The sequence below is a fragment of the Cyprinodon tularosa genome, unplaced genomic scaffold, assembly GCF_016077235.1.
Source record: "Cyprinodon tularosa strain WSP-4 unplaced genomic scaffold, ASM1607723v1 ctg928, whole genome shotgun sequence".
NCBI lineage: Eukaryota > Metazoa > Chordata > Actinopteri > Cyprinodontiformes > Cyprinodontidae > Cyprinodon > Cyprinodon tularosa.
The window spans coordinates 1-208,660 of NW_024039705.1; the positions used below are offsets into that span (position 1 = coordinate 1).

At 41.6% G+C, this 208,660-nt stretch overlaps 7 protein-coding genes across 11 annotated transcripts; 3 read left to right on the forward strand and 4 right to left on the reverse strand.

Moving 5' to 3' along the window:
* The first annotated feature begins 4,495 nt into the window (after window positions 1-4,495).
* LOC119776363 lies at window positions 4,496-14,945 on the forward strand. Its single transcript, XM_038274742.1, has 11 exons — window positions 4,496-4,652; window positions 5,910-6,126; window positions 6,315-6,492; window positions 6,589-6,733; window positions 7,960-8,041; window positions 8,128-8,160; window positions 10,336-10,422; window positions 12,106-12,233; window positions 12,307-12,442; window positions 14,355-14,425; window positions 14,504-14,945. The coding sequence occupies exons 1-11, from the start codon at window positions 4,644-4,646 to the stop codon at window positions 14,720-14,722; spliced, it is 1,305 nt and encodes a 434-aa protein (XP_038130670.1). The 5' UTR covers window positions 4,496-4,643; the 3' UTR covers window positions 14,723-14,945.
* Window positions 14,946-21,285: 6,340 nt separating this feature from the next.
* On the forward strand, window positions 21,286-22,304 carry brcc3 (BRCA1/BRCA2-containing complex, subunit 3). Its single transcript, XM_038274735.1, has one exon. The coding sequence runs from the start codon at window positions 21,396-21,398 to the stop codon at window positions 22,176-22,178; it is 783 nt and encodes a 260-aa protein (XP_038130663.1). The 5' UTR covers window positions 21,286-21,395; the 3' UTR covers window positions 22,179-22,304.
* Window positions 22,305-25,559: 3,255 nt separating this feature from the next.
* On the reverse strand, window positions 25,560-71,089 carry LOC119776361 (cilia- and flagella-associated protein 44). Its single transcript, XM_038274740.1, has 34 exons — window positions 70,893-71,089; window positions 70,110-70,257; window positions 68,337-68,499; window positions 68,154-68,256; window positions 67,859-68,075; window positions 65,705-65,819; window positions 64,107-64,271; window positions 63,807-63,959; window positions 63,677-63,724; window positions 59,968-60,067; window positions 59,796-59,890; window positions 58,564-58,773; window positions 57,117-57,227; window positions 56,889-57,041; window positions 56,668-56,811; window positions 55,016-55,158; window positions 51,717-51,993; window positions 51,554-51,609; window positions 50,235-50,397; window positions 46,781-46,902; window positions 46,428-46,627; window positions 46,209-46,353; window positions 46,009-46,120; window positions 44,349-44,578; window positions 40,249-40,489; window positions 39,967-40,170; window positions 37,126-37,318; window positions 36,949-37,056; window positions 36,744-36,874; window positions 36,534-36,650; window positions 31,395-31,572; window positions 29,422-29,582; window positions 29,210-29,338; window positions 25,560-25,838 (listed from the first exon to the last, which is right to left on the reverse strand). The coding sequence occupies exons 1-33, from the start codon at window positions 70,963-70,965 to the stop codon at window positions 29,216-29,218; spliced, it is 4,902 nt and encodes a 1,633-aa protein (XP_038130668.1). The 5' UTR covers window positions 70,966-71,089; the 3' UTR covers window positions 25,560-25,838; window positions 29,210-29,215.
* Window positions 71,090-71,448: 359 nt separating this feature from the next.
* pum3 (pumilio RNA-binding family member 3) lies at window positions 71,449-95,271 on the forward strand. Of its 2 annotated transcripts, none has more exons than XM_038274746.1 (18): window positions 71,449-71,516; window positions 75,989-76,078; window positions 76,153-76,329; window positions 76,400-76,568; window positions 78,585-78,660; window positions 79,932-80,025; window positions 80,118-80,184; window positions 80,267-80,441; window positions 84,084-84,187; window positions 84,270-84,348; window positions 84,426-84,524; window positions 86,482-86,535; window positions 86,610-86,690; window positions 86,758-86,900; window positions 89,925-90,147; window positions 92,358-92,445; window positions 92,526-92,619; window positions 94,877-95,271. In XM_038274746.1, the coding sequence occupies exons 2-18, from the start codon at window positions 76,012-76,014 to the stop codon at window positions 95,004-95,006; spliced, it is 1,920 nt and encodes a 639-aa protein (XP_038130674.1). In that variant the 5' UTR covers window positions 71,449-71,516; window positions 75,989-76,011; the 3' UTR covers window positions 95,007-95,271. The 2 variants fall into 2 exon arrangements, with proteins under 2 accessions (XP_038130674.1, XP_038130675.1); XM_038274747.1 differs by having other exon boundaries at window positions 92,529-92,619.
* Window positions 95,272-100,694: 5,423 nt separating this feature from the next.
* kcnv2a (potassium channel, subfamily V, member 2a) lies at window positions 100,695-114,539 on the reverse strand. Its single transcript, XM_038274741.1, has 9 exons — window positions 114,188-114,539; window positions 109,073-109,210; window positions 107,999-108,177; window positions 107,745-107,916; window positions 103,186-103,377; window positions 102,860-103,114; window positions 102,668-102,784; window positions 102,180-102,305; window positions 100,695-101,601 (listed from the first exon to the last, which is right to left on the reverse strand). The coding sequence occupies exons 1-9, from the start codon at window positions 114,320-114,322 to the stop codon at window positions 101,290-101,292; spliced, it is 1,626 nt and encodes a 541-aa protein (XP_038130669.1). The 5' UTR covers window positions 114,323-114,539; the 3' UTR covers window positions 100,695-101,289.
* Window positions 114,540-117,520: 2,981 nt separating this feature from the next.
* On the reverse strand, window positions 117,521-160,600 carry vldlr (very low density lipoprotein receptor). Of its 2 annotated transcripts, XM_038274743.1 has the most exons (20): window positions 160,135-160,600; window positions 147,462-147,581; window positions 144,069-144,191; window positions 142,648-142,770; window positions 140,068-140,276; window positions 139,518-139,680; window positions 139,303-139,425; window positions 137,000-137,122; window positions 133,633-133,752; window positions 131,371-131,496; window positions 131,128-131,299; window positions 129,164-129,388; window positions 128,973-129,091; window positions 128,760-128,899; window positions 128,488-128,629; window positions 127,707-127,856; window positions 123,495-123,554; window positions 119,972-120,049; window positions 119,738-119,907; window positions 117,521-118,359 (listed from the first exon to the last, which is right to left on the reverse strand). In XM_038274743.1, the coding sequence occupies exons 1-20, from the start codon at window positions 160,199-160,201 to the stop codon at window positions 118,324-118,326; spliced, it is 2,589 nt and encodes an 862-aa protein (XP_038130671.1). In that variant the 5' UTR covers window positions 160,202-160,600; the 3' UTR covers window positions 117,521-118,323. The 2 variants fall into 2 exon arrangements, with proteins under 2 accessions (XP_038130671.1, XP_038130672.1); XM_038274744.1 differs by lacking the exon at window positions 123,495-123,554 and having other exon boundaries at window positions 160,135-160,599.
* Window positions 160,601-169,625: 9,025 nt separating this feature from the next.
* sh3bp2 (SH3-domain binding protein 2) lies at window positions 169,626-199,849 on the reverse strand. Of its 3 annotated transcripts, none has more exons than XM_038274738.1 (13): window positions 199,431-199,849; window positions 186,307-186,446; window positions 186,103-186,205; window positions 179,335-179,452; window positions 179,174-179,241; window positions 175,767-175,849; window positions 175,606-175,683; window positions 174,885-175,512; window positions 172,589-172,703; window positions 172,381-172,436; window positions 172,065-172,140; window positions 170,148-170,207; window positions 169,626-170,065 (listed from the first exon to the last, which is right to left on the reverse strand). In XM_038274738.1, exons 1-13 carry the CDS (start codon window positions 199,832-199,834, stop codon window positions 169,928-169,930), a joined length of 2,067 nt encoding a protein of 688 aa, XP_038130666.1. In that variant the 5' UTR covers window positions 199,835-199,849; the 3' UTR covers window positions 169,626-169,927. The 3 variants fall into 3 exon arrangements, with proteins under 3 accessions (XP_038130666.1, XP_038130665.1, XP_038130667.1); XM_038274737.1 differs by having other exon boundaries at window positions 172,589-172,706; XM_038274739.1 differs by lacking the exon at window positions 199,431-199,849 and adding an exon at window positions 187,211-187,410 and having other exon boundaries at window positions 172,589-172,706.
* Window positions 199,850-208,660: the final 8,811 nt, after the last annotated feature.

Genomic DNA, 208,660 nt, shown 5'->3' on the forward strand with positions numbered 1-208,660 from the left:
TAAGCTAGTTTAATTATTTTCTCCCGTATGCCACGACGTAATGCATTGATCTGAAAATCAACCTCAGACGCAACGCACGCAGTGGCGAGGGTTTGATCCGTCAGATGGAGTTAAATCACAAAGAATTCAATGTTGAATCGGGGCGGCAGCTAAATGCTAGGCGATGGGTAGCAGCCAAAACGTTACAATTTCACATAATCCTGACGAGATCCAAAAAACCGTAGCAAAAACTAGCAAGCGGGTGATTATGTATGTTCACTAAGTAAATATTATGTAAATAAACCCTACACTTCTCGCTATAAATGTAATCAAAATCCATTTAAATGCAGAAACTGATTGAAATTATTGATTTTCCCACTAAAAGTTAGAGAAATCTCGGCCATGTTTATACCAAAATGTTACAGTTTCACATTATCTTGAAAAATCTTTGCAAGAAACGAACAAGCAAGTGAATATGTACATTCCCTGAGTAAATATTCTGGCAACAAACTATACATTTCTCACTAGAAATGTAATCAAAACTCATTTTAATGCAAAAACAAACTCAAGTTATTAATCTTTCCACAAAAAAATGAGCGAATGTCGGCCATCTATATATATTTTTTTCTTCTCCCAGCTGGAATCTTGAAAGTCACGTGACTAGGACGTAAAACAATAGAAAGCGTATAGGCAGAAGAAACGTAACAGTACCACAAAAAATGGCCATTAATGTACCTCCACTACGTTTTGCAGTGTTGACCAACGTAGTGGGGGTACATTTTCCCATGAGACTGGGTTGACGCGTGAGTCCCTAACCTGGTTTAACAGTTCAGTCCAAGCCCAGAGAACGTGGTAGATTGCAGCTGGTCAGCTGACAAGACATAGCGATTGCCGCAGAGTGTTCCAGAAGCTGAAACCTTGACAAGTGAAAAAGAAGCAGGAGATCAGATCCAAGCAGAGGAAGGAAGGCATGATAATTCAGAGAGCAAAGTAAAGAGGCAGACCCAGATACAGTCCACAAGAAAAATCCAAAAGGAGTCCAAAGACGGATCAGGCAAACGCATCAGAACGGGGACAGGCAAGCTCAAAGGTCCGAAGACAAAACGGGTCAGGAATAGACAATTAGAACACAATCAGTAACGCTAGAAAACTCTCACACCAGCTTCGTTGATATAGGAGAATAAGAGTAAGACTAGATTTCTTTTTAATACAGTGGCCAAACTTATTCAGTTTTTCAATATTTAACAGCCTCCACACCACTGGCATAACTTTCTGAAGGACTGGTATGGACATGTCCCCACCAACTTTGGGCCTGGAGGGGACAGTCCCCACCAATAATTTATGCTTTTTTTCCCCCTTTCTTGTGTTCTTAACAACAGTAAAGCATTCAATAAATATATTTTAGAGCTCATTTTTGGAAAATATAAACCCTATTGAAAGCGTTCGGGTTGAGTAGCTGTAGGTCCATCAGCCACCACCCTTAGAGCGCCCCCAAATACTTTGATCGCAAAGTTACACCCTTGCTCCACACACAGGCTCTAGCCACTATATTTCATTTACCCGCCATCTTTTAGCTCCTGGGAAAAGTTGCCTTTCACTGAGGCAACATCTCTCTCCTCCCTCTTTTGTTTCCTGTTTTAAGCTCCTGAGAGCTTCCTTTGATTTGACTCCATTTTAGCACCACTGCTCCTCCATGGAAACACTCTCCAGTTCAGTCACGCAGTCTCAGGCGGGGACCAAGGAAGCAAGAGGGGGTTTGTGTGTGCGGGGTAATCTGTAATCTTTATAATTTACACATGCAAAAAGGCTTTTATATACGAAAATAAAAACTGTTTTTTTTTTCATACATTGTTTTGGCACCCTCCAGATATAGTAGTGCCTCTGTGTGCCTAATACACAGCATATACTCTTTTTGTACCACATATTTTAATAATGCAATAACATAGGAAATTCAATTCTATTCAGTGTATTTCTATAGCTCCAATTCACATCATGTCATCTCAGGTCACTTTCCAGTTCACCAGATCATCCAGTCAGATTGATTCAAAGTTTTCTATCTAAGGAAAACCTGCTGATTGCATCGACTCATTGACTCTTCAGCAATCCCTCACACTAAGCATGCTTGTAGCGACAGTGGAGAGGAAAAACTCCCTTTGAACAGGAAGAAACCTCCAGCAGAACCAGGCTCAGTGTGAGCGGCCATCTGCTGAGGCCCACTGGGGTTCAAGGAGACAGAAGCAGACATAGAAAAAGAAGCATAGATACAAAAGGCAACTGTCAACCAGCTCCACAGGCGGCCCCGTCCAGGAAACACACAGCCAGGCAGACGAGCTCCGAGCCAGCTCCCATGTCAGAGGATGAAGAGAGCACATCCAGTTAGTCACAGTCAGAGAAACAGGACTACACTGGAAAACAGGCCAAGCTCCAACATCTAGAAACAAAGGTGTTGATGGCAGCAGCACAGCTGATATTTCTCTCCAGGATGGAGTCACAGCCAAACAGGAACAGACCAGATGAAGCTACTATGAGAAAAAGCAGAGAGAGCAGAACGTTAGAGATTGAACTAACAGATTCTGCAGAGTGGGAGAATAGAGATAGAATGAAGCAGAATGATGAAAAAGGGGTCCCTATGTCCTCCAGCAGTCTAAGCCTATAGCAGCAGAACTATAGAGATAGATCAGGATAACCTGAGCCACTCTAACTAGAAGCTTTATCAAAAAGGAAAGTTTTAAGCCTAGCCTTAAAAGTAGACAGGGTGTCTGCCTCACGGACTAAAACTGGTAGTTGGTTCCACAGGAGAGGAGCCTGAGAACTAAAAGATCTGCCTCCCATTCTACTTTTAGAAGTTCTAGGAACCACTAGTAAACCTGCAGATTGAGAGCGAAGTGCTCTGTTAGGAACATAAGGAACAATCAGATCTCTGATATCAGATGGAGCTTGGCCATTTAAGGCTTTATATGTGAGAAGGAGGATTTTAAATTCTATTCTGGGATTAACAGGAAGCCAATGAGGAGAAGCCAGGATAGGAGAGATATGATCTCTCTTTTTCATTTTCATCAGAACTCTGGCTGCAGCATTTTGGATCAGCTGAAGGCTTTTAACTACAGTTTGTGGACTTCCTGATAGTAAAGAATTACAATAGTCCAGCCTTGAAGTAACAAATGCATGGACTAGTTTCTCAGCATCACCCCTGGACAGGAGATTTCTCATTTTTGCAATATTCCTCAGATGAAAGAAGGAAATTCTAGAAACCTCTTTGATCTGGGATTTAAATGACAGGTCCTGATCAAAAATAACACCAAGATTTTTCACTTTATTATGTGAAATCAGTTTAATCCAAATGAAGTGACTGACTAATCAGCTTATTTTTCAAAGACTATAAATTCGGTTTTGTTTTGAAATTTATGGGAAACTGCAAATACAGGAGGATGTTGTGAAAGAGGTCTAATATATACGAATATATATATATATGTGTGTGTGTGTGTGTGTGTGTGTGTGTGTGTGTGTGTGTGTGTGTGTGTGTGTGTGTGTGTGTGTGTGTGTGTGTGTGTATATAAAAGAAAAATGAAAACTGCATGCAGGGTGTAAGAATAGGTTTCAACTAATTATATAATATAATAATATAGTAGAGGTAAGTTTTTGAATCAATCTTTTCCCCTGCTCTGGAATTAACCAGATTAGTTTCTAGGCCTTTTCTGTGTTATACGCTAAACATGTTGTCAGCTGAATGCAAAGAACATGCTGTTATTTCCCAGTACTCACTCCCTTCAGGCATGTCTCTAAAAAAAGGACAAGCTGCTGAAAACTGGTCCGTTTGGTTTTTAAACTGTGTCTGTGGAAGAAAAGAAGACATTTCTAAAGACCTCCAGGTTAAACTGTTCCAAGGAACCCGCACCCCTTTCTTTTGAAAAAATAAAATAAAACAAACCGAAGAAAAAAATATTTGGAGGATTTTTTTTCATCTCCAACTCTATAATTTGTTAATCATGTGCAGCAGATTATCTGAATGTTTATAAAAAAACTAGCAAGTATCCAAGTCCACTTGGACACATTTTTATCCCCAAGTTGTGCTGCATGGGATTGCTTGAGTGGTTATTGATAAAGGGGTTTCAGTTCATTACAACCCTCATATTATCCATTCATTATAAATGCATTGATTACTTGATCACTGCTCTTACATTTAAGGGGCTAAGCATTTGCAAAGGCAAGGCTAGAAATCAAATTCTATAAACATCATTTGATTAAATTGTTTTTCTACAGAATATATAAATAAATAGAAGCTTTAAAACTACAGTTTGTAGTTGTATAAATCTGTATGGAACCAGTTTTGTTTTAACCATTTCAATATTGAACATGAAAACATATTCTTTAAGTAAATTTGCTTTGATGTTTCTTTGTTTTTTGTTTTTTTTTTGTTTTTGTTTTTTAACCCAACCGGTGTCTTTTTAAATCAAGCAATCTGTTGGTTGTAAAGGATAATTTATGCAACATACTGTTCATGAGAGGAAGAATACATTTTCAAACAGGAACCTGTGGCACCAAGTTTCAAATTCCTCAGAATTTTGGAACATCCGTGTTGGATATATAAGACGGCGCCAGAGGCAGATCTATAGCTCAGACAATCTTCAGCACCAACAGCTGTAGCTTCTTTGACAGCAGAAAACATGACCAAGGTAAGATAACTGGACCTATTCTACTTTAATGGTACTGCAATTCTGACATTGTGATGTGAGACATTTTGAGTTCTGCAATATTATTTTCATCAACTTTTTAGTGCTGTCTTTTTAAAGTTAAGCGGTGGCAGCTGAATTTTTTCTATTGGTTCAAAATGTTCACACTGTTACAGACTTTCATCATCATAGCACCACACTTGACACTTTGATGATGAAAGACTATGACTCAGGTTTAATCTAAAAGGGGAAGTGTATCAGTGGTCTCCATGATGAGTACTGTCCAAATACTGTTGAAAGCAAGAAAGGAGGTAGGGAAAGGAAGCAGAATATTTTCTCTCAGTTGTTCTATTAGCAAAGGGACTTTACAAGGTTCTTATCCCCCACTAGGAGCTCTACGGTATCCCACAGTCCTTTGCACGACAGGACATGTAGGTACAGCCCACCTTAATGGAGTTTGGAAAAACTAATGTATTACTAGACTTAGAGCACAACCCGGGGTCACCCTTCATGGTACTCCATTTCCCATGATTCAATGCAGGTCAAAGTCTAAAAAAACCTGAGCACTGCTTTTTTTTTTTTTTTTTCCAAAGGCCCAGCAATTTTTTTTTTTTCCTGCTCCTCATTGGCCTTCAGGGGGAGCTACACCTGAAAAATTACAGTTATAAAGGAAAACTGTGTGTTTACACCTGGAAGCTTTTTCTCTCCGGTTCTTTTCTTGAGCAGATATCACTCGGCACAAACTCTTTAAATATCACCTCATAATGCATATGTATCAAATAACCAGGAGACATGACAACAGTTTTTGGCCGACATTGTAATCTTTGTCCACATCTCATTGAAGTGGCCACGATTCATAGAAGCATTTTATACAACTCCAGTCGGCCTCATTGTTACATCGAAATATTACACTTTGTTCTTAGACCGAGGACACCGCTCTCATATCATTCCAAGATCTTTGCCACATACACAACAAAGATGATAACTGTACATCCAGACAGAGGAACTGTCCTAATTAGGTAAACTGCTTAGGAAAACATTAGTTCTTATACGCAACAGGCAGGTATTATTAGGGTATAACAGACTCACACATCATGTATAAAATAATCCTAACACTGGTCAAATGCTCCCTGGTAGCTACAATAATACAGTGTTGCTTTGAACCACTTATAAAATGTTACTGTCATGTTGTTAAAGTAGAGGTTTTGTTAACTTGTAAGACTATAGAAATGATTGTGTTTCTATGTTTGCTGCTCACAGGGTTCATTCTCAACTGTGACCGCGGAGGTGGTTCAAAAGTTGGACAAAATAAGTCTCATCAGTAACAATTCTATGAATGAGAAATGGGAGATGCAGACTCTGGTCAAGATTAGAAAGAGGAGTTTTTGGGATTTCTTCAATTTCTTTGACCGGAAGCCCAAATATACCATATTAGCTCTAAAACTGAATGAAATTGTGGAAGAAAAGATCCACTTAGGTTTGTAACTCCCACACACACCATTTCACCTTGAGCCATTAACAGAACCACTGAGAACTTTCAAAACCTACATTTTCATTTAACTCTTTATAAAAGTCTCAGAGGCATTTTAACATACATCAAAACTATAATTATACAGTCCAAACCTGCCCATGGCAACATCTAAAGCTTCTTTTATCTCCTTCCAGGATCCGAAAAATCTCTCATTGTGAAAGATTTTAAAAAAACCAACTCTGACACATTCAGAGTAGCAGTAACCGAAAAGGGTGGCGAACAAACGGATGAGGAGTCTCTCTCTTCTCTCACCCTGTGGAGTGATAGCATCAGACAGGAGGACCTGTCAGTTCTCATTAGAGGAGAAGGCTTGTAGGTTATCTCATCATGTTGCTGCCTTGTAGAACACCTTTTAATCTGGACTTTGGAGTTTCTCACTATGGCTCATCATATGTTCTCTGTTTGCAGGAAATTAGTGGGAGGTATTGAGAAGAAGTTGAATCTAAAGGAGGGTGAGAGGCTGGCTTTTGTGACAGACAGAGTTTACAACACCAACAGTGTTGAATTTAAGAGCAACACCAGCAACCCGTTCTTTGCATTTTTTGATTCAAAGGTGAGGTTTTATATCACCAGTTCTCTCTCTGTAGATCAGATGATTTCATTGAAGCTTTTCTGTTATCTGAATACACCATTTGATCCTTCTATTGACCTAACAGTAGTGTTCACTAGTTCTGGAAGATGTGCCACGAGACAGAGACGTCTCTGTTAGTGTTCATTTCATTAACGAAAACTAAACGAAAATATTTTCGTCAACACACATTTTTCACCGAACGAAAACTAGACGAGACGAAAATCCCCACTAATAAACAATAACTGGGAGAAAATCAGAAATAAGAAAGTCGAGACGAAAATGCAGTTCAGTAAATAAAGACTGGACTAAAATCTATGGACATTTTAGTTCACGAACAAAGACGAGACGAAAATTACATATTATTATTTTATTAATTTTTTTCAAATCCTGTCTCCTCCTCCGCCTCCTCCTCGTCTGCCACACACCCACTTTCAAACCCTTTATTTTATTTGTTTCCTTTGTCAGGTCCATTTTATTTGTTTTAATGCAAGCATTTGTGTTTGTGTCTTTGAACCTTAACAATGTTCAAACTAAATATGCAAATATTGTCAGAACATCTTCCGTGTCTGCATGTGTTCCTTAAAATTGTGTTTATTTTTTATCAAAAAGATGAGAGAAAATGTTTTAGATATTAATTTTAAATATTATCTGCTGACAAAAAAGTAAAAGGTTAAAATGATATCCTGACTAAAACTAGACTAAAATGTTGACAGTTTTTGTTGACTAAAACTATACGATTAAAATGATGTTTTCTTGGACTATAATAAAGACTAAAATGCTCGTCTTATAACTAGACTAAATAAAAATGGGACGATGTCGACTAAATGTGATAAAAACTAACAAGCGATGCTGAAACTGGACGAAAACTGAAACTTAATTTAAAAATGGCTGCTAAAATGAACACTAGCCTCTGTGTCTGTGGTACCCAGCCTGAGGTCAGAAAAGAAACCAACAAGTCATTTAGCTGCCAGGGAAACAGCTTCCCTTACATAAAATAGTCCTGATGTTGACTGATGGCATAGAGCAGAGTCAAGTAGAGGCTGTGATCACTGCTCCAATGCAATGTCAGAGTTACAGGAGTAACACTGAGAAAACATCTCTCGTCTGAAACACTAAACACCTCACAGATAAGCACAGAGAGATCAACATTTGTTTTCTCTAACAAAGGATGTGAGTAGAACTGTTTCTTTGGCTTTTTCTCTCATCAGAGTGACGTGAGCTTTACCGTGCCGGAAAACACAGTCTTTGCCTTTGGTCTTCAAGAGGTAACCCTGGATAATGGCTCCCTGAGTAAGAACCCAATATTACATCTTTAATTAAAGATCACCTTGCATAATCATCATTGGTTCATACGTTTTTGTCCTTTTTCTGTTTAGACATCGAGCCGGAGTATAAGATTGTGTCTGAGAGTAGGTTACAACCATTTAAATTTCTTTCTTGGTTTTCTCCTCTACTTGTTTTTATAGCCTGTCATGGTCAAATTCAAGATGTTTGAGGTGGCTTCTGTTTATTTGGATTTATTTTAGAAGAATCTATTTCCTTCTAATTGTAATGAGGATCACTTCTTGACTTTAACCTTATTTTCTTTGCCTACATCTTCTGATCCAGGGGTTTCTGAGATGGGGTTTGGTGGATCATTGTGAGCTTCTTGTCTTTGGTGTTTCTTCAGCCCCAGAACTGGTTTCAGTTTGCAGCACCATCAGTTCACTAGTTGCCTGCTTCTCCTCTGCACTTTCATCCTTCCAATATTCTCACTAAGATTTAATACTTCAAATTGTTAATGTTTTTTCAATCTCAATTTGAATCATGCTTTTTGTCTGATATTTCGGTCCAAGGACTGGATTGTTAGAGATGAGGTTTCCATTTCAAGAATCAGGTTTAACAAACTTAGATTCAAATCAGCAACTCTAAATTGATCTCTCCTTAGCTGCTATGAATTAGTTCAATCAACTCTAAGTAGATTCACTCAGAGGCTAACACGTAACAAGTTTAATTAGTGGAGCCTCAATTCGATGAGTAACCATGACAACAGGAAGCACCTATTTCACCCCACTGGAACAAGAGATTTTAATGAAGAAATGAAAGGGAAAATGGAGAATGAGTTTAAAAGACATGAAACAGCTACAGCTGCAAAGGTGAGGAAGATGGCGATGAAACCGATGGCTGCTCGAGTCCATTTCAGTTTAGATGAAGTCCCTATGGCAGGCTGTTTTTTTATTAAAACTACTCTCTTCTCTGTTGTTCCATTTGTAGATCACTAAATTAAGAATCTATCTGATCAAAATCACACTCCTACATCTTGTTGTATTTTTTGTCACAGAAAAGTTATTTCAGAAAGTAAAAAAAAAAAAAAAAACTTATACTAGTAAGAATTAAGTTTTATATACCCAAAAATTTTTACACATTTTAAGTGGCCATTCTGACATGTATCACCTTGACTCAATATGTATTCATATCTGAAATACATTTCTTCATAGTCAAAATAATAGAAATGCTGACCAGTAACAATAGAAATATGTAGATCTGAAATGTATTTCTAGATATAAGGAATACATATTCAGTCAAACTGATACATATCAAAATGGCTTGCCATAGCCTGTCCACGATAACATCACGGCTTTATGTCTTGAAAGGTAGTAGATCAATGTATCTATTTAGGTGAAATCATCTGGCAGCAGGTGAAGAATAAAAATGTTCTAATATATAGAACCTGTTCATCATGTAATGGGTTCTTCCTCATGTTGATTCTGTCTTCTTTTACATAGTAAATACTAAGTGGCTGTTTGCAGCTGCTTTGGGTGTCATCATCCCAATAAATGCTTTTTATTAGAGGCTATCAGTCCCATAGAATAGCTTCAGATTGTGCCAGTAGGCTCAGTAGGTTGAAATCACCAAGTGAATCCATTAATCTATTTATCTGAAAATAATTTAACTAATTCTTCGATGTACAGTAAAAGTTGCTCATATTAAACAAAACAAAAAAAATCTCATATTTTGTCAACTGAGTTGACATCTCCCGATAAATATTTAATTCTCTGTGAATTAATGCCGACCATTGTTTAATAAGGTCCTCATCAAAGGAACATTCAATGTTTGTTTTTAAAATCTAATGTATCTAATGGACCTAGTGAAGGATTGTTTTATGGACAAAACTACACAGAAATATCCTCACTTAATCAGGAAATAAAACAACTTGATTGGCTGTAATGAGAGTGGAAACCGAGGACACTCAACAAAACCTGCTGCTGACCAGGTTAGCTCTAGGAAGGATGTTACTATGGCAACAGAAACAAGGTTGAATGAAATCTTTGTGAAAAAGAAAACTCATAGTTTCCATGTTTAACTTCAGAAAACTTAGAATTTTCAGTAAACCTGCTTCTTGAAACGGACCCCTGCTCTATCAGCAGTAAATAAATGTTACAATGCTTTTGTTTGTGGGATTTAGGCTCTGTTTTGTTCAGTGCAGTCACATCACAATGTATTGAATCTGTAGTTTTTATATTATTTATTTCACTTTCAATTGATCTTCAGTAGAAATTACAGTTTTTAATGCAATCTGTCTTTATTTATTAATCCCTTGACAGCTCTCATGTCTGCGAACGTTGTCATTGCTGGGGAGGCTCTCAGACCTGCTTTACCTGTACATGTGATTTACACTCATCCCATTGTTGGTAAGTTACTTGTGTTAAGTTACAATTCATTTTTTTATATAGCACCAATTGACAACACATCATCTGAAGCCACTTTACAGAGACAATTAAACCAAATCATTCAGTCTTTGGGGCACATGCTCAGGTTGGAAAAGGGCACCTTATAAGTCGCATTGAGCCACCGACAGCCAAACACCGTCTGAGGCTGATTTTTAATGATCTTCTGCGGTCCATAGGTAGAAATGCCACATTGCCCCAATGCCATCAATTAAGTAAAGAACAATTTCAAATCCACTTATATATAAATAACACAAAGCCCAGGAATTCAGAAACTATTTAGGTAAGTTTATAATCACTTGAATTGAGTGGATATATATGAGAATTTATGGATTAATTAAGATTTACATTTAAAATATGAAATAGAACAATTCTATAATCTCACTTCAAGTGCATATTATGTAATAATCTTATTTTAAGGTTAAAAAAATCCAATTCCACTGATAAATTATCTACTCTTCCTGATCAGATTAGATATTTTCAGTCCAAGATCTCTGTCAACAAACACAGAATCAACAAATGTTCATCTATGTTTTAACGGAATAGAACTTTATTTAAGTTTGTAATATGAATTGTAATTATTTGGGATTGTGTTTGGTTTTAAATCATATGTTCAACAGACAAAAGGTAACTTGTGAGATTTAGTTGTCATAAAAAGACACGAGTCAAATAGATATCATTAGAGAGTGCGTGAAAGGGACCAATATAGGAAATCAATAATAACATCTATGCAATTGCATTTTAAACCATTCCTTGGCGCCTGATAGAGACCATTAAAGATGGTATGCTAAAAACTAAACCATTAGTGAAAGAGGTAAATTCGCTTTATTGATTTCCTGGACGGTTAGCTGGCCCTTCACCACGGCAAGGCTTTATTGAAGTGGTGCTACATGAGCAAAGGACAAAAATCTAGACTCTTGTTTTGATTGGCTTTTAAATTCATAAATGGTATTTGGGGCCAAAAACTGAAAAAAGAAAAAAACTATTTCAAGAGGGCACTTTTTTACGCAGAGGGGAATAGGGTAGGTGCTCTAGCTCCACCTAGTGTCTATCTGTGCACATCCCTGAGCAAAACTGTTTCTATGTCAGATTTATCTGTGATTAAACAAAAAAACACCTTGATTCTTTTTACCTGGACCTAAAAGTTTATCTTGACGAACATTAAAAAACATCCTAAAAACCCTTCAGAAAACATCAGATTTCATTGATCAACCTCATTACTATAACTATAGCTCATTAGGCCTGAGTTCATTAGGCCAGGTGGAGCTGTCATTTTGACACAATTTAGTGTACCAAAAGTGTTTTTTATCTCTTAATTATGAACTTGGTAAAATCAAAGTGCTGATTTCCATTGTAGGAAAAAGGGGTGGGGCTTTCTTGGCCCGGTACCAGGGTGGTCTGATTATGGTGCATAATTAATTTCATTTCTTTCATTTAACTAGATTACACTGAGTTGTGCAAAACTACAATAAAAAAGAGAATGGAAAATAAAACCAGAAAAATCTAATATTTTTGCCATTCTTAACCCAGAGGAGCCTGAAGTTCAAAGCAATAAGCCCCGCTACCCCGAATCTGTAGTTAGGAGCAATCATTAATCCTGCATCACCTGGATTAACTGATAATAAAGGTAATGTTTTTTTCCTGCAGAGATTAAACGCAAAGAAAAAACCCTGAAGCCTCTTGCTGATGTCCAAGAGGCGACTCGCAGGAGCCTGATGAAATCACTCACTGAGATTCTGGAGGACAAGGAAGCTCTGACTCTGCTGGAGGACACAGTAGGAAATAACGTCTTAGCCTAAATTTATGGATTGGAAATCCACATTTTTTAACTCCTCCATCTCCTTTCAGCTGGATGAGTGCGCTGATGATGAATATAAGCCTCCGCAGTCTGAAGCCGTTGCCTCATTCATGGACCTTCTTCATAAGTCCAAAATGTCCAGAGAGATGAAAGAGGCCCTTCACCTGCTGGTCTCTGCTTTGAATGGTGAATATCAATATCCTTTTTAAAGAACGGCCATGAATCTGAGTCATTTAATCATATATGGCATTTAAGCATTTATAGAGATTTCAAAATGAAAATGTCTAAAAGAAAATTATAAATTTAAAGAAACGATAATGATATGTTTATGATGTATGAAGTTTAGGTGAACGTTGACCCTTGCAATTCATAGGTAAGTATTGGTAGCCCTTCCTGTGCCCCTGAATTAGCCCTCAGCTGTAAAAAGGTTGGTGACCGCTGATCTAGATCCTTCTCACTGTAAACTTGGAATTTATCTAGATTAAAATCCCATTTGAATTCTGCAAAAGGCATTCATATGTGTGTGCTTACTCCACGATTTAAAAGAAAAGCTTTACTTTTTTATGTTTGCAATACCAAAAATAATTCAGGGCTGTCAACTCTCGCTCATTGGGAGTGAGACTCACTCACCTCAGTGTTTTCACACACTCTCACTCCAGACTCCCCATTTTGCAGCTAAAAAATTACGGACATTAAAACTTCACTCCATTCCACTTATTTATATATAAAAATTACCACGGTGATAAAAAACCAGTGTGTGTTTTCAACGCAGCCTTAGCGCTAACACATCATGACATGACAGGTTCAGATCCAGTCCATAGTTTAGTACCAGCTGCTCTCGCTGTGCTGAGAGCAGCGGAGCTGGACCTGAGCAAATCTGAGTGAAGTTGGCCCCCCCACCTTCTTCAAATCAGACAAAATTGGTGTCAAACGTTTGTGCAGCAAAAATGTTCGTTTGTGCCGCCTTAATTTTAAAGATATAAAGCAATTTTTCTAGAGGTCATCAAAGGTCAACCAGCCCCCCCCTCTTTCTTCAAATCTTCAAATCCAAAACAGCACAAAGGAAAATTTTTGCTGCACAAACCAGCACGAACGGAGCTGAGTTAATTGACACCTATTTTGTCTGATTTGAAGAAGGTGGGGGGGCTGGTTGACCTTTTGACCTTTACATTTTCATTAATATCTTCAAATCCAAAACAGCACAAATGAAAATTTTTGCTGCACAAACGTTTGACACTAATTTTGTCTGATTTGAAGAAGGTGGGGGGTTATACACTCAGGTCCTGAGCGTGATATTGAAAAATACCAAATGTCTTAGCAGTTATTATGAGGTATGTCATTTTAATTTTATCTTTTTCATCTGGACTAAGATAATTCACTGTGTAAATTAAAAGAGATTTTAAACAGTCTAGCACTTGAGTAATTATGGATAAAATATACAGCAGTTTGCTTAAATTATAACTGTGAGGACCGAAGTGTTGGATCAAATCAAAGGCAAAAGGTTTGTTTTCTCTATAGCTAGTGCTTTTTTTTTTTTTTTTTACTGAACTTTACTACTTGTTTGCTCTATTTTAGGTCCATTGAATGGTCCATTGAATATGTTTGAAAACATTTCCATCACATCTACCAAATTAAACATCCACAGAAGTGACATCTGTCACAAAAAGATCAATGACTAAACACTATGTACAGGCGCTGCTCATGGGAGATGTCATAGAGTCACTTTAACATTTGCTTATTGAGACGAAGAAAAAGAAAAAACTACAATAAAAACTAAATTGAATCCAACCTGCCAAAGCCGCTGTGCCGCCCACCACAGCTGAAATTCACCAGGATTTGGTAGGCTTGTGGTATTAATGTCCATGTTATTTATGGTCTAGTTTTGTTTTTACGGCACTAGCAAATCGTTTTTCTGACAGCAGGCTGACAGGAAAGGGGTATGACCTGCACGTCCCCTATGGTCTAGTTTTATGTGGATGTGCGTCTTCAATTGAACAATTAAATTGTATTTAGTAGACGTGTATAATATCTATTTAACATTCTTGTTCAATCATAAGTTCTTACTGATTTCTGCTCTGATGGTTTGGTTTCTTTGCAGCCTTGCCAGGCAATCTGGCTGCTCAGCTGGCTAAAAGTGATCCTGAGACACTGAACTGCCTTATGGGAATGGTGAGTTCAATGACTTCATAATCTCTTTACACATTAAACATCATTTACATAGTTTTACAAATCTAACATGTTCTCCAGATGGACAGTCTGGGGACTGATCAGAGCAAACACCCAGAGTCTCCACCACCCCCACTGCAGAAGGAAGGAGAGCTCCACCTAGTGGCTGAGTTCATCATGTCAGCCAATGATATGAATGAACTGAAGAAAAAGTGGGATAATCCACACATCACTCCAGAGGCTCTGCTCGAGCTTCTCTACATTAATGTGTCTGGACTCAGCAAGATGCAGTCCAAATAAATGATAAATGCATCATGCAGGATTTTATCACTGATTCTTTAATACAATCTGTGCACTAATGCTGCACATGGGATGGGTGTTGGTTTTCTTTAGCAAAGGGAGGAAGTTACTAGCCTGGGTGCCATTCCAAACTTAGTCCCGCCCACAAAGTTTGAGTTCGGGGAAGTTCGGTCTGGCTCTGCTCCATAGTAGCGCGAGTATTATCGCCCACTGTCAGGCGATCCAATCAAATTGTCAGGGCGGGCTTTATACGATGATTGACAGATGACCAACAGTAACGTAATCAACCACGTGACCAAAGCGCGCTTGGGTGACAACAACAATGGCTGCCGCTGGAGAGTTGAGTTGAGTAGATTCTGCTATTAGGTCTGTTCTAGAAGATATCGACAGCAAATTAATTTTAAAAGAGGAACAGAGAAACACGATCAAGTCTCTCTTCTATAATCTTCTTATTATAGGTGTGAAACTGCACGCTTTGATTTTTGTGGACAACAACTATGCGTCGCTTAACATACGTCACGCACTCCGTTGCTCTTATTGGTTGTAGGTCTATCCAATTGAGTGCAGAGGCATTTTTTTCCTGGTTCGTTCGAAACACGCCCCATAATCACAGCTCTATGGAGCAGCATCAGACTCATATTCTGACTAGAATTGAGTCGGACTACGTCAGGCTAGGAAGTTACATGGAGTAATGTCTCATTTAATCAATTGGTATATTTTCTGTTTTGGTTTATTTTGGGGGGCAGTTTATATATCTCCATCCACCTTCTCTAGCTTATTATGTCAGGGTCGCTGTGGGGCTGGTGCTTATCTCTGGAAGTTTTAGTCTTCCATAGTGTTCAGCACTCCTTTCGAAAGATATACCTAAAACATCCCTTTCCTGTTTGATAAATCATAAGATCAGATAACAGCATAATTGTTTATGTAATGTAGGGAAGTACTATTAAGCACTACAGCTATTTTATCTTCTTGGATTTTGCATATGTTTTATGTACCACTCTGTACAAACATTTGCCTGACAATAATGACGATAATAATGACAATAAATCTTTCCACTGAGGGATAAATAAAGAAGCATTCTTTAAAAAACAATTCAGTTGCAATCTTGTTTATTCTCTATCGTATTATTTGTTCTTTCTGGTCATAATTACTGGTAATGTTATTATTGTTTTTTTAGTGATTTACTATAGCTGCTCTGTAGGCAGCTGTAGTTCCACTCTAATTGTCAGCTTCAATCTGGTTCCATTATAAAGTGTTTTCTCTATCAGCAATATTCACCTGCCCTTCATTAGATTTAAATAAACCAAACAGCTCCCACCAGGTGCTAGTGTTGTTGAGACATGTCAGGTTCATTTCCTGTTTTGACTGCTGACCTTCATTCTTTTGTGCTACCAGGTTATCTTTTCTGTGATATATCTAAGTTACTGTAACTGTCCAGCAGCACCTTAAAAGACAGCTCCTATTGCTGCACATTTTGACGAAGCACTACTCACCTTCACACGGTGTTTATTTCTGGTAGTAAGGGGTAGCTAGCCTAGGATAGCACTGGCTTGGCACTTCTGTGGTATCTGTCTCTCCCTGACTGTTTTCCAACTGTCTCTACACTTCCTCTCCTCTCCTCTGCTTTCTGTGCCAGATGTTCAGTTATTCCTCTGCTTGCTCCTTTAGTGATGTGTAATAACTTTAGTATTCTTGTAGCTTTGGAGGCGAGAGTGTCAGAGTTAGTCCCGTCTTTGGGCTTTTGAACATCCAGGAGTACGACCAGTTCAGTTTACTGCCCGGAGTCACCAAGGCCAAGGACACGTCCACATAGTGGTCCTACAATCAAGGGTGTAACTTTGTGATAACAGTTGGTGGGGTCCAGCAGATAGCGGTCCTGCTGATAGGTTGTAGACCTTCTACGGCCCTGTCTAGCTTTCCTGGAGTAACTGCCTGTCTCCTGGAATCTCCTCCATGCCCTTGAGATTGTGCTGGGAGACACAGCAAACCTTCTGGCAATGGCACGTATTGATGTGACATCCTGGAGGAGTTGGACTGCCTGTGCAACCTCTGTAGGGTCCAGGTAGTGTCTAATGCTAACAGTAGTGACAGTGATCTATCTACCTACCTACCTACCTACCTACCTACCTACCTGCCTACCTGCCTACCTGCCTACCTACCTACCTACCTACCTACCTACCTACCTACCTGCCTACCTGCCTACCTGCCTACCTACCTACCTACTTACCTACCTACCTACGGATGGATGGATGGACGGACGGACGGACGGACGGACGGACGGACGGACGGACGGACGGACGGACCGACCGACCGACCGACCGACCGACCGACGGACGGACGGACGGACGGACGGACGGACGGACCGACCGACCGACCGACCGACCGACCGACCGACCGACCGACCGACCGACCGACCAACCTTTTAGGGGACCTGTCACAGACACCTGGTTGGCCCACTACGTAATTGTGGACTAGGACATCTCTTTGCAATTTGTAATGGTATGAAAAATTCCGCTAAAAATCCACCTGATACCAGATTGACTGACCGGACCTTATTTATACCCCAACACATGCCAGATTTCAGCAGGATGTTGAGCCGTTTAAACACGACACCATAGCAAGGCAGTGTATATACATACACTATATTGCCAAAAGTATTTGCTCACCCATCCAAATTATTGGAATCAGGTGTTCCAATCACTTCCATGGCCACAGGTGTATAAATTCAAGCACCTAGGCATGCAGACTGTTTTTACAAACATTTGTGAAAGAATGGGTCGCTCTCAGGAGCTCAGTGAATTCCAGCGTGGAACTGTGATAGGATGCCACCTGTGCAACAAATCCAGTCGTGAAATTTCCTCGCTCCTAAATATTCCACAGTCAACTGTCAGCTGTATTATAAGAAAATGGAAGTGTTTGGGAACGACAGCAACTCAGCCACGAAGTGGTAGGCCACGTAAACTGACGGAGCGGGGTCAGCGGATGCTGACGCGCATAGTGCGAAGAGGTCGCCAACTTTCTGCAGAGTCAATCACTACAGACCTCCAAACTTCATGTGGCCTTCAGATTAGCTCAAGAACAGTGCGCAGAGAGCTTCATGGAATGGGTTTCCATGGTCGAGCAGCTGCATCCAAGCCATACATCACCAAGTGCAATGCAAAGCGTCGGATGCGGTGGTGTAAAGCACGCCGCCACTGGACTCTAGAGCAGTGGAGACGCGTTCTCTGGAGTGACGAATCGCGCTTCTCCATCTGGCAATCTGATGGACGGGTCTGGGTTTGGCGGTTGCCAGGAGAACGGTACTTGTCTGACTGCATTGTGCCAAGTGTAAAGTTTGGTGGAGGGGGGATTATGGTGTGAGGTTGTTTTTCAGGAGCTGGGCTTGGCCCCTTAGTTCCAGTGAAAGGAACTCTGAATGCTTCAGCATACCAAGACATTTTGGACAATTCCATGCTCCCAACTTTGTGGGAACAGTTTGGAGCTGGCCCCTTCCTCTTCCAACATGACTGTGCACCAGTGCACAAAGCAAGGTCCATAAAGACATGGATGACAGAGTCTGGTGTGGATGAACTTGACTGGCCTGCACAGAGTCCTGACCTCAACCCGATAGAACACCTTTGGGATGAATTAGAGCGGAGACTGAGAGCCAGGCCTTCTCGTCCAACATCAGTGTGCGACCTCACAAATGCGCTTCTGGAAGAATGGTCAAAAATTCCCATAAACACACTCCTAAACCTTGTGGACAGCCTTCCCAGAAGAGTTGAAGCTGTTCTAGCTGCAAAGGGTGGACCGACGTCATATTGAACCCTATGGATTAGGAACGGGATGTCACTTAAGCTCATATGTGAGTCAAGGCAGGTGAGCAAATACTTTTGGCAATATAGTGTATATAGTTTCTGCAGCCATGTCTTCCGTCCAGTCCGTTCGTCCAACAGCAACTTAAAGAGATTTGGATCAATCCGATGCAACAATAAGAGGCAATTTGCAATGGGGTTAATTTCATAAATCATGGTAGCACAGCATGTCTCCCTTTTAACTACGGTGGTTAGCACGTATCCGCATCCTCTAGCAGCACTTCTTCTGCTTCTTCGGCGTGCTCCTTACCTCCGTACCACATGTGGTCACAGTCAGGCGGCTTCTAATGGCGTCTTCGGCGAACAGCAATCGGGGCCCCCGTTGTTCAGCGGTTAACAGAGCTGGATTAGCTATGCTCTGTCTCTGCTGCTTCACTCGGTTCAGCTCCTTCTGAATCGCAGGAAAAAGGCAGTCTGATTGGGTCCAGCAAGCGTAGACTTGTCCGGAGGGATTTGGTTGCTACGCAACATAGCCTTCAGCTAGGAGCACTTTTGCCTAGAGCCACTGCAAAATAGGACGCTAATATGAAAAGCTAGGGTTTTTAAAGCCTAAGTCGGAGGGGTGCGTTTTCAGAGCGGCGCAGTTCCGACGACAATGTAGGGCAACATACCTAACTTAGTTTTGAAGATTGTTACACCTGGGACTAAGCCAGGGAGGACTCTCTTCTTTGTGACTCCAGTTCCATGTTAATAAATCGATAGCCCCGTTGGGCTAGAAAGGTACATTCTTTAGTCTGTTTGAGTTTACTAGAGCTAGAATATAACATAGTGGCAGCGGTCATGAATTTTGACCAGTTCAAGTTTTATACGTTTAGTTTTTAGGTTGTGCGTTTCGCCGTGGTGTGGGGGATACACCTGCTAGTCAGCTAATAAGCACATGGGGTGGATTATTAGCATAATGGAAGGGTTGAAACCATCACAATGTCTTTGCATGGACTCAGGCAATCTTGCAAAGACTTGGAAGGTGTGCAGAGATTAGTTTTCACTTTATGTGGACCTGGCGGTGAGAGATGATGATGAAACCACCAAGGTCAAGCTGTTCGGCTATCTCGTGGGCAAGAGCACAGAGAGCTACTGGACACACTGATCAGTGAGAAGCCTTAAGCAACATGGAAGATTGCTGATATCATTAAGAAATTTGATGAACACTGCATGTCACCGTGAATGAAATGGTTGAAAGTTTCCGGTTCTTTTCATGAAACCAAGAGCCTGGTAAAAAACATGGACTGCTATGTGACCAAATTAAAGGTGTTGTGCCATATGTCATGATCATACTTTTTGGATATTAGGAACCGGTTTCACATACATAACACATACAGCAGAACAGATGGTAGCAATTATTAGTTTACAGTGGGTGGAGGAGGTCGGACTGGACAAGGTGGTGATTTGCACAGATTCTAAAGCTGCAATAGAAAGCGTTCATTCAGGAGGAAATAATAGGAAAGACCTTGTACTAGAAATTCATCAGAGTTTGTTTAGGTATGGAATAGATGTTAAGTTCTGTTAGGTTCCAGCACATGAAGGGGTGAGAGGAAATGAAATAGCTGACAAGATAGCTAAAAAGGCTTTAGGAAAGTAGAATATAGATCAGATTCCATTTGGATAGGGGAAGGTAAATCAATATTTAAAAAGAGGGAAACAGAATTATGGCAAAAAATGGGATGGGAAAAGAAGAAGGTTCAAAAATCTGTAATTGCTAAAAATTATGGAGAAAGAAACAGAAGGGAAGAGATAATTTATACAAATTAAGAACTGGACATACCTACTTGAATTAGTTCTTGTTTTTACTAGGGAAGAGAAACATTGATTTATGTGAGGGTTGTGAAAGAAAGGAAAATGTGGATCATGTTTTGATGGAATACATTAAATACCGTAAATCCTCTAATATAGGCCGGGGCCTTTATTTCACTCAGGCACATCTTGGTCCAGGCCATTATTGGAAGGAGGCCAGAATTAGAGGCAGGCCTCTATTTCTATTTGATCAAAACAGACTAATTGTACAATGAATAAAAACGAGATTTTGTGTCTCTTTGAACCTATAAAATACTAGGTTCATGGATTTGTTAGCCCACCTTTGCCCCCCTGTGGTACTTGTATGTTACTATCACAAGTTGTTGAGGACTACCCACAAACATTTTTGGTTCTAATTATAGCCCAAGCCTGTATAAGAGTCCGGCTATTATTTACCTACTCCGACACCCAGACAGGCCATTATTAGAGACCCGGCTGCTAACGGAATACAGGCCAATATTAGAGGATTTACGGTATGCAACTGAAAGAGAGAGGATGAGGAAAGTAATTATGGAAAAAGGGAGAGAATGGAATATTATAGAAATTTTAGGGACAGGTGGAGATTTTGGTTATTGATAAAACATTGTTTTTAATTTTACATAACACAAAAATAAAAAATAGAACATAGTAGGTAGAACTATAGAGCTACATACTAATGTACAGTAGGTGGCGGTATGCACCTGTAAATTGTTTGCAAATCCCCAATCTAAAAAGGAAAATAATAATTTATTAAACAGTATGTAATGATTTCATATTTAAAGTACTTTCAGAAGTTTCAATTCTGAATATGTGCGAATTTTTCCTTTAATAACCTTTTTTGTTTTGGGGGTTTTTTGTAACAGAATTCCCTCCATAGAAAGAAAAAATAAATCAGAGCAGAAGCCTGCAGGACCATTCCGGACCAGTGGGGGGCGCTCAGGCGCGCTGGTGCCACCGGCAGAGGAAGGAAGCAGGAAGTAAAGCTGTATCCGGTCTCCGCTGTTTGTTTTTCTCTTCTCGGCACCAGAACCTTCTTCTTTCGGGTAACTATGGCCGTCAGCTCCGTCCACCTGGAGTCTGACGCCTTCCTGGTCTGCATGAACCACGCCCTGAGCACCGAGAAGGAGGAGGTGATGGGTCTGTGCATCGGGGAGGTGGAGGCCTCCCGGATCGTCCACATCCACTCGGTGATCATCCTCCGCCGCTCCGACAAGCGGAAGGACCGGGTGGAGATCTCCCCGGAGCAGCTGTCCGCCGCCTCCACCGAGGCGGAGCGGCTGGCGGACAGCACCGGCAGACCCATGCGGGTGGTGGGCTGGTACCACTCCCACCCGCACATCACCGTCTGGCCCTCCCACGTGGACGTGCGGACCCAGGCCATGTACCAGATGCTGGACCAGGGCTTCGTGGGACTCATCTTCTCCTGTTTCATCGAGGACAAGAACACCCGGACGGGCCGCGTCCTCTACACCTGCTTCCAGTCCGCGCAGGCGCAGAAGGGCTCCGAATACGAGCGCGTGGAGATACCTGTGCACGTGGTGCCCCGGGAGGCGATCGGGAAGGCGTGTCTGGAGTCCGCCGTGGAACTGCCGCGGATCCTGTGTCAGGAGGAGCAGGACACGTACCGCAGGATCCACGGGCTGGCCCACCTGGACCCGGTCACCAAGATCCACAACGGCTCGGTGTTCACCAAGAACCTGTGCAGCCAGATGTCGGCCGTGAGCGGCCCGCTGCTGCAGTGGCTGGAGGACCGGCTGCAGCACAACCGGCAGAGCGTCACGGAGCTGCAGCGGGAGAAGGAGCGGCTGCTGCGGGAGCTGGCGGCGCTGTGAGCGGCGGGCTGCTGTCCGATGATGGAGTCATCGATGCAGTGGGCGGAACTCAGAGCCCCCTGCTCCCCCTCTGTGATTACTGTAAAACCTGATGTAAATAAATGTAAATAAAAAGATTAAAGTTGATGATTTGAGTTCTTGGTCAGGGGCGGAGTTAGGAAATTTGGGGCCCTAGGCAAAGACAGACAGGGGGCCCTCATTATCTGTTCTAGGTTGTGTCCCTCTCTTCTTGTCCCTTTTCTTCTTGTTTTCCTCTCTATGTTTTGTACTCAGCTGACTTTTCATGCTGTCTCTAAAGGAATGAAAGATTTTTTCCAAGCACTAAGCTCACTTAGCTGATTGCTCCTTCCTGTGTTTCCAAAAAGGCCAAAGTAAATAACCCAGTCCTTCTTTTCACTGTAGACAAGCCATGATCTGCTTATCTGTTCTCCATTTTTCATTTGGATGAAATAATAGCTGCATGAATCATGACAGCAGACAAGATAGAGGAGAGCAGGAGGCGGGGTTACCAATCTACTCGCTCTGGAGAGCAGAGTTCGCTGCTTTTAGATGTTGTCTCCAAACCTGAATCCTGCAGAGCTTCTCAGAAAGAGAAAAGCTGCTTTTTTATTCTAGTTTTTGAGAAGGAAGTGGGTTCAGCTGCTAGTTTCCTTTCTTATTTGTGAGATAATGTAGAAATAAATTAGATGGAAAGGAGTTTGCCATCATGAACACTTTAACACCAGCAGATCTGTTCTGACCTGGACAAAGATACTCTGGATCTAAAGGTTCAGCTGATTCCCAACACTATGGGAGGCGCTGTCCATGGTTCTTAATGCAGCTGCTGGACAGTTTAGCTTGTTTAGATTTAGATGTATTTCAATTCAGTTTATTTCTATAGCTCCAATTCACATCATGTCATCTCAGGTCACTTTCCAGTTCAACCAGATCATCCAGTCAGATTGATTCAAAGTTTTCTATCTAAGGAAAACCAGCTGATTGCATCGACTCATTGACTCTTCAGCAATCCCTCACACTAAGCATGCCAGTGGAGAGGAAAAACACTGCAGTGGAGAGGAAAAACTCCCTTTGAACAGGAAGAAACCTCCAGCAGAACCAGGCTCAGTGTGAGCGGCCATCTGCTGAGGCCCACTGGGGTTCAAGGAGACAGAAGCAGACATAGAAAAAGAAGCATAGATACAAAAGGCATTTACATCCAATAATTTAATTAAACAATCTTAGTTTTTGGGAATATATAAGAATTATGCACTAATTTGTAGTAACCGATATGTTATTATATTTAAATTTGACAAACCGGATTTTCTCAACGTTCTTTTTTCCTTGGTGTGATTGGAATTGACCTGGTCAGACCAGAGCTGGGGCCTGTTTCAATAAGGAAGTTCAACCAACTCTGAGTTAGATACAAAAGGCAACTGTCAACCAGCTCCACAGGCGGCCCCGTCCAGGAAACACACAGCCAGGCAGACGAGCTCCGAGCCAGCTCCCATGTCAGAGGATGAAGAGAGCACATCCAGTTAGTCACAGTCAGAGAAACAGGACTACACTGGAAAACAGGCCAAGCTCCAACATCTAGAAACAAAGGTGTTGATGGCAGCAGCACAGCTGATATTTCTCTCCAGGATGGAGTCACAGCCAAACAGGAACAGACCAGATGAAGCTACTATGAGAAAAAGCAGAGAGAGCAGAACGTTAGAGATTGAACTAACAGATTCTGCAGAGTGGGAGAATAGAGATAGAATGAAGCAGAATGATGAAAAAGGGGTCCCTATGTCCTCCAGCAGTCTAAGCCTATAGCAGCAGAACTATAGCTCATGATAAGGACGTTACAGGGCTAAAATCGTAAAATAAATATATGCATACTAAGGAATTTATGATTAACATTAAATTTTAATAATCTAATAAAAACATTTCCTATTGAATAATAAAAATTACATTCAAAATGATAAGTAAAAAAGTAATGGAAAATGTTTAAATTAAACAGTAAATGTAGATAATTCCCTCTATATTAATAAATAAAGGTGTATTTTTTAGGGAGGTCAATGTTTGAGGTCAATGGTTGAAATGTTTGGGAACTCCTGATCTGCTTTCATTGTTTAGACTTTCTTAGATTTCTTTCTGTATATTGTAATAATTTAGTTGCTTTATTTTTCCTTAAGGTTGTTTTTAGATTTTCTAATCACATTTTTCCATGTTCTGTTATTTAAGCCGTTAGCGGTTTGCTACACTAGTTTTGGTGTGTTTACCTGTTTTTGTCAGTTGTTTTCTAGTCTTTTCTCTTGCTTATTTCAGAGTATTTCTTGGTTGATTTTGTCTTTACTTTAGTTTTAAGAAGATTTTAGTTTATATTCTTGTAAAAATGTAATTTACTGCAGTTGACTTTGTTTTTTCCAGCTGTTGAAATGGTTGGTCTGTGGTGGAAAACTGAGGAAAACCAAAGGGGGAGGCAGGAAGATAAGTTTAGGGGCCATTATGTAAAACAAAGTTTTACTAATTTAAAGGAGTTTTTATCTCCATCATTTTATGAGAAGCTACAACCAAAAGAAGTGCTGTGGTCAACAAGGAATAATCATGGATCATTATTTATACCTAAAACTAATATGTTTGCAGTGATTTAATAACTTTAGCAATAATCAGTAAAAAAATAAAAACAATAATTTTCGTCATGATCTCTGAGTGTGGGAGCAACCATTTTTGCCGAAAAATAATAACACCTCCCTCCTGCTATCTTCCAGCAGTGACGTCACGGTGCGGTAAGCCTAGCGCCATTCTCCCCGCTTTACAAGCTAAATCAATGGGAACTACTAGACACATCTGCAATCAACAACAATTATTGAAGATTTCCAGAGGACTTCACCATTGAAATTCACCAGAGCTATAGTGAAACTGACAATAACCACGTGCATGGCAGCTGGATGCTGGAATACATCGGGTAAAAGTGGAAAAAAGTGTTATTCCACCTTTCTGATTCCTGATCCTCCACGGACGGGTTGGTCGTTGGATCGCCAACTTGAAGAGGGAGGATTTGCCATCGAACTTCTGGCCAGAGAAAAAACCCGTAATATGTAGCCAACATTTGGAAGAAGAATGTTTTCAAGATGACTTGGATAATAGCGCGTTGTGACAAACACCAGATACAGCACTGGGACTTGATCAACAGCCGATACCGCACCGTGACGTCACAAACCAGTAGGTGGCAGTAGTGTTCTTTGACAAACATGGATGCCTCCAGTAAAGCACATTCACATGAAAATTACTCTTATGAAAAACACTTACCATTTATTGAACAGGATGGAATCATTTCAGATTTAAAGTTCCTTTTTCCAAAATATTTTGGCAATTTTTGAATAAAAATCTGAAATAAATTAGATTAGAGGAAAAAAATCAACGTCTCTCAATTTGTTCATTTCTAATTTTAATGAAGTAACTTTAGCTGCAGTGGATTTTTCATCTGCTGGAAAGGTGTTGGAGGCTCCTCCCTCCTGGGTCTGCCAGTGTTGGGGGGCGTGGCCATTTGAGATATCTGAAGCAGGATGGGACAGGTGTGGGGCAGCAGGTTTTCTCCTTCAGGGTCTGCTATGATTATATGTTCACCAGCTCCTGGAGCTGCTCCATCACTTCCTCTTCCATATGCTCACTCTGGTCCTGGAATTGCTCTGCATCCTGGAGAAACACGAACAGGATGTCAAAAAATGGGAACAATCGATCAAACATCTCCCCCAAAGGTTGAATCTAGGATTGTATGGGTTAGGTTTATCTCAGCAGACATCAACTGGGCTGCTGTGCAAGAATTGCTGGATCAGTGAGGGTCAGGGGTCAATCCTAACTCCACTTTGCCTGCTCTCGTACGTCGTGTGGACTACTTGTCAGTCATGATAATCAATGAGAGCAGTTCCACATCCAATTTCAATCAGTTTATTTCTATAGTGCCAATTCACAACAAGTCATCTCAAGGTTCACCAGATCATCCAGTCAGACTTATTTAAAGTTTTCTATCTAAGGAAAACCAGTTGATTCCACCGCTACTCCTTCGCACGTCAACGTCCACTTCCGTCTTCTCTGTCTGTCGCAGTAAAAACACAGAGCCGAGCTATTTTTTGCTCTGGGGCCTGTTTCAGAAAGGAGGTTAAGTGAAAACTCTGAGTTTGTTAACCCTGAAATGAGGGAAACTCTGGGTTTTCTGTTTCAGAAAGGGAGGTAAGTTAAACCTGAGAAAGCAGAGTGAGTCAAGCCCGTTTCTGAAAGAGAGGTAACTTATACTCAGAGTCAGTTACCATGGCAATTTACTCTGTGAACCTAACCTGGTCGGGAGCAGGTTTTCTTCAGAAAATCCAGAGTTTATTTTGGTCTCCTCCCCTTTTTTAAAGAGGAAGTGGTGTTTAAACACCTCATTGATTCTTTGGGGACATACAGTATTCATTGCACACATTTCAGTCACGTAGAGCGCATCAAAGGGAATGAAATGGCATGTCCTTTAATGGATGACCCTGTTTGTAAAGCCAGGTAGCTACTCTACTCCCATGATGTGCTCAAGGCTTACCTGCTTGAAGTATATTTTTATATTTCATTTTCAGCTGCTGCCATGTTCTTTTGATGCCTGCAGGATTGCACCTATCCATGAAAACTAAATTAGGTTTAATAAAATACTGTTCTTCCAGTTTCACCTCTGATATTATAACAGTTGGGTAAGTTACTCTAAAATAGTTCTTAATTACTAACTACAAATTTTATCTTCAACAAGTCTAATTAGATTAATGTAATAATTACTGTCTCTAGAAAGTATTGGTCTACTTACTAATTTGTTTTACTTACTTATTAATTACTTTCTAAATCCCAAATCAACCTCAACCACTTGAACAATACAAGGACAGACAAGAAACTGCACTTCTAATGCCTTCAAATAAACAATATTCAATTGCATGAATTAATCTTAAATTGACCAAAGTGTGTAACTAGAGGGAGAAAGTTCAAATCAAAATATACCTTTTAAAATTTGATATTAAATCCACTATTGTTTTATAGTCTTTAATTTAATTACAGTATTTATATGACTTAAGTAACTTAATTCATTACACCCAACACTGTATAAAAGTAATTAAAATGTAAACTTACGCATTGACTCGAGCAGCTATTTTCACCCAAGCTAGCTCTCTCTCCTTCGCCGCTGCAGCCGTGTTGCTCTTTTTTTTTTTTTAATACATGTTCAAATTCTGCATATGCTTGCATAAGCACATCCAGTTCTGCTGGTGAGAAATATGCACACCTTTTTTTGTCTGACGCTGTTGCCATGGTGACTCGTAATATCTGTGCTCCATTGATAATGGCTTTTTATAGTTGTGGTGCACACGCTTAACTCAGAGTCAGTCAATTTAGAGTTGATTGAACTAACTCATTTCAGCTGTTCTGAAACCCAAAACGCAGAGTTTCCAATCTCAGGATAAGTCAATTCAGAGTTCAAGTTTTAACTCAGAGTTGGTTGAACTTCCTTATTGAAACAGGCCCCAGCTCTGGTCTGACCAGGTCAATTCCAATCACACCAAGGAAAAAAGAACGTTGAGAAAATCCGGTTTGTCAAATTTAAATATAATAACATATCGGTTACTACAAATTAGTGCATAATTCTTATATATTCCCAAAAACTAAGATTGTTTAATTAAATTATTGGATGTAAATGCCTTTTGTATCTATGCTTCTTTTTCTATGTCTGCTTCTGTCTCCTTGAACCCCAGTGGGCCTCAGCAGATGGCCGCTCACACTGAGCCTGGTTCTGCTGGAGGTTTCTTCCTGTTCAAAGGGAGTTTTTCCTCTCCACTGTCGCTACAAGCATGCTTAGTGTGAGGGATTGCTGAAGAGTCAATGAGTCGATGCAATCAGCTGGTTTTCCTTAGATAGAAAACTTTGAATCAATCTGACTGGACAATCTGGTGAACTGGAAAGTGACCTGAGATGACCTGTCATTTAGGTCTTTTTAACAAAATAAAATGGAGGGCGACCTGGATGTATATCTGGATGCGCAAATGAGCTGATGGCACATGAGCAGGACTGATCGTGCTTACGGATCGGGTAGCGACAGGCTGTAGGCTTTGCTTTGCACAGACGGCCTGGAGCACAGCGGGGCGGCACGTTGACGGAGTTAGCTGATCCCACTGGCCGGTTTTAGCCGAGTCATAGCACCGAGTGGTGCCCGACTTTACACAAGAGAATAAAGTGAATGATCGTTTATCAAGGGGGCAGGATTGTTGTGGCGGAAGGTTTGCAAGCCAGTTTGGTTGTGGCCGGTTTGTCGGCAGCATCTTGCTAACCAGTTAGCATCTTAGTGCTAGCAGGTTCCCAGTGGGAAATTCCATTGGGACCAAGTAGCACTAAATTGGTGACTTAGAAACGACGCTGTCAAGGAACGCTATGGACAGAGGAAACATGCAAGAGGAGGAGAGTTTCTCCTCCGTCATCCATTTTTTATTTAGAGGAGGAAAGCGGGGACGAAGATGTTGTGGAAGAGGACGCCAGGGCGGCAGAAGCTTGGTTTGGTGTAGAAGGCTTCCAGCCGTACATGTTTGAGCCCTTGCCTCGCAACGCTGCCAGTTCTGTTAGCTCTACGCCTGCCGAAGACACAGACGTCCATCCCCGTGAACACTGGGACGCAACTCAATGGGAAAGGAAAGGATTCTGATTTCAACCGTTGCGTATATTAGCTGCGACATATGAATCAAGATGCTATGACCAAAAACATTAGATTGACAGATGACCGTTGATATATGATTGGCCAAATTTAGGTGTTCAGGCTGACGTAGAACTAACTGTCCTGGATAAGATAACGGAAAAAAAAAGTTTTAAGACAGGATTTTCTCAATTTTGGGACAATATCCTCTGATAAAGAGTACATTTATTTCCACATGTTTAAGCAAGAATGATTTGACATTTAAACATGATTTTCCTACAACTTTAATGACTCTGATCAGCCTGGGGCCAAATCTTTTAATGGATTCTAGAATCTGATTTGGAATAAATAGTTTGTGTGAGAAAATGACCTTTACCTCATGTCAGGCGTCGAATCTTAAATCCAGGTCCTTCCGCTGCTCGTTCAGGATCGTCATGCCGTAGAGACGCTCAACGTTGGTCTCCATCAATGCTGATAAAGCCTCCATTGCCTCCTCAAACTTCTCCTGGGAAGAGATTCAATCCAGCTGGTTTTAAAGGATTCTATTAATGAATAACAGGAAGGACAGTTGATGGCGAGAGGACTTACATCCCAGAGTTTCATCTCCTCGGCCTGAGCTGCTTCTAGGAGCAGCTTCTCCTGTTTGAGCTCCTCCTCCCTCCTGCACCCTGTCAGCATCTGCAGAGTTTCCACATCCACCGGTTTCCCAAACCTCCCCATCTGCAACTCGTTGCACTGCACCTCCAGCTCTGGATCAACGCAGCAATCAGAAGCAGGATATTGTGATTCAAAGGTTTAAGTTAACCCCTTCAGCCCAGAGGTCTGAAATTAAATATGTGAATTAAAGCAAGTTCTGCTCCCAAACTATCAATTGGAGATATGATTGAAAGGAGGAATATTGTTCAGGTGGAACCACTATTTAAAATGTCACCATGTCTGATTTATAAGTGATTAAACAAAGAAAAAATATTAAATATTTAGCCTTGCCATTTTTTTCCAAAAATAAACACTTCAAAGCGCATTTGAAACTCTGGATCTGGACATCTTGGCTGTAACTACAGCTAATTTGGACTGAATCAGTTTAAGCATGTTTGTTTTAGGAGGCAGTTTTGCTAGGCAGAAATCTGATTTTGGCACAATGCTAAAATAGCAAAAAAGCTTTTTTTTCCAATCCTAAATGGGATTCTGGTCAGACAAATATGCCGATTTACATTATTGGAGACCTTCTGTTGAGACAATGGCCGTTTCTCAATCTGTGTACTTGTGCGTCCTCGTGTCCTGGTGAAACGTCATCATCCTCAGCTCTAGCACTGTTCCATTTTCCTAGAACAGCAGACCGAGAACGGACAAAGTCCCCGGATGTTTTTCTGGCCACTCCCTCTTTACCCAGCATGCATCAGAGCAGACTTGTCCGTCCTGCAGACTGACAGCTGTCCCAGCATGCACTGCGGCAGCAGCAGCTTCTAGGTTAGCGCTCACTGAGCTAAGAGGATTAACTTAAAAGTTCTCTTTTCTGTTGCTGTTGCTCAATAAAAGTACATTTTAAGATCATTTGAGGCGAGAATATTATAATTTAAGCTTCAGTATATGGAACATTTACCGATTTAATGCGTAATAAAAAAAAAACTGAGAGGACCGTGGCAACCAGCGGACCTCCAAGGGTAACACCAGCCGGGGCTAACGTTAGCCCGTCTGCAGCGGCCAGGGCTAACGTTAGCCTGTCTGCAGCGGCCAGGGCTAACGTTAGCCTGTCTGCAGCAGCGGCCAAGGCTAACGTTAGCCCGTCTGCAGCGGCCAGGGCTAACGTTAGCCCGTCAGCAATGGCCAGGGCTAACGTTAGCCCGTCTGCAGCGGCCAGGGCTAACGTTAGCCCGTCTGCAGCGGCCAGGGCTAACGTTAGCCCGTCAGCAATGGCCAGGGCTAACGTTAGCCCGTCTGCAGCGGCCAGGGCTAACGTTAGCCCGTCCGAATCAGCCCTCTCTCTGCATAGCCGTGTGTTAAGTAGTTCTCCCTGAGTCCAGACTTTCCTGGCTTCTAGTCAAGAACATACTTGGCGAGGACGCGAGTCCATACTCGCGTTCTTGTGAATTGAGAAACAGCCAAAGCCTTTGCTCCTAAGATTTAGCCGTTGTTTCATTGAAATTTACCAATAATATCGCTAGACTGAATAGAAAATAAAAATACCAAAGCAAGTTAATGAACCGCATACTGGTTACATTCCCCTGCAATGGTCGCATGATGACCTCTGACCCCTCCATGGAAAGGTCTGAGCCTCCAGTTTCCAATGATGGCGGCCATTAGAGGGCGGGGCTAAAAATTAATACCTGCTGTTGCATTACTTCCACATGTCAGGTGGAATTTTAAATTTCACTTTATATGTTTACACAGCTATAAAACAAAATGTTTTTGTGAAAAAATAACTTTAAAGCCCTGTTTCAAGATGAAACACCATGTGACTGTGTTTTGGCCATTTCTGTGAATAGATAAACATGAGCGGTTGCGAGGTGGGCCTTGCAGCGGGCCCGCCGGCATTAAGATTAGGAAGCAGCGACCGATTTCACCTTTGATGCAGGCGATCATGTCCCTGCGGTCAACGATCAGCCTTTTTTGCTCCTGTTGAGCCTGATGCTGCTGATCTTTCAGCTGGATGTTCTCCACCTCCAGCGGCTGCCTGGTCCGGTCCAGCACCAACGCCTCGCTCAGATCCGAAGGTATAGAGCCATCGGACAGGAATTTAATCTGCTCCATATGTGAGGAGGCAGGTGGGGGAGAGAAGATGTAGTAATCAGTTTATTTTCACTAAACAATTCAATTCAGTTTATTTCTATAGCACCAATTCACAACACAAATCATCTCAAGGCACTTTTCAGTTCAACCAGATCAAACAGCCAAATTTTTTCAAAGTTTTCTATCTAAGGAAAACCAGTTGATTGCATCGACTCATTAAATACAGACTTTACCTTCCCAGAACTCACAGCATTTCCTTCAACTAAACAGCCCGAACTTAGAGCTGTTATGGAATTCTTACTCAGAAATCATTGGATATTTTCTTGTAACTTGGCAGCAATTTTCAGCTAAAATCCCGATTAATTAAACTTTTTCCAGGACGGTTCTTAAAGGAAAAGTTCGCTCATATTCAGAAATCAAACTTCTGAAAGTAATTAAGTGTTTTTAATTCAGAATAATTTCCATGTGAATGTGCTTTACTGGAGGCATCCATGTTTGTCAAAGAACACTACTGCCACCTACTGGTTAGTGACGTCACGGTGCGGTATCGGCTGTTGATCAAGTCCCAGTGCTGTATCTGGTGTTTGTCACAACGCGCTATTATCCAAGTCATCTTGAAAACATTCTTCTTCCAAATGTTGGCTACATATTACGGGTTTTTTCTCTGGCCAGAAGTTCGATGGCAAATCCTCCCTCTTCAAGTTGGCGATCCAACGACCAACCCGTCCGTGGAGGATCAGGAATCAGAAAGGTGGAATAACTAGCCTGATAAACCAGACTAAATGTGAGATTAAATGCGCAATTTAGTCTGGCCCCGATGAATGAGACGTCGGAAGATTGTTGATGAGAACAACCCGTTGTTTTTCAAACCATGTCTGTGGCTATTGGCCAACGCTCTGAGTAATAGGCGCGACTGACTGTGACGTAGGAAGTCCGACAGGAAGCTAGTGGGGGGGCAGAAACAAACAGCCTGTCGTTAAAACCTGTCGTTTTTATTTATTTATTTTATTTATTTTTTTATTCTTTATTTTGCAAAATGTAATATGTTGTAAATATGTACGAACTTCCTATGGTTTGGCTGCTACCTTGGCCAGGTCTCTCTTGAAAAAGAGATTGTGAATCTCAATGGGACTTCCTGGTTAAATAACATAAATAAAAAATAAAACGGCGAAAACGTCCTTCTCAAAAATGAATGAGCGTAGAGCCTCTTCCAAGTCTAATCCTTCCTAAACTGATTCCAAAGTTGAGTCAAAACTCAGCATCATAGCCAGCGGTCCTTCACACATGACTATGCCGAGAGAGGGCTGCTGCAGACGGGCTAACGTTAGCCCTGGCTGCCGTTAGCCTCGGAGCTCCGCTGGTTGCCGCAGTCCTCTCAACTTCGGAAATCGTTTTTTTAATTACGCATTAAATTGGTAAATGGACCATATATTGGCGCTTTAAGTATAATATTGATCTTAAAACTTACTTTTATTGAACAAAAGCACCTGAAAGAGAACTTTTAACTTTTAACCGAGCGCTCCATTGAAAGCTGCTGCTGCTGCAGTGCATCATGCTACTGTTCAATAGTCGTTGCCATCTTCCTGTTTAGTTTGCTCCAGTAGTAGACCAAAACTCGCAGGCAAAAATTATTATGGCCGATCGCGGGTGGAGCAAGTTTACTAGAATATGAGATAACTCTTTTTTTTTTTCACTTTTACCCGATGTATTCCAGCATCCAGCTGCCATGCACGTGGGCATTGTCAGTTTCACTATAGCTCTGGTGAATTTCAATGGTGAAGTCCTCTGGAAATCTTCAATAATTGTTGTTGATTGCAGATGTGTCTAGTAGTTCCCATTGATTTAGCTTGTAAAGCGGGGAGAATGGCGCTAGGCTTACCGCACCGTGACGTCACTGCTGGAAGATAGCAGGAGGGAGGGGCTACTATATTTGGGCAAAAATGGCCGCTCCCAGACTCAGTGATATCAACAAAAATAGCTTTTTTTTTTTTTTTACTGATTAAATTCATTAAATCAACTCAAACGTATTAGTTTTAGGTATAAATAATGATCCACTGATTATTACATGCGTTATGCAGAAGTTATGCTGTCGTTGGACTTAAGTTCTGGACTCGTTCTGAATACTCTAAGCGGTACCCAATTAATAATCAGCGGGTCCGAATAAAGAAAATCATCAACCAGTAAAGGTCTAGAGACATTTTTAATTATAATCTGTTACTTTAAACAAAATTTAACACTGAAATAAAATGAGGTTTTTATGCATCCATGTTATACATTGAATTGAAATATTTATATATAAATATATATATATATATATATATATATATATATATATATATATATATATATATATATATATATATATATATATATATATATATATATATATATATATATAAATATATATATATATATATATATATATATATATATATATATATATATATATATATATATTGTCAAATTAAGAATTATAGTAACAACAGATCGGTAACTACAAATTAGAGCATAATTCTTATATATTTAAAAAAACTAACACAGTTTATGTAAAAGATTGGATGCAAACTATTCGCACATCTGCTGGATGCTGATGGGGATTTTTTTAATCTGTCATATTAAATTAAGAGTTAATTTCTGCATGTTTAGCTCCTATGAATTTAATGATAATATGGCGCACGCTCTTCTCGAGCTCCGAAGCAATCCTGGAGGCTGTAGGCTTCGCTCTATGCAGGAGGTCTGGAGCGCTGCGGGGGGAAGCGGAGGATGTGGGATTTCGCAGTAACAGAAGCGGCACAAGGGACGTTTAGACACTGTTGTCAGACAACAAGCAGTAATTTATAAATGTATTAAATCAGGTTGGGTCCGGATTAGCCAGCAGGCGGTCTGCTCTATGTGTACGCCCAAAATTTAAAAAATACATAGAAAGTTCAGCGTATGTCAGCATTCAGGAGATCCTGTAATGTCAGGCATACGCTGGATAAATCATCAAGGCGTGACGGGGACTTTAGCAGAGCTCTGTAGTCGGGATGCACGATATTGGGATTTTGGCCGATATCCAATATGCCGATATTTTAAAACTCATGTAGCCGATAACCGATATCGATACCGATGTTAAAGCTGGACAAAAATAAGTAGTCATTGAAAATAGCAGTTTTGTTATCCATTTCTGACACTTTGAAAAATAATAAACTCAAATATATTTTCATATGCTGATATCAAATAAATTTTTAAAAACGCGGTATCGATCTATTTTACTTTCAAAATCTGGTGAAATTTAATTGTTCTGTTACAAACTCTCGTGATATTTTGCAAATTCTTGTGAGATTTTGTTAGTAAAATAGATCGATACCGCGTCAATATATCAACATATAAAAATATGGCAACATTTGGTGAATTTTCGGGGGATTTCGTAGCATAACGATGACATATAGCAATATTTCATTAGTAAAAGAGATTGATATGGTGTTTTTAAATGGCAATATATCAGCATATGATGATATTGGGATATTTTAATGGATCAATATTTTTTCCCTCGTCTTTAGAAGTTTTTAAGTCTGTAAAAAAGAAGTTTTTGAGGAAGAATAAGAAGTAGTATTTATTTTTATTTTTTTTAGACTTTAGAAACTCAGAAGCTGATCAAATATCTGGTTAAATATCGGTGGGGGGGCCGATGTCCGATATTCAGTTCTAAGGCCGATACCGATAGGGGGCCGATTATATCGTGCATCCCTACTCCAGTGTGTATGTTTTGCTATTGTAATAAAATATAATTTTATCCAAATACATACTTATATATTGCATGTAAAAATGTACTATTGATCACATTTACCTTTATAAGATCTATTGAGAGGGTTAAATCCCTATATATGGTGAAAATCTAAAGATTTTCTTTACATTTCTATTCTTTTTTTTTTATTTAATATTTTTAGTCTACTAAGTGGTGCTGAAAGTTTAATCTGAAACGTTTCAGATTTATTCTTCATTTGATTATGCTAAAAATTATAATTTTTTTTGTAATTTTTAGTGGTGAGTAAATCTTGATAATTTACTCACCATTTAGAGCCTAACACATATTTTGAAATATAAAACCTTGTCTCTTCCTCCTGGCACTAATTATCTGACCTGAGAGTTTCATATGTGACCCTCTGTTCTTGTTAAAACATAATTTTTATTATGAAGCATACACATATAGTTAAAACTAATAAAATACTAAGCTGAAGGATTAAATGTGCCATAGTGAAGGAGTGGTTTTGCTGTAGCACCATGGACAGCTCCAATAGTTCCACTGCAGCAGGCTGCTGAGGCCTGTGGAGTCGTGGTCTGTGTACTGATAAGCTTGCCCTGGATCACAGATGCCTTGACTCCTACTGGCCCTTCATCTAGTGGGAAATGGGCCCAGTATTTTTTTCTTTTTTTGGATCAATGACACATTAACAAGGGAAGTACATTTTGGCAATGTGGGCACACAATCTATTCAGTTTTATCATCTCATATACAGTATCTAAACATTCAGAAAATACAGACCCAATCCCATTAAAAGCCTCAGTACCCAAAATGGATAGGCCAGTTCAGGGCTGCATATTGTTTATGACTTAATTTTAGAAATGTCTCAATTAATGTTGATTTAAGATTTAGATTTCCGATACCGATAGGGGCCGATTATATCCTGCATCCCTACTCTGTAGAGATCGACTCCATGCATGTAGAAAAAAAGGGAAACATCTAGAAGTAGCAGGACCTCTGGCCTCCTTTGACAAACTCTGCATGCTTGTCAAAATGAAGCATGGTGGTTGCAGCATCATGCTGTGGGAGGGTGGAGCCTTTCAGAGCTGAGCTTTAAAGCCGCAGCAAACTATAAACATAGCAGAATTTTATAGATCAGGCATCAGTGTGGACAGGTTCTGCTGTCAAAGGAAGGATGATAGAAACATCTGAAAACAGCTCGTGTTCATTCATCCATTTTGGACGCTCACCTGTTTCAGTTTTAAAGGAACCATCATATCCAGGTCTTTGATTTTCTGCTTCTTCTCATTGCCGAGTAATTCCAGTCTGTCTGCCCCCTCCTGCCGTTGCCTCTTTATCTCACTGGCCTGTAAGTATCGGTAGGAAAAAGCCCAAACGAACGGCGGGACGTGAGGGAGACGATCAGCAAAGGGTCACAGCTGCAAACACTGAGGACTGACCTTCCGCATTAGAAGGTTGGTCTCCTTCTTCAGAGCAGCAGCGGCCCTTTCCTCCTCTGCCAGCTGCTGCTTCACGTCCAGGAGGCGCTGACGCAGTTGCAGCGTGTTTTCAAACAGCTGCAGATTGCAGCCTGAGGAACAGAAGGAGGAGGATGCAGCTTCTTTCAAAAGAGTTGAAAAAGTCTGGAAGATTTCACCTGCTGACCTTTAGGACAAAGGCCGTCATCCATAGAGTCGCTGTCATCGTCATCATCATCATCATCATCGCCATAATCACCCCAGTCACTATCGTCATCTTCATCATTTTCTTCTTCTACAAGGAAACCAAGGTTAGAAAGGACTCCTGATCAAAAGGAATCCCACAGGATTTGCTCCTTCCCACCTCCTTCATCTCCCTCCTTCTCCTCCTCTTTTTGGACCTTCTTTCTGAAGACTGAGATCAGGAAATCTCGGAAGAGGTGAGCCTCGCCCAGGGAGGCCTTAAATTCTGACGTCAGAGCCTCCTTTGTCTCCTTTAGCTTGGTGATCCTGCTCCTCTTCAGCTCAAGCAGCTCCTTGTTCTCCTCCAGCTTAGGCTGAGAGGAAGCAGAGACAGGAAGGATGAGGCTGGCAGTTAGTGACACCCTCCCCCCAGATTCAATCGAACCTGTAAAGCTCAACAAACCAAAGAACGACGAGGTTCTATGAAACAAAGAGCCAAATATTCCCAGTTTGAGTCTCGATACCAACTGGATGGTTAGTGACTTTCATGGAGTCCCGACCCACAGCTTAGTTAGTCGATAGAGCTGCTGTAAGTTCATTTAAATAGGAGTTAGTTGCTTATTCCAAAAAGTTAAAGTTAAAAAAACAAACTGGACTTTGTGTTTCAGGTTTGAAGATGGTTTGCTTCCCATCCAGGAAGTTTTCTCAACTGAAAATGTTGAGTTCCAGGGTTTTATAGAGAAGCCCAACAAAGCCTTGTAATGGCTCAGAAAACATGTACATTGAAACTGGAAAACCAGCTCCACGCCTTAAAAATGGGAGTGGTTGAGTGCGTTATTGGCAATACCTGATACTGGCCTATTCCTCTGAAAAGGAATAGGCCAGTATCGCAGCTCCAACCCGCTTTAAAGGCGATGATAGTGGGAAGAAATCAACTCTATCGCTGCATTGTAGGTTTTTGAAAGCTGTTTAAGGTTGGCGGCTTCCTTCACGCCTCTTTCAAACCATCTATCTTCTTTGTCCAAAATGAGAACATTCTGGTCCTCAAAAGAATTTCCTTTGTCCATAAGGTGTAGACTAGAGACTGACATGGGAGTGGATTTTCACTCCTGTCCCGTCCCACTCCAGCAGAAAAAAATTGTGTCCCGTCCCGATCCCGGGCCAGAGTAGAAATCTAAACCCTGTCCCATCCCACTCCTGGTGAAATTACTCCCACTCCCATCCCGCTCCCATTCAGAATGACTCCCGCTCCTGCACCACTGCCATTCTTGATGTCTTCAATAAGATTTCTGCCAATACATTGAATCTGAATTTCTATGAAGGGTCAGTTAAGTTCCTGTTTCTAACTGTAGTAACTGTTGGTCCCTCCATTGTTGTTTTTGAGCGCAGGTGAAAAACTCAGAGCAGAAGCACTGTTGGTTTTTGGGTCATGTAGTTTTTTTGACTCGCATTATAGTGTAGGCTTCAAGTAAAAAACTACAAAATGGCGGCACCAGTACTGAATTTTTTTCTTTCTATTTTATTTTATTTTTTGGCATCGATCCTAGTTTTTTTTTTAGTTAATATTGGTCTGCTCCCGCTCCCGTCAATGTTTAATCCTGTACCGTCCCAATCACGTGATCGTTACTGATACTGACTCCCATCCCACGGGAATCCCACGGGAATTCCCGAAAAAATGTCAGTCTCTAGTGTAGATGAACCGCTAAGTACTACTGCATAAAGTCTGGAACTCAATAGCCTCGTGAGACCATCCTGATCTCACAAGCTTTCAAGGTTTCACTCGCAGATCAGTCTGGAGACTCTCCGTTGAAGAAAATTTGGAGCCGTTCACCAAACGAACGTCCAATCAGCGTTGGCTTTGAGGCGGGTTGAGGTGTGACGCAACGAGAAGCGCGACAGTTCAGTCTAAAGAACATGGCGGCTTCAGCCGATGAAACTAGCGTTAGCGAGGCTATCGAGCAAGTTTTATGGGAATTACAGAGTATTTCTTCACTGAAAGAAGAGCAAAACACTGCTCTGGAGGCTTTTCTCAGAGGAAAAGATGTTTTTGCTCTTCTCCCGACTGGTTTCGGCAAGAGTAGCCTGGCTGTTAGTACGTCATATGCTTCGTTGATCTGATTGGTTTATTTGGCCCGTCTATCACCAACATAGGCCAATCAGCTAACCAGTATTTTCGCCCCTTCCCAAAATTACTTCAACGGAAGGTTTCCAGATGGATATGTGGAGCAAATCCATCTGGCGGAGTCAGGTTAGGAACTCAACACTATTTCTGTTTGTTTTTATTGAAAAAGCTTCCTGGATGGAAGAAAAACGTCTTCAAACTTGGAAACAAAGTCCAGTGGATTGATTTTAACTTTTTTGAAATAACCTGTAAATAATGCATGCTGAATATGTTCACATGTGTATCTTTTTTTTTTTTTTATATGATGAATATATGTGTTTTGTGTTCACTTTTTCACATTTATATGAGCTTTACTTTATATAAGGAGAAATAACACACAGACTAAAGGTAGACTCTAACTTTTGCAAATGAAATGATTAAATTACGACCAAAAATAAGGGGGATTTTAGTCAAAAAGACTACAGTAAAACTAAAACCTGAAAGGCTGCCTAAACAACACTGTCTTTGGGTTGCAGTGCTTTCCAGCAACAACCCGAGTCTTTCAGAGCAGAAAATCTGCTTTTTTATTACTTTGAGATCTAATTCTACAGGCTTAGCAGTTTTTATTATTATTCATATTGCAGTGTAACTAATAACCCATATTTCTGTGAGACAACATATTCTTTGCTATTTTAGATTTTAATACAGCTATTTGAGTAAATAGTTATAATAATATTATAATGAAGCATCTCAGCATATCTGGTTCTGTCCAGGGTTCTGAAATGCAGCATCTTTTCTTTCAGAGAACCTTAACTGGACCAGATCTTTCACAGGTCTGCTGGTCAGGACCTCTTATATGAAGTTCTGTTTTATAACTTGGTCCTACGAACTAAAACCAGTAAAAACATAAATCTGTTTCACCGTGAGGTTGTTCTCCTCCTGAGTGAAACTGTTGATTTTCTCCTGCAGCGTTTTTTCCTCCTCCTGAAGCGGCTGGAGAAGCCGTCTCTCCTGGAGGAGCATGAGCAGCTGCAGGTCGGTCCATTTCAGCCAGTTGTCCAGATGCAGCTTGTGGCAAAGCAGCTGAAGCAGCTCCTCCTCAAATCGGCCAACCAAGATCTCCATCTGAAGATACACACAGAGATCCATTTATGGGTCCTGTGTTTTCCTCTGATTAAAGATGAGATCTTTAAGGATCAGGACCTGCTGGATCAGAGCGTTCTGTTCAACCAGCAGCTGGACGTCCTCCTCCTCCTGCTGCTCCTCCTCCAGCTCAGTCAGCTCCTCCTGGGTCTCCTGATCATCTCTGGCTTCTGCAGCAACCGTAGAGCTGCGCTCTTCTTCTCTCACGTTGTCCTTCTCCTCCTTTAGCTTCGTTTCTCTCTGCAGCTCCTCCAATGAATCCAAATAGTCTTCCTGCTCCCCCTGATCCGCACACTCCATTCTGTTTAACCAGAGAAAAATAAAGCCTGAATGATGCCTGAATCAGCTGATGGAGCTGAGTCCCTGATTGGTGGAATAAAGGTTGGAATGGAGATAGCAAGGTCAGCTACTGTTAGCCCAATTATATTTCTAAGCAATTAATCCGTCAATAATTTTTTTAATTTAATCCATTAATAATCGGATAGCAAACGGTCCCTTAAAGAAGATTTTATTACAGAATTAAAATAGGTGAAGCTACATTTTTTCCACTTCAGGAGATCTGAATAGAGCATATTGACAGACGAAAGAATCTTTTTGTATCATTTTTTACATTTCTGGTATAATTTCTGCTCTAAGTGGTTTGATCTTTCAGCTAAAGTCGTGTTTTTGGGTCTGTAAACTCCAGTTAACAATTAATTGTTTCAGCACTAGTCAGGGCCCTTCCAGGAGGACCAAAGTTTCCCTTTGGCGAGCGCCCTTATGTGGTCTTTCCTATTTGACCATAAAAAAAAGGAGCCACCTTTAAACTCTGAATACTCCCTGTACTAAAATGAAAAATTGTATGCCATGTTTTTGGGATGTACAGCTTTGTACGCACTCATTTTCTTTAGAAACTTTGCTCAAAGCATGGAGCAAAGCATGGAGTTGGAAAAATTTAACCTTTGCTGCTGGACGCGCCTCATCAACCAATGAGAGAAGCTGATCTGGGAGCTGGCAGGGAGTCAGACGCAGCACTGCTGATGCACAGCGCTATGATCACTCCTCTGAAACAGTTTATTAACGCCTAAATTAAACTAAGATGTAGAAACCTGCCGGCAGAATATGTTGGCTTTTATTATCCTGCTGCCTGCAGTTTGTAGCACAGACCTGAAAAACGCTAACATCTACTTCCAGCCGCCACCAACAGGAGGGGAAAACCCCCAAGAGGCGAGCGGGCCTGAGGCAGCTGCTGCTGGGGATTCCCAGTGACAGCGCAGCGCCGGTATGTGGGGGTCTGAGCGGCTCCCACAGAGAAATAATCTTTGAAGGCAGGATGGTAATCTGGATGAACTGACTGCACAGACCATGTTTTCAGGAGGACTTTCTCACTTCAACAGAGATTCTAACTACTTTTTACCCGCTGATCACAGCTAATATAGCAAAGCTGCTCTCTGGCATTGAACACAGGAGCAGCAGAAGCATCTGGACTCACTTTACTGGACATCTGACCAAAATGTGGACAGGCATCATGTTAGGAATCCAGTTTGTGTGGGTTGTGCTTTTGTTTGTCTTCCCTCCACCACCAGGTGGCGCCTGGTTCTCGTTGGCCTCCTCACACACCTGCGGACGGTTACCTCATTAATGGAGGACTCTTAAGCTGCTGACTGCCACTACTTCGACGCCAGAGTGTTTGCCAGTTTTGGGTACTCTAGCCAACAGAGATGGCAAAAGTACTCACTTTCCGTACTTGAGTAAAAGTACAGATACTTGTGTTAAAAAATACTCTGGTAAAAGTGGAAGTACTGATTAAACTTCTTTACTCAAGTAAAAGTAACAAAGTACAGGCTTGTAAATGTACTTAAAGTATAAAAGTAAAAGTAGAAACCACTTTTTTCATGCCGTTGCCTACATTTTAAATGGATGTCTGCCAATAGGACTAGATCTCCGTTGTGTTCATTTGCAATCATCTCGTCGTCCATGCTACTATGCTAACGCCACCGCCACCAAGCTGCAATGATTTGCCGCCAATGAATACCGCCGAATCTGTCGATTCATCTTGTAGTGGTGCGTCAAATGCAACGTAGATTCCCATCCAATTAGATTGAATTTGGTATTGATGACGTGAAAAATAATAACGGTAACTCCATTGAAATGATTCAAAACTAAAGTAACGAGCCAATTTTTAAAAATGTAAGGAGTAGAAAGTACAGATATTTGTGTAAAAATGTAAGGAGTAGAAGTAAAAAGTCGCCATAAAAATAAGTAGTAAAGTAAAAATATCAGAAAAATCTACTTGAGTACAGTAACGAAGTATTTGTACTTCGTTATTTCCCATCTCTGCTAGCCAAGCTGAGTTTTGCTGAGTCAAACTGAGTTTTTGTCAACCTGAGTTTTAACGTTGCTGTTTTTGTCTTTGCCTCTCGGCAGGAAGTCATCCTGCAAACTGGATGTTTTGGACCTTCTCTCCCCTGGAAGGACTCTCCGAGCACCAAATGCTTCTCTCTGAGCAGGGGATTCATCTCCACGAAAACCCGTTCAAGTACCGCAGGAAATCTAAGTGGCAGTCAGCTCCTCCGTTCACCAAGGAAAAAACCCAATCTGGGTAAACCCTGTCCGCCCTCCAATGAGCAAGACATTCACTGGAGCAACCCACACCGACTGGATTCAACAAGAGACCCCTTTTTTCTGGAAGCGTGAGTCGGCAACCTTAATCCCCTTCTTCAAATCAGACACTAATTTCCCACTGAGCCTGAACTAACCGCAGAATCTTCCCCTTCACTTTTCAGTTCCGGTTCCACAGTGTTCAGAGCAGCACTGGACTCATCTCATTCGCTCTCAATAAAACCTGCTAAACTTTTCCCTGGTCTCTGTGTTTGGTTTTCTGCATGTGGGTCAGAGCTTTGGATAAAATCAGGACACATCAGAAATGAAGCAGCAGAAGCTTCTTTGATGGTGTCCGGTGTGAACGTAGCATTAGACTTTCTGGTTGTTTGAATTAACCTTTGAAACATAACATTGTAGCTAAAAATGATCTTATTGTCAGGGTTCGTGTGTGTGATTGAGGGCGAGTGATGCATCTCTGCCAGAGAGGATCTTTTGGGAGAACCTGGGTCGCCTACACAGGTGAAGATAATCTTTCTCATCAGAGTGTTGGGCTTTAAAGAGCAGCAGAGCGTTCAGTCAGGGCTGCTTTCTTGTGTTGTAGATGTTGTTCCATTGCTTTCTAGTCTCTTGCTCCCCTCAAGTATTTTCTAGTGTTGCGCCGATGCCATTTTTTTGGCCCCGATACCCGATACCTGATACCTGGCTGTGCAGTATCGGCCGATACCGATACCATAATAATGTAAAATAATTGCCATCATGGCTTTGTCAAGCTGCTGCCTACCTTTGTGAAGCAGGAACAAATCTAATACAAAGTGAATCCAGTAGAACTTTTTATTGCCTACCAGGAGTGGGTGACAATAGTTGAAGAAACCTATGGCTCTCAAAATGATATCGGTGCCCTATTTGTTGGTACTCGCCGATACCGATACCACCATTTTAGGGCAGTATCGGGGCCCCGTCCGATACTGATATCGGTATCGGTGCAACACTAGTATTTTCCCTGACTTTTAATTTTTTTCAGTATTTTGGGATTTTGGATTTTTGCCTCCGTTCCCCTTGGACTTTCATTAAATCATCCAAACTCATCCGTGCCAACTCCTCACTGCATTTGGGTCCTCAAAGCCGCCACACAACCAAATATCTTTATGAATTTTCAACCTCTGGTCAAGCTCACATACTTCCCCTAATCAGGACCTAAGTAGTCTTGGAACAAAGACCAAAAGTTAGATACATTCCACCACGAAATGCAGGAAATAGCGTTTCAGAGTCTAACTTTCTAAATTTTTCCAGGAGAGGATACCCCCAGACCCCCCGACACCTCGCAAAGCCTAAAGATGTCAAGCACCAAGCTGGACACCCTATGAAATATTCCTAGATAAAACCTGCTGTGGAGATGTCACAGATAAACAGACTGAAGGACCCTTTCCCTACCATTCCTAAACAAAAGGCTTCAGGAATAAGAAAACCGTACCCCTGCTTTACTCAGATGCCTCATTATGAAGCCCAATAGTTGGAGTATTGCTGTGCTATGGGGTCCCTCTGCCCCCCCGTCCATTAGGTCCATCCCTGCTCCGTACCTCTGCGCTCTCAGCGTCTGGTATCGCTCCAAGCTGGCCTGGCTGAGCTGCAGCTGTTTCTCTGGGGTTTCTTCTGGTAACATTTTTGGCCACCAGGGCGGAGTCTGACAGAGGTGGGCCAGACGCCCCTGTTGGACCTCCTGCAGGTGCTGAGCCTGAGCCACCAGCTGGACCTTGACGTCCCGCAAGGCCAGGATCCGCTGGTTCATTCCCTCCTTCTTTTCATGGGCCTGTTGAAACATGACCTCCAATCACTTAATATGGCTGAAATTATCGTTATGTGAGGAAAGTTTGGAAAAATCAAACCTTTATTTTGAAAAACAGATGCACTTTTTAGCATCACTACAAATTTCTTTAAAATAAATGTAACAGAAGCTATTATTACTTCACACTTAGTATAATTTATTTTAAATACTTTCTGCGTCACAGGGGCCCATGTCTCCTAGTTGATGCTGTCAAACTATTGGTCCCAAAGTTTAAAGTTCTCAGGAGCTATCATTATATTATTTTTTTTGTGAAAAGAGATAAATAAAGCTTATTCAGTCTACTCTCAGACCCCGTTTTTTCCTTTTTCTCAGGAGCTACTCACTAGAATTTAACTTCAGAATTCAAACTTCTGAAAGTTCTTTAAATCTGAAATGATTCCATCCTGTTCAATAAATGATCAGTGTTTTTAATTCAGAGTAATTTCCATGTGAATGTGCTTTACTGGAGGCATCCATGTTTGTCAAAGAACACTACTGCCACCTACTGGTTAGTGACGTCACGGTGCGGTATCGGCTGTTGATCAAGTCCCAGTGCTGTATCTGGTGTTTGTCACAACGCGCTATTATCCAAGTCATCTTGAAAACATTCTTCTTCCAAATGTTGGCTACATATTACGGGTTTTTTCTCTGGCCAGAAGTTCGATGGCAAATCCTCCCTCTTCAAGTTGGCGATCCAACGACCAACCCGTCCGTGGAGGATCAGGAATCAGAAAGGTGGAATAACTCTTTATTTTCACTTTTACCCGATGTATTCCAGCATCCAGCTGCCATGCACGTGGGCATTGTCAGTTTCACTATAGCTCTGGTGAATTTCAATGGTGAAGTCCTCTGGAAATCTTCAATAATTGTTGTTGATTGCAGATGTGTCTAGTAGTTCCCATTGATTTAGCTTGGAAAGCGGGGAGAATGGCGCTAGGCTTACCGTGCCGTGACATCACTGCTGGAAGATGGCAGGAGTGATTTTTATTTTTTTACTGATTAACGCTAAATTCATCCAACCACCGTGAACGTATTATATTTAGGTATAGATAATGATCCATTGATTATTCCCTGATGACCTTAATTTTCCTTTAAAGGACCAATAAAAGCCAATCAGTAGGAAAGGAAATGACAAGAATCATGACTGGACGTTTCCTTTAAATGTTTGATAATGAAACCTGAAGAATGCATGAAAATACTTTTACTCCACAAGTAATTTGAACTAAAATAAATTAAAATAAAATTTGAACTAAAAGGAGGAATTTTAAATGATCAGCATGAACTTATTAGCTTAATGTTTTGCTATTTGTGCCATATTGACCTGTTTTTAGGCTCATTTAGGCCGTATTTTGGATGTGAACATTTCTGCTCATATTTCTGACATGCTGTGTTGCTAAAGGAGACGATCTGATCACCTCTTTTCTCATCTCTTCAGGCTTCAGAAAGTATTGGATGCCCTCTTTGGCTTCCTCAATATCCTGATCATCCTGTGAGTCGGTAGCGTTCTCCTCCGGCTTCTCTGCAATACTGACACGCCGAAAATCCAGTTGATCATTAGAGAATAATAAAAACCGTCCTTCCAATGAAGGAAGCAGTATCCTGATATCGGACTCACATTTGGGCCAATTCCTGCCTCCTCCTCTCTATGTTAGCCCAAGCTTGCTCTGCTTGCTCTGCAGCCTGTCGGAGCTTCTGTTCCTGCCTGTCTGCCAGTTTGATCCTGGCTTTGGGAACCACAGCGGGCAGCAGCATGGTCTCCACTAGACGTCGGCGTTACAGGACATTAGTGTAGGTAGAAACCTGTCTCCGGTTGGTCCGTAGAGACGTCTCCTACCTTCTGATTGGTGGCCTTCCGGCGAAGGCTGGTTTACAGGTTTTCTCTTTTCTTCAGCAGCTTCTTCGCCTCCGTCGGGCTCGGTTCTGATTGGAGGTTCGTTTTCTGAGCGAAACTCTGATAAACTGTAGTTGGAGACCCTGTGGTCGCTGATTATCCCGACTACAGAGACAGTCTCTGTCGGCAGGGAGCCTTTAAACCTGAAAGGAGAGTCTTAAATATCAAACATTTCTCATTTGTGATATCTAGCATCTAGAACTGTTTGATAAGACCAACGTAGGCATTTCCAGGGAATGTCAGAGAATGATTAGCAGCCTTCCAGCCTGGTTCTGACTGTGTGTATGCATGTGTACCATTCCTGCAGCTTTGTGATGCTGTGGCGCTCCTGTTCCCCGGCCATCTGCTTCTGAACCTCCATCACTTTCATAGACTTCTTCTCTTCCAGTTTGTAGAAGCAGGGGTCCAGGAGGAGTTCCTGAACAGACATAAACCTCACTAACTGATAAATATGACCTGATTCATCTATTTTATATTTGCAGCGATGTACTCAGACCTGAACCTTCAGAGGCTCATAGAGACAGGAGAAAAGTGGGGCTACTATCACCGGAAGAACATCTGCAGGATTAAAGGACTAATGCTAAAAAACTTCTTCCTGCTTCGTTCATCTTAAGAATTGTTCCCTGCAGCGGCGTCTCCACAGGTCTGCCTAGAAAGTAGATCAAACAGCTGCAGCTGATCCAGACGCTGCTGCCTTCGTCCTCACTAGAACTAAGAAAGTAGAACACATCCGCCCAGTTCTTAAGTCCTTCCTCTGGCTCCATGCATCTCAGAAAACAGTCTTTAAAATCCTTCTGTTAGTCTAGAAATCATTGAATAGATCAGCTCCAAAAAGCATTAGAGACTGGTTGGCATTGGATCAAAATCCGTGTATCATTCGTTCTTTCTATTTTCAATTGCCAATCAAAAAACAAAAAATAAAAAATTGACTGGTTATTTTGTTTTTTGTTTTTTATGGTTAAACCAAAAACGAAAAAAGGATTTGTTTTTCATATATCAATTCTAAGCTCAGATCAAGAATACGAAATGGAAAAACGGACAGCAACGCAGAATTTGATTTTAATATTTAATCGGTACAGTTTACGTGACCCGGAAATAGCTCTTTGCGCTGCAGTTGGGGTAATGAAGTGGCTACCATGGCGACGCTAGAACCACACACTATGTTGATCGAGAAGCTGTTTGTTGTTGCTAGTTAAAAGTACAGTGCACAGAAAAGTTTCAAGAAAAAAGTTATACCTGGAAAATCCTGCTGATTTTCTCCGTTGTCATGTCCTCCTCCTTAAGAGTCACACGCTTGGATCCTCGAAATAAAACGTAACTGTCCATGGCTGATAGGTCCGACTGCCTTATCTGGTGCAGCTTGATCGAACGTGGTGGGGGTAAGCCAATTGTTTTTTTTAGCTAACGCTCCACCAAACTTCCGGGTCACGTAAACTGTACCGATTAAATATTAAAATCAAATTCTGCGTTGCTGTCCGTTTTTCCATTTCGTATTATTGATCGGAGCTTAGAATTGATATATGAAAAACCCAATCCTTTTTTCGTTTTTGGTTTAACCATAAAAAACAAAAAACAAAATAACCAATTTTTTATTTTTTGTTTTTTGATTGACAATTGAAAATAGAAAGAACGAATGATACACGGATTGATCAACAACCGGACCTCTCAGGTCTACTGGATGAGAACCAGAACCAAACATGGAGAAGCAGCTCCTGTTTCTTCCTAAGACATCACTGGTTTTCAATCTGATGCAATCAAATGAATCAAGAAAATAAAAAAGTAAAGACTGAGCTGGAATTGAAGAGTTGTCCAAGCATCCTTACGGCTTTATGGAACCAGGCTATTTCAAGTTGGGCAGGTGTTGGAGGGAAGCTGATAAGCTGACAGAAATGGTCTAATAGCCTTGACCTTGAACACGCTTATATGTAATATGCTTTTGAATCTTCTGAGACAACTCTGCACTTTTTTTCCTCTGGTCCATGTTGACTGTGGTACACACCATGTCACCCAACAACCCCATATATATACCCCCCCCCCCACTGATAACTAGATTAGAGACACCTTTGATGCTAATTGTTGGACAAACCCTGATTCAACATGTCATTTTGGTCAAATTATGTCAGTCTTTTTCATAATTTTTCTCCATTTTATGAGATTTCTCTTTTGTCTGTTTGTTTTGTTTTAAATGTTGTTTTGAAACACGATTGAAAAGCGATGCCTGACTTTCAACTGTTCATTATATAATTTCTTTTCAGAATCAAGTTATTTCTGTTACCACTGTGGGCTTTTCTTTCATTGAATAGGCCTAACCAACTCTATCCACATGAGTACGTGAGACCATCCTGATCTCGCGAGCTTTCAAGGTTTCACTCACTAATCAGTCTGGAGACTCTCCGTTAAAGAAAATTTGGAGCCGTTCACCAAATGAACGTCCAATCAGCGTTGGCTTTGAGGCGGGTTGAGGTGTGACGCAACGAGAGCGCGACAGTTCAGTCTAAAGAACATGGCGGCTTCAGCCGATGTAACTAGCGTTAGCGTGGCTATCTAGCAAGTTTTATGGGAATTACAGAGTATTTCTTCACTGAAAGAAGAGCAAAACACTGCTCTGGAGGCTTTTCTCAGAGGAAAAGATGTTTTTGCTCTTCTCCCGACTGGTTTCGGCAAGAGTTTGATCTATCAATTGGCTCCTCTTCGTCGTCGCTCTGTTAGTACGTCATATGCTTCGTTGATTTGATTGGTTTATTTGGCCCTTCTATCACCAACATAGGCCAATCAGCTAACCAGTATTTTCGCCCCTTCCCAAAATTACTTCAACGGAAGGTTTCCAGATGGATATGCGGAGCAAATCCATCTGGCGGAGTCAGGTTACATGAGTATGCCTTAGCTTTCAGTATCAGCCCTTCTTGAGTACATCTAAATATTACAGGACTGTTTTTGCCCCGTTTCCACTACCCTTTTGAGACGGTGCTGAGATCAGTCCGAGCACGGTAACCAAGATAACTGTTGAGTGTTAATGGCACGCAAAACTGTACCAGACCGCGCCAAACACGACCGAACCGCACTAAACTGGTACTATTTCATCCGTAGGGCTCAGCCTGGTTCAGTTCTGGCTCGGTTCTCAGACAACAAAGAGCGCATGAGGAGGCCGCGTCATCTCCTTACAGTCAGCCTCCGTAATCAGGAAATTTCAGACATTCATAAAAATACTAGCTTCCCTACCGTCCCAATGATATCCAGAGAGGATTATGCTTAGCAGTGTGATGAACCTCAACGTGTGTCGTCTGATTTAAAACATCTGTAAGCCCTGATTAGACTATCGTTTTTCATAAAATCCCAAAATCTGTCAAGTAAATTCACCAAAGGCTGCCTTCTTTGCCTGACTCTCTGCAAACTTCTTTCCTTCCCACTTCACCTCTAGAGAGCAGTAGTACCGTAGATCTCCACTAGGAGGTGAGGAACTGCGCTAGCGTGGTGTGTAAAGGGTCTTAAAGAACCGAGCTCGGCACGGATCGGTTTTCAGAGGATAACGTAAATGGGGCTATTGTCTCTTCTTTTTCGAACAGTTTCTACAAACATCTTCAGCTGTAAAAGAGGCATAAAAAGTTAGCACACCGCTACCAGAGCAGAACCGGATGACATAGACAGAGGTTTGGTGTTTCTCTCTCTGTTCTTATTCTTGTAAGAGCCAGAATTTTACCAAATTCCTCCATTACCTGAACTCCTACGAAGTTTTTATTTTCCTCTCCATACCTGTGCTTTCAGCCAGATGTGCTCAGCCAGACTCTGGTTGACGCTCAGGACCTTCTTGTATCTCCTCTGCAGCTCCGCCAGCTGTCTCTGCCTCTCTGCCTCCTTCAGCTCAGCCGCCCGCCGTTGGTCGTCTCTCTTCGCCTCCTGTTTGGCCTCTTCAAGGCTAGACAGGGTAAAGGAGACGCACAGCTGCAAGAGCTTGTTCAAAGGTTTAATCCCAGAAATCCTTCCAAAAAAGTTTAAAAAAACAATCCACTGGACTTTGATTCCAAGTTTGAAGACGTTTCTCTTCCCATCCAGGAAGTTTTTTCAATTCAAAATGTCAGAAATAGCGTTGAGTTCCAGGCTTTATAGAGTGGACCAAAAATATAGCCTTGTTTTGGCTTAGAAAACACTCAAATTGAGCCGGACGGACGGTTTTGCCCCTTAGGAATGTGGAGTCGTTTGGGTTCTTTGTTAGCCTGCAATGGCCCATACCTGTCTATGTCTCTGAAAGGGGGGGGCGTTAGAGGGAATTGTTGGTCTGGTTGAATTCACATGGTCTTCTGTTTCCCTGTAAAGGGGTTGGGGCTGCGATGATAGCAGGAAGGAATCAACTCTAACATTGTAGGTTTTTGAAAGCTGAAACCCTAACCCATGTTTAAGGTTGGTTTTTCTTTCTTAACATAGATGGCTTTCTTCATGCTCCTCTCAAACCACCTTCCTTCTGTTTCCAAAATGTGAACATTCTGGTCCTCCAAAGAATGTCCTTTGTTCATAAGGTGTCCCAAACGACTGCCCATTACTGGGGGGTGGACCCTTTTGTCTGGTCCACTTTGTATCTTTTCAAAGCCAAACAAGGCATTAGCTGTTTCTTAATCTGTGTACTTGTGTGTTCTCGTGTCCTCGTGAAACGTCATCAGCCTCAGCCCTGTTCCAATTCACAAGAACAGCAGACCGAGAACGGACAAAGTCCCTGGATGTAGTTCTGGCCCCTCCCTCTTTACCCAGCATGCATCAGAGCAGACTTGTCCATTCTTGAGACTGACAGCTGTCCCAGCATGCACTGCGGCAGCAGCACCTTTCAATGCTCAGAGTATTAAGTTAAAAGTTCTCTTTTCTCATTTGAGGCAAGAACATTATACTTTTAAGCGTCACTATATGGCCCATTTACCGATTTAATGAGTAATAAAAAAATTTTCCTTAAGTTGAGAGAAGGACCATGGCAACCAGCGGACCTCTGAGGGTAATGGCCAGCTGCTTAGCTTGCTTTTGCCTTGAGCCAGACCTGAAGCTAATCCAAGTATTTTTATTAAACTACCAAACTTCTTTCAGGTTACCTGTAAGCTGTCGGGTCCTCGATGTCCAGAGCCAATGGCTCATCTTCCAGACCCACCTGCATTTGGCACAAACACAGCAGCAAATTTCATCCCTGATTAACGTGTTCATCCATTAGTACAAACAAAACGCCAGAAAGGAGCAAATGAAGGAACGTAAACCGACCCGTGGTGAAGGAATCTGCGCTTTTCTCTCCAGGGTTTCCTTTTGCTCCTCTGGAGAAAGCAGACAGAAGCAGAAGATGTTTCCGTCGCCTCCGCCCGTCAGCACAAACAGATCGTCCACGCTGCAGCGGACGTGGCTGACGTGTCCATATTGGTTGTCGTGAATGCTCAGGGCCCAGTAAGCCTGCATGGAGGTGAGGCTGTGGTCTTCAGGCTGCAGAGGGTAAGCCCTGATGGAGCCGGACTGCATGCCGCAGAGCAGCAGCTGCCTGTTGGAGCTGATGGGAACAAGGGAACATAAACAGCATGGTGTTATCCTCTATGCAGCAGCCAACATCTAAAGGCAGTATCTAAAAAAATAAACGTCTGTGTTTTTTATCCAGACCAAACCCAGCCTGGTTTTTACGTCTGTTTAATGCCGACCAGATGTTGCAGGTGTGACTGTGGCCTTACTGACGTTTTTCTGAGGTTCAGTTGTCAAAACATCACCAACTCAGTTTGTGAGCGCCCCCAACAGGTCAAATAATTAAGGCCCAACTTAGCTAGAAATCCAGCCTGTTCCTTCTGCATGCAAAGACTTAGACAGATTTTATTTTGTCAGGAATCCAGTTTGTGTTGGTCTCTCCCTCCACCACCAGGTGGCACCCTGTCCTCGTTGGTCCTCCCTGCACACCTGCATCTCATTGGATCATTACTGGGAGGAGTACTTAAGCAGTGGACTGTCACTACCTCGACGCCAGAGTGTTTGCCAGTTTTGGGTACTCTAGCCAAGCTGAGTTTTGCTGAGTCAAACTGAGTCTTTGTTATTCGCTGAGCCTAAACTTGTGTTTTTGTCTTTGCCTTTTCGGCAGGAAGTCATCCTGCTAGCTGGATGTTTGGCCTTCTCCCCCTTGAAGGATTGTTTGAGTCTCACACTGAGCAGGGGATAAACCTCCACAAGTTCCGTTCAAGTTCTCCTGGATTTCCGAGTGACAGTCCGCTCTATAGCTCCTCCAGGTCCAACAAATGTCTACCTGTCCACTCTCCAACGAGTCACTACCTCTGGATCAACCCACACAGACCGGATTCAAAGTGAGAGGAACCCCTCCAAATGTGAGTCCCTTACCAGCGTTATCGTTACGGCATCCAAGTTTCCCACGGTACCTGAACTAACCATTGTGAACTTCCCTCCTCCCTTCCAGTTCCAGTTCACCAGCCCTCTGAGTACCAGATCCAACCCCTCAACCCTTACCATAATAAACCTGTTTAAACATTTGCCTTGCTCTCTGAGTGGTTCTCTGCATTTTGGGTCAGATCCTTAAATAAATCATGACAGGACACACAAGTGTAAACAAAAAGAAAATTTGTCAAGAACAGCTCTCTAGACTATTTTATTTTTTAAAGTGCAAGTAAGCAGCAGTGATAAAAACATTGTGATGAAAAAAAAAGTGATAAACATATCACTGTATAGTTACAGTTCCAACATTTCTTTTTTGTTTTTATTTATAACCCATTTTTCATAACATTTAGCAGTAAAAAGTGAGGGAATCTTCATTAGTGCAGACAGAGAGAATGCATAGAGTACAACGAGAAAGTTCAAATGGGCTGTATTATGCAAAATAATATTTGTTTAGGATTTTGATCTTTAAAAAAAAAATAAAACTTCATATAAATGTTACTTTTGAAAACTCCTCTACAACAGTTTGCTCTATTTGCGAGCTGCAGCCATATTTTCATAAAGTGATTCTTATCTCTCTTTTAACGCTGAGTCATCGCAAGGTCTCTAATCACCCCATTCACCTACACTGGAAAAACGATCTAGAAATAAGTAAACATTTCTTATATTAAGTGTATTTACCCTTAATTTGAGTAGGAAAACAAGATTTGGTTTGCCATTGGAATGAGTATTTTTATGCTTAAAATAAGATAATTCCATAATATGCACTCGAAATAAGACAATGCAATTATTTTTTATTAATATAAGTGTAAATTGTCTTGTTCCATTGGCAAAGTGTCTCTCTTACCTACGAAAGAGGATTAAGGCCACTGAAAAAAAAAAGTTAAGAGATTTTTTTTATTTTATTTCAGTATAGTATGGGGAAAAAAACAGAATTCTGACTTTTTTCTCAGAATTCTGACTTTTTTCTCAGAATTCTGAGATCAAAGTCAGAATTCTGACTTTAATCTCAGAATTCTGACTTTTTTCTCAGAATTCTGACTTTTTCATTGTTAGAATTCTGAGAAAAAAGTCAGAATTCTGAGAAAAAAGTCAGAATTCTGACTTTTTTATTGTCAGAATTCAGTCAGAATTCTGAGAAAAAAGTCAGAATCCTGACTTTTTTCCCATGTTAAACTGAAATAAAATTTAAAAATCAGTTAACTTTTTTTTTTTCCAGTGGCCCTAATCCTCTTCCGTACTTACCTCCTTAGTTCAAGAATCAGTGCACTTTTCTTTAAGAAAAATGACTTATTTAGATTTCAATTTTTTTGCAGTGTGTATTAAACTAACCACGGACCGCCTGTTACCAACTCAACGACCCTCTAGCACAGGGGTCACCAACGCGATGCCCGCGGGCACCAAGGGGCCCTCAAGGACCACATGGGGGGCCCTCTTCGTCTTCTGAAAACAGAAGAACTCACTCAGTGGGTTAAGTTTCATTTGTTTTTATTCTGTTGCTCTTCTTTTTAATCATTTATGTATTATTTCATCATGTTAACTATTTCATCATATTTCAGTGGTTTCAAAATGACAATATTAAAAAGAAAATTAGAAATGAATAAAAGAATAAAATAAGAATAAAAATGAGTGTTTATGGATGAGATTTACTGTAGGTGAACACTGATCCCTCCGGTTCATAGGTCAGTATTGGTAGCCCTTCCTATGACTCGGCAGCCATGAAGTAGCCCTCAGCCTTAAAAAGGTTGGTGACCCCTGGTCTAGCAGCTTTTCTTTTTTCCCCAAAACAGCAACTGAAACAAATCCAGCACCTTTTTTCTGTGTTGTTGAGGACTTTGCTGGCAAAATGAAGGTACGATTCGTTTTGACTCTACTGTTTCACTGAGCAGCAGATGTGCGCCCCTCCCTCCTCCAAATACTGAATGTTGTATAAAATGGGGTTTAAAAAAAAGTGCTGAATGTTGGAAACTTTAAATCATATCTCAGTGTTATGTTTACATTTGATCACCAGGTTTACTTTTGATTTCTGCTGCATTTTCAAATCGGAAATGTCTTGAGACCTGTACTGAATGAAATTTCATTTTGTACACACTCTGTGTACAAAATGACAATAAAGTCGAGTCTAAGACTTACTCTGAGGTTACCTGAAAGTCATGAAGCAAATAGGATCGTCATCTGCCTCGTTCACATGTCTGAAAGCGAAGGGCTCGTCCTGACGCTGCAAAGGATCGTCTTCCTGATGCTCGGACAGTTTACAGTGATACAGGAAACCGGCGTCAAAGCCTCCCTGCAGGACGGACACCAGGGAAGAGGATCTCAGTCCTGCTTGCAGACTTTTACTGCTTCTTTAACATTGTCTGTTTTTATGCAGTTATTGTTATGACAAACATCCTTTTCCATCAACAAATACAAATGATAACATTTATCTGAGTCTTGCAGCAAACCTTAGTTTTTCTCAACATCTTTAACAGACCGGAGCAAACATCTGACTGATAAGGAACCTTCTCTACGGAAGAGGATTAGGGCCACTGAAGAAAAAAAAAAGTTAAATGATTTTTAAATTTTATTTCAGTTTAACATAGGAAAAAAGTCAGAATTCTGACTGAATTCTGACAAAAAAAGTCAGAATTCTGACTGAATTCTGACAAAAAAAGTCAGAATTCTGCGATTAAAGTCAGAATTCTGAGAAAAAAGGTCAGAATTCTGCGATAAAAGTCAGAATTCTCGATTAAAGTCAGAATTTTGAGAATTCAGTCAGAATTTTGAGAATTCAGTCAGAATTTTGAGAAAAAAGTCAGAATTCTGCGATAAAAGTCAGAATTCTCGATTAAAGTCAGAATTTTGAGAATTCAGTCAGAATTTTGAGAATTCAGTCAGAATTTTGAGAAAAAAGTCAGAATTCTGCGATAAAAGTCAGAATTCGTAGAAATTCGAATTCGAATTATAAAAGAATTCGAATTCTGCGATAAAAGTCAGAATTCGTAGAAATTCGAATTAGAATTAGAATTAGAAAAGAATTCGAATTAGAATTCTGACTGAATTCTGACAAAAAAAGTCAGAATTTTGAGAAAAAAGTCAGAATTCTCGATTAAAGTCAGAATTTTGAGAATTCAGTCAGAATTTTGAGAAAAAAGTCAGAATTCTGCGATAAAAGTCAGAATTCGTAGAAAAAAAGTCAGAATTTTGAGAAAAAGTCAGAATTCTGACTTTTTTCTTAGAATTCTGACTGAATTCTGACAAAAAAGTCAGAATTTTGAGAAAAAAGTCAGAATTCTCGATTAATGTCAGAATTTTGAGAATTCAGTCAGAATTTTGAGAAAAAAGTCAGAATTCTGCGATAAAAGTCAGAATTCGTAGAAAAAAAGTCAGATTTTGAGAAAAAGTCAGAATTCTGACTTTTTTCTCCGAATTCGGATTTTTCTCTCCGAATTCTGACTTTTTTCCCATACTAAACTGAAATAAAATTTAAAAATCAGTTCTTAGAATTCTGACTGAATTCTGACAAAAAAAGTCAGAATTTTGAGAAAAAAGTCAGAATTCTGAGAAAAAAAGTCAGAATTTTGAGAAAAAGTCCGAATTCTGACTTTTTTCTCCGAATTCTGATTTTTTTTCTCCGAATTCTGACTTTTTTCCCATACTAAACTGAAATAAAATTTAAAAATCAGTTAAGTTTTTTTCCACTGGCCCTAATCCTCTGCCGTACTTCTGAGATGTTGGAAGGTTTGTAGAAATTTTCACTCTCTTGAAAAAAAGCCTGTCAGGAAACACTGAAGGAACTGAGATGCTCAGTTTGTACCATTGAGAGCCAAAACTGTCCAGGCTGAGAGTAGAAGCCGCAGCACAGAGGACTTGGAGGATTTGGGATGTGAATGGGAGGAAGCTCTTTCTCCTCCTCCTTCTTCTTCTTCACTGCTTCACGTCTCGTGATTTCCTCTTCTCTCTGAAAGTAGAACCACTCCGATCAGAACCGTCCTCCAAGGAACCGGAGCGATCAGGCTGACCGTTGGTTTTCCAGACCTTTATTCGGGATTTGATGCTCCTGAACCTGAAGGACCTCCTTGGCAGATGGTGGAGCTCGAAGGTTTTGGACGACTTCGGAGCTCCTGCGTCGGGACCGGGAACCTCAACCACGTCGCCGCTGCCGCACAGGATGAGCAACCTGTTCTCTCTCTGAAAGAGAAGCCTCCTTCAGGAGAAAAGTCGAGGCACGGCCGGGCAGGAGGAGACATCTGAGAAAACACCTACGTGGGAGTGAGGAGACCACTCCAGCGCTCTGACGGGGCCGGGTACGCGGACAAAGCCGACGGGGCTGTACTTCTCCCCGACCGCGAAGAAGAAAATGGTGCAGTCTGAGCTCTGAACAGGAAGGAGGGGATGATGGTAAAACCAAGAGAAGTTCAGCAGCAAACAGGACAAATATTACCTGCTCCATGAATCTGACTCATCTAGAAATGATATTCCTGAAGCTTTTTCCATACGTTATCAGTATAAACCACTAATGTCAGAAGGTTTCGTCTCACAGACAAACACAGAGAGACATCTGATTGTTAGGGGGAGTAAAAAAGATGCTTTTAAATGAGTGGAATGAATGAAAGCTTTTAGGTGCATCTGTTAGTTTCCTTTGAGTCAGCACTGTCACTGTCAGAATATATTTTTTAATCTTCATCTAAAACCTTTCTAATGCTCCATTGGACACCATCTCTCATTCAGTTCTATTCAGTTTATTTCTATAGCTCTGATTCTCATCATGTCACTTTCCAGTTCACCAGATCATCCGGGCAGATCTATTCAAAGTTTTCTATCTAAGGAAAACCAGCTGATTGCATCGACTCATTGACTCTTCAGCAATCCCTCACACTAAGCATGTTTGTAGCGACAGTGGAGAGGAAAAACTCCCTTTGAACAGGAAGAAACCTCCAGCAGAACCAGGCTCAGTGTGAACAGACCAGATGAAGCTACTATGAGAAAAAGCAGAGAGAGCAGAACGTTAGAGATTGAACTAACAGATTCTGCAGAGTGGGAGAATAGAGATAGAATGAAGCAGAATGATGAAAAAGGGGTCCCTATGTCCTCCAGCAGTCTAAGCCTATAGCAGCAGAACTATAGAGATAGCTCTCCTCTGAGGTCACCTGGACTCCTTCGCTTCTACCACAAACTCCATCAGTACCAAGACTCACAGAATTTCCTGGATCATCCCCCACCGGTGGGTGAACCCCAACCTAGAACCATTTAAGACATAAACTTACCCTTATGTCTGGGAACAAAGAATTATTCCAGGTCAGTTCCAAGCATCTAATGAAGCTCCTCACATCATCTCACCATCAAAAACACCATCTGATGGGTAACATCTATTTTTGAACACGTCGCTCTTTACTTCTTCAGCAGCGTACTGATGGTTTATTTTTTTTAATTAACTGGACAGTTACCTTGCCTTGTAACTAGTTACTTTGATGATGCAGTAACTGAGTTACAAATGCAGTTAATTTTAGAGATGTAACTAACTATAATTAGTTACGTTTTTAACAAATACTTCATACACTGGTTATTAATAAGGAAAATGATATATTTTGGGTTAAAAAGTGACTGGATTTGAATACTTCTGTGTGTAACAATCCACCTGGAGCCGTTTCTCTGATCATCCAGACTTCTGGCCCCTCAGGCAGGATAACTGGTGCGTCTGCAGCTGACTCACCCCAGTGGCCAGGATCTCTCCGCTCCGATCGAACGCCACGGCGGTGACCGCGGCGCTGTGAGGTTTGAAGGCCTGTCTGAGGCGCAGCGCGGCTTCGGCGTGGGGGCTCCGATCCGTGGCTCCCCCCAGCTTCTGGGGGTCATAGAGCTCCAGCAAACGGACCACTCCGTCCTCGAAGCCTGTCACCAGTAGACCTCCGCTCTGGCTGACCTGATATTAGACAGAGAAGCTGCAAAAGTTACTGTCCTTTCATTGAAATGATAAAAACTAAGTCCAGACTGTGGACCAGCAGAACCTCAGGGTGTGAGTTTAAGCCTGGAAGTTTGTCTGACCCCGTGACCCTGATGGACATTCGGGTCCAGCAGATGGAGGGATGCTTCTAACACATCATGTCATTCAAGCTGAGGCTTGATTGGCTTTGATTACTTTCATTTCCAGGTGTTCTGTTCTAGATCTGGATTCTGTTAAGGACCCGCTTTGGACCGAGCATGGTCCAACCTTTGAGGGCATGGAGCCCCATTCCAGAGCGTCCAAAAAAAACACAAACTTTTCACTCTAACATTGTTTTAACCTCTTTCTGCTTCAGATCTGAAACCTCGACAAATCCCTCCGCTTTTCCTCATCACACCAGTAAAAACCAGTTTGGTTTTCCTTTTCCCCAGTCCGAGGCTAGCCTGGTGAGACCATCCTGATCTTGCGAGCTTTCAAGGTTTCACTCGCTAATCAGTCTGGAGACTCTCCGTTAAAGAAAATTTGGAGCCGTTCACCAAACGAACGTCCAATCAGCGTTGGCTTTGAGGCGGGTTGAGGTGTGACGCAACGAGAAGCGCGACAGTTCAGTCTAAAGAACATGGCGGCTTCAGCCGATGAAACTAGCGTTAGCGTGGCTATCGAGCAAGTTTAATCGGAATTACAGAGTATTTCTTCACTGAAAGAAGAGCAAAACACTGCTCTGGAGGCTTTTCTCAGAGGAAAAGATGTTTTTGCTCTTCTCCCGACTGGTTTCAGCAAGAGTAGCCTGGCTTGTGGTTGTGTTTTCGTCGTTGCTCTGTTAGTACGTCATATGCTTCGTTGATCTGATTGGTTTATTTGGCCCATCTATCACCAACATAGGCCAATCAGCTAACCAGTATTTTCGCCCCTTCCCAAAATTACTTCTAACGAAGATGGATTTGCTCCACATATCCATCTGGCGGAGTCAGGTTAGTCCGAGGCTGCCAATTCACACTCACCAGAGGTGGAGCCCAGCTGAGCGCAGTTCCGCCCTGATTGAAGCGGGTCGCTATGAGCTCCCGTTGAGATAAGAAATCAAAGACTCTGACAGAACCTGGACAGAAGGAACACAGACAGCTGCAGCACCGGGTCTGAGCCTTTAGTGAGAGGGTGCGGCGAAGCTGGACTCACGGTCCAGGGTGGTTGTGGCCATCAGGTGGGACTTCTTTGACACGTCCAGGCCCTGGATGGCGCCGGAGTGGAAGGAGAACAGACACTCTGGATCTGCAGCCTAAACAGAAATAAACCCCGAACTGATTTAACCCCTTGAAGCCTGAATTGATATACATGTACATAAAAAAAAATACATTTTGTGCGTGTTTTTCCCTTCATTGAGATGCCAAATGAAAATGGTTAATGTTACTAAATAAATAAAAATGAAGGTAGAATATATTTTGTAACAGCAGTTATAACTACATAATTACATCCACTGTAACTAGCACTGGGGTGATGCTATGGTGGCTGTTTGCCTACACTGCAAAAATGTTCGAAAACAAGTAAAAATATCTTAAAATAAGTGTATTTACCCTTAATACGAGTAGGAAATAAGATGATCTGCCAATGGAATGAGCATTTTTAAAATAAGACATTAGATATTATGCACTTAAAATAAGAGACTGCAGTTGTTTTTATTTTCTAATTTTAAAGTCGTAGTGAAGCGGCTGTTCCAACGATTCCATTTCCGAATTCTCCAGAGTGGTGCCCGACTTTACCCGAGTGAATTAAGTGAATGTGATTGGTCGATTATCAAGGGTGCGGGATTGTTGTAGCGGAAGGTTCGCAAGCAAGTTTTATTGTGGCCGGTTTGTCGGAAGCATCTTGCTAACCAGTTAGCAACTTAGTGCTAGTCAGTGATGGTAGTAACAGCGTTTAAAGTAATGGCGTTACTAACGCCGTTGCATTTTTTTAGTAACGAGTAATCTAATTACTTTGACTGTAACTACAACGCAGTTACCATTGCGACACCCCGTTACTGCGCGTTACTCAGGTCGCACAATTAACCATTTTTTCATGCTAGGACTCGTGCGCGCCTTGTCATGAGAGAGGGGAGGATGAGAATGGCTGACGTATAGTGAGATTCCGCCTGTCAGTTGGGTAGGTGGGTGTTTCTGCTGGCGGGTGTTAACGTACAGCACACACAGAGAGATGGAGAGTGAGGAGGACTCCAGCAGCAAAACGGCGTTTTCCAGATGGAAATACCGGTGTTACGTCGAGCTGTGTTTCCAACATCAGATACGGTTTCCCCTGCATCTCCGCACAGCGCAGGCGGCACGATTCACCACGCAAGCCACAGGAAACGCGCATGCTCACTAAAGGCGTGTAACAGCCGCCCTGAGCTCGCGCCACAGGAGAACTACGGAGAGCGTGAACGATCATTAGCCTATATGGAGAAAGGGAGAAATCTAGATAGATAGATAGATAGATAGATAGATAGATAGATAGATAGATAGATAGATAGATAGATAGATAGATAGATAGATAGATAGATAGATAGATAGATAGATAGATAGATAGATAGATAGATAGATAGATAGATAGATAGATAGATAGATAGATAGATAGATAGATAGATAGATAGATAGATAGATAGATACAGATACTTGCCGTTGCCTACATTTTAAATGGATGTCTGCCAATAGGACTAGATCTCCGTTGTGTTCATTTTCAATCATCTCGTCGTCCATGCTACTATGCTAACGCCACCGCCACCAAGCTGCAATGATTTGCCGCCAATGAATACCGCCGAATCTGTCGATTCATCTTGTAGTGGTGCGTCAAATGCAACGTAGATTCCCATCCAATTAGATTGAATTTGGTATTGATGGCGTGAAAAATAATAACGGTAACTCCATTGAAATGATTCAAAACTAAAGTAACGAGCCAATTTTTTAAAATGTAAGGAGTAGAAAGTACAGATATTTGTGTAAAAATGTAAGGAGTAGAAGTAAAAAGTCGCCATAAAAATAATTAGTAAAGTAAAGTAAAAATATCAGAAAAATCTACTTAAGTACAGTAACGAAGTATTTGTACTTCGTTACTTCCCATCTCTGTCAGATAGTGTCACCCCCATGTTAAGAAGAGGGGAACCTATAAACCCCGTCAGATAGCGTTCCCCCCTGATGTCATTTATGTTGAGTTGCAATAAATGCTAAACTCTCTGCAGGTTCTTGTCTTTATCGTCCGCTCTATTCAGCTGGCTTTAAAAACACGGCGAGAAGGTGGGGGCTGGATGGTGAGGGTTACGGGTAGCCTGACGTAGTCCTACTCAATTCTAGTCAGAATCTGAGTCTGATGCTGCTCCATAGAGCTGTGATTATGGGGCGTGTTTCAAACGAACCAGGGAAAAAAATGCCTCTGCACTCAATTGGATAGACCTACAACCAATAAGAGCAACGGAGTGCGTGACGTATGTTAAGCCAGGCATAGTTGTTGTCAACAAAAATCAAAGCGTGCAGTTGCACGCCTAGAATAAGAAGATGAGACTTGATCGCGTTTCTCTGTTCCTCTTTTAAAATTAATTTGCTGTCGATATCTTCTAGAACAGACCTAGTAGCAGAATCTACTCACCTCAACTCTCCAGCGGCAGACATTATTGTTGTCACCCAAGCGCGCATTGGTCACGTGGTTGATTACGTTACTGTTGGTCATCTGTCCATCATCGTATAAAGCCCGCCCTGACAATTTGATTGGATCGCCTGACGGTGGGCGATAATACTCGCGCTACTATGGAGCAATGCCAGACCGAACTTCCCGACCTCAAACTTTGTGGGCGGGACTAAGTTCGGAATGGCACCCAGGCTAGGTTACGGGGGCGAGAAACGCAAAAGTAACGCAATAGTTACTTTTACTAGTAACTCAGTTACTTTTATTGTGGAGTAACTCAGTTACTTTTTGGGAGAAGTAACTAGTAACTATGACTAATTACTTTTTAAAGAAAAATGACCAACTTAGTGCTAGCAGGTTCCCGATGGGAAATTCCATTGGGACCAAGTAGCACTAAATTGGTGACTTAGAAACGACACTGTCAAGGAACGCTATGGACAGCGGAAACATGCAAGAGGAGGAGAGTTTAGTGTCGGAGGTCGTGGATGAGTCTCCTCCGTCATCCATTTTTTATTTAGAGGAGGAAAGCGGGGACGAAGATGTTGTGGAAGAGGACGCCAGGGCGGCAGAAGCTTGGTTTGGTGTAGAAGGCTTCCAGCCGTACATGTTTGAGCCCTTGCCAAGCAACGCTGCCAGTTCTGTTAGCTCTACGCCTGCCGAAGACACAGACGTCCATCCCCGTGAACACTGGGACGCAACTCAATGGGAAAGGAAAGGATTCTGATTTCAACCGTTGCGTATATTAGCTGCGACATATGAATCAAGATGCTATGACCGAAAATATTTGATTGACAGATGACCGTTGATATATGATTGGCCGAATTTAGGTGATCAGGCTGAGGTAGAACTAACTGGTATAACTAATAAGATAACGGAAAAAACAAGAGCCATTTTAAGACAGGATTTCTATTTTTTGGGGGGGAATATTTTCAAAATTTTGGGACAATATGGTCTGATAAAGAGAACATTTATATACATGTTTAAGCCAGAATGATTTGACATTAAATATGAATCCCCTTAAGCTTTAAATGTACATTTTCTTGTCCCAATGGTAAAGTCTCTCACTTACCTGCTCAATTCAAGAAAAAAATGCTCTTATTTCAAGAAAATTGACTTAGATTAATTTTTTTTTACAGTGTAATACAAGCGGTTTGTTGTTTACTAGCAACAACAGGCGTTAAAGGGATGAGAGTGGGACGGATGGACGGACGGATGGACGGTTTTGTAGAGAGCTCACCGTGGCGCTGAAAGACAGGTCCAGTTTCCAAATGGCTCCGTTAGAATCCTGCAGGACAGCAAATAGAGGAGAACTTGGAGGAACCTGCTCTGAGCTACAGGTGTCTTCATGGTGAGCGGTTCCTCCAGACCTGAGCGAAGTAGATGGAGTCCAGCTGGGCGCTCCTGACCACAGAAACAAGGCAAACGTTGTGTCCGACCACCAACTCGTTAATGGGTTCCATCTCGAAGGTGCCGCTGTCTCCATTGATGTCGGCGCTGTTGATCAGCTCAGAGTCCCAGGCCTGTAGAGGAAGGAGGTGAGTCAGAGCTATTCTCTCCGTCTGAGGATGTTAAATAAATTTGAACATTCTCTTGCAGGAGTCTAAGCTTCCTCCTCAACTCCACACTTCTTAGAGGGATGTCTGCGTTTGTGTCCATGTCTGCTTTACCCGGATGGCTCCATCAGAACCAAACGTCATCAGCTGTCCATCTTCCAGGGTGAAAAGCTGCACCGTCCCAGCGTGGCACTTCCCCCCCTCTTTCCGACATATCTCCGCCCAGATCGTGCTGCGCTCCCACAGCAGCAGGTTGCCCCACCCCGTGCCCGACACCACCTAACGGGAGGAGGCCAGAACATCATTACCAGTTCAAAGCACTTTTTGGAGCAAAACACAATTATTTTCAGAATCAACACTTCTTTCTTATTTCTGTTTCCTCATCATTAAACTAGAATAAGGTTCTGTGAATCGTTGACAATCAGGAAAATGAAAAGGACTCATTTATCGTTATCAGAAGCAATATGGTGTCATGAGTTCATGGGGGTTTTAAGGCCACTTTAGGCAGATAGTATTTTTTCGGTGGACATTTTGCCATCAGAACTCTAAAAAATTTTCCCTTCCATCAGTTGCTGTTGTTCAAAATCTAGATTTGTGATCAAGGATTGCAGAACATAATTCAGAATGCCATAAGTGGCCCACGAGCCGCATGTTAGTCTCTCCTGTTCAGGGGGGGGGGGGTTACCATTAGGCACTAAGCAGTTGCCTAGGGCCCCAAGTTCCTGAGGGCCCCATAAAACTTGGTTTCCATTTATGGTTAATACAACTATTCCTTATTACTGCACATTAATTATGTTTTTGATAAAAATCCTTTCGCTAAAATGCCATCGGAACGCTGATAATATTAAGTATGTCTCAGCCCCCCACATGTGTCCACCATAATGGATCAGTCCATTTGCTGCACATGTTCAGAAAGGTCCAACCAGACAGCAGCAAACCATTTGAAAACAAACCATGCAAAGAGCAGTGTTGCTAACTTAGCGCTTTAGTCACTATATTTAGCCACTTTTCAGACCCCTCTAGCACTTTGATTTCTAAAAAGCTCCTAGCGCCAAATCTAGAGACTTTTTTCTGCTACTGGAGACTTTGGAGACAACATCTAAAATCTGCTCTCCAGAGCGAGTAGATTGGTAACCCCGCCTCCTGCTCTCCTCTATCTTGTCTGCTGTCATGATTCATGCAGCTATTATTTCATCCAAATGAAAAATGGAGAACAGATAAGCAGATCATGGCTTGTCTACAGTGAAAAGAAGGACTGGGTTATTTACTTTGGCCTTTTTGGAAACACAGGAAGGAGCAATCAGCTAAGTGAGCTTAGTGCTTGGAAAAAATCTTTCATTCCTTTAGAGACAGCATGAAAAGTCAGCTGAGTACAAAACATAGAGAGGAAAACAAGAAGAAAAGGGACAAGAAGAGAGGGACACAACCTAGAACAGATAATGGATGTCTATTCTATTAACATTTCTCTATCTGGATAATGGATCTGTTTGATGTTGTCTTCTTAATTCATAGGGCCCCCTGTCTGCTTTTGCCTAGGGCCCCACATTTCCTAAATCCTCCCCTCCTGGTCTAGACTCGGTCTAATCCAGGAACTGAAGGAAAGTCAGCCTCTCTCACAGTTTTCTCAACCTCTTTTAACTTTACTGCATCATAAACAGAGTTTTAGGGAACAAGGACACTACTGCAGGTTCGTCCAGAAAGTTGGAGCTCACCTTCCCATCTGGAAGCTCCACGTAGCCCTCGATGTCAGTCGCTGCAGTTTTCCCAAAGTTCCCGATGACTCCCTGGAGTTTGACCACTGTGAAGGTGGTGGCCATTTTCCAAAACCTGACGGAAAGATGGAAAATCTGATCATTCGTAGTTCTGCTGGTATCAGAACCCTTCTCTGCTCTCCCTGAGATCTTTTCTCATTCTGTGTACTTGTGCGTTCTGTGTCCTCATTATTTTTTTTATTTTTTAACAGTGTCCTGTCTGGCAATATGGCAATAAGAATAATTGTCTTGATGCCAAAAAGAGCCCAACAGATTTTACTTTCACAAGTGTAGCAGTACGGCAATTGCCATACTGCTACACTTGTTTCATGCATATAAATTGCTTTATTATAATTATGCAGGGAGTTTTACAGTTTATATGGACACTGCAATGTAAATAGAGCAGAAAAACAGAAGAAGAAAAAGGAAAAAAAGAGAAAAGATGAAAGAAAGAAGAGATAGAAAGGAGACAATGAAAAAACATTTTCTGTCTGCTTCATCACCTGCAACGAGATGAAAAAAGAACAGCACAACCGAAAGACACGGTACGAGATATACAATGAAGCAACACCTTGAAACTATCGCTAAAGTAATATTATTAAGTCTGACATGTACTCTGTGTTACCTGAAGATATGAATGTGGGGTTTCTGTTTGGAAGTGAATCTCTGAGTACCTGAAGCCTAGCACCTGTAGTTGTTTGTGAGGGTGAACTTGTGCATGTAAAGTGTATCCATAGAGAAAATGCTCAATAGTGGTTGTGGAGCAGCCAATCACATGGCGGCAACTCGGTGCATTTAGGCATGTAGACATGGTCAAGAGAATCTCCTCCAGTTCAAACCGGGCATCAGTATGGGGAAGAAAGGTGATTTGAGTGACTTTGAACGTGGCATTATTGTTGGTGCCAGAAGGGCTGGTCTGAGTATTTCAGAAACTGCTGATCTACTGGGATTTTCACGCACAACCATCTCTAGGGTTTACAGAGAATGGTCCGAAAAAGAAAAAACATCCAGTGAGCGGCAGTTCTGGTGGCGGAAATGCCTTGTTGATGCCAGAGGTCAGAGGAGAATGGCCAGACTGGTTCGAGCTGATAGAAGGGCAACAGTGACTCAAATAACCACCCGTTACAACCAAGGTGGGCAGAAGAGCATCTCTGAACGCACAGTACGTCGAACTTTGAGGCAGATGGGCTACAGCAGCAGAAGACCACACCGGGTGCCACTCCTTTCAGCTAAGAACAGGAAACTGAGGCTACAATTTGCACAAGCTCATGGAAATTGGACAATAGAAGATTGGAAAAACGTTGCCTGGTCTGATGAGTCTCGATTTCTGCTGCAACATTCAGATGGTAGGGTCAGAATTTGGCGTCTCCAACATGAAAGCATGGATCCATCCTGCCTTGTATGAACGGTTCAGGCTGGTGGTGGTGGTGTCATGGTGTGAGGAATATTTTCTCGGCACTCTTTGGGCCCCTTGGTACCAATTGAGCATCGTTGCAACGCCACAGCCTACCTGAGTATTGTTGCTGACCATGTCCATCCCTTTATGACCACAATGTACCCAACTTCTGATGGCTACTTTCAGCAGGATAATGCGCCATGTCATAAAGCTGGAATCATCTCAGACTGGTTTCTTGAACATGACAATGAGTTCACTGTACTCAAATGGCCTCCACAGTCACCAGATCTCAATCCAATAGAGCATCTTTGGGATGTGGTGGAACGGGAGATTCGCATCATGGATGTGATGCCGACAAATCTGCGGCAACTGTGTGATGCCATCATGTCAATATGGACCAAACTCCCTGAGGAATGCTTCCAGCACCTTGTTGAATCTATGCCACCAAGAATTGAGGCAGTTCTGAAGGCAAAAGGGGGTCCAACCCGTTACTAGCATGGGGTACCTAATAAAGTGGCCGGTGAGTGTATATATATATATATATATATATATATGTATATATATATATATATATATATATATATATATATATATATGTATATGTATATATATATATATATATATATATATATATATATATATATATATATATATATATATATATATATACACTAAAAATCTGTTTTTAGCTTCATTGAATAGACAAATCTGCGGTTTACTTGATGTGCCCCGATCCAGACGAGACGAGCAGAGCCGGGTTGTACGGGGAAAAGCTGACCCTGTAGATCTCCTGGAACATGGCCTCTGAGACCAGCATCACCTTCTCCTGCCTCCATTTCCACAGAGTCAGCCTGTGGTCCGGGGCCCCGCCCGCGCTGGCCAACAGGCTCCCATCCAGGTTAAAGTCCACAGACTTGTACTCGCTCTCTGTTCCACCTGAAGGCAGAAAAAACTGCAGCCTGAGCTTCAGACAGTTGGAAAGAAAGAAGAGAAAGAAATAACAGAGAGGTTCACCTCTGAGGAGGCGGTAAGGTCTTAGTGAGGGATATTCATAGACCACAATGTTGGGCTGGGCTCCTTTTTCTGCCACACAGAAGAACTCTCTGGTCGGGTGCACCTTTTAACACCAAAACATAGGAAAAATTTGTTTTTACGCAGCTAATACAGAAACATGTCTGTAAGCGTCCGTTTCCTCACCGCCATGGCGCCGATTCCTCCTCCGCTGAAGGAGCGCAGGTATCTCTGCTTCCTGGTGGAAACGTCCAGCAGGACCAGCAGGTTCCCTGCTATGAACATCAGCGTGGACTCGTCCAGCAGCTTCAGGTTGGACCTGCGACGGCTGTCGTATCCAAACGAGTGACTGAAGGAGGGACAAGTCAGGGAGCAGAACAAGAACTGTCCGGATGTTTCCACAGGTTGCATATCGCTGCTGCCGGTTGCAAGAGACAATTAAACATCTAATGTATGTATATCTATGTATCAGACTGGATGTTCTTCAGCTCATCTGCAGGCAGGTTGTTCCTGACCTAACTTTATTCAGTTTTTTTCTGATACTTCTTTCATAGAGGCAATCAGCTCTAACACAGGCTGGTAACTTGTCCACCTGCTTTGGTCGGTGGCACCAAAGATGGACTCCCTACTCCAGCTGACAACTTTAAAGAAAGCATCAAGTCCAATCAGACGTAATTTCTGATTTATTCAAATCAAACCTCAATCTGTAATCTGCAGAGTTTTCTTTAAATCCAGGATTGAAAGTTAGGAAGCTGGAGGTCCTATTGTTCAGTTAGGTGGTTTCCCTTAGATAGGAAACATTGAACCAATGTGACTGGATCATCTGTTCAACTTGTCTCTGTGAAAGGCCTTGAAGTGACGTGTGAATTGGCTCTATAGAAATCAACTGAATTTAAATTAAATCTAAATCCTATGACAGAGTATAAAGGCCAGGCAGGAGATTCTTTTTTATTATTATTTCGAGAATAAAGTCGGAACATTTTGAGAATAAAGCTGTAATATTACGAGAATAAAGTAAACATTCAACAACCCGTTTCAGAAATAAAGTTTGGAGCTCTGCCCAGCAGATGACGGCCAACCAGCTCCACCAATCAGGACCAGAGTCCACTTTGACATCCTGCCCAGTTTGATGCTGCTGCTAAAAGATTTCCTGATTTGTCAAACCGATGCTAAAGTAGAACTTCACATGATGCTCCACATTCCTCACTTTAGGGAAGAAAGGGCTTCTTGGAAGAGTTGCCATAAAATACAACTTTATTCTCGTAATTTTACGACTTTATTCTTGTAATTGTAAAGGCAGATTTTTTTTCCAGGTTTAAAGACGTTTCGCATCCCATCCAGGAAGCTGCATTAAACTGCATACACACATGAGCAGAGTGGTGTCTGCAGTTCAATGCAGTGAGGAATGCTCTGATCTTTATATTGGAGAAAGTAACAACCTCTCCACAGACGCATGGCCCAACACAAGAGCGCCCTCCTCTGGACAACACCCGGCTGTCCATCTACACCTTATGGACAAAAGACATTAGTTTGAGGACAAGAATGTTCACATTTTGGACAAAGAAGGCAGGTGGTTTGAAAGGGGTGTGAAAGAAGCCATCTATGTTAAGAGAGAAAAAGCAACCTTAAACAGAGGAGGTGGACTCAGGTTTCAGCTCTCAGGGGACTGGTCTGGTCAGCCAGGCCAACAAATGACTCTCTTTTCAGAGGCATAGGCAAGTTCTGGATATTTCAGGCTAACAAAGACCTCAATGAATCCCTATTACTACAAATGCAGGCCAATATTGGTCAATATTTGTTGTTTGGCTGATATGGGATTAAATACTGATATCAATGTCAGATCTGGACATACTTAATGTCTTTGTTTGTACATTTTACAATGGATTTAATGTAGTTTCATGAAGATGGAAAGAAAGCAGATTTGGAAATTATAATCTGAAGTGACCCAGATTAGGATACGAGAGGATTAAAAGGTTCTGTGGGATTTCAGAGTCGGGTGTGACGGTGGCTCTGGAGCACAGCTTCTCGTAGTTGTAGTACATGTCTGCAGGAAGCTCCTGTGATGCCCCCCCAGACTGCTGCTGAGTCTCGGGTTTATTGTCCGATCCTAGACCACGGAGAGGGAAATTTATCATTCAGTCACTCTGACTGAATTCTGAGATTAAAAGTCAGAATTCTGAGATTAAGTCAGTATTCTGAGATTAAAGTCAGAATTCTGAGGTTAAGTCAAAATTTTGAGATTAAGTCAGAATTCTGAGATTAAAGTCAGAAGTCTAAGAATAAATGTCAGAATTCTGAGGTTAAAAGTCTGAGATTAAAGTCAGAATTTTGAGATTAAAATTCAGAATTCTGAGATTAAAGTCCGAATTCAGAGGTTAAATAGGAAGTCTAAGAATAAATGTCAGAATTCTGAGATTAAAAATCAGAATTCTGAGATTAAAGTCAGAATTTTGAGATTAAAGTCAGAATTCTGCTAATACTGAAATAAAATGTAAAAATCAGTTAACTTTTTTTAAATTTTTTCAGTGGCCCTAATCCTCCTCTGTGTTCCAGTAAAGCACATTCAAACGAAAATTACTCTTAATTAAAAACACTGATAATTTATGTAACAGTATGGAATAATTTTATATTTAAATTACTTTCAGAAGTTTGAACTCTGAATGTGAGTGGAGTTTTCCTTTAAAGCAGAGCAGTGATGGAGATAGAAATGATTTCACTGTCAAACTTAAAACCCAAACAGACCTTCAGGCTCTTCCTCTGCTGGAGTCGATGTGGTTTCAGGCTCACCAACTGAAATCCTGTTTTTAGCCAACATTTTATCACTACTTTAAAAAATAACGAGATTTTATAAGCAATAAATTATATTATTTTCGTTTTTTCAGTGTTTAAAACTATAAACGTTGCTCTGTAGTTTCTCCTTTTCCGTTAACGCGTTGCTATGCAACAAGGTAACGCTATCCCGTGTTAACAAAGCATTCTGGGTAATGAAGTTCTCCACTGAAATGCGCAACGAGGGTTTTAAACACGAACACAGGTACAAATAAAACAGCCTATAGATATATAACATTTTTATTTTATCGAAGATCAAATTTAAATATAAAATATATTTTATCGGGTTTTAGTTCGGAGGTTTGGTCCTTTAAATTGTTAGAAACAAAAAGTGTTTTCAGCACATTTGTGGTTTAATGAACACAGTTTAGAAAATTAAAGAGTTACAACACATAAAAAATGCAGAAGTGAGGCTTTTATTTTACAACAAACATCCACCACTTTTTGCAGCAACCATAAACAATTTACGGCGCTGTCGTAAACCGGGACGACAACAAAACACATGGACCGGAGTTAAACGTGTCGATCAGCTGAACTGTAAGTTTTCTCCCCAATATTTCCTTTAATTCGTTAATTTCTTTTGTCACAGAAAACAAAACGTCATTTTTTAATGACTCTGTGGATAAAAAGCGAGAAAAAACGCGCAGAACGACGTCAGGAAGCGGCTTTTATCGAGCGTTTGATGTTTACTGGCGTATTTTCCAACACGGCCTGAAACTCAGAGACTTTTTAATGTTTGTCTCCTCAGTTTATCCTCGTTTCTATTTAAACATCCAGTCAAGTCTCGTTTAGCGGAATTACAGGATTAAGAAGAAGGTTAATGAAAATATCCAGAATATTTATGTTCGGTAGGACGGAGTATTAGAGCTGAACTAGAGATTTAATGCTTTCCAGAATAAAGTCATAAAATTACGCGATTAAAGTCGTAACATTACGCAAATATGTTTCCAAAAGAGGAAAAATAAAAAAAAGTTGATTAATTTTAACATTTTTTTGCAGTTTAATATGGGAAAAAAGAATTCTGACTTTAATCTCAAATTGTGGAGGGATTGCTGAAGAGTCAATGAGTCGATGCAATCAGCTGGTTTTCCTTAGATAGAAAACTTTGAATCAATCTGACTGGATGATCTGGTTGAACTGGAAAGTGACCTGAGATGACATGATGTGAATTGGAGCTATAGAAATAAACTGAATAGAATAGAATTAATGTAGATGGGCCCCATGAAGGCAGAGATGTGGAGCTCTCAGCTTCACTGACAAAGATGTGAGTAGTTTGGGAGGAACAGGAACACATTGGTGGAAAATGATGGAATTAAGAGACTTTTTACGTCCCTGAGGGTCCCTGGTGATGCTATTTCATTAATGGAAGAGCAGAAGGTGATTAAAAGAGAGGTAGTCTATAAAACAGACATGGCTACGGCTGGATGCTAACATGTTTGTTAGCTGTCAGAATTCAGTCAGAATTCTGAGATTAAAAGTCAGAATCCTGAGATTAAAAGTCAGAATTCTGAGATTGAAAGTCAGAATTCTGAGATTAAAGTCAGAATTCTGAGATTAAAGTCAGAATTTTGAGATTGAAAGTCAGAATTCTGAGATTAAAGTCAGAATTCTGAGATTAAAGTCAGAATTTTGAGATTAAAGTCAGAATTTTGAGATTAAAAGTCAGAATTCTGAGATTAAAAGTCAGAATTCTGAGATTAAAGTCAGAATTCTGAGATTAAAGTCAGAATTTTGAGATTGAAAGTCAGAATTCTGAGATTAAAGTCAGAATTCTGAGATTAAAGTCAGAATTTTGAGATTAAAGTCAGAATTTTGAGATTAAAAGTCAGAATTCTGAGATTAAAAGTCAGAATTTTGAGATTAAAAGTCAGAATTCTGAGATTAAAAGTCAGAATTTTGAGATTAAAAGTCAGAATTCTGAGATTAAAAGTCAGAATTTTGAGATTAAAAGTCAAAACTCTGAGATTAAAAGTCAGAATTCTGAGATTAAAAGTCAGAATTCTGAGATTTAAATTCAGAATTCTAAGATTAAAAGTCAAAACTCTGAGATTAAAAGTCAAAACTCTGAGATTAAAAGTCAAAACTCTGAGATTAAAAGTCAAACTCTGAGATTAAAAGTCAGAATTCTGAGATTAAAAGTCAGAATTCTGAGATTAAAGTCAGAATTCTGAGATTAAAGTCAGAATTTTGAGATTAAAAGTCAGAATTTTGAGATTAAAAGTCAGAATTTTGAGATTAAAAGTCAAAACTCTGAGATTAAAAGTCAGAATTCTGAGATTAAAAGTCAGAATTCTGAGATTAAAAGTCAGAATTCTGAGATTAAAAGTCAGAATTCTGAGATTAAAAGTCAGAATTCTGAGATTAAAAGTCAGAATTCTGAGATTAAAAGTCAGAATTTTGAGATTAAAAGTCAAAACTCTGAGATTAAAAGTCAGAATTTTGAGATTAAAAGTCAAAACTCTGAGATTAAAAGTCAGAATTTTGAGATTAAAAGTCAGAATTTTGAGATTAAAGTCAGAATTCTGAGATTAAATTCAGAATTCTAAGATTAAAAGTCAAAACTCTGAGATTAAAAGTCATAACTCTGAGATTAAAAGTCAAAACTCTGAGATTAAAAGTCAAAACTCTGAGATTAAAAGTCAGAATTCTGAGATTAAAAGTCAGAATTCTGAGATTAAAGTCAGAATTCTGAGATTAAAGTCAGAATTTTGAGATTAAAAGTCAGAATTCTGAGATTAAAAGTCAGAATTTTGAGATTAAAAGTAAAAACTCTGAGATTAAAAGTCAGAATTCTGAGATTAAAAGTCAGAATTCTGAGATTTAAATTCAGAATTCTAAGATTAAAAGTCAAAACTCTGAGATTAAGTCAAAACTCTGAGATTAAAAGTCAAAAGTCTGAGATTAAAAGTCAGAATTCTGAGATTAAAAGTCAGAATTCTGAGATTAAAAGTCAGAATTCTGAGATTAAATTCAGAATTCTAAGATCAAAAGTCAAAACTCTGAGATTAAAAGTCAAAACTCTGAGATTAAAAGTCAAAACTCTGAGATTAAATGTCAAAACTCTGAGATTAAAAGTCAAAACTCTGAGATTAAAAGTCAGAATTCTGAGATTAAAAGTCAGAATTCTGAGATTAAAAGTCAGAATTCTGAGATTAAAAGTCAGAATTTTGAGATTAAAAGTCAAAACTCTGAGATTAAAAGTCAGAATTTTGAGATTAAAAGTCAAAACTCTGAGATTAAAAGTCAGAATTTTGAGATTAAAAGTCAGAATTCTGAGATTAAAGTCAGAATTCTGAGATTAAATTCAGAATTCTAAGATTAAAAGTCAAAACTCTGAGATTAAAAGTCAGACTTCTGATTACACTGAAATAAAATGTAAAAAGGTCTTTTCTCCTGTTCAAAAATGTCTCTGGACCTTTACTGGTTGGTGATTTTCTTCATTGGGACCCGCTGGTTACCTCTGGCCCAAGAAGGGGTTTCTCTGTTGGTTAAAGAGGCGGTGGACTCAGATTCCAGCTTCCAAAAACGTACAATTCAGTCAGAGAGGATCCCTTCCAGATATCACCACACCCCCCACCCCATCACAGAGGAACGAAGCACCTCCCCGCTCCAGCCACTGAACAATTCCTCCTTAACGACCGACCCTTAACAATCATAGACAGGTTTCAGATATTACAGGCTAACGATGGAACCTAACGACCCGCTCATCGGTTTTCATTTGCATGTTTCCAAGCGATACAAGGCTTTGTCTATAAAGACTCAAACTCACTGCAGATCCAGACATTAGAATAGAGAAAGCTTCCTGGAGGGGAAGCGAAACGTCTTCAAACCTTGGAAACCAAGTCCAGTGGATATTTTGAACTTTTACGGAATGACTGCGACCTGGATGACTGAGAACCTTCATCAGCATATTTAAAAAGTTATGAAAATCGATTTTTTTTGTTTTAATGTGGTGTGCAGGATTAATTATTTATTAATTATGTTTTCCAAAGCTGTAAATATTTGTATAATAAATAAATGTAAACAGTAATTTGCATCACAGCCATAGAGATCAGTGTCATAACTTCCCAGGCAGATAAAGCTGCAGGAGTGTCTCAGACCATGAGGGGAAAAAGGAAGATAGCTGATTAGAAAAGAGGATTCAAACAGAGCGAATCATTTGCTTTCATTATCAGTGCGGAACGATTACGGTACCTGCTTTTTCGTTTTGTAATGAGAAGTTGTCAAAAAAAAAAATTAGGAAAGACATTTCCATGGAAAGCTAAATATGCAGCCGACCACCGAGCTGGGAGGGAGAGAAAAAGTTTACCTGCAGAACTTCTGGATAAATTAGAGGAGAGCAAAGATAGATTTTAGAAGTAGATTGCATCTTAAACTCCACTACTGCTGCTAGGTTGGTTGCAAGGATAGAAAACCGTTCATAGATCAAACAGGTAGCGCTCTCATGCAGGGATGTTTTTCCCCAAATCCTAAAAATCTAAATTCTACCAAGGACTGATGGTGATGGAGGATGTGGGATTTCAGGGTTAGAGAGCTCTGCTCTGATGATGTCACTTCCTGCTTGGTTCCTCATGACTCCATCAGCTCCTCCCAACAGAAACACGTCCACCATAGAGAGATTCCTTTATCCTGTTTCTATCATTTCATCAATGCAACAAAAACCTGAACCGCGCGGTGAATTCCATGCAGTGAGAGCGTTCACTGCTCCTCCATCACCTCATGCTGGTATCTGACATTTGCTCCAGGATAAACATTTAATCATGAATGTTTATTATATATTTAAGCCCACATAGTCATTTTCTATAGTTGGATAAAACAGTTAGTGTTGCCATAAGAGGCTGATAGAAGACTTAAACATTTTTGCGGCTTCAGACAGATTTAGTTTTTGTTTTTTTGGTCCAACATGGCTCTTTGAGCATATTTGGACCTGAAACAGATGTTTGATGGTCCAGATGTCCAGTTTTCACCTTAGTTCTGTTCTTCCTGCCTGATCCGTTTTCTCCTCTCAGCATATCCGTGGATCGTCGTCAGCATGGAAGCCAAACCCCAGAAACCGTTCTCCTCCAAAGGTGGGAGGAAGCCTTTGCACAAAGGAAAAGGTAAGAAGTGCCTCATTAACAGGAGTGACATCATTGCCCTCCAACTTTACCAGCGACTCCTCGACTCCTTCCAGATTCCTCAGGGACAAAGTTCGGAGGGAAGCCTGCTGGAAAGAAACCCTTTAAACCCTACAAGAACACGGAGAACAAGAGCAGACCTGGAAAAGCAAACGGTGGAGGGAGAAAATCCGGTTTCTCTAATGCTGGGAAAGGAGCGCCGGGGAAGAGGAAGCTGCCAGCAGGGGGCGGCGGTGAGTATCCGTCTCAGGTGAAGTCTTCCTGTTAGACGACAGCGTTTCAGTCGATTGTTTCTGCCATCAGGTCCGCCGGCCAAAAAGAGAGGCGAGGAGAAGCCGATGACGGACGAAGAGCTGAAGAAGAAGAGGCTGCAGAAGAAGAAGGAGCTGAAGGAGAGCAGGCAGCAGGCGGAGAGGAAGGAGATGTTTGACATCATCCGCCAGTGCAAAGGAGTGTGGGGGAACCTCCGCAGGTACGAACACAATCATGGTGCAGAGGTTCCTCTAAAGAGAAGCTCCAGAACCTTCAGATTTTTACTTTCCCAGTATAATGTCTGATAAATATAGTTCCTAATGTTCATTTCTGTATATATATCAATGAAACATGTTTGTTTTTTAAATGTTTTATGTAATTCAGTATTTTTTAAGTTTCCAGGTTCCTGGTGTGTATCTGCATGCGTCAGATAATGAACTCCAGCCTACATTACCGTGTTAACATGCTTTTCAATCCTTCCTGCACATTCTTTTCAAACTAAACTTTGCTTTAAACTGTTGTGTGCTTGGAAAAATATAAATAGTAATGTTAAAAATCTTTAAAAAAAAAACTTGACAGGTTAAAAACTTAAGATAAATTACAGTCAGAAGTCAATGTCACAAATAAATAACTTATTTTAGAGTCACGGTATGTTTATACGAGATAATACTATTAATATAATGTGACTTTTCTAGAGAATCATTATCCATAGTTATTTTATTCAGGGTTTTCACATAGTTTCAGAATTCCCTGACTTTTAACTGACTCAGGATCAGTTTTCCCTGACAAAATAAATGCAGCAACAAGACAATAATAATAACATAACAGGTCCCCAATCTAACATGTTTAGCTCTATAACATTTAAATGCACCTCTCCAATGTCTGAGAGAAAATAATGTACCGTAATGACCATTTTTTAATGTATGACCTGCATCACTGTCAGAACACTGCCATATCATAACGCTTTCTAGCTTGTTTGTCGTTTTGGTAACTACATCAAAATTACTGCTAGCTGGACAAAAATCACGCCATCTGGCGGAAAATTACAAAACAGGCGCCGGCAACGCTTCTGGATCGTTTTCATCGAATGTTGGTGATTTTAAAGCAATTTTGACTGATAAATAATTTTTTTTTTTTTTTTGCGATCATCATCGCAAAAAAAAAAAAAAATTTTACTCTCCCGAAAATAAAAACTGAGTGGGTTCGGGTTCTGACTCATCGGGTTCTGACTCATCGGGTTCTGACTCATCGGGTTCTGACTCATCGGGTTCTGACTCATCGGGTCCTGACTCATCGGGTCCTGACTCATCGGGTTCTGACTCATCGGGTTCTGACTCATCGGGTTCTGACTCATCAAGTCCTGACTCATCGGGTCCTGACTCATCGAGTTCTGACTCATCGGGTCCTGACTCATCGGGTCCTGACTCATCGGGTCCTGGCTCATCGGGTCCTGGCTCATCGGGTTCTGACTCATCGGGTCCTGACTCATCGGGTCCTGACTCATCGGGTCCTGACTCATCGGGTCCTGACTCATCGGGTCCTGACTCATCGGGTCCTGACTCATCAAGTCCTGACTCATCGGGTCCTGACTCATCGGGTCCTGACTCATCGGGTCCTGACTCATCGGGTTCTGACTCATCGGGTTCTGACTCATCGGGTCCTGACTCATCGGGTCCTGACTCATCGGGTTCTGACTCATCGGGTTCTGACTCATCGGGTTCTGACTCATCAAGTCCTGACTCATCGGGTCCTGACTCATCGGGTCCTGACTCATCGGGTCCTGACTCATCGGGTCCTGGCTCATCGGGTCCTGGCTCATCGGGTCCTGGCTCATCGGGTTCTGACTCATCGGGTCCTGACTCATCGGGTCCTGACTCATCGGGTTCTGACTCATCGGGTCCTGACTCATCGGGTCCTGACTCATCGGGTCCTGACTCATCGGGTCCTGACTCATCGGGTCCTGACTCATCGGGTTCTGACTCATCGGGTTCTGACTCATCGGGTTCTGACTCATCGAGTCCTGAACGGCCTCCAGATTCAGAACTGAGCTTCTATTAAATGAAGGCGTCAGAAATTAAAACTAAAGAAGAGCAAAGTAAAAAGTTCAGACCTGGTAGAAACGTTGGAGCTCATCAGATCCGTCTGCTCAGGGTTCCTCTGTGGGGTGGAGGGGGCGGGGCTTGTTACATACGGGCCGATGTTCCTGCTGACTGACGGATGATGTTTGGATCCACAGGAAGAAATGCGACGAGGAGCAGAGGAAGAAACTGATGAAGCAGCTTCATGTTCTCATCCAGGGGAAGATGAAACAGGTCTGTTCCTGGAAAACCAGGTTCCTGCCTGGAAAAGCCTGGAATTTGATTACAATCACTTTCAGATCTCCTTCATCCATCCGTCATTCATCCATTCATCCGTCCATCATTCGTTCATCCGTCCATCATTTGTTCATTCGTTCATCCGTCCATCATTTGTTAATCCATCCATCATTCTCGTTCGTTCATCCATCATTCATCCGTTCATCCATCATTCGTTCATCCATCCATCATTCGTTCATCCATCCATCATTCGTTCATCCATCCATCATTCGTTCATCCATCCATCATTCATCTGTTCATCCGTCCATCATTCATCTGTTCATCCATCCATCATTCGTTCATCCATCCATCATTCATCTGTTCATCCATCCATCATTCATCTGTTCATCCATCCATCATTCATCTGTTCATCCATCCATCATTCGTTCATCCATCCATCATTCATCTGTTCATCCATCCATCATTCATCTGTTCATCCATCCATCATTCGTTCATCCATCCATCATTCATCTGTTCATCCATCCATCATTCGTTCATCCATCCATCATTCGTTCATCCATCCATCATTCGTTCATCCATCCATCATTCATCTGTTCATCCGTCCATCATTCTCGTTCGATCATCCATCATTCATTCGTTCATCCATCATTCATCCGTTCATCCGTCCATCATTCGTTCATCCATCCATCATTCGTTCATCCATCCATCATTCGTTCATCCATCCATCATTCATTCGTTCATCCATCATTCATCCATTCATCTGTCCATCATCCGTTCATCCGTCCATCATTCATCCATCCATCATTCATCCATCCATCCATCATTCATCCGTCCATCATTTGTTCATCCGTCCATCATTCGTTCATCCGTCCATCATTTGTTCATCCGTCCATCATTTGTTCATCCGTCCATCATTTGTTCATCCGTCCATCATTTGTTAATCCATCCATCATTCTCGTTCGTTCATCCATCATTCATCCGTTCATCCATCATTCATCCGTTCATCCATCCATCCATCATTCGTTCATCCATCCATCATTCATCCGTTCATCCGTCCATCATTCGTTCATCCGTCCATCATTCATCCGTTCATCCGTCCATCATTCGTTCATCCGTCCATCATTCGTTCATCCGTCCATCATTCATCCGTTCATCCGTCCATCATTCGTTCATCCTTCCATCATTCATCCGTCCATCATTCGTTCATCCATCCATCATCCATCCATTCATCCATTCATCCGTTCATATCTCTCTCCTCCCGCCTACAGATGGCGTTCGCTCATGACTCTGTTCGGGTTCTTCAGTGCTTCATCCAGTTTGGCAGTGAGCAGCAGCGACGGGAGGTGTTTGAGGAGCTGAAAGGTGAGCGCGGCGCCATTAATGGCGTTCTGGTTCGGTTCTGGTTCTGTGAGCAGTCGGACCGACCCGCTGTCCACGCTTGTTGTCGTCTGCAGAATCTCTGCTGGCGCTGTCCAAATCGCCGTACGGGAAGCACGTGGTGAAGAAGCTGCTGATGTACGGGTGAGTCGGATCGGACCGCTGCTCCCACCTCCGCTGAATTGAAAACCCAAAGCCGACCTCCGGTTCTGGTTCTTCTGCACAGGAACAAGGAGCTGGTGGCCGCCGTCATCGAGATGTACAAAGGTAAAATTCGCCAGATGCTCCGCCACGCCGCCGCCTCCGCCATCATCGAGTACGCCTACAACGACAAAGCCATGCTGGCTCAGAGGCTGATGATCACAGACGAGCTGTACGGAACCACCTACGCCATCTGCAAGGTCAGAACTCGCCGTCAGGGCGGGGGGGTCAGGGTGGGGGAGGGCTGCGGGTCTCACCTGTCTGCCCGTCTCACCCGTCTGCCCGTCTCACCTGTCTGCTCGTCTCACCTGTCTGCCGGTCCGTCTCACCTGTCTGCCCGTCTCACCTGTCTGCTCGTCTCACCTGTCTGCCGGTCCGTCTCACCTGTCTGCTGGTCTCACCTGTCTGCTGGTCTCACCTGTCTGCTCGTCTCACCTGTCTGCTGGTCCGTCTCACCTGTCTGCCCGTCTCACCTGTCTGCTCGTCTCACCTGTCTGCCGGTCCGTCTAACCTGTCTGCTGGTCTCACCTGTCTGCTCGTCTCACCTGTCTGCCCGTCTCACCTGTCTGTTCGTCTCACCTGTCTGCTGGTCTCACCTGTCTGTTCGTCTCACCTGTCTGCCTGTCTCACCTGTCTGTTCGTCTCACCTGTCTGCTGGTCTCACCTGTCTGCTCGTCTCACCTGTCTGTTCGTCTCACCTGTCCGCCCGTCTCACCTGTCTGTTCGTCTCACCTGTCTGCCGGTCTCACCTGTCTGCCCGTCTCACCTGTCTGCTCGTCTCACCTAGGGCTGGGTACCGAACTTCGGTACTTTTATGGTACCGACCGAAATGCTTCGGTTCTACCGAGTATCGAAACATGCCTCGTCTTTCGGTACCAAGTTTCGGTGATTGGCTGGAACACTTAACGTGATTGCGTCATCCAGGAAAAATACACAGGTGGTCCCGCCTACAGCCAGGGTTCATGTGTATCTTTTGTGAACTGGTTGCAGCGTCGTGGAACCCCTTTAAAATGCCCCCCAGGTCAAAAGTGCGGCTTCACTTTATTAAGACTGATGCTAATAGTGCGCAATGCAATACATCGTGCACGGAGACAATTTAAGAGCAGAAAGTCGCTCTGTGTTTGACTGCAAGAAGAGCGGACCGCAGCCAGCGCGACCATCCTCCTCTCAGCAGCCCGTGGGCAGAGCAAAGCCAGAGCGGAGTGAATCATGCTGCTTTCAAACTGGACGCAGCAAGAGCAGCAAAATCTCGTCTGCTGCTTCATTTTTGCTGCTTGTACCAGCTTCTGACGCGCTGCTGAAGAAGCTTTGCTGCTCTGGCTGCGCGGTCGCAAAGTGGGTCAGACGCGCGTTGGGCGGAGCTACTCTATCCTTTATTTGCCTTGCAGCTATATTTGCTGTGATCAGTGGGAATAAAGTAGTTTTATTATGTTTTTAAGTGGGAAAATCCACCTGAAAACGTAATCAGTGCAGTCAGTTCATCCTGCCTTCAATATTTCTGTCGGAGCCGCTCAGACCCCCCCCATACCAGCGGTGCGCTGTCAGTAGGATCCCATTCAACGGGCTTGTTTGTCAGACATGGTAATTTTTCTAAAGGAAAACTGCTAAGTAAAAAGGTCCTCACAATGTAACAGTGAATATTAGACACTGAATTATTTATTTTTTTATGTAAGAGGAAAAATGTAAATGGAAAAACAGAGCTTAAAATAAAACTCAAGATTTGTACTTTTTTATGTTGTGTAATTTTCTTTTTTTTCGAATTGATATTATAAAACTGGTATCGAAAAAAGTATCGTTCAGGAACCGGTATCGAAGTGAAGGTATCGGTATTGGTACCGGAACCGAAATTTTTTTAACAATACCCAGCCCTAGTCTCACCTGTCTGCTGGTCTCACCGTTCTGCTGGTCTCACCTGTCTGCCGGTCCGTCTAACCTGTCTGCTGGTCTCACCTGTCTGCTCGTCTCACCTGTCTGCCCGTCTCACCTGTCTGTTCGTCTCACCTGTCTGCTGGTCTCACCTGTCTGCCGGTCCGTCTCACCTGTCTGCTGGTCTCACCTGTCTGCTGGTCTAACCTGTCTGCCCGTCTCACCTGTCTGTTCGTCTCACCTGTCTGCTGGTCTCACCTGTCTGCCGGTCCGTCTCACCTGTCTGCTGGTCTCACCTGTCTGCTGGTCTAACCTGTCTGCTCGTCTCACCTGTCTGCCGGTCCGTCTAACCTGTCTGCTTGTCTCACCTGTCTGCTCGTCTCACCTGTCTGCCCGTCTCACCTGTCTGTTCGTCTCACCTGTCTGCTGGTCTCACCTGTCTGCCGGTCCGTCTCACCTGTCTGCTGGTCTCACCTGTCTGCTGGTCTAACCTGTCTGCTCGTCTCACCTGTCTGCCGGTCCGTCTAACCTGTCTGCTTGTCTCACCTGTCTGCTCGTCTCACCTGTCTGCCCGTCTCACCTGTCTGTTCGTCTCACCTGTCTGCTGGTCTCACCTGTCTGCCGGTCCGTCTCACCTGTCTGCTCGTCTCACCTGTCTGCCGGTCCGTCTAACCTGTCTGCTGGTCTCACCTGTCTGCCCGTCTCACCTGTCTGCTCGTCTCACCTGTCTGCCGGTCCGTCTAACCTGTCTGCTGGTCTCACCTGTCTGCTCGTCTCACCTGTCTGCCCGTCTCACCTGTCTGTTCGTCTCACCTGTCTGCTGGTCTCACCTGTCTGTTCGTCTCACCTGTCTGCCCGTCTCACCTGTCTGCTGGTCTCACCTGTCTGCTCGTCTCACCTGTCTGCCGGTCCGTCTAACCTGTCTGCCCGTCTCACCTGTCTGCCCGTCTCACCTGTCTGCCCGTCTCACCTGTCTGTTCGTCTCACCTGTCTGCTGGTCTCACCTGTCTGCTGGTCTCACCTGTCTGCTGGTCTCACCTGTCTGCTCGTCTCACCTGTCTGCTGGTCTCACCTGTCTGCTGGTCTCACCTGTCTGCTGGTCTCACCTGTCTGCTGGTCTCACCTGTCTGCTGGTCTCACCTGTCTGCTGGTCTCACCTGTCTGCTCGTCTCACCTGTCTGCTGGTCTCACCTGTCTGCTGGTCTCACCTGTCTGCTCGTCTCACCTGTCTGCTCGTCTCACCTGTCTGCTGGTCTCACCTGTCTGCTGGTCTCACCTGTCTGCTCGTCTCACCTGTCTGCTCGTCTCACCTGTCTGCTGGTCTCACCTGTCTGCTGGTCTCACCTGTCTGCTCGTCTCACCTGTCTGCTCGTCTCACCTGTCTGCTCGTCTCACCTGTCTGCTGGTCTCACCTGTCTGCTGGTCTCACCTGTCTGCTCGTCTCACCTGTCTGCTGGTCTCACCTGTCTGCTGGTCTCACCTGTCTGCTGGTCTCACCTGTCTGCTGGTCTCACCTGTCTGCTCGTCTCACCTGTCTGCTGGTCTCACCTGTCTGCTGGTCTCACCTGTCTGCTCGTCTCACCTGTCTGCTCGTCTCACCTGTCTGCTGGTCTCACCTGTCTGCTGGTCTCACCTGTCTGCTGGTCTCACCTGTCTGCTCGTCTCACCTGTCTGCTGGTCTCACCTGTCTGCTGGTCTCACCTGTCTGCTCGTCTCACCTGTCTGCTCGTCTCACCTGTCTGCTGGTCTCACCTGTCTGCTGGTCTCACCTGTCTGCTCGTCTCACCTGTCTGCTGGTCTCACCTGTCTGCTGGTCTCACCTGTCTGCTGGTCTCACCTGTCTGCTGGTCTCACCTGTCTGCTCGTCTCACCTGTCTGCTGGTCTCACCTGTCTGCTGGTCTCACCTGTCTGCTCGTCTCACCTGTCTGCTGGTCTCACCTGTCTGCTCGTCTCACCTGTCTGCTCTCTGCTTCAGTCCTACGAACACAACACCATCGAGAAGGTGGTGAAGGCCAACCCGGAGAAGCTGGAGAACATAATGGACGAGACCCGGCAGATCATCGTCCCGCTGTCGCAGAAGTAAGAGCCGTTCCGTTAGTGGGCGGAGCTATCTGCACCGCCTGGCGTTGTTTGGATCTAACGCTCCTCTGCTCTCCCACAGAGAACAGGTCATCAAACACTCTCTGGTCCATAAAGTCTTCCTGGATTTCTTCCTGTTCGCCTCCGACAAGCAGCGATCGGTGAGCGCCGCCCGCCCTCCCGCCTCAGGCGCCGTCACAGACGTCGGCTCTAACGTCTGCTTGTTGTGACTCCGCAGGAGATGACCGAGTACATCAGGGAGGCGGTGGTCTACATGGCCCACACTCACGACGGCGCGCGGGTGGCCATGCGCTGCCTGTGGCACGGCAACGCCAAGGTGGGTTCACGCCTCCGCAGCAGGTTCCAGAGACCTGATGGATTATTGATTACCGTCCAACCGTCCTTTTTCTCCCTGATGTCATTAAATAAAAAAATACAGAAAAATAAAATAAAGCCTGTTAGATTATTAGATGTTGGACCAGAGAGCAGGAAAGTATAACAGAGTATTAGGGACATGTAGAGATGATTCTTTTCTGTTTCAAGTCGTAACACTATGAGAATGAAGTCATGAAAAAAAATTTTTAAATTACGAGAATAAAGTTTTCTATGACAACTCTTACAAGAAGTAGCCTGGTGAGACCATCGTGATCTCGCGAGCTTTCAAGGTTTCACTCGCTAATCAGTCTGGAGACTCTCCGTTAAAGAAAATTTGGAGCCGTTCACCAAACGAACGTCCAATCAGCGTTGGCTTTGAGGCGGGTTGAGGTGTGACGCAATGAGAAGCGCGACAGTTCAGTCTAAAGAACATGGCGGCTTCAGCCGATGAAACTAGCGTTAGCGTGGCTATCGAGCAAGTTTTATCGGAATTACAGAGTATTTCTTCACTGAAAGAAGAGCAAAACACTGCTCTGGAGGCTTTTCTCAGAGGAAAAATGTTTTTGCTCTTCTCCCGACTGGTTTCAGCAAGAGTTTGATCTATCAATTGGCTCCTCTTCGTCGTCGCTCTGTTAGTACGTCATATGCTTCGTTGATCTGATTGGTTTATTTGGCCCGTCTATCACCAACATAGGCCAATCAGCTAACCAGTAATTTCGCCCCTTCATCAAAATTACTTCTACGGAAGGTTTCCAGATGGATATGCGGAGCAAATCCATTTGGCGGAGTCAGGTTATCTGCAGATCATTAAACCGCCGTCTGCTGCGGACTGACTGCGGTGCGTTTATGAACTTTGGGAAGGTAGGAATTTTCATGAACAGGAATTAACTTTTGTACAATCGGTTTGACAAATCAGGAAATCTTTTAGCAGCAGCTTCAAACTGAGCAGGATGTCAAAGTGGACTCTGGTTGCTGATTGGTGGAGCTGGTCGGCCGTCATCTGGTGGGCGGAGCTCCAAGCTTCACTATGGCGATAGCCGTACTGCTCCACTTGTGAAAGCAAAATCTGTTGGGATCTTTTTGGCATCAAGACAATTATTCTTATTGCCAGATTTCCAGACAGGAAACAAAAAAATAAATGAAACTGGTTGCGGTATGATGACTTCATTCTCGTAATTTGACGACTTTATTCTTGTAATATTACAACTTTGACCGCCTCTTAAAGCTCATCAAAAGAATGCTAAGAGTGTTTGAAGCAGTAATCGAAGCAAAAGGTAGCTACTGAAAACCTAGAATATAAGACAGAATTTATTTTTTAATTCATAGTTTTGATGCCTTCAATGTGAGTCTTTAAGTTTCATAGTCATGGAAATAAAGAAAACTCTTTTGTCCAAACATTTGGTCTGTACTATACGTCATTATTTCCATCTGATATCGATCAAATAAAAGTCTTGTGAAAAGGCTCCATAAAAATCCTCTAATTTGACGCATTAGAATCGATTATTACGACTTAAAAGCGAAAAAGCTGAACGTATAAAATGTTTAAATGAACTTTCTGATCTCATATTTCCTCCTTTATCGCTGCTTTTCTTCTGCTAATGACCTGTTTGGATCAGTTCTTTTATCCAGCGGCTGAACCAGCCCACATCATCAACCCTCCACCTCCGTGCTTCAGCGCTCTGACCCTCAGAGTGACGCTCCTCTGAGGTCATTGCTCTTGTTTTTCAAACTCGGCGTTGCGAGATGAGCCTGGGGGAGAGGAGACCGAAGGTTGCTGTGAGGTTTGGAGGTGGAGCTGGCGTCATCAACAGCATGGAAGCACGGAGGTGGAGGCGTGGTGGTTGGGGCTGGTTCTGGTGGTGCTGATTGGACCAGAAGTCTGGTTTTAATGACTGAACGAGATGCTTTCTGTGTCGCAGGACAGAAAAGTCATCATTAAGACCATGAAGACCTACATGGTGAAATTCGCCACGGTGAGTCCATCGCCGATCCGATCCAATCCGACCTTCAGTCACCGTCTGACCCACTAACCCCCCTCCATCCACAGGGGGAGTTCGGTCACATGGTCCTGCTGGCCATATTCGACTGCGTGGACGACACCAAGCTGGTCCGCCAGGCGGTTCTGTCGGTACGTCCTGCTCTGAGGGTTCTGCTCAGGAACATCCAGAGGAACCTGACGGCTGCTTTCTGTGCAGGAGATCCTGGCGGCGCTGCCTGAGGTCCTCGGGAACAAACACGGCAAGAAGGTCCTCCTGTACCTGCTGAGCCCCAGAGACCCCGCCCACATGCTGCCGGAGATCGCCAGGGAGCTGGAGCAGGGAGACGGGAACGCTCACAGGTACCGAGAGCCGACCGGAACCGGCTGGTGTTCTGTCAGCTCAGCATACGGCGTCAGGCCAGCATACCCTCATTCATACGTATGACAAAGACTCCGCTCTCCTTACAGCCAATCACGCCGTTTTACTTCCCGATTTAGTCAGATTTTTGTAGTTGTTTTGTGTAAAAAAATGTCCTTCACCAGGTCCACCACACATTAGCTTTAGAAATATCTGCTTGACGAGGATCTAGTTAAAGAACGATCAAGATTTTTGATTATTGTGGAGGATTTTTTTCGAATTTCTTTAAAGCACCCGCCCTCCGATTTAAAAAAAATATAAAAAAATGCACGTGTGAGAGTTTAAAGATACTGTTTTCATCGCTCATAAGTTTACCGTGTCTGAACGCCATAACCTTAAATTCATCCATCACTACATAGAGCGGGGACTATAGAGTTAACTGGCCGTTAAGACAAATGATCACTTCCCTATTGGTCCACTGCGCCATCTTTGGTATTAGCGGGCCGCTGTGACAGCAAATCCCGTAATGCTTTGCGAGGAGAGCTCTCAGCGCAAAGCATTCTGGGATATATCTGCCTCTTCTAAGGTCTTATTTTTTTCTCATTCACTTCATTGACACTTTTTCTCTTCCGACCCTCGGCCATTTTCAAAGAACCAGAAAGGTGAGCTTCAATGAGCGTCTGAAACCGTAGCTCACCACAGATATACGCCTGAAAGTGCGCAGAAAAAGCTAGCTAACGGGACGAGCGCGTAGGACGGCATTACGTAAACATATTTTTAGGGTTGTTAAGTTTCCCCAACTTTAACCTATAAAAAATGAAACAAAGACGGTGTAAGATTTTTCCTGGAATGCTTCGCAAAGAGGAGCACAGAGTTGAAGAATCAATCTCTGCATCATCGCTTGGCTCAACACTTGCCAGGCTTTTTATTGAGCAGTCAACACATTACAACAGCAGGCGTCAGTTTAGATTACGCAATCTCTTAGACATAGAATGAACCTTTAAGATGGGGAACTTGCCTGGTTTCAGCATACGCTTTACACAAGGTGTCGGGGTTATGACCTTTACACTCCTCTGCTTCTCAAATGAAAAACAGGAAATCATTCTTGCGAAACATTTGACCGCCTTATGACCTTCATACACTATTTCCAATGATGAGAATAACATATAGAAAAACAAATAATTGAGAGCAATATAAAATATATAAATGAATAAAATGATAAAAACAACAGAAATCATAATAACTCCAACAATATCACCAGAATGATTGACAGTTCGGAGGACCACTTATTTAGACGAACCAATCAGAAATAAAAGATCGTCCTCTATGCCTTTAATTCCTTCAATCCTCTGATGAATGAATGAATCACTGACCTTCCTGCAAGTGGAAATAATGCATGTTTATTAACCAAAAAAAACACAAAAGAAGAAATGCAATGATTGGATATCCGCTCAGCAGAGTCAAAGCTGAGAGAAGAACCGAATAATTAAAATTAGGGATGCACGATATTGGGATTTTGGCCGATATCCGATATGCCGATATTTTAAAACTCATGTAGCCGATAACCGATATCGATACCGATGTTAAAGCTGGACAAAAATAAGTAGTCATTGAAAATAGCAGTTTTGTTATCCATTTCTGACACTTTGAAAAATAATATACTCAAATATATTTTCATATGCTGATATCAAATAGATTTTTAAAAACGCGGTATCGATCTATTTTACTTTCAGAATCTGGTGAAATTTCATCGTTCTGTTACAAACTCTCGTGATATTTTGCAAATTCTTGTGAGATTTTGTTAGTAAAATAGATCGATACCGCGTCAATATATCAACATATAAAAATATGGCAACATTTGGTGAATTTTCAGGGGATTTCGTAGCATAACGATGACATATAGCAATATTTCATTAGTAAAAGAGATTGATATGGTGTTTTTAAATGGCAATATATCAGCATAGGAAGATATTGGGATATTTTAATGTATCAATATTTTTTCCCTCGTCTTTAGAAGTTTTTAAGTCTGTAAAAAAGAAGTTTTTGAGGAAGAAGAAGATGTAGTATTTTTTCTTTTTTTTTTTAGACTTTAGAAACTCAGAAGCTGATCAAATATGGGGTTAAATATCGGTGGGGTGGCCGATGTCCGATATTCAGTTTTAAGGCCGATACAGATAGGGGGCCGATTATATCGGGCATCCCTAATTAAAATCTCCACTCTACAGTTATCCCTTAAACATTATTTGTCCTCAACAAAGAAAAAGACAGAAGACTCTAGAAACAAGGTTTAGCTGTAAATAAAAGATCAACCACCAGGGGGAGGTAGGGTGCCTTCGCCTTGGAAATTCTGTGTGCCGACACGTTGAAGCCACCAGGCGGCGCAAAGGGGCACTACACAGATTGGCCACTAGGGGGAAACAATCCGTTCGTTGATGTAATGAAACTCCTGCAGCTTCTTTAAAACATCCCAGATGACAGGATAGGATCTTTATTTTTAGTTTTTTAATTAAGAGCGACATCCAGATTATTTTATTTTTATTGATTTTTACAGCACATGAAGAACTAGTGAAATAATTTTCAGATTATAAATGGATTCATTAATTCCTTGGGGGAAAACAAATGACTTTAAGGTGATAAAACCTACTGAGGCTTCTGGAATAATCGGAATCCGTTCAATGGGACAGATTACCGCTGATAACGATCATGGACGCATGCGTGTTACTAAGGTTACACTGAGCTGACAGATCACCTGACCTTCGGGTTCAGCGGCGTTCAGCTGTCGGTTCTATTCCTGGTTCAGTCACTGAGGTCATCAGAACCGGTCCTCTGGTTCCAACTGGAGATTATATCGAAAAAAACTAAAGACTGAAATGAAGTAAAGAAAAGAAATTAGTTTAGTTTTTATTCTAATTAAATTAGAATAAAAACTATATCTTAGCAGAAACTCAGCATGAATCAAAGGTTTGATTTTAATAAAGGAAAAGTATCAGAACTGTCCCTGATCCGACGGTTCTGGTTCCGCTCAGTAAAAAGGACATGGCGACCCGACGGAAGGAGCTGCTGGAGGCCGTCTCCCCCGCGCTGCTGGACTACCTCTGTGCCAACGCCGCAACCATGGTGAAGGACAAGGCCACCAGCGTCACCATCAGCGACATTCTGGCGTCCGCCTGCGGGGACCTGCGGCCCGCCATGACAGCCGTGGCCCAGCTGGCCAATCAGGAGCTGGTGCCGGGAGGCGTGGATGGAGAGGTGAGGCAGCCACTTCCTGCTCTGCTTTTCCAAACCTTCCTTCATGTTTCTTTCTTTCCTTCTTTCCTTCCTTTCCTTCTTTCCTTCTTTCCTTCCTTTCCTTCTTTCCTTCTATCCTTCCTTCCTATCTTTCCTTCCTTCCTTTCTTTCCTTCTATCCTTCCTTTCTTTTCTTCTATCCTTCTATCCTTCCTTCCTTCCTTTCTTTCCTTCTATCCTTCTATCCTTCCTTCCTTCCTTTCTTTCCTTCTATCCTTCCTTCCTTTCTTTCCTCCTAACCTTCCTTCCTTCCCTCCTAACCTTCCTTCCTTCCTTTCTTTCCTTCTATCCTTCCTTCTTTCCTTCCTTCCTTCTATCCTTCCATCCTTCCATCCTTTTTTTCCTTCTATCCTTCCATCCTTCCTTCCTTCTATCCTTCCTTCCTTTCCTTCTATCCTTCCTTCCTTCTGACCTTTCTTCCTTTCTTTCCTTCTAACCTTCCTTCCTTTCTTTCCTTCCTTCCTTTCTTTCCTTCCTTCCTTTCCTTCCTTCCTTCCTTTCTTTCCTTCTATCCTTCCTTCTATCCTTCCTTCCTTCCTTCCTTCCTTCCATCCTTTTTTTCCTTCTATCCTTCCATCCTTCCTATCTTTCCTTCCTTCCTTTCTTCCTTCTATCCTTCCTTCCTTCTATCCTTCCTTCCTTGCTTCCTTCTTTCCTTTCTTCCTTCTTTCCTTTCTTCCTTCTTTCCTTGCTTCCTTCTTTCCTTTCTTCCTTCTTCCCTTCCTTCCTTCCTTCTGACCTTTCTTCCTTTCTTTCCTTCTAACCTTCCTTCCTTTCTTTCCTTCCTTCCTTTCTTTCCTTCCTTCCTTTCTTTCCTTCCTTCCTTCCTTTCTTTCCTTCCTTCCTTCCTTTCTTTCCTTCTAACCTTCCTTTCTTTCCTTCCTTCCTTCCTTTCTTTCCTTCCTTCCTTTCTTTCCTTCTATCCTTCCTTCTATCCTTCTATCCTTCCATCCTTCCATCCTTTTTTTCCTTCTATCCTTCCATCCTTCCTTCCTATCTTTCCTTCCTTCCTTCCTTTCTTCCTTCTATCCTTCCTTCCTTGCTTCCTTCCTTCCTTGCTTCCTTCCTTCCTTCCTTCCATCCTTCCTTCCTTCTATCCTTCCTTCCTTGCTTCCTTCTTTCCTTTCTTCCTTCTTTCCTTTCTTCCTTCTTTCCTTGCTTCCTTCTTTCCTTGCTTCCTTCTTTCCTTTCTTCCTTCTGACCTTTCTTCCTTTCTTTCCTTCTAACCTTCCTTTCTTTCCTTCTAACCTTCCTTCCTTTCTTTCCTTCCTTCCTTTCTTTCCTTCCTTCCTTTCTTTCCTTCCTTCCTTTCCTTCCTTCCTTTCCTTCCTTCCTTCCTTCCTTTCTTTCCTTCCTTCCTTTCTTTCCTTCTAACCTTCCTTCCTTCCTTCCTTTCTTTCCTTCCTTCCTTCCTTTCTTTCCTTCTAACCTTCCTTCCTTTCTTTCCTTCCTTCCTTCCTTTCTTTCCTTCCTTCCTTTCTTTCCTTCTATCCTTCCTTCTATCCTTCTATCCTTCCATCCTTCCATCCTTTTTTTCCTTCTATCCTTCCATCCTTCCTTCCTATCTTTCCTTCCTTCCTTCCTTTCTTCCTTCTATCCTTCCTTCCTTGCTTCCTTCCTTCCTTGCTTCCTTCCTTCCTTCCATCCTTCCTTCCTTCTATCCTTCCTTCCTTGCTTCCTTCTTTCCTTTCTTCCTTCTTTCCTTTCTTCCTTCTTTCCTTGCTTCCTTCTTTCCTTGCTTCCTTCTTTCCTTTCTTCCTTCTGACCTTTCTTCCTTTCTTTCCTTCTAACCTTCCTTCCTTTCTTTCCTTCCTTCCTTTCTTTCCTTCCTTCCTTTCTTTCCTTCCTTCCTTTCTTTCCTTCCTTCCTTTCCTTCCTTCCTTCCTTCCTTTCTTTCCTTCCTTCCTTTCTTTCCTTCTAACCTTCCTTCCATCCTAATGATCAGCATCAGTAAACAGTCGACGGTGAAAAATGACTTCTGATAAAATGATAAACTGTCTCCCTCTGCTGTAACCTTTACGGTCCTCCTCATAATAAGTAGAGGCAGCATGGTGCTGTGGGACAGGAGGGGTTATTGGGACGGCGTTTTGAAGCGGTGAATGGGGGTCAGCCAGCGTTAGAACGGCCTAGTCAAAGTCCAGATCTAACCCGATCGTCTCCTCTGCCCTGCAGCTCCACATGGCAGAACACGCCGCAGGACACCTGGTGCTGAAGTGGCTCATCGAGCAGGACGCCGTGTTGGCCGAGGCCGGCAGAGAGGGTGGGCGGAGCTCCTGGCGTAGAGGTCAGTGTTCCAGCGTGTCTCTGTCTCTGTCCTCACTCATGTCTTTTTGTCCTCAGCAGAGCGCTTCAGCAGGATTCTGGTGGACACGGTGGGAACGGAGACCATGAAGAGCTGGGCGAAGGTCAACAGAGGAGCCATGGTGCTCTGCAGGTCAGCGCCGCCCGCCTCCTCCTCCATTAGTTCAGCTACAGGCAGAACTCTGATTCTCTCTGATCATTAAAGTCTGATTATTTTTTATTGTAAACTCACTTTTAGTTTATCGGTCAAACCAGCAACAAAATGACGACTAAATGCAGGAAACATCCGGAGCCGCAGCAATAAAACCAGACTGTGTTCCTGCAGGTCAGAACCGCCGCTCACACTGAGCCTGGTTCTGCTGGAGGTTTCTTCCTGTTCAAAGGGAGTTTTTCCTCTCCACTGTCGCTACAAGCATGCTTAGTGTGAGGGATTGCTGAAGAGTCAATGAGTCGATGCAATCAACTGGTTTTCCTTACTGGTTTTTCTCTGTAAAGAGAGTTGAGATGACGGGTGAATTGGCGGCATAGAAATAAATTGAATAAGTTAACTTTAGCTGCTGGACGCGCCGCATGAACCAATGAGAGAAGCTGATCTGGGAGCTGGCAGGGAGTCAGACGCAGCACTGCTGATGCAGAGCGCTATGATCACTCCTCTGAAACAGTTTATTAACGCCTAAATTAACTTCAAATGTAGAAACCTGCCGGCAGAATATGTTGGCTTTTATTATCCTGCTGCCTGCAGTTTGTAGCACAGACCTGAAAAACGCTAACATCTACTTCCAGCCGCCACCAACAGGAGGGGAAAACCCTGGAGAGGCGAGCAGGCGTGAGGCAGCTGCTGCTGGGGATTCCCAGTGACAGCGCAGCGCCGGTATGTGGGGGTCTGAGCGGCTCCCACAGAGAAATAATCTTTGAAGGCAGGATGGTAATCTGGATGAACTGACTGCACAGACCATGTTTTCAGGAGGACTTTCTCACTTCAACAGAGATTCTAACTACTTTCTACCCGCTGATCACAGCTAATATAGCTGCCATTGTTCCAGGCAGAGAAAGGATAGGGTAGCTCCGCCCACCGCGCATCAGAACCACTTTACCACCGCGCAGCTAAAGAGGCTTCAGCCTCGTATCAGCGCTAAACTTGTACAAGCATAAAAAATTAAGCAGGACGCACGTTCTTGCTGGTTCTGCTGTGCGCCGTCTGAACGTAGACTTAGTATCTGGTCCTGGAAGCAGCTTCCTGCGGGTCCTTAAAAAGTCTTAAAAGGCATTGAATTCTTCAAAATAAAACTAAGGCCTTAATTGGTATTAAAATGTCCTAAATCAGTCTTTCATAGGTCTTAATTTTTAAAACATCATAAATATGATTATTTTTATTACGATTTATTTTTGTAATCTAAATAAAACGTTAAAATTGACTTTTTTTTTTTTTTTTTTATAACTGCTCGCCATTATTGTTTCCGTCCCGATAGCAGAACCAATAAAGCGTTGTTGCTGCCGGGACATTTGGGAGATGCTCCATTAACTTTTTGTCTGGAAAATATGATCAAGTGTAAATGTAACCAAAATAGTCTCCAGCCAAGAGTTTCCTCCATGGCTAAAACCAGGGAACATACATGAGGCTCAGTGGATTTATGCAAGAAGTCATTCAAGCTCAGAACGATGGGAATTAAGGCAGTGGAGTCGCACATGCGAAGCACGAAACACAAAGCGTCAAAATGGAGTTACAGAGAAACAGCCGGTATTTCTCAGTTTAGTTCCACCCTTGTCTCTGCAACGCCTCCACTTATCACCAAATCAAACATACTAAGAAAACCATACAAAGAAAAATAGCTGCTAAAAAGACTTCAAAGATTTTAAAACTGATTTGTTTTGTTCCCTGCTAAAACAAAGTTTGTGAATTCAGTTAAATAATTGTTCAAATATATCTGTCATTTGTGTGTTTTTAGCTTTCTTCCTGTATGGGAAGCTTTTCAAAATTTGAAACATTAGTGCAGTGGTTTATGTTAAAATAAACCTTTGGGTTAAGTTTTAGCAAGCAGGTTTTTTTTTTTGTGTGTTTCTTGTTAATTTGGTCTTTTATTTTTATTTCTAGTGGTATTAAAAAGTCTTAAAAAGTCTTGAATTTAACTCGCCTTATGCTGTAGGAACCCTGCAGAGCGAAGCGTACAACTTGACCTGTGTGATAGAATGCAGCTTAAAGAACATGGAGTAGAACCTTGGTTCTGAAGCTCCTGGTCGGTTCTGACCAGAAGGAGTTTGTTGGCAGACGGCCGGTTCGGTTCGTTCCACAGATCCAGCTTTAGTTTTCCCAGTTCTTCCAGCCTGGTTCCGGTCTGTCAGGTTCTGGTTCTCCTGGGTTTTCTGTGACGTCTGTTTGTTTCTCTCTGCAGCCTCCTGAACAGCTGTGATCGATCGGTGGCAGCCGAGGTGAAGCAGGCGCTCCGCTCCATCTCCACCGAGCTCCAAAGAACCAAGAACAACAAAGGAGCTGAAATCCTGCTGGAAAACCTGAACAAATAGACTTTTTTTTTTTTTTTTACTCCAAATGGACCTCAGCTGTTCAGACTTCGCTTCCTTTTGGACCAGGAACCGGAGGACGTCAGACCGCTGACCTTCTGCTTCACTGATTTCAGCCGATTAAAGGACGAAGCGTTTAGAATCCGGATCATGTGTTCATCTCTGGACCGGCTCAGAACCAGACTGGACTGGATCGTCGTTTCTAAGGAAACCTTTTGTTAAACCTTAATAACTGAGAAGGAAAAATAAAGTTTATTGTGATAACCTGTTTATTGTTTGAACCCGGTTCTACAGGGAGAAGGTTCTGTTCTGCATGAATGTGGCGTTTATCTGCTGCTCAGGAAGCTGAACAACACAAAGCTGCAGAGCGGCTATGGAGGCGGGTCCAGACCTGGTTCTGCCACCAGGTGTTCCTCACCTGCCGGTTCAGTCAAGCAGTTCTTCTGGTATCACAGAAACCAGCGGTTAAACATGGAGGAGGAAGTGTGATGATGTGGGTGTGCTTTACTGGATCCATGCAGCCTGGAGCAAGATGGCCGCCTGTGGTCAGAGCTCCGCCTGCAGAACAATCACTGATTGCCCGTTGGTAGAACGGGGTTGAAGTGAAGCTACCAGCCGCCATATTGGTACTCCCTAGTTAGACCGGTCCCAATGTAAACAATCTGTGCGCTAACGCATCAAACAACTATGATGTTCTCATTTTCAGGGAGAATTAAGACTTAAAATAAAGATAAATTCATCACTTTGACACAGACTGGCTGTTTATAGCATCAGTAGATTAACTTTAACTTAGAATAAATAAAATAGACGTCACATTGCAGAGTCATTATGAAGTCTATAAATCATGTAATAAAACATATTATACAAATAAATCTGTTAATGGAGACCAGAGATGGGAAGTAACGAAGTACAAATACTTTGTTACTGTACTCAAGTAGATTTTTCTGATATTTTTACTTTACTTTACTACTTATTTTTATGGTGACTTTTTACTTCTACTCCTTACATTTTTACACAAATATCTGTACTTTCTACTCCTTACATTTTAAAAAATTGGCTCGTTACTTTAGTTTTGAATCATTTCAATGGAGTTACCGTTATTATTTTTCACGTCATCAATACCAAATTCAATCTAATTGGATGGGAATCTACGTTGCATTTGACGCACCACTACAAGATGAATCGACAGATTCGGCGGTATTCATTGGCGGCAAATCATTGCAGCTTGGTGGCGGTGGCGTTAGCATAGTAGCATGGACGACGAGATGATTGAAAATGAACACAACGGAGATCTAGTCCTATTGGCAGACATCCATTTAAAATGTAGGCAACGGCATGAAAAAAGTGGTTTCTACTTTTACTTTTATACTTTAAGTAAATTTACAAGCCTGTACTTTGTTACTTTTACTTGAGTAAAGAAGTTTAATCAGTACTTCCACTTTTACCAGAGTATTTTTTAACACAAGTATCTGTACTTTTACTCAAGTACAGAAAGTGAGTACTTTTACCATCTCTGGAGACTTATAATACTGATGAGCCAAAAGTGCTAAATTAATGATGCACATGTTATATACGTGTATTACAAATGACGTATCGTGCAGAAATATTTTGCACGTTACATTGATTAATAAAAACAATGCATCTATATGTATATTGGGGTCAAATGTTCGAGTTGCTTTTTTCGTCAATATAACATGCAAAATATTTCAGCTCATGACTTTTTCAAATGAGAAACCAAACGACATCATCATCCACTTAACCCTATAATGCCGAATGTATCGTATTTGATACGGTTTCTGAAATGTTTTGCGTCTGACACCTTTTGCATAATTTAATGGTAAAAACTTTGCTCTAAATCCTATTGTACACAATCAGATATACCTGATAACAGCCAGTAGAAGACTACACAAAAAATTAATCTAGACTTATCGCATAGTAATAAAATATTAATATCAAAAATGTATTTCTGTTTTTTCTTTTTACATATTTTGTTAAAAGGCCAAATAAGGACTTCAAACCAAAAAAATGAATTTTCTGTTTTGTTTTATTCTTGGATCGAGCTTTAAAGGGTTAATAAAGAATTCCTACATTCCGACATTTCAGTGAATTACTTTCTATTTCCTCTATTTTCTAACGTTGGACCCAATGTCAATGGCTAACTCAGTCAGTGTGAGATAGCCAGACTAATGTTAGTCTGCAGACTAAACTATAGGATCCATCGGCTATAGATGGATTTATTGCTTAGTTCTTCCACTGACTCTTAAATTGCCAGAGGAGCGTCTCCATGGGAGTGTGGAGTACCAATATGGCGGCCGATGGCTTCACTTTTTTCAGGCAATCAGCAATCCAGTGAATGAATACAGATCAGTGAGAACAATTAGGATCCCGAACTAATCCAGGAGAGCAGAACCAGATGGTAGGATTGAGAACATGGAGATCTCAGGAACGCCTCCAGACCAGAACCCAGACAGGAGAAACTTTTAGTTTATCTGCATTTAAAAATGGCTATGAATTCTGGGAGTTGGAGTCCAGCCCAGTAATGTTGATTTTCCAGCTCAGCATAGAACTGTTCCTCAGAAAGGAGGAGCTCACTTTCATTTTAATCAGTTAATAAACAAATCTTAATTACTTCAGTTTAATTGACTTTGCGCTTATTTTTATTTTTTTGCATCATCCTCATTCTGTATGATCATCCATCTCCCTCATCTAAGGAACAGGACTGGTGTCACACCTTATCCTGTGACATCATTTCCGGTTCTCCTCAGCGCTCCATCTAATCACCCTAATGTCTCCGGATTCAGAACTACACTTATAGAGGTCTGTGGTGAGGTACGTATAGCGCCCCCTGGTGTCCCAATAAAAAATGGCCACAGAATAAGATGAACTCCAGTCAGCCATGTTTATTGGGTCAGACCGGGGAAAGCTAAATCTTCATCCATATTTCCTAAAGCTCAGGGAATAAGTGAGCCGGTCGTCTGTGTGATGGATGCAGCTCATTCAGCATTAAGCTACGTTCAGACTGCAAGCAGCAGAAGCAGCTGGAGTTGGAAAAATGTAACTTTAGCTGCTGGACGCGCCGCATGAACTAATGAGAGAAGCTGATCTGGGAGCTGGCAGGGAGTCAGACGCAGCACTGCTGATGCAGAGCGCTATGATCACTCCTCTGAAACAGTTTATTAACGCCTAAATTAACTTCAAATGTAGAAACCTGCCGGCAGAATATGTTGGCTTTTATTATCCTGCTGCCTGCAGTTTGTAGCACAGACCTGAAAAACGCTAACATCTACTTCCAGCCGCCACCAACAGGAGGGGAAAACCCCGGAGAGGCGAGCGGGCCTAAGGCAGCTGCTGCTGGGGATTCCCAGTGACAGCGTATCTGAAAATGGATGGATGGATGGATGACAGCAAATAAAGCTGCCATTGTTCCAGGCAAAGAAAGGATCAGGTAGCTCCGCAGCCAGAGCAGCAAGGATGCTTCAGCCGTGCGTCAGAACTAAACTCGTATAAGCATCAAAAATGAAGCAAGAGGCGCATTCATGCTGCTCCTACTGCTCGCGGTCTGACCGTAGCTTAAGAGCCACTCGGTTCTGCTGAGGTGGTTCCTCAGTTTAGCAGCAAAAAGCTTCCTTCCTCTGGCTAGCCTCTATATGACGTGGGTTATCTCCAGTACCGTTAAATTAAGGTGAGCAGATTTCTGCAATCTGATCTGTGGACGTTTCCAGCTCGTAGATGAACATAAATACATATAATGAAAATTAAAATAGGAAACAAGGACAGTGATGCTTTCATCCATTTATTATATTTATTAATATTTAAGCAATAAAAATCAAGTGTAAAAAAACAGCAAAACAACTTAGAACTCTACTTAAAATAACTATCTGGTGATATAAACTAAAGGTCACTGATCAGTTCAAAAACATCTTTAGGTTAAAGCTCGTTGATCCCTGGAGAATCACCGAACCAGATTAGCTCCTTATAAGGAGTTTTACATCATTCTGTTTTGTTTTATTTTTGATTCTTTCCTCCTGCAGCTGCAGCCAATCGTCTGTCTGACTGTTTGTTGATTAGCTCGGTTTATGCTACATTTACTGTCCTCATCTTTAGTCAAACAAAACACATCAAAGCACTTTTGTTTATCAACCTGGACACAAACCAAACATTTATCACAATGATCAGCCCAGTTCAACTCAAATGAAGCGATTACCACGCTCAGCATAACACCGGGCAGCTGAGACCGGTTCTGATAACCAACTTCCTGGTCTGTTTTAAAAGCGTTGCGCTCTGCTCCTCATCTATACGCTAACAGCTGCTAATCAGCTAGCAGACAGCTGTTTCTGTGCGCAGCATGCTCACGCGCTCTTTGTACCATATTAACAGTGTACACACAAGATTTTCTCCCTCATTCATAAAACGGTAAAATCGGGGACATTTCAGGGGACAGCGTTAGCCGAGGACAGGTGGTCCAGAACGGGGACGGTCACCGAAAAATCACGGAAGTTTGGTCACAGTAGGTTACATCCAACAGTCCAGAAACATGACTGCTAGCTTGATTGCTCTCTTTAAGTCGTCCATAAAGCAACATGGCATCACTTTGACCGACTATTTGCTTAATTTAAGTCCTTAAAACTCTCCTCTGTGACCTCAGAGGGTCGATCGGTCTCTGAATGGGCTAAGCTAACAGCTGCTAGCTCTGACGCTCAACTGATCGGACAGTTTTCTGATTCTCTGATGGAGGATTGAATCTAGAGGGTGAAGGTTTCCTCATCTTTACTAGGAACTCCAGGACATTGCTGCACCCCCTCAGCATTAACCCTTCACTATCAACTGTCACTTCCCAGAAGTCTCACTCGCAGCTGTGGAAACCAGCTTGATTGAAGGTAAGGGGGTATAAACGAGAATGGGACGGCTTCTTCCCTACAACGGAAAAGGAAAGCAGTCATTGCTATGGCAACGCTGCAACGTGGCTGTAGCTCGGTGTTGCAAATTCTTTCTTAAAGTCGTAGGGGAAATCATATGTAAATGTCAAATCATTCTGGCCTTAAACACGTATATACATTTTTATAAAAAAAAAAATCCTGTTTTAAAATCTGCGTTTTTTCTCATTATCTTCTGCAGGCCAGTTAGTTCTACGTCAGCCTGAACACCGAAATTCGGCCAATCATATATCAACGGTCATCTGTCAATCAAATATTTTCGGTCATAGCATCTTGATTCATATGTCGCAGCTAATATACGCAACGGTTGAAATCAGAATCCTTTCCTTTCCCATTGAGTTGCGTCCCAGTGTTCACGGGGATGGACGTCTGTGTCTTCGGCAGGCGTAGAGCTAACAGAACTGGCAGCGTTGCGAGGCAAGGGCTCAAACATGCAAAACTACTTGGAGGACCTTCCATTTTGGATTTTTTTTTTTTTTTTTCCATATACCCAAATGTTACGGGCTGGTTATTCTGAGCAGTTTGTCGCAGATATTTTTGATTTATGCCCAATATTGAAGCGTGGTCTGCGCTATGTTTTTCCACGCCACGCCAGAGGGCCAATCAGGAACTAGCTGTGGGTCTAGATACGGCCGAGGCGGTGAGGAAGTGGGGGCAAGTTTGTGCGACAACGGAGGGACATGAGGGCCAAAAAGAGCGGGGACCCAGGTGGAAAAAGGGTCCCAGCGTTTTCGCGAACCTCGCTCTGCTAGCTGCTCCATCTTCACCAGTCGTTTTCCACAATGGCGGTCAGACAAACAAAACAAGCCGGTAAGGAACCAAACAGGAAATACGGATAGTGTGGAGCGGATGTAGTGTGACCAATCAGAGGCCTCCTGTCGTTGGCACTGTCTGCGCTCGCCTACAATTTTGGAGAGGTGCAGCAGAGTGCCTGCGAAAGGGGCGGGGCATATCTGCCTTGGTTTCACAGTGGTTTCTGAGTATAAATCGGCCTTCATTGTGATAAAGATGAAGGAAACCAGCAGAAATTACTTTTGGAGAAAAGTGCTTCTACCCATAATGTGGTTTGGGACGGCCCTTGATGAGGGTGACCCTCTGTGGGAAAGCGCAAACAGAGGGTTAGTGCTCAGGGTTGGTGTTTAGGGGCCCGTTTAGGATTGGGGCTGCGTCATTTAGAGACAGTGAGGCGCTGTCAGTGGCCTTAAGGGGTGCTAAACCTGGAAGCTACATGTCTAACGCCCCCTGGTGGCTAGAATTAACAGCATTGCTCTAACTTTGAATGAGTGCATTGTTGTTGTCCCAGTGACGGCCCTGTCCAGCAGACCAAGGCACTGTGACCCTGAACGGACCGTTCAACACCCAGGTACCCCGTGGTTCTGCCCCCCATGTCCTCCCCCAGCTGGCTTCTGCTGAACGACCTCATCGCAGCACTCTGCAATCCTCTTGGCGGCCCTCTTGATGAAGCGGACCTTCCCCCGCGCCCTGGTGACCATGGCGTACTCGTGGGACTTGAGCTTGGCGTAGTAGTCGGAGAACTTGTTGTAGAGGACGGAGATGGGCATGCCGTTGAGGATGATGCCGAAGGAAATGCAGCCGAAGGCGAAGAGGCGGCCGAGGTTGGTCTCTGGCACCATGTCGCCGTAGCCCACGGTGGAGATGCTCACCTGGAGGACCAGACAGGAGATGATGATGTTCTCACTGTCCTCCAGGTTTAATGGAGACATTCCTGAAAACCGCGGTCTGATCTAGGTGTGATCATTCCTTCCTTCCTTTCCCTTCCCCCTCCCTCACTTCCTTCTTTCCTTCATCCCTCCTTTCTTTATCACTCCTTTCTTTTCTTGATCCCTTCCTCCTCCATCAGTCGCTTCTTTCCTTATTCTATCTCTCCCTTTTTCTTTCCAAACTTTCTTCATCCTTTCCTTCCTTCCTTCCTTCCTTCCATTATCCCTCCTTTTTTCCAATGTTGATCATTCCTTCCTCCCTCCTTTCCTTAATCCGTTCCATCACACACCTTTATCCCTTTCCTTATTTTTATGCCCTCCTAACCTCCTCCTTAACCCCTCCCTCAATTCCTTCCTCCTTTCCCTCCTTCCCACTTTCTTTTCCCTTCCTTGTTTCTTCCATTCCTTCCTAATCACCTCCCTTCCTTCCCTTCATCCCTCCTCCTTCCTTTATCCCCGCCCACCCGCTCGCCCGTTCGTTCGTTCCCTCTGGTATTAGTGTCTGATGAAGGTCCACTCACGGCGGCCCACCACCAGGCGTGTGGTACGGAGGTGAAGTTGGTGTTGTAGACGTCGTGCTCCACGCTGTGGACCATGGCGGAGAACATGAAGATCCCCATGGTGATAAAGAGCAGCAGACAGCCCACCTGCAGAAGGGAAGGAGGTAAGGAAACATGGAGGAACCATCTTCTATTGTTCTAACTTTTATAGCCTCTGGGGTTTCCTGCCAGTGAGGAGCTCCTGGAAAACCTTCGATGGGAGCAAAGGAGGTCCATCCATGGAGGTGGTCTTCTCTGAAGGTTTAAAGACAGATCCCGCCCACCACTGAGAGGAAGGAAGGACGAGGACATTAACTTCTTCACCTCTACTAACCAGAGAAGAAGCTTCAACCATCCAAGTCCTTCCAGCTCCAACATCTGCTCAGCTGAGGAGCTTCAGAAATGCTGAAGGTTTTCAGGGAATCTCCTGCTGGGAGGAAGCTCCTGATCCGGTAACGGTTAGCTCAGACCTGTTGGTAGCACTGCCTCAGAGTGAAGCCGAAGGCTCTCAGCCCGGTGGAATGACGAGCCAGCTTCAAGATCCTGAAGATCCTCATCAGACGCATGATCCTCAGAACCTGGCCCACCTACAGAGACACAGAAGGTCCATGAATCGTCGGGGGCAACCGTTGTAGAGGGTCACCACCTGGTCCTGAGGTTACCTTCCCGACACGCGCCACAGTCTCGATGTCCCCAGAGTGGTGGTGGACGTCCCGGTCCTCGAAGCACTCCAGCAGCATCTGCAGGTAATGCGGCAGGATGGCGATCAGGTCCACGGTGTTCAGCACGCTTTGCACGAAGCACCGGAGGTCAGGCGTGGAGGCCAGGCGCAGCAGATACTCCAGGGTGAAGAAGGCGATGCAGGACGTCTCCACGCCCTCGCCGTAGAATCTGCCACTGGGCTGGCCTGACGGCAGCTGCAGCAAAGAGGGACCAGAGGGAAGTTCTCAGCAGGTTCTCGGCCTCACAGGTTCCCTCAGAGACGTACCTTAAACTGCATCTCCTCCACCGTGTTCAGCGTCATGGCAACCAGCGACACCAGCACGAAGAAGGAGGAGGCCACGCCCATCAGCTTGGCGGTGATCGAGGAGAACGGCTTCTCCATCAGATTCCAGATCTTCCTGCGGGTCGACCCCAAGGTCATGTGATCAAACATGGAGTCGTTCTCCTCCAACTCCAGCTGCAGGAGCAGGAAGAGCGTGATGGAGCAACCAGGAGCTGGAGTCATCCATCCATCCATCCACCCATCCATCCATCATCCATCATCCATCCATCCATCCACCATCCAACCATCCATCCGTCCATCCATCATCCATCCATCCATCCATCCGTCCGTCCGTCCACCATCCATCCATCCATCCATCCACCATCCATCATCCATCCGTCCGTCCGTCCACCATCCATCCATCCATCCATCCACCATCCAACCATCCATCCGTCCATCCATCATCCATCCATCCATCCATCCGTCCGTCCGTCCACCATCCATCCATCCATCCATCATCCATCCATCCATCCATCCGTCCGTCCGTCCACCATCCATCCATCCATCCATCATCCATCCATCCATCCGTCCGTCCGTCCACCATCCATCCATCCATCCATCCACCATCCATCATCCATCCGTCCGTCGTCCACCATCCATCCATCCATCCATCCACCATCCAACCATCCATCCGTCCATCCATCATCCATCCATCCATCCATCCGTCCGTCCGTCCACCATCCATCCGTCCATCCATCATCCATCCATCCATCCATCCGTCCGTCCGTCCACCATCCATCCATCCATCCACCATCCAACCATCCATCCGTCCATCCATCATCCATCCATCCATCCATCCGTCCGTCCGTCCACCATCCATCCATCCACCCATCCATCCATCATCCATCATCCATCCATCCATCCACCATCCAACCATCCATCCGTCCATCCATCATCCATCCATCCGTCCGTCCGTCCACCATCCATCCATCCATCCATCCATCCATCCATCATCCATCATCCATCCATCCATCCATCCATCCATCCATCCATCCATCATCCATCCATCCATCCATCATCCGTCCATCCATCCATCCATCATCCATCCATCCATCATCCATCCATCCATCCATCCATCCATCCATCCATCCATCCATCATCCATCCATCCATCCATCCATCCATCCATCCATCCATCCATCCATCCATCCATCCATCCATCCATCCATCATCCATCCATCCATCCATCATCTATCCATCCATCCATCCATCCATCCATCATCTATCCATCCATCCATCCATCATCTATCCATCCATCCATCCATCCATCCATCCATCCATCCATCCTTCCATCCATCAATCCATCGTCCGTCCATCCATCCAACATCTATCTATCCATCCATCCATCCATCCATCATCTATCCATCCATCCATCCATCCATCATCATCCATCCATCCATCCATCCATCCATCCATCTATCCATCCATCCATCCATCCATCAACCATCTTCCGTCCATCCATCCAACATCCTATCCTATCCATCCATCATACATCCATCATCCTATCCATCCATCCATCCATCCATCTCATCCATCCATCATCCATCCATCCATCCATCATCTATCCACTCCATCCATCCATCCATCCATCATCTATCCATCTTCCATCCATCCATCCCATCCATCCTAGCCATCCATCAATCCATCGTCCGTCCATCCATCCAACATCTATCTATCCATCCATCCATCCATCCATCACCATCCATCCATCCATCCATCCATCCATCCATCCATCCATCATCTATCCATCCATCCATCCATCCATCCATCCATCCGTCCATCCATCCATCCAACATCCATCCGTCCATCCATCAATCCATCGTCCGTCCATCCATCCAACATCTATCTATCCATCCATCCAATCCATCATCCATCCATCCATCCTCCATCCATCATCCATCCATCCATCCATCCATCCGTCCATCCGTCCATCCATCCATCCGTCCATCATCTATCCATCCGTCCATCCATCCATCCATCCGTCCATCCATCCATCCGTCCATCATCCATCCATCCATCCATCCATCCATCATCCATCCATCCATCCATCCATCCGTCCATCCCTCCATCCGTCCATCCATCCCTCCATCCGTCCATCCATCCATCCATCGTCCGTCCATCCATCCGTCCGTCCGTCCGTCCATCCATCCATCCATCCATCCAACATCCATCCATCCATCCAACATCCATCCATCCAACATCCATCCATCCATCCATCCAACATCCATCCATCCATCCATCCATCCATCCGTCCATCCGTCCGTCCATCCATCCATCCGTCCATCATCTATCCATCCATCCATCCATCCATCCATCCATCATCCATCCGTCCATCCGTCCATCCGTCCATCATCTATCCATCCATCCATCCATCCATCATCCATCCATCCGTCCATCCTCTATCCATCCATCCATCCATCCATCCTCTATCCATCCATCCATCCATCCATCCTCTATCCATCCATCCATCCATCCATCCTCTATCCATCCATCCATCCATCCATCCTCTATCCATCCATCCATCCGTCCATCCATCCATCCATCCATCCAACATCCATCCATCCATCCATCCATCCAACATCCATCCATCCATCCATCCATCATCTATCCATCCATCCATCCATCCATCCTCTATCCATCCATCCATCCATCCAACATCCATCCATCCATCCATCCATCCTCTATCCATCCATCCATCCATCCATCCATCATCCATCCATCCATCCATCCATCCATCCATCCATCCATCCATCCATCCATCCATCCATCCATCCATCCATCCATCCATCCATCCATCCATCCATCCATCCATCCTTCCAACATCCATCCATCCATCCATCCATCCATCCTCCATCCATCCATCCATCCATCCTCTATCCATCCATCCATCCATCCATCCATCCATCCATCCATCCATCCATCCATCCATCCATCCATCCATCCATCATCTATCCATCCATCCATCCATCCATCCATCCATCCATCCATCCATCCATCCATCCATCCATCCAGATGTTTCCCTCCCAGTCGATGACCTAAAGCTGCTTCAGGGGAAGTAAACTGATGACATCATCGACTTCATCATCAGCCTAAATCTGGGCCAAGAAGCAGCTTATTGCTGCTCTGCCATCTGTCCAGACGCCGCCGCGCTGCATCATGTAGGTCAGAGGCAGGAAGCAGATTACATCCCTAAGACCTCAGGTGGTGAAATAACAGCAGAACGCCGTCGTTTCTGGACCCGCTACGACTTCTGGTTTGACTGGCCGCTGACGGTTTGGACCAACAGGCGGCTGAAACGCGATCAACCCTCTAATGATCCACATCTTATCTACCTTTCATACTTTAAACTCTACAGCAGTGAGGAGAGACTGCATCAGCGGTGACCTCAGAGAAGCAGCGGTTCTTTCCATCAGTCTGGTCACAGTCAGGAGTAGAGACAGCTGCTAATCAGCCAGACCGAACTGCAGCCAAAGGAAGCCCAGACTACAGCCTTAAGGTAACAGGTCAAAGGTTAAAGGTCATGGCTGGACAGTTAGGAAACTAAAATGTCCTGGCCTGATTGGAGGAGCTGAAGGAGCAATTCAACACAGTCCGATGTGAGTCCAAACGGCGTCACCAACAAAACTATGACCCAAACTCAGCAGCAGATGTAGAACAGAATAGAATAGAATAAAATAGAACAGAATAGAATAGAATAAAATAGAATAGAATAGAGGTATTGGGGAGAATTTTTGCAACCTTTTTAAAAGACCCGCCCTCTCCGTTTAAAAAAAAATGCACATGCACAACCCTGTACCCGCTCCTGAGAGGGAACGCCTATCAAACGCGTGCAAGAGCGTGCACAAGCCCATTTCTCCTCGTGCACACTTCCTTTAAAATTTGTTCTCATAGATCATACAAGCTCACTGTGTCCGAACGTCCACCCTAACCCCTAAATCCCTCCTTCACTATAGAGTAGGGACTATAGTGAACTCAGTTAACTGACCGTTCAGATAGATGATCACTGCCTTTTGATCCCCGTTGGTCACGTAACTCCTGCTCCCGCTGTGCGGTGCCTGCACCATCTGTTATTAGGGTAGCGACAGCGAGCTGCTGTGACAGCAAATCCCATAATGCTTTGCGAGGAGAGCTCAGCGCAAAGCCTTCTGGGATATATCTGCCTCCGCTGAGGCCTTTCTTTTCTTCTCATACGCTTTGTGGACACTTTTTCCTCTTACGACCCTCTGCCATTTTTAAAGAACCGCAGTGAGAAAGGTGAGCTTCAATGACCGTCTGAAACCGTAGCTCTCCACAGGTATACGCCTGAAAGTGTGCAGAAAAAGCTAGCTAACGGGACAAACGCGTAGGACGGCCTTACGTAAACATATCACCAGAATGATTGACAGTTAGGAGGACCACTTATTTAGACGATCCACCCGGAAATAAAAGATCGTCCTCTATGATTTTAAAAGGAGTAGGCGGAGCTGCAGACGGAAGGTTCAGTAAACTCCTGGACCGGCTCACCTCAGCTAACAGCTCCCTCTGGACCTTCAGCTGCTCGTTCAGCTCGTCCTGCCTCTCTTCGAACGAGATGCGGCAGCAGCGATGGGTGTATTTGATCCTCACCCCCCAGTAGTGGATCTCCTCCAGGAAGTTGTGCGGACACAGCTCCTCCTGAATGCTCAGCACTCCGGTTCTGTTGGACCAAAGAAGATAAAAACCTCCAGCTGTAAAACTCATCACTGAGCCGTAGGGTCTGGACTTTCATCCGAACTCACCTGTAGAAGTTGAAGATATTGTGGAAAACTTTTGGGTCCCGGTCGAAGAAGAACTCGTTGCTCTGGACGACGTAATCGTCACAAAGGTCCAGCTTCTTGCTGTGGTCTGTGTAGGTGGCCAAACGGCCGATCCGGGTCTTTGGGTACCGCACGGCTAATCTGTAGGGCAGCAGGTAGACCTGAGGAGAAACCGTTACAATCATCTGAGTGGTTCTGGTCTGAGACGGACCGTCTGCTGGCTCAACCTTCAGATAGTAAAGCTTTACAACAACATCAAATAATCTGAAATCATTCACCTGCAGAAATACTGATTATAAAATCAAAAAGATGCAGTTTTCTTCATTGTGGAAAAAAGAGAAAATATTAATGTTTAAACTGAAGTTTTTTGCCACAAAATAATTAAATTAGAGGTGTTAAAAAAAGACAAACTCTGCATTGTTATAAAAAACAAACAAACAAATAGAAAAGAAAGATTACCTTTCAGAATAAAAGTTTTCCAAATACTAAATAAATTAAACTTCTGGTAGAATCAGAAGTTTGCTTTGCTTTAGCATCAGCTGCTAAACCAGCAGATAGAAAACATGAAAGATTAAATTATTTTATCCATAAAGAGAAAAAAAAATGATTTTATTAGTTTTATCCAATAAGCTAAAATAATGAAAGTTTCAAAGTAAAACAAAAAACTCGAGAAAGTATAGAATTTATAAAAATGATGAAATCTAAAGAAAAATAATAAATATATAAAAACCGAAAATGCAATAAATTATAAATGACAAAAATCTAATTAAAATAATGAAAAAAAAAATGAAAATACACATACAATTAATCATAGAATGAAAACAATTAATTACAATTTATTTATTGTTCAATCTTTGACTACTTTTTAAAAGTGGAAATTTGTATTTTAATTCACTTTTAAATTGTATTTTTAATCCTCCTTATTTATTATATTTAACCTTATTTTCCTTCAGCTATTTTCTTTACTTTTACTTGTTATGATTGTTATTAATATTTAATAAAGCAGGAGGATGATAAATGCCATAAAGCAGGAGGTTTCTCATGTTCTAATGTTACCGTTCCTCCAACGTTGATGTTGAGGGTCAGATGTTTGGTCGGAGACACCAGAACACGAGACGGCGACACCGGTAGCCGATCCTCCACCTCCTCCCGCTCGTACTCGGCGTAAAGGTCGTAGATGTCTCTGCTCAGGTCCTGCACAAGTCAAAATATTCAAGGGGATGGAGAACGAGTCAATTCTATTCAGTTTATTTCTATAGTGCCACTTCACACCACATGTCATCTCAAGGCACTTTACAATTCACCTTTACAGGTTTCTTCCTGTTCAGTTTTTCCTCTCCACTGTCGCTACAAGCATGCTTAGTGTGAGGGATTTCTGAAGAGTCAATGAGTCGATGCAATTAACTCAACTCAAACTTTATTTATAAAGCACATTAAAACAACTGGGGTTGACCAAAGTGCTGTACAGGAATCACAGTTAAGCAGTGTTTGGCACGTTACTTTGATAAAGTAATTAGTTATAGTTAGTGTTGCACCAATACCGATACCAGTATCGGACGGGGCCCCGATACTGCCCTAAAATGGTTGTATCTGTATCGGCGAGTACCAACAAATAGGGCACCGATACCATTTTGACAGCCATAAGTTTATTCAACTATTGTCACCCACTCCTGGTAGGCAATAAAAAGTTCTACTGGATTCATTTTGTATTAGATTTTTTCCTGCTTCACAAAGGTAGGCAGCAGCTTGACATGAAGCCATGATGGCAATTATTTTACATTATTATGGTATCGGTATCGGCCGATTGCACAGGTATCGGGAATCGGTATCGGGGCCAAAAAATGGCATCGGCGCAACACTAGTTATAGTTACTAGTTACTTCCCCCAAAAAGTAACTGAGTTAGTAACAGAGTTACTCCACAATAAAAGTAACTAGTTAGTAGTAAAAGTAACTATTGCGTTACTTTTGGGAGTGTATGAAATTAATAACTGGGGATGTCTAATTCTGAAATCCTGTGTTTGGGTTGTTATAGATACTGAAACATGTAGCTCTATCTATCTATCTATCTATCTATCTATCTATCTATCTATCTATCTATTCCATCCATCCATCTTTCTCTCTTTCTCCATATAGGCTAATGATCCTTCACGATCTCCATAGTTCCCCTGTGGCGTGAGCACAGGGCGGATATTGCGCGCCTTTAGCGAGCATGCGCATTTCCTGTCGCTTGCGCGTTGAATCGTTCCGCCTGCGCTGTGCGGAGATGCACGGGAAACCGTATCTGATGGGGAAATGCAGCTCGAGGTAACACCAGTATTTCCATCTGGAAAACGCTGTTTTTGATTTTTGATTACTTGTTACTAAAAAAGGGAGCGGCGTTAGTAACGCTGTTACTTTCAACGCCGTTACTCCCATCACTGCAGTTAAGGAACATAAGATAAAAACTGAAGGCTAAAATACATAAACACATAAAAATAGAATAGGATAAATGTTTCAATTAAAATACATTTTAGAATAAAATTTAAAATAAAATAAAATTTTGCCAAATGTCCACTTAGACATGATTCAAAGCCAGGGAGAAGACTGGGCACGGATTTGGAGAAGCTCAGTCAAATACTGGGGGGCTAGACCATTGAGAGATTTAAAAAAAAACAATAAAATGTTTAAATCTATCCTAAAAACAACCGTTAGCCAGTGCAGTGAGGCTAGAACAGGTGATATGTGGTCACGTTTATGTGTGCCAGTAAGGAGACGGGCAGCTGCATTTTGTACCAACTGCAGACGGTGTAAAAGTGAGTAGTCCAAGCCAGCATATAAAGAGCTGCAGTAATCCAATCTTGTATTGATGAAAGCATAGATTACGGTCTCCGGATCTTTTTGTGGCAGGTACCCTTTCACTTTTGATAAAATTCTTAACTGGTAAAAGCTATTTTTTTACGACCGAACTAACCTGGCGATCAAATTTCAAACTGTCATCAAATATTAAAAACAAGATTTTTTACTGATGATCGAACGTTAGGTGTATGATTTAAAATTGTTTAAGCAGTTTTTTTTTTTTTTTTTTCCCACAGGGACAGTACAATTAAACATTGCAACCAAACAGGTGGCTGATGTCCAAGTACATAAGGCTTGTAGCCATGGGCTAATTTGCAGCCTTCGTCCCTAATTAGGCTTTTAAAAGGTGTTAGCATTGAGGGGGAGGGAGGTTAATAACGACACACAAATGCATAAAAACACAAAGAAAAAACAAAAAAAAACAAAACAAGAGAAGTTAAAACAAAAATGTACAGTACAAGCCAGTTTAGTGCTCACACTTTTGATTGTCTTTGAGCCATTTTTTCAATCTTGTGGAGAAAAGTCGAATATCAGTCTGTGACTGAAGCTCCAGAGGCAAAGAGTTCCAGAGATGTGATGCTTTCACTGAGAAGGCGGACTGACCCTTAGATGTCCGACACCTTTTAATCCTGCACTTCCCACTAGCTCCAGCTCTTGTCCTGATTCCTTCATTTGCATTCTTTAAAACAAATTTACAGATTACCTCAGGGGCAAGACCATTAAGGCATTTAAAAATAGCTTTTAAAAATGAGAAATTTATAAAATTTTCAAATGTCATCATATTGTGTTTTTTAATAATTTTGCATTGATGCCACTTCACCGGTTTTTGATTGAATATTTTTAATGTTTGCTGGTGAAGTGAGAGTAAAGGTTTTAAAACAGACTTTGTGGCCTGGGCCCAAACGATGGCGCAATAAGACATATGGGATAAAATCATTGCATGTAAATATACTTGTGCAGCTTGATTTGATACACATGGTCGAATCATTCGAAAACAGTTTATATTTGTCTTTATAGTTTTTGTCATTTTCTTAATATGGGCATTAAATTTCAATTTTGAATCTAAAACTACACCCAGATACTTAAATTCACCAGCCGGCTTTATTTTAGTTAGAAAATGACTGGATGGAGTTGTTGGATTTTGAAGTTAAAGGAAAGTAGATTTGGACGTCATCAGCATAACAATGAAAAGAAAGATTATGGTTCCTGAAAATTGACCCCAAAGGTAACATATACAGGAGAAAAATAGGTCCAAGAATGGAGCCTTGGGGAACCCCAGAACTGAGAGGAGCTGAAGATGAGGTGAATTCGCCTAGCTGCACAGAAAAGCTCTGATCAGTCAAATAAGACTGGAACCATCAGAGAGCAGACCCTGTAATGCCCACCCACTGCTGAAGACGCGCTAAGAGAATCCCACGGTCCACCGTGTCAAAGGCAGCTGAAAGATCAAGGAGCACGAGCATAGCAGGATTTCCTGAGTCAACAGTCACCATTAAATCATTAAAAACTCTCAGTGCTTTGAAAGGTTTGAATCTGGTGAACTGTAAATTGACCTGAGATTACATGTGTTGTGAATTGGAGCTATAGCAGTGCTTCTCAATTATTTTCTGTTACGCCCCCCCTAGCAAGAAGAAAACTATTCGCGCCCCCCACTCCCCACCATGACTTTCCATCTCTGCATAACATTTTATCTTTATTAGCATTAAAAAAAAAGAAAAAAAGAAAGATATATTGTGCATATATTCAGCATGTTTTGCTGAAAAAACTCTAGCAACTTATCGGCGTGATTGGGGTGTAACGTATTTGAGTGACACGCTAATTTATTTTGCTACATGGTGTCTGCTTCCAGCATTTTTAGACACACCAAACACTTTCCTCTTCTCCAACTGTGATCACAGTGAAGCCAAGCACTAAATACGCTTCGTCGTATTTCCTCGTCTTAGCTTTCGGGTGACTTTCTTTTGTCTCATTATCTTTGTCTCTCTTTTCTTTTCATCCCTGTTAAAAACTTTTTCATTTTGGGGATTGTTATGTTGAATAACGGAGGCTATAGATAGAACGCAGTCGGAGCTTTCTGTTGACTCAACACTGGCAACCAAGGCAAAGCTGTTGTCTTGTAAGTGGTAAAATGTTGTACTGTCCCAAACGTGATAGAAGTAACAATGAGAGCGCCACTTCCGCCTACTGCAGTGGATGCACAATTACACTTTATACTAGTACGGCCAAAAAAAGGGTCACACGCGCCCCCCCAGGTATCGCACCGCACCCCGAAGAAGGGGCCCGCCCCACTATTTGAGAAGCACTGCGCTATAGAAATAAACTGAATTTAATCAATTCTTCTTCCAGCAGCCAGCTGAAGTCGATCCGCGGTAACCTGACTCCGCCAGATGGATTTGCTCCGCATATTTTCCGTTGAAATAATTTTGGGAAGGGGCGAAAATACTGGTTAGCTGATTGGCCCATGTTGGTGATAGACGGGCCAAATAAACCAATCAGATCTCGCGAGCTTTCAAGGTTTCACTCGCAAATCAGTCTGGAGACTCTCTGTTAAAGAAAATTTGGAGCCGTTCACCAAACGAACGTCCAATCAGCGTTGGCTTTGAGGCGGATTGAGGTGTGACGCAACGAGAAGCGCGACAGTTCAGTCTAAAGAACATGGCGGCTTCAGCCGATGAAACTAGCGTTAGCGTGGCTATCGAGCAAGTTTTATGGGAATTACAGAGTATTTCTTCACTGAAAGAAGAGCAAAACACTGCTCTGGAGGCTTTTCTCAGAGGAAAAGATGTTTTTGCTCTTCTCCCGACTGGTTTCACCAAGAGTTTGATCTATCAATTGGCTCCTCTTCGTCGTCGCTCTGTTAGTACGTCATATGCTTCGTTGATCTTATTGGTTTATTTGGCCCGTCTATCACCATCATAGGCCAATCAGCTAACCAGTATTTTCGCCCCTTCCCAAAATTACTTCAACGGAAGGTTTCCAGATGGATATGCGGAGCAAATCCATCTGGCGGAGTCAGGTTAGCATAATGCTGCCACCACCGTGCCTGGAAGTTGAGAGACGTCCATTGCGAATGAATTAGACACACTCGACAGAGTAAAACAGGCTCACTCTTATTTTAACAAATATGAACATTTGATTATTCAGAAAAAGAAAATTAATTAAAAGCTCAGACTGTAATCCTGTCCATGACTGGAGGAAAACTAACAGTGAAGCGTTCAGCCTCTGATATGAGGTTTAATTTTTTATATTTGTTGTTCCAGGGTCTTTAGTTTAGAGAGCAGGAGAGAAAAGCTTCAGATGGGATCTTAATGAAAGCTGAATAACGACGGTCTGACCTGCATGGAGTTCCATGGCTTGATGAAGGTGCAGATCAGATCCAGCTGATCCTCCGGTTCTTGGACCTGAATCTGGCTGCCAGGCTTGTAGCTGGAGAACAGACTCCTGCTTCGGGCCCTCAGCTGGTTCAGCATGGCGTCGCTCACAGGGGACACATCCCAACAGAAACGCTTTCAACCAGAAGAAGAGAAAACATCCTGCAGGTTTTCTTTTCTCCTCACATTCAGCTCAGACCTGCCTCAGAGAGGAGAAGTCGTCATCCGGCGCCGCTGGCTGAGATGATCCGGGTGCTTAAAGTTTTAAGCACTATTATCCTCTGCACTCCATCTTTCCACGTCTCTCTCTCTCTTCATGTCGCCACAAATCTGCCGGATTTACAGCAAGATCAGGAGCTAAACACTTAAACACTTTATAGGCGTCATTATGAGGCTTTGCTTGCTGAAGATGAGTTAAAGGTTACAGCTCAGGTTTTTATGTCAGTTATATGTTTTATGTGAATTATCTGCTAATTTAAACCACAAATTTTTTAAATCTAAAGAATAATTTTCCTTATATGTGAGGATTATGAGGAGCTGTGCTATGCTGGCTAATCTAGTAAAGAGGATAAATTTGGACTGGATTAAAATCCTTCAGGAGGATTTTATCTTTATGACCAAAAAGATTCAGGTAATAAATCCATTAATTGAAAACTTAATGGAGGCACTCGGCATAAAAAGGTCACATGACCTGATCAGTTTGACTTCAGTTCATAAACTCCTGTAATTTGCTTTGATTTGATTCATCGTATAAAAACATTTCAGGTGATGAAAGCTTAAAACAAAACGACATGGGAAGAATCAGACGATTGAGAGACACATGGATCTATCTGGGGTGGCCATCTTTGATGCGGTGGAACCTTTATCTGGTTCAGAGCACTGGGTGGAGATCAAGGAACGGTTCTGCGGTGGTTCAGGTCCTCCTCTGCTCCTCTCTTATATGGAGTCCCTCAGGGTTCTGATGTGGGTCCCCTTCTTTTTGCTCTTTGCTCCCACCTGGTTAAGTTCTTGGGAAGCACTTTTCCCTTTGATGCAGACGGTAGATTTATTTCTCACCGAGGCGAAACAAACCTGTTCAATCTCTTCTGACATGTTTGGAAAATGTGACATTTTTAGACACTTAAACATTTTTCATTTTGTATATACAGATTCTAGTTTTGGCTTATTTATTTTTTCTAATTATACCTTTTAGATGATGGAAAGTGCGGCCATCTTTAATGCTTTTATCATCTTTCCTTTTTAATTTTTAGGTTCTGATTTACTTGAAGCAGCTCAGTATAAATGGTCATAATGTTGAATTAATGTCTTCTTTGGTTTTTCTGCTGGGATTAAGTGTTGCTCCTAATCCCATTCCATTTTCAGATCTACTTTCTTGCCTTCAGTGAAGGAAAATCTCTCCACCTTACATCTCATATAACCAGATAAATGAACCATATCGGTTCAAACACCGTATAGAAAATCAGTTCAGGTTTGTTTTCTCAGGAAACGGCAGACGGAGCCCTGAAGCTTCAGAATTTAACATCTCAAGTCCCTCTCCTCCTTAATCCTGGTTATTATCCGACATTTCGCCTCCCGGCGGTTGGATAAGATTAATCCGGCTGGCAGGAAAATGGGGATGATGAATGGATGAACGCAGCTCTGCGGCTGTCATGGCATCTCAAATGCCATCCTAACATTTGGGGAGGAGAACATCTGGAGCTGCAAACAACTCGGAGCATTTAGATCCCATCATTACCGGCTATATGGTTCAGTTTATAAAAATGTTAGTTTTAATATAAAAAACTAAGAATTTTCCACTGAGGTCAGAGTTGAAATAACTGACCGAATAACCTTCAGACCAAACACCTTTAGGCCACGGCTCCTTTAACGACGGAAAGGCCAGGGAGACCAAGCATGAAGTTTAAAGGTGGGAGGAAGATTTATTCTGAGAAAAGTAGAACCTTGATGTCCAACATTACTGGCAGGAGAAGCAGAGGCCAGCTGAGATGTTTAATGCGGCGCCATCATGGTCTGGGCTGCCCTTCACCTTCCTTCAGTGGAAGGATAGCGCCCCAGGCTGTTCAGGAGGTCAAACAGCAGCTGGCTGAGTGGAGATGTTTCAGCAGCATCCATCGTCACTAAGGGCCTTCATCAGGGTGATGATCGGGTTTAATCGGCAGGACGTGAAACTCAGTCTGACCTGAAGTTTGTTCCAACATCAACTTTCTATTGGTCCATCCTGCACATTTCAAACCAACCGAGAACCTTTGGGGAGGGAGGTCCATAAAACTGGACTCCAGCTCCAGTTAGCTTCCAGTTAGTTAGCTTCTACCAGCGTTATGGAAACACGCGCTTCCAGCAGGCTAATGCCGATTTATGGAGCTTCTCATTACAGGCAGGATGATAATCTGGATGAACTGACTGCAGTGACCATGTTTTCAGGAGGACTTTCTCACTTCATAGATTCAAACTACTTTTTACCCACTGATCACAGCTAATAAAGCTGCCATTGTTCCAGTTAAAGAAAGGATAGGGTAGCTCCGCCCACCGCGCATCAGACTAAGGGTGTGCAAAATAATAGTCATGACGATGCATCGCAATTCTAATTTTTGTGATCTACTGCATCGATTCTTGAAGGCAAGAATTGATTATAAAAAAAAAAAAAAGAATTACAATACAGTAATGGTTGGCGCACATCAGCCAGACCAAGTGTAATACAACTTCCAGTCCAGCAGATGTCGCTGCAGATGCTGCCTTGTGTCACAAGCATTTCCGGCCGTGGGATACTGCGACGAGTCATGAAATGACTGAAATGACTGAGACAATTCGCCCCGCGGCTCCATCACATTTCAAGTCAGATGCTTGGATGCATTTAGGCTTTAAAAACAAAGAAGGTAAAAATGAAATTGACATGATGTGAAAATATCGCAATGCATCGCGATACATCGCAATATTTCAAGTATCGTGATAGAATCGCATCGTGGCATGTGAATCGTGATTTGAATCGATTAATGACTTTTTTGCCAATACCTACGGAAGAGGATTAGGGCCACTGGGAAAAAAAACTAAACTGATTTTTAAATTTTATTTCAGTTTAAAATGGGGAAAAAGTCAGAATTCTGACTTTCTTCCCCCCCATGTTAAACTGAAATTAAATTTAAAAATCATTTTTTTTTCAGTGGCCCTAATCCTCTTCCGTAAATACCCACCCCTACATCAGACCCACTTTACCACCACGCAGCTGGAGCAGCAAAGATGCTTCAGCCGCGCGTCAGAAGAGGCCGAGGAAAAAAATAAAAATAAAAAATGAGCAGACGATTCGTTTTGAACACTGATTTAGTTTTAATTCAAAATTACTTTAGGAATCAGATCATTTCCAGATGCAGTTTCATTATTTTCTCCTTCACTGTACAAGGCTATAAAAAGTTCACAGCAACAGCACAAACATACAAAATAGTCATTTACCAAATTCAGCCATTTTTTTTCCTTCCGTTCTGAAATAAGCCGGAGCTCTGAGGTCTCCAGCCATAAACAAAGTCCGTTTATACAATCTGATTTACAGAGAGAACTTTGATCAAAGTGCATCAAACCGTGTCCTGATTTACAGTCACGTCTCTGAGGGAGGAAACATATTTACACTGTTTACAAACGCTGTAACCATGGCGACGTCAGCAATAGTAATCCGAATGTGCAAGAAGAGAGCGATAAAAAGAGGCCCCAACGTTTGCTTCAGAACCGGGTAAATATTCGCCCTCTGCGTCGTCTCCAAACATGTTCCCCGTTAAGACCTGAGAACCGGGATCCTGGTTCCAGTCAGATCCAGGAAACCGTTTGATAAAGTTTCAGCCTCGGCTGAACCCAGAAAGAACGGCTGAGCAGAGACCAAACCAGAACAAAAAAAACAAAAATCCATAAATAAATTCAGAACGGCTGTGAAGCCAACATGGAAGTATTCACATAATAAATAACATTTCCTCTTCACCACAGATCAGGACTTAATGCACTTCTGAAGGCATGTGGTTCAACTGTAAGGGCTGCTGCTACGGAAACCCGTTGGCATGGTAACAAGGAGGCAGCCATGTAACTGAGCAGGTTTCCGCGAGAACGAAGAAGTCCGAGAATCAGGATAAATCGTCTTCTGTGCTGACGATAGAAATCTGTGACGAGAGAAGAAACTTTCATCAGTTTAGACGTTTCTACCTTAAATAATGTTAAGTAAATTAGTCTAATAAAATATCACTACATGCAGATTAAGATAGTGAGTGTTATACATACAGGTCATTTCATACATTTACCATCAATTACTGGTTCAGTTTGATTTAATGGAGTGAATTTTATTCCATTATTGTTGAAAAAAATAGCTCAGGTTATCCTGATCTATCTCTATAGTTCTGCTGCTATAGGCTTAGACTGCTGGAGGACATAGGGACCCCTTTTTCATCATTCTATCTCTATTCTCCCACTCTGCAGAATCTGTTAGTTCAATCTCTAACGTTCTGCTCTCTCCGCTTTTTCTCACTGAGCCTGGTTCTGCTGGAGGTTTCTTCCTGTTCAACGGGAGTTTTTCCTCTCCACTGTCGCTACAAGCATGCTTAGTGTGAGGGATTGCTGAAGAGTCAATGAGTCGATGCAATCAGCTGGTTTTCCTTAGATAGAAAACTTTGAATCAATGATCTGGTGAACTGGAAAGTGACCTGAGATGACTTGATGGGAATAGGAGGCATAGAAATTTTTTTTGAAGTTACATTTGTAGATTACATTTCCAGAATTAAATTTCCAATTCCGTTTGAGTAACTTTGCCATCTTTGATTTTTTGTTAGTTTAAAAAACATTTTTTTTTTAAATAAGTTTGTGTTAACTGAGTTTTAGGAATCCCATCGTCTCAAAGACAGCAAAGTTACTCGATAATTTTTGATTAAGTTTCTTCTCATAATTGTATTTTTTTTATTTTTTTATTTACAAAACTCTTCATTCCAGCAATAATGGAACAAAATTCACTCCGTATCTCTGCATCCGCTCTCCTATTAGACAAATTATCCCCACTTATGGAACTACTTTATATAAAAGGATCCTAAAATATTTTCATACGAAGACGAAGCATCTTTTAAAGTTTAATCAACATATCTGAGCGCTGAGGTGAGCGATTCTGCCTCAGAGACATTGAGAGATATTTGCTCAAAGTCTAAACAGCTTTGAGAGAAAATATGCCTTTTTATTTCTCCATTAACTCCGATCATCTACTTCAGGATATTTTTCTGAATTTTCCAACAGGCTGAACTGATTCTACTCCTCTTGGCTCCATATTTGATGCTGGCCTCATTTAGAGGTGAAACGAGTGCGTCTGCTGCAGATGTGAGGTTTCAGCCTCCTAGTAGCTCAGAGTTAATCTGTTTAATCTGAGAGATGCGCTCCAGTCAACAAACACGGGATTAACGGAGCATAAGGTTAAGTTTGGAGGACGAGTCGCCATCGGGAGGAAAACTGCTGCAGGAACAGGTTCCTAATCTCCAGCTGGTTGTGATGAAACCAACTCACCGCTGGGTAGGTGTGGCCTACGTTGGCGCCGTGGCGAGTGATGTCGATGTTTAGGTCTTCTTCTGTGGTTTTAAGGTAGACTGGGTTGTCGAAGTTCATGCTCTTATGGTTTTTCAGCTGCCAGTTCCTCCACATCAGGTAGGCGCCCGCCCCGGCCATGGCCAGCAGCACTGCAGCGGGGGTCAAAGGTCAGATAAGGGCTGGAGTTTGAGGCTGATGTTTCTCTGTACTTACAGACAGGCAGGATGGCCCAGGCTGCAGCAGAGCCTCTGGCTGTGGAGTCCACCTGGATGGACGAGCTGATGTTTGCTTCTGGAAGAGAAAAACAAAAGCAGCTCAATGACCTGCTGTCTGCTTGTTCTGATGAAGACCATCTGCAGGATGGAAACTAAAGTTCTCTACATCTACAGGAACACAGATCAGCAAAGAGAACAAAGCAGGAAACCTTTAAGACTTAAAACTTAGAAACAGGATCTCTAAAAACAAGCAGCAGAGAGTTAAACTAGTTCAGGTCCATGAAGAGGATCATCTCAGCTTCTTAAAGGAAAAGTCGCTCATATTCAGAATCCAAACTTCTGAAAGTTCTTTAAATGTGAAATGATTCCATCCTGTTCAATAAATGATCAGTGTTTTTAATTCAGAGTAATTTTCATGTGAATGCGCTTTACTGGAGGCATCCATGTTTGTCAAAGAACACTACTGCCACCTACTGGTATGTGACGTCACGGTGCGGTATCGGCTGTTGATCAAGTCCCAGTGCTGTATCTGGTGTTTGTCACAACGCGCTATTATCCAAGTCATCTTGAAAACATTCTTCTTCCAAATGTTGGCTACATATTACGGGTTTTTTCTCTGGCCAGAAGTTCGATGGCAAATCCTCCCTCTTCAAGTTGGCGATCCAACGACCAACCCGTCCGTGGAGGATCAGGAATCAGAAAGGTGGAAGAACTCTTTTTCACTTTTCCCCGATGTATTCCAGCATCCAGCTGCCATGCACGTGGGCATTGTCAGTTTCACTATAGCTCTGGTGAATTTCAATGGTGAAGTCCTCTGGCCTCGTGAGACCATCCTGATCTCGCGAGCTTTCAAGGTTTCACTCGCAGATCAGTCTGGAGACTCTCGGTTAAAAAAATTTTGGAGCCGTTCACCAAACGAACGTCCAATCAGCGTTGGCTTTGAGGCGGGTTGAGGTGTGACGCAACGAGAAGCGCCACAGTTCAGTCTAAACAACATGGCGGCTTCAGCCGATTAAACTAGCGTTAGCGTGGCTATCGAGCAAGTTTAATCGGAATTACAGAGTATTTCTTCACTGAAAGAAGAGCAAAACACTGCTCTGGAGGCTTTTCTCAGAGGAAAAGATGTTTTTGCTCTTCTCCCGACTGGTTTCTGCAAGAGTTTGATCTATCAATTGGCTCCTCTTCGTCGTCGCTCTGTCAGTACGTCATATGCTTCATTGATCTGATTGGTTTATTTGGCCCGTCTATCACCAACATAGGCCAATCAGCTAACCAGTATTTTCGCCCCTTCCCAAAATCACTTCAACGGAAGGTTTCCAGATGGATATGCGGAGCAAATCCATCTGGCCGAGTCAGGTTAGAAGTCCTCTGGAAATCTTCAATAATTGTTGTTGATTGCAGATGTGTCTAGTAGTTCCCATTGATTTAGCTTGGAAAGCGGGGAGAATGGCGCTAGGCTTACCGCACCGTGACGTCACTGCTGGAAGATGGCAGAAGCGAGGGGCTACTAGATTTGGGCAAAAACGGCCTCTCCCAGACTCAATGATCACCACGAAAATTATTAAATTTTTCTTTACTTTTTAATACTAAATTCATTAAATCGATCGTATTAGTTTCAGGTATAAATAATGATTCGTTGATTATTCCTCGCTGATCGGACTTTTCCTTTAAACACGGTTTATTAGTTAAATTATGTGAATTTTAACTACAGAAGAGGAAGTGATGAAATCTGCTGCTTGAACTAAAACTTTCTGGACTGATTAACATTTACTTTAGGTGGACGATCGCTAAAATCTCTCCTGCAGAGCGTCTGCAGCAAAACAAGAAACAACCAGGTTTACGTTAAAGATAATCTGAACGACCTTCATCCTGACAATCTGAACAGTTTGATTCACAGGAAGCCAGCAGCACAGAAATACTCTGATTACAAACCATCAGACGTTCCTACTGAAAATCAGGCCGGTGACTAAACAATTAAAATTTAAGATACATTTACAGTAAATATCCTAAAAGGAAGCTTAACCCTTCATAGGACATTCAGTGAAATACTTGGAAAATGCAAATTTCAAGCCAATAGTGTTATTGGAATCCAGGACAAGACTTTATTACCTTTGTAACATTAAAAACAAATATGAATATTTTAATAGAAAAAATATAAATTTAATAACTGCCAACTTGCTCAAATATATTAAGAAAAATAACAAAAAATCCTTCTATAAGAAGTGAAAGAAACATTTTATTTGGTCCAACATAACAGAGGCATTAATAACGATACTGGCACTTAGATATTTTAGTTTATAAACCTAAATATTTTTTTTAACTAGGCTTATAAACTTTTCAATTAGCTTTTGACTTTGACTTCTTAACTTTTTTTTTCTTTCAACTTGTAGCCATGTAGCAGGATATTTGCTGAATGGCTGGATATAGATCTTGTGCTTCTAGACCTCACTGAGGGAAGTAGACTACATTTGTAAGGGAGAAGCAGGTGATCAAAAATGCTAACTCTCCTATAGAGGCGTTAAAATAAAAGACTTTCTGCATTTATCCAATCTTCCCACCAAAAACCCCTCGAGAAGCACAGCATCAGGTCGTTACTTTGACTAGACCAAAGCTTTTCAGGTCTAGTCAGACATTTCTCCGTGATAGAGCGGCGCTGCATACCTGCTGGCTGACATCAGTCCATCTCTATCCAATCATTTGTTTGAAATGGTGCATTTATTTTGGAATCGTTATTTTATCATTTAAATGAAAGAAAAGCCTTTAAACAAAAACAGCAGTCATTAAACGAATCCTTTCAGCGCTGCCATGAAGGAAAGAGAAACCTGATCTAATGATGAAGATTCATTCCAGAACCTTTCAGAAACTTCAACCCTTTGGTAGATAACACTCTGCTTTCAACCAATCTTTGCTCCCCTGATTAAAAAACTAATCACACCCAAACATTTAGGGATGATCTCATGAAAATGGGAAAAATTAAACTTATTGAAACGGCAAACAAGCAGAGTTCACAGGAAGATTGATGCACAAGATATCAAAACCTGCACTTACTCCCCTCTACCACTAGATGGTGATCCTGAGCCGCTGGATTAGGTCAGAGTCTCCATGTGAGAAAGAATCATCATAGGAAATGGTTTAAAATGAGTGTGTACGTTGGTTCAGATTAAAATCCTGCAGGGATTAACGTCTTTAAAAGGATTAGGAGAGAAAAACGAAGCATTCAGGATGTTTAAGTCATTTAAAGGCTTCCAGGCTGAAATGATCCAAAGCAAACGGCTGATAAATGATTCATTGATTCCATTCATCCATCTTTAGATCTGATCAGACGCAGATTAATAAACAGTTTCAGGCATCTGGACGACATCTGATGGACACTGAAGCAGCAGAAGGAGGAGGGATTTTAGGGAGAAGCAACCAACGGATTAGTTAGAGGGTTAGTTAGTGAAAACTCTGAAGGTAGAGGTAACATAAAGCCCTACAGGAGGCCGGGTGAGCAGAGGGGCGACGGCGGCGCACGGTTTTACCTTTAGGCGGCTGCGTTAGCGCTTTGCTACCATCCTCTGAGGGATCTTTGGAGGAAGACTCTGCCACAAGAAGAGGCACAACTTTAAGCATCGGGTAGAAACAGGTTCTCTGTAGAGAGAGCTGGTTAACCTGAGGTCAGCTGCTTTGTTTTTACCAAACTGATCATAATCCTGCTTCAAGGCAGCATAGAGTCAGACTGAGGTCTGCTACGTTTGAAAGCCCTGCTGCTCATGAAGACGCTTCCAGTGGAGAACATGAGGCTCTGAGGTGGACTGGAAACCTTATGGATCCGACAGCGTTCATCACTGCGGTGACGTCACACTGCGCCAAGATTAGGCTAGAAATAAGATCTGATTCCTAAGAAACTCAAAATGCAGCTGTTACCATGACAACTGGTACAAGAACTAGAGCTGAAACAATCCGATTAATCGATTATTAAAATCTACCTATTTAGGCTCACTGGAGACCGTAAAACATGCCTTTAGCTTACAGAGCGACTCAGCAGGAATTATATCAAAATTGCATATATAAAATATATAAAATTTTGAATATAAAAAAAAAAGTCACCTTTCAATCTCCTCTATAATCCAGAACAAGTGGAAAACTTTTAGTTTCACTTTGTAAGAAATAAATTATTCTTATTCTTAACATCTTTAAGTAGCCTGTCTGATTAATAGAAAAATGTAACAGATTTATCAATTTGCAAAATAATAGTTGAGTCCTAACAAAGACTCAATCTTGTTATTTGTTAAAAAGTCTAAATGATTTACAGCAGTAAATAAAATTTAAAATAAAACCTTAAACGATTCTTTTCCGTTTCCATTTAAATTGTGCCATAAAAGCTTTTCCAAGTTTCAAATGTTAACTCAAAGTATTTGGAAAAGTTACAATAGACCAAAATAAATAAAATTAGTCAGATTCAGTCCGTTTGGTTTCATTACGTCGACCGAGAGAATCGCTGACGATGAACCGCAGACGCCGCCATGCGAATGAAAGCATCCGGCTGGACAAACTTTAAAATCAGATAATCAGAAGCTGCTGTGCTGCAGCTAAAGTTACTAGATCACTGAAACCTTAAGATATAAAGGAAATGACTGGATCAGAGTCTTCATCTGATATTAGATCCAGTAAGCCTTTTTTCAGTTATTTTAATTTTAATTTATTTGTTTTTATTGTCATTACATCATCAGAAGCCATGGAATTAACCCTCTGCATTTAACCCCTCCCCTCGGGGAGCAGTGGGCTGCCATTGTGCAGCACCAGGGGAGCAGTGTGGGGTTCAGGGTTTTGCTCAGTGTCTGTGGCAGTGGGAGTTGAACCTCTAGATTCCAAGCTCTATGCCCTGACCACTAGTCTGCTGTTCTGTCCAACCAGCTGACCCATAGTCAATTCCAGTTTAGCCCTTTAGTTCATCCAGCCCTCAACCGCCTTTAGGTTAAATGATTAAAATAAACCGATGCGTCAGTCCTAGAATCTGCAAAAAGCTTCGTCATCTTCATCATCAAAGGCAGATTATCCCGTATCAGCATCTGGATGTGAAGCTCTGAGGAGAAATAAAGCTTTCCTGGAGGATCAATCTCCTTACAGAGAGAAACAGAGTTTCAAACCTGAACTTCTAGGATCCCTGCCGTCTCTAAAGGCAGCCTTCAACAGAGAAACAGTCTGCAGCTTTCAGTCCAGCTCTGAATGGAGGAGCGCCTCTGTTCACTTTGTCTCACTAACGAGATTAGAGGCGCTAGGAGCCGCGCCTCACAAAGCTCCACGGTTCCCGCCGGGTCTGACTGAGGCAGCTGGAAAATGGGCTGGATGTTTCGGAGCAAAGAGCAACGAGGCGTCCTGGAAACGGCCCAATTAGTCCGCAGACGGACTCTGACAGCCGCGCCTTCGCTTCAGCCCAGAGAGAAGGACCGGCGGCCATAGAGATGGGACAAATAGAAGCTGGCTGACCCTCAGAGACGCCCAGACTTTAAGACAGAAGGTTTAAACTCCAGGACACCCAGATCTGTCCTATAGTTCCTCCACTTATGCCTCACCTATTGCAGAGATAATTTAAACATTTAAATGATCTATAACGAGGAAGCCTGATGAGAAAGGGTGGAGGAAGAATAAAAGACTACGACCAAAGGTAGAAGATAAAAAGTTTAGTAATGTACGAGAAAAGGAGACAATGGAAGAACATGAAGACATTAGGAAGGAAAAATAGAAAGGAAACAGGAAAGGAGGAAAGAATAAAAAGAAAAGGTTGATTTAAGAAGAGCCACTCAAATGAAATGAGGAATAAAGTCCAGATTAAATGAAACCAATTAAAGATCCCAACTGAAAAAATGTCTCTGCTGCTTTAAAAAGGTTGTAAAAAGGCAGAACGGCCTGCAGAGCTGCTGATTACAGCTTTACTGGGAAGGAAGCTGGTTTATAAACCTCTACTGGTCCGGTCCAGCTCAGACTGGGGACCAGTCAGCCATCAGGGAATGATGGGAGCCTGAGGATCCATCATCTGCATCGCCATAAGCTCCAATCAAAGGCTTTAATTTTTCACTGCAGGAAGCAGAAGAGCTGCTGATGGATCAGAGACGATGCAGCCTGATCGCTTTTCTAACATATCTGGACTATATTCAACACGTTGCCCACCCCTACCCCCACCTCGGCCTAGTCAAAGTCCAGATCCTTATTCTCTTCCTCTCAGATCGAGCTGAACTCAAACCCTGAGTCATTTAAAACCAAAACCTTCAGAAATTAGCCTTTTTAACATAATTTCAGATTTAATAACCATCTTTAGGTGAAACTGTTGCTTCATTCATCTGATCTCTGCTAAACTAAAATGTTTCCTTATTAAATTAACAGAAAATCCATCAAATTAGGATCAGAATCTGTGATTCTAATTAATATTTAGAACCTTTGTATTTAACCATCTACAAACAAACAAAGATGGCGTCGATGCAGACCGTTTCTTTTGCTAGAGTCGGTCTCTCACGGGCGCCGTCCTGCGAGTTCTGGAGCCTCCGGCTGAAGTTTGAGTCCAATTAGTCGGGTATGTGCAGCGGATTCAGCTGTCAGGTTCCTGTCCGACTCCGCTTTAGGTTTGAAAAGGCTAATCTGTGGGAGCAGAGGAAGGAGCTAGACCGCAGCCATGACGGAAAACAAAGCCGGCAAACGGCGTCTCTAAGCAACCGTGTTTCCATCGGAGAGGAAAGGGCAGGGCTGCTGTTCTCCTTTCATTCCTAGAAGCACTAATTGCTCCAAACAATCATCCAACTACTTCATCCTGCACCTTTGCAGACATGAATTTTAAGTTGTGCCTTAAAGACTTTGGGTCCTTTCTGCTTCTATAGCTACTGGCAGCCTTAGCAGCAGCTCTGCTTTCTTTCCTGCTGAAATCCTTATTCTGTCCTGTTAAAGTTGTTTCTGAGACTTTGGCCGTCTGTGCCGTTCTGTTTTCATCTCCTCCTCAGAGGCTGCTGAGGTTCAGCCGGCACCGCTGGCTCGTTCTTCTGAAGGAAACGGAAGTAGGGATGCACGATATTGGGATTTTGGCCGATATGCCAATATTTTAAAACTCGCATAGCCGATAACCGATATCGATGTTAAAGCTGGACATAAATAAGTAGTCATTGAAAATAGCAGTTTTGTTATCCATTTCCGACACTTTGAAAAATAATATACTCAAATATATTTTCATATGCTGATATCAAATTGATTTTTAAAAACGCAGTATCGATCTATTTTACTTTCAGACTCGTGAAATGTCATCGTTCTGTTACAAACTCTCGTGATATTTTGCAAATTCTTGTGAGATTTTGTTAGTAAAATAGATCGATACCGCGTCAATATATCAACATATAAAAATATGGCAACATTTGGTGAATTTTCGGGGGATTTCGTAGCATAACGATGACATATAGCAATATTTCATTAGTAAAAGAGATTGATATGGTGTTTTTAAATGGCAATATATCAGCATATGAAGATATTGGGATATTTTAATGGATCAATATTTTTTCCCTCGTCTTTAGAAGTTTTTAAGTCTGTAAAAAAGAAGTTTTTGAGGAAGAAGTTTTTTTTTTAGACTTTAGAAACTCAGAAGCTGATCAAATATCGGGTTAAATATCGGTCGGGTGGCCGATGTCCGATATTCAGTTTTAAGGCCGATACTGATAGGGGGCCGATTATATCGTGCATCCCTAAACGGAGCGCGAGGTTTTAAAGGAACTCACCGGGTCTGCAGCGCTGGCCGTCGGCAGCCAGCTCCTGGCCTTCAGGACACACACAGCTGTATTTGGGGGAGTGTTTGTTGATCTGCGGAGCAGGGAGACACATGTAGCTGCAGCCTCCGTTCTCCCCTTTCTCTGAGCACCAGTTGGTTCCTGAAAACATGAAGTAGAACAGAATATAGTCATGAGGCAGATTAACAGGCCTCTGAGCCCTCAGCGTTCTGCTCATTGGATGCAGGTGATCAGGAGCTGCAGCCGAAACATGAAACCTTTATCTTCTGTAGCTCAGAGGGAAATCTGTTCATTCTGTTCTGCACCTTAAAAATTTGATTGACAGATGACCGTTTATATATGAATGGACGAATTTAGGTGTTCAGGCTGATTTATAACTAACTGGCCTGCAGAAGATAAAGGAAAAAAACAGATTTTAACAGGATTTTTAGAAATAGAAATTTTGGGACAATATGGTCTGATAAAGAGAACATTTATATGCATGTTTAAGCCAGAATGATTTGACATTTAAATATGACTTCCCTACGACTTTAAAAATGAGTTGCTTCCCAAAATTACTTCAACGGAAGGTTTCTGGCGGAGTCAGGTTAGTCCAACGCCGCCTGCCTTGAATAAACTTGATCAATCTTAACTAAAACAGTTTGGAATTACTTTATTTGGATAAAGGTGCTGATTGTGTGAAACTGCTACCTGTAAACAGTTTTATATTTTCATAGTTTTGAAAAGGATCTTTTTATTTTTAAAGTTTTTCTTTAACATAACCAACTCTCACCAGACAGCTGGATCAGCTCATGGTACACGATGACGTCCTGAGGGTCGTTCAGATTGCTGGCGAGCGTCGTTACGTCAGAACCAGAGAACTTGTTGGCGCCGTAGATCGCTTTGTTTTCACCGTCTGTCCAGAAAACTCGATCCTGCCAAAGGAACCAAACGGGAATTAAACTTCTTTAGCTGATGAACTTTAATTAGATCCTTGAGTTCTGTGAGAAGCCAAAGACCGGTTTCTATCCGGACGGAGCGAGTCCAAAAACTCCAGAGCCGTACCTCAAAGACTGTGAGGGCAAAGGGGTGAGCCAGGTAGTCTGCAGACTGCAGCACCTTGTTCCGGTTGTCCCCGTTCAGGTCTACACTACAGAGCATGTGCAGCTTGGAGTCGACCCAGTACAGCCGGCCTTTGATCAGATCTGGAAGGAGAGGAAAAGCTTTTTATAGCCGCTCCCCCACTGACTACAGATCGGCTGGTTGCTCCATTCCTACCAAGCGTGATCCCGTTCGGCCACTGGATGTCCGTTGCCACCAGAACCTGCCGGTTCACTCCGTTCAGACCGGACTTTTCTATCTTGGCGGGCTCCCCCCAGTCAGACCAGTACATGAACCTGCAGAACCAACAGATAAACGCTCAGATGGCTGATTTAAAGCAGGAGCTCCAGAAGCTGGTTTCCACCCACCCAGACAGAGGATCCACGGCCACTGAAGCGGGTTCTTTGAGGCCGCTGTTGAAGAGAACTTTCCGCTTTGTTCCGTTGAAGTTTGCCACAGAAATGGTTTTGGTGCCCAGATCGGACCAGTACAGGTTCTTATAAATCCAGTCCACAGCGATCCCCAGAGGAGTTTGGACGTTGTCGATCACTTTCCTGTGGATTCCAACATCTCCTCGCTTGTCCAGGACGGTACTGAGGAGAAACAGACCAAACTGAAAACCAAATACAGAAAATTCTGCTCCTAAACAAACTTTTCCTAAAGACAAAAAAAGCCCAGATTTTTGTTTAAGATTCCAGAAATTTCAGGCAAATTTATGGGAATCAAATCAACCTTAATATGTTCACTTTTTAGTTTAGTTTGCATAAGTAATGATATTCAAGTGTCATTTGTGATTCAGTAAAAAGGCCTTTTTTTCATAATTGGTAATACATGCAGAAGACAAAGTAGGCAGGAAGTAGATTTAAGATCCAGGGACTTTCGGCATTAACAACTTTTTCCTTTTTAGATTTCAGCACACAGAGGTCCACACGAATCCTTGCGTGCACATAAGGCCATCATCAGTGTTAGGCACGTACTTTGAAAAAGTAATTCGTTACTTCTCCCAAAAAAAAACTCCGCAATAAAAGTCCCCCGTTACACTAGTAAAAGTAACTATTGCGTTACTTTTGCGTTTCTCGCCCCCTTAACCCTCATCACAAATAATTTTAAAGATATAAAGAAATATTTCTAGAGGTCAAAGGTCAACCTTTGATGGCTTCTACAAACAATTAAAATTATAGCATTACAAAAAATTTATACAATTTAAGATATGCATTTTAAAATTTTTAATATATTTATTTTAAATATTTTATATTTAAAATTTTATATTTTTGTATGGCAAAAATTTTCATTTGTGCTGCTATCATTTCAATGATAATATATTTTAGAGGTCATCAAAGGGCAGTTAGCTACGTTTGTGCAGCAAAAACAGATGTTAAGTCAATTGACACCCATTTCGTCTGATTTGAAGAAGGTGGGGGGCCAACTTCACTCAGGTGCAGTAACGGGGTGTCAGCAATGGTAACTGCGTTATAGTCAAAGTAATTAGATTACGCGTTACTTAAAAAGGTAACGGCGTTACTCCCATCACTGGCCATCATGCACGTATACAACTGTGGCCAAAAACACACTCCAGTTAGATTCCCACATACTGGGTCGTCTAAATACATTCTCATAATGTTAAAGGAAAGTATAAATGAGGCTGAGATGGCGCCTCGAGTTTGGGGAAGATTCTTTGTAAAGATGAGCTCTGGATTTGTGAATTTTTTTGACAGTATATTTGATTGGACTCATTAACCCCCCCCCCGTTCCGGTTTTGGGCGAATGAAGAGAATCGTCTCTAGTCTTTATTTTTGTTCCAAGAATTAAACCATTTTGGGCCTCAACAAGTTCAATAAATGTGTATTAAGCAGTGGGCCGAGGATACAACCCTAAAAACCTTCCTATTCGAGCTGAATAAGGTTTTATGTACCGATAGCAATGTTGAAATCTGATACACAGAATAAAACCACTAAACTTAAAATAATTGGACTTTAAGTGGTAATTGGGAAGATTTAAAGTAGATTTGATTTTGTTTTAACAGTTTAAAGTGATTGGGGGCAAGCTATAGAAGTTTAGGAACCATTGCATTGAATAACCCGCTTAGCATTATTAATTTAATAACATTTTTATGTGTTACCAAGTGTTTGTTTTTGTTTGAACTGAGAAGTTTGTAACATTTATCATTTTATCAGGTAAATTTAGAAAGAAAAATCAGCTCCAAGAATCGTCCCAAAAAGATTAGCAGCGCTCATTGTGGGTCGTATCGACTGCTGCTCAACGAGTTTACAGAGGGTATCAAACAGATGAGGGAACAGAATCTGTGTGGTGTAGATCTAGAGGTTCATTGTACCTGTAAATGGCCTTCTGACCCAGATCAGCCCAGAAAATGGTCTGCTGGTTGAAGTCTGCGTCCAAAGCCGCAGCGTTTCTCTGCTGCTCTACGATCTGAGTGTATTCCTTCCTCTCCAGACCCAGACGACGGATGTCCCGGCGGTTGGTGAAGATCAGACATGGCTCCTTACCTGAGGAAGGAGAAGGGTTCATAAAGGCTCATCTTCGTCCAGAGCAGCAGCGTTCCTTCCTAGATGCTCACCAACGGCCTTGCAGACGCCGGTGGTCGGATCCATCTGGTATCCGTTGTGACATTCACACTTATAGCCTCCCTTCAGGTTGATGCAGATCTGACTGCAGATCCCTGGGTTCATGCACTCATTGACGTCTGCAACATAAATGGGAAAAAACGACTTATTGAGGGGGGAACTGAACGGCAGCAAGAGCAGCACCACAAATATCCCAAATAGCCTCAGGATTTATCTTCCTAAAGTTATTTAACCAGGAATTCAGACAATTTAAATCTGATTGCATCAATTTTTTTATTTTTATTTTACCGATTAAAGTCAAATTCATTAAATCATAATACACATTAGTTTGGGTATAAATGATCCATTGATTATTCCTTGCTGACTGGACTTTTTCTTTAAAATATTGCGCCTAAAAACATTAAAGCTCCGACTTAAATGTTCAGGGTTTTCTACACATTGCGAAGTTTCCGGTACATTTTGAGCTTAATGTTGGGTCATTTTTTAAGCTGAGACTCGATTCTGGTTTGATTTCCAGAGGAGTGAATTAAAACGTTCTCAGAAAACAAGGTAATAATGGAGACAAGCTCTGTCAGAGGAACATGGAAATGATGGTGATCTGTACCGTGTCACATTTGATTATTCCTCATGTGAAAATAGTGAATGAAATAAATCACTTCCTACTTGGACAGAGTCGTCTGTTCAGAGTGTTTGCACAGAGAGGGCGAGCAGGAAGGAGTATAATGAGGCAGAGGAGCAGTGAGGAAGATGGCCCAGTGCAGCAGGGTGTTTGCAGACTGAGTGAGAACGTTTTCTGGAAGCTCAAACACTCGTTGGATGAGACTAGAGTAGAGCTGAGAGTATATTTAATAAAAGCTTTGCAGAAATAAACCTCAGGATATTTTGTTTTAACTTGGCTTTTTCTGGTCGATTTAATTTAAAAGTTCAAACTACGTCTGCAGGTGAATTTTTATTAATTTGGACAATATTTTACTACAAACTTTTTACATTAAAAAAGGGAAAGTTGTATTTAAATATAACTATTCTAGACCAAGCAAGGGCCATGTTACTATTATATGGTTCAAAAAAATTAAACATCGCTCTTATTTTCACATAATGAAGTCCTGTATCCATGGTGATCAATCAAAACAAAGATCTACTGAAAGTCAGCAGCTGACATGGAAGCTCAGTCCATGCAGTTTCCCTTCCTTCTTGTTACCCAGTGTTCATTAGCAGCAGCATCCCACCCAGAACCATATGGGACATTAAGCCAAGATGCATTTTAGTCAATCGAGCTCCTCTGATCATTCCATGAATCCTAACCACCATAAACTGATTAGAAACCAGTTAATCAGATGGGTTCTTATGGTTTCTTTGTTTATTCACAGGCAATTTATGTTGGAGCCTTTCTACCTTGGAGAAAAAAAGGGAATATTTTGTGGGGAAGAGGTTTGTGTTAATTCTTTCATGGCTACAGTTTTTTTTCAAATACAAGAAATGTGAAGCCTAATTTTTTTGTTGTTGGGTCCTTTTGAAAGAAAATTGTTGATCATTGTTTGTAAGGGTCTACCCACAGAAGTGTACGGTCCTCGAGTGACTGGTAAAAAAAAAAAAAAGGGATATCTGACTGGCAGCCCCCAAAAATAGTGAAAAACACCCACTTAAACTAAAATAAATATTGTAAAACCGTCACAAAGTAGTTCAAATTTGACTAATGAAAGAGTGAAGGACTAAAGCTTGATATTATCCTAATGTTTATTTACTGAATCAAAAAGAGAGGAACCTTAGATCAAGCAAAACAAAATGGAAATTGTTAAAAAGTCGATAAAAAAAAACTTTAATAAATTTGTGATTTGATGGAAAAATTGGATTAATCTTCTAATCCCTCATTAATCAGAAGCAGTTTGATATTTTTCCAACCATAGAGATCGACTCTTTTTACTTCAGTCAACTTATCGATGCATCAGAATCAATAAAACTGCTCCTGCAGGGCGATCACACGCTCCGCTGCAACAGTTAGAGGCTCCTGCATCATTAAAACAAGCCTTCCTTTAACTAGAGATAAAAAAATCTGGGCTGCCGCCATCTTCCTGTTTCCATCCCTGTTAGAAGTTTATTCAGACAAACATGTCGATTTAAACTGAACCGCTTCTTTCTGACCTCATTTCCTTCCTGAAGGTCAAATCAACCAAATCCGACATTAATCCCACTTGATAAACCCAGACGGGTCGGGTCGCTGGTACCCATGTAAAAGGAGGAACCTGAAAGGACTCTACCTCCGCAGGTCTTGTGGTCGATGAGCTGGAGTCCAGGCGTGCAGTCGCATTCGAAGCCGATCACCATGTCTTTGCAGATGTGAGAGCAGCCGCCGTTGTTCAGGAGACACTCGTTGACATCTGCAGAGCAGCAAACATCATGGATGATTGTAGGAGGCATCAAAACGCTCAGAGGAACATGAAGCTGCTCTGCAAGCTGAGCTCAGGTTCAATCTGCTCCTCCTACCGAGGAAAGCTGATCCCAACATGGATCTTTTTCTAAACACATTGCCTCCTCTCTAACTGCTCCACTAAAATGTTAGTGTTCAGCCAGCTGATGGGCAGTGTGTAGCAACATGTTGGTGAAGCTAGCAGTGGATTACTCTGTAGAAACTGATCTTTAAACTTTGATCAGTTAAACCAGTTTAAGTTGCTTTAATCCTCCATTAAAGAAAGGAACCATAAGATCAGCAAACATGGAGGCTGATGTTTAAAATGGTTTTACTTTAGAAAAATGGGGATTATTTTCTGGGTAATTTAATCAGATCATCACTAAAACTATAAAGAGTTTTGCCCTCCGTTATAAAACAAAACTAAATAAGTAAAAGATTGTATTAAAAACTAGAGACGACATCTGTGCGAGGGATTAGTCAATGAGTCGATGCAATCAACTGGTTTTCCTTAGAAAACTTTGAATCAAATAACTGGATCAGGAGCGATCACGTCCCGTCCTCAGGAGCTACTATCCTGCAACTTTTTGATGCAACCATTTTTAACACACCTGAATTAAATGAGTGACCGGCAGTGTTGGGCACGTTACTTTGAAAAAGTAATTAGTTATAGTTACTAGTTACTTCTCCCAAAAAGTAACTGAGTTACTAACTGAGTTACTCCACAATAAAAGTAACTAGTTACTAGTAAAAGTAACTATTGCGTTACTTTTGCGTTTCTCGCCCCCGTAAACCTCACCACCCAGCCCCCACCTTCTCACCGTGTGTTTCCAAAGCCAGCTGAATAGAGCGGACGACAAAGACAAGAACCTGCAGACAGTTTAGCATTTATTGCAACTCAACGTAAATGACATCAGGGGGGAACGCGATGTGAAGTTTTATAACAGGACATTCAGATCCGGTGAGTATATGAAATTAATAACTGGGGATGTCTAATTCTGAAATCCTGTGTGTTTGGGTTGTTATAGATACTGCAACATCTATCTATCCATCTATCTATCTAGATGTATACTCTGTGTGTGACATAAAATATGGATCTCCATCCCTGCCACAAAGGCCATCAAATAATGTTTAAAATAAAAAATACAGTAGGTTGAGAAGGCAGAGTATCCATCCATCCATCCATCCATCTTTCTCCCTTTCTCCATATAGGCTATCATTTCTGGCTGTTGTCAGGTTCATTTGATCGTTCCCGCTCTCCACAGTTCTCCTGTGGCGCGAGCACAGAGCGACTGTTGCGCGCCTTTAGCGAGCATGCGCGTTTCATGTCGCTTGCGCGGTGACTCTTGCCGCCTGCGCTGTGTGGAGATGCAGAGGAAACCGTTATGTGATGGGGAAACGCAGCTCTACGTAACACCGGTATTTCCATGTGGAAAACGCTGTTTTGCTGCTGGAGTCATCATCACTCTCCATCTCTCTGTGTGTGCTGTACGTTAACACCCACCAGCAGAAACACCAACCTATTCAACTGACAGACGGAATCTCATCCTCCCCTCTCTCATGACAAGGCGCGCACCTCTGGATGACCTAAAATAAATCTTTAATATCTCTTAAACAAAAGTAGCACAAACAATATTTTTTTCTGCACAAATCTGCACTAACGTTGCACTAACCATTCAGTCTATTTGCAGAGTTTTTTGACGTGGGTGGGGTGTCAGCTTCACGCAGCTGCGCACGAGTCCTATCATGAAAAAAGGTTCATTGTGCGACCTGAGTAACGCGCAGTAACGGGGTGTCTGCAATGGTAACTGCGTTATAGTTACAGTCAAAGTAATTAGTTAGATTACTCGTTACTAAAACAAGGTAACGGCGTTAGTAACGCCGTTAGTTTCAACGCCGTTAGTCCCATCACTGGTGACCGGTTACCATCCCTCTGCTGAGCTAAATGAGGGGACCGAGGCTTTAGGTTCTAAAGAAGAGATGCATTTAAAAGTTACAGGATGGAAGCTCTTCAGGATCAGGTGATCTGTAAAGTGCCCTGAGATTAAATGTGTTGTGAACTGGCGCCATAGATATTTAACTGAATTTAATCTTTAGGACGACACAGTGCTGCTGTTGGAAAATAATCCTAAACTCTGATAATCAATTCTTATAATTTAAAAGTTTTCCTACTGTAAAATTTTTAAATAAAGGAAGCCCAGAGGCTAAGCTAGCAACTACTGCTAGTTTAAGTTAGATTTTTCAGCGATTATAATCAGATAAAATAAAGAATAAAACCTCAAATAGTTTTAACCTCTAGAACCCTACGGACCCACCGGTGGGTCCAGCTGCTACATGACCTCGTAATTTTAACAAACCCCCAGTATTGATGTAAAAAACATATTTGGCACAGTTTGGTGACATTTTTGGATAAATGTGCCAAAATGGCCTCTCCGCCTAAGAAATTTCTCACTAATACCATTCTAAAATAAATATGATTCATCTGATTGAGTCCAAATTTGGTATATTTTTACACAACATTTAGATTTAAAAGTCTGTACTACTTTTTTGTGCTATAAATAATATTTTGGTAGTGTTTTGCAATGTTTATTTCAAAGAAAATTTTGGCGAGGTTCAAAAAATGCAAAATATTTTGTATTTTGTCCCTAATATTTCAGGCAGGGTCAAAGCTACAATGGTGCTGACACCAGAAAACCATTCTATGGCATCTTACCTTTACAGACGTACCAAAAGTTTCTTCTTAAATCTAATAGCTGTGAGGCTATAAGTGATTTACTTTTGTGTGTTTTTGTCAGGCAGAAATTTATTTATACCTCCTGAGGGTGTAAGAGGTTAAATACATAATCAGTCATAATCTAAACGGAACATCTATGTCGTTTAACTGGTGGAAGTCGTTTCTTAATTTAATCCCTCCTGAATCTAAACATCAGATTCTGATCACTAAAGTCAAATTTTTGCATCTGTAGTTGTGACAAAATGAAAACTTTTATTTAGATCCAGTGCTTCTAAACTGTTGGAATAATTGTATATAAATGTATCTGTGTATCTTGGGACTGCAGAGTGAGGTGGAGATTGTAAGCTCCGCAGTCTCTTCCTACTCTCCTTGTGAGTAAACTAAGTTAATTGTCTCTGTGCCTACTTTCTTTCTCTGCATGTATGTAGGATGTTTTAGGTGCTTAGACCTGAGATAAACGTTCTCCATCTTTGTAAACACTCACTGCACTCCTTGATGGGCTCGTCGCTCCAGTCCGGACAGTCCCTGTTCTTGTTGCACACCTTGCTCATCTCGATGCACTCCCCGCTGCGACACTTGAACTTCTCCGGGCCGTTGCACTGAGTCACTGCAGAAATTATACAGATGGAAACTCTGCAACCAAACGCCTTCAAACACAGCAGAACAATGAAGCAAAGCTGAAGGTGAGAGCGACCGTTTTCCTCCACTGATGCAAAACCTGCTGTGTAAAGTTCCTTGTAACCCACTGTGTGTAAGAAGAAATATTCAGCATTTCTTCTGGTTGATTCTGGAAGGTTGGTCTTGTTAATGGCGACCATCTCTGCTCTGATTACCGAGCCAACATGCTGATCCACCGCGTGAAACAACGCAGGAATATTTAAGATGCAACAAATCAGAAAAAAAAAAACTTTTATTTTCTGTTGAAACCAATCTGTTCCTGTTTGGCTGTGACTCCATCCTGGAGAGAAATATCAGCTGCGCTGCTGCCATCAACACCTTTGTTTCTAGATGTTGGAGCTTTGCCTGTTTTCCAGTGTAGTCCTGTTTCTCTGACTGCGACTCTGACTCTTTAACAGTTGCCTTTTGTATCTATGCTTCTTTTTCCATGTCTGCTTCTGTCTCCTTGAACCCCAGTGGGCCTCAGCAGATGGCCGCTCACACTGAACAGGAAGAAACCTCCAGCAGAACCAGGCTCAAAGGGAGTTTTTCCTCTCCACTGTCGCTACAAGCATGCTTAGTGTGAGGGATTGCTGAAGAGTCAATGAGTCGATGCAATCAGCTGGTTTTCCTTAGATAGAAAACTTTGAATCAATCTGACTGGATGATCTGGTGAACTGGAAAGTGACCTGAGATGACATGATGTGAATTGGAGCTATAGAAATAAACTGAATTGAAGAATCTAAACCAACCTGAACCTAAATGCTCTGTTTTTACATGATTAACACAGAGGTCCATCTCACTAGGGCTGCAACTAATGATTATTTTACAAATCGATTATTTTTTTAGATTAATTAATAATCTGATAGCCAAAGGTTCCATAAAGTAGATTTTTTACGAAAGTCTTAGTGAAGCAGCTGTTCCAATCGTTGCATTTCCAAATTCTCCCGAGTGGTGCCCGACTTTACACGAGTGAATTAAGTGAATGTGATTTGTTGTTTATTAAGGGGGCGGAAGGTTTGCAAGCAAGTTTGGTTGTGGCCGGTTTGTGGGAAGCATCTTGCTAACCAGTTAGCATCTTAGTGCTAGCAGGTTCCCAATGGGAAATTCCATTGGGACCAAGTAGCACTAAATTGAAACGACGCTGTCAAGGAACGCTATGGACAGCGGAAACATGCAAGAGGAGGAGAGTTTAGTGTCGGAGGTCGTGGATGAGTCTCCTCCGTCATCCATTTTTTATTTAGAGGAGGAAAGCGGGGACGAAGATGTTGTGGAAGAGGACGCCAGGGCGGCAGAAGCTTGGTTTGGTGTAGAAGGCTTCCAGCCGTACATGTTTGAGCCCTTGCCTCGCAACGCTGCCAGTTCTGTTAGCTCTACGCCTGCCGAAGACACAGACGTCCATCCCCGTGGACACTGGGACGCAACTCAATGGGAAAGGAAAGGATTCTGGTTTCAACCGTTGCGTATATTAGCTGCGACACATGAATCAAGATGCTATGACCGAAAACATTTGATTGACAGATGACCGCTGATATATGATTGGCTGAATTTAGGTGTTCAGGCTGACGTAGAACTAACTGGCTTTGCAAAAAAAAAAAAAAAAAGTTATGTATTGTCATTGACATTTTAAATAAGATTTCCCTAGGACTTTAAACTAGGTCAAACTAAAACCTTTCCACTCGAGTTCTGGATAGAACATAATGACAAAGCAGGAATTATACCAAAATATAAACATTTTGCATTTAAAATAAAGTATTTTTGTCTAAGTGGGTCCCTCTGTCAGCTACAGAAACATTTTAGAGTCTCTATACTCCAGTTAACCAATCACCAAATTTGATTATTTCAGTAATAGATTAATCTGATAAATCTTTTTCAGCTGTAAAGCTCACATTTAGCAAGAAAACAATCTTTTTGACCCGATAAAACCAAACTAGGATCTTTGGTTGGAGTGACTTTATTAGATCTGGAGTTAAACCATCGCCTAAAACCTGGGCAGAGAGAAGAGACGAGTTCTAAACCCAAACTGGAATAGCAGGATGTACGGAAAGCCACAAGGGCCACAACTTCAACAGATAGACTGGTTAAAATGAACCTGGTCTAAAACACATTTAGTTTTCGTTTCCTGCTCACAGTTTTTGCAGCTGGCTTCATCCGACGCGTCGGCGCAGTCTCTGATGCCGTTACACTGCCGGCTTCCCAGGATGCAGCTTCCATCGTCACACCTGAACTGATCCGGCCCACAGCTGCGCACGGCTGCAACGGAGGCAAACGCAGGTTAGCTTAATGCTGAAAACTTTCCCACCCCGCAGAGGCGTCCGACGCCGCCTTCAGGCGTGGAAACGTACGGCAGTTGGACTCGTCGCTGCCGTCCTTGCAGTCGGGGTCGCCGTCACATCTCCACTTTTTGTGGATGCATTCTCCTGAGCCGCACTGCATTTCGCTGGGCGAGCACTTAGCCGGCGGCGTCGGGTGGCGCCCGCAGCGCGTCGGGTCCTCATCAGACTGGTCCTGGAAGAGAAGGGCGTCAACTTTGAGCATCAGTTCCACCAACATCAGCAGCCTTTTGGGTTTAAAGCACCTACAGGATCCAATCAGAACCCGATCAAACTCGAGGTAAAGATGTGATTAATGACGGTTTACTGGAGCTCATTTTCCTGATCCGCTGCAAAGTTCTACAGACGGGATAAATACCGACATTTCAATATATTGATATACTCCATGTATCTTGAGTTGCCAGCGATTTTGCTGGATTTTTCGTACATCAGGCAAACGCTGGTCTAAATCATCAGGGTATGACAGCGGCTTATGTGAAGCGTTTCCAGGGAGACTGAGCATAAACCCCGCCCCCTCCATCCTTTAAAAACAACAGAAACGATGAGCGGCGGCTGTTCCTACCTGGCAGTCCACGTCATCGTCGCACACCCAGCTGGACGGGATGCAGGTCGAGTTCCCGCACTGGAACTCGCTGGGAGCGCAGGAGGACGGAGCGCACTCCACCTCATCGGAGCCATCACCGCAGTCGTCCTCGCTGTTGCACACGAAGTTCCTGGAGATGCAGCGGCCGCTCTCACAGGTGAACTCGTTGGGAGCGCAGGTGACGTTACCTGCAATAGTTGAAGGGACGCTGAACCAAAGCAGGTTTCATAGAGACCGCTTCCCTCAGACCATCAAGGATACGCTGAGGTTCAACCATTAACGCCGTACTCTGACTGGGAAAGAAAAGAGGCGCCTTGATCGATGTCTCTTCTATTCGACACCAGGACTCCAAGAATACTGATCCTAATAGAACTCCCACTGAACGTCAGTTTGATGGGTGACATTTCCCCCCCCAATGGTACAAATGACAGGTGATGAAGTCATCAACTGAAATTATTCTAGTGTGCGACAAACTCATTGTGGATATAAAGACCTTTAAACAGGTCTAATATGTAAATTTAAAGGCTGTATTAAAAATAAATCGAGTCATAAGACCGTTTAACTACACAGCTTTGAAGTTCGAAATTACTACTTTATTTACCCCAGAACATTTCCTGCACACTTTTTCCACATTTATGGCAAACATCTGAGCGTTTAGTGCAGCACTGAAGCTCCTGGCGCCGTTTGTTCGCGTTGCCAAAGCTGCTCTACTGCGGCCTAGAGGCTGGTGGTCGCCACGCAACCATTTTAACAGTTCAAGGATAAAATCTCTGCGTTTGACGGTGGCGTTCAAACAGCTCCTGAACAAAACCAAGGCGTTTATAGCTACCATGTCCAGGAAATCACCTTCACTTTTACAGAATCCTTTCTAATCATCGGATCCGACACATCCAGGCAGACCTGTGTGTGATTATAGTAGCCCAGAGAATCTGGTTTGGCTTTGGTCCTCTGAGCGAAACGCCTGAGGTGTGGGCAGTGCTTGAACAAAAGTTTCACTATTGTCTGGTGGGTCACCGATACGTTTGCGTTTTCCTGGGGGTTGGTGATCATCCTCTGACTCGCTGTCATAATATAAGCTGCTTCCAATCCTGTCCTCACTGGTCTCTCCCCTTCCACCTGAATCGCCATTAAAATTTGGAAGCATTTCTAAAGCCTGTTTGGCAAATAGATGTCTTCTATAGGGTTGTCAGAAGTATCGATACTCAAAAAAGTATCAATACTGAAACTTATCCGGATACAATACTAATTTTCAAAAGTATCGATACAGCCAACTAAAGTGCAGAATAGTGGAAAATGCACTTTCTAAACACTGATTGAAAAATGCACAGAATTATTCAGTTTCAGACTTTTTTGTAACAGAGAATGAGAATAATTTTTGTTTAACCGGTTTGGCTAGTGTCATTGTTATGTCATAGCCAAGGAGGGAACTCTTAATTTTAATTTTGTTTAATTGTAAAGTTTTTTATCAAGCTTGCTTAATATTGCGCACAGCATACAACCTCAAAATATTATTCTTGTTTTTTGTCATTTCTTTCTTGTATTTTTTTAGTAATGAAAATATTTGTTGAATTTTAGAGACTTTTTTTTATTCTTGTGGTATTGAGTATCGAATATTTTACTTAGTATCTGTATTGAGTTGAAAAGTTTACTATCGTGACAACCCCAGTCTTCTGAAAGCCGTTTTTCCACATACACCAAAGAGGTCTAGGTAGAATGTTGGTTGCTAGGCAACAGTACGAACGTCAACCAACCGCAGGAAGAATTTACAATACAACTTATTGAGCCGCCAAAATGACGACAGTGGGAGATGGAGGTAAAATTAACATTTATGTTTAAAAAAAAATATATAAATATATTTCCTTTATTTTTATCTTAAAAAATGAAGGAAATATAGAAACAGGAAAAGTCAGTTAACATGAGTTACATACGATTAATGTAAATAAAGTTTTTTTTCCCTTTAAAGTCTCAGAACAGTCAAAACGACGTCAAAACAAATTAATGAGGCAGAAAAGCAAACTGTGCTGCGACTACTGGTGGAGTTTAAGACCCAGCGGCCAACATTCTGCAGCCATCACCATCCTGTAACCAATGGCACTGAAGGCGGAGCGGCCGAATACACATCTGGAGATTTTCTTTATGTGTTTAATTGATAGAGGGACTGTAGCCCCGCCCCCAATTACCTCCATATTCTGCAAAACCCGTTTAAAAAGATAAATAAAACTAAAACTCCTTAAATTACTTCTGCCTTTAATTTAAAGAGATGAATAAGATCGACCAACAGATCCTAACAGAATTGATTTTATCATTTTAACAGCAAATCTCATCCGTTTAAGATGGGGAAAATAAGCTTCCAGCAAAAACTAAATGAGTCCATGAGGAATTTGTTCCTCATGGTTGGACTTCGGATGGAGGGGAAATGTTTCGACTCTCAGATTGGTTCACATTATGATGCCAAAATGGCAGCTTTCAGATTCTCCACTCAACGCTGCAGGACTTTGACCTGAAGAGGGAAACATCTGATTCTAAAGGCTGTGGAGGAGGGACGCCGCTTCCACCTACCGCAGTTGACCTCATCCTCTCCTTTGTCGCAGTCCTTCTCTCCGTCGCATTTCCAGAAGACGGGGATGCACTGCGTGGTGCCCGGCCCGCAGCTGAACTCGTTCACACGGCACGTCCGCATGTCTGCAGAGAAACGGCAGCAAAGCGAATTTAACGGGAGGCCAGAGGCGCCGTGCAGCCGCTGACATTCAAAACATTATACCAAACCCAACTCTATGGAGCTTCTTTGGGACCATAATGATTATTCAAAACATATTTTCTGAGAAAAATCTATCAGAAACTAGAAATTTCTACCAAATATTGTTGATATTTTTTATATGATTCGTTTTTTCTTCACTGATCGAGTCGTTTCCCAGTCAGTCTGTTGGTTCTTCTGCTTATTCCAGGAACCTTTTTGCGGTCGTTCCCAACATGGACTTTATTGTGAAGAGTTTGTTGTTTCCAATTAACCCACGGGCACAAAATGGCGCCGCAAAGCACAACAGTTAAGACAGACGGTGATAATTTAAAGGAAAAGTTGGGCCATATTTAAAATCTAAACTTCTGAAAGTTCTTTAAATCTGAAATGATTCCATCCTGTTCAGTGTTTTTATTTCAGAGTAATTTTCATGTGAATGTGCTTTACTGGAGGCATCCATGTTTGTCAAAGAACACTGCCACCTACTGGTTAGTGACGTCACTGTGCGGTATCGGCTGTTGATCAAGTCCCAGTGCTGTATCTGGTGTTTGTCACAACGCGCTATTATCCAAGTCATCTTGAAAACATTCTTCCAAATGTTGGCTACATATTACGGGTTTTTTTTCTCTGGCCAGAAGTTCGATGGCAAATCCTCCCTCTTCAACTTGGCCATTTCTTTGGTTACCCTGCGATGCCCTACACCTGTCTAAGTCCCTATAACCGTCTAAAACAAGGCTTTGTTGGGCTACTGTAAAAACATCGAACTCAACGCTATTTCAACGACATTTGGAATTGAAAAAGCTTCCTGGATGGAAGAGAAACGTCTTCAAACTTGGAAAGTAAGTCCAGTGGATTGATTTAAACTTTTTTGAAATGTCTATGACCTGGATGACTGCATATTAGTCATTAATCTAATATGCTGGATCATCATATTAGTCACTCTACAAGCTTCCCTCTCTGCTACCGAGTTGTAGGCGACAGCTGGTGAACAGCAGCTCTGGTAGCTGACAGACCGGCACGTACCGGACCTTTTGATGACCGAGTCGACAGGAACATAAACAGCTGCAGCATTAAAGCTCAACATGTCTGGGTGGGAAACCAGTCCTCTGCTGCTCAGAGGTCCACCTTGAATCCAAATGTTCAGGTTCAAAATCAGTCAAATAAATCAATTAAAGAGAAACTACCATTCATTTCCAACATAAAACCTCCAGATCTGGACAAGCGGTGATTGGGAAGAACTTACGGCAGATTTCTACGCTTTCATCAGAACCGTCCTCGCAGTCTGGCTCGCCGTCACAGTGCCATCGCTTCGGGACACACTGACCGCTGCGGCACACAAAGTCCACCTCAGCACACGTCTTTTTTACTGAAAGACAGAACATGGAGTCAGTTTGAACAGTTAAAGACATAGAAACAAAAAAGGAAAGTCTTCAGAGAGCAGCCAGATTCTGGGGACATTTAAACCAAATCTCTCCTTAACCAGAAGCAGCCTTTAGTTCATATAAAGGCTGATATTTATTCAGCTCATGAAGGAACAGTGAACTCATTCTCTGAGTCCCCCCCCCCTTCAGTTCTATCAGATGACCCAGATAGACGAACACGTCCGAATCTGCTGCCTTTCATCCATATTTAGCTGCACTCTGTGAGCCACCTTCTACCAGGTAAGTGTCTAAATCAGGGGAAACCAATTAACAATCAGCGGCGTCCGAATAAAGAAATTAACCAGTAAAGGTCCAGAGACGTTTCTAATTTTAATCTGTTAAATTAAACAGAACCTAAAACTGAAATAAAATGAGGCGTCTATGCCTCCATGTTATATATTGAATTTTTAAATTAAAATATGGAACCTTTTTCCATTTTAAAATCCAAATACTTTTTGAACAATTGTTCAGTTTGGTATAAAGACTATTTACTGATTGACTTTCTTTATACAAAACCTGAAATAACCTCTTTTTTTTCCTGTCTTAATGGGAGCAGTGGGCTTTAGGCTGCCCCCACTGGAAAAAATGGAAATCTAGATAAGTCATTTTTTCTTAAAATAAGTGCATTTGTTCTTGAATTGAGAAGATTAAAGAGACATTTTCCCAATGGAACAAGACAATTTACATTTAAAATAAGAAAACACAATTGCATCGTCTTATTTCAAGTGCATTTTATCTAATTACCTTATTTTAGAGTAAAAATACTGATTCCATTGGCAAATTATCTCGTTTACCTACTCAAATTAAGATTAAATACACTTGATTTAAGAAATATTTACTAATTACTAGATCGTTTTTTCCAGTGGCAAGGCTTTAAACCTGGGTTTGAATGGAGACTAAGCCATTCTCAAGACATATCAAGGTGCTCATTTTCAGCCTGGATCCAGATTTATTTTTGATTCTGTTCATGGCATCACGTGCAGCATGGTGCAGGACGCTCCGGAGAGCTTTACAGTAAAAACTGGAGAAGCGGAGCAAGTGAAATTAGACACTGTCAGACAACATGCATTAATTTATAAAGGTTTTAAATCTGCTCATCCATGAATGAAAAACGTCTCATTTCTACATCTGATGAAATACTTGCAAAAAATCCGACCCTTTCATCCAGAACAGAACCAGCCGTTAACAGATTAGCTGTAACTTATTAATGCGGCCATCAGTCTGGGAGCCGCGTGAAATAAATATGCAGCTCATTTTCAGAACTTCATGCATCTTTCATCTGCAAACACTCACTAGAAAAAAACCAGAGGACAGACCAGTCTGAGGACTGTAGATCTAGTCAAAGCAGACTGTGTCCACACAGAAGGCCCCTGCAAGCTTAATTCAGACTGCAGTGATTTCCTCCAGCCCTGCAGGAAGTTCAATCTTTTCGTTAGGAAACCCAGGAAGCTCTAGAGTGGCTCCTAACCAGTGGAACCATAAAGGTTCTTTAAAGCTCCACCGTTTACTGATAACAGGATGAATTTGGAAAACAGTCATGATTAAAGCAAAGCTGATAAATGGAAGCATCTAAACTCAGAAAAGCAAAAATAAAATTCATTTAAAAACAGACAAACTGGTTCATCGATTCGGTTCTTTGTGATTGCGGGCAAACTCTTAGAAGTCAGCCCTAAGCAATATGGCTGATTCTGTATCCAAGTCTATAAAAGGAAAGTTGAGTGGAAGGAAAAAGTCCAGAACAGGTTTAGCCACATCAGGAGAAAATACGAGTTCCAGCGCTGCATCAATAACTGTTTTCGTCATCGATGAGGTTGACAAACTTATTTTTAATTATACTTTTGTCCAACTTCTAAGATTTTATTTCTTTAAAGCTCACAAGAGGTGATAAACGTTCTTTAGTTTCTACCAAAAGGAATCCCCAAATTATATCCAAAGCAGACATTTTATTGCATTCTGTTTATTTTCAGATAAAGATCCAGATGAAAAGGTACATAGATCTTAGAAACGAGAACAATCGGAGAGAAATATTCAATCCATTTAAATATAATGTAAATATTTTGTTCTATTGTCATTAAAACATTTTCTGTTTCCTTTAAATATTTCAACATTTTAGTTAACATTTATTTTAGGTCTGGGTTGCCATGGCATTACAAAGCAATTATGGAGGTTCTCTGTATTTATATCAAACCCTGTGAATTTAAATCTACTTTTACCCCTGAGTAGCAGGAACCGGGGGGGAAATTCTCAGAAATAATAAAGCCAACATAGTAATGCAGGTTTAATTGATGTGTGTAACGCATTATTGATAGCAGATCAGGAAGTGGGAACATTTTTATAATTGTTAAGTAGGGCATTAATTCATAAAAATTAATTAATTTGAATTCTAATAAATCAAAGTTTTCTGCCGAACAGCAATGATGACGATGCAAGGCAGCATTCTATATCCAGCTATTGTAACATCTAGGATAGAGCCGTCAGTCTGGGAAATAATGTGGACGTTACTCCAAATTGTAAAGGTAAATTTTATTTTGCAACATAAAACTGACTAAAATCTTTTAAGTTTTAGTCGACTAAATCTATCCCATATCATAATGACTAAAATGGAACTAAAGCTGATGGTTTTCGTCCTGAAGACGGAGACTAAATCCAAGATGGCTGTCAAAAACAACCCTGATCAGTAACGGCATCAGGAGAGTCTGAACAAGGAGAAACTAGACGGGGCTGCTGTTCATGGGCCCAGAACCACAGATTAGTTTGATTTTTAACGGCTCATTTCCACAGCGGTGATCCACTGAGCTTCCATTTAAAGGTTTTATAGATCTGCAGATCTACAAGTCTGTCAACACTTAGTAAACTGCAGCACAGAGGTTAAATAATCATCCAGATTAGCGATGTGTTCAGCAGAAAGGCCGACTGGTGGGTTAGAGCAGGCATCCCCAAACTCTGTCCTCCAGGTTTTAGAGCTGATTATGATGATTGCAGTAGACCAAAAGCCTGTTAATCAGCTTTCAATTAAAATCAGCTTTGCTGGAGCAAGGAAACCTCTAAAACCTGCAGGACAGCGGGACTCGAGGACCGAGGTTGGGGATGCCTGGGTTAGAGGAGAACTTTACTGCAGAAGGAGCTGAAAACGGGAACCTCAGACCCCACCGTCGCTCTGCTCCCTTCCTGCACAGCGGTTATGTTTGAGGGAAGCGGAGATTATTTTTCCTCACCACATGAGCCCTCATCGCTGCCATCTGCGCAGTCTTCGTCTCCGTCACACTGCCACACCGACGGGATGCAGCGACCGTTTCCACACTGGAACTGATTGGCTTCACACTCCGTCTTCGTAGCTGCAGAAACAGAAGCAAAGTCAGCGTGAGGATCTGAAGCTCCTCTAAAGCCAGACTGCTAAAATGCTTCACAGGCCGGAAAAATATAAATAATAAAGCGACTGATTTAAGCAGAGCTGCAGTCGAGCTGCTGAAGTTTTAAGCCCAGCATGAAGATGAGTGCAGTAATCTAAACCAAAACTTTAAACCATCAGTTGCATCATTTCGAGATTTAAAGTAGGATCCCCGTCCAGTGTTCGAGTCTGTAGTGATCAGCCATGGTTCCTTTAATCCTAGTCCACATGGTCCTTCATTAACCAAGACTAAATGATGGTAACCATTTAAACCAGGTGGCCTTTTATCCCATTATGAATGGAAAACCAACCGGTTAGTTAGAATGAATCAAATTATCCATGCTATCCCCTGACATTTAGTCCCAAACAATTTCAAAACCACCATTTGCAACAACAAAAAAACACGTCGAGCTCTTAAGAGTGAAGAGGACATTTACGGTGGAAACTGATTAGCAGACTGGATCTGACCCACCTGCTGGTGGGTCAGATCGGTTGTAGAGAGCCTTCCTTTGAAACACAAAGATGCAGACATTCGCTTTTCCCTCCATAGTCCAGAAACTACCTAATTGAAATTTAAATACACAAAAAATGGCCAAAAAAAATAAAACAGGACTTAGTGACAGATCATTGCTGCATCACTGCTGAGAGATTCAGGTTATAACAAAGATCAATCAATCAGCACTGAGCCACATCTGGAGTGTTCTAACATCTTGTTTGTAATGGTTGTGGTCCTGTGGGCTTTGGGAGACAGTTGTATAAATGAAGATCTGTGTACATTAGGGGTGGAACGATTCACAAAATCAACGGTTTGGTTCGATTCATGGTTTCTGGTCACGGTTTTCGGTTCGATTCGATACATGTTGATTGTTACACCGAAATTCCATAAAAAATTATGAAATTAATGAAAAAAATCCCCCCAAAAAGAATGGATTGTAATTATTTTAAATGATCCGCTGAAACCCTGGATCATTTCCGTATGTTTTGCTGCTTTGAATTTAATCATCTGGCGCATGCTCTCTAACCTGACAACAGCCAGATGCATGTCTCGCTCATGTCTCGTTCCGCCACATGCATCTGGCTGTTGTCAGGTTACATGCCCTCTACCATCTCCAAGGAACTCAGAGCGGAGCGGACGAAGCCACAGTGGAGGCTGTAGGCTTTGCTTTGAGCAGCCGGTCTGGAGCGCAGCGGGGCGGAGCGCTGACGGAGTATGAGGGATTTCGGGGTTAGCATGACATGTTGCTGTTAGCATAAACAAAACGTGTTGCACAATGCTTGCACACTGTTGCACTTTTATCCACAGCTTTCTTCCCGCCGTCATCGTAGGTCACTCTAAATGCAAAGTGGTCCCATACAGCAGACCTATAAAGTGCTGCTGGCGCGTCTTCCAACTCCTGTTCTTTCCCACTCGCCATACCCACACAATTCTCCACAACAACTGATTTTTTCCCTGCTACACCCGGCTAAGCTGCTTCGCTTCTTCTTCTTGTTTACTACTGGCGGTTGGCTTTGGTCGCAGTACTGCCACCTTCTGCTCTGGAGTGTAAACGCTTCCTCTATGAGAAAAAGGAGCAGCGCATGAACCGAACGAAACACACGCGAACCGAACCGAACGGTTCGGACGGTTTTCATAAATCGTCCCATCCCTAGTGTACATGTATGTTTATATCTACAGAAATGTGCTCATTTATTGGCCTGTTGAACCAAATTAAATAGGAATCAGCAAGATTGTTCCAAAAAATTTAAGATCTACTGGACTTTTTAAGACGTTTCTCTTCCCATCCAGGAAGCTTTTTCAATTAAAAATGTCAAATCGTGTTTAGTGTGACGCTCTTATATTGTATACATAGTACAGACTATTGTATAAAGTCTGGAACTCAACGCTATTCCTGACAATAATATAGAGAAATTTAATGACTGGATTATTTTGTCTAAAAAAATAAAAATCACCCAGCCTCACTGGAGACTTTAATACAATAGATCAGTGTTTTTCAATCCTGGTCCTCAAGGCACCCTGCCCTGCATGTTTTGGATGTTTCCCAGCTTTCACACACCGGTTATCAATTGATAGATTATCAGGCTTTGCTGAACTGCAATCATCTGAATCGGGTTTGCTGAAGCTCAGAAACATCCAAAACATGCAGAACAGGGTGCCTTGAGGACCAGGATTGAAAAACACTGCAATAGATGACATTTTCTTTTGAAAGAAAAAGACCTAATAACTACAGATTACCAAAGTTTATCTAAATGGGGGGGGGGGGGGGGGGGGGGTGGAAACCAGCTGAATTGAATATTTCCTCTAGTTGGAAGAGCCAGTTGTTAAATACCTGGTGTAGTTTTTTAGTAGATAAACAACTGTAAAGTCTGACGACCTGAATGTGCAGCTGAGTTTCCCCTCCTGCTCCCACAGCAGTCAGATTGCTTTCCAGACTGAAGGTCATTCCTGTGGCACAGTTTGCTGCAGCTGACATGGGAACGACTCATGATCCCAAAATAACTCCTGACCTTGAGACCCGCTTCATCCTGAAGGCGTCCAGGTGGCTCAATGGAGCCCTAGAAGGTTTCTCTGCATCGCTCAGAGGTCGACTGCTAAAGCTTTGAAATGTTTCAACTAAATATTTCACCCCAAGTAATGTTAGCAGAGGAGGAACCTGGAATATCTGCCACAGAAATGCAGCCATAATGGAAAACCTTTCAAAGTGGGTCAGCGGCTCCTTTGGAGAGAATCGGACTAAAGAGGTGGGATTTTTACTGAAGCAGAAGCTTTAGCCGTTAGCAGAAGCCAAATGATTAACACGCAGAGTAAATGACTGACATGAATGCTCTGAAACACATCCAGGTTTATCCAATCAGATTTATGCAAATTGCAGAAAGGCAAACCTCAACCATGACGCTAATGAACTCGTTTATCAATGAGCATTTAGCATTTAACAGTAAAGAAAAACAGGATCTTTTGCTTCTGATTCTTTCAGATCTAAACCAGAGGTAGACCAATTAGCGTCTGCTCATAATGTGGGCTCATTCTGAACGCTGCGCCTCCGATTCTGACTCAAAGCTTTATTGATGAGACCTGAACTGAGTCTGATGCAGAGGAATGTTCTAAAAGCTCCAACACAAAATCACCGTTTTCTCACTGCAAAAAAAATACCTGGATCTGGGACTTTATCACCTTAAGCCCAGAGGGTCTTAGGAGCAAACTACATATGTGAATTAAACAGTTTATACAAGAATGAGGAAATCTAATTTAACGCTCTTACGAGTCATGGCTACTTGTTGATGGCGTTAAAATCATTTCTCATGTATACACGGCTAAATCCTTCATCATCTTTACCTTCGACAGGCTGCAGCCATGTCCCGAATTCCTAGATTTCCCCCCCAGCTTTGAGCAGTCCTGCATAAATATGTCGCAAAATAATATATCTAAGGAAATTGTTTTCATAAACTTTTTTAAACGCCACAATAAGAAATTTCAATGCCAATTCCGGGCTTAATTTAAAATAATTGAATGACTCACAGAAACTCTGTTAAAGCAAGTTCAGATCCCAAACTATAAATTGGAAATACAATTGTTTGTATTTCCATGACAGAAAGGCATTGAGGAATATTTTGCAGGTGGAACCACTACTTTAAATGTCACCATGTCTGATTTATAGGCGATTCAACAAAAAAATTTAAAAATATTTAGCCTTGCTAACCATGAAAACCCATTTTGAAACTCTGGATGAACCCTCAGACTTTATAGATCCACATCTTGACTATAACTCAAGCTGATTTGGACTGAATAAGTTGAAGCATGTTGGTTCCACAAAGGTTTTAGTGTTCAGTGTGGCAACAAAAAAATAAAAAAAATCTGATTTCAGCACAATGCCAAGCATGCAAAAATGAATTTTTCCACTCATAAAAGGGAATCTGCTCAGACAAAAATGCTAATTTACATTATAGGAGACCATCTAGATAAGACGAAGCCTTTGCTCCTAAGATTTAGTCGTTTTTTCATTGAAATTTACCAATAATATCACCAAGCTGAATAAAAAAGAACAGAGCAAACTTATGTAACGCACGCCGGTTACACGACCAGAAATGGTCGCATAATTACGTTAAACCGCTCTTTGGAAAAGTCTGAGCCTCTAGTTTCCAATGATGCTGGTCATTAGGGGGCGGGGCTAAAAAATGAATACCTGCTGATGCATTACTCCAGATTCACACATGTCAGATTGAATTTTAAATCTCATTTTATTTGTTTACACAGCTATAAAACAACAAGTACTTGTGAAAAAATCATTTTGAAACAGAAAATTGTAAATCCCTATTTCAAAGGCGTGTGGATGAAACACCATGCAACTGTTGAGGTGAAAACTGGCTTAGCTGCGTTGTATTCTTGCAGCATCACACCTCTGTTATCTTAAATAAACATGAAGGGCTTAATTTAACATGCAAGTAAAACAGAAATATACATCCCAGTAGGATTTGGTCATTTTTCCTGATAAACCTGGAATAGGAGTGAATAATGTCACATGTAATGCGACAGTGACCCTTTAACTGCGCTGCCAGACGACCAGTTTAGCTCTGATAAAGATAGGCCTGGAAAATTACAATAATCCAGTGATGAAGCTGTAATTCGCTGAATTACTCTTCCCTTTTCCATAAACCGTTCCAGCCAATAGTAAGCCAAACCAGATGCAGGCAGGCATCAAGCACACAGAAAACCAGCCAACAAGCGTAATGTGTTCTGCATGTCACTGGAAACTCATTAACCTGACCTCCTAGCTGTGCGTTTCCATTTCCATACATCAAAGCAAAGCAATAACTACTTTAAAATAGTACCATGTAATCCATTACTTTTCCAGGAATCCACCCATATTAACCAGTGTGCATCACACACTTAATAGCCCTGCCTTTTTGTCCAAATACCTGATAAAATCCAATTCTTTAAAAGGTTTGATCTCCTGCAGCCTTAATGTTTTTATTCCATTCAAACCAGCTTCCAGATACACCCACTTATTTTTAAACCAGTTAAACCAAACAAGCTCTTCCCAGGAGTTTAGCAGTTACTGTTTTCACAAAGCTCCAAAGTTGACTGAACAGCAAGAAGTACGAGTTGTGAGTCATCAGAGTGTGAACGCTGACGTACTTTAATGCTGACAAAGCAGCAAGGATCAGGCGAGGCCCGCCAGGCAAACACTTCATTTTGATCCAAAACAAGAAAGTGAAGCAAATAAACCTTTAAATATAAAATCAGTTTCTACAAAAACTCTTTTTAATCTCTGATTAATCCAGACCATCCAGGACCAAAACTAAAACACGAGTTTAATTTAGTTTCTAGAACAAAATACCTGAAGACTTTTGGCACCTTTTATTAGAGTCTAGAAACTATTTACTGCAGCTTTTAATCAGCGACTCTTTAAAGAGTTCTTCAGTCTCTGGGAAATAAGTGATGCAAGAGATGTCAGATTAAAGAAGAATGCTGTACAAATGCATTCAGCTTTCCTGTGTTTACTGAAGAAAGTTCAGCTCAGATATGGAGCTCCAGTGCTTTTACTGCAACAATACCAAAAGTCAGCCGTCACTCCAAGGTTTGAGGGTAAATGAATTCCTGCAACAAAGAATCATTGCTTCCCTGTTTCATAAGGTTTGCAGTTTAGTTGTAGCAAAATACAGTATTCATGTCGGACGCCGGCGGCACAGAAAATAAAACATCCTTTATGGAAGAAAAAAAGTCTCATTGGAATCTGCCTTTTTTTTAACACCGAATTTTAAACACTTTTTTTTTTTAGACACTGAATTCCTTACACTCAATTTTTATCTGATAAAAATTCACCAGAAAAAAATTCAGCTGCAAAAAATTTCGGCCAGCGGCCGGTTTGTCTTCAGCCGCTTCTTCCGGATCAAACCAAGAGCCCTGGCAGACAGGGGTGCCGTACTAGCTGTGATCGGCTCAGTTGTTTCACCCAGTTTGATAAGAGGAAAAACTCTAATAACCGTCTGTTATTAGCTAACTGACGTTTAGTAATTCTGTTTTAAAAAAAAGAATTTGTCATTCAGCCGGGAACAGTGGTGAGCCCAGCCATTGTGTCGCGTGACCAAAAGCTAATTTCATTGGCTAGAAGCTGCTCGACTATTGAGTCGAGATTCCTTTGGCTGAGTTCAGCAAAAGGTCAACCTTTTTGCGGCTGAATTTTCTTTTTTTTCTTTTTGAGTGTAAGGAATTCAATGTCTAAGAAAGATTTCAGTGTTTAAAATTCGGTGTTAAAAGATTTCAGTGTTTAAAATTCGGTGTTAAAAGATTTCGGTGTTTAAAATTCGGTGTAAAAAAAAAAAAAAAAAAAGGCAGATTCCAATGAGACCGTTTTTCTCCCATAATCCTTTGCTTACACCAGATAAACTACAGGACCAGTTTAACCCCCTATTATAAAGGGTACACCCCTTTATGAAAGAATTTTATTTTTCGAACAGATTTTATATTTTGGCAAACATTTCAAACAGTATGGACACTTAATATATGCAGATAAGCACATCTAGGATAAAAGAACAGTCCTAGATTTCCCATACAGCTATAAAAAAAAAAAACTAATTTAAAAAGAAAAGTAGACAATTTGCATGTTTTCTAAACAGAAACAAGGCTTTGTTTTTGGTCCACTCTATTAAGCCTGGAACTCAACGCCATTTCTGACATTTTGAATGGATGGGAAGAGAAACGTCTTCAAACTTGGAAACAAAGTCCAGTCGATTGTTTTTTTACTTTGTGGGGTAGAAAACTGACACCTAATCTAAAATAAAAGGCTGGAGGTTAATCCAATTCCAATCAAATTTAATCTGTTAAGCACTTAACAAAAATGGCTGACCAAAGTGCCTTACAGAAAAATAAAACAAAACAGTACAGATAAAAACCAAAAGGGCTAAAACATGAGTAAAATAACATTCACACAATCTAATAAATAAAATTGGGTAAAGATAAAAGGAATAAAATTTTGTAAAAATAAAATAAAGGCCACCGTCTTGCTAGGTGTTAAAAGCTAAAGAGAAAAGGTGGGTATTGATTTAAAAAACAGAGAAGAGGCCCGTCTGATGCACCGAGGCAGGTCATTCCAGAGCTTTGAAGCTGCAGCAGCATAAAGGAAAAAGGAGGAAAACCAACCAGACAGAAAATCCAACAACAGCATCAGACAGAATTTGGATTACGCTGTATGTCGACGATTCCTTAATCTCAGATTCAGCAAAGCTAAACATATTCAAGAAAAAATATTGTTCATAAAAAGTGATTCGAATACAAATATTCATAATTTTAACTAAAATTTAATCTGCACAAAATTGTACATTTATCCTTCCCCTGGTTTAAGAGTTTAATGGAATATGTACATTAACACTTTTCTCTTCACCAAAGATCGTCGTCTTTACTTCCAACCAATTTCGGCCCCAATATAAAAGCTACACTTCAACATGAGAATTTAACAAAACCAGCATCTTCATTCTGCTTTGGCAACAAAGATGTTAACAAAAAAAAAAAAAAAACAACAACAACACCACCATGTCTATTAAAACATTAAAGGTATAGAGGAGGATATTTTATTTCCAGGTGGATCGTCTAAATAAGTGGTCCTCCTAACTGTCAATCATTCTGGTGATATATTTACGTAAGGCCATCCTACGCGTTCGTCCCGTTAGCTAGCTTTTTCTGCGCACTTTCAGGCGTATATCTGTGGTGAGCTACGGTTTCAGACGGTCATTGAAGCTCACCTTTCTCACCGGTGTTCTTTGAAAATGGCCGATTATCGCAAGAGAAAAAAGTGTCTACGAAACGTATAAGAGAAAGGCCTCAGAAGAGGCAGATATATCCCAGAATGCTTTGCATAGAGAGCTCTCCACGCAAAGCATTATGGGATTTGCAGTCACAGCGGCCCACTGCTGCTACCCAACAGTGGCGACTGAGGAGTTAAGCTACCAACGGAGCAAAAATCTGATCTGTCAAAATGATCGGTTATTAAGTCCACTATATAGTCGCCGCTGTACAGCAGTTTATAAAGAGAGTGTGCACGAGGAGAAATGGGCTTGTGCACGCTCTTGCAAGTGCTTTTTTTTAAGTGGAGAGGGCCGTTCTTTTAAAAACCCTCCACAACACCTTTAACAATGAAAGTAGTTTGTAGGAACTACATCCCTTTCACTTTAAAATCTCCTATGAAGCTGTTGCTGCACCTTAAACTTGCTAACAAGAAGACTAAACTGCAGACTTTGATAAGATCGCATCAGCTGGACATAAACGCAGGAACCAGTTCTACTTTCTCTGCAATGTTACTCAGTTTAAATAACCCTAAACATCCAAGAATCACACAAATAATAAGCAAAGAAAGGCTGGAAGAATTCTGCAAAAGCAGCCCGTTAATTTAAACTCATTTTTCTGGCTTTTAAAGGCTTATTTCTGCAAATGTACAGCGATTTTTTAAAAACAAAAATGTTTTAACCAAATGTTACCGTCTTCTTGCTCTTGATGCAACATTATCTGATAATACTGATGACCAAAAGTGAAATGCTTCCAGTTAATGGAGGCCATTATTTTTAGACTGGAGCTCAGAAATGAAGGACCAGCCATCTTTAAGTTCTATTTGAAGCCACAGATTCAACAGGCCCTGAGCTTCATCCAATCAGTCACCTAAAATAGCTAACTGTATAAACGCTTTCACACTGGAGGTCACGCTAATGCAATTTTCCCCAGTAACAAACTGTTGCAGATTGCTACCTCTCTGCTTCCTCCTCCTCCTCCTCCTCCTCGCAGCCACCACTACGCCCACTTCAAGAACCAAGCACACCCCCACACGCCTCCCACAGCCAAGGATCTGGGTCTTACACAGCATCACAATAACCATGGAGGGGGGGAAACATAAAACATCCATTTTAATCAGGCCAGCCTGCTCCTGCTCTCATCTCACTAATCTGCGTGGCATTTTGGTCCAATAGTCCCACGGAATCTCAAACAGCGAGTGTTAGGAGCTAGTTTTGGAAAAAGAGGCTCTTTAGAGGCACTAAAGCCGATTCTGTGGGAGGGGATCCGAGGGATGTGTGCAAACCAACAAGGAAACAAACATCATTGCATTACCTGGAACAAAAAAAAAAACACAAAAAACTACAAGGCGCCCAGCGACGGTGTGGGGGTCAAGGGTCTACTCAGGGACCCAAAATGGCAGTCTGTGGGATTGGGGCTGGAATTCAGAACCTCAGGAATCTAACCTCTATGCCCCAACCACCAGGCCAATATTCTGTCAGATCAGCATACCCATAGTCGATAGTTTGCCCCCTTTATCCCTTAAATTTTCTATGAAAAATACACTTTGAACTATCTGAACGGGCTGGTATCCCTTTAGTCATGTACAAAAAAACTATTTCATTAATTGTTATTTGAAGCGCATGGAAGTCTGACCTTATAGTTTTTTCTACATGACACTTTAAACTACATCAGCGCCCATTGGGGTAGTTTAAAGTGTATTTTTCATACAAAACTAAAGTGATAAACTGGTATCGACTAAAGGTATGCTGGTCTGACAGAGCACCACCACCTTAAAAGAAATAAACACCCTAATACAACTAAAATCCTCCCATTGGTAAAAACTAGAAATATAAAAAAAAGTCGTAGGGAAGCGGCTGTTCAGAATGTTGCATTTCTGAATTCTCCCGACTTTACAAGAGTTAAAGTGAATGTAATTGGTCGATTATCTAGGGGGCGGGATTGTTGTGGCAAAAGGTTTGCAAGCATGTTTGGTTGTGGCCGGTTTGTCGGAAGCATCTTGCTAACCAGTTAGCATCTTAGTGTGCTAGCAGGTTCCCAATGGGAAATTCCATTGGGACCAAGTAGCACTAAATTGGTGACTTAGAAACGACACTGTCAAGGAACGCTATGGACAGCGGAAACATGCAAGAGGAGGAGAGTTTAGTGTCCGAGGTCGTGGATGAGTCTCCTCCGTCATCCATTTTTTATTTAGAGGAGGAAAGCGGGGACGAAGATGTTGTGGAAGAGGACGCCAGGGCGGCAGAAGCTTGGTTTGGTGTAGAAGGCTTCCAGCCGTACATGTTTGAGCCCTTGCCTCGCAACGCTGCCAGTTCTGTTAGCTCTACGCCTGCCGAAGACACAGACGTCCATCCCCGTGAACACTGGGACGCAACTCAATGGGAAAGGAAACGATTCTGGTTTCAACCGTTGCGTATATTAGCTGCGACACATGAATCAAGATGCTATGACCGAAAACATTTGATTGACAGAAGACCGTTGATATATGATTGGCCGAATTTAGGTGTTCAGGCTGACGTAGAACTAACTGGCCTGCAGAAGATGACGGAAAAAAGATTTTAAGACTGGATATTTTTTTTTTTTTTTTTATAGAAATTTTCTAAATTTTGGGACAATACCGTCTGATTAAGAGTACATTTATATTCATGTTTAAGTCAGAATGATTTGCCATCTGAATACGACTTCCGTACAACCTTAAATAGTTTTTTGTACATGGTACTTTAAACTACCTCTACGCCCATTGAGGTACTTTAAAGGAATAGTACACCCAAAACATGATTAGCCTTCATGTTCTACTCACCCCCATGCTGAACAACACTCTGGAGTACTTTTTTGATATCTCAAATGCATCTGGAGATCTGGGAGGCTTCTTGCTGTCTGCTGACATTCAAATAATGGAGGTCTATGGCGCCCGAGGCAGAAAGGTCCATAAAAGTCCACAAAAAACGTGTCAATATTCCTCCATACTGCTCGTCCAATGTATTCCAAGTGTCCTGAGTGGGTAGCATCCAGAATTTACTCGAAACGAAGTCATTTAGAATGTTTTTAGAGCATAAACAGTAGTTTATAGGATTTCCTAAAAGCCCGTTCACGAGTCTACGGAAACCGCGGCAGACCAAACCAGATGAAAGTGCGCATTCAGCTCGGCAAAGAACTCATGCTCTTCCTCAACACTGAAGTTCTCAGACATTCTTCTTTCGTTGTTTCTTTCTTTGCACAGGTAAACAGCACATTTCTTCTTCTGCGCTTGCATTATCGGCAGAGCAGACGCTGAATGCGCACTTTCATCTGGTTTGGTCTGCCGCGGTTTCCGTAGACTCGTGAACGCGCTTTTAGGAAATCCTATACACTACTGTTTATGCTCTAAAAACATTCTAAATGACTTCGTTTCGAGTAAATTCTGGACGCTACCCACTCAGGACACTTGGAATACATTGGACGAGCAGTATGGAGGAATATTGACACGTTTTTTGTGGACTTTTATGGACCTTTCTGCCTCGGGCGCCATAGACCTCCATTATTTGAATGTCAGCAGACAGCAAGAAGCCTCCCAGATCTCCAGATGCATTTGAGATATCAAAAAAGTACTCCAGAGTGTTGTTCAGCATGGGGGTGAGTAGAAAATGAAGGCTAATCATGTTTTGGGTGTACTATTCCTTTAAAGTGTATTTTTCATACAAAACTAAAGGGATAAAGACTATAGGTATGCTGGTCCAACAGATCACTGCCACTCCCTTAAAATAAATAAACGCCCTAAAAAAACTACAATCTTCCCATTGGGAAAAACTACATAAGAATATAAAAGCATAAAAAAATAAAAATAAAACAAATTTTTTAAAATTATAAATGGCCAACTGTGCATATTTAAAGTTTAAGATTAAAAATATGACAGTTTACAATTAGAGGAAATATAACCTTATAAAAAAAAAAAAAAACTATAATGGGATATGTATAAAAAAAATTCAACCATTTTGCCATATAAAGCAAATAAACGCGGGCTTAAATTAAATCCAATAAATTAGTAGTCCACTTGTGCTAATCTTGGACTGTGGCTAATGACTGACAGACTAGTAAAGTTTACAACAAGTTAATTTTTATCATCTTCTGCATAAAAACAGACTCCAACTCTGAGGATTCTGGCCTGAAAGAAAATAAAACCTTTTATCTAGATTCTAAGGAGCTGAATTTGGCCACTTAGCGGCTAATTAGCCCCTCATTGGCTCCCTGTGGCCGCTGATTGGCCTCCATCATCCCCCCATCAGACCCCCCGATCTGCTGCCTTTAATCCGCATTTCCAGGATATTAATCCGCAGTTTGCTCCCTTCCCCTATTTGCATTGTTTTCCCTTAAAGAATAAATAAATAAATTAAAAACGTCACTGAAGGGGGAGAATCACAAGATCACTGAGGCAAAAACAGACCAGAAAAAGAGGTTTAAATATTTAAATGGACTAAAACTGGAGCTAAATGAGTCACGGAGAGAAGCTGTTTAAAGATTAGATTAAGAATATTAAAGTAAATTAAAAGGAATGTATTAAATGTACACAAATACCGCCTGGGTGCCTGATAACGCTGCGGTCTGAGGGGGTTGATAGCTAATTATTCTGCTAACGAGTCAATGAAGGTTCAGCCGCGAGACAGGTGGACAGCTGGGCTCAATGTTAGCTAACCGCAGCGAACCCGGAGCTCCAACACCGACAGCGAGGGCGGTCACTACGGTCACTTACCTCGGACGTTACCGCAGTGCTGGAGCCATGTTAGCAGCAGGACAACCCCCACTGCGGACGTGACCATCTCTGGTTCGGAGGAGTCACCGTTCGGCTGCTGCTGCTAGCTGAGCCTTCCCTACCCTGAGCTCGCGCTGGCCTGGTTTCGCGGTTCTGCCAGTCGGTCGGTCCACTCGCTAACTGAACTCACACATCCACACAGGCGCGTGCACACACAGGAACGGAGCGGTTCAGCTTTTATAGAGCCGGAGGTGGCACGCGCCGCGGCCGGACTGCTGGAAGGAGGAAAATAAAGAGACGCAGCTCCCGCGCGCCCCTTTTATAGCGTTCCTGCAATCACGGTCCGCGCGGGTTCCCGTTCCGGCCAGCGCGTTTGAAATCCATTTTCTACCGGCTGATAGAGGGGGGTGGGGGGCGGAGCGGTACCGGCTGGGTATCAGTGCTGCACAGAGCCGGGTGGGGGTCTCCTGCAGATGCTTCACTGTCCCCGGAAATTTATCAATTAATACAGCAAGAGGCATTTAATACAAGGGCGGATTTAGGAAATCTGGGGCCCTTGGCAAAGACAGGCAGGGGGCCCTCTTCACACATAAAACAGCCCCATTCTACAGATAGAGAAATGTACGGAAGAGGATTAGGGCCACTGAAGAAAAAAAAAAAAAAAAGGTAAACTGATTTTTAAATTTTATTTCAGTTTAACATTGGAAAAAAGTCAGAATTCTGAGTTTAAAGTCAGAATTCTGAGTTTAAAGTCAGAATTCTGAGAAAAAATTCACAATTCTGAGATTAAAGTCAGAATTCTGAGTTTAAAGTCAGAATTCTGACTTTAATCTCAGAATTGTGAATTTTTTCTCAGAATTCTGACTTTTTTCTCAGAATTCTGACTTTAAACTCAGTATTCTGACTTTTTTCTCAGAATTCAGACTTTAATCTCAGAATTGTGAATTTTTTCTCAGAATTCTGACTTTAAACTCAGAATTCTGACTTTTTTCTCAGAATTCAGACTTTTTTCTCAGAATTCAGACTTTAATCTCAGAATTGTGAATTTTTTCTCAGAATTCTGACTTTTTTCTCAGAATTCTGACTTCTTTTTCTGAATTCTGACTTTAATCTCAGAATTCTGACTTTTTTCTCAGAATTCTGAATTCTGAGAAAAAAGTCAGAATTCTGAGAAAAAATTCACAATTCTGAGATTAAAGTCAGAATTACGGTGGCCAGATGTCCGGCTTTAGGGCGGACAGTCCGGATTTTCATTGCACTGTCCGGCGTCCGGCGCTGCACCCAGCCGGACGTGTATTTGTCCTTCTTTACCCCCAGATTCCACATACTCCGTCAGCGCTCCGCCCCGCTCACGTACGTCGTGCAGAGTACTTGTCTGTCATGTAAATCAATGAGAGCTGTTCCACATCCTCCGCTCGTCACCGCCCACGTACGTCTTCTCCGTCCCTCACCGTCAAAATACGGAGCTGAGCTATTTTTTGCTCCCCTCCGGTCCGTCCAGATCAAGACCCGCTATTGCAATCGCACCAAACAGAAAAAAGAATGTAGAGAAGACCCGGTTTGTCAAATTAAATTATAGTAAAAACAGATCGGTATCTAGAAATTAGAGCATAGTTTGTATATATTCCCAAAAACTAAGAGCAATTAATTAAATAATTGGATGCAGACTATTGGTGCTTCAACAGACCAGGAAGAAGTTGTGAGATTCTAGAGTGAATCTCACAACTTTAAAAGAAAATTCTTATTGCAGGAATGGATGAAGAGATGATGAGTTTGGAAGCAGAGAATAAACAGAGTTCATACAAACTATGTATGATCCTAGTTATCCCTGTTACAAAAATCCACAACAGAAAGAAAATATTTGAGCAGAAACTGAACATCTGCTGGATGATGATGGGGATTTTTTTTATATGTCAGATTAAATTAAGCGTTCACAGGTTTTATACAGGAATGAGGAACTCTAATTTAATGCTCTTTTAATGCTATTAGAAATAATTTTAATACCATCAACAAGTATCATGTACACAAGTTATTAGTTTACATGAAATAAGGAGCTGTAAGCACAGTTCCATGACTCAAGTTTATATATATATATATATATATATATATATATATATATATATATATATATATATATATATATATATATATGGATAGATAGAGAACATGGTGAAATCATCTTTACTCTCGACAGGCTGCAGCCATGTCATGAATTCCTCTTTTCCAGCCACTTTTTGCAGTTTGCATCGTCTGCTTTATGATCAATTGCAGCAGTTCTGCGCAAATTAATTGTGTTAAAAATGGTCACTTTTTAAACACCACAATGTATTAAATAAATACAAATGCTGGGAACCAATTCTTTTTTACATTTCTTTAATAGGCTATTTTGTTCTATTCAGCTACACAAGCATCCTCTTTAAACTACTAAGAATTGTGCTATAAATGTGACTTTACCCGATTCTTATGTACACCTTAGTAATTTATTGATATACCGCACAATGTCCTCCTTTTTGGTGCTATAGAAATGGCCACCCTAGTCAGAATTCTGAGAAAAAAGTCAGAATTCTGAGATTAAAGTCAGAATTCTGAGAAAAAAGTCAGAATTCTGAGAAAAAAGTCAGAATTCTGACTTTTTCCCCATACTATACTGAAATAAAATAAAAAAAATCAGTTACCGGTAACTTTTTTTTTTTTTTTCAGTGGCCCTAATCCTCTTCAGTAGAAATTTTTATAGAATAGACATACATTATCTGTTCTAGGTTTTGTCCCTCTCTTCTTGTCCCTTTTCTTGTTGTTTTCCTCTCTATTTTTTGTACTAAGCTGCAGTGACCAATGTACACTGATGGGTGGCTAGAAATGGATCGGCACCAGAACCTCAGGGTCAATCAACGCTGTTCCAACAAGAAAATGAATTAGCACAACATCCATATTTTCTAAATAAAGACAAACTATACGTTCGTACAGCCTTTGCTAACAAATAAATGCATATATTTAAACATCTATCTGGATAAAAGGTATAGTAGATAAAATTCTTTCAGGTTTGAGTTCATTACTTACCTACTTTTAATACTCATTCTGCATAAAATTGATATTTACAAGTACTAATATCTACATAAATTTATTATTTAATATGTTTTTCTTGAAATTTTTATTTATCTATGGTTTCCCTGAAGACTCCGTGATGACTTGCAGAGACGCATCATATTCTCTTTACCCCATAAAACACAAAATTTAGTTCTGAAAAGAGCATGAATTCTGTACTTATCGTCTTAAATGTAGGTTAATTGATGTGCATCATTATATGTTTTTGTTAAGTAACTGTAATATAAGAAAAATTTTAATGTTTTGAACATTCCACTTGAGAGTATTACTGCTGCCGCCATCTGTATTAGAGGGGGAAAATGGTAGGGGTGGCCAATGATTGGCTAAGGGTGGCAATGGGCCCCCCATCTAAATCCGCCCCTGCTCAGCTGACTTTTCATGCTGTCTCTAAAGGAATGAAAGATTTTTTCCAAGCACTAAGCTCACTTAGCTGATTGCTCCTTCCTGTGTTTCCAAAAAGGCCAAAGTAAATAACCCAGTCCTTCTTTTCACTGTAGACAAGCCATGATCTGCTTATCTGTTCTCCATTTTTCATTTGGATGAAATAATAGCTGCATGAATCATGACAGCAGACAAGATAGAGGAGAGCAGGAGGCGGGGTTACCAATCTACTCGCTCTGGAGAGCAGAGTTCGCTGCTTTTAGATGTTGTCTCCAAAGTCTCCAGTAGCAGAAAAAAGTCTCTAGATTTGGCGCTAGGAGCTTTTTAGAAATCAAAGTGCTAGAGGGGTCTGAAAAGTGGCTAAATATAGCGACTAAAGCGCTAAGTTGGCAACACTGCTCTTTGCATGGTTTGTTTTCAAATAGTTTGCTGCTGTCTGTTTGGACCTTTCTGAACATGTGCAGCAAATGGACTGATCCAATATGGTGGACACTGAAGGGGGGGGCTGAGACACACTTAATAACGCCAAAAGATTTTAATTAAAAACATAATTAATGTGCACAATTAAGGAATAGTTGTGTTAACCATACATGTAAACAGAGTTTTATGGGGCCCCCAGGAACTTGGGGCCCTAGGCAACTGCCTAGCATCACTGAATGATAAACCCCGCCCCCTGTACTTACATCAAATATTGGTTTCACCTCAACTGCAGATTCATAGAGAGGAAGTAAAATGTAGAAAGAGGACAAATCCTGTTGCTTCCTTAAACAACATTATTAAGCAGTTTGCCGGGTCTGTGTGTTTTTAAGGGATGTAAAAAAGGGAATCTGGGACAGAGCGAGCCTTGGGGTGTATCAGCAGCCGTCAACCTTCAGTGAAGATGAGGTTTAATCCTCTGATAAGAAGTGGGAGAGTGTTGTTGGAGCTGGCAGCTCTCAGCCCCCTGGAAACACCGCCGGCCTGCTGATCAAACTGGAGGGAAATGGAGTCAGACAGCAGCAGAGAGAAAGAGCCACAGTCTGATTCAGACTCTGAAAAATGAGAGAAAATCACTTCCAGTGAAACCACTGTAGAGCTTAAAAAAAGATGCATATTCAAAAATGTGTCTCAGGGTTATTACAACTTAAATAATAATTAAAAAAATCCTGTTTGAATTAAGCCCAAGATCATTTTTACACAATAGTTTAGTTTAAAGGTTAAACCAGCAGCACGTGAGAAACATCTGGAGAAAACAATGATTGCCTATATAATGCGTTAGCAGGTTATTCCAGTCTGAGGCTTTAGGGGGCGCTGTTTAACAGGATTCAATCAGAGAACAGTCACTAAATCATCCTTTAAAGGAAAATCCGCTCATATTCAGAATTCAAACTTCTGAAAGTTCTTTAAATCTGAAATGATTCCATCCTGTTCAATAAATGATCAGTGTTTTAATTCAGAGTAATTTTCATGTGAATGTGCTTTACTGGAGGCATCCATGTTTGTCAAAGAACACTACTGCCACCTACTGGTTAGTGACATTGTCACGGTGCGGTATCGGCTGTTGATCAAGTCCCAGTGCTGTATCTGGTGTTTGTCACAACGCGCTATTATCCAAGTCATCTTGAAAACATTCTTCTTCCAAATGTTGGCTACATATTACGGGTTTTTTCTCTGGCCAGAAGTTCGATGGCAAATCCTCCCTCTTCAAGTTGGCGATCCAACGACCAACCCGTCCGTGGAGGATCAGGAATCAGAAAGGTGGAATAACTCTTTTTTTCACTTTTACCCGATGTATTCCAGCATCCAGCTGCCATGCACGTGGGCATTGTCAGTTTCACTATAGCTCTGGTGAATTTCAATGGTGAAGTCCTCTGGAAATCTTCAATAATTGTTGTTGATTGCAGATGTGTCTAGTAGTTCCCATTGATTTAGCTTGTAAAGCGGGGAGAATGGCGCTAGGCTAACCGCACCGTGACGTCACTGCTGGAAGATGGCAGGAGGGAGGGGTTACTATATTTGGGCAAAAATGGCCGCTCCCAGACTCAGTGATCATGACCAAAATTTAAAAAATATTGTTTTTACTGATTAAATTCATTAAATCACTGCAAACATATTAGTTTTAGGTAAAAATAATGATCCATTGATTATTCTTCGCTGACCGGACATTTCCTTTAAAGCAACAACTTTTGTGTACCTTTTAGCCACTAGGGGCGCTAGACCTGAAACAGATCTAGAAGTCCTGGAGTTCCTGGTAAAGACAGGAAACCTTCCCCCTCTGGATTCAATCCTCCATCAGAGAACCAGAAACATGTCTGATCAGCTGAGGGTCAGAGCTAGCAGCTGTTAGCTTAGCTAGCTCTGGTGTTTAAGGGCAGAGGGGTCAACTGACAAAGTACAAATACTTCGTCACCCTACTTAAGTAGAAATGTTGGCTATCTATACTTAACTGGAGTAATTATTTGACTTAATTATTTGAATCATTTCACCTCATTTTCATTATGGCCTGTTGGTATTTAAAAAATATAAACCATCAAAATAATTAGTTTCATCCAGATAATTAATTTGTTTGTGGTTGGACTCTTGTTGTTCACCACATGCTAAAATAAACCAATTCTCAAGATGATGCAAAGTTAAATTTGACTCTGTTACCATTAGTTATAAAACTAAGTCTAAGTCTAAGGAAGTTATCATCCAGAATTTTAGAAAAATATTCCTTTAATTGACTTCAGTTTAGTTTGTTTCTATAGCGCCAGTCCACAACATTTCATCTCAGGTCACTTTCCAGTTCTCCAGATCATCCAGTCAGATTGATTCAAAGTTTTCTATCTAAGGAAAACCAGCTGATTGCATCGACTCATTGACTCTTCAGCAATCCCTCACACTAAGCATGCTTGTAGCGACAGTGGAGAGGAAAAACTCCCTTTGAACAGGAAGAAACCTCCAGCAGAACCAGGCTCAGTGTGAGCGGCCATCTGCTGAGGCCCACTGGGGTTCAAGGAGACAGAAGCAGACATAGAAAAAGAAGCATAGATACAAAAGGCAACTGTCAACCAGCTCCACAGGCGGCCCCGTCCAGGAAACACACAGCCAGGCAGACGAGCTCCGAGCCAGCTCCCATGTCAGAGGATGAAGAGAGCACATCCAGTTAGTCACAGTCAGAGAAACAGGACTACACTGGAAAACAGGCCAAGCTCCAAAATCTAGAAACAAAGGTGTTGATGACGTCATTTGACAAGGTAGTGCAGTCAAGCCTCTCTCCTTTACATTTTTTCCTGCAGTACCTTTACACTTTTACTAGAGGAAAAAAGTGAAATTGATCCTCTAACTTCTACAAAAGTGTTTTTAAACTGGAGGATTTATACAGGAGGAATAAACATGAATACTTTCGACACCTTTGTTTCAGCGGAGCTCAGACTGATGAAAAGCGGCGCTCTGGGTCACATGTCCCATTCAGAGACGGATTAACCCTCTGAATTTACAGAGGAGAGTTTTTGCAATAGTTAATGAGGCATGTTGACTGTATCGATACTGTCTCACAGAATACTGACACCTGCTGGACATTTAAAGACACCACAGGCAGCTGATTGGACAGACTACACTGAATTGATTTGATGACTAGAACAATGATGTCATTGAAATTATTGTTGTTTATATTGTATTATTTCATGTCTATGTTTAAATTGAAAATATGTTTGATATTGGAGCCAATAAACAATGTAAACATATATCATAAGGCGAACATTTAATGTAAAATGTGAATGAGGATGCTTGTAATCCAGGATTTAAAGTCATAATTTTAAAACAATAAGTTCGGTAAAAACAGTAAATAAACTAAGAGTCAATTTGAAATTAACTTTAATTCAGGTAAGCTGAATGATAACTGAGAGGAAAAGGAAGACACAACCAGAGAATTAAAATAAAAACACAACGACTTAAACGTTCCTATTCCTTTAAGGCTGCAACATTCTTGATTTCTCATCTTTTTTTCTGATAAAAAAAAAGATGAGATAGTTTAAGCAGATGCTTCATGTTGACAGTTATGTTTTTAAACAGAGTTTAGTGATTGAATCAGTCAGAAACAACTCCTATATCGGTCACATTACTTCCTTGAATTGACACGAGCACTGATACAGTGTTTAGCTCTACGGCCTGAAGCATGCACCGATGCAAAGAGGTTCCTGGACCATCACTAGTTTCCACCGAGTGATGAATATTAATAGCATCGTGAGACCATCCTGATCTCGCGAGCTTTCAAGGTTTCACTCGCAGATCAGTCTGGAGACTCTCCGTTGAAGAAAATTTGGAGCCGTTCACCAAACGAACGTCCAATCAGCGTTGGCTTTGAGGCGGGTTGAGGTGTGACGCAATGAGAAGCGCGACAGTTCAGTCTAAAGAACATGGCGGCTTCGGCCGATGAAACTAGCGTTAGCGTGGCTATCGAGCAAGTTTTATGGGAATTACAGAGTATTTCTTCACTGGAAGAAGAGCAAAACACTGCTCTGGAGGCTTTTCTCAGAGGAAAAGATGTTTTTGCTCTTCTCCCGACTGGTTTCAGCAAGAGTTTGATCTATCAATTGGCTCCTCTTCGTCGTCGCTCTGTTAGTACGTCATATGCTTCATTGATCTGATTGGTTTATTTGGCCCGTCTATCACCAACATAGGCCAATCAGCTAACCAGTATTTTCGCCCCTTCCCAAAATTACTTCAACGGAAGGTTGCCAGATGGATATGCGGAGCAAATCCATCTGGCAGAGTCAGGTTAGAATATTAACCTGCACTGCAAGCATTTTTAATCTGCAGAAGTAATTTTTTCTTAAAATAATTTAATTTTTTCTTTAATTGAGGAGGAAAGTGAGACATTTTGCAGATCGAATGAGACAATTTACATCTAAAGTAAGAAAAAACAATTATATTGGTTTATTTCAAGTGCATATTATCTAATTATCTTATACTAAGGGTGAAAATACTCATCCAATTGGCAAACTATCTCATTTACCTTCTCAAAATAAGGTTAAATACACTCAATTTAAGAAATCTTTGCTTATTTCTAGATCACTTTTCCAATGTGGAAAATTATTTAAAGGAGCAATAAGTAGGAAATTCCCTGGTGTGCATTTTAATAAATTGGACTTTTCCTAAATCCACTTTCATTCTTTTGAACTAATGAGACTTCCTAAATTTAATTTTGAGTTTTCCTCTCTGCCTACATCTTTTAAAGGAAGCTAATTTTACCTTTTTAAACATGATTTTCACAAGTTTTTTCCTCATAATAAATTTGCATCGACAAATCAAATCTCTTTATCTGAAGAGCGCCCCCATGGGGGGACAAGGAGGTGGCAGAGTCATGCTGTGGGAGGCTTTTCTTTGGTAGACACTGATCATCATGTTACCGTTCCTAGTGTGAGGCATGGTGGCAGCACTCTCATGATATGGAGCAGTCTTAGTATTAATGTTCAATCTTTTCTTGCGTGTATAAAACTATTCCTGTGGTAAATTAAAAGCTCACACTAAATGGAGACATAGAAATAATCTCGTCTAAAATTAGACGTTTTACCGACTCACTATGAACACACCCAGATGCAGAAGTTTTAATATTTACAGAAAAAATGACAAAAATAAGATTTTTTTTTGAAAATAATTTTTATACAACTGTGTTTACATTATCAGCATATTTCTGTAAAAAAATTTTCTTTTTTTTTTTTTTTTTACATATTTACAGTCATGTCTTTACATATTTACATATAAATATGGACAAGTATAAAACTTCGGAATGTAAAAAAATTCTAAATTGACATTTTAATGTACACAGAAAACACAAAAAATAGACATCCAAGGTTCAGTCAGTCCCTGATTGGTCCGAGCAACGCTTTGCAGCACTTTTAAGGTTTTCTGTCCAAAAACCAAGAAGTTTATGAAGGTCTGCAGTTTGGCCTTTAACTCGTTAACAGGCCAAACTGAAGTCATTAAGGAGCGCAGCCAGATTTATGCTCGTCAGGCTTTTGAAGTGAAGTTTGTTTTTTGCTTATGAGGCCTATTTTTTGAAACCAGCTACAAAACTGTAAAAAAAAAAAAATAAAAATAAAATAAATATAGTTAAAATGTTCGCTATATTGATATAATTTGCTGAAATGCAGAAAGTGGGAGTCTGGGGTGATTCCAGCTGGTATTTGGCGCCACCTTGTGGACAAAATGCTTCATCAGAGTCAAACTGGTCCCAAACTTCTGATTTCTATCTGTTTTTTTACCTGTTTTCCAGGATGACTGTGTGCTCTGCTGAGACAGTTTGTTTTAAATGGGTTTAAAGGCGCGTGTCCGGCTGCCAGCTTTGGTTTCAGCTGCTCAGGATCTTGGCGTAAGGCTTCTGCAGGCACAGCGAGCCGTGGTGAGGAAGAGGATGGTTGTAGTAGTGTTCAACCAAGGCCGCCAGGTTTGGGAAGGTCAGGTCACTCTCCAGGAATACGCCTTCCTCCTGTCAGCCAGCAACAGAACAAGCATTTTAATAAAAACACCCTGTTTCTAATACAGCAGGGGGCGCCGGTGGGTCGGCTTACCTCTTCAAACAGTCTGTAGTTTCTGGCCTTATTTATACCGACGTCCCAAACCACCAACACCTGAAAAACACATCAGATCTATTTCATGTCGAGCCGACTGGTGTCACTTTTTGATATTTCAAGCAAACTTTGATCTTTTCATAGAAGTTAGGAATAAAATGTTGGGTTATTTCCTTAAAACTCTGTTTCACTGCTATATTTGCTCCTTTTAAACATTTATACCTGCTTTTTTTGTTGTGTACAGTGTATTTGGGTTTCTCAAAAGCAGCTTTAAATAAAATGTATTATTATTATAATAAAAAGATATTAAACATGAGACTATCTTTAATTTAATTTAATTGTAATTAGAGGGAGAGGGGGGTATGGAAAATAGGTTTTACTTCTTCATAGCCCTTTTCAGACAATTTCCAATAATCAACTTTATTTCTCAGGCTGTTTATACTGACAGCTTTATTTGTTGAACGGTTGTTTCTATTTATGTTCAGGTGAGTTTAGTTAGTTTGGAAAATTGGAGTTTGGTTTGATTTTAACTAGTCTCTTTAGTGTGTATTTGGTTGATTCATTTACTTTTGTTTGTAAAAATTGTCTGAAATAAATTCCCATTCATTCATTCATTCATTCATTCATACCACATATATGGCATAAAGAACTCTTACCCTAACCTCCTGAGTTTGGATCCCTAACATAGAGATTTATGAAATAATCTATATTTCTACAACATAGTTTCACATCCAAGCTTGGATTTGTGTCAATATTCAGGGAACCAAACGGTCAAATGGACAGAATTCGTCACGCTGTTTCTTTATGATATATTCCCAATAAAACAAGATTTTATTCACTAACAAATTCTTAGAATTTCTAAAAGTAGAATGGGAGGCAGATCTTTTAGTTATCAGGCTCCTCTCCTGTGGAACCAACTACCAGTTTTAGTCCGTGAGGCAGACACCCTGTCTACTTTTAAGGCTAGGCTTAAAACTTTCCTTTTTGATAAAGCTTCTAGTTAGAGTGGCTCAGGTTATCCTGATCTATCTCTATAGTTCTGCTGCTATAGGCTTAGACTGCTGGAGGACATAGGGACCCCTTTTTCACCATTCTGCTTCATTCTATCTCTATTCTCCCAATCTGCAGAATCTGTTAGTTCAATCTCTAACGTTCTGCTCTCTCTGCTTTTTCTCATAGTAGCTTCATCTGGTCTGTTCCTGTTTGGCTGTGACTCCATCCTGGAGAGAAATATCAGCTGTGCTGCTGCCATCAACACCTTTGTTTCTAGATGTTGGAGCTTGGCCTGTTTTCCAGTGTAGTCCTGTTTCTCTGACTGTGACTAACTGGATGTGCTCTCTTCATCCTCTGACATGGGAGCTGGCTCGGAGCTCGTCTGCCTGGCTGTGTGTTTCCTGGACGGGGCCGCCTGTGGAGCTGGTTGACAGTTGCCTTTTGTATCTATGCTTCTTTTTCTATGTCTGCTTCTGTCTCCTTGAACCCCAGTGGGCCTCAGCAGATGGCCGCTCACACTGAGCCTGGTTCTGCTGGAGGTTTCTTCCTGTTCAAAGGGAGTTTTTCCTCTCCACTGTCACTACAAGCAAATTGTAACTTTGAAAACATTAAAATTTGGATGTAAATTGGTCCTCTGGTCAGGGATCACTACTGGATGATCAGTGTGGGGATTTAATTCACATTAATATTTAACTAAATCCTCACACAATTTTAAAGTCTTTGGCAACCGAAATCTCTGCTACGAAGCAACACCATTATCCACAGATTTAATAATGTTTTGGTCCTCTATGGCGGCTCTGGCAGCCATTAGTGTACACAATAGAAGTTCCTACAAAATAACAATTCCTCACTATTATAGTTAATAAAGGGTTCAAATACATGAAATAAATATAATTTAAAAACATTTTTCTATTCAGTTTTTACCTTTGCAGTTTTTGTTCCAGATTTTCTGATGCAATAAAGTCCGTCCGGCGGATTAGCGCAGCATTCTTTGAAAAGCCTAAAGACGTAAACATCAACAGAAGATTTGTTTTATTAGAAGAAACCTTTAAAGACTAAATGCTGCATAGATAAAAGCTTCAGAAAGATCATTAAGAGTAAAAACCAAAGTGTTCAAAGACTGAGTTTAAAAAAATGGCAGAAATAAGACAAGAAATGTTAGATTTTTATGCCACTAGGGGGCAGTGTTGGCCTAGAAAAGCAGGAGTTAGTTCTCTGATGTCTTAAAAGAGAGACATACTTTTCCACAAACATGGTTTCCGTTGTATCGATGAAAACAGATTCTGGCAGCTGCACCTGCAAAAAGAAACAAGGCTTCAGCTTCAGCAGGCAGAACAGAAATAAAAAATAAAACAAACGAGCACAAAACCAAGAGGTGTATGTTCTGTGATGAAGGAGCTCAGCCAGGATAGGACCTGTGTTATGCTTTAATTTTCAGGCTCTCTTACGTTCTCATAGTCGTCATCAGAGTCGTGTCCATGTTTGGATGACTTCGTTTTCTTCCTGTAATCAGCGGGGACTTCTTCTCCCAGCGAACGGAAGCTCTGCCCCTCTGGAGATGCCCTTCTGGCAAGAAAACATTTGTTAGAGACAGGCGCGGATTTAGGAAATAAAACAGCCCCATTCTACAGACAGAGAAATGTTAATAGAATAGACATCCATTATCTGTTCTAGGTTGTGTCCCTCTCTTCTTGTCCCTTTTCTTCTTGTTTTCCTCTCTATGTTTTGTACTCAGCTGACTTTTCATGCTGTCTCTAAAGGAATGAAAGATTTTTTCCAAGCACTAAGCTCACTTAGCTGATTGCTCCTTCCTGTGTTTCCAAAAAGGCCAAAGTAAATAACCCAGTCCTTCTTTTCACTGTAGACAAGCCATGATCTGCTTATCTGTTCTCCATTTTTCATTTGGATGAAATAATAGCTGCATGAATCATGACAGCAGACAAGATAGAGGAGAGCAGGAGGCGGGGTTACCAATCTACTCGCTCTGGAGAGCAGAGTTCGCTGCTTTTAGATGTTGTCTCCAAAGTCTCCAGTAGCAGAAAAAAGTCTCTAGATTTGGCGCTAGGAGCTTTTTAGAAATCAAAGTGCTAGAGGGGTCTGAAAAGTGGCTAAATATAGCGACTAAAGCGCTAAGTTGGCAACACTGCTCTTTGCATGGTTTGTTTTCAAATGGTTTGCTGCTGTCTGTTTGGACCTTTCTGAACATGTGCAGCAAATGGACTGATCCAATATGGCGGACACTGAAGGGGGGGGCTGAGACATATTTAATATTATAATCATTCTGATGGCACCGTCCACCTACGTCTTCTCCGTCCTTCACCATAAAAATACGGAGCAGAGCTTTTTTTTGCTCCGGTCCGGCCAAGATCAGCAATTGCAATCGCAACAAACAGAAAAAACAACGTCGGGAAATGAAATATAGTAATGATAAATTGGAGCTTCTATATTCCCCAAAACTAAGACCGTTTAATTAAATGATCGGATGCAAATTATCGGTACTTCAATCATAATCAGAATCAGAGATACTTTAACAATCCCAGAGGGAAATTACTTAACATGCCAGGAAGCAGATTTTTCATCTCTACAACTTCAAAATAAACTTCTTATCACAGGCATGGATGAAGAGATGCTGAGTTTTGAAGTAAAGAACAAACATAGTTCATACAAACCAATTTCCTATGATCCTAATTATCCCTGTTGCAAAAATCCAAAGCAAAAAGAAAACATTTTGGCAGAAACTTGACATATGCTGGGGATTTTTAAAATATGTCATAATAAATTAAAGGAATAGTACACCCAAAACATGATTAGCCTTCATTTTCTACTCACCCCCATGCTGAACAACACTCTGGAGTACTTTTTTGATATCTCAAATGCATCTGGAGATCTGGGAGGCTTGTTGCTGTCTGCTGACATTCAAATAATGGAGGTCTATGGCGCCCGAGGCAGAAAGGTCCATAAAAGTCCACAAAAAACGTGTCAATATTCCTCCATACTGCTCGTCCAATGTATTCCAAGTGTCCTGAGTGGGTAGCATCCAGAATTTACTCGAAACGAAGTCATTTAGAATGTTTTTAGAGCATAAACAGTAGTGTATAGGATTTCCTGAAAGCGAGTTCACGACGGTACGGAAGCCGACAGACCAAACCAGATGAAAGTGCGCATTCAGCGTCTGCTCTGCCGATAATGCAAGCGTAGAAGAAGAAATGTGCTGTTTACCTGTGCAAAGAAAGAAACAACGAAAGAAAAATGTCTGAGGACTTCAGTGTTGAGGAAGAGCATGAGTTCTTTGCCGAGCTGAATACATTGGACGAGCAGTATGGAGGAATATTGACACGTTTTTTGTGGACTTTTATGGACCTTTCTGCCTCGGGCGCCATAGACCTCCATTATTTGAATGTCAGCAGACAGCAACAAGCCTCCCAGATCTCCAGATGCATTTGAGATATCAAAAAAGTACTCCAGAATGTTGTTCAGCATGGGGGTGAGTAGAAAATGAAGGCTAATCATGTTTTGGGTGTACTATTCCTTGAAGCAGCCATTTCCACTTGTTTTGCTCCTATGAATATAATAATATCGCGCATGAGGAAGTTCGGAGCAGAGCAAGATGGGAGGAGCAGCAGAGACTGTAGGCTTTGTTTTGCGCAGGTGGTCTGGAATGCGGGCGATGACAAAGGATTTGGGATTTCTGGGTAATTGTTTTTGCAGGAAGGGCTGAGCTGTCAGAATGTGAGTGTGACTTACTGAAAAGGAGTCTTTGACTTGTCTGACGGCAGCGGCGGCTTGGCCGTTGTGGGAGGGGGTTTAGGTACTGTGAGCTTGTTGGGAGGTCCGGACTTTAGAAGCGGAGATACTGGAGGCTTGGAAGGAATCGAAGGGGGGTTTGAAGAAACCGACAGAGAAAAGCCGTCAGTGTGGGGAAAAGGTAAGCTAGGTTTGCTCCGTAGACAGTGGTTTCCCAGTGACTGGGTGCTGGCAGTGATCGGAGAGCTGTGGACTGGACCGTTCAGGACCATCCTTTTGTGTAACTGCTCACAGATAGGCAGGGTGGCTGGGTGGTTGATCTGCATAGCAGAGTGCTCCCTCCTGTCGTGTCCAGTACCTCCCAGGGAGGTCGTCCTGGTCTGAGTAGGGGGAGTTGGAGACGGGGCCTTCTGGAGGTGAGGGGCAAAGGGTAGAGGAGGGACTGGGCCTTTGCTGGGTTCTTTCTGGAGGCATTGGTGTGCAATGGAGGGCTTTTTGGGGAGTGGGCTGCCTTGGTCTCTGTGTTGTACAGGGAGAGGTGGAAGCAACACTTTTTGGGCGTTTGGACTGGAATGCTGCGCTGGAACTGGTGGAGGAGGGTAGGAAGGGGGTGGTCCAGTGGGTCGACCTGCAAAGTGGGAGATATTCCGCATTTAGACTTTGAAAGTAAGAGACTTGAAGGACTAAAGGTTAAAGGTGCTAAATGCACATATTGTTTTACCTGGAGGTGTTGGTGGGTTATTGTCGTCAGGCTTCACATAGTCTTCCTCATCTTCATCATCGTCTTCAACAACATAATCTGTGCAGAAAAAGAGTGAATGATTAAGTTTCAAAGAGGGTACAAGGGGACGGTATTGCTGCAGGTTTTAGCGTAGTCCTTACCGCCTTCTGCAGCCTCAACACTGTGTTTGATTTCCAAGGGTCTCTCTATAGTGCCATAAAAGTCTGCATCTGAGTCCGAGTCACTGCATCAACAAGGGGAAATAACATTCATTAAAAACAGAACTCATTTCTAGAATTCCATTAAAAGAAGCCGTCCTAATCCATGGACAGAACTGTCAATTAGTACATGGCATGAAATGATATCAAAGCACGGCTTGACAGAGCAGACTAGTCTATTAAGATGGATAGCCCATGATTCAGATTTTAAACCGAACACAATGGACAAAACATTTGGAGAGTGGGCGAGGGGTCCGAAATCATATTGGGAACTGATTGAAAAAGGGAAAGTAATAAGCTTCGAAGATATAAAGAGAAAATTTGGCCTTGAAAATAAAAACCTCTTTAGGTATTTGCAAGTAAGGCATGTTATTGAGGAAATTAAAAAAAAGATAAGCTTTGAAGAATTGGAAACAGGGATAATTCAGATGTTTATCAGAGCATATGAATCAAATTTGGGCAAAAAAGTAATATCAAAATTATATTCAGGAGTGGAGAACCTGAAAGGAAGAAATACGTTATATATAAAAGAACGATGGGAAAAAGAGACGGGAGGGAGGTGGACGGTGGAGACATGGGAGGGGATACTTAGGCAAAACTGGAAAACATCATGTTCCCCCTCGTGGAGAGAATTCGGCTGGAAGTGCATTGTGAGATATTTCTTTTCTCCAGCGCAAAAGAAAAACCAAGATGCTAGATGTTGGAGAGGCTGTGGAGAAGAAAGAGCCAATCACCTTCATGTATTTTGGGGTTGTGCTAGTATTGATATATACTGGCAGGACCTAAAGGAATGTATGGAGAAAGTCTTGAAAGTGAAACTTCCTCCAACATTCGACACTTTATTCATGGGAAGAGGAATTGATAAGCTGACAACCTCAGAGGACAAATATATCTTCAGGATCATGTTGGTAGCCAGTAAGAAAGCTATAACTAGGAAGTGGCTGAAAACAGAGGCTCCAACAAGGAATGATTGGGTTGAAGTAATGCATGATATTTATATAATGGAAAGGCTAACTTTTTCCTTGAGGTTAGAATCTGGCAAGTTCAAGAAAAATTGGGAAAACTGGGTGAAATTCATATCACCAGTGAGATCAGACTTTGTTGTATGATTAAAATTAGGGCTGAGAACCTCCTATTGCCACACAGTGTTGTATAGTTTTTGTTTCTTTTATCTGTTTTTGTTGTTCTTTGTTTTTTTTTTTTTTTTCTTTTTTGTTAAAAAAAAAAAAAAAAGTGTATTTCTATTGGAGTGGACACTTGTAGATATGAATAAGGAGGAAAGGACGTGTTCTTTCCTTCTCACATGAAGGCACGTGTGTTAGGATAAAATGGTAAGATTACCAAGAATATAATTGTCATCTAATTCATCCATGGACTGGTTGTGAATTTAACTTGGTTATGTTAAGTCTATGTCGGAAATGGATGTGTTGAATGTATAAGATCTTTGAAATGCACTCAATAAAAATGTTATTTAAAAAAAAAAAAAAAAAGAAGCCGTCCTTCCCTACGGTACCTAGCATGAACGAGCGCAGTTATGGAAAGGAAAGGCAATGGCTCTGCGACATGCGAGTTTACAAACGGACTCTATTCTGTATTCACTGCAGTGAATCAGGCCATTATAAAAATGAAGAACTCGATTTTTCATTGTTTCTTTACTGGTTTAAGCCGAACATCGTAACACCGTACGATTTTTTTTGCATTTATCGGGCCGGTTTTCCAGTCGTGCGAGAATTATTTCGATCGGCCAGAGTTTCAGCGATCAGGCTCTCACCACTGCCTCCCGATCAGGAATCGTGACGTCGGGAGAAAATCAAACACATTTGAAATTCAGTCGGCCGTCGTAAGGTGGACAAATCCTGCTGTTGAAGCAGAGCTAACAGCCCGTTTACCAGAACGCCAAGCACTGCGTATGTGAATACAAGGTAGTTCTTCTTCTTCCAGATTGTTGAGTCCGACCAGCGCCATCTCTCTGAGTCCCACGTTTGGTTTTTAGACGTACATTGTGAGCAGCTAGATCGCATCAGAGCGATAACCCTGCCGTTTCGTCCAACAGTTTGAGCTGTAGCTGCGTGAAACGATTGAAAATATCGCAAAGTGTATGCCAGGCTTTAGAATGAACCAGAATCTCAACCCCAATCAAGACAGGGGCCAACTGGGGCCAGTGCCCCTGTAGATAATGTTATGGCTCCTGTACTGAAGACATAACACTCAAAGAAATTGTAACGATGATCTACGCTGGAAAAGACATGGTTACTGATAGGTCCTTTGGATCTATTTCATGTTTTTTCTTTACAAATTCTGTTTCAATAATTATTTAAAAACACTAAGGTGATCGCTTTAGCAGTTTTGAGATGGGATCCCAATGTTTTTTTTCCAAAACAACAAGAAAATCCTCAATTTTTTGCAGCTGAATTTCAGTCTTTCTAGAGTTCTAATTCAAATTTTATAGAAAACGGTCATTTTAACTTAAATTAAGTCAAAAATATGTAAAATTCCTAAATTCTGAATGCATATTGACCTAATGAGACATAGAATTTTAATTTAACCTAATTGAAAAGAAATTTCCATCATGCAGCTCTCTTAATATATTTGGGCGCAATGGCCCCCTCCTGGCCCCCTGGTACATTTGGTCTAGAACCGCCACTGACCCCAATAGCTGAAAGGGGGTATAATAAAAGAAAACGTATTTTAACAATGATTCTGTCATTTTTACCATAATTAATTATTAACAACATCAATTATGCTAAAGAAAAAAAAAATCTAGAGCCTGAAAGCTCCACAACAGACGTACGCTTGCTTAAGATGGCGTTAACAAGATGCCATCCTTATTATTGCTAATGGATTTACCATTGATAAGTCAGAGGCTACTTTCCATAATCATTACAATAATGCTACAATGCCTAAATGTTAATTAAATCTAATATTAAACATAATTCAAAATGACTGTTGTAATGTTTCATGCCTGTCAGTTAGCAAGAAGCTAACCCTAGAATTACTACTAAAAAGAATGGGGAACATAAAAAAATAAAAACAGACTTAAGGCGCAGCAAATGTAATAAATTTACAATTAAATGTTATTTAGGTCCCTTTCTTCACATATAACATATATATAAAACATCTAGTCTGACTTATTTATAGCTTTAATGCTTGCTGGGTGAGTTTATTCTAGGTACTCTGGTTTCTTTTAGCAGTGCAAGAAAACGTGAATAGATTATTTAGAGATCTAAAAATGTCATTGTGGGTGTAAAAGGTTGTTGGCTGCTTGTCTAGTGGCCGTAGGTATGGAAAGCATCTCACATGTCACACTTATAAGCATTAAGTTTGAGAAAGGTTTCTTTTTCTGAGGTTACCTTGAGATATTGGCGTCTTTTCTGTCATTGTAATGATCGATTTCCCTTCGCAGGTATCGCATCCATTTCTGGAAAACACAAGCAAAAAATGTTCCCAAAAACTCTCCTTGCAGAAGGTATAGACATTTTGAGCCAGTAAAGAACCCGCGATCGGTTCTCACCCTTCGCTCGTCCTCACTGGCGGCAGAAAAGTACCACGTTCTGTGCTTCTTACTGAAGTGGACAATTTTAAATGGAAAAACATTGCTGGACGTCGTCTCCTCCGCTGCTCTCATTACTCTGTAGAAACAAAACGATGTAGGAGTCACGATCAGAGAAAGCTCTGATTAGGATCATTGCATATCCCGTTAAAACTAGCAAGCAGAACACACTGGAACTAACGTAGGTGTAAAGCACGGAAGAAGTAGGAGCATGCTCATAAACGGGTATTGTAAGCGGTTGAAAATTCAGGTCAATGTCCTTAGTTTCTCCAGAAACCAAACAACCTCTCCACAGACGCATGGCCCAACACAGAAGAGGGACGGACAAGACTCTGCTGGCTATCTACACCTTATGGACATAGGACATTCTTTTGAGGACCAGAATGTTTGACAGGGGGCGTGAAGGAAGCCATCTATGTTAAGAAAGAAAAAACAACCTTAAACAGAGGGGGTGGACTCAGATTTCAGCCTCAAAAACCTGTAATGCAGCGATAGAGTTTAATCCTTCCCGCTACCATCGCAGCCCCAACCCCTTTACAGGGGAACAGAAGACCTCGCTGTCAGGATTCCAGTTTGTGTCGTGGCGCCCTGTCCTTTTTGGTCCTCCATGCACACCTGCGGCTCTTTGGATCATTATCTAGTGGAGTACTTAAGCAGTGGACTGTCACTACCTCGATGCCAGAGTGTTTGCCAGTTTTGGCTACTCTAGCCATGCTTAGATTAGCGGAGTCTAACCTGAGTCTTTGTTTCACTGAGTCTAACTGAGTCTTTGTCTCTCTGAGCTTTAACCTTGTTTTTTTGTCATTGTCCCTCGGAAGGAAGTCACCCTGCAAACTGGAAGTTGGGCCTTCTCCCCCTGGAAGGATCGTTTGAGCTTCACATTTAGCAGGGGATGCAAACTGGATGTTTGAGCCTTCTTCCCCTGGAAGGATCGTTTGAGCTTCACATTTAGCAGGGGATGCAAACTGGATGTTTGAGCCTTCTTCCCCTGAAAGGATCGTTTGAGCTTCACATTTAGCAGGGGATGCAAACTGGATGTTTGAGCCTTCTTCCCCTGGAAGGATCGTTTGAGCTTCACATTTAGCAGGGGATGCAAACTGGATGTTTGAGCCTTCTTCCCCTGAAAGGATTGTTTGAGCTTCACACTGAGCAGGGGATAAATCTCCACATGTACCGTTCAAGTTCCCCTGGAAATCTAAGTGACAGTCCGCTCCTTTTGTCCTCCGGATCCAAAGAATGTCAAGTTGTCCACTCTTCAACATGTCCCCTCTTCTCTGGATCAACCCACACAGACTGGATGCAAAGTGAGAGAAGAGGGAGTCCCTCACTACCATTTTCCTTACGGCATTCAAGATTCCCACGGTCCCTGAACAAACCCTTTTTGATATCCCCTCTAGACTTCCTAGTTCCTGTACACCAGCTCCCTGAGTTCCAGATCTTACCACCCTTCCACCCTTACCTCAATAAACCTGTTAAACCTTTGTCTTGCTCTCTGAGTGGTTCTCTGCATTTTGGGTCAGACCTCTAAAACACATCATGACACTCGCCTGTTCAGCCAGGCCAACAATTCCCTTTAACGACCCCCCTTTCAGAGACATAGACAGGTATGGGGCATTGCAGGCTAACAAAGAAGCCAAAAGATCCTCATTCCAAAAGGGTGGACCCGTTCATCCGTTTCTATTTGTATGTTTTGTAAGCAAAAACAAGGCTTTGTTGGGTTACTGGATAAATCAGGGGTGTCCAAGTGGTTCTGGAAAGGGACGTGTGGCGGCAGGTTTTTTTTTCCAACCAAGCAGTAGCACCAGACTCCAGTCATCTCATCAAATGAGTCCAATCTGAAAGTGATGACTTGATGAGACAACTGGAGTCTGATGCTATTGCTTGGTTGGAAAAAAACCTGCCGCCACACGGCCCTTGGTACAAAGCAAGGGCGCAGATAGCATGTACGTCAGGGGTGTTCTGACGTACACAGATTCTAATGACCCTCAATCCGTCCCCCCCACTTTTATTAAAAAAAAAAAAAAAAAAAAAAACATACGGCGAAACTCACAGAAAATCAAAAAAGCTTTTTCTAATTTACTGCTTTGCAACAACAACATAAAACAGTCAGATCATAGACAGGCAATCGTTCTGTTTAACTGCAGGCTGCCTGCGTCGTTTCTAATCTAAAAGTTATCCTGTCTCTGGCATTTACGTCTGGAGCCTGGTTTCCATGGTTACTCAGACAGAGTAGTGGCGGGACAGTTCCCAATTCCGGAGTCCGGACATCAACATGTGGCCAGCCAAACCGAAAAAACAGAAAACAATTGCATCCTTTTTTCGAAAAGCACCAACTGTAAGTAAACTGTTCATTGCGGTATCATATCACCTTGCATTTTTTTGGTTGTCGCCGTGGAAAAAAAGAGTAGAGACGGTCAGTGAGAATAGCGTGAAGAGAGGTGCCAATGTCATAAGGCGGGAGGCAGGGGGAATCGACTGGCATTTATTTATTTATAATTAAATCGACTGTTCCGACTTTTTCTGGAGTTGTTGGGGGTCTTTCAGAAATATGTAGGCTACAGTAGGCTACTTGAATCCGTATTTATGCCAAGCCAAATGGTTTAGGTTGTTACAGGTTGAATCATGAGAAAAACGAACTTCAAAGCTAGACAAATTCCACTACACAGGGGCGGATTTAGGAAATTTGGGGCCCTAGGCAAAGACAGGCATGGGCCCCCCTGAATTGAGAAGACAACATATAGAACAGACCCTATGAAGGACCAACTCTGCCATATTTAAAAATAAATACAGAAATAAATAAATGCTCAATAAATGTATAAGCATACAATTAATTGCCAACAAAAAAGTGAGACATAAATGTATATAACTCTTAATTAGCTTCTTTATTTATTTGCCTTTGTAATATTTACCTTATTTATTTTTCTGTCCTTTATAATCTTCAACTTTATTTTTTAATTACTTATATTTTTAAGTATTTATTTATGTGCATGTTATAATATTTTTGTCTGTTTTATTATTCCTTTGTATTTTTTTACCTTAGTTATTTCTTCGCCGCTGTTTATTTCTCTCTGCCCTTTTTACATTTATATATATATATATATATATATATATATATATATATATATATATATATATATATATATATATATATATATATATATATGTGTGTGTGTGTGTGTGTGTGTATATATATAAATAAAGGATGCATGTCACAGGAAAGACTAGTGATGTTTCAAATTTGACAATTGCTTTAACTACAGAACAGTAAATTATTTAATCGATAATTAACGTGACCCTAAACATCCCCAGCTGCACACAATAACACACATTAAGGCAATGTTAATACAAAGCTGTACCGTTTGTTTTCAAATAGTTTGCTGCCATGTGTTTGGACCTTTCTGCCCATGCGCAGCAGATGGACTGAACCAATGTAGTGGACACTGTAGGGGGGGCCCTGAGACACACTTAATATTATAAGCATTCTAATGGCATTTTAGCGAAAGGATTTTTATCAAAAACATAATTATTGTGCACAAATAAGTAATAGCTGTATTAACCATACATGTAAAAGGAGTTTTAGGGGGCCCCCCAGGAACTCGGGGCCCTAGGCAACTGCCTAGTTTTGCCTAATGGTAAATCCGCCCCTGCCACTACAGTTATGTGATTTTAAACTATGAACTGTAATTTTAATTATAACACTCAGTTAGATGTTGTGACTGATAGGCCAACTAGCTGAACTAGAAATAAAATCATTTAGTCTGCCACAATGTGTAAAATTTAAGGTGAATCAGTGTGTTTGGTAGGCCTATACCTATTGAATCTCCATTGAATTTGAATGGCAGAGCCTGCTGGCTTGTAAATTATTGTCCAGAATTTATCTTAGACATTAGGCCTAACCATTATAGACAAAAATGCACCACATAAAAATACATATATTTTATTATTTTGAAGCTTAGCAAAAAGTTTATATGATGCTGGTTGACACAGACAGGAAGACAACCCCCCCCCCCCCCCCCCCCATAGCAACACAATATTGGCATATCTATAGAATCTTACAATCTCTAGTAGAGATATCCTGTCTGAGACTGGAAGCCTCGTGGTAGCTTGTAGACCTATGTCCACATTAAGTAACTGTTAATGGTGCTAATGCCTTAAACCAGTTATAATGTTTATTGTATATTAAAATGTTATCATGGTCCTGGCCTGCAGGTGTTTACTGAAGATAGCAGGGAAAGAGATGAAGCGGAAAGTGATCCACTGGAGGGAAGCAGCAGTAGTAGTGCAGTAGGCCTACAGCCAGAAAAGGCAGAAGGAGGAGAGGGAGAAGAGGGAGGGACAGAAGAATGTGAGAGAGAGGGAGGGTCAGAAGAAGGATGTACAGGAGACGAGATGGCAAGGTCAGAGGCAGATGGAGGAAAGGAAGAGGAGGTTGGCATAACATATACAAAACCAAATCAACCTGACCCTAAATTTGTGAAAAAGCAAGTGTTTAAGGACCGTACTCTGTCATTCCAGAAAGGATGGTATGAAAAGCATCCCTGGCTGCATGTCAATCCTGGAATCAATGGTGTTCTCTGTTTTCAGTGCTCCAAATACTACAAAAGTGGAAAACCAGCTCAAGCCAAGAGCATAGATCCAGCTTTTGTAAGCTCCGGCTTTAAAAACTGGAGAAAAGCTCTGGAAAGATTCTCTACCCACGAAAAATCAGCTGGTCACAAAGTGGCTGTCACAACAGCTGCATATGAGAGTAACCCTGTAACTACACAGTTGAGCAGTGCAGTCAGTGTGCAACAGGCAGAAAGCAGAGAAAATCTGTTAAAAATACTAGGGGGTGTTATGCTTCTGGCAAGGCAGGGAATGGCCTTTAGGGGGCATGAACATCATGAAGGCAACCTTAAGCAGCTCCTGACATACAAAGCTGAGGGGGATCCAGCTTTTACAAGATGGCTGTCTGGAAAGAGGGGAGTATACACATCTTGGGATTGCCAAAATGAGATGCTAGATTTGATGAGTTCATCCATCATCAGGGAAATTGCAGCTGAGATCCAGTCCCTCCCAGTGTTACAGTATGCCATCATAATGGATGGCACAAGGGATATCTCAGGTGTGGAGCAGGAGGCCCTGTGTCTACGTTATGTGGACAAAGATTTGATGGTGCAAGAAAAATTCATCGGGTTGTATGAGGCAACTTCTACAACAGGTGAAAATATTGCCAGAATTATATTGGATGTGCTACTGAGATTAAACCTGCCAATATCAAGCCTTAGAGGTCAGGCATTTGATGGCGCTTCTAATATGTCTGGCAAATATGCAGGCGCACAAGCGGTGATCCAAAGAAGCCAGCCATTGGCACCATTCATCCATTGTGGTGCACACTGTGTGAATTTAGTCACACAACAAGCTTGCTCAGTGTCCCCTCTCATAAGAAACTCCCTTGCCTGGATTCATGATCTTGGCACATTTTTTGGTCAGTCTGGCAAACTGAAAGACCAATTCAAAGCCATTGCCAAATCTGAAGGAGAAGGGCCAGTGCAGCCTATCAGGCCTTTATGTCCCACAAGGTGGACAGTGCGCACCCCTGCGCACCCCTGCTTTGTCAAGGACTACAGAGTCCTTGACAAAGTAGACACACAACTTACCGACACATTTAAGCAGCCTGGAATAGAATCACTTAAGGCATTGGAGGCCTTGCTGCTGACCCCTACTGCAAGCAATGTAGGGGGAGATATTCAGAGAAAGGCAGAGGAATATCCCGAGCTCCAGTGGGAGGATTTGAAGATTCAATTGGCTATGTTCAAGAAGAAATACAATTGCAAAACCACTGCAGATGCTGCACAGACCTTAAGAGCAATGCCTGTGGAAGTTCGCGCCCTTTTCCCGCAAGTTGAGACAGTGGTCCGACTGTTAATGGTTGTGCCTGCATCGTCTGCTGAGGCAGAAAGGAGTTTCAGCGGCCTGCGCAGACTTAAAACGTGGTTGCGGTCCACCACATCCCAAAAAAGGCTGAATGGAATGGCAGTGTGCCACATCCACCAAGAGAGGCTGGACAGTCTGAACAAGAAAGACATTGCCCAACAATTTATTCAAGGCAAGGATCGGAGGAGAGAGGTTTTTGGATCCTTCACTTAGTCTGTTTCTTCATTTGAGGCCATTTATTGAAAAGCCATGTAAAGTAGTTATTTACAAATTTGTTTTTGTATATATGTAGGCTTTGCTGTTTGTGTTTCTGTGTGTTTACAGCCTGCACTTAAAGTCAGTCCATGTTTAAATAAAACCTTTTTTTTTCACACGTCATGTGGCATGTTTGGTGAGTACTTGGTACCAATACGTGTTATTTTCTTGCAATGATGGGCAATTAAGATTGATGGGTTGTCATAGCTGAGTAATAGCCAGTAATAGTAACTGTCCCCCACAGTTTCAAAAACCTATCTGCGCCCCTGGTACAAAGCCTGGAACTCAACACTATTTCTGACATTTTCAATTGAAAAAGCTTCCTGGACGGGAAGCGAAATGTCTTCAAACTTGGGAAAAGAAAGTGCAGAGGATTGTTTTTGACCTTTTTTGAGAAACAGGTATTGACCAGATTTTATCTTGTTCATCTCCTTTCAAGGAGTCTGATTAAGGTGGTTTGGTGTTAATGTCTGATCATTAAAAGCGATGCTACCATTAGTACGCTGGGCTGAAACATCACCAGGAGGTGGATCTAGACTGCGAGGAATTTTTACTGACCTGTTGTAGCCATTGAGAGAGAACGCCCCCTGTGGCGAAGCAGAGGTGCTGCTTTTGAAGTAGTACACGCAACCCTTGTGGATGATGATGTACCTCAATGGCCCTGCAGAGAGCCATGTGTATTAGGAATGTTTCTATTGGTTTAACCTTAAAGATGGAAGCTGAATTTAGACATTTAGGATAAAAGATCTTGTTTCTACTTACATTTCATGAGACTAAATTGACTACCTCCCTTCTTGTGGAGGTACCCTGCGGTGGAAACCCCTCCTGGCATTGTAAGGAGATTCTGAGCGCCGATGGCGCGCATCGGCACCGGCCAGTACATCTCTGCAAACGACATGGTTCTGTGGGAAAAAAAAAACAGAGGGAATACATGAAAATGTGAACAAAATCCACAATGATGGATCCTGAGCAGAGTTATAGTCAGCCATTTTCCTGTCTGGTAAAGCCGGGCGTATACTTTGCAATATTTTCAGTCCTTGCACGCGGCTACAGCTATAACTGTACGACGTAACCGCAGGGTTTAAACAGTTTAAAAGTTAACAATTCACGATATATCGCTCTGATAGGATCTACCTGCTCACACTGTACGTCTAAAAACCACGTCGGACTCAGCGTAGAGAAATGGCGCTGGCTGGACTCTTCCATTAGGAAGAAGAAGAACTTCCTTGTCTGCACATACGCAGTGCTGGAGGTTCTGGTAAATTGGGTCGTAGCTCTGCTTCAACGCCAGGATTTCCCACGACACCCTCACGACGGCCGACTGAATTTCACACATTTCAGACATTTCACGACTTTACGATTCCTGATTGGGAGATGTGAGAGGCTGATCGCCCCTCGATACCCCCTATATACTACATGATGCAGAACGCACGATCAGGCGGAAACTCGGCCCGATGGAAAAAATTCTCGCATGACTGGAAAATTGGCCCAAAAACGGCCATAAATCATACAGTGTACGCCCGGCTTAAGTTTCTCAGACAATCCTGTTATGGTTCAGGAAGCCCCAACAAATGGAAAACTAAGCGGTAAATGCGGATAAAGATCCCAGAAGAGTCCTCCCTGGTTTTCCTCGAGTTTTTCTGAGTCTTCTTCCGGGTTTTCCTACCTCCTGCTGAGCCGTTTGTTTATGCTCTTAACAGCAGCATTTTCTCTCAGCATGCTGACTGTCGTAGATAAAACTGTGGAGGCTAAAGTCGGCAGTAGGCCCATGACAGACACGGCGCTCCTGCTGGACTCTTTCCTGCCAGCGTTTGAAGGTGCATCTGATCTTATCCAGGTCCTACTCTCCATCTGAACTCCGGCTTTGTTCAACCAAACCGTCTTTTTATGCCCTCCCATCGGCTCCCTCTCTCTACTTCTGACTTTTTGGTTGATTTTTATCTCCTGCATTCCCCCTTCTTACATAAGCACCGTCTGACTGAGATAGCAGCCTACAGTGAGGCGGGAATAAACGCAGATGGAGTTCAGATAGGACATCCTGAGTCCTTTCACTGGAGTTCAGCTTTCAGAGAAAATGGTTTGTGCTTGTTTATGTGTGTGTGGGTTGGGAGAGTATAAACACCCTTAATGAAGTCTGCAATCTTCAAATGTGTTTATATGCAGTTTCCAGTCTATCAACCGAATCAAGAGCTCAGGCGGAAACGGGTGTGTTCTTCTGTCTGATGTCTGAAACTAAAGGATCTGGAAAGATTGAGAAAATTCCCTCCATCAGAGATTATAGGTGGTTTAAAAAAAACTTTCACTTTTTTAGGCATTCTCTGGGACAAAACCTTGGAGAATATTTAGGCAGACTTGCTATCAGTGTATCGACCCTCCAGACCACTCAGGTCTACCTACAACCAGAACTAAATAAACGTGGAGAAGCAGCTTTTAGTTCCTATGCTCCACTTATCTGGAACAAACTTCCAGGAAACTGTAAAAGTGCGGAAAGCCTGAGTTCCTTTAAATCAAGACTAAAAACACATTTGTTTACGAATGCCTTCCACTGTTCTAGTTAAACAGTTCAACTAAAACACCATTAGTTCATTTTTTTAGTCCAACTGCTTTTACTGTTCTTGTTTCTGCATTTTTTTCCTTCTACTTGCTTTGATTTAGTTTTATTTTCCTATATTCTAATCATGTAAAGCACTTTGCATTGTCTTTGTACTGAATTGTGCTACACAAATAAATTTGCCTTGCCTTGCCTTGCCTTGCTTTGACTATTAAGCTTCTGTGGATCAAACTATAGGTTTAGTTTTGGCTTCATTTGTTACGTTTCTTTACCAGTATGAATTTTACAAATCTCCCTGCTACTTCACCTAGTCAGCTTAGACAGAACCACCAGTTAACCTCTGGCTAGCAAAGTTACCATTAAGCTAGCACTACCGTTTAAGAACATATTTTTTTTTCCCTCCCAGGTAGGTGCATGTGTATATGCTTTATGTATATATATATATATATATATATATATATATATATATATATATATATATATATATATATATATATATATATATATATGTATATAAATAAATGTAAAATGCAACTGCAAAGAAATGAATTGTTAGAAAAAGTGAGGAGTGATTAGAAAGTGTTCTGAGGAAAGAGGCAGAGTGTAAAAATATCCCTGATGAACTAAAAACAACCTTCATGATGACAGTAAATTAGCAAATTTTTTTTTCTACTATCTTAGTAGAAGATAAAGATCAGAGAACGTCCGTCTCACAGGAAGGGAAGCACAGCAGCAGCTCGCATACCAGACCGATGGGAACATGTTTTCCTTTCAGGAAAAACGTGTCGAGTCTGGGATGAACTTCAGCTTATTTACACGCCTGATGTCAATCTGCTCACCTGAGACAGACATGAGGTGAAGCAGCAGCTGCAGGGATGTGGAGGATTTATCAGATTAAATGATCTCCAGACGCAGAGAGGAAGCTGGCGTGGGATTGGCTAATTACCCGGCCGAAAGAAAACAGCTTAACATTTATTATTAATTACTCTGCCTGGTTATATGCATTTCAAAACATAAAGTTTGACTTTAAGAAATAAAACATGTCATACAGATGAGAGGTCTCCAATAGAGAATAGAACCAGATGTAAACAGAAGAAACCGGATTAATGGACATGTTTTAGAAATCCTGAGCGTTTGGCGACTAATTTAGGCAGCGACGGACCAAGTACTCATCAATAGTAGTTAAGTAAAAGTATCGATACTCATAGTCAAATCTTAAATCCACCTAATAGTGTTTAACATGTGATCATACGGTTGTTAATCTGGATTAGGATGAATAAAAGCCTTTTATTGTGGAGAAAGCTTCCAGACTCAGCGGAGGTTCAGGTCAGTTAAAGTCCTCATCCACTCATTATTTTCTCTGAATAGTTCCTGTGCAGCTTTTATGGGCTTAACCAAACAGCTTCACCATGGATTTGAGAGCTTCAGGGCATAGATGCTGTTTTTGTGTAATTGAGGATGCGAGAAACCTCCAATCAGAGCAGCAACAGAACATTTCCTCCTTCTGGTTCTGTTGGGTTCAGTCCCACTCAGGTTGTTTTTCGGTTTGTTTTTTACCCTAAACTCGCCTGTTAACAGCAGAGATTAACTATATCGATGAAGAACTAAAACTTCTTTAGTTCTTGGATTATCTGAAATAAAGCGTGTTTTTTTTTTTAAGTCAGTATTTATCACAATTTTCTGTTTGCCTTATCTAGATAAGTCATTTTTTCTTAAAATAAGTGTATTTGTTCTTGGATTGAGGAGATTAAAGAGACATCTTACCAATTTACACTTAAAATAAGAAAACTCAATTGCTTTGTTTTATTTAAAGTGCATATTATCTAATTATCTTATTTTAAGAGTAAAAATACTCATTATATTGGCAAACCATCTCAGTTACCTACTCAAATTAAGGGTAAATACACTTAATTTAAGAAATGTTTTGTTATTTCTAGATCGTTTTTTCCAGTGTACTGAGGATTAATTATTAAAACAGACTCCTGTACGGGTTCATTAAATGTTCCTGGAATAAAACATCCAATCAGAGATGCAGCAATCTCAGTCTTCTTACCATTTCCTCTTTGGGTCGATTTTCACTATTAGACACGTAACACATAAATGTGCCACAAACTTATTGATATGAAGCTGATTATTTAATAAAAACACAGTTTTTCCTCAAAACTTGACATTTCTGTCAGGTTCATTAGAGTTAAGTGTTTGTTAGTGAGGATTTTAATCTACAGGATCATAAATTCTATTTGGAATTGAGAGGATTCTTGTTTTTTTTGTAGGACTATCTAATGTGTTAAACAACATACTGCAATTTTGTTTTTCTAAATAACTATTTTTTTCTTAATATAAGTGCATATTTTCTTGATGTAAGGTTGTAAGTGATAAACTTTGCCAAAGCAACAAAGACAATTTACAGTTTTTTAAAAAAGATACTGCATTGTCTTATTTTAAGTGCATAGTATCTAATTATGTTATTTTAAGAGCAAAAATACTAATTCCATTAGCAAATTATCTTATTTTCTATTTAAGAGTCGCCACAGTGGACACTAAATGATTAAATTAAATTGTGTGAGGATTTATTTACATTTAAATGTGAGTAAAATCCCCACACTGATCTCTCCAGTAGTGATCAACGACCAGAGGACCAATTTACATCCAAATTGTAACGTTTTCAATTCTATTCAGTTTATTTCTATAGCTCCAATTTACATCATCTCATCTCAGGTCACTTTCCAGTTCACCAGATCATCCAGTCAGATTGATTCAAAGTTTTCTATCTAAGGAAAACCAGCTGATTGCATTGACTCTTCAGCAATCCCTCACACTAAGCATGCTTGTAGCGACAGTGGAGAGGAAAAACTCCCTTTGAACAGGAAGAAACCTCCAGCTGAACTCGGTGTGAGCGGCCATCTGCTGAGGCCCACTGGGGTTCAAAAAACACAAACGTTTTATTTATGGCACAAAAAAATAACCCAACAACACAGGACCTCAGTTTCTGTTTCAACTTTGTTTTGTTTTTTTTATAGTTTAAATAAAAAAAAAATGAATATTCTAACAAAATTCAGGATCTAATTACTTTACTTTACTACCAAGCCAGTAATAATTGTTATCATTTGTCCATGAAAGCTTATAATTCTTACCTAATCTGATTTTAATCCAAAGGTGCTTCAACCTGCATCCTGTCAATTGATGCGTTTACAGTCGGTGGGAATTAAGAGTTTTGATGCAGTAAAAATATATTTATTTTTCTTTTCCTCTATCTGACCAATGATCGGATCTTAGCAGGGAAAAATGTCCAAACTAAAAATGTCCCTCTACTCTCCTGAAAGTAAAAGCTTTAAAATCCACCTGGAATAATTAATCCAAGCTGATGCTCGACAAAATTAGTAGGATATTTTTAAGAGGATCTGTAAAAACAGGACACAAAAAATGGCTCCAGCCCATTTTGCTCTGGGGGCCTTTAAGGCCAACTGATGATGTCATCAGTGCTTCATGAAGAGGAAGCAGGACATTAGGACCACAGGTGATTTCTGTTAAACAGGTCGTGGTTCTGCTCTAATTAGCAGAGCAACGTTTTTTCTGAATCAGAGCAATGAACATAAAAACGTTTTAAATTTCCATGAATGTGTGTCAAAGACGGAGCAAACCTCTGCAGTCGCGCTGCAAAGATTTCCAGCAGCTGTCAGGTGTTTGTTACAGAAAACGGATTGTGGCTCACCAGAGCTCTGAGTCAAAGCGTGCTACAAACTCAAACATAATCATGAAGCCCCCCCATTCTGCCTGCAATAAAGGTCAGAGGTTAACCGCCGCCCCAGCTGCGACAGGGCCGTCCGGTCCAGGAAGCAGACACAGTCATTAAGAGACGCCTTAAAAACCCGCAGCACATTTCCTGTTCCCCGTCCTGCGACCACAACAATTCTCTGTTTAGTGATGTCAGCGTGCAGGTGGGAGCGCGTGAACATTCACACGCAGGTGGGCTTCTGTTAATGGCCTCCTGATGAAAAGAATGACACTGAAGCAGGATTCAGCTCCTCAGCGTCATATAGGACTATGGAAAGCTGTCAGTGCCAAAATCAACAAACAGCAAAAAATAAAAAATACTTTGACGTATAAATATTACATAAATTATTTATCTCATGGTTGCATCTTGCTATTAGCAACAACAAAGGGGTAGATAACATTCTCTATGGAAGCTCAATAGTGCCAAAATAAAAAAAAAAATATTTAATTCAAACTAAATCCTAAATAAAAAAATAGTATAACAATATTGACAACTTAACCCTTAAATTTGAGAAAAATCTTATTATTTATTAGCTTATATTTAAAACCCAGAGGCACCAGTGTCAGCAGGTAGACAGGAAATGGGCAAAGAGAGATGAAAGGAAAACATGCAGCAATTGCACCAAGGTTGGAAATTGGACCGCAGACCGCTGGCTGGAAACCCGCCGCTGCACGGCGCACCACCTGCTGCTTCTACCGGCATCAGAACATGTCATGGCTCCTGTGGTTTCACAGGTATGATCATCATTCAGAAAATGTTTAATTCAACCAGAAATCGGCGGATCTTAAAGGAATAGTACACCCAAAACATGATTAGCCTTCATTTTCTACTCACCCCCATGCTGAACAACACTCTGGAGTACTTTTTTGATATCTCAAATGCATCTGGAGATCTGGGAGGCTTCTTGCTGTCTGCTGACATTCAAATAATGGAGGTCTATGGCGCCCGAGACAGAAAGGTCCATAAAAGTCCATAAAAACGTGTCAATATTCCTCCATACTGCTCGTCCAATGTATTCCAAGTGTCCTGAGTGGGTAGCGTCCATAATTTACTCGAAACGAAGTCATTTAGAATGTTTTTAGAGCATAAACAGTAGTGTATAGGATTTCCTAATAGCGCCCCCATGCGCGCTCACGGCGCTACGGAAGCCGGCAGACCAAACCAGCGCATTCAGCTCGGCAAAGAACTCATGCTCTTCCTCAACACTGAAGTCCTCAGACATTTTTCTTTCGTTGTTTCTTTCTTTGCACAGGTAAACAGCACATTTCTTCTTCTACGCTTGCATTATCGGCAGAGCAGACGCTGAATGCGCACTTCCTTCCGGTTTGGTCTGCCGGCTTCCGTAGAATCGTGAGCGCGCATGGGGGCGCTATTAGGAAATCCTATACACTACTGTTTAGGCTCTAAAACGTTCTAAATGACTTCGTTTCGAGTAAATTCTGGATGCTACCCACTCAGGACACTTGGATTACATTGGACGAGCAGTATGGAGGAATATTGACACGTTTTTGTGGACTTTTGTGGACCTTTCTGTCTCGGGCACAATAGACCTCCATTATTTGAATGTCAGCAGACAGCAAGAAGCCTCCCAGATCTCCAGATGCATTTGAGATATCAAAAAAGTACTCCAGAGTTTTGTTCAGCATGGGGGTGAGTAGAAAATGAAGGCTAATCATGTTTTGGGTGTACTATTCCTTTAATGAGATCAGCCCCGCATGAATGGAGCAAAAGAAAAGGAAAGTTATGGTTTGGTTTAACCTACAGATTTTTTTTTTTACATCGCATCAGGTGGAGACGAGGCATAAAAACAAAACATCAGAAAGTGATTGTGTTGTACTAACAGCTCAGTTTCCTTTCAAATCTGCACCTCCATCTTCTACCAATTTATTAGAACTTAATGTTTTCCTGGATTTATTTCTCTTCCGTTTGCAAACTTTTTTGTACTTTTGCATTTCAGTGTATTTTTCCTTTGTAGTTCAGTATTTGCATGAATTATAAAAACACTAACAGAAATAAAATGATTTCATTGAGGGATCTTATTTTTATGAATCACATGTTTAGTCCTGGATCCAGGGCCGGCCCAAGGCAAATCCAAACTAGGCAACAGCTTAAATCCTAAAATGATTCCATAAAGGTTATTTTTGGACATTGTTTTTGCTTCAGCTATGAAAAAGTATAAGAATTTAACAGTAAAAAAACTGCATGCGAGTTTATGGTTTTACTTTCAAACATAAGCAGAACTAAGAGCTGCTGCTGATCACAGTAGCAGAAAGTTTTCTGCAACGCCTCATTTTTTATTTGTTCTGATTCTCAGCACTGTTTTGCAAGCCTGCTCTTGTGAAACGTGACAGATGGTGACCTCAGATGTAGCATAATGACCCAATATTACATGATACGATTATTTCCTTACAGAAGTTTATGTATTTAGAATATGAGCTCAGAGTGGAGGCGTTGAACCGACACATGGGGGGAGGGGGGGATTGTGCACCCCTTGGCAGGCAACGCCATTTTATAAGCAGAGCTGCAGGTAAGAAACGTTTATGTTTTAAAAATATGAATCCACTATAAGAAAACCTGGGTTTGTGTCGTCCTGCTGACTCATAGATGTCACCTTTGTTTTCAGATGTTAAGCCGACTTCATACGGAAGAGGATTAGGGCCATTGAAAAAAAAAAAAAAAGTTAACTGACTTTTTTATTTTAGTTTAGTTTAGTATGGGAAAAAAGTCAGAATTCTGACTTTTTTCTCAGAATTCTTACTTTTTTTATTGTCAGAATTCAGTCAGAATTCTAAGACTAAATTCTTCTTCTGACTTTTTTATTCTGACAATAAAAAAGTCAGAATTCTGAGATTAAAGTCAGAATTCTGACTTTTTTATTGTCAGAATTCAGTCAGAATTCTGAGATTAAAGTCAGAATTCTGACTTTAATCTCAGAATTCTGACTTTTTTATTGTCAGAATTCAGTCAGAATTCTAAGACTAAAGTCAGAATTCTGACTTTTTTCTCAGAATTCTGACTTTTTTTATTGTCAGAATTCAGTCAGAATTCTAAGACTAAAGTCAGAATTCTGACTTTTTTCTTAGAATTCTGACTTTAATATCAGAATTCTGACTTTAATATCAGAATTCTGACTTTTTTATTGTCAGAATTCAGTCAGAATTCTGAGATTAAAGTCAGACTTCTGAGATTAAAGTCAGAATTCTGACTTTTTTTCCCATGTTACACTGAAATTAAATTTTTTTTACATTTTTTTAGTGGCCCTAATCCTATTCCGTAGACTTCGTGTTGCCAGACAGGTTCTTTTCTTATTTCCCTCAACCTAGTTAACCCTTCAAAGGGCACTCAGTGAAATACCTTAAAAATCTAAATTTCAAGCCAATAGTGTTATTGGAATCGGGAAAAAGAAAATATTACCTTTGTAACATTAACATAAGATATGGATAATTTTATAGCATACATTTATGTCAACTTGCCCGAATATATTAAGAAAAATAACTAAAGTGTTTCTATAAGAAATTCATGAAAAACACATTTTTTTTTTGGTCCAACATAACCTTAGAGGCATTAATGCTGATATTGGCACTCATAATTTTTAGTTTAGAAACCTAAATATAACAGTTAACTAGGATTATTAACTTTTTAACTTTACTTTTTAACTTTTTTATGTAAACACATGCATATTTTTATCCTGTGTAGGCAGGGCTTTTATTTTATTTTATTTACTTTTATTTATTTTAGTTATTTTATCTTTTTTGTGCAGCACTTTGGAAACCTTGGGTTTATTGAAATCGTGCTATATAAATAAAGTGGATTGTACGGAAGAGGATTAGGGCCACTGAAAAGAAAGTAAACTGATTTAAATTTTATTTCAGTTTAACATCAGAATTCTGACTTTAATCTCAGAATTCTGACTTTTTTCCCATACTATACTGAAATATAATAAAAAAAAGATCAGTTAACTTTTTTTTTTTTTTCAGTGGCCCTAATCCTCTTCCGTATGATTGGATTGGTTTGGATTTTCAATTAGCTTTTTACCTTTTTTCTTTAAGTGTTATTTTTTCCAACTTATTGGACCATCTAATTGGTCAAATGCCAAAAATCAGATGGCTAGGTATAGATCTTGTGCTTCTAGACGTCACTGAGGGACTGGGTTGGGACTCCATTTGTAAGGGGGATGCAAGTGATCAAAAACGCTAAGTTGCCCTAAAAAGGGTTAATGCTTTTTTTCTCTTTATAAATCATTTATTCCAGGTAATTAAAACAATAAAGGTTCCTTTTAGTCTGATATTAAAATTGTTGGTTGATCAGAAACATTTCAGTTGGAAAAAGGAAAAAAATAGAGGAAATGTGTTTGTTTGTATTTCATTTAAGCCTAAATTTGGAACAAAAATGTGATTTATGATTTGGTAATGAGTCACAAATCGTTTTTATTTGAGAAAAACTTTTTTTTTTTTAGCCTATAAATGAAATGCATTTGATATATTAGTCTCAGAGAAGTTAGACATGGTTGTCTTCTTTAACAGGTATGGGTTTTATTATGTAATCAGTGTTTTTATGACTGTATGGAACAAGTAGAGTCTGTTTATGAGAGACTACAGTGGAGGTCAGTTGACCGACGCTGAATAATTCCTCGTTTTGCTGCAAATGAAGAACAACGCAAAAGCAGAACAGAAAGAGAAACTTAACTTTTTCACTGGAGCTGAAATAGTAAAAGGCCCCTATCAGTACCTGTGGGCCGCTGCGCATCACCTCTTCCTGTGTCCAAATATGGCCGCCCGGCTCAACAGGAAGTGCATCAATGTCAGCGGGGGACAGAGTGACTGAGACCGCCGCTGCTCAGGCGTCCTTAACCAGAAAGAAGCAGTTTCTATAGAGATGTAAGGCTGATATGACGACGCGGGGGGAGAAGTTTAGAGAAGTTTAAAGAGACTCTGAGGCAGGAAGAGAGAGTCTGCAAAGCACCACCGAAACAGGGGTCGAAAATTAGAGCACGCTTCCTGTAAACGCTGAAGAAAACCAGAGAGAGGAATTACCATGGCAACAACCAATGGATGGAAGCAACTGGGAGGCTTTAGCGTCTCCACTGGAAAGTATGGCTCAGTCTTCTTAATGAAGACGACCACCAACCGGGAGAAACTGTCCTGACTCGACGGTGAAGCTCGTCTAAAATTGAAATAGTTTTACTTTAGATTCAGATTGTTAGTTTTAAATTAAATTCCTTCCATACAGCCTCTGTTTTAAAGCGCTGCTCCTGCAGTTTACAGCAAATTATACGGAATATCTGCAACATTGTTCTGCAGAATGTGGTCATGTTCTATATGTCACACAATAAACTAAAATAAAAGCAAATAAAACAAATAAAACCGGGTTAACGCTGTTTGCTTTCAGAATGCAACCTGTTTTTGATTCTAAATCTTTTTTAAGGGTTCTATTTCGAGGTTATAATGACTAAATGTTTTCCCCTTAAAGTCTTAAAGTGAATTATCTTTATAGTTTTGAATTTTTAGTTTTGAAACTAAAAATTTTCAATAGTTTTGAAAATTTTTGTTGCATAACTTTTCTGGTTGGATGCATTTATCCCTTTTTGTTCTACAAAGAGGAAGGGGGGGGATTAACAGTTTATTCATTAATCTTTTAGATGAAGGTTTGTTTTGTTTTGGGGTGGAAGAAACAAAGTTTAATGCTGTAATCAATTATAATCAGGGAGCCATTTTTATCCTGATTTAGATTTGATTGAACTGCATTTCAGCTTAAACAAAAAACAAAACAAAAGATTATGTTGATTAATTAATCTGTATCAGGGCTCTGTTAAAAAAATTAATCTGTTTTTGAAACAATTCTACATATTTTATATATATTTTATTTATATTTTTCCTTAAGATCATGTCAGAGAAACAAAGTCGGATTTTTCTAAAATGCGTTTCCACTTTCCTTATAGTAGCTACCATTACTTTATTAATTGAATGTATTAATTAATACATTCTGTCAGATGAACATACCCCGTCAGACCTGCATACCTATAGTCAATATGCATGCGCAAGACGTCAGATTTGTATCCATTTAGTTTTGTACAAAAAAAAGATATTAAACTACCTTAATGTAATATACAAAAAGTAATTCACTAATTAAATCATTGCTTAATTGACTTGTTTGGATTTTTGCCTCTAAATAAACTTATTAGTTGATCATTGATCAGATATTCGGTTACCAGTTCGCTGGCAAACATGTTTATTCAAGTTGAAAAAGATTTTTTTTGTGCATCTGGATCATAGCTTCAATGGTTTATCAAAGCGAAGAAAAGTTTTTTACAGAATGGAGGATATTTCTACTGACAATTCAATTCTATTCAGTTTATTTCTATAGCTCCAATTCATCTCAAGGCACTTTACAGTTCAACCAGATCATACAGTCAAATTGATATAAAGTTTTCTATCTGAGGAAAACCAGCTGATTGCATCGACTCATTGACTCTTCAGCAATCCCTCACACTAAGCATGCTTGTAGCGACAGTGGAGAGGAAAAACTCCCTTTTAAGGGATATAAATAGATATAAAATATAAAGTCTGTTTGAATTAAAGGATAAAGCCATCAAATATTAAGCTACTAGCACCAAAAGGAAACAGCCCCTACCATAATACTTCCTATTTTCACAATGTTTCCCTCCATTACAGCATCTGTTCAACCACTGAGTGGACGTGTTGGATACGTGTTTAGATTCCATCCTCTCATACCACATTGTTCTCTAAAACATTCAGGCCTGATCTGCTAAAAGTTTGCATGTCTAACGACACGTGTGACGCTGACCTAACTGACCACAAGTAGAGCGACGTCTGTGACACCAAAACAGCCGCCTCAGCTTTTTCATGCAACCTAAAAATAATGCATGAAGATGCTAGATTATATCCCCTGCTGTCCTGGTTAGTAGATCAGCTTTGCCATATTATCCTGTTTGCATGTGTCTTTACTTTGCAAACCTTCACTGGATCAGAACCTAATCATTTAATTCCATTGAACGCTGTCTAAAAACTGAAAACTTTACCTCAAAAACATGAAAAAACTCACCGACTTCCCATATTTTCCTGGTATTGAGCTGTTAAACGTCAACATTATTCTAAAGAAACTTGCTGACTTACTTTTTGCACATCCTAAAACAGTTTGTGACCAACAATAAGTCGACCTCGTCTTGCGTCAGGTTGAGCCTCTAATGTCAGAGCAAAATGTCATTCTCTCCTCTGATCTTCAGCTGCAGATCGATGAGGTTTTTATCCCAATCCTAACGGTAATGCACAGAAATAGGTGCGCCTGTTCTGGATTTTCCAACTAAAGGGAAAAAAAGGCATAATTTCCTTTGAACAACGAGCTGATCAGAGTTTCTATTTGAAGATCCAGACCAGCAGATGAAACCAACAGGTTCTAGATATTCAACATCAGACATTAAAGTCATAGAACCGATCTGTACGCCAAAGAACCAAAGGAAAAAGTTAAATGTTCTCCAAAAAGAAGAGAACTTGACAATAAAGGAAAGCTGTGAGGAGCAGCATGCCAAGAGTTCACACTTACAGGAATTCCCTCTCTTCCCAAACACACATCCTGGTACTCGGCTTGGAGCTCCGAGCAAAAGACTTCTTCTTCTTCAGAGAAGGAGCGGACACGGCGGCGGACATGACTGGATTCTCACAGGAAGGTGAAGAACCATACTTCCAAAACCGCCCGACGGAGGACAAGGATGAGCGGATAGAGCCAAATCCAGAGGGCTGGAATGCTGATGATGAATGAACGGGTTTATGGAGGCTGGAAACGTGACGGAAAAGCAAAGAGAAGCTCAGAGACGACTCAGCTGTGTCAGTTAGGAAGTCTGAAGGTGAACTGGATCCCACTGACACTCTAGCTGAGGTTTCCTGAAGGTGGCGGCGAAGCCTCTGATTGGTCGGCCGTCTTACTTCCTGCTTCCTCTGAGGAAGCATGCGATTGGCTACCGGATGCAGCCCATACCACACTACACCCTCCCCCCCTCTCACACACATACACCCACTTCCTTCTAACAGACTTGGACAAGCAGGACCTGAAATAAGACAACAGGGGAGTTTCCATCTCTTCAGACTGGAACAAAGTATGGCTCACGTCGTATTTACAGATATCGTAGAAGTCAGTGTCAGACTGCATGTCGACTTTTACAAGACGTCTAACATTAGAGAAGAAAATCTTAGAAATGACAGAATTCATTTTTACTCACAGAGAGGAAAATAAAACACTAATTGAATTATTAAAACGGAGGTAATATCATCTGATTTTATTTCTGTCACAATGAAGCAGCGTTTAGATCTTCAGGGCTTAAAGTTTCTGCAGCAAATCTATGGAAATCCCTCAGAGCCAAAACCAGCAGCTGCTGTTTGTATCAGTATCTGAACCGGTCATAGCTGCTGTGGTTACAGCTGTTAGTGAGATCATTATGATTCAGTTTAACCAGAAATCTGTTAACATGAGGTCATCGTTCCCATCGGGGAAGACGAGTAGCATGCTTTAATGGAGGATAAATAGATAATAGGAAAAAAAAATGAATAATCACAAAATGAAAAGTGAAAAAAATGTACAAACAAAATAGTAGGAATTGTAATATTTTTTACCACCTAAAATATTTTATTTATTTATTTAACAGTGTCCTGTCTGGCAATGTGGCTATAAGAATAATTGTCTTGATGCCAAAAAGAGCCCAACAGATTTTACTTTCACAAGTGTAGCAGTACGGCAATTGCCATATTGCTACACTTGTTTCGTGCATATAAATTGCTTTATTATAATTATGCAGGGAGTTTTACAGTTTATATGGACACTGCAATGTAAATAGAGCAGAAAAACAGAAGAAGAAAAGGAAAAAAAAGAGAAAAGATGAAAGAAAGAGGAGAAAGAAGACAATGACAAAACATTTTCAGTCTGCTTCATCACCTGTAACGAGATGCAAAAAGAACAACCGAAAGACATGCTACGAGACATACAATGAAGCAACACCTTGAAACTATTGCTGAAGTAGTATTATTTAGTCACCGAAAATATTTTAGAAGTACTGAAAAAGCTTGCAGTACACTATCGACATAAAAACCCTCTAGATCTGCTAAAGTAAAACGAGGTGAAAAGAGGTAAGAGCCTTTTTCCTGATATCAGTATTCATATCTTATTTTGTGTCGCGCAATGTTAGAAAAGGTTTTTCACTTAAACATTATGGAACAATATTAGGAGAATTGCAGATGTTAGATAATAAAGCTGCGCATACACTGTGTGATATATTTTCAATCGTTGCACACAGCTGCAGCTCAAACTGTATGATGAAACTGTAGGGTTTAAAAGTTTACAGCTCACGATGTTTGTTCTCACACTGGGCGACCCAACGCTCTGATGCCTGCTCATACTGTACGTCTAAAAACACGTCCTACTCAGTGCCAAGAGATGGCGCTGATTGGACTCGTCAATCTGGAAGAAGAACTCGCTTGTTTGCAGGTGTGCAGAGCTCGAGGTTCTGGTGTGCCCGTAGCTCTGCTTCAACAGCAGGATTTTTCCACGACTGGCTTACAGCAGCCAAATAAATTACAAACATGTTTTCTCTCGACCTTATGATTCCTGATCCGGAGGTGGTGGTGAGATGCTGATCACCCCTCCACACCCCCTGTACGCTACACGACGCAGGACTGGAACTCGGCCCCATCCAAAAAATTCTTGCATGACTGGAAAATCAGCCCAAAAAGAGCAAAAAATCATACAGTCTTAAGTTAAAGATGTATAACGCCGCTGTGCAATATTCTAAGGTTTTCTCAGGTATTATTACCTGGAGGAGTGGTGGCCTAGTGGTTAGGGTTATCCAGAGGTTCAGAGTTGAGCCCCACTCCCACAGACTGCCACTCTGGGTCCCTGATTAAGACCCGTCTGCAGCAGCAAGGGCTAACGTTAGCCCATCTGTAGCAGCTGCGTCTGCAGCGGCCAGAGCTAACGTTAGCCCGTCTGCAGCGGCCAGAGCTAACGTTAGCCCGTCTGCAGCGGCCAGAGCTAACGTTAGTCCGTCTGCAGCGGCCAGAGCTAACGTCAGCCCGTCTGCGGCGGCCGGGGCTAACGTCAGCCCGTCTGCGGCGGCCGGGGCTAACGTCAGCCCGTCTGCGGCGGCCGGGGCTAACGTCAGCCCGTCTGCGGCGGCCGGGGCTAACGTCAGCCCGTCTGCGGCGGCCAGGGCTAACGTCAGCCCGTCTGCGGCGGCCAGGGCTAACGTCAGCCCGTCTGCGGCGGCCATGGCTAACGTTAGCCCGTCTGCGGCGGCCATGGCTAACGTTAGCCCGTCTGCGGCGGCCAGAGCTAACGTTAGCCCGTCTGCAGCGGCCAGGGTTAACATTAGCCCGCCTGCAGCGGCCATGGCTAACGATAGCCCGTCTGCAGCAGCCAGGGCTAACGTTAGCCCGTCTGCAGCGGCCAGGGCTAACGTTAGCCCGTCTGCAGCGGCCCTCTCTCTGCATAGCCGTGTGTGAAGGACCGCTGGCTCTGATGGAGATTTGATTTTTTTTTATTTTGCAAAATGTTCGTTTGATTTGTGTTTATTTATCTGACGCCGTTAATTATTTTTCCCCCATTAAATGAAAAAAGTCATAATTTATTATTATTTAGAGACTATTAATAACAGGAGGTGAAATGCAGCTCCAGACTAGCTTTGAATGTGGTGATGTCATCAGTACGCTTCTTTTCCTGTTGACCCAGATTTATTCTGCTCCCGTTCTCCCCGAGTCCAGACTTTCCTGGGTTCTAGTCAAGAACACTGTATGCGCGTTCAGTGTTTTTAACTATTGGTGTGTGTTTGTAATAACTCATCATGTTGTGTAATGTCTAACAATTTTTGTGTGTCTGAATGACTGATGTGATTGGCTGTTTGAGCGGCCATCTGCATCAGGAACAAAAATAATTCAAAACAAGATGGTTTTATCTAAAGGGTTGAATCATTTTAAATATGCAAAATATTTTCCATGAAATCTTTTTCTGTGCTCAAACACAGAAATGTTAAGTTCAGATGGATAGAAGCAGAGATAACAAAGCTAACAGTGACATTTCATGTTGGTATGATTGAGGACAGTGGGTTCCTGTTAAAGCGAGCCTGCCACCATTTGAGGCCACCGGGTCTTTGAAACCAAGCGGCACACAGTGACTCACAGCAAAACTACTTTCAACAAAGCGACCCAGGAAGCTGGAGGCTGCCGCTCAGCCGAGTGACCCAGAACTGATCCGACTGTAACACTGGAGGTTTTAGTTGAATTGTGTTGGTTTCGCACCGCTCTTCTCGCTCTAAAACAAACAATGACTGTTATCAGAGATGTGCAGTGAGGTTTTAAAGATCACAGACACTATTTCAGCTTTAGCTGCTGCCTTTCCTGCATGAGATGCATGTATAAAACAGCAACATGAGAAGTTAGGCGTGTGAATCAAACACAGAACGCAAACCTTAGGGTAGAGTTTGCAGGTATTTAGGAAGAAATGCTGATACCTTAGCAGTGGGAAAGGGACCCTGAAAAGAACCAAAGCTTTTAATCAACATCTGCAGTTCTGATTTAATTATCCAAATACATCTGAAAACAAAGCGGTAAAACTAGTGGCGGTCATACATTTCCTTTTTGATAAAGCTTCTAGTTAGAGTGGCTCAGGTTATCCTGATCTATCTCTATAGTTCTGCTGCTATAGGCTTAGACTGCTGGAGGACGTAGGGACCCCTTTTTCATCATTCTGCTTCATTCTATCTCTATTCTCCCACTCTGCAGAATCTGTTAGTTCAATCTCTAACGTTCTGCTCTCTCTGCTTTTTCTCATAGTAGCTTCATCTGGTCTGTTCCTGTTTGGCTGTGACTCCATCCTGGAGAGAAATATCAGCTGTGCTGCTGCCATCAACACCTTTGTTTCTAGATGTTGGAGCTTGGCCTGTTTTCCAGTGTAGTCCTGTTTCTCTGACTGTGACTAACTGGATGTGCTCTCTTCATCCTCTGACATGGGAGCTGGCCAAAGTTTTCTTTTCTCTGTTACTGCAACTGTTGAAATGTTGCCAGTGTAACAGAGTGAGGTGTGGTTAGAATCACCTCTTATTGCCACAAATGTTTGCAGTTTAGCAACAATGGAACTGATGACATGTCCGAAGTGTCTCTGGGCAAATTATATGAACGAAAACCAGTTTCCAACAGTTAAAGATCTAGGCTGCAGCTTCACATTAACATCTCCTGAGTGACACCATTTGTCCACAAGCACTGCTGAACCGCCTCCCTCCAGTTTTCCAGGCTTCTTTAAATCTCTTTCTGCTCATATGGTCAGAACTCCTGGCAGAGACAAGCAGGAGTCAGGAATGTGATCCTACAGCCATGTTTCAGTCAAACATGTGATGCTGCAGTGCCAATATTCTGGCTGGGTCTTTTTTTAGGGCTTGGACTTCTACTAACTTGTGTTTTAAAGATCTCACAGGGTTAGGTTAGATATGACAGGTGGAAGAGAAGGCTTATGTTTCTTACTCCTCTCTCTTTTGCAGCTCAGCTTGTACCGCTAAAGTAAGTGAGGTGTTATATCAGCTTTGTAGATGTTAATGTGCTGCTCCTGGGTGTAAACACCACTTGCTATTGCTGTTGAGACTATGCATCAAATGTAAAAAAAAAATACTAACAAAAGTACTTTCAGTTGTGCAGCATCCTACACCAAAGGGAAAAAACCCAGGAAAGAGAAAATCTGGTATACAAACAGCAGAACTAAAGCAGACCTACTGCAAATTAGAGCCACGTTAAGCAGTGCAAGTCCACAATCTGCAAGAGTCTTCACCTGTCTGCATCCCTCTACATTAGTCTGAATATGTCTACAGTCTCCTGCATCATTCTGTAGTAGAAACAAGTCTGCATTCTTCTGCATTAGTCTGTGAGTCTACATCATTCTGTCAGCGTCTGCAGCATTAGACACAAGTCTGCATCAGTCTGCATTAGTCTGAAAGTCTATATCATTCTGCATCTGTTTGCATCAGTCTATGGTTTGTATTAATCTGTATAAATCTACAAGAGTCGGCATCGGTCTTTATCAGTCTGCATCATTCCACATTAGTCAGCATTATTCTGATTAGTCATCATACTTCTGCATCCGTCTGCAAGAGTTTACATTTTCCTCTATTTGTTCATATCAGTCAGCATCAGTCTGTATTGGTCTTTATTAACACCCTCCTGCATCAGTCATGATCAGTTAACAGCTTGTATTAAGGGACTGTGTTGGTCTTTATGTATCAGTCTGTTAGAAGCAGCCTCACATGAACAAAAACTAACAATCAACCTGCAAAACTTGCAAAAACCAAACAAACCAGATGCAGCAACGTGAAATAAATCAAGCCTTATAAACTCTGAAACATCATCTAAACCTGAGTGAGATGTACCTGAAAGATTAAAGTGGTCTTCAGATCCTATTCTCATCCCTTTAATTTAGTCCACTGGTTTAAAAAAGTCTGCAGTTTTTAAAGGTTCTTTTGTTGTCAGACTCGTTATTCATCATTAAACGTACCACAGAGCTCAGAAGTTATATAAAAAGAAGCTGTTGATTTTATTAGAGATTCAGTCTCATAATAGTTAGATCAGAACAATGACCACTACAGGTGCTACCAAAATAAAAGCTCCGTTTGGTCAGTTTGCAGCTTCTATTAGGCTAAACTGATATGGCTCCTAAATAAAGCAGCAGCTTAAACCTTGCCTCTAAAAAAAACCCTGTAATTTAGTCCTTTTCACCACAAACATGTCTAAAAAAGAATATAAAAGTTACCGAAAAAGATTCGGTTTCATCAAACAAAAAAATCGAGTCACAAATATTAAGGCAGTGAAGGAGGAGGAGAAACCTGGAGGTTATGCTACGTTCAGAACGCAAGCAGCAGGTTTACATGCAAAGTCAATGGTTGCGCCACATCAACCAATGAGAGAAGCTGATCTGGGAGCTGGCAGGGAGTCAGACGCAGCACTGCTGATGCAGAGCGCTATGATCACTCCTCTGAAACAGTTTATTAACGCCTAAATTAACTTCAAATGTAGAAACCTGCCGGCAGAATATGTAGCACAGACCTGAAAAACGCTAACATCTACTTCCAGCCGCCACCAACAGGAGGGGAAAACCCCCAAGAGGTGAGCGGGCCTGAGGCAGCTGCTGCTGGGGATTCCCAGTGACAGCGCAGCGCCGGTATGTGGGGGTCTGAGCGGCTCCCACAGAGAAATAATCTTTGAAGGCAGGATGGTAATCTGGATGAACTGACTGCACAGATTATGTGCAAAAAGCATTTTTTAGGATTAACATTTATCTACTTTTAGTGCAATAAGATAAAAGAAGCAGGTCTGTTAAAGGTCATGGAAAATGTTTAATGTAGAGCTGCAACTAACGAATATTTTGCAAATCGATTAATCTGTCGACTATTTTTTCGATTAATCAATTAATAATCGGATAGCCAAAGGTTCCTTAAAGAAGATGTTTCTATAAAATTAAAGCAGGTGAAGATAAAACTTCTTCACTTGAGAAGTTCTGAATAGACAGATGGAAAAGTTTTTTTTATTTTAAATGAAAAATATTTTAGATTTTGTTTTACAATCTTGGTATAATTCCTGCTCTAAGTGGGTCACTGTCAGCTAAAGCCATGTTTTACAGTCTGTATACTCCAGTTAGTGATTAATCAGTTACTAAATTAATTAACAATTATTACGATAATCGATTAATCACAATTAATTCATTATTTCAGCCCTAATTTAATGAAGTTTAATGAAGAGTTTACAGATATTGTGGATTTCTAAGAAGAACAGTTACTCTTGATAGATGCCCCCCCATTCAGAGTCACTTGTTTAAGCCTTTATTAAAGCCTTCATTTAAATTAATTTCAATAATTAATAATAATCATTTGATTTGGAGTCCTCTATGTTGTGTTGTAATCTTTTGCCTTGTCATCTACATACGTGTTCATTAGAGCAAAATAATCATGTTCCAACGTTTGTTCTTGGAAACAACAATCATATTTCCCTGAAGCAAGTTTCCCTAATTTAAATAACATCCTGTTTAATCAAAGCGTTACGCTGATATAAAAACAGATCTTTATTACGTTTTTTAATTGCAGAATTTAACTCCTGAAAAGATGTTTTAGACTCCATGCAGGAGCTGTTGTGGTCTTCCTTCTCGTTTCTCACAGGTTTTTAGATGCGTCATGTGAGCGTGCTCCTTGGAGCTCCTCTGGGATTCACCAAGCAGCGGAACGGAGCGGAATGCAGCAGAGTGGAGCTGGACTAAGTCTAAATAGGAGGTAAATAGGAGGAGCTGTACGGGTTTAACCTGCCTAAAAGCTCAGCCATCATCTCCGCCTCCTTTGCATGTTCCTCCAAGCTTAGATCCATCATGGAGAACACCTTCCACCCTCTGCAGCAGACTGTAGAGGAGCTGAGCAGCTCCTTTAATGAAAGACTTTTACATCCTGTGTGTAAAAGTAGCCCTACTGCAGGTCATTCATCCCTGCTGCAACCACTCGACAATGAGACACTACAACGGCAATAACTTGTGCAATTATAATAATAATAATAACCGGTTTCTCTATATCTGACACTCAGTGCAATAGATATATCAATATAAGGATCCATCTATATAAATACCCATGGAAACACGCTGTGCAATAACACTGCATAATATTCCTCCTTACTGTTTATACTGTATGTATCTCATGCACCTTTTTCTTCCTTTTGCACTTTCTTCTCCTTTGACTATTTGAGCTGATGTAAAAAGTAAATTTCTCCACTGTGAGATAAATTAAATCAATCAATCAATATGCTTCCTTATGTTTCTTATTTTGAGGAGCAGGGGCAGCTTTAGCAAATTTGTAGCCAAAAAGGCCAAAGTAAATAACCCAGTCCTTCTTTTCACTGTAGACAAGCCATGATCTGCTTATCTGTTCTCCATTTTTCATTTGGATGAAATAATAGCTGCATGAATCATGACAGCAGACAAGATAGAGGAGAGCAGGAGGCGGGGTTACCAATCTACTGGCTCTGGAGAGCAGAGTTCGCTGCTTTTAGATGTTGTCTCCAAAGTCTCCAGTAGCAGAAAAAAGTCTCTAGATTTGGCGCTAGGAGCTTTTTAGAAATCAAAGTGCTAGAGGGGTCTGAAAAGTGGCTAAATATAGCGACTAAAGCGCTAAGTTGGCAACACTGCTCTTTGCATGGTTTGTTTTCAAATGGTTTGCTGCTGTCTGTTTGGACCTTTCTGAACATGTGCAGCAAATGGACTGATCCAATATGGTGGACACTGAAGGGGGGGGGCTGAGACACACTTAATATTATCAGCGTTCTGATGGCATTTTTATGGCATTCATAATTAATGTGCACAAATAAGGAGTTTTATGGGGTCTCTAGGAACTTGGTTCCCTAGGCATCTGTTTAGTACCCCCCCCTAGAAATGGTCCCTAGCAATATTAAATCTTTGCTGTCCCACATAGATGCTGTTTTAATGCTCTGGGTAATTGTCGGGTTCATAAAATGTAGGTTTTTGCAAAAGAACAACTGAAATACACAATTATGGATACAATTTCTGCAGAATGGAGAGACAGTTGAACCCCAGACTCAAACACACTGTCTCCCCCTGGACCTCCTCCGCAGAGCATTTTATTAACAGAACATGACACATGGTTACAAACAGAATATTGTTCTGACAGAACAATTGATCAGTTCATAAAGACAGGATGCTCCATCAGAATGACAAGGCAGGATGGTCTCTAACGGGGGGGTTTTCAAAATTTTTTTTTT

What these genes read in the sequence shown, in the direction of transcription:
- vldlr (XM_038274743.1), bottom strand. Translation starts at nt 160,201, where the DNA reads ATGGTCACGTCCGCAGTGGGGGTTGTCCTGCTGCTAACATGGCTCCAG. An exon ending in CGGCCAGCGCTGCAGACCCG is followed by an intron (nt 123,555 to 127,706) that starts GTGAGTTCCTTT and finishes TTCTTGTGGCAG; the next exon opens with AGTCTTCCTCCAAAGATCCC. An exon ending in GCTAACGCAGCCGCCTAAAG is followed by an intron (nt 120,050 to 123,494) that starts GTAAAACCGTGC and finishes TTTCTCTTCCAG; the next exon opens with AAGCAAACATCAGCTCGTCC.
- LOC119776363 (XM_038274742.1), top strand. An exon ending in CTCATTAGAGGAGAAGGCTT is followed by an intron (nt 6,493 to 6,588) that starts GTAGGTTATCTC and finishes CTCTGTTTGCAG; the next exon opens with GAAATTAGTGGGAGGTATTG. An exon ending in TTGCATTTTTTGATTCAAAG is followed by an intron (nt 6,734 to 7,959) that starts GTGAGGTTTTAT and finishes TTCTCTCATCAG; the next exon opens with AGTGACGTGAGCTTTACCGT.
- sh3bp2 (XM_038274737.1), bottom strand. Translation starts at nt 199,834, where the DNA reads ATGCTTCCTCAGAGGAAGCAGGAAGTAAGACGGCCGACCAATCAGAGG. An exon ending in CCAGTGAGGACGAGCGAAGG is followed by an intron (nt 179,242 to 179,334) that starts GTGAGAACCGAT and finishes TGTGTTTTCCAG; the next exon opens with AAATGGATGCGATACCTGCG. An exon ending in CTGATGACGACTATGAGAAC is followed by an intron (nt 172,437 to 172,588) that starts GTAAGAGAGCCT and finishes TTCTTTTTGCAG; the next exon opens with GTGCAGCTGCCAGAATCTGT.
- kcnv2a (XM_038274741.1), bottom strand. Translation starts at nt 114,322, where the DNA reads ATGCTGAACCAGCTGAGGGCCCGAAGCAGGAGTCTGTTCTCCAGCTAC. An exon ending in AGCCATGGAACTCCATGCAG is followed by an intron (nt 109,211 to 114,187) that starts GTCAGACCGTCG and finishes TGACTTGTGCAG; the next exon opens with GACCTGAGCAGAGACATCTA. An exon ending in TGAGGCAGTGCTACCAACAG is followed by an intron (nt 102,306 to 102,667) that starts GTCTGAGCTAAC and finishes TCCCTTCTGCAG; the next exon opens with GTGGGCTGTCTGCTGCTCTT.
- LOC119776361 (XM_038274740.1), bottom strand. Translation starts at nt 70,965, where the DNA reads ATGTTGGCTAAAAACAGGATTTCAGTTGGTGAGCCTGAAACCACATCG. An exon ending in ACATCTGGCTGAAAGCACAG is followed by an intron (nt 46,903 to 50,234) that starts GTATGGAGAGGA and finishes ATGTCTGTTCAG; the next exon opens with GAACTCCTCCTGGACCCCTG. An exon ending in CTGAAGAGATGAGAAAAGAG is followed by an intron (nt 44,579 to 46,008) that starts GTGATCAGATCG and finishes ATGTTTCAACAG; the next exon opens with GCCCATGAAAAGAAGGAGGG.
- pum3 (XM_038274746.1), top strand. Translation starts at nt 76,012, where the DNA reads ATGGAAGCCAAACCCCAGAAACCGTTCTCCTCCAAAGGTGGGAGGAAG. An exon ending in GCCTTTGCACAAAGGAAAAG is followed by an intron (nt 76,079 to 76,152) that starts GTAAGAAGTGCC and finishes GACTCCTTCCAG; the next exon opens with ATTCCTCAGGGACAAAGTTC. An exon ending in AAGAAGCTGCTGATGTACGG is followed by an intron (nt 80,185 to 80,266) that starts GTGAGTCGGATC and finishes TCTTCTGCACAG; the next exon opens with GAACAAGGAGCTGGTGGCCG.
- brcc3 (XM_038274735.1), top strand. Translation starts at nt 21,396, where the DNA reads ATGGCCGTCAGCTCCGTCCACCTGGAGTCTGACGCCTTCCTGGTCTGC.